This window comes from Triturus cristatus, chromosome 1_1 (genome assembly GCF_964204655.1).
Source record: "Triturus cristatus chromosome 1_1, aTriCri1.1, whole genome shotgun sequence".
In the NCBI taxonomy this organism is placed as follows: Eukaryota; Metazoa; Chordata; class Amphibia; order Caudata; family Salamandridae; genus Triturus; species Triturus cristatus.
In genome coordinates this window covers 17,625,574-17,913,931 of record NC_140579.1, presented here as the reverse complement: position 1 = coordinate 17,913,931, position 288,358 = coordinate 17,625,574, and the positions used below count along the sequence as shown (strand labels likewise).

Genomic DNA, 288,358 nt, shown 5'->3' with positions numbered 1-288,358 from the left:
GCAAAGGTACAGTGAGACGGTGTATGGAGTGCAAGGTGAATGAATATGAATGAATGAATGAATATTAGCTTTGTAAAGTGCAAACTTTGCCCAGGGGCGTCAAGGCGCTACGGAAAGGGGCCAGCAGACAACTGTGTGAATATGTACAAGGCTTACAGAGTTGAAAGGGTGAAAAGCCATGTCTTCAAGGCTTTACGGAAGAGAGAATGAGTTTCCAGTCCAGAGATTGAGGAAGGAAGGGAATTCCAGAGTTTGGCCGCAGCAAGAGAGAAAGCTCTACCCCCCCCCCCCCCCCACCAGCTCGGAGCCATCAGTAAATTCTTGCTAGCAGATCTTGGCTGCTTGGTGGGGACATACCTTCGAAAAAGTTTTTTAATGCCTTCTGCCCCAGTATTATGGAAAGCCTTGTGAACGAGGCAAAGGGCTTTAAATACTATTCTTTGACTAAGCAGGAGCCAATGCAGATTACTGATAGTGGCCAAGACTGAGTGATATTTGGGAAGACCCATCACCAGCCTGGCAGCAGCGTTCTGCACTAGCTGAAGTCGATGCACGAGCTGATAGTGGCCGAAACTGAGTGATATTTGGGAAGACCCATCACCAGCCTGGCAGCAGCGTTCTGCACTAGCTGAAGTCGATGCACGAGCTGATAGTGGCCGAAACTGAGTGATATTTGGGAAGACGCATCACCAGCCTGGCAGCAGCGTTCTGCACTAGCTGAAGTCGATGCACGAGCTGATAGTGGCCGAAACTGAGTGATATTTGGGAAGACCCATCACCAGCCTGGCAGCAGCGTTCTGCACTAGCTGAAGTCGATGCACGAGCTGATAGTGGGCAAGACTGAGTGATATTTGGGAAGACCCATCACCAGCCTGGCAGCAGCGCTCTGCACTAGCTGAAGTCGATGCATGAGCTGATAGTGGCCGAAACTGAGTGATATTTGGGAAGACCCATCACCAGCCTGGCAGCAGCGTTCTGCACTAGCTGAAGTCGAAGCACGAGCTGATAGTGGCCGAAACTGAGTGATATTTGGGAAGACCCATCACCAGCCTGGCAGCAGCGTTCTGCACTAGCTGAAGTCGATGCACGAGCTGATAGTGGGCAAGACTGAGTGATATTTGGGAAGACCCATCACCAGCCTGGCAGCAGCGCTCTGCACTAGCTGAAGTCGATGCATGAGCTGATAGTGGCCGAAACTGAGTGATATTTGGGAAGACCCATCACCAGCCTGGCAGCAGCGTTCTGCACTAGCTGAAGTCGATGCACGAGCCCGTTATTAAAACCCAAATAGAGGGCATTACAGTAGTCCAATCTGGACAGCACAAGGGCCACAACTGCCTCTTTTCGGGAGGAAAAGGAGAGAAATTGGGAGATCTTTTTAAGAGTCTTTATAATCCCAAAGCAGGTGGACCCTGTACTACTGCTTTGGGGGCCCAGGGAGAGGGAATTGTCAATTATGATGCCTACGTTTTTAGCACTAGACCCAGGGCAGTGGCAGGGGCCAAGCGTATCCGGCCACCAGGCCTCTAACCAGGATCTGATGCTTTCCAAAAATTAAAACCTCAGTTTTATCCCCTTTGAGTCTGAGGTAGTTCTCTACCATCCAGGTAGTCACTGCCTGCATGCGGCTTTTAACATTCGTCGCCAAAGCTTCTACACGGTCAGTGATGGAAACCATAATTTGAGTGTCATCAGCATAGGATAACACTTCCAGCCCAAAAGATCTTACAACCCTGGCGAGAGGGGCAACATAAATAATAAAAAGGGTCGGGCTCAATGAGGATCCCTGATGGACTCCACAGGTGCGTCCAGGTTTCCGCCCACCGCCACTCACTCAGATGCACACTCAAGACTCACTCAAGGATATGAATGCTTTAATGAAGGTAACAGTACAGTGAGTTACTGGGTGTCCATCCGGGGTCCAGAGCTTACCAAAAGAAAGAACATAAAATGATTGTAAGAGAGATAATAAATTAACGATTCTGTGACGTATCACAATGTATAATTTCACAAATCAGACAAACCATCACTTAAACTGTTTCCTTGAGTTGTGAATGACATCACACATGGAATTGCAAGTGCCAATATTTATTACATTATCTATAACATCAATATAATCACTGCTTGAACCATAATTGACGCCACCACCACCAATGCCTTGTTAAAAATCCAAACAAATGGTGCATTTGTGTAAGGAGAGCTCCCTAAAACTTGGCTAAAAAGCTATGGATCTGAGCGCTAGGTGGCGCCGGACCGACATGGCCACTCGGCGGTGAGGCTCCGGACACCTAACCCCGCAAATCCGCGGCGAGCTGCCCTGGCCGGCCCATTCTCGGCGCAACGGAGCGCGGACCTGACCCGCGGCCCTGCGCCCGAAGCTGCCTGGATTCGACCTGGCCCGCGCGACGATCAGCGATCCGGAGGTAGACCGGCGGCTGGCAGTGACACTTCTGGTGCTGGGACCCGGGCGGACTGCTACTCAAGCCCGCAGCTCCCACGCGTGGTCTAGGCCCGGCCTTCCTGCGACATCGGCCGCCTTGCTGAGACACTTCAGCTGCCGCTGCTGGACCGCCCCTCCCCTCCCCCCCCAGGCGAGAAGAGTGGTGTTCCCGCCCCAGGACTGCAGGAAGTAAGTGCGGGGGTGCGGAACGTGCCCCGGGGGGGCCGCACTTTGATGGACGGAGGCCGGTGAGTGCGGCGCTGAGGATGGCGTGTGAGTGGGGCGGCCCTGGCTTTCGGGGTGACCGAGGAGTGGTCACCCTTCGGGCCGTATGTCGACGGTCGGGGTCTGGCTCCCCCTTACCCCCCCCCCCCCCTGCGTCTGCTGCCACGCTTGGACCTGGCCCCTCGGGATCTGCAAGGGGAGTTGATTGGCGCCTTACCTGCTCGGGCCGCAAGCCGGCGGTCGGTGGGTGTGTGTGGCATCCTTTCGCCCCCCCCCCCACCCCCCTGGATGCAGGCTTTACGCTGTCCCCTGTGAGGGGTCAAGATCCCGGGGAGGGCGACCTGAGCTGAATCCGGTGCCCGCGGCCCCGGGCTGGGTGCTGGCATCGGCGGTTGGGGATCCGCAGCGAGGTGCCTGGATGGGGGGCGGTCCGTCCTGCCTGCTCACCGAGGACCATCTTGAAGGGTTTGGGCATCTGCACGGACTGATCGGGTCCGGTGACTTTGCTGGGGGCGCCGTGGATCTGCCCTTTGCTGTGTTGTCCGGCAGGAGGCGGCTCGCTGCCCAGGGTACTGGTGGGCCTCGAACCTGGAGTTTCTAGTCAGAGGCCTTGAGCGCTACTCTGCTGCCTCTTCGGGCAGCGCGCAGAGACGTGATCGGCATTGCTGGTGATATTCGGCCTGCCGGGCGGGTGAGGGGCCCCGGCTGCGCATCCTCCCCTCCTGCCATCTGCCGCCCTAATCCCTTGTGGGGTCTCCAGTGACATCCCCTGTTGATCGTGGGGCGGCAATCATGGGTAAGGACAGGGCCTCCAGGCCGCCACCTGCTGCCACCCAAACCAGGATTGATCAGTACACGACCTCCGAGAGGGGGGCGGGCTCGACCGAGGCGGCGACTTCAGCCCCCAACACGGACCTAACAGCCATTTTGCAGGCCATCAGTGCCTCCCGCTCCTCCCTGGAGGGTATGGTCGGGGAGATCAAAGTCGACGTTGCCCTCCTCCGGGAGGACCTGTGTAACGCCACTGCCCGCATCTCCGAAGCCGAATCAAGAATTTCGACAGCCGAGGACGACATCCGTCAGTTACAGGACCAGGTGCGAGAGCTGACCACCCACTCGAAGGAGCTGCACCGCCGGGCTGAGGATGCTGAGAACTGCGCCCGGCGTAGTAACCTCCGCCTGGTGGGATTTCCAGAGGGGGCAGAATCGGGCCGTGCAGACGATTTCCTGGAACGCAGGTTTAAGTCCTGGATGCCGGCGGACAGCCTGTCAACCTGGTTTGTGGTGGAAAGGGCCCACCGCTCGCTGGCGCCCAGGCCTCCGGGAACGCCCCCCCCGCCCTTTCATCTTAAAGATCCTCAATTTCAGAGACAGGGACGCGATTCTCCGTGAGGCCAGGCGCAAAGAGACCCTGACATACCAAAACCACACTATCATGATCTTCTCGGACTACACCCGGGAAGTCCAGGAGCTCAGGCGATCCTACACGGAGGTGAAGCAGAAGATGCGAGCCATGGGCCTCCAGTACCAGCTTCAGTTCCCGGCGCGCCTTCGGGTCATTTTTCAGCACAAAACAATATTCTTTGCCACGCCGCGAGCAGCCTGGACCTGGCTGATGGAGGAGCGTCCTTTGCACAGATCTGGACAGGGATCACCGGTGGCTGGGCGTCGGGGACAGGAGGTGCCCCGGCCGTCCAGAACCCGTCGATGGCGGCGCACACTGCCCCGGAGGTGCGCGGCAGGAGAAGTGATCGTAACGTGCTCCGTGGGCCGGACACGCCGGGGGTCTGGGGCCTCTTCTGCTTCCTCGGCCACACCTACAAGCCCTGCTGCTACTGGACAACCTACTGAGTCCCCCCTACGGGTGGGCTTGGCAACCCAGCCAGCCGCACACATAGACCTTACGGATCTTTCCCGCAGTCCGGTCATTTGATTTTCTTTATTGCAGGTGGACTTGTGTGAGGGAGAGGGGAGGTGCTTTCCAGGCTGGCGATGCGAAGGTCTGGGCTACAGTGTTTGCTATATTTCCAGCTCTCGGCCAGGGCAGGAGATTTTGTCTTATTCCGATCTACTGAGGGGTTCACTAGATGCTCAAATCCGAGAGTTTTAGCTTGGTTATTGTTGCATATTGTTCGGGCGACAGATGCTTCTGTTTCTGAAGTATAGGGTGGGGGGTTGGGGTTGGTTGGGGGGTGTTTCTTCCTCCTAGGGGGGTTTTCGTTGGTGGGGGATGATTTCCTCTTTGTTGTGGTTCTATGGCATCCAGACACTGTTGACCTGCTCCCATGTTCGCTCTCCCGAGGTCTCTCCCTCTGAGGAGACCATGCGCTTGCGCCCCCTTCAGTTTTGGTGTGGGTGCCATGCCCTACGGGTGGCCCCTTTCTGCGCGCTCCCCGGCCCTCCTTGCCATTGACTCCGGGGTTCTCCGTTCCCCACAAGGGACGCGCTTCTTCCGAAGGCACCGGTCCCCAACACACCCCGAGATGGCGCCTTACTCTGCTCCCTGCTCCAGGCTCGTTCCCCTTAACTTATGGAGTTCCCTACGGTTTGAGGGTTGCGCTCCCTCTGCTCCAGAAGGCGAGAACTCTGGTTAGGCGTGCCTCCGACTATACTTATGGCTGACACAACCCTTCCTAGGGCAGCTATGCGCATACTGTCCTGGAACGTAAATGGTCTTTTGGACCATTCCTAACGCATGGCTGTCCTTAAATATGCGCAGCACATGGAGATAGACGTGCTCCTCCTTCAGGAGACCCACCTCCTCGGTAATAACTGTCCCTTTCTCGCCCGCTACGGATATGACAGGGTTTGGCACTCCGGCTTTGCTAGGGGATCCCGGGGGGTAGCTATCTTGATCAGACGGTCCTTTCCCTTTGTTCTGGCCTGAGCGCATTGTGACCCCCAGGGTATGGCGGTTGCGGTTTGTGGCACTCTCGAGGGGCGACCACTCACCTTGATGTCCCTATATGCGGCGCCGTCCCTGTTGCAGGCTGCCCTTTCCTACACCGCAGATTTGATCCCAACGCTCCCGGCGGGCTCGCTCATTTTAGGGGGGGGACTTCAATGCTGTCTACACGCCCCATATGGATTCGACAGGTCCCATCTCGCTCGCCAGAGCCGCTCGCGCGAGGCAGTTGTCGAGTTGGGCTGAGGCCCAGGGCTTGTGCGATGTCTGGAGGGTTTGGCACCCCCACGCTCTTCAATACACTCACACCTCGTCGGCACATCACTCACACGCCCGGATTGACTTAATTTTCGTCCCGTCTACGGAATGTGCGGGTGTGCAGGACGCCCGCATTCTTCCAAGGGGCCTCTCGGACCACTCGCCACTGCTTCTCGCTTTCGGCCCACCGCCCTTTTCCGCCCGCCCCATGTGGCGCCTGAATGCCTGGTTCCTCCAGGACGAAGATTTTCGGAAAACAGTGGGAGACGAGCTTACCGATTATTATCGTCATAATGTTGGCTCTGTCTCCTCCTCGGCCATCCTTTGGGAGGCCGGCAAGGCGACTATTTGAGGGGCGGCCCGGGGGCACATACAGCAGCAACGTTGGGCACAGCTCCAGCGACTCACGGCCTGCGAGGCGCAAGCCTTAGAGCTTGAACGGGACCGGGAGGCATTGAGTGATGCCGCACGGGCGTGGCGGCTGGCCTTTCTGCGGGAAGAGATACGTATGTACTCTATGGAGGCGGCCAAGACTCTTTGGCGCTCCTCGGTGGCCCGGGTGTACGGATGGGGGGATAAGAATGGTACGCTCCTCCACCGGTTGGCCACCTACCCTTGTGCAAACCGGATTATTCCTGCCATTGCGGATTCCACGGGCGTGACTCACACAACCTCCGTCGCAGTGGCACAGACCTTTGCAGACTACTATTCCCACCTATACCGTGCTCGGGCGCCGGGGATCTCCTTTTCGGAGCTGATGGGGATGAGCGGGGCGGTTATTGGGCAATTAAGAGGGGAGGCTAGTGAGACACTGGATCTGCCCATCACGCTCCAAGAAATCGATGAAGCAATTAGTCACTTGGCTTCCGGGAAGACCCCAGGGCCGGAAGGCTTCCCGCAGGAGTACTATGCCCACTACCGTGAAATCCTTGCCCTGAGGCTTATGGATCTCTATGCTGAAATGGTGGAGAAGGGATCATTCCCACCCGAGACGGACACGGCTACGATAGTAGTCCTTCCAAAAACACAACCCCCGTCGCAGTCTTGTTCGGATTATCGGCCTAGATCTCTCATTAACACCGAGCTTAAGATATTTGCTACCATCCTGGCGCAATGGCTTCGCCCGCATCTTGTCTCCCTGGTCCACCCAGACCAGTGTGGATTTATGCCGGCTCGAGGGACTAGGCACTGTTTGCGGCGCCTGCATCTGGCCCTGGCCCACCGGGAGCGCCTATCTCCTTATCTGGCCCTATTACTGGTTGACTTTGAAAAGGCCTTTGATTCGATGGGGTGGGTTTACCTCGGAGAGGTCTTGGAGCTTATGGGTTTTGGCATCCAGTTCCGTGCTATGGTCCGTGTCCTGTATGCGGATACACGAGCCCGAGTGCTAGTGAATGGAGCCCTCTCCCGCACGTTTTCCATAGGGCGAGGAACGCGACAGGGCTGCCCGCTCTCACCCCTTCTCTTCGCTCTGGCGATGGAGCCCCTGGCCGCTCTGCTCCGCTCGGACCCAGTTTTTCGCGGATGGGCCTGGCCGGGTATGGTCCCCGATAAGATTGCCCTATACGCGGACGACGTCCTTCTCTATCTCTCAGACCCGGCTGCTTCGGGTCCTCGTGTTCGCCTGATTCTTCGCCGTTTCGGACAGGCATCGGGTCTCCGCCTAAACCCAAAAAATCAGTCCTGGTCCCGCTGCACCCGTCTAGGGAGTGCTTCGATTGGCAGTCGGATATTCCCCTCCGGAGACTCTCCTTTAAATATTTAGGGATCTGGATCACCCTTCTTCCGGAGCTCTGCTGGGCCCTCAATGTGGCTCCTGTAGTAAACAAGACCAGATCGGACATGATGAAATGGCAGTCGCTCCCGTTGAATCCACTGGGGAGGATCGCACTCTACAAGATGATGATCCTCCCTAAGTTCCTATACATGCTACGCCATGCTCCTTCCCCCATTCCTGGTTCCGGGAGATGGACAAGGTAGCGACTAAGTTTCTCTGGGGTGGCGGTAGGCCCCGTCTGGCCCTGGACCGTTGTCGGATTCCTTCATACGATGGAGGCCTGAGTATGACCAACCTCTATTTGTATTATCTTGCAACTCGGCTTTTGGTGGTCCATGATTGGTTCTCGGGTGGGTGGGACGATCCGGCTTATAGGCTTGAGGTACAGCGAGTGGGGTTCACCTCCATTCAAAACATGCTCTATGGGGCGGTGATCCCCCTATCGCTCCCGGACGTTATGCGGGCCCCCTTCTTGGCATGGCGTGCTGCTCTACGGCATACCCGATGGACAAGGACACTGACCCTGGTCACACCACTTTGGCATGGGACTTGGCTGCGGGAGGTGGCGGGGTTTCGAGCATGGGACCTTCTGGGGATCTCTCGCTTAGGTGACCGGTGGCGGGTGGGCCGCATGTGCTCCTTTCAGAAGCTTCAGGGCCGATTTTCATTGCACCCTTCGCAATTCTATAAATATCTCCAGCTGCGCCACGCGGTCCAAACCCACATCCCTCTGGATTCGCGGATTCCTGACCACAGCCCGCCTGAGGCCCAAGTGATGCTGGGGTGCCTTGGGAGGGGGGGAATCTCCCGTATCTATCGTTCCCTGGTTAACAACACCCCGGTAGACTGGGAAGGGCTGAAGCAGCGATGGGAGACTTGGGTGGGTCCATTGGATGAAGCTGATTGGAGAGATGCCCTTATGGCTCCCAGGACGGTTACCACTTCGGCTAGATTGAGGCTCATCCAGTTTTATTATCTGCATGCCGCATATCTGACCCCGGAGCGCCTCTACCGTGCTGGTATTTCCCCGGAGGCTTCATGCGCCCGCTGTGGGGTAGGCCCGGCGGACTTCTTCCACATGGTTTGGAATTGCCCGCGTTTGGGGAGCTACTGGGGGGAGATTGAGCTTGAACTAACGGAGGTCCTGGGGTGGGAGGTCCCCCATGACCCCAAAATGGCTTTGTTGGGGATAACGGATGGTTTGGACGGATCCCGCAACGAAAAATATTTCCTAACTACCGCTCTGGTAGTAGCTGGTAGTAGCCTGGAAGCAGGTCGATCCACCCAACTGTGCTAAATGGAGGAGGGGCGTGGACTGGTGTGCCGCACAAGAACGGACAGTATATGTAGCACGGGGTTGCCCCAAAAAGTTTCGTAGAGTATGGGGGAAATGGTTAGGGGGCATATTCTAGGGGGGGAGCGCGGGAATATGTCTAATATATCAACATAACATACAAACAGCAAATATAAAAACCTCAGTGTAACAACCAAAAACATTGATATATGAATCTTTATTTTCAATTAAAAAATCAATGACCATATAAAACCATTTTCATTTAAACAGATATCCTGTTGATGACAAAATTAATAAAACTAACAAATTCAATAATTACATCAACAATAGATCAATTTTATAAAACATTATAATATAAATAACATACATGGATTACAATAAAAAACATCCAGTGGCAAGAGATAAATCTTCAGCGTGCGTTTCAGCGCACTTTGCGCCTTCGTCAGGAAAGCCACAAAATTCTAAAGAGACTTTATAAAAGGCCTTCTGCTGGTTGTAGGCCTCATCATAGACTCTGATATAGTCATCGAATTCGACCCTTAATTTCCAAGTAGAGGATGTAATATATCCTTCTAAGGTAACAACTGCGTCAAATCACGGATATTTTAATAGTTGAATTTATCTGGAATATGTCCTATTAGATCACAAGATGATCCAATAATATTTTCAGTTTCTGTTTTACTATTTTTGCGATGCTATCGTAATTATTAGCAAGAGATTGTATCTAATGTCAAAATCACGTCACACTGACATTTAACCGTCCAAGCTAAATGTGAACAATTCTTTCTCAAAAAAGCGCTTCTATGTAACACCGCATTGGTGAAATTTCATCCAAACTGGTCACGAACGAATACTAGGAACGTGTTCTACCAACACAACTACTAACCTTCACACTCGTACAAGTGACAATTCAGACTATTCCAGATTCACAAAGCTTTAAGAATGGCTTAGGTGGCTGGTATTAATCACAATTGATGTATATTGTAACAATAGACAACTTTTGTTGTGCTCATCTCAAAAGTAAAGAAACAGTACCACCATGTGGCAGACTGTCATAAGTGCCGGTGTTAGCATTTAAATTCTGGTGCCGAGCACCGGAAACCACCGGCTCAAATTAAACACAGCTTCTGATCATTATGAAAGCTGAGTGCAACATTATTTTTCGCTTCTACTTTTCATCTCCTTTCATGTTTCCACCAGTTCCTTCCAAATAGATTTTCACACATATAGCGTGAATATAAATCTACTTGGAGTGGACTTGGAGGAAAGCTGAAAAATCTCAGTCCCTTTCATAGTTCAATCATGCCTCAGTTCAGGAAAATGTTGAAAGCAGAGGAAGCATCTCGAAGGCATCAGTTCCCAGTGACAAACTCAGGGTCCTCTTTTGTTAGTATTGGTAATGCCTGGTGTTGGAAATGGCCGTTACTGCAGGGCTACCACAGACTTATAGCCTTCCTCCTTCTCTTTTTCTGACCTTCTTTTTGTTGGCCTCAAGACTCTGAGCACTTTACCACTGCTGACCAGTGCTAAAGTACATGTGCTTTTTCCCCTATACCTGTTTGTGATAGTGCATACCTGATTGGTATATTTAATTTACTTGCAAGTCCCTTATAAAGTGGTATACCATATACCAAGGGCCTGTAAGTTAAATGCTACGAGTGGGTCTGCAGCACTGATTGTGCCACCCAAAGCAGTAGCCTTTCAAACCTGTCTAGGGTCTGCTATTATTGCAGGACCTGTGTGTGCAGTTTACTGCCACTTTGATGTGGCATTTAAATCCTACTTGCCAAAATTTCTTATCTTAAACTTCCCTTTATTACATATGTCACCCCTAAGGTAGGCCGTAGGTAGCCCAAAGGACATGGTGCTATGTAAGTAAAAGGTAGGACATGCACCTTTATCTTTTGCATGTCCTGGTAGTGACAAACAGCCTATTTTGTTTTTCACTACTGTGAGTCCTACCCCTCTCATAGGGTAGCATTGGGAATTCCTTAATAATCATTTACGCCAAAATTTCTGATAAGAGAGGAGTGGCTTTTTGGTGTTTCCTATGTTTGGAAGGGTATTGATAAATCCTATTTACTTGTGAGGTTGGATTTAACTTTACTATTTTAGAAATGCCACTTTTAGAAAGTGGACATTCCCATGCACTTACTGCTCTGTGTGCCTGACAGCCTGTCTCCAATACATGTCTGAGCTGGGTGACAACTACATTTGTGCATTCTCTCTAAACAGCCACAATACAAGACACTAAACAGCATTTGCATTTATCTGCATACTGATGGTTCATTCTGGGCAGGAGGGAGGAGAAGAGGTAACACTTCACATGAATAGGTAGTGCCCTGTCTCCCTACAAAGTGCTGATTTACCCCCTGTAGCTAGGCTAGCAGACAGGAGTGGCCTAAACGGGGACCTGTGCACTTCAGAGAGTTCTTTTGAATTCACCCCTAAATCAAAGGCGCTTTTGAGTATAAATACTGGATCTCTGACCCCATCGAATCAGACATATTTGGACCTGTATCCAGACATCGCTGGCTCTACATCTGCACAATGCCAGAAGGACTGCTGTGCTGCCAGGAGGGAATGCCACTCTGCTAACTGCTCTGCTGTGTTTGCCTGCTGCTTGCTGAGCTGGAGGAGGGACTGCCAATTTGAGGCCTGCCTCACTGTGCTGACCTGCTGCCTGCTACCTTTTTGTTGTGCTACCTTCCAAAGTCCAAGGGCTTGTTGGCTTGCCACCTGTTACCCAAAGTCTGAGGACCATCAAAGACTTCAAATTCCCACTGTGGGACTCTGCTCTACAAGGAGTCTGGCATAAATCCTGCATCTACAATTCTCCTGAGCCACTTCGTCAGCTTGCGCTGTTCAATCCCAAGTGCTTCGCTCGGATCGAGCATCGACAACTCCCCTTTGACTCAGCGCAACTGAAAGATTGAGTAATGCTTCCAACGTCTGTAACGCCTGATGCTGCAGCACCAAGAGAAGCCTTTGCTGACCAGACCTGCGTGGTTGCCTGGCAGTAGCGGATGCTACCAGACCCGGGTGGTGTGGCGGAGGAGGGGGGACAAGGAAGGGGACGGAAACAAAAAAAGCCACTTATCTTGCTATGGTGGCCTCGTCTCTCCTCTACCCTCTTCTTCCAACCTCTGGTCAGCAGCAGGAAGTATCAGAAAACTCCCAGGCTCCCCTGATCCAATCAATGCAATGCAGCTTTGGTTGATTGGTCTGAGCACCGTGGCCCAGCACTCAGAGGGGGACTGGGAGGCTTCACATGCTCCTCACCAGGTTGTAATGCAGCCTGGTGGGGGACATGCAAAGTGCGCATGACTGTTTAGCCGGCCCAAGAGACAAGGCCAAGAAGTCGGCACACTGAAGGAGTGTAAAGCACTCCTCTTCCTGCTATGCCCAGCCCCACCCGCCCCGAAAGCCACTGACTAATAGGAAAACTAAAAGATAATAACGATACATTATTATCAATTTAGTTTCCCTATTGAGCAGTGGGGCGATACTCCTCTGCCTTAGCGAAGGAGCCACCACTGTTGCCTGGATGATAACAGACAGCGTGCCAACACCGCCCACCCCTATGAGGAGCTCCGACATTGTGTGCCGACATCAACCAAAGCAACTTGAGCCCCAGCAGTTCTAGAAAGTTACTGAGATTCCGACCTCAAGCGAGAGTTCCTTGCACCTATCTGCACTCTTGCAGGCCACTCGCTTTCCTGCATGCACCGTTCTCATCGGACCCATGCAGACACATCAACGAGCGCCGCTTGGGCACTACAGGTGCCCGTGTGCACCAAGCGATCCCCGGTTGGGATCGAGAATGCTTTTGAGCCTGCATTTGCACTACCGTAGAGAATGTAATAGTAGCAACTGCATATTTGTGCACTATGATGGGCACTAGCGCTGGGACACCTTTGGGTAGCTATGCGCTTTATAAAAACGATAGAATAGAATAGATTAGATTAGAATTTGATTCCCTTGTGCACTGAGTGTAATAACTTAAGAAGTATTCATTGGATTTATCATTTTGTTCTCATTTTGTTGATAATCCATTAGCTAATTTTATAAACCTGTTTTTAGTCATTTTGTAGTGTATGTATTGTGATCGTGTGTGTGTGTGCTGCATAAATACTTTACACATTGCCTCTTTAAATAAGCCTACCTGGTGGAGAGGTGTGGTGCAGCGGCCAGGGCAGCTGACTTCGGAGCACAGGGTTCATGGTTCGATCTCCGACAGCAGCTCAGCTCAGCACCATGTGACTCTGGGCAATAGGTCACTTAATTTTCACGACGGCCCCCAGCGCCTTGCGACCCGTAAGGGTGAGTAGTTCGCGCTTTACAAATACGGATTTTTCCCTGCTCTGTGTCACACTGCCAGAGGGTGACCACAGATTATCTCAGTGGTGTATTTAGCTTACCCTGACTAGAGTGGTGTGATCTGCCCGGCTTGGGTGTCTTGTCATGGTCGCGGCATTTGCTGGCACTCCCGCATCCACACACACAGACACGAACCGGGAGACTCACTTCCGGTCCAAAGCAAGTTCCCGGTCTAGTCCTCACCACGGACGTAAGGTCATGAGAAGCACTTCCGGGAAGAACGCATATCATCGCGTCTTCCCGCCAACTCACCGCTTCGAATTCCTTCTTGATTCCCGAGGAGCGGAGATCGTATCTGGAGCCCAGCCGCGCCGATCAAGAGCCGACCCTTTCATCCGAAGAACCGTTGGGGAAGCCTTCTGACTGATCGACGTCGAACATCGAGGCGAGGTAATTCCTCTCCTCCACCACAGGAGCCTAGCGAACACTGGAGTGTTGCGGGGCTTGTTTTTGTTTGTTACCGCGCAGGAGCGCTTTTTAGTTATTTTGTTAGAATCACGCAGGAGCGCCTCGTAGTTATTTTGTTAGCATCGCGCAGGAGCGCTTTTTGGGTTTTACTTGTTTTGCTTCACCACGACCCAAGGGGAAGAGCCCGTACATACTTTGTCCAAGCGCCGTCGTGCGCCTTCAGAAGCGAGGTACAGTTGGAGGGCATTGGATCAGCGTTACAGCCCCTCACCTTCTTTGCCCGGAGCGGCATAAGGCCCAAGGCCCGTAGCCTGTCCAACACTGGTGAGTCCTCGCTAGAGGAAACATCGAGGTTCTTCTTGTGTGTGGATTACGGGGGTGGAAAGAGAGAGAGTGGGGGTTACCTACTAACTAGGTCTGTTTCCCTGTCTTCCAGCCACCGTCCAACGACCCAACCCGCCGCCTCCTGCCTTCCCACTGGCTCCCTTCCCTGCTTCCATCTCATCCCCGCTGGGTTCTGCTGTCCTTAAGGGGGTAGGTGGGTGCAGGGGCGGGCGCTCTTGTCATCCCTGCGGAATCTCTCCACAAGCCGAGGTAAGCATTGTGGGGTACACAACATGTCTACTTAAGGTAACCAGAAACCCCATTTCTGACACCTGGCCACTATCAATTGCACCTCCATCCTATTGATCACTCTTCTCTTGAGCCCCTGAACCCCTCCATCAGGGCCTGGAGACTTGAAGACCTGTGGTGGGGCAACCGTGATGAGCCAGTGGTGAGTCCATTCTGATGGAGGATACATGGCCCGCATGTTACCAGACCCATGGATATCATTACCCCGCAGATCTGTCCCTCCAAGTACTGCTCAGGGGAACCACTTGTTGCGCTAGGATGGTCCGCTGGCACAGGTGCCTGACAGTGCAGTCACCTATGCTTGGTACCGCCTTCAATCAGCCTCCAGAAATTACCTTCATAACCATCAGCTTACCCCGAAGGCCCCCATCCCAAATAGGAACCACAAGGGCGAGTGCCACCCTTCTCTCCTGGAGATCTCCTAACCTCAGCCTCTCCTGGAGATTCCTAACCTCAGCCTCTACTAGTGATCTCCTATCCTCAGCCTCTCCTGGAGATATCTCCTCCCCTCAACCTCTCCTGGAGATTGCCCATCCTCAGCCTCTCCTGGAGATCTCCTACCCTCAGCCTCTCATGGAGATCTCCTACCCTCAGCCTCTCCTGGAGATCTCCTACCCTCAGCCTCTCCTGGAGATCTCCTACTCTTAGCTCCACACTAGGTCCCAGCAGAGTGGCTTTCTTGGGACACGATGAGCCTCTTCTCTGGTGCGAGGCGCTGCTTGAACTAAATCCACTCCCAGACCGCTGTAAGATTCCAGATTCATACCGTGGAGCTCTGAGCTCCCACTACAGCGGTGATCCTGCACCGTGTCCACCGTGTCAGGTAGAGTTTCTTTGAGAAATGCTTCGCTCACCCCAACTAATACATAAAATTCACAAACTAATTTAGCCAAAAGAAACATAACATAATGATTAAAACAACCAAAATTTGATCATGGAATCAGGATATATGGATATTTGTAGACGATGACAGTATATGAACTGTATGTTCGAGAGCTTCTCTATACTCATAGGCTGCAGGATCTCACTTCATCTAGCTCATTGGAGCCGTCACCATCAGTTCTGGTCTGGAGGCTCTGGTGGTGTCAAAGGCTCCTGCTTGATGCGGCTCTGAGGATGCCAATGATGCCAGAGATGGTGCAGAAAATATTGATGATGTAAGTTGTTTAGGACTTCCCTTTGGGTGGTGTCCCACTTTGTCATAGATGGTGTTGGTATGTCCTCTGGGTAATAGACAGCTGCACACATTGTAAGAACTGCCAATCACAATATTTGTGGCTCTGAAGATAGGGCTCTCCTGAGGAGCCAGAGCCAGAGCCAGGAACAGAGCCAGGATGCAGTGATGCAGGTCCCAAGTCAATGTTTCTATTTCTTCACCATCCAGAGGGCTCCGCCTCAAGCCTGTGTTAATGCCAGAATCTCTCTCTGGCTGCAACACACCAGAGTCACCTTTTCAACCTGACGACTGAGAATCACTGCCAAGATCCTCGTTGCAGGTCCAGCAATAAAGAGTGAGGTTGCAGTCGCTACAGAGGACGCCTTGAAGAGTGAGGTCTCAGATGCTACAGAGGGTGCCTTGAAAAGTGAGGTCTCAGACTCTACAGAGGGCCCCTTGAAGAGTGAGGTCTCAGACGGTACCAAGGATGCCTCGAAGGGTGAACAGACATTATCGACTTTTTAATTTCGACCTACTGAAATATCGAGTTAGAAATATCGAAGGGACAGAATATCGCCAACAAGAATGGTGACCAGAATATCGACAACAAGAATGGTGACCAGAATATCGACATAAAGGCTATCCAAAACTTTCCTTACTGTTGGACTAACTGGAGTGTGAATTAAAAAAAAATGATTTTTTACAACGATATTTTTTTTCTCGAAAATTTTGTACTTACTATAATGTAGATAGGACTTCGATATTCTGGATCTCGATATTTCGCCTCCGATATTTTTGACGTCAATATTCTTGTAGTCGATATTCTGTCAGTGATTCGCCTCGAAGAGTGAGGTCTCCGACGCCTCACAGAGTTCCTTGAAGAGTGAGCTCTCAGGCTGCAGATGGTGCCTTAAAGAGTGAGCTCTCAGAGGCTGCAGATGGTGCCTTGAAGAGTGAAGTCTCAGGTGCTATAGAGGGTGCCTTGAAGAGTGAGGTCTCAGAGGCTACAGAGGGTGCCTTGAAGAGTGAAGTCTCAGGTGCTATAGAGGGTGCCTTGAAGAGTGAGGTCTCAGAGGCTTCAGAGGGTGCCTTGAAGAGTGAGGTCTCAGGCACTACAGAGGGTGCTTGGATTATGCGGCAGAAGAGGACGGTTGCTGGAGGAGCTGTGGTAAGACACCTCTTGCTACATTAGCAGGTCCCAGGCTCCCATCTTGCTACCTTGACATTGATACCTAGCATAGGCCCATGTGGAAAGCCTCCATTGCTGGCTTGTTAGCCCCTGAATGCGGGGAAGATGCCATGAGTGAGGCCCTCCCGCCCCCTCCCCACTTGGGCATGCGGTCACAGGCAGACCCAAGGCAGCAGCAGCGCTTTTTCAGAATCATGTTCTGCTTGACATTATCTGAGTAGCCACTGATTTTAACCGTAACTGTACAGCGCTGGGTCACTGACTGTTGTAGGTGACATGTGAGCGCTCTGCTATCTTTTGTATCTGTGTGTATTGTATTGCTTTGGGGAGCGGGGGAGCCGAAGGAGGGAATTTAGGAGAACTGAATCCTAGCGTTTGAAAAATTGCACTGAACTGAATTGAATCATATCGTTTAAAAACTGCACTGAACTGAATCATAGCGTTTTTAAAATTGCACTTACCCGCACTGTAAAATACTTCTTTCACTCTCGCATTTTGTGAGGGATAGAGCATTGGGTCCTTCCTTACGGAGAAGTCGAGAAGCACTTCCCCTCACTTCCAGTCGACACCTGAGCACCGCCATTTTGGTCGACGCTCTAGTGGTTGAACCACTACAGCCGGGCCTCTATTTAGGAGGAGACATGCAAGCGCGCAGCGCGCGCGCGCAGCGGGCGCGCCGTTGGCGCGCCAGAGGCAAGCCCGTCTGCGCACGTCCGCGCCTCGACCGCTCCTAGCGCCAGCCACGCGGTGTGGCCTTCCCAAAGTCCTCTTAAATATACAAAGGAACAACTACTGAACATCAGGAACAAGGTCAGTGGGGGAGAGAAGGTTACTAGGGCGCTACAATCCAGCCCGGTCCTTGAGTGTGGCTTGCTCAACTGTCGCTCCCTGGCCAAACATCACCAGGAGGTGTCAAGTCTGGTGGAAGAGCTGCAACTGGATGTGTTATTTCTGACGGAGACATGGTGTAGTAATGACTCCCTGGTGGAACTAGGGCTCGCCTGCCCGGAGGGCTATAAGATTTTTCATAAGCCCAGAGCAACGTGGGAGAGGCGGAGGGGTTGGGGTGATGTTCAGGCATACCTGGGACTTTGCCCCTTTTAAGGTTGATGAGGTGGTGGGTATTGAGCTATTTGGTTTCACCCTACAAGAACAGAGGGGGAGGCTCCTTACTGGGATGGTCGGATACAGACCCCCAAGCTCTAATACTCAGTACCAAGCGCTCCTGGATGTCATCGCGGCCCAGTCACTGACACACTCCAGAATGCTGCTCCTGGGCGATTTCAATCTGTGGGAGAATGGCACTTAAGAGATCTCAGGGAAACCTGTGAGAGTTGCAGCCTGCATCAGTTGGTCCAACAACCCACCCATCAAGGGGGTCACACTCTGGATCTTCTGTTCGCAGACTGTAATGAAACTGAGGTGATTAACATTCTACCTCAGACTTGGACTGACCACTCGCTGATCCAGTTTCGGATTCAAATACCTGGTAGTGAAGCAACTAGGCCACCTCCTGTAACATATCGTATGGGGAGAAACTGGGCTAAACTTATGAAAAGTCGGACGGAGCTGCTTTTTCAAAATCTGCCTCCTTTTGACCCCAAAGAGTCAGTAGGTACGAACTATCGTCTGTACCATAATTACATCCATGAAGTACTGGATCAGCACGTGCCTCTGAAGCGCCTGAAGGCCAAAATTAAACCTTCCGCACCGTGGTTTACTGAAGAGCTGAGTATTACACGCAGGTCCTGTCGGCTGGCAGAGAGGAAATGGCGCAGGCACTATGCTGAGCACGACAAAGTGGCTTTCAAAGGGGTGCTAGCTCAGTACAAGGAGCAGATTGTTAAAGCCAAGGCAGACTTTTTTGCCAATACCATCTTGTCTTCATCGAATAGCGCCAGAGCTCTCTTTAAGATCGTCAGAGACCTCTCCACCCCCACTAGTCTGGGAAACAAAGTGGTGGCCTCGCAGGCACTATGTGACAAAATTGCCTCCCATTTTGAGGAGAAAATTTTACAAATTGTTGGGGGGCTTTCTTTGTGTGACGCCTCCCCCCAAAACATTTATGGTCAGAGACCTGCGGAAAAACCAGGGGTGGTAACCTCTCTGGAACACTTTACACCGCTTACTGATGAGCTGTTTAACAGCTGTGTACAGAATGTGAGGTCAGGGTCTCCGCTAGACCCCTTACCTAACAAGATCTGGAAAGAGCATGCACAGGCACAGCTTCCCCGGATGTGGCAGATATGTTGTCAATCCTTGGAGGAAGGGGTGGTGCCAGAAGCATGGAAGCTGGCAGTGGTTACTCCCTTACTAAAGAAGCCATCTCTGGGCCCAGGAGATCCCACTAGTTTTAGACCTATCTCCTTGCTGCCTTTTCCTATAAAAATCCTTGAAAAGCTAGTGAGTAGGTCTCTCTCAGGGTATCTTGAAGAGTTCCATCTCCTGGATAAGAGCCAGTTTGGCTTCCGGCCAGGTCATGGAACGGAGACAGCTCTGGTCACCGTGCTAGACAATCTGCAGATGCGGGCTGACAGAGGCCTTTCATCTGTACTGGTTCTCTTAGATATGTCTGCTGCTTTCGACACGGTTAACCATCGAATTCTGTTGAATAGACTGGAGCTTCTGGGAGTTAAGGGACGTGCCATGAGGTGGATGCAATCCTATCTCACAGGGAGACAACAGGTGGTCACCTTGTCCCCTTTCACCTCCAGCAGGACCTTGGTGGAGCATGGGGTCCCTCAGGGGCCGGCCATTAGCCCCATCCTCTTTAATATTTACCTGCAGCCACTAATCTCTATAATCAAGTCGCATGGGGTCGACTTGGTTAACTATGCAGACGACACCCAATTGGTGTTCTCATTGGAGGGGAAGGGTGCTCTGACTATGGATGACTTCCAGAGATGTATGCGCCAGACATCGGACTGGCTTAGGGCCAACTCCCTGCAGTTCAATGGAGGCAAGACAGAGGTGATCTACTGTTCCTCTGCAGGAGTACGTGATATGCCTTTTGACCTCAGACTGGCCCCAGAGGTGGAACCCATTATCCCTGTGACAACAGTGCGGAATCTGGGGGTTATGTTTGACTATAATCTTCAAATGGCCTCTCAAGTTAAAAAAACAGTGGGGGTTTGCTTTGCTCTCCTGAAAGCCCTACGACAGATTCTACCTCTTCTGCCAGCGGAGAAAAGACCTCTGGTGGTACGCAGTATCATCCTGAGTAGGCTGGACTACTGCAACTCTCTGTACCTAGGAGCCCCTCTTTACATCTTCCAGAGCTTGCAGAGGGTCCAGTCTATGGCAGCCAAATTGGCGCTGAACAAGAAACGCGGATTTTCAACCACGCTGGCGTTACAAGAGCTCCATTGGCTTCCTATAAGGGAAAGGGTTAGGTTTAAAGCCCTATGCATTGTCTATAGAGCGGCACATGGTCTCGGCCCAACCCCCCTGCAGGAGAAATTGTCCTGGTATAAGCCTCAAAGGACTCTACGCTCTTCAAATGCCTCTCTGCTAACCACTGGCAGGGTCAAGAGGGCCAGGATGGGGGGCAGGGCCTTTAGTACAGTGGCATCACGGTGCTGGAATGATCTTCCTCTGAACATTAGACAGGCTAACTCTCTGATGGATTTTAGGCATAGCCTGAAAACTTGGCTTTTCCCTAGGGAGAAGCCCTTGATTTCCTGATCTCCTAATTCTGCTCCTCCGGCCGACCTCAGTATTTTTCTTGGTTGTCTGTGGTTACTTGGCCGGTTAAAAGTCTCTTTACCATCTCAGTCTAGCGCCAGGATACCCGTTGGGTGACAGTAGCGCTTTACAAGAACAAAATACAAATACAAATACTTGTGCTACGATGTACATTTTCTCTAATTACTACATTTGTCCTACACTGAAAGCTCCCTTTGGCCACGCCCTGTTGAAGCAACCTCCTTTGGATAGGCTCTATCCCACCCTGATGTTTCAGGCCTCTGAAATCTTTGCATTGATCTGGAGGAGGTGGGGCAGAATGTAGCTTTCAGAGTTCCTTGAAGTTACTCACTGCACTGACTGTTGGACTGTATAAGTAGGCTCAGATCGAATGGAGCGCCTGGCCCTAACGGAATTCCAAATTCAATTTTTAAAGCAAATCTTGAGCATTGGTCAGAGGTTTTAACGATTTTATTCAATGATGTTATTGAAATTTGGATCGGTTCCGAGTCATGGCAAGGAAGTATAATTCAGCCGATATACAAAAGTGGTCCACACGATAACCCTGCAAATTATAGGCTAATTGCCCTAACATATGTGGAGGCAACAATCTTTGCGAGCTGCCTGCTTGACGACTTGGAAGAATGGGCAGCAAAAAAAGATCTAATTCCAGCTTTCCAAACAGGCTTCAGAAGGGGCGAATCAACGAGTACGAACTTGAGCTTACTGACTTTATTGTCCAAAAGAGCAAAATATAAGAAAGCAAAAGCTATATATCTGTTTTGTCGACCTTAAGGCCGCTTTTGATTCTGTTCCCCGTAATCTACTTTGCGTCAAACTTTCATAATGGGGTTTCCCAAACCAGTTGCTTGACATGATTAAACTGTTATACACTAACACATGGGTCCAGATCAAAGTCGGATATGGCAGAAGTACAACCTGCCGATTTGAAACTAAGAGTGGTCTGAAACAAGGTTGCGTTCTGGCTCTATGCCTTTTTAATCTTTTTATGGCCGACCTATCAATGCATTTTAAAGAATTTAACGCTCACTCACCTACCTTCTTAGGCAAAGACATCAAATATTTACAATATGCCGATGACACCATTTTGTTAAACCATACTGCCATAGGCCTAAGAAGATTCGTTGATTCTTTTATTCACTATATCACCCTTAATGGTTTGCAAATCAATACCAAAAAGACAAAAATAATGACGATAGGTGGTACAAAAACAGATAAGAAAGAATGGAATATTAACGGGTTAAATATCGAAACCGTGAAATATTATAAGTACCTAGGAATAACATTCGATGATAATCTGTCTTTTAGACAGCATTTCATTAACCTTAAAGCAAATGCGGCAGCCTTGTCCTTTGCTTTCAGAAAGTTGAGGAATAAGTTGTTTTATCCAAATCATGAACATCTATTAAAGGTTAACGCGAAAATCCTTGATGACCTACAAATAAAAGTCTTCAAATCACTCTTTGTGGTCCCTAGGTATATAGGTCACGCTAATGTCAGATTAGAATTTGGTCTGAAAAGGCAATCTCTGGTACGGCAATCTGCCTTTTTCAAAACGTTATATTCTCTGTTTCGTTCAGACCAGGCTACCCTTGCAAACCAATGTTGGCAGGAGATAACCAGGTATGAGCACGCTAGGAGTTGGAGAGCTTATCTAAGAGAGAGTTTACTCAATTTTAAGTGTCCAGTCTTTGAAGAAGAAGTTAGGAACAAGGCAGTTTATAAACAGACAATAAATTGTTCAGTCACTCTTTTATCGAGTATTTTAGATAAGGATGAGCTCACAAAAAAGAGTCACTCCTGATCAGTTATCAACTCATTTATTAAATTAGAACCTCAATCATATCTCATGGCCCAATAAAAACCATTTTTGAGGAACAAATTTATGTTGTTACGGTTTGGGAGATATCCCACAAAGGACGGAATACCCAAATGGGAAAAAAACTGGTCCACAAAAAGCTGTATGTTATGTGGCTTTTAGAACGAATGCTTACTACATATTGTAACTACGTGCCCCCAACTGTTAGAAGAGCGGAAGACTCTGTTGAGACCCATTTTTAATGAACTAGGGGTGAGAACATGTCGACACGCCATTATAATCTGTCTCACTGGGAATATAATTTGTAAAGTTCATTTATATTGTCGAAAAAAAGCTACTAACCAAGTCTGATAATGATTGTTATTGAAGCAACATGTCGCCAAAATGATAATTTGCGTCTAAAGGTTTAGTGCACGACTCTGAATTTGAAGTTCCAAAAGGTTTTAAATTGTTATAGTGATTGGGAAAACAAATTTGAGATTTAAGTAAAACGGTTTTAAAATTTTAAAACACGCACAATTAACTGTATTTTGTGGGCCGTCCTGCTAAGGAGAAAATTATTTATTTCCTAATAACAGTTTTTGGAATTGTCCGCCAGCTGCTAGCACAACTGTACTTTACTTATTGATGCTAAAAAAAAATTAAAAAACAATATTTGCACAATTGTACTTTAATTATTGTTTGGTACAGGCACTTTTAATCATTGATGCTAACTTTTCCGTATAAAGCTGCAAATGTGTTCTGTCAACAAAAATTAATGTTCTTAACCTATTGTGTCTTATTCTTGATTGTAATGATTTTTATTAATCAACAAATAAAGTATAACTAACTCTAACTCTGTTGGACTGGTAGCCTCCAGACCTCCTTCCTCAGATAGTTGAGGAGGGTGTGTATCACTATGAGCCTGCAAGAAGCAGAGATAAAGGCTAGACGCAGTTCCTAAGGTGAGTAACGTTTTCTGTTTTATATCTGCCAGCCAACATAGACAACAGTTAATAGTTCATGAAAAAGAAATGCCAAGATTTCTTTGAATATGGCTAGTACACCTTCAAACCCTTCCACGTGCCCTGAAACCCCCAACACAATCAACACAAATATTTGTTTTCCATTTAATGTGGCTCTTGAGTGAGTTACACTTTTGGTTGCCGGATGACTGGTAGTTCTGTGTGGGGGAAAGATTGTTGCCGGTTCAGGGTAAGGAGACATTCGCACCACACTAGACAGGCCAAGGAAAAATTGACTACCAAGCTCTGGGCAGGAGATTTAACCAATGCTTTCCCCCAAACTGGAGTTTTACCTCTGATTCCTCCATCAAATGAAAGTTCATGTACAGGGCTCTGCCGGTCCAGAGCAGAATCAGCAGAAAACTGAGCAGCAATGTGGCCACGGCTAGCCGCACAGCATTGAGTGCGGTGTGGTCTCTCCCCAGCAGCTCCAAGTTCAAAACTAAGGGGGAAAGAAAATAGGAAAATTCATATTTGTTAAAAAAAATAATATAGACCAGTGTATAGGTGAATCATTCAGCTCAAGTCATTTGTTTATTTTTGGGTTTGTAACGATGGAAAAATGAGCGTAAATGTGGCTTTTACATTTAAATGTGTTTAAATAATCTTGACTGACCAGCCTCTAGATGATAACAAACCATGGGGTATAGTCCCAAGAACGTGTGTTAATAATCGCAAAATTTGCTTAACGCAACTTTGCATATCGCACTATTTTACGGGAAAATAACGCCGTGTTAATGTACTAATCTGAACACAGCGGGGCCATGCGATAGACTCCCGATACCGCGCCAAATGTCCGCGATAAAGTCACCGGGACGGCGATAAAAAAGAAAACTCCAACTCGAAAAAAGTTGCGATGGGCACAACCACAATAAAAAAGACAGTGACAATCTTACCCAAGCCTGAAAATCACACACGTCAGGCGGGAAAAATCACTATAAAAGTTTGGAGAGAAAAAAAACACAAACAACAGCAAAGCACAATGGAGGGAGCCAGAGCAAGTCCAGAGGACAATCAGACCCCCACAAGCCCCCCGTAGGTCCAGCTTGGGACCTCGGGGTCAGCGAAGCTCAAGGACAAGAAGAGTAGGAAGAAGCGGTTCCGTCCGCAGGGAAACAGGATCCTGATAATGGAGGTGGTAGAACACCATCAACAACTGTTCGTCACCTCCACTGTGTCACTGGCAACTAAAAATGGAATATGGCAGTCCATCGTGGACAAGTAGAATGCAGTCGGAGTAAGGAAGAGGACAATTGGTGAGGTCAAGAGGCGCTGGAATGATGTCAAGCGCAAAACAAAGCTGAAACTCGCCAACCTCCGGAGGGCAGCAAGGCAGACTGGAGGTGGGAGCCCAGCGCCACAGGAGGAGCTGGATGACATGGTGGAAATGGTGTCCACAGTCATCAGTGGGGAGACGGTGGCAGGAGTTGAGGGACCGGACACTGCTTATGACCGGACGCAACAGCACCGGGGTGAGTAACAACTAGGGACTGGGGGGACCGGGGGAGATGGGCACAATGGCACACATGCACAATTAAGTAGAGCACATCTGCGGACAAACCATGCCCTGGACCCCCAACTCCCAGTAAGAGACCAATGTCCCCAAGTATGCAACTTCTCTGCACTGCATAAGCACAGAAGTCAAAGGCACACTGCATGAAAGGAAGAAGGGGCAGCAAAATCAGAGCTGCAGGGGAGACTCCCCCAAAATGCTGCACACACACATAACAGGCAGAGCACATCAACATTGATAACAATGTGGTACAAACCACAACACGCACACAACAGAACACAGGACACAATTGGTGCCGCTTGTGTGTAGAAACTGGCCGAACTCATTTGGCATTTGTGAGAAGTTGGCCTGGTATATACTGTCCACTAATTATAGTGGGCACCCTGTACCAGTCCAAACAACCCCTTATTGGTTATAGGTTAAAGACAACCTTTATTGAAAGCTATCCTAGTGGTAGCTATGGAGAGCAGCCTTCGGGCTAAGTCTTGAAGGAATGTAAAGCAGCTTGTTTTACCAGTCTATAATCTCTTGAATGGCTAAATGAAAGACAACCACTTCAAATATATATATAAAATATATGTATTTATTTCTAAACACACCCTCCTAGTCTCTTTATGAGACTAGAGGTCAAAACACATAAGTTACACTACAAATATGACAGTAAAATAGCACAAATACACGTCAGGCCCTAGGGGTGAGCAAAACCATATACTTAAATAGTGGTATAAGAACCACGACTTAACTAGATACAAGGCCTAGAGCCTGTAGAATCGCTGGGACCCCAAGGAACCACCCAAGGTAGTGACACAGGGGATCCATGGGGGCCGTGTGCAGTGTGATAGCATAGCCGCGAGCTCCCGTTAGCTTCTATAGGGAAAGTCGCGGTTGGATTTTTTAGGATTAGGGACACTTAGAAATGAGTCAGGACCAAACCCTTTGGGACTTAGGAAGTTCTAGGATCAACACCCACGGGAGCACTGGAGTACTCGTGTTACCTCACCCAAGGAAGCCAGGTGCATAGGTGTCAAATGGTGTCAGGTCGTCGATTTCAATGGGAGCTGGCAAAGAAGTGCTGCTGCCGGGAAGATGCGAAGTGTCCGAAGAGATCCAAGCCTGGATCGAAGTCGAGAAGAACCTGAAAGCAGAGGGGACAGAGTCTGGGTCACTTGCTAGTGACCAGGAATACGATAGGCAGATGCCCACCAAAGTCGGGTGATTTCAGATGAAGAAGGTGAAGCTTGACTCTTCAGCCACGAGGACCAGGAGGCTTCGAGGACAACCAGGAGCTGGATTCGAGCTGTCCCACGAAGGATGTCAAGTGCTGCAGCGTTGGTGCCCGGAATGGACACAACAAGCCTTGGCAACAGCAACCCACGCAGAAAGGAGAAATATGCTTCGGTGCAGACGAGCAAGGTTTGAGGGACTCACCACTTGGTTGGAAGTCAGGGCACGTCTGGAGTAACCAGGGAAGCCGAAGGAAAATCAAAGTTACCTTCACAGGGACCCACCAGTCGACGGACCAGGGATCGCGAAGGGGCCTCGAGAGGAAACACAAAATGGCAGCCCACGGGTCACTCAGGGTGACTAGCCCGACCATCTTCGGTGGATTCTCTGCTCGAGGTGGGGGCTACAAGTAACCCCAAGCACGACTTTAAGAGACGTCAATAAGTCAATGCACTTGAGAAAGTGCACGGTGACCAGGAGTTCCGGATCTGAGCTACTCACAAGGGTTGTGGGTCTCAGCTTTGCTGGGGACTCAGGTCGGCCTCTGAGATGTCTGGAAATCCTTTTCCTGGGCTCAGGGAGATTTCTTCAGTCCTCTAGTTTTTAGTAGAGCGTTGAAGTTCCAGGATTCAGCTTCAGAGTTTCGTCCAGGGATATTTAAAGTCCTGTTGCCAGGGGTTCCTTACTTATACCTAAGGAAGGGGTTGGACTAACTCAAGGGACCCACCTATGGGAGGGTTTGGAAAGAGGGGTGCCTACACCCATTTCCTTTGTCCAGTTTCACGCCAGAGCAGGGGCTGGAAGCCCCTGAACCGGTTTGAGCTGGACTATGCACCGGGATACCAAATGTGCCCCCAGTGCAGGACTTCAAAGCACTCTGAGAGTGCTCCCACCCAGCCCCAATACACATAAACCTGTCTGTGAGGTGGTTACACCTCTCTGTGACAGGAAACCTATTGTCCAGGCCTCCCCTGCCGGACTCTCGGTCAGCAGCAGGAGGCCAGACCCGTGTCTGTGGCTGCAGCATCCATTTTGTGATGCCAGGGCTCTATTAGATTTCTACCGGGTATACCAGTACTGCCATGTCTTTCCCTCTAGAAGGGTGAGATCATATCCTCCTATCAAGATTTGATGTGGGGGTATGATTCCAAGGTGTTTGGCACCAAACACGACATGTTTCCGTGCAGCAGTCCGAAGTTAGCATTAATCGTTTAAGATATAATGCACTTAAGAGTATATGGTCAGGCTGCACCACTGACAACCCTGGAGAAGAGATTCCAAAGGCTGCAGAGGGGCTCAGCTCATGCCTGGGCACCCTCTCACAGATAACCAAGCACCCTGCCTTCAGGATTGATAAGGCCTGCCATAGGGGTGACTGATAGGTTACTATGTGCAGTGATAGGTGAGGTATAGTGAACCTATACCTCAGTAAGGGGTGCATGCACCACCTTACCCAGGCTGCAGTAGCAGACCAGTGCTGTCGTTTTGGAGGGCTTTCCAGGGGTGGCATAATACAAGCTTCAGCCCCTGGTAAGCCTCTGGGGTACTTATGCCCTGGGTACATAGTATACCATATATAGGCTTTCCTGTGTTCAGTTTCTATTGTTGGTAAATTCTGGTGGGGTTTATTCAGTTTTTTCAATTATTTAAAAAAACAGTGGTTATCAGTGGTTACACATTTTCGCGCCATTAAAAACCACAGATACAGTGTTTTTCCGGTGTTAATGGAATGTTTATTTATTTTAATTATTGCTTGCTTTCTGCACTGATAGTGCATGTGTATAGATAGCGTGGGCACAGGGTATATGAGGACCAATTACAATTTTACAAATCAAACTTATTGTAGGACACCATACAATACTTCTTTAGTGAGTCTTTGGTGATATGCGCTTCTTCTTTCCTTCCTATGTAAACGTTTATCTGTGAAAAGGCCCTCACAACATTGACACTTGAGCTGGGCAACGCCAAAACAGCCAGTACACAATTTGCTAACTCTGGCCAATGACATAGCGTCCCATGCCAATACTGGTGCACCTGAAGATTGTGATTCTCTAGATTAGGACATGCTCTGCAACATATGAGTTGAGTTGGGCACATATGCCCTTAGTTATTAAAGCGGTCAAAAATGAAGCAGTACTTTTCAAAGTCTGGAGAAAATTCAGAAGGGATCTAGAACTTGTGCAGAGTACCTCAGTGAGGCTTCATTAACTTCAAATGCCATGGTTGGCGGAGACATTTCTATCCATCATTGCAAGCCATTCCCATAGACTGTAAAAAAACAGTTCCTGAATTGCTCCTCAACATTTCTTTCCTTAGCAAGTGGCAAGAATTCTAACATGGACTATGTTGCAGTGCCAAAGTCACTAAAAGTGTTGCCCAGCCTACTCTAAATGAGATGTTTCACATCTACACCAATTACGCTGAACACTTGGTAGACAAGGGTGTTTTCAGACTCTAGTATTTTGATTATGTCCACTACAGCAGTCACATTTTACTGTAAAAACCTAAGCATACAGTAGACTTTACTTTTTTCACATCACTTTCAATATGTGACCGAATCTCATCACATTTCTTGCCTTTGGCGTCATCACTAAGCAAAAATTCTGTAAACGGTCGCCACATGGATAATATGGCATTCCCAGCTTCTACGACTGAGAAGCATAAGCTAAGGGACACCGTTGGGATGACTCTTTCTTTGATGCCACACAAAGCACAAAATGAGAAATATTTGCATTTTATTTCCTGGGCATAACAAAACAGTGCACTAGAATGGACTACAAAGTCAATAGCATTCTTTATTAACTGTGTAGATTGTAAAGATGCTTTCAGCATACCATCTATCAAGTGACAAGGATCTCTTACAGGGAAGCACTTCAGCTCAGGTATCGATTTTGACAGGTCATTATACAACTTTTTCATATACATAGCTGAACTACTGCAAATACAAACAATATAACTCCAATCTTTGTTGAACTTGGTAGGAACTTTTTTCAGCATCATTCCAAGTGACACTGCGTTCCATATTTACCAACGTCTGGTGTCATGTTTTCACCACTATCTTGGTGACAACATTCTTTTACCATATACCTGTCACTACACCTTGCATTGAATGTTTAAAGCCTAGGGTGTTTGGCAATTCACTTACAATCAATACTGACTCGCTAGAAAAAGAGGATGATGTATCAAAGGACTTCACCCATTCTCTGTCTGTGGGTAAATGTGATTGTACAAATTGGGAAGGATTCTTATGAAACCAGCCATTTTACCTATCGGTGAAATCAAAGGTAGCCAAAATATCATATATAATTTTGATATTTTCTGATTCTCTACAGTTTATAAAATAACTAAATAACACCTAAAACAATCTTCTAAACACTGCATCTTTAGACCAAAGACCACAAAACTGAAAAAAGCAGAAGGAAGAAGAGACAATGTTTTAGTCTTAAACAACAAAACTCAAGCAGAATAATGTTAGCCCAGTCTTTCTTGCTGTTGCCTTGTATAAAAAAGTTACATTGTATTGGCCCCTCAGGTAGAAATAAAAATGACTCTTTCACTCATCTTTTCCTTTCTTTGAATGGCACTTAGTTTGTAGTTGCAGAGGTGTTTTCTCAGTGTTTATAACTTTACACCGGTGATGGCTATTTTCCTTTTGGTGGGATTTAATCAGTTATTATAGGTTTAAACCTAGCCTAACCATATACTAGGGATTCACAAGAGTACCCCAGAATCCAATCTGGATTGCACCTAATGTACTTGCAATCAATTTAGAGAGGAAGCAGCTAGGCTGGGGCCCTGAATAGCAGGGTCCCAGCAAGACTAAAGTAAAAAAAAAACCTGTGAAACACCAGCAAAAAGTGGGGGTAAACATGTGAAGCAGATCGTATTCTCCTACAGCAATGCAGGTAAATGTGAGTTGACAATATACAAGTACAAATCCACATCCGTGATGGTGTCGAAATGTCCACTGTCCCGCATCAGATAGGCAGCTCCTCCCAAACAGTCACAATGTACACTGTCATGCAGTCTGTATGTAAACATGTACAATGTGTCAACATACATGTAAACACAATGTTAAAACGCATCTCCCCTTCACATTGCAGAGGGATTTCCAACGCCTCCTGCAGAGCTGTCCGAACCTCTCTTCTCGGATGATGAAGAGGACCAACACACCTTCGACAACGATGCCCTCATAGTTTTTGGACAGCTGCGACCTCACACCTCCAGGAGCAGGGCATCCCAGCTACCACGAGGAGACACAACCCCCTGCACAGACCACACAGCAGGCAGCACCCACCACCACGGCTGACTCCCAGGACTCCCACAAAGGCCACATGGCCTTCCAACGCCGTGTGTTGGGGTACCAGTAGCAGCTGGCTGAACAGGTGCGGGTGGGGTTCGACCGCATGGTAGACAAACTAGATGCCATACGTGGGTGTCTAAGTCCCATCACGGACCACTCACAGTACCTAACAGACACCCACAGTCGACTCCATGCCCTCCAATGAACCATGGCTGGCATCGCTGGAGTCCTGACTCTGAGACAAGAACAACTGTGTAGTCGGAGTGGCTCCAGCAATGTCACCCGGGAGTTGGGACACATGCGGAGGTTAATGGAGACCATGGTGTAGATGCAGACGTAAGGAGTGGCTGCCACGGCCGCACACCAGCGAGTGGTAGCTGGGTTCCTCAATGACCTGAAGACCCTCCTCATGGCATTGCTGCCACAAGGCCTAGCGCTGATGAATGCTGCTGCTGCTACCACCACGTCAACATCTCTGCCCCCTGAGGTGTCACTGCCACAGAGTGCTGGAGACAGAACACCACCGCCCACTTGTGAGGCACATGAAACAGCAGAGGATGAAGATGCGGATGAATCAGAAATCCCAGTAAGAAGAAACCAGTAGCATTCATCTCCGCCATTTGGACGGTTTGTGCTTGGTTCTGCCCTCTGCATCATCACCCTCCACTGTCCCCCGATACACTCTGTGACACTCACCTTTGACCTCGACATGGACTGCCATATTCTGATTAGTCCCCTATGACACAGCATTCAGGCTGCGGACTGAGAGCTTTCCCTTCCGTTGAACTTGTCATTCCCTGAAGGACTCTGGCTGGCCCTCCACGGGCCAACAATGTAAAGTGGGGTTTGCCTGGACCTGTACTGCTCCAGCTACAACACTCCACTGAATGTGCCTTACACATTCATATTCACACAGATGTGTCATGTCTATGTTCTCTCAAGTGTGAAAGTATGGATGAATGTAGGGTCAATGACTCCCCCTTACGTCCATGTTGCTCATGTTGTGGGACTTGGGTCACAGGGTGACAAATCGCCAATTGCGGTCCAGGTGGCGCCGGCACCACAACTGGGACTCGCGCATCAGTTACTTCCTTGTCTAGCCCAGGACAGAACCACGCCCAGAGCCCCGGGGTCATTGTTCACACCCTTACGCTGGACTGCCATACGCCAGGCCAGCCCACTCCGCTTACATTCACGGGGGGCGACAACGCTACATGTCCCAAGTCTTCCTTGTAGTGATCTGCTTATCACTGGTCTAGTTGTCAGCATGCTACAGCCACTCCCTCACGGCTGGTTTACACCCACACCACACCCATCCAGCACATGCATCACAGGACATGTGACTGTTACCCTGCCAATAAAAAGGTCCGGGCGCACGTGCTGGACGCCATTTCCACTTTCTATCTGTGTGTGTCCGTGTGCCTATTATTTATGCCTGAGGTCCCTCCAACATCACATTCCCCAGGGCCGGAGGTTACATGATAGCGTCCGCACCACGATACCCAATCATAGAGGTTCCATGCATTGCGGGTCACAGACTTGATGGCACCGGACACACTGTGGCCGGCACAGGCACACCGCCACGGGACGGTGACTTTCGGTGCACTGAGGTAGGGGCACCTTAAATGCTGAGCGGGTGTGCAGCCTGCGATAATACCCTGTCCTGGCGGTCCGGACTGGTAAGGATTTGTGTGTGCCCTGCTGAACCGCAGTGTAGGCCTGAGCCAGCGGGCAGCATGGGCCTACCGCCATGTGGCGTTGCCTCGCGGTTCACAGAGTTAGTGGCACCTAAAGGCTGAGCGGGTGTGTAGCCTGCGATGATGCCCTGTGCACTGATATGTTCTCGGCCATTGTGATATCAAGACCCAGAATCAAGTGTGTGACCAGGTGGCCCGCGGTGCGGGACTGCATGCTGTTGAGGCTGCCAAGGTCGCGGGCCCCGGGCTTGGAGATTGCACCGGCACGTGGTGGACCCTCTTGGAGACACGCCGGTGGCAGAAGGTGAGCAGTGAGCTCTGGGTGCGCAGGGGTGGGCAGTCACCACTGGGCGGCGATAGGGGCTGGGGTGCGGCAGTGTGTGTGCGCAGGGGCGGGCAAGCAAAGATGGCATGTGCAATTGTATGTACTCTGCCATTCCTAAATCTGGACTCTGTTTCAGATAAGGGACCTGGTGGACTGCAGTGTGTACCGCACCTGGTTGGAGACACACCGGTGGCAGCAGGTGAGCAGTGATCCCTGGTTCTGCAGTGTCGGCACTCTCTCCCTCTCTTCCTTTCTCTGTCTTTCTCTTTCTCTCCCTCTCTCCCTCACTTTCTCACTCTTTCTCACTCTTTCTTTCTCTTTCTCTCTCTCAGTCCTTTGATGAGCACATTACGCACCTTCTTATCTTGCATTTTGTCTTGCAGACTGTGACTTACAGATTGTCCAGGGATGACCCGCCATGGATCTTCCAAATGTTTGTTTTGAGTTTAATTAGAATAAAATGTTTTGTTTGGTAATCCAAAGATGACTGAGTGTTTCTCCTTTTTCCAACCTCACATACATGTTGAGTGTTGTACTTTAGCGACATCAGGCGAATTGTTTTATTCATGATTTCGTAAGGTTGATGTCCCATATCTTTGTCAGGGGTGGGCCGGGCTTGGGGGTGGGTGTCGAGGCCCTCTTGGGCGTACGAGCTGCATGATCGTTGGCTCAATGGCAACTGTTGTTCTTCTGGTATGGCAGTGGTCTGGGCTCCCTTTTATGTTGCAGGTTGTCGTCCGACTTTACACCAGGTCAGAGCAGTCGTTAGTTTCCTGCTGCTAACACGCCTTATCGCCTGTTTTGTGATCTTATCACCGATCTTGCTGGTTGTTGAGAATGTGGCAGAGTTGTGTGTTCGCTGCTTTTTGCACCGGAACGCCTACTCTGCATCTCATTAGCGTTCGTTGCCGGGGTCATCCGTGGCGATGTTTTTTCCAGCTGCTATCGCAGATAAATTGGTGATATGTGCTGTTTGCACCAGCTTGTGAATGGTGCGATAGGTTTGCCACTTTGGCTGCGATAAAGTGCCGTTAACTCGGCGATAAGTCCTTGAGAATATACCCCAATGTGTGAAGAAGATGGAGAAAGAGATGGGTAAAGTACTCGGCTAATCTATATCTTTAAATGCCTCATATCGAGTGCCGGATCAGAATTTTGCAGATCTTCTTGGAAACTTTGGAAGACAATACTGGAAAACCCTACTGGCACTTACTTGTAGATTTAAAAACAACCACTCATGGAGACTACAGGTTACATATTGGGACCATTTCTGTGGATCTTCCCATCGACTGTACTTTCAAAAACGATTTAAAATCCTGTAGGAAGGAATGCTCGAGGTGACCTTCACGGTTTATATCCAGACCCTTGAGCTAAAACACTACCACGTCCACACATCTGCATGAACACTGACCCCTCTGAGTAGTGACGGTGCCCGCTCCCCACTGAGGGACGCTCTTCGAGGCTCTGAGACGAATGATCTATCGCCGAGTGTCATGTTCCAAACGGCAGACCTGGCATGGGGTGATTTTATATAGGATGTGATCACCCTACTGGTGGCCTGGTCAGATCACTTAACACTTATTCTCATTGAGTTATGAGATAAGTGGTCACAAATCTATCTTCTCTCGTCAGCTTTGGATCACTAACGGTAACTTGGGTAACATCTCATCCTCAAATGTGGGCCCTACTCTGGAGAACTGTGGTATCCTGTGTTTACGTCTTTAAGCCATTGTAAGGTTCTTGTAAAGAACACTTTAGTGCTTGCCATTCTCCAGTGGTAGGATCCTGTGTGTCCAATCTCCATGTCTGGAATGTATAGTTTCAAAAGAAGACTGCTGGGATTGGACTGGAGCTGGGACTATCAGGCTGAGATGTAAGAACTGTGGTAAATAAAATAAATATTACCTGACTGAATTTCGTACGGAGTCTTAAAATAAAGTAAAATAGCTCAAAATAACAAGAGGCAGAATCCGTGGTATAAGAGGTTTTCTAATGGGCTTTATTCCATTCAAAATGGCCGACTCGAGTGGCGGCCTTCAGGTTCCGTCACCACGAGGGTTCAGGAAGTGAAGTACAATATTTTATTGACAGACATGTATTTTTATAATAAGTGCATTACAATGAAACGAATGTAGAAGGCGTAACATTTGATAAGAAAAGTGACATATCAGGTACGTAATTGAAACTAGGCGTAATAAGGAATAAAAGAAACATGATTGGTTAGGATTATCAGACATAGGTGGATCTATAAGATAATACTTGGCATAGATGCGCGCGCGGCAGCATGACGTGTGATTGACGTGTAACTAGGGGGTGGAGGGGACTTGACATTTAACTCTACATGTGGAGACGAGAAGTCTGGAGGGTCAAGTCAACCTAATCCCAAATCATATCTAACAACCTATGTTTAAAGAACTATGTTATCCACAAGGAAGGACTCTCGGACAGAATCTATTCTATACTGACTGTGTGCGTGTACAAGCGTCTAAGTGTCTATATGAGATGCGAGGGGCAGAAAACTTTCCATGGCAACAGGGCTATGAATCACTTGCAGGAGGACGGAAAGGCTGAGTCCTTTGCTTGTGAGCTAAAGGAAATGTTTACCTAAATCACTGGACAGGAATGCATCGGCTGAAGAGTAAAATAGATAATTCGAAGGTGAAATACAGCTTCTTGGCAGGCATGCGAAAACTGGCCGAGGCAGGCACCGTTAGCTGCACAGGGAGTAGGACAAAGTTCATGGATACAGATGCGAGCTCAAGCTGAAGCTGTCAAAGACAGAGAGCAGGGAAAGGCTTGAGGACAGAATCGGGCCTACTTGCCTGAACTGTAAAAATGTGGTAACTTAGCCATATAAAGTCGGTGGCCTTTCATACCTAGGAATCGAATATCCAGCCCTTTGATGGCGGATCTGACAGAGAACATGTCGACGGTAGACACACATATGTTTGCGTCTTAGAAACTGGAACTGGAGGGAACATACATGTACTTGTAACATGCATATAGAACCGTTGGGGTCCAAGATAGGGGACATAACTGACCAGGAAAATCCACATTTCCACATTCCCTCCTTGTCCCCTTCTTGCCCTTCAAGAGATATCAATCTTCATCATTCCATCGATTTGCTCATGGAGCATCATTTCTTCTTCTTTCTTCTTCCGGGGTCTTGAGCCAAAACCTTGATGTGGAATACACGATGTGGCACACAGACCACAAATCGCTGGTCCACATTGCAGGCATAGACAACAACTGAAGAGCATAAGAAGGCCAATACCTAGGAAGGATAGAACTCTCCATCCCCAGGCTGATATCACACTCCAAAACCACCCGGACCACGTCCAAGTGCCTGGATTTTCGTGTATCTGGCTTACAATCTTATGAAGTCGTGTTATAGCTTTATATACAGATGGCGAATTTTCTGGTATGAATATGCAGCAGCTGGATCCGATGACCCTGCAAGCTCCGCCCCTATCGGCCAGGATGACGTCAAGGACAAGACGATTCTGGAGAACAACAATTCTCATCACTGATTGTTCCTCTGTCAGATTGCCTAGGGCGGCTATAGTCTCGTTTACTACAGCTTCAAGAGTCTTGGTGAGTCTGCGTATCAGCTTACTATTTGATATTGTACCTACATAGGGAAAGATACCTTTATTGAAATCTACATATTTGTCCCATGCCGTCTCAGTATAATCGACAACTGGGAGATCTCTTCGCTCTCTATTGTGTACTAAATGAACATTTCGATAATAATCAGGAGGAGCTAGGAAAACAGGTGGCAGAAGGAATGCTATATAACAGGTACCATCCCAATCTAGAGGCAGACGCATATATGCCGTCTGACCACATATGAAGTAAGAATGGCGAGAAGCTCTAAATGAAGATTTACCTTGATCACTATATTCTACTGTAGTAACACATTGGCTATGGCCCATATGTATGGAACCAACTTTTCTCACACATAATTCACCCTTAACTGGGAATACTGACATAGTGGGCAGAATTTAATTCAACTTCGGATTTGACATTCAAAATCATAAGATTAGGCGTAAAATTACCTAATTCATACACTTCATTTTCTAAATCAGTTCCTGTTCTACTGGGGTGACCCTCCTTATTAGGGTGACAGACTTTGAATAAAACTAGATTCAGATTTCCCCATATCCAATGTTGTTGATAAACTGCTGTGTCTGGGTCTATGGAATTTAATAAACTAAACCATGCTCCACAGGAGCCATTGTGTGTGAATGGATGTGGAAAGAAAGGCAGAACTCCTTTGTTATTCTGATAGGGAGGGAGTCGGCCACACACCCAACAATTGGTGGCATTACTAGTCTGATGGGAATGATGTAACATACTAATGAATGTGTTATTGCGCAGCGCAAGTCTATAGGACAACTCATGTGGCGGTAGGTCACTAAAAGAATGTTCATCAGTTATATTGAAAGCACGTTTAGAAACAGGATAATACATATGCAACAATATACTTGCAGTAACTATTAAAAAACTCAAGGAAAACAAAATTAATAAAGTCACAATACAGTGGCTACGCAGTGATTTACAATAAGCATGTTGTTTCATTATGATTCTGGACTCTACATCATTCAGACCTAAGGGATACATGTCGGGACAGATTCAACCGCTTCACCTTGGAGAGGACTTAAACAATCAAATCGTCCGACAGTTTAGATCTGGACCTGAGTTTCTGTTTATAGAGTTCGGTGCTACTGGCCTCAGCCAAAGGTAGCTTTGAGTCAATGGGGGAAGACACACGGGAAGTACTGTTTGTGTCAGGAGGAAGTCCATGAAATCTTTTGATATGGCTGGTATGCACCCAGCCTTTCCGTCCTTCGATCTTCACAGCTGTTCTGGTCGTCAGCAGGACCTGCTTAGGCAACTTCCACCTAGGATCCAATTGGCTTTTCCTATCAAAATTCCGAACCAGGACAAAGTCCCCGGGGACCACGTCATGGGGTTTCACCTCAGTGTTGTCAGGAAAAGCTGCGACCACCTGTGAACGAGAAGATTGTAGTGCAGACATCAAGGAAGCCAGGTAATCTGTCAGCATATTACAGTCAACATCAGTTATTTTACGGGGTATAGGCGTCCCCCACATATTCGGTGGTCTACCAAAGATCACCTCATACGGGGATAGCCCTGTTCGAGAGTGTGCTACCATTCTCATGTAGAATAGCGCAACTGGTAAGGCTACTATCCAGTCCACACCTTTTTCCTGACATATTTTAGACAATCTGATTTTTAAAAGTTGATTATGTCGTTCCACGAGACCTGCTGCCTCGGGGTGTCGGACACAGTGGAATTTCCACTGATATCCCAACAAGAGTGAGACATGTTTCATTAATTCGGATGAGAAAGGCTGACCGTTATCTGAATATACAACACGTGGTAAACCGTACCGTGGGAAGAATTCTCGAACTAGCTGCTTGGCAGTAGTCGGGGCAGTGTAATCTGATACGGGATACGCCTCTGTCCAACGGGAGAGAGCGCAGACAACTACGAGAACATATTTGAATCCTCGACAACGTTCCATCTGAATATAATCCATCTGGAGGACTTCAAAAGGATGGTCAGGAGGCTGAAATCCACCCTGCTCTACGGGAACACTCTTTCCTGGATTAAACTGACAACATATCATACAGGTACGAACTTTTTGTTTAGCTGCTGCTCGTAAATGTTTGTTGAACCAAATGTGCTGAATGCTGTCTAGCATAGCCTTCTCTCCTAAATGTGCTGGACTGTGAACTGTAGCTATAATGGCTTGAACCATGGAATCAGGGAGAAACCATACAGATTTCTCCTTTGTCATCCATCCTTGATCTGTCTGGATCCCTCCTAGTTCAGTCCACTTCTTTATTTCTTCTGCTGTGGCATGTGTCTGTATGTCAATTACGTCAAGTGCGGGATCCTTAATTGTCATACACTGTGTTGGTGTCTGAACTATTGGCTTTGTCATGTCTAATGTGCGATTCTGAGCAGTCTGTTTAGCTGTTCTGTCAGCTAAATCATTGCCTTGAGAAATGGTATCAGTAACCTTCGTGTGTGCTTTACATTTCATAATCGATATAGCAGTGGGTAGATGTATTGCGTCTAACAAGGCATGAATGAGGGGTCCGTGCTGAATGTGGGCACCATGGGAGGTTAAATAACCTCTCTCTCGCCACAGCACGCCGAAGTCGTGTACAACTCCGAATGCATAACGTGAGTCAGTGTATACATTAACTTTCTTATTTGTGGCTTGAATACAGGCTTGCGTTAGAGCAATAAGTTCTGCTGCTTGGGCTGACAGAGTATCTATACAATGTGTCTCAATAACTTCAGTGTCTGTTGTGACGGCATACGCGGCCACTAAATCTCCTGTACTTGTTCTCATGCACGATCCGTCTACATACAACGTCAGGTCTGGATCTAACAATGGAACGTCTGTCAAGTCTTGTCTAGGTTTCGTCTTTATTTCAATGATTTCAACACAGTCATGAGCTAGTGGGTCTGTTCCAATTACAGGTAATAGTGTAGCAGGATTCAATGTATTACACCGTCGGATCTCTATGTGTGGTTGAAACAATGTCAGTTCATAACCGGTAAGTCTTGCTATGGTCAAGTGTTGTGTTTGTGTTCGGTTCACAAGAACCTCTACTGCATGTGGTACTTGAACTGTCAATGGGTGTCCTAATACTATGGCATCGCTTTGTCTGATTGCTAAAGCTGTCGCTGCCACTGATTTCAGGCATGCAGGCAAAGCCTGAGCTACGGGATCTAATGTACTGGAAAAATAAGCACATGGCTTGCGTGATCCTGCTTGATCCTGAGTGAGTACTGACAAGGCAGTACCTTCGCGTTCTGTAACAAAGAGTGTAAAATGTTTGCTATAACATGGTGTTGCTAAAACAGGTGCTTGACATAAAGCTTCCTTTAGGCTTTCAAAAGCTTGTGTATGTTCCTGAGTCCAAGGGAGAACAGTCGATGTGGCTGCCTCCTGTGTGGTTAACTGAATGAGTGGTTTTGCTAGAAATGCGTACTGAGGGATCCACTGCCTACAATATGAAGTGAGGCCTATGAAAGCCCGCACCTCCTTTTGTGTCTGGGGTATTGACATGTTAGCAATTAACTGGATGCGATCTGGTGTAAGCTGCCTTCCCTCCTTGGACAGCGAGTGACCAAGATAAATAACTCGCTGAACACAGAATTGCAGCTTAGAAGGGGACACCTTGTGCCCCTTGTCGGCTAGGAAATGTAAAACTGTCAGAGAAGCTTTTTCACATTCTGGCTCGCTTCTCGCGGTGATCAGCAGATCATCGACATATTGAAGCAGTGCAGTATTGACTGGCATGTGGATACTGTCAAGTTCTCGTTTCAGTGCTTGGCTGTAGATGCTGGGGCTTTCTGTGAATCCTTGGGGAGCGCGTGAGAATTTAAAACTGCGCCCATTTAAACTGAATCCAAACAAGTATTGGCTTTCCGGATCTATTGGGACACTGAAAAAGGCATTCTTGAGATCAATTACAGTAAAGAATGTTGCTTCGGAATCAATCGCTGTCAATAATGATGATATATCAGGGACCACAGGGAATTGTGGTACAATACACTTGTTTAGTTCACGCAAATCAATAACCAATCGGTACACTGGTGGGGCAGTAGGATCAGTTCGTTTAAGAATCGGAATTATCGGCGAATTACATACATTGGAGTCTGTTTCTACAACTACTCCCTGGGCAATCAGTTCATCAATGATTTTCAGCAAAGCCACTACAGCATCATGCGGTAACTTGTATTGTCGCATTCGTGGTAGTACCACTCCTGCTTTCAGTGTGACTCGATAGGGTGTAATGTTCATGCAGCCAACATCCGTAGGGCCTTGTGCCCATAGATGTACTGGTAAAGTCTGTAGTCGGGGATCCATGTCTCTAGACACATAGTGACCTTTAAAATCACGCAAAAACAACCTTACTCCTTCCGGAGAACAACATATTATGGCTCCTAGTGCTTTCAGAGTTTTAATTCCTAACAGATTTTCTGGACATGATTTAGTAAGCAATAAATCTGTAGTTCGTGTCAAAGGTCCTATCGTAAGTGGTAGAGGCTGTGATACTTCATTAACAATAGGTTTTCCCGAAAAACCAAGGGAAACATTTTGAGAGCCTGAGAGGGGTGCCCCTGGAACTTCACTTCGTTTTATAGTTGTTCGACTTGCCCCTGTATCGAGTAAGAATTTTCTATCTTGACCTAATAATTCACTATGTACATAAGGTCCTTCTTGATCTACAGGAATCTCGATAAGCGGTAAGTCAACTTCCCTCTCTAGGCTGGTTCATGCGTAACGCTGATACTCGGGATATTCATACTGTGCAGTCTGATACAGTTGTCGTGTTGTAGTTTGTGTGGCAGTAGCAGGCAACGGTGGTGCAGCTGGCACAAACTGTATAGGTTGCTGTGATGCTGGCATGGACTGTTGCTGAACTGGCATGGACTGTCCATGCTGCATAGCTCCTTGTTCATTCTGATCTTGTCTAACTAATCGTGGTCTCTCCTTTGTAATGCCTGTAGCTAGATTACGTTTCAGGACTGGACAATCGTGTACATGATGGCCCAGTTGTTTACAATAATTGCAGGTTCCCTTTACAGGAACAGCAGAATCACCAGAGTGTGTCACACCCTTTTTGTGACCATCTACTGGTACTGTCTGAGAAACTAGCATTTTCATTTTTGTATCCTTCATGCGTCTATGCTCGTGTTCTTGTTCATCCCTAATTCTATTGTGATGATACTGTAACATTTGTAGCATTTGCGACGGAGTGTTACTTTGCCAGGTACTCTCGAATTTCAATATTCTATTCTTTACTGGAGGTAATGCATTTTCCACTAATTTTGTCACAAATAAATGTGGGTATGAATCACTACTTGCTTTTATACCACTATTTATACCAAAACATTTTTCAAATCGAGCATAATAATCGCTTGTGTCTTCATCTTGCTTTTGTTTGCAGGCTGTGATTGCACCCCAATCTTCCTTTTTTGTAGTTAATAAACGTGGCAGTACCTGTACTAGTAAACCTGGTAACAGTTTAACTTTATCCCCGAGCCCTGAACCTGCAGTTCGGCCCCTTTCTTCCTCTGCTAATGCTGTCCAGTCTATCTTTTGGTCTCCCACTTCCCACTCTTTTTCTTTCAGTTTTTCATAAATGCCAGCAGGTAAAAGCACCTTTAATATCGTCATAATATCAGGAAAGGTGTACTCTCCCATTAGTAACATGTCTTTAATTTCTCGGTGGAAACCCGCTGGGTCTTTATCATGGCTAGGTACTACTTTCTTCATTTCTAATAATTCCATTTTTGATATGGGTGTGTAAACAAATACACGGTGAAACTCATTGTCTTCGCCTTTTATTGGGTGCACTTCTCGTAAAGGATTTTGTCTATCCATATAGTACGGCGTTCTTTCTCTATGGGGCAGCGAGAGAGAATCCGGACTTACAAAAAGGACATACTGTTTACGTGACACTAATATCTCTTTAATTAGCTTGTTACTAGAACCTCTCCATCTGTTCGTGAGTAGTTCCGTTAATATATCAGGTAAAGGACCAGGGTCAGCATGTTGGCTCTTATATAATATGAGGAGTTGCTGAATCATATAGATTCCAGCTAAACGTTGTTCATCTGTACTGAGATTGAGAAACGTGTGTGCTACGGTCTCATCACCGTATTTTTCAGGACTGTCAATCCAGTGAACGGCTGATCTGGCTAATTCTTGCTCATCCATGGAATCGAGGAGGTGGTAACCCCTTCGTTCTCGTAGTATTTTATCTGCGGCTTGAAACGAATGTTCAGGAGACTTCAGATTTATTACAGGCGTCGGATACGTTCTGCTATTATTTGGACATACAGAGTGTATGGGATCAGAAAAACATCTAGTATTTTCACAGGATCTTCCTCTGCCTACATAGGCTATGGTTTCTGACTGTCTTGCGGAATTCTCTGATTCGGACACTTCATCTTGCTCAAACTCGTCTGTTCCCAATCTCTACAAGTTTATTTATTCTAGGTGGTGTAAAAGTACTGCTAGCACCTCCCGTGGCCCCATCTGGGGCGTCGGGTGTGAATGGGTTCGTTGAACGTGACACAGCAACTATGGGTGTCGATACCCCTGTAGAGTCGACTGCGGAGACAGATGCGGAAACAGATGTGCTTGCCGAAGCTTGCGTCGGGACTTGCTGTTGCACAGATACCTGATCCTGACGTTGAACCCCTCCGCCAGACGGTCTATGTGGTGTGGCGTTAGCATACTCGGGGGCTGCATCGTCTAGATATGAGGAAAGAAAAACATCTTCTGCGGTTCTGGGATGCCCTTTTGGATGTACCTTAATTGGAAATAATGGGGGTGGCAAGTCTTTTGGCACCTCTGGAGCAGCCTTAGGTAGTCCTTCGGCTAGAAGGGGATACATACCATTCATAAGAGCATTACTTTGTCTATTTACTTGTTCTGATTTCACTCGGATACCTTCCTCAATTAATAGATTTTCTTGAACTTTATTTGAACTTTCTTTACTCCTCTCTTCTTGTCTACGTGCTTTTTCTGTTCGTCTATGAGATTCTTTACGCCATAACTCGACAGCGTCTTTCTGTGACTGTCTGACCTTTCTTTTCCATAACTCTTCCTCCACTTTCATGATGCACTCTGCATCCCAGGTTCCCGCTGCGGGCCACCTTTGACTTTCCGGTAATCCCTTGGTATAATCTACCCATAGATCAAGAAACAATATGGCATCTATGCCATGTTTATGGTACATGAAATGTCCTGGAGTGTCTCTAGGAGGAATAGGAACTGCTTCTTCAAGCACCCCTTTTCTGGTAGTAATCTGTCTTAACTTCGAGAAGAGCGGCATATTGACAACTGATCTGATACTTACTCTTGAACTTACTTAATACGAGAAACACAATAATGAACAGTGAACAATGAACAGTCATTCATACCACAATATGCAAGACATTTTCTGAATACTTTAAACATTAAACATTAAACATTTAATAATGATCGACAATGATGACAGTCTGCTTAACTAATCACCACGCTGAATTCTTGACAATAACTGAATACTTCGGAATACTTGATATACTGCTAAACAGTACATATACACTGCTAAACAGTGCAGACCGGATTTGTGTACCCAAATCCGTCTTGACCGGCACAACCTATGTGCGCGTCAACACGCCTCCTCGGCGATGGTACTCACCGAGTAGCTCCTTGAAACGGAAGGCCTCAGAGAATGGACAGGACTCGACGACTGCGGACATCGGACCCTCTGCACATCGGGATTTCGGAAAACCTGGTGGGCCTCTGTATACCTCGGATCTTGCTCTCTCAGCTAGGCTCTGGTCGGGATACTTCGCACTTCTCACCGCCTCGTCTGGGTTGATCGCAGCCTCAGTCGCCCCCGCTTGACCGGAGGGAGCTTACAGGAAATCCTGCTGGTACGCGTTTATGGTCCGTCCAGCTGTGGCAGGAGACCGGGCCTGCAACGCACCGCCGGCGCGTGAGATGAGAAAGTGTCCCTATTCGGGCGCCATTATGTGGTAAATAAAATAAATATTACCTGACTGAATTTCGTACGGAGTCTTAAAATAAAGTAAAATAGCTCAAAATAACAAGAGGCAGAATCCGTGGTATAAGAGGTTTTCTAATGGGCTTTATTCCATTCAAAATGGCCGACTCGAGTGGCGGCCTTCAGGTTCCGTCACCACGAGGGTTCAGGAAGTGAAGTACAATATTTTATTGACAGACATGTATTTTTATAATAAGTGCATTACAATGAAACGAATGTAGAAGGCGTAACATTTGATAAGAAAAGTGACATATCAGGTACGTAATTGAAACTAGGCGTAATAAGGAATAAAAGAAACATGATTGGTTAGGATTATCAGACATAGGTGGATCTATAAGATAATACTTGGCATAGATGCGCGCGCGGCAGCATGACGTGTGATTGACGTGTAACTAGGGGGTGGAGGGGACTTGACATTTAACTCTACATGTGGAGACGAGAAGTCTGGAGGGTCAAGTCAACCTAATCCCAAATCATATCTAACATCCTATGTTTAAAGAACTATGTTATCCACAAGGAAGGACTCTCGGACAGAATCTATTCTATACTGACTGTGTGCGTGTACAAGCGTCTAAGTGTCTATATGAGATGCGAGGGGCAGAAAACTTTCCATGGCAACAGGGCTATGAATCACTTGCAGGAGGACGGAAAGGCTGAGTCCTTTGCTTGTGAGCTAAAGGAAATGTTTACCTAAATCACTGGACAGGAATGCATCGGCTGAAGAGTAAAATAGATAATTCGAAGGTGAAATACAGCTTCTTGGCAGGCATGCGAAAACTGGCCGAGGCAGGCACCGTTAGCTGCACAGGGAGTAGGACAAAGTTCATGGATACAGATGCGAGCTCAAGCTGAAGCTGTCAAAGACAGAGAGCAGGGAAAGGCTTGAGGACAGAATCGGGCCTACTTGCCTGAACTGTAAAAATGTGGTAACTTAGCCATATAAAGTCGGTGGCCTTTCATACCTAGGAATCGAATATCCAGCCCTTTGATGGCGGATCTGACAGAGAACATGTCGACGGTAGACACACATATGTTTGCGTCTTAGAAACTGGAACTGGAGGGAACATACATGTACTTGTAACATGCATATAGAACCGTTGGGGTCCAAGATAGGGGACATAACTGACCAGGAAAATCCACATTTCCACAGAACCATCCTGAATAAAAGATACTTGAAGTTACCTATTGAGTGTTGGATCCGACCTCTCAAGAACCTTCCTTGAGCTCTACATGACAAGGGTCAGGAGAACAGGGTGAATTTTAATGCATAGATTGTGCCTGCCCTAGACCCAGTCGCTCCGGGGGTGACGGTGACTTCACAAATTTGGATCCTTGGTATACACACGACCTAGCCACTGTGAACCGCGCCTGTAAATACAAATTATGCACCGGAAGATTGGGACAAATGTAAGGAAGGGATTAAGATCTTCAGAGCACAACTCATAGACACACACACTATAAATATTACTCAGATTACATTTTGTCCAGTAATAACCCCTCAATATTGTTTTAAATTGTCAAAGATTTTTCAAAACAAAAGCAGTACTCAATCTTGAGTTGCCGTATTGAATGGAAAAATTCAAGCAATTTATACATTTCAATTTACTAAATTCACCAGCCTGGCAACCAGGGTGTGGCGTTGCTCTGTGCCTTCGGCTCCTGTTCAGACTGATCATTGCACCATTTCTAGCACGTCGCCTCTTACCTCAAGTATTTCTAAATCTTCTCGTGGTTCCTTCTCACTTTTAACTGAATTTAATTTAATTTGAATTTCAAATTACAGCTGTCATTTCATTTCAAATTATAAATGCCATTGAGTCTGGTTCTCCTGATGCACTTTAGTTTAATAACTCTTTCTTACACCTTGTGCACTGCCGGCTGAATGGAACACGGCCCGTAAATGGGTTTTCCTGACCCTCTAGCACTAGGGACTTTAGGACATATTTATCAAATTTCCACGCAGCACAAGCCACCGTGCGGTGCTGCATGTAAGCGAGAGGGCAGAAATGCACCGTATTTAACATTATACGGCGCATTCATGCCCTATGCCGGCACTGGTGCACAATGTGCTGCCGAGCGCCAATGCGGGCACCCTTACGCCACAGGGCAAGGGTGCCTGAACTGTAGGCGCCATTGTTTTGTGCAGGACAGAACACCTTTCTGCAGAAAAACAATCCGACTCATTTATCTCTTTCCAAATGTGCTGCAGAAAACAGCACATGTACAAAGAGGAAAAAATCGGGAGAAATATATTTCTCCTCGTTACGCCTCCCCTGGGGAGGTGCAGCGTTTTGACACATTTCCAGGTCAGCTACTCGTAGTGAATCTGGAAATGCGCAAACATTCATGGGTGGATGCATGGGAACAAGATGGAAAGCTGCACTTTTGCTATACTACCAACAGAACTCCCAACAAAAGGGTGCAATGAAGATGGAAAACTTGTTATACTGAACCACAAAATGGTCCTCACAGAAGGGTATAATGGAGCTGAGGATGAAAAGCTGCAGTTGTGTTAGCCCGACAGCACAGGTCCTCACAGAGAAGTGCAGTGGAGAGGGGAAGCTCGTTGCACTAAACTACCAACAGCGGTCCTCGCAGAAGTGAACAAAGGCGTCACAGCCATTCCTGGGTCTATACTTATATGTAATGGAAACACCCATCTATTAGAAAGAAGTGCAAGCCCTGTAAAGCTGGTGTAGTTCCTCAAGTTGTTACTAGAGGTCCCTCTTAATTTAGAGAAAATTGCTTGAAATGTCAGTCACAAAGCTGAGAGGGTGTGGCCTCGACTAGCAGATTTCCATGTAGTCTCTGTGTTGCATTTCATCCATGTACATTTTATCTATTCATCATAATTGTGCATGCACCCACTGTGCTCTTTGCCTTTATGTCATTGTCATGAGCTTTGTGTATTTTTCATCTGTGTTCCTCACTCCTCCAAAAGGAATGTGGAACACATTTGTCCTGGATGATGAATGGAGCCTTTGAGATTCCCTTGAACACGCTTTTAGGCAAGTCCTTAAACGTCATTGCGCTAGCCTGTGCGTGCAACGCGCATAGCGGCCATATTGCCGTTGCCCTGACAACGCTTCATCGTGCGTCGGCAAGTGTCTTCGTGAAAGAAAATAGACACTGCCGTACGCGTCTTGAACATATTGATGGCATTTAATTAGCGGTCGAAGGAAATTAATGCGAACTGATGTGAGTTACCTCATTTTTGACATCGTTTAGTGTTCACACTTATATTTCATTTTGTTGACATGATTTCTATGGTACTGTTTGCAAGAAAAACATTGATTTACTGATTATTAATGTATTACTTATTATCAATACGGTATCTTCCTCTGCACCAGTGACTTATCTTTAATAAATACAAAGTATATTCAAGTGCGTCATTTACAAAATGCTGTTTGATCCCCGGCCAAATTTCTTCAAACCAAAGGCGACCCACCTGTACCATGGTCAAGGTGGAAAGAAGAGTTCATTACTTACATAAAGGCCATAGATGGTGAGCGCATGGGCCCAGAAAGAAAAAAAAGTATTTTTCTCCACTGTCTTGGTTCTGAGGGGCAGGTAGTTTTCAGAAAATGACCCCAAATTACTGCCCAAAGGGGGGGGGGAGGCGAAGGAGATGGCATGAACGTGTATATTGAAGCGTTCACCAGGATGGAAATGAGGTTCAAACCCACTACAAATATCGCCTTAAATAGATTTAAATTTTACACCAGGTCTCAAAAAGAGGATGAGTCCTTTGACGATTTCTTAACTGCCCTAAGATCTTTGAGTCTACTTTGTAATTTTGGTACCATCACTGATGAAATGATTCGTGATCAAATCATAGTACATGTGAAAAACAAGAAGATACAGGAAAAATTATGGGTCATGGGTGACCCCAAATTAGATGAAACAATTTCTACGGCAAAAGCTATGGAACTTTCAGAAAAGTGACTGGAGACTGTAAGACAAAATCCCCAAAAATCTGCAACTGAGGAGGAGATTTGTGTAGTTAAAGCAAAAAACGATTTAAAAAATGATATTCCACAAGGAACGATTCCTACTAGATAGGTCAACAACATTTATCCTCGTAAAAGGAATGACAATTCATTTAACCTTAATACATATTACAGATGTGGAAGCAGATCCCATGTGTCATTTTGTCAGGGATGCCCTCCAATCAACAGAGAGTGCAGAATTTGTGGCAGAATGTGACACTTTGGAAATGTTTGCAGAGACAAGCGCTACAATAACCAGACACAGAGTACTAGTTCTGGTATTTCTGAAATTAATAGGGTCACCAGTGTTAGAGAGACTCCTGATTATAACAAAGGTTTTGTTGTTTCCATCATACACAGCGGACCCGAAAAAGAAGTTTGCATGAAGTCTCCTAAATGTGTGTTTCAAGTTTTAGGTACTGATCTAGAGCTCATGGTGGACTCTGGGTCACCGTGGACAATTATCACCGTACAATATTTTAATATTAATTTTAGAAAAGTTACAGACTGTGTGTAATTATGATAATTTGCAACCGTCTGACATTACTGCTGAAAGCTTTGAAGGGTCAAACATTGAAATGGAAGGTTTTTTCCAAGTACCATTGTATTTCAAAGGGAAGTGTGCTCATATAAAATTGTACATTGCTGTGAGAGGGGTAAATGTGTTAGGTTGGCGAGATCAATGGAAGCTGGGCATAATCCTTAATCCGAAGATCCTGTTTCTCTTTGTGGCGAACAAGAAATGTGCAGTATCGCTACAGTTAACACGAATGTTGCCATGCTTGACAGAGAAACAAAGATGTTAAATACATAAAACAAAGTGTTTTGTGACAAATTGGGGAGAATGAAGAATTTTACACACAGAATTGTATTAAAAGAAAATGCCTGTCCAAATCAACAAAAGTTGAGGGGAGTAGCCATCAACATTAGGGATGAATTGAAAGAAATGCTTAAAGAGTTGTCAAATGAGGTCATCATCGAGCCCATCGAATCATCTGAATGGGTTTCACCCATTGTTCTAGTGCGCAAACCCGATCAAAAACTCAGAGTGTGTGTGGACTTGAGAGCATTAAATTCTAACAATGTGATAAGATTGCCACCCTCTTCCAAATATAAATGAGGTTGTTTCGTAGTTAGAAGGTGCGCAGATATTCTCCACCCTTGATCTAAGGTCTGCACATCACCAAATAGAACTTACAGAGGAGTCAAAAAAGTACACTGTCGCATCACGCCACAAGGGCTTTTTCAATATACTAGAATGCCCTTTGGACTGGCGTCGACGGCGTCAGTCTTTCAAAGGGTAATGTTTCAGATGTTTAGGGACATTGACACTTATGTTAAATGTTTTCAAGATAATATTTTAATATTCTCAAGAAATGAATCAGAACATTGGAATGAGGTATGCAAGAGGCTTGAAAGTTGTGGCCTCACTCTCAAGGCTCACAAGTGTAAGCTTTTCAAACACTCTGTTCAATACTTAGGGCACACGCTATCTGGTAAAAAAAATCTGATGTTGAGGCCATCCAGAATGCCCCATCTCCTAAAAACAAGGAACAATTATTATCATTCTCAGGGATGTGTGAGTATTACAGCAAATTCGTTGAAAAGTTTGCCACCAAGTTGGTACCATTGAGGAAATTGTTGAGGCAGAGTGTCACATATAAGTGGAAAGAAGAACAACAAAAAGCTTTTGAAGCCATAAAAAGAGATGTTATTGATGCTCCTACTTTGAAACCTTTCCGCATGAGGAAAGAATGCATCATAACAGTTGATGCCAGTCTGTATGGGCTTGGAAGTCTATTATCTCAAAAGGATGGCGTGGATGAATGGAATGTTGCCTTTGCTTCAAGGACTCTTAATGTGACTGAGCGCAAGTATGCAGTATTTAAGAGAGAACTGCTTGCATGTGTATGGGCAGTCGAACATTACAGAATTTATGTGTGGGGCAGCAAGTTCATCCTGAGGATGGACCACAAACCGTTAGTATATATTCTGCCCACAGGAGGAGGATGGCATTCCACAGCCAGAATTGCCCGTCTAGCATCAAGACTCCAGGAGTATAATTTTAAAGTTGAATATGTACCGGGTAAGAAAAATTTACCTGCTAACTTTTTGTCACGTCTACCACGCAGTGATGATAATGCAAATGTTGTCAAAGAAATGGATTTTGTGGTGGGAATTAATGACATTATTCCTTTACAGTACCAGGAAATCACAGAACAACTCTGGAGAGAAATTGAACAGGTGGAGTGATCTTAAGAAATCTGTGATGGAAGGTTGGCCAAGGAAGAATGATGTGAGGTCAGATTTATTGACGTTTTACAATGTTACAGACAAACTAGGAATCAAAGGTGATTTAATTCTCAAAGCGGGGAAGTGCATTCCTCCTAAGGGTATACAAGATATCATTTTGAAATTATCTCACAAGACACATCCAGGTATATCCGCCATGAAGCGCCTAATCAAAACCTTTCTGTGGTGGCCTGGAATGGACAGGTTCTTTGATTGAACAGTCAGGGAATGCCGCGAGTGTGTGTCCAGTGAAAAGATGATAAAGGTACATACCCCTCCTCTTAAGACAGTTAAGTGCTGAGGAGCCATGGCAGAAAGTTGCTTTTGACATTTCAGGTTCTTTCTGTAAGTTGCCTGAGGGGTCGCACTTTGCTTTGGTCATGATCGACTATCATTCTAAATAGCCAGAAGTGAAGATTGTTCCAAAGGCCACCACTTGTGCTGTTGTGAACTTCTTTAAAGAAGTATTTGCACGTGAAGGATGCCCTGCTACCCTTGTTTCTGAAAATGCGGTGCAACTTACATCGTCTGAAATGGAGGATTTTCTCAAAGGTTGTGGTATTAACCATAAACTCACCTCACTTTATGAACCACATGAGAGTGGACAGGTTGAGCGCTTCAACCGTGTGCTCAAGAGTTTTGTCACTGATTCCCTCAAACAAGGAGGAAATTAGTTGACTGCGCTTAGGGAATGTCTGTGGGTGTATCGCATTACTCCACATTCCACTACTGAAGGCAGTCCTTTTAAGTTACTCAGAGGTAGAAATCCGGCTGCCAGTGTTTGTCCCTGGTGGTTCAGGGAAAAATGCAAGAGTTTGTTACAAGAGAGAGAATGTGTTCATGATGCTGCCAGGAGGTTGGAAACCAAACAGAACCAAAATATGGTACGATAATAAATGGAGAACGAAAGCACCTGATTTCAGGGTTGGTGATTGGGCCAGAGTTTTAAAACCGGGTCTTCTCAATAAAGGTTCCAATAGATATGGAACGGCCATGCAGGTCAGGAAGGCCTTTAGCAACAGCATAATCACTCAGGATGGTAAGGTATGGAACACTAGGAGGGTTGCTAAATGCCCCGATCATTCGCTCTCACAGATTTCTGATTCTAGGAACATCGACCACCAGATTGGAAACCAGAGTAGTGGACATGACAATGAGTCTGTGGCTTCCAGAGGCAAAACTAACACTCGTATGAGACGTGTTCCAATATTGGTTAATGATTTTATTTAACCCCTTGCTCCTTCACCCTTTTCCTAATGAGGGGGATGTGTTGCATTTCATCCATGTACATTTTATCTATTCATCATAATTGTGCATGCACCCACTGTGCTCTTTGCCTTTATTTCATTGGCCTGCGCTTTGTGTATTTTTCATGTGTTCCACATTCCTTTTGGAGTGCTTGTAACTTTAGGTTCCACTCAGTTGTTTCCAGTTGCATCTAGAGATCAACCGAGGCGGACGCCTTAGCCGTGCAGCAAATAAACCTGCTTTTACTTATACTTGGATTTTGTATCGTTTTTATACTCTGCTATTCTAATGCCTGGCACTTCCAAATTCCAAAGGCTACAAGAGTACCTAAGCCGCTGGATAGGGACGAGTCAACACTGCAGCTCACAGGAACTGTCTTGAGTGTTATGGAATTAGATGATAGCACCTTACTATCCATAGGGGCTGGCAGTCACTGGAGAGTATAGGCGTCTAAAACATGTGTTCTTGGGGAATTCTTTTTAGGTGGATGTGAACTAAACTCTGTACTGTGGAGGGAGGGAGCTTTATTGAAGTGATTTTTTAAGAGACCAATGGGGATAGAGTGATTGAGCATCCCAATATATGCGCATATTTTTATGTGAGTTTTTTCAGAAAACATGAGGCTGGCAAGACAGCTAAAGCTGTCTTTAGGCCAGTCCGAAGAAGCAGTTACAACAAGCAACAAATTGCAGCGGTCTTTAAAAGTGCCACTTGCATTCAGGGCCAGTTTTCGGCAAGGGTGAGCTGGGCACAGGCCCAGGGCGCCAATCATCAGAGGAGTAAAAAGAGCTGTCTGCCTAAAGGTCCTGCCAACAGCAACGCCCTCTGCCTTGGCTCCAGTGATGCCTCAGAGGCGTGGCTTCAAGTGGAGGGTGCTATACAACCCCCACTTTGGGGGTGGGTACAGGTAAGTTGGGTACAATCAATCAATCAGGTGCTTTGAGTCCTGTATTGTGAGATGCCAGTCGGATTTCACCAGTACTTTTACATATACACAGAAAAAACACACGCACTCTCTCCCTCTCTGTTTTGAAATCCGACTGGCGTCTCACAATACACGACGCAAAGACCCTCTCATGCACTCTGCGTGTCGCGTCATTTATTTAAACATTATATGCCGGACAGATGGTCGGGAAATCTGACTCAATCACCCCCAGCCCCTAGGGTGACCAGATTCTCAAAACAAAAAACAGGGACAGGTCATAGACATAGAAGTAGGACTACGGTTTGCAGTAACCATCGACATAAAAATAGGACTGTTTGACAGCTGTCATAGACATAGAAAAGGGACTACAATGACAGCTTCCCTCCACAGACCGAGATGAAGCATTACAGACAACAAATCCGCGGTCTTTTATTGGCACCCCTCTCCTTTACACAGCAGCATTAGTACTTTTTATTTACACTTTTAAGGACTATAGCATATATTTGTCAAAAATCAATAAAACATCACAGGCTAGCAACCGCCAGATTTACTAGCTTTATCAATGCTCGTTTCTATAGCTGCGCGTCAGCACCACGTAAAGTACAACTCACCAATGTTGCTTAGTTGCTCATGACAGAAAAGCATGGGAGGTAAACTGCGGAATGCTAAATTGCTAAATGGCAGCCATGGACCAATGTAAAAAAAAAACACTTCTCTGCAGGTATTACTACCTTAGGGTCTTAAGGGTTGCAAAGGCTGGCCGACCACACAGTCCTCCCACATTTGCGTGGTCACTGCTGGGATGTCATGTTACCGTACTGGGGTATGTATAGTGCACTCTAGCCATTGGTATCATCTCATAGCGCAATAGTGTGAAGACCTGAGCAAAAAGCTCGAGCAGCGCTGCTCGCCTCTCCCAAAGGCGTTAACCCTGCTCCTTTAAGTCCCTTCCAGCGAAACTGTTTGCCATAATCTGAAAGGTCAGTCAAAAGGTCAAGTCATAGCTTTGATATGGAGAACACAGAGCATGCATCAATTGGTTATGAATAAAACATGCAATGAGCAATGCATTAATCCTTGCACAGTATGCATAAGGGCTACTGAAAAGTTTGTGTAGCTATGAATACAAGCTACAGGACGAAGAAATATTGTTTTATCCAAAGTAGAAACTTTGGCTGGCACGATGACGTAGGTGGCGCTGCGTATAAAATGTCCCTCTTCAAAGGATTTCCCTTCTTGCTACAGCACTCACCTCAGTGACGACACATGACATAAAGAGTGCAAAGAGGGCATGCGCGCGCATGCTCAACCGGAACAATGAAAAACAGGGACATTTCTGTGTTTAACCTGGACACTCTTTGAAAACAGGGACATTTGAGTCACTTGGAGAAAAGTGTCGGGACACTTCTCCAAAAACGGGGACCATCCTGGGAAAACGGAGACGTCTGGTCACCCTACCAGCCCCTCAATCTTACTGACTAGGCTCCATCCTGCTAGCCCGGATAGTTTACTAAACGCACCTCGCGGGCCCAGCTGGAACGGAAGATAGCGCATACATCCTGCTTCTTCACAGCTCTTGAGGCGCGTTCAATTCAGATGCAAACTGTTTCCTCACGCAAAGTTTGGGGGGGTCTGGCAGGTGGGGGGTCTGGCAGGTGGGAGGGGGGTACAATGTCGGCTCTAACAATAGCTGTTCGCACCTTTCACAAAGCTCACGACGCTGTAGGAAATTGTTCAAAGTAATGTTCACGCCTCTCCTCTTTGTCAGTCCAAATGGTCGCACGTTTCCGCGTTAAAAGCAGTAAATTCCATCCCTGGCCTCGCATTTTTCCAGTCTCATCACAGCTTTTACTTCTAGGGAATTAAAATGATAATTATTCTGCAACCCGCTGCTCTTTCTCCTTCTGCATGAAGTTGAAGAGTGTGTCCAACGTACGCACCGTGTGCGCACCGGCACTTCTCACACCACACCAGCTGTCAATGTTGGCTGCCCGCGGTCCACGAAGGAGACCCTCCTAAGAGGGCGGCCGCCTTAGTGCCACATGAGGGCACACGTGCCACACGAGACAGCCCAGTGTTGGGGGGACCGCCTAGGGGTCCACGCGCCCAGGTCATATCTGGGCAGGAGTGGGCGGGGGCGAGGTATAAGTACCTCTCCCGCCCACCTGACGTCGGCAGGCATCCGAAGCTCATCACTGCCAGAAGGCTACCGCCTCGGCAGGCATCCAAAGCTCATCACTGCCAGAAGGCTAGCGCCTCGGCAGGGATCCAAAGTTCATCACCGCCAGTAGGCTACCGCCTCGGCAGGCATCCAAAGCTCAACACCGCCAGAAGGCATCTTGACAGACAAAGACAAGACTCTTGACCGCTCATCACAGTGCTGACCTTGTGAACCAACTCCAACTGTGACAAAGTGTCGCACATCAATTCGAAAATCGAAACAGCGCCTAATAAACTCAAAATGAATGTGGAGTAATGAGGCTACTGCCTCGGACTCCAAAAACTCTTCACTGTCAGAAGGCATCTGACAGATGAAGACAAGACTCTCGACTGGCGTCCTTTTTCCCACTACCCTTGTGGTGTGTGCTCTCAGGGTGTTTGAAAGATTGAGTGGAAGCATTCCAACAGACTTAGGCATATTTACTGACAAGTCACGCAACGCAAAACAACTCGCTGCACAGCGTGACAGGGAGAAGGCAGGAATGTGCCACATCTATTAAGCATTCACGGCCTCCCCCTCTGCTGGTGCACTGAGGGCTGCCTCTGTTGCACGCAGTATTGCTTTTGGACTTGTTCTGTTTCTATGTGGGCTGCAAAATGCAGGATACTTAGGAAGAGGAAAAAACAAAGGGGCATATTATCAAGAAACGGCGTTAAAATTATTGTTGCTTTAGCGGCAGAAAACTGACGCTAAAGCGGTGAGAATGGGCTTGATAATATGCCGCAGACAATTCCAATAGAAGCCCATGTTCTGCGTAAAGCGGTGATAATTTTAACGCCGTTCTTGATAATATGACCCAAAGAGAGTTTCTACTTGTTACACCTTCCCGGGAAAGCTGTAGCCTTAAAACGAATTCCCAGGTTTACCTGTCTTACTAAGTCTGGGAATCCCTCGGAAACCACGGATGGATGCGTGGGAACACCCACGCTCATCCAAAGAACATCTTCCCAGGGCAGAGTAACGCATTTTCTGACTCGGCTAGTGAAACCCAGAATAGCCGTCCTCTGGTTCCTTCTTTTGGTTACTGTCCATCTTACTTCAGCCGCAGGTACTCCTAACCGATTGGTCGATAAGCTGATCCACACGCCTAGCCTCCTGTCCTCCTTACTGGATATTTTTATTCTTCCTTGTTTGGATCTAAAGATACCCTTATTGATTTTATTGTTTGTAACAATGCTTCGGATATTTCTATTCCTGTGTGCCACAAATAGAGAACCAACTTGTCGTTATAAGTTAAACCTTTTAGCCTCCAATTAAGGTCTATTAATGTCAGATTTGTCATAGACCTACGGGCCCATCAAACCCACACTCCTTCTAATAGATCCTGTGCAATCCTCGACTCTACAACATTAATAATGAAATTTACCAGCATTCATATTGCCTGGATCTCTTGAAGATTATATTCTGGCTCTCGGAATCTGGTCCCATCTTCTTCGTGCTGGCGCCCACATATTGCATTAACAACATGTGCTGAGTAAAAGAATCTAACCAGACAGTTGATTCACCATTTGCCTTTAAGTTAAGCAAGTGGAAATCAACGCCACTACAGCGGGCTGTTCACACATCTTTCCTGAAGAAGACCCGCTGTGATGTTGTTTCAGCAACGCAAGTTCCTGGGTCGAAACGTCAATGCCTCTTAACAATCCATACCCTACGTTCTCCACGCCCTAAAATTGAAAAAGGACTCAGATTATGGTTGTTTGAGATTTTCCTGTATAGGGACGGATGCAAATTGATTCACACATTTTATACATTGTGTTTTTAAACGCTCGCAAAGTATATATTGTATTCACTTTACCACTTTGTCACTTTATGATCACTTATTCACCAATAAGTCACGTATTTGTCTTTTTAATTATGAACATGTCGATGCATATATAAAAATATAAAAACTATAATATACTATTCATGAAAATCAGATAATAATTCTCTTGGTGTGTTTCTTGTTACATATTTATAATGGAATGCTAAGAAATTGGTTACCTGACAGAACCATCTGTAGTACATTGGAAATGCCCACATTCTGAGGGACACGGGGTTACCCCATTACAGTTCAAGTGTCGTCATTCATCAGTGGGGCATTTGAAGTGGGCAGTCGTCGGGATATCGGTTTGGACATTGGTGATTGAAACTAAGAGGGAAAGGTTCAGTTTCCTGGTTAGAAGGATGACTGCCCGGTGGATTACAGCTAAGAGGGTGGATACCAACCTATGGGAAGGAGTCTCTATCCAAGTGTTAGAGAGTGATGGCGACCACACACCTGTGTGTGTAAGACTTCGCTGGTGCGTATGTACTGGAATACTTTGGGACTTTGGGGGTCAACAAGTAAAAAATGGTTAGAAAAAGCAAGGATGATAGCAGCGTACACTATTTCAGGGTCTGCCAGGTGGAAGGAGAGAGGGCAGGGTCGAGGATCCCGGAGTCAATAACTATTAGACAGGTACAGACAAAAGTGTGGTGCTAGGTGCAAACAATAAAGGTCCCTGTGCAGAGGAGAAATGTTAGGTTTACTTTGGGGTAAGGTCTCAGAATTAAGTGAGGCTCCTAATACTTATGACAATATATCAGTCCAGCAGCATTGTGGAGGCAACACTGCATAAGCGGGTCGTGGGACATGGGCAGTACCCCTCATACCCTGGTTGGACCGTTGCAGCTTCTGAGACGACTCAATCAGAAATGTTCAAAGAAGGAATCATGAGTGGTAGTCATCATAAGTACCACAAACACAAAGGCATCTTACCCTCCAGCACCAGCAGCCGTGTCCCATTTCCGCGTCCTGTAACATTTGTGACCATGAGGAGCTCCACCTCGCAGACGTATGTTCCTGAGTCGTCATGTCGCACGTTGTGGATTTCAATGTTGGCTTCCTGCTGGGATGTGATGGTGGAATCTTCTGACTTGAAGACCCTTCTGCTGAACTGTTGACTGGTGTTGGATACCTCGATCTCTCCTAAAGAAGAGGATGAGGTGGCGGTGCTGGTGAAAAACCATTTATAGCTGCCCTTGGTAGAATTCTCGCTGTAGTGGGAGCACTCTAACACCACTGTTTCACCGACTGTCACATTTGCGTAGCTTGGCTGAAAAACCTGTAATGAAACCTCTGCAAAAATCATGAAAATTCATCATGCATGTTATTAATGAGAGTTTTGTTGAGAGGTGTGAAAAAATGGCACATTTTCATCCCACGGAATTCAGGTTTGGGCAGGAAAGCCAGTGATGGCAGACCTTCTATCCTCAGCTAGTTTTTGGGGGGGGGTCTTGGCAACATCACTGTCGTCTGCCATGGAGGCTGGCACTTGTACATGGCAGTTTTCTAGACCTGAAATTGGAGGGATCAAGAATTCATGCACCTCATTGACAAGTGGATGTGCAGCGCCCACCTGGAACTCAACTCCACCAAGAAGAATTCTCATAGTTCACCAGGAACAAGCAGCCCAAACCTGGCTAAATGACATGAACCTGGACGATCCGAACCCCAAATTTCACCCAATGCCAAGTCACTTGGATTTGCAATTTGGGGGCTTGCCACCAGCTCTCTCTACTAAAAAAGGGGAACCGTTCCTCCCAGAGAACAACTTCGGAACTCATGTTTAAGCCCTTGTCTTCTTACATTTCAATGATGGACACACCCTGCTCCAGGAGCTCCCAGAGTTAATATTGGCCCCATCTGTTAAGGACAGCCTACACACCACAGCAAAACCCATTACATTACCTGCCGCACCTTTCCTGCTCCATCTTCACAATTAACAGCATCTATTACAAAGTCATCATGGTCCACACCCCAGTTATTTGACTGATAAGCACATCAGGCCGCGTGGACCGGGGCACACCCACAGCCAGGACACCATCAGACAACAGGACTAATGATTAGGCTAGAGTGGACCATATATGTCCTTTAACCTATGATGATGTAGATTTAGGAGTCTGTTCACTCAGGTCGGATGTTGTTCCAGTTCAACGCAATGCCTTGCGACAAGTTTTAACTATTGCTTGAAACGGAGGATCATAACTCAAGGTATTATTAGGAAATCATGAAGTCACTCGGATATATACAGAGATATTTAATTATCACACCTCAGAGTTTTCCCCTGACAAGTCCCGGAACGTTAAACCTGCTGAAATATATCAGTTGAAAAGGCCCATAAAAAAGGTAAGAAAATAGGGATTTCAGTGTGTTGAATATCGATTACGCAGGTTATGCCTCATTTTAAAGTAGACCGCTTGTAATGGGCGATGATTATCGCACGTTTTAAATTCTGATCCCTGTGGTATCAGGTTTTAAAAGATGCGATAAGAATCTCCTACCAAGGCGGGCGCTGATGAAAGTTCGAATGTTGGTACAAGTATTTAAAAGTGAATTGTTTGATTTCTTTATTTCTGTTTTTCCCTTTCTATCTCCTTTGCTTGTTTTTGTCCTTCTCCTTTTAAATGGTCTGGCTTGACAGACAATTATATGAGCATTACTAGAGAGGGGCTTTGACTCCGCCCACATGTTGAAAGCCAGAAGTACATGTTTTGATTGATTCATAGAAAAGTACTTGCCCTCGCCTAGCTGGGATCGTGTTCATTTATCCAGCTACTTGAGCATGAACTTTAAGGCGCACACACGTGACATTGTAATGCTGTAAAAGTGTCTTAGATAACTCCATAATCTATGCAGTCTTTCTCTGACCGCAGCACCGGGGGGAGGAGGTGTTGCAGTTCCAGCACCCCCCCTCCCATTACTAACTTTAGACTTCAGAGTGTAGTTTTGTGTTTGAGAGCAGACAGCGATACCCAGGGCTAGAATGATCTACATGAACCTTTGGGTCTGGCTTGACAGTGCAAGTGTCACTTGAACTTATGTGAGCAACAAAAAAGAACATTCAGCGTCTTACTGTGAGAGGGGGCTGAGCTCCATCCACATGTTGGTTTCCCTGAGTACAGGATTTGATTGGATCCAGTTTGGGGCTTTCGAGTTTGCGAGTCGCAGAATTCCATAACACTTTGCTGCTAGCGTGCTGGCCTGTGCTTCATTGTGAGCTTGTCATCTAACCGGATGCCCAGACATTTTATTGTGTTTTTCAGGATCGATGTGACCACAAGACATTCCAGCAAGGGGAGTACCTCCCCCTTGGCTTTGTCGTTTTCGAACAACAAGAGCTCCATCTTGTCCCCATTTAGTTTGAGGGAACAGTTGTCCATCCAGTTGGCGACCTCCTGAAGGCAGGAGACAAGTTGTTTGCAGTTCCGAAGCGATAGATAATACTAGATTTATGGTCAGCACAAAAGATTGGACTAACTCTGCTAAAGGTTAAAAAGAGTGAGACTTAATGTTGAGCCCTGTGGCACTCCACATTTCAGGGATGAGATGTCCAAGAGAAATGTTTGGTTCAATACCTGGAAGCTTCTGCCTTTGAGGAAGGACGCGAGCCATTTTAGCACATTGTTGCCTCAGTAGATGGCTGCATCAAAAGAGGCGATGTGTCTCATTCAACCAATTGAGGTCTGCATCTTACAGATATTCGCTCATGTGTGTGGTGGTCTTTACCCCCACAGTGGCTTACAGCTCCTGATAGTATCTCAGGAATACATTTAGGACGTGCGTGATCTCCTGGTGCATTCGCCCATGACGATCCTCAACCTCCACACAACATTCCACAGCCCAAGGTTGTGCGCTCTTGGAAGCCAATGAGTGGCCAGGTCTCTCCCCCTCTCCATACATTGGCACCCTGGCATATATGCCCCAAACTTTACATTCTCTGGGTGTAACTTCATTGTACTCTCGTAACTGGGCTCGAAGGTGGGCATTGTTGTCGTATCCGGTGCTTGTGCCAGAGTGCGCTCTGTCCCCTTTATGTCCCGCTCCTGCCTCGACAAGTGGTCATGCAGAGAACACACCACTCTGCCTTGCTTAGCCATGCATTTGCCCCAGATAGTGGCCTTGAAGGCCTCCCTAGAGGTAGTTGTGCCATCATTGATTTAGAAGTATTCCATAATTTGCTTGTGAACCTCATGCGCAGCCCCCCATCGAACTGGATCTCGAGATACAGTGTCTCAAAGCAACCAGTCCCAGGTGCCCTGGGGACCAACATGGACAGCAGAACCAGGGTGCCACATCTTTCAACAGTAGCCAATAGTCCAGGTGTGACCCCCTCCAGTGTATGTGCGAGTAGTAGGTGCACTCTACAGAGTGTGGGACTCTACACCACCAGATATCAAGGTCATGATCCTGCCTAATTGACCTTAAATGTGCAGCAGCGGTTCCAGCACCAGGCTGCACATGGGTTTTATTCAGCCAGGGTTGTAATACACGGTTAATATGACCCCTCATATCAAAACCTGTGGGTCGGAAGCCAAAATTCGAACTCACAAAATATTGAAGAAAGTGGGTTCATCTATATTGGGCCCATAGCAGTTGACAATAGTTAGCTTTGTGCGTCCCTCCCTTCCCCATAGTATGGGACACCAGCCTTGTGTATCCATGAGTGACCAGCCCTTTACAAAAGACACACCCCTCTGTATTAACATGGCCACCCCCGTGCCCAGGAGGACCAGCGCCCACGCAGGGTGCCAGCTGAACGCTCAGTGAGGTGGGTCTCCTGTAGGAGCGCAATGTCCACATTATGCCTGCCAAATGTGCAAACAAGCATTTGCATTGCAATCGGTCTCGCATTCATGAAATTAGTGTCATTAGGGGGGTTGCAAATAACAATCTTTTTTAGTTCTTTTTTTTGTAAACTACATCCCAGCAGTAGTATAAGCAATAAAAGTACAGTGGGCCTACTTATAAGGCAATTAGGCAGTGCCAGATGGGCTGCTTTGTGAGGTCAGTGAAAGGGACGGTGTTTTGACTGTGTGCGCCCGTTTTATATTCTAGTGCGACAAGAAGCCAACTGTTTTCAGTTAGTGCGGCACGGCTGCGTAACAGTGTTATTTCTTTCTTTTTTACTTGCTTATCGGAAACATGAGCTCAGTGCATAGTACCCCCAGGGGCACCCCTCTGTTTATTACATAATCCAGACTATGTAATGGGTAGGTTATTTTACGGGCGATCCAAGAGCAGGCAACCAACTGGGCCGCCTGCCCGCCTGATGAGCCGGGCAGCGCGGGAGCGATACCCGCCGTTGCTGCCATCCATGTGATTCTTTCTACGATCACGTGCCGTTGGTAACTTCTACTCACGCCCCCCCTCTCGGGGCGGAGCATCGCTTAGCAAACCCCCGGTTGTTCAGGCCCACAACCGCCCGCAGGACTAGTGGGCGCCGACACGGCTTCCGGGACCCTCCCCTGAGGCTCCTCGGTTTTGGCTCAGGCACCCCCTATGGTGCCACGCAGAGGTACCCTTTGTACCGGCCTGCTTCCAGATCGCCCTGTAACTCCGCCTGCAACGAAAAAAGAAACATTACAACGCTCAGAAACCCCCCCCCACCCAACGCCTACGCCGGTTAAGCGGTAGGGAGGGATGTGGCGTGGTGGGCGACAAAGAGGTCGCCAGGAGGGTGGGGGAAGGCTAAATAGCCTCCCCTTCCCCACAGGGGCCAGGAAGTGACGCACTTGCGCATCACTTCCGGCCAACACGAGGAGGGGGACACCGGTCGGCGTCGGGGAGGGGTGACCGGTGCCCCGGTGGCACTAGGGCGCCGACCGCTGTAGTGGCCCCCTGCGGGGGCCGCGGTCGGCGGCATAGTACCCCCAGGGGCACCCCTCTGTACCCCCTCCCCCAAAATGCATACCCAAATAACACACACTCAGTCTGTTGAGTTGGGTAAATTTGCTGCAGGTTTATTACATAATCCGTAATATGTAATGGGTGGGTTATCTTACGGGCGATCCAAGGGGAGGCAACCAACTGGGCCGCCTGCCCGCCTGATGAGCCGGGCAGCGCAGGAGCGATACCCGCCGTTGCTGCCATCCATGTGATTCTTTCTACGATCATGTGCCGTTGGTAACTTCTACTCATCCCCCCCCTCTCGGAGCGGAGCGTCGCTTAGCAAACCCCCGGTTGTTCAGGCCCACAACCGCCCGCAGGACTAGTGGGGCACCGACACGGCTTCCGGGACCCTCCCCTGAGGCTCCTCGGTTTAGGCTCAGGCACCCCCTATGGTGCCGCGCAGAGGTACCCTTTGTACCGGCCTGCTTTCAGATCGCCCTGTAACTCCGCCACAGCCCTGGAGGCGGCTCACCGTCGCAGCCAGGGCCCCCCACCACACCTTGCTCTTACCTGCACCCTCTCATCTCTAACGCCTCGCTTAAATCTAATAGAAAGAGGTCCATGCCCACCTGGGACAGGTGTACCACATCCAAATCGAAATATCCCTTCACGCTCCCCCTAATCATCTCATGGCGTATAAAACCTAAGCCCCTTTGCGCGGTAAACTTCCGCATAGCCCCGTTGATACGCCTCCTAGAATGCTCCACTGCCTCTGCCGATTTAGCCCCCCGCCAAGACCTACGTGGGATAATCTCTGACCAAACCACCTCACTCTGGCCTAAGCGCTTGCAAATCTCCCCCAGGTCTCTCTTCATGGCTAGCAACAGCAGTCTCCTTCCTAGGGTGATGAGGTCATTGCCCCCCAGGTGGATCACCAACGTGTGAGGGAGGGTGGAGCCTTGCGATATCAGCCTCTGCTCCGGCTTGTTCCTTAGCTCAAACCATCTCATGCCAGGGAAACCCATCCACTCCACCTGGGTCTGTAGGAAGTGCCGCATCCAATTTCGGTGCGACGCCCATTGGGCCGCCCGGTCGACAAATTAATGCCCGATCACCCACACCACGCGCCCTAATAAAACAGGAGACATGGTGTACACTCAGGGTTATTTAATCACAGTAGATTATTCACCTAATAACACTTTCACTACAAATCACTGCGAACCAACATCAAGGGCGAACATATCGTTTGAAACAATCCGACTCCCAACGCCCTACTTTCTTCACCTTGGCGGGCGCTAAACCAGCTAAGTGGGCCGCCGTGGCCGCGCCAATCCTAAAAGAGTGGCTGGAGTACCCCTTCTCAGGCTGGTCCAGCCCCGCTCTGGACAAGCTGGCCCTGATCATACGCTCAAACTGGTATCTGGTCACCGGGGTTTGGTCCCTGTGGAACAGTAAGTACCCCGGGGCGGGGGGGCGGCACCCCAGAAACACCTTTAGCCAATGTACTGGGCAGAACCTAGGGTCGCCGAGGGGCTGGAGAACCACATCAATCCCCCGCCCTGCCTGATCAGTCTTAGACTTCCGTAGGTGGATGGACAGGGAGTCAGTGATGGACACATCTGAGATAGCTAGGGCATCCCCCGAGCTGTCCTACTTTGACCTGGCCACTAGCACGCTAATGCAGAATGCGCCGAAAAATGCTAGGCAAAAGGCAACAGAGAACAGCGTGGCCTCATACGATGAATAGGTGACCGCCTCCAGAGCGCCCAGCATGCCCCTCAGGATGTCAAAGTCAATGGGTGCTCGGTTGTCCGGCACCCTGAGTTCATCCCTGGCCCAACCCTTTATGGCGGCCCGGATGGCAAAGGAATTAGTGGGGTCCGCCCCACCAGACAACCTGGTATCGTGGCTCACCGCCGCTAAATGGCTACTCACCCACGAGTGGCTTTTCCCCTGCTCCCTTGCCCATACGACAAATGCTCTGACTTTGATCTCCATTGTTGCCCCCGAAGTACCCAGTGCCAGGGAAACAGCCCTAAAGGTTGCCATGTGTGTACCATAACGTTTCCTGGTACCTGGGGCCAAGGCTCTCTCTCCCATCGCTTTCAGCTGCTGTCCCACTGCAGGATCCTCCATAGGTGTTCCGGGAATGGGGTCATCTGAGCTCTCGCCCGCGGCCAGGCCTCCCTGAAGCGGAGCCACTGAAAACGAGAAAGAGCATCAGCTGCCACATTTTTTACACCTTCAATGTGCCTGGCCCTAAACTCAACATTGGTGCGCAGACAAACCCTAACCAATTCCCTCAACAGGCATAGTACCAACCGGCACCTGGCTGTCTGACCGTTGATAGCCTGAACGACCGCCATGTTGTCAGACCAGAATAGGACCTTTCTGTCCTACAACGCCACGGGCCAGAGGTGCAGAGCAACTACGATGGGGAAGAGCTCAAGTACCGTGATGTTTTTTGTGATTATGCGCTTGCTCCAGACGTTGGGCCATTCCTGAGCACACCAGTCCTCGCCCAGGATTGCCCCGAAGCCCTCCCTACTAGAGGCATCCGTGAATAAACACAGCTCCTGACTGTCCACCCACGGTTGCTTCCATATCACTGCTCCATTGAAACGGGAAAGGAAATCTTCCCACACAGCCAGGTCCTGTTTCAACCCTGAACCGAGCTTGACCCAGTGATGCTTCTTTTTTATCCCCGCGGTGGCCCTTGCTAGTCTACGGGCGAAAACCCTCCCCATGGGTATGACCCTGACTGCAAAGTTCAGTTTCCCTAACAAGCATTGGATTTCACCCAGCGTAGCCTTGTCCCTACCAAGCAAACTGTGAATATCCTGACGCACGGCCTGTACCTTATCCGCAGGGAGTCTGGACTCGCCCTTGACTGTGTCCAACTCAATGCCCAAGAATACCAAAATCTGCGCTGGACCCTCAGTCTTGCCCGGAGCTAAAGGCACACCCAAGTGACTTGCCAAATCCTGGAAACACTGCAGTGCCCTTGCGCACTCCTGCGTGTCAGCTCCCCCGATGAACAGGAAATCGTCCAGGTAGTGGGTCACTCCCTCTACCCCATACCTGCTCGTTAGGGCCCACTGGAGAAAAGAGCCGAACGCCTCAAAGTACACGCATGACACTGAGCAACCCATGGGCATACATCTGTCGTAAAAAACCTTGTCCTCCCACCTGAAGCCCAAAAGGTGTTGGCTATCTGGGTGTACTGGCAGCAGTCTGAATGCCGACTCTATGTCTGTCTTTGCCAACCAAGCTCCCTTACCTGCCCTCCTGATCATGTCAACAGCTAGGTCTAGGGAACAGAAGGACACTGAGCACCTCCCCTCATCAAGCCAAAAGTTCACTGAGTCCCCCTTTGGGTGCGACAAATTGTGTATCAGCCGAAACGCTCCAGGCTCCTTTTTCGGCACCACCCCCAGGGGGGAGATTACAAAATGCGGCAGGGGGGGGCTGGCAAACGGGCCCGCCACCCTACCCAAGGCAACCTCCTTTGCTATCTTGGACTGAACTATCTCCGGGTGGTCCCTAGCAGATTTGAGGTTCTCCGTATCCCTGCTCACGAGGGGGCCCTGGTATGGGATGCGGAAACCTTCTACAAAGCCTTCTGCAATGAGGGTCCCTTCTCTGCTGTTGTGGCATCCACGGAGGACGGGAAGAAGGTTGGTTATGCTGATGGGAGATGGGCCTTTCATTCGGTCGTGCGGGGCAAGGACAAGCGCGCTGTGAGTCACGTCTGCCAAGGGCCAGCGGGCAGGGGCAGGGGGGCGGGGCTGTGGTGGGGCCTGTGCCCGCCACCGGCTACTTGCTGGAAGTGGGCTGGCCCGGGCTGTCGCGCTTCGAGCATGAGGTTGCGGCATGGGGGGCCCCGCACTTGCTGCAATTGTGGGCGAACCGGCACGCCTTGCCCCAGGAGCATGACCCTGCGTTGAACAGCCTACAGGTGCCGTTGGACTGTGCTCTAAAGCCCGGCGTGCGGGCCCCACCCCCTCGGCCGCCTCGAAAGGGTTTCTTATTCTGTGCCCTCCCTTCCTGCTTAGTCTCCTTGCTCTTCTCACTGTTCGGAGTGCTCGTTTTTGTTGCCGCTTCTACCGTGTGCTTACCCATATGCATCACCCATAGCCTGACCTCCAGCTGATCCCACTCTAGTTCTGGACAAATAGCCCTCTTCTTTCGGAAGTCGCAATCGTATCGGTACCACCCCATGCCCCCACCCTTGGCAGCCTCCTCTGTGATGACGCTTGCGTAATGGAATAGCCCTGGCCCTTCATCAGGGAATTTCTCCATTATAACTGCTGCCATTATAGCGAAGGCCTGGCCCCAAGTGACAATGTTTTTCTCAGGCCAAGATTGAAAGCGCACCTTCCTGTCCTCCTCCTTGGTGCCCATCCTTCTAGTATCTACCCCCTCTGCCCCATGCATGAGCAGGGTGAATATATCGATGAACTCCCTACACCATATACCCTCCTTGGCCACCAAAGGAACCTGCCAAGCTAAGGAGCAGCGGCCGGATACAAGTGGAGCGGTGGTAACCAGCGGCTTGGGCACCACAGCCAGAGTGGGCACCGCCGGGGGCCCCGCCGGTGGGACCCTCGTCGGTATGGTTAGTGTGCTTGCCACTGCGTCTGACGCTACATTCGTTGCGGGGGTGGACAGCGGAGGGGGGGCCACCACTGCAGCGGGCTGCCCTCCCGCAGGCGAAAGGCGGGCCGCCGCCAGACCCCCCGCCCCGGTCGACCCGGTGGCGCTGGACTGGCTGCCCCCTTCCCCCCAAACTTGTGTGAACGCCCCCAGCCCCAGGGCAACGCTAGGTAGGGCAGGGGCGGCAGGCCTAGCCCCAGTGGGTGACCTGACCAGCATTAGGCCCGTTCTGACCTCTGCCATAAAGCTTCTCAAGGTGTCTGAGAGCTTACCGAGGTCATCAGATGTTGCAAATGCCACCTGGTTAGAGCAGCTTGGAGGTGTAGGAAACGGCCCAGTGCACAAGGGGAGGGGCGCCTGGAGGGCAAGTGCGGCCCTGGGGGGAGCAGCGGCTCTGCTCCTCGCCGGCGGTTGTTCAGCCGGAAAATCCTTAACTGTGGGGCGGCGAATCCTCTTTGACCGTGAGGGGCCCGCGTCTTCGCCGTGCTCCCGGTTGGCGAGCGGGACTTCACTGGCGATACCAGAGTCAGCGGGGTTGTTGGCTCTCAACAGTTCGGTGGCCCAAGCCAAACCCTTGGTCTTGGCCAAATCTAGAAAAGCGGCAATACGAGCGCCCTCCGAGGTGCCTGCCTGGGTCTCCTCGACTTGGGGCCCGGTTGTATACAGCGAAGGGGATCCTTGAATGTCCATCTTATTTGAGGCGTGCACGCTTCCGGTCTGTAGGGAGGGAAAAGACATCATTTAGCACTATACTCCTCCCCTGAGGCACTCGACGCCTTGCTCCTTGGACAACGGACGCAGGCCCGACCCCCCCGACTAGCCCGTACTTACACCTAAACGAGGGGAATTGCAATGGACGTCCGGTTGTCGTTCGCTGGTCCCTCAGTTAGCCGCGTCCAACTGTAATCCGTCGAGTATGGTGCTGTAACAACAAACCATTGTGAGACAAAGAACACACATGCCCGGGGGGGGGGGGTTTACCATTCTCCCCCCCGTAATGTTTAGCCGCGGCACGTCCGCGACTGCTGCGGCGTTGAGGGGTAAATTCACGCTGCTCGCGCACTCCTCCGCCCCACCTCCCTGCGGACTGCTACTCAGCTGCCGGGTCAAGACCTCCACCTGGAGGCACGCTCTTAATTGTTACTAGGCTGCATATCTTACCAGCGCGAAATCGCCCGAAGCTAATGGAGCGCCTTACATAGCATCGTCTGTACATTTAGCCATTCAGGGAAGGGGTAACAGGTGTCAGACGCGCCACGATGCTCAACCTATAATTAGTTGCATGTTAATTATATAACGCGAGGTCGCCCGAGTGTATGCGACGCTTTACCCGGGGAGAGTAAGTGAATTGCCCCTGATCTCAGGATGCGAACGCAGCACATGAGGATCACAACCTGCTTTCCCGCCCCCTTGGCGGCCGTGCCGCCGCCGGACCGCACTTCGCGTGTTTGCCCAGACTCCCAGGATGGTGACGCGACCTCGAGGCTCGCAGCCCGCGTTCTCGCCCTTTGGCGGCAAATTTTATGTTGCGCCGCCGCTGAGACCATTGCGCCACAGCCCAGCCTCGAACCCTGGTCCCCCAGACCAAAACGACCGCTACGGAAGCAAGAAGAGGTCGCCAGGAGGGTGGGGGAAGGCTAAATAGCCTCCCCTTCCCCACAGGGGCCAGGAAGTGACGCGCTTGCGCATCACTTCCGGCCAACACGAGGAGGGGGACACCGGTCGGCGTCCCCGCCCCCTCCCCTTGAGAGGGGGTGGGGAGGGGTGACCGGTGCCCCGGTGGCACTAGGGCGCCGACTGCTGTAGTGGCCCCCTGCGGGGGCCGTGGTCGGCGGCAAATCACGGACTCTTTTACCGACTCAAGTCCCTGTATTAGAAATGCCTCACTTAAGCTGTGACCAAAGCATTTAATATCATCAGCTCGATGGTTTGGTGCCTTGTGGTCCCTCACCAGTAAACGTTTGTGGGCGGCACCATTTAAAAAACCTAGAAACATGGATGAGATTACATCTGGTTGAGCGCATTATAAACTGGCCCTTAAGATGTCCAAAACAGAGCTTGAGCATTAGATTTGGGATTGTGTATTGTAGGCTTCACAGAGGGGCCATCCAAATATCTTCTAGTAGACGATCAATTCAATTAGGGTAAGTGATTGGGTTTGAACCATAATAAACACTCAGGGGCATATTATCAAGGGCCATCTCGCCGCTTTTTTGGCTTTAAAAGCCAAAAAAGCACGATAATATTATCTCCCTATCAACAATGTGGCGCTAACATGCATTAGCGCATGTTAGCTGCCGTTTTCGTAACGCCACGCATCTCAGCGATATACATCGCTAACGAGATGCAAAGAAGGCGTTCCTGACCATTACTCCATGTAAATAATCGCTAACAAAGCTTCGCGATATTTACCAGCATGAAGCAGATCCGTGAAGCGAAGAAAAAAGCTGCGCTAACCACGGTTTTCACCGGAAGCTAACGCCTGGTAAAATCCTGACTAAGCTATCTGTAATATGGGAGGTGGATATACAGGTTAAGTCCACACTCCCATATTATCAAGCATTCCCTTAGCGCTGTGAAATCATCGCTTGATTTCACGCGCTATTGCCGATTATCGCCGTCTATCGTTTGTTTACACATCGCCATTTAGCAACGCGTTGCTAATACGCCGCTAACACAGTGATGTGAATCAGCGATAGACGGCGATAATGGTAAACTCAATTAGCGCGATATGCGATGTTTATCGCATTACCTTGATAATATGCCCCTCAGATCTCAGAAACTCAGTGGGTTCCTCATTTTAAGGTAATTTATAGTTTCAGTGCTGCTACTACCCCTTAAGTTCAAGGTAAACCTCTTGGTGAAGCTGCTAGTTCCAACATGAGCTTTAATTAGCACAAGGTTTCTTACCCTTGTAGTTCCCCCCTCAGCTGGTCCCTAGGTTGCACTGATACGAAAACCCTCCCCCCCCCCCCTCCACAAACTCTCCCCATAGTGGGACAACATTCCAACTGTTTCAGAAGTGTATTGCATAGCTGCCAAATCACAGGGTGCCACTGTGTGACACGCGATATCGGCTCCCATCACACGGTCTCCCAGTGAGGTGCCGATATCACCCGGTGGCAGGGAACACGAGCTGAAAGAGTGACAGGGTAAGAGCAATAAGAAATGGTGCTAAAACAGACAGGGAAAGCGAGATAAGAAACAGTGCTAAACATGAATGCGGTGACATTGCATTAGCTCCATAAATGAAATGAAATGCAGCTCTTATACAAGAGCACGCTTTGGGGCAGGGTTGAATTCCAAGGGTTGTTTATAAGAGGCGTTCAGGCACTTCCACCAACTTTCCGAACCACCGCCTCTGTTCGGACATTTATAAAGTTTTATATAGCGCGAACATGACCCCTGATAATATCAGCGCACTTAGCAGGAGAGGAGTGAATAACCAGTAAAGACACAGTAATAAATTGCAGATACAACCTAAATACAAGGAGGCGTACAAGGAATCAGACAGATTTCCTTCAGCAAAGAATTCCAAATTTACGGTGCAATGCCCGATAAAGCTGTTGTATGTTTTCTTTTTGCAGAAAGTCTGTGGTTTCCGCAGCAGGAAGCAGATACTTCGCGATGATCTACATCCGCCAGATAATTCCAACTTTTGTTCCAAATATCTAGGCGTACTGAAATGTAGGGCTTTATAAGTCATGCAAGGAATTTGTAGTTGAATTTGTGCTTCATAAGCGAGCCGGTTCAAGGATTTCAGATCAGGGAAGATGTGTTTGTTTCTTTTTGTACCGGTGACGAGTCAGGCCGCAGCATTAAGAGAGGCCCGTAAAAGGGCCAGCTTGTATCTGCGCAGCCCACTGAGCGCAGCACGTCCGTAATAGAGCCTGGGGATGACTAGGGCTTGGACCGCGGATTTAAGGTCGTCCTGGGGGAGGACGGGTTTTCATTTCCTTAGGATGCTCATCTGGTAGTTTGCTTCTTTGGTGGCATTACTGATGTGGCTCTGCATATGCAGATGTTTGTCTGGTATAATTCCCAGAGATGTCACAGAATCTACAAAGGGAGGTGTCCAATTGAGGGCAGTTAGTTACTTCATTCGTAGGTCGATCTTGAGAATGTGTTTAGGTGGAGTAATGATAAGGAATTCTATTTTGATGGCATTAAGTTTGAGATGTTTGAGAGCCAGTTCTGAGTATTTTGAAGAATAACTTTTAGGGTATTGAGGTCATCAGGAGAGGAGATTTTCAGATACAATTGTGTGTCGTCTGCGTACATTTGGCAATGAATGTTGGAGGATGACAGGAGTCTGCTAAAGGTTCCATGAATAAGTTGAAGAGAATGGGAGAGAGGGCAAATCCCTGTGGGACTCCCAGGGTGACCCCAGAGGGCTTGGACAGAGATTGGTTGATCTTGACTCTTTGGGCTCTGTTATGGAGGAATGAAGCAAACCATTGACAGACGGCCTCTAATAACCCCATCCTTATTTCATGTAGGTTTAGAAGATTGTCGTATTTCACAGTGTCAAAAGCTGAGGGTAAGTCCAGAAGGATAAGAAGACATCTTTCATTCTGATCAAACATTGATATTAAGTCATCCACTATATGTGGGAGTCTGTTTCATTGATGTGATCATGGAAGAAACCAGACTAGTATTGGTCTAGTAGTTGGTAACAATCTATGTGGTTGCAGAGTTGGGTCTGTATACATTTCTCGATAAGCTTCGCCAGAGTGGGAATGTTGGAGATTGAACGGAAGTTGTTTAAGTCTAAGCAATCTGCCGTTGCTTTTTTAGGATGGGGTTTACCTGCCCTACTTTTACGCAATCAGGGATGGTGCCATGAAGTATTCTCGATCTATAAATGGAGGATAGCGATTTGATCTCCTTCAACATATTTGGAGGTAAAGGGTCAAAGAAGTTATTGGAAGGTTTCAGCACTGAAAGCAAGTAGTGAATGTCGCTTTCCTTGAGGGGTGTGGATGTGTGCCAGGAGGCATTGATTTTGGGGGAATGCCCAGGGTGACCGACAGGAATAGCAGACTGTAATGGATGAGGACTAGTGGGTAACTTAGTTGGTAGCAGTTCGCTCGGTTTCTGCAGCTCCTTTTCAATAATGACCATTTTTTCCGTGAAGAAGGATGCAAATTCTTTGCAATTTAGAATCTTGTTGGATCCGACACCGGAAAGGTTGAGTTGGTTGTTGGATTGTTGCTTGACAATTTCAAAAAGTTTTTTTGGGGCGGTTTCTGGCATGGTGCAGTTGAGTTCTAAAGAAATTGACTTTCTAGTGTCTGATTCTTTTGTTGTAAGTGTTTCTGACTGATCTTAACCATTTCAGGTTCACCATGGAAGGTGAGAATCTTCAGGCTCTTTTTGCTAGTCTCAAATTGCATCTTTCAGTATTGAGGTTTTCGTTGAACCAGGGTTTAGAGAGGTTATTTAGTTGTAGAGGAGCGATCGAGTCAAGGATGTTCAAGATGGAGGTATTGTAATGCTCTGTAAAGTTATGGAAGTCCACCTGGGGAGTCAGGTAATTGTGACTGAGGGCCGATAAGTCAATGAGGTTTACGTTCTGTAGATTTGTTTTCCAATGTATTTTTTTTATTTGAGCTTTTTTTGGGATCTCACCTGCATTCATGAGGAAGGTAATACGGTAGTGGTCTGTCCAATTGCAAGGCAGAATAGACTCCAGTGTAGTGTTGCCCCACTTTGCAATGATTGTTTGTGAGTAGAGTGATCACAAATTTGGGTCAGATCGAGGTCTGATAGGAAGGCTTTAAAGGTGTTTTATTTCCTGGTCATTCAAGTCATTCCAGTGAAGGCTTAAGTCCCCAAGGAACATCTGGGTAGCTTGTTGATCAGCGTTGGTTGAGATTACTTCCATGACATGTTCGATGAAAGCTAGGTTGTCTCCGGAAGGGTGGTAGATTAGTTGAAGTTTGCAAATGAGTCTATTGTCGCTGACGATATTGATGCAAATGTATTCTCCAGCAGGAAGGGCATCAGTAGCTTTCCACTAGGGTATTACGGTAAATGCAGGCAACTCCCCCACCAGCTCTGTGATTTCTGTCCAGTCTAATGATGTTGTGACTAGGGGGGACTAGTAGATCTAAAATAGGGGGCAGATGAGTCCGTTTTTGTCAGGATAACGAGGTCGAGCTCATGTGTGGTGGTAAGGTCATAAATATAAGACACGTGACTAACAGCCGATCTACACTTATTGAGCATCCGATGTAGGTGAGTATTGGAGTGGGCTGTGACAGAACAATTGGGGTTGATATGCTTGAGATCAGCTTTATTAACTGTTCTAGGTTTGTGGCTCAGTTCTCTGTAGCAATTATATATATTTTAAAAAATCTATTTTCTCCATTATTGGAAGATTATAGACCACTGCCTCACTGACCACTGCAGCAACCACCAGCTACTTGATGCTGTGCAGTCCGGACTCAGGCCCAATCACAGTACATAAACAGCACTCATCACCACCACAGATGACATACGCATGATCCTTGACAGAGGAGACGCGGCAGCCCTCGTTCTCCTGGACGTCTCCGCAGCCTTTGACATGGTCTCACACCCCATCCTCATCAGGCGCCTGCCTGAGATTGGCATCCAGGGACCTGCTCTCCGCTGGATCTGCTCTTTCTTAACAGATAGAACACAAACTGTCAGCCTGGCACCTTACTCCTCGGAAGCCCACAAACTCTCCTGTGGAATGCCGCAACGTTCATCGCTCAGCCCCACTTTCTTCAATACTTATGATTCCTCTGGCCAATGTCATCCGCACACATAACATCAACATCTTCTCGTATGCTGATGACACTCAAGTTATACTCACCCTCTCAGATAAGACCCCCATCACAAGAAACAGGTTCACCGCCTGCATGACAAAAGTCACTAACTGTATGAAAGACAACGGCCTCAAGCTCAACACCGACAAGACAGAACTAGTGATCTTCTGTCACCATGGGACTCCAACTGGTGGCCAGCTGAACTAGGACACACACCCATGCCAGGAACCTCAGAATAATCATCGACAGCTAACTGGACATGACCACACAGGTCAACGTTGTCAATGCATCCTGCTTCCACACCCTGAAGATGCTGAGGAATAAGTTCAAATGGCTCCCAAGGAACACCAGAAAAAATGTCACTCATTCTCTCATTACTATCAAGTTGGACTACAGGAATACCCTCTACTCCAGGATCACCAAGCAACACACTAGCTGACAACAAAGCCTCTAGAACACGGCCGCCAGACTCTTCCTCAACCTCCCACACAGAACTCACATCCCACCCCAGCTCCGGGAGCTCCACTGGCTCGCACTACACAAACAGAATCAGTTCAAACTCCTCACACACACATACATTCAAGGTACTGTACAATGTAAGCCTCGGCCACCTGAACAGTTGCATTTCCTTCCACCAACCACACATACATCTCCACCATGCAGGACTCCAACTCGCACATATCCAACACATATACAGAGCCAGATCAGGTGGATGGGCATGTTTTGACATTGTTTCCAAGGCATGGAACAGTGTCCCATTCCACATCAGAGCCTCCCCTTCTCTTCTTGGATTCTGCAATTAACCAACCTACTCTAGACAGGGCTCGGCACACACGGCAGCTCAGCGGCAGGATAGCTGTGTGGGGGATAGTGCGCTTTACAAATACATATAATATAACATGATCCCAACCCTTCAAACGCTTCCGTCTCCTCATCTAGATGTGACCAACAAGGTCAACCATAGGCTCAGGGTGTTTACTTGTCATTTTACCAAATGCCTCAATTTTGGATTTTGACACTCAGTATAACACCCCATTCCGGTAATCTTTAAGTTGTTTCACTCTAATGTCATCCAACTTTCTGCTGGCCAATGATATCTCAATTGCACAGATCAACCTCTTATTGCTGTCCGCTAGGGTTGTGCATATCCCATCATGCTTCCCAAGACTGGGCTGCAGAAACCTCATCATTTATCCTTTGGAATTTTTTCTAGCAAGTTTTCTAGCCCTCATCATACTTCCTATTACAACCCCCACAAGCAGTGTGCTGTTAGCCCTGTTTTTGCCTACAATGGTCAGTGCTACTGGTCTGATGTCTAGCCAAAATTCTGTTTCCAATTTTCAAAAGCCGCCAAGCCCATAAAAGCTGCATCTAGCTCCCCTAAAAATAAATGGCTCCTACTTCGCATACTCCTGTACCAGACCCTGAAGACCCTGTACTTACCACCCGGCTGGGCATTAATATTTGGCAATCTGGGAATCCAACGACGCTGGCGCTTTGCAGCAATGGAGTCTTGCTTGCCTCAACTTCGTTTACCAACCTCCAGAACCCGTGCATCTTAAACGAGACAAAGTATCAACAAATTAGTCTTACAGCTGTGGCTCAGAGTCTTCAACAGTTCCTGGATGCGAGGGCAGTGGGTGCTCTGCATGTTCAGCTCTTGCACAAACAACCAAATGTCTGACCAGGAAATAAGGTTCCTGTCAGCTAACATTCCCCGCCCACCACTTCCACAGACACCGTCAGACACTGTGAAACAGCCCCAGGAAGCACTGGACAGATTACACGCTTGAATAGCGAGTACTAGAATATCGTGGCACACTAATATCGAGGGACAAAATATCAACAGGTAAGTGCACATAGGGAAGTATGGATTCACTTTCTTAACTCCGCATCTACGTACCTTGCTATATAAAGCTTCAAGGTACGTAGATGTCGAGTGAGGTATAAAAAATCTATACACACCTACATTTCCATCTTTTTGTCTCTCAATATTTTGTCCAGGATGTTAATGTCCCACAATATCCTGGACTCGATATTCAAGAGCCGCTCCCACTGAACACGATGCTCCCCGCAGTGTTTTTATCCAGTATCTCTGTGATTCCTGATTCATGGAGGGCTTCGATTCTCTGCCTTTTATACAAGAAGCATAATCCACCATTATCTGGCAGCTATCCGATGATCCTTCTTTGATGTTGAATCGAAGTATGATGCTTCCCTGCTTTTAGATGTTTGGTCAGATAGAAATCATTTGATTTCTCCTATTCAGATAGTTGTTGCCCTTCATGTGAGACTTTCGACAACATTGCAGCCTACGTGATGTTGGGTCGTTAGCAGACACACAGTAAGTACTCATCACCTAATGCCTGTTTTGTTGACTGTATGACTTCTTTGGATAGTATATGGAGACATCACTTATGCCTAAATAATCAAAGAATCCACCCACAATTACGAGATATAAATAAAAAGGCCCTAACTCTCAGATTCTAAGCCAGCTCCAACAACTTCAAACAACTCTTCACCATCGTAAAGTTCTCCAATCCCGCAGCTGCCAACAACATCATCATCACATCCCAGGCACTCTGCAACGACCTCTCAAACTTCTTCGAACAGTAATTGCCAAGATCTACAACACATTCGACCCACAGCATACTGACACAAAATCACCCGACCAGCCAGACACCTCCTTAATCACCAAACAGCAGCTAAGTAACTGGAAGCCTCACTCAAATGAAAAAACCACTGCCCTGATGAATACCATCCACTCAGGAGCCCCCTCAGATCCATGCCCCCACTTTAAGAAAGGGTGTGGCATGAAGACCAGAGCTGGTGATGTTAGAGCTGGGAATCTAGGTTCAAGTGTCAGCATCGGCTCAACATCCTGTTATTCTGGGCAAATCACTTAATCTTCCCATGCTTAAGAACATTTCCTAAAAACCCTTACGAGTGACTAGACGCACTCTACAAAACTGAGTATTATTATTATTTCAAATACTGCCTTGGAAGAACCATCATCTCCCCCGTGCTCACCTCCATCACCACCGCCACCTTCCGTCATACCGGAAAAATTCAGAATTCAGCGCCCTATTTAAGAAACCAATAGCAGACTCCAACAGCCTCAGTAGCTACAGACCCATCTCTCTCCTGCCCTTTCCAGCTAAATTCATGGAGAAATCCATCTGTACCCAACTCGCAGACTACCTACAACTCCATCGATTCCTAGAAGGCACTCAATCAGGATTTCACACCCGAGACAGCCCAGAGACAGCCCTCATTGCAGCCACTGATGACATCAGAAGCATCCTCAGCCGAGGAGAAATGACCCCACTCATCCTCCTCGACCTCTCCGCAGCTTTTGATACGGTGTCCCACAAGTCACTCTGCAGAAAGCCTCAGCACTTAGGCACTTGCAGACCTGCTCTCAAGTGGATATCCTTCCTCATGGACACAATTCAAAACGTTTTAATTCTACCCTACAGTACTCAAGAAACCCATCTGTGGAGTCCCTCAAGGAATGTTGCTCATCCCAACACTCTTCAACATCTACATGTTGCCCCTCACGGACATCGTCCGACCCTACGGCATCAACATTGTATCCTACGCCAAAGGCAAACAGCTCATCCTCTTCTTACTGACTCAACCAGCACCGTCAAAACAAACTTCGCCAACTGCATAAGAAACATAGCTGCTTGGATGAAAAACAACTGCCTCCAGATCAACACAGACAAAACTGAAGTCCTAATCTTCGACAACAACCACTCCCTCTGGGACGTCTCTTAGTTGTCTTCTGAACTTGGGCCCCCACCCACCCGTGCGCATCATGCCAAGAACCTCGGGATCATCCTGGACACCAACTTCTCCATGAGCTGACAGATCAACCCCATCTTCCGAATCCTGCAAATGGTACACAAGATTTTCAAGTGGAGCCCACTGAACGCCAGACGAACTATCACCCTGGCTCTTACCACAAGTAGACTTGATCATAGAAATGCCCTCTACATCGGAATCCCAGCTCATGTCCTACGCTGACTCCAAACCACCCAGAACTCTGCCACCAGACTCATTTAGAACATAACACAAAATAACCACGTCTCTCCACAGACTCTGAGTCCAGGAAACATGCAAGCTTGAGCTATTCACCCACGCCTACAAAGCTCTCCACAACACTGGTCCAACTCACTTCAATCACCACCTCAATGTCTACCACCCCACCTGACACCTTTGATCTGCATCCCAGGCAAGAGTACCCCTCCCTCGCATCAAGAAGACCAGAAATGGATGGCACTCCTCATAACTCTCAACCAAGACCTGGAACGGCGTCCCGAAACACCTCAGAACCTCCGCCTCCCTCATGGACTTCTGAAGCAACCCCAAGACATGGTTCTTCCAGATTAAACAGGCATGATCACCTCCCCTGTGGGGGGCCCAGGCCTGCTGTAATCAGCGCCTGGATGCCTTCACAGGGGATTAGCCGCGCGCTAGAAATTCACATAACATAACAACAACTATTCTATTCAGAGCCATTATGTCTTCATAGGAAAATATGTGGGTACAGATTAAATTGGGAATGGATAATGGATTCTCCTCAAAGATATTCACCAACCATCTTGAAAAGCAAAAGTGCATGCCTAGCCCTGCTACATAATTATGCATCCCATTTTTACAATTTGTGGAACATTCTGTGCCATTTGACCTCATGCCCATTAGCCAACATTAGACAACAAAGTAGAAGTTAAGGCAGTAAAACAAAGGTTACATTTGCTGGTCAACGAGTATCAAAAGGTACACCTGGGGCTATATTATGAATTGGGCGTGCTATCCCTAATGCGCCATCTCTAATAAGGCGTACGCACAGAGAAAAAGTGATTGCCTCATTTCCATGCGGCCCCAACCCCATGTATATGAGGGAATGTCTTCTCAAGATTGCGCTGGTGCTACATGAGTGCCGCAGCTATTGGTATTACATAAGTGGCCATACTATCGTCTACTGTCTCTTATGTAATACCATAGTGCATCGGTGACACCTGAAGCAGTCGCACGCGACCGTTTTACCCCAGGGCACAGTTCAGAATACGCTCCTGGTATTTATCTGATACGGTTACACTGTTAAGGCAGCATCAAGGGCCAGATTAAGGGCCCCATTAGGATGGCGGGCAGATCGCCCCCACCGGGCCGTCGTTAGCCACAGAAAGCCCGGCGGGGGCGATCTGCCCGCCATCCATACTTAAAAGATCCCCCGCCATATTAGGATGGCTGGGGTGTTGTATTCCGCTTTAGGTGTCCGTATATAGGTTTTCCTGATACATGTCCTTATATAGCCACAATTCGCATTGCCCTTATATAGGCATAGGATCCCAGTCCTTATTTAGGCATTAGCCATGCTATCCAAATACAAGCATGGTCACCTACATCCGTCCACCCCAACGTCACAACGAGTTCTTAGAAAACAGACCCTTAAGCTGTTGGGAGTTTCCCTAACCCAGGATTATTGATTGCTCCAAGAACTCATTTATTATGCATGAACCGCTATACCCTATGGGTTCATTCATGACGTCTTCCTCTGCCCGACTTTACGTCAATGCGACCATTCCTAAGCACCTTCCAGGTATAAATATACCTTCCCTTACCATGGCAATCCAAGGCTCGGCTGCAAGACTTGATAATGCTCACCACGGCGGCAAGCAAGGAGGAGACCTCGACTTAGAGGAGCCTGTGTCCCGGCCTGACGCTCTGACAAGACGCTGTCATCCCTGCTCGCAGAGAATCCAGCTTCCAGTGTTTTGACTCCCTTCGCGGGGTGTTAGAGTTCGAGAACCGTATAGAGATTCCAACCTCTCTCATTCTTAAGGTATGGAGCTGACTAGAACCTGGAGGGACTCTTGGCATATCAGACTTGGTATACTAGACTATAGCATACAGCACTTACTTCTAACCTTGTCGTACACTTAGGTACACTGGGGTAGAATTAGTTAGAGAACTCATCGTATGAGTACTCGCATTTTTACCCTATGTTATTTGTGTATATGAATATATGTGTCATAGCTAAAAGATAATGCTAGCGCAGTATTATTTCTTTCTACTGTTTACGCTGTACATAATATATCTTGCATACTGTTTTATGATTGTAACAGCACATCTCTTACATGAGAAATAAGACTATTCAATAAATCCTTTTATTGAAAAGCCAGTCTACTCTGTCTGTGTAAACTCTGCAGAAACTAAGCATGCATGATTAGCTGAGTGAAACTGTTATCTATTGTTTTCACGATTCTGAGAGTGTTCCGATTCTACAGGGAAACAAAGTTGGCATGTTTATGCGGTTTCCAGAAACTACTCCCTTCTTGTTTCATAAGGAGTTTCTAGTGGCCTCTGAGTTAGCTGGCACACAAAGTAATTAAGTTTAATATACTCGATAGGGGCATACTGACCTCAGTCCTATGCCAAAACTATAGTGTATATTATTCCAATGCGCGGAGCCTATTAGGGAAATAGGAACTACACTACACTTAAGACTCACCCATTCTAGAGGACATTAAGAATTTTGAGTACAGAGCCTACTCTGGCTGTGTCACCAACATACTCTTCCTAAGAACCGGCAGAATATGGGCCATCAGAGGTTAACCAACCGACGACCCTCTCAATTTAGAGTGGGTGATGGAATGGCTTACTTGCTGCCTGTCACTTATGCTTTATTTAAAAAAAAATGAAAAACGTGTAAAAGTTTGATGGCCAGCCATCTGTCAAACTTTTACAACATTGATAGGAACCATAGTGACAATGGTTCCTGCCGATGTTAAGAGTGGTCTATAAAAGGCCCAAAGACATCTTTAGCTTTGGGGGATGGGATGTCCTTCAGTGCGAAGGAGTAAAATAATCTGTTGCTTTGACACACATTACTCCATCTGTCAAACATAGACTTAAAGAAAGTGGTATCCAATGCTCTGCATTAGCTTAAATCAAATACTGTCTCGCTAACAGATCCTAAATGGTGCACCTTGCTCCCTTTAGGTCTGAATTCACCAGAAGATCAGCTCTGAGCACAGCAGATTTTAATGTTTACATTACAAGTTCACGAGTTACACTAACAATACCCATATTATGCTTTCCTTGGATAACCATGATGTAGAAAATCTCAAAAACTGTGTATCTCCCTTAATTATCTGTGTGGGACAGAATTATCTCAAACTGAACAGAGAAAACCATAATTTCTGATTATTCTGTGTGTCAATGCACCCGTCCCACCTTTGTCCTGTCTCCTGACCTTCGCAATGCACCAACTTCCGCTTGCTGTGTCCTGAAGTTGTGCTTTGAGCTGGGCCATAAGCTGAACTTTGCTGGTAAAGCAAATAAACTTTCCTTGACTTGCTTGCTCGTACTTAAACTGTTTGAGAACACCCTTTCTTTCTTCCCTGCTTCCAGTCCCCAGACAGTTATCCAAGCTACAATATTAAGTGGCCTTGACTATTGCAACTTCTTGTTTCTTGCATCCCAGGCTATATCAATCAGTCAATCAATCAGGGGTTGTATAGCGCAGCTACTCACCCGTGAGGGTCTCGAGGTGCTTGAGGGAGACACGGGGGAGGGACTGCTGCTCCGTCTGGGTTTAGTCACAGAGCCAGGTCTTGAGTTCCTTCTTGAAATGGGTCATCAACGGGGATTGCCTAAGGTGGAGGTGCAGGGTGTTCCAGATCTTGAGTTCCTTCTTGAATTGGGCCATCAACGGGGATTGCCTAAGGTGGAGGTGCAGGGTGTTCCAGATCTTGAGATCCTTCTTGAATTGGGTCATCAACGGGTATTACCTAAGGTGGAGGTGCAGGGTGTTCCAGGTTTTGAGATCCTTCTTGAATTGGGTCAGTGACGGGGATTGCCTGAGGTGGAGGTGCAGGGTGTTCCAGGTCTTGAGATCCTTCTTGAATTGGGTCAGTGACTGGGATTGCCTGAGGTGGAGGTGCAGGGTGTTCCAGGTCTTGAGATCCTTCTTGAATTGGGTCATCAACGGGGATTGCCTAAGGTGGAGGTGCAGGGTGCTCCAGGTCTTGAGATCCTTCTTGAATTGGGTCATCAACGGGGATTGCCTAAGGTGGAGGTGCAGGGTGTTCCAGGTCTTGAGATCCTTCTTGAATTGGGTCATCAATGGGGATTGCCTAAGGTGGAGGTGCAGGGTGTTCCAGGTCTTGAGATCCTTCTTGAATTGGGCCATCAACGGGGATTGCCTAAGGTGGAGGTGCAGGGTGTTCCAGGTCTTGAGATCCTTCTTGAATTGGGTCATCAACGGGGATTGCCTAAGGTGGAGGTGCAGGGTGTTCCAGGTCTCGAGATCCTTCTTGAATTGGGTCATCAACGGGGATTGCCTAAGGTGGAGGTGCAGGGTGTTCCAGGTCTTGGCAGCGAGGTAGGAGAAGGATCTTTCTCCAGTTCTTGTCTTGTGGATCCCAGGGACGGAGGCGTAGGCCAGTTGGGCGGAGTGGAGGTGTCTGGTGGGTACATGGAATGGGCGGCAGTGGTTCAAGTAAACTGGTATAGTGTTGTAAAGGGCTTTGTAGGTGTGAGTGAGGAGCTTGAAGGTGATTCCTTTGTTGCCTGGGAGCCAGTGCAGTTTTCGAAGGTGTTCGGTGATGTGGCTTTGACGGGGGATGTTGAGGACCAGTCTTGCTGCAGCTTTTTGAACGTTCCGTAGTTTCCTGAGAATTTTCTGAGTAATGCCGGCGCAGAGTGCTCTGCTATAGTCAAGCCTGCTAATGATGAGTGCGTGGGTGACCGTGTTATGTTGCAGTGTGTTTTGAGTCTTTTATAGTGATGTGCCTTATTAGGTTTTTATTGTGTTCTTATGTTACTTTGCGTATGTAATTGTGTTATGTTCTGATGTTTACTCAAGATACATCAACAAACGCTGCTATATTTTCAGCGAAAAGCCATGCATGCCATTGTGGTTCCAGTGACCAGCAGCAATTCACCACTGTATAAAGTGGTATAGCAGCGCTGCGCCAGCTCTTCATCTGAGTAAGCACCAGTCACCCCAAAACTGCGGCAGAGACTGAGACTTCACTTTCCCCTCCCAGTGCTCGCATCATGTGATACAGTCTTCTGTGGGCCTGGGCACAATGTTAATTATGCAGGAGCAATCTGAGTAATTTCAGCAATTACGCATTACTCCTATAATGCAAAATTACTTAAATTACATGATTACATCATTTTTTTATAATTCAGAGTAATTTGGAGCACAAATCTTACCGCAGAAGCACAGGAAGAACAAACTAAGAGCGCAAGCGGATGCGGCTACTGCTGTTCAGATCCTGTAGCATTTAGTGCTATTTTCTTAGAGCAAAAATGTAACGTTGGGACCATTTTGGAAGTGAGGATGCATTTTGCACTAAGAAAACAGTGCTAAATGCTGCATTACACTTCTCACACAAATGCCAATAATTAAGAGTAATTTTGCGCTAATTACTAGTAATTACAGTAGAGAGCATTACACCAGTTGTCCCACACCTAGTCTTGTTCCTTAACTTAGAGCTCTCAGTGCTCTCTTCATAGAATATGGCCCAGGTCTTAAATTATCGCTCCTGGTGCTCTCTTCATATGAAATTACCCATTGGTTAACTGAGCGGGCAATGTCTTAACTTAGTGCTCGCTTTATGTGATACTGCCCTGTGTCTTAACTTAGCGCTCCCAGTGCTCACTTTATGTGATACTGCCCGATCTCTTAACTTAGCACTCCCAGTGCTCGCTTAATGCGATACCACCCTGTGCCTTAACTTAGCGCTCCTAGTGCTCGCTTTATGTGATACCGCCTTGTGTCTTAACTTAGCACTCCCAGTGCTCGCTTTATGTGATACCACCCTGCGTCTTAACTTAGCACTCCCAGTGCTCGCTTAATGCGATACCACCCTGTGCCTTAACTTAGCGCTCCTAGTGCTCGCTTTATGTGATACCGCCTTGTGTCTTAACTTAACACTCCCAGTGCTCGCTTTATGTGATACCACCCTGCGTCTTAACTTAGCACTCCCAGTGCTCGCTTAATGCGATACCACCCTGCGTCTTAACTTAGCACTCCCAGTGCTCGCTTTATGTGATACCACCCTGCGTCTTAACTTAGCACTCCCAGTGCTCGCTTTATGTGATACCACCCTGCGTCTTAACTTAGCACTCCCAGTGCTCGCTTTATGTGATTCCACCCTGCGTCTTAACTTAGCACTCCCAGTGCTCGCTTTATGTGATACCACCCTGCGTCTTAACTTAGCACTCCCAGTGCTCGCTTAATGCGATACCACCCTGTGCCTTAACTTAGCGCTCCTAGTGCTCGCTTTATGTGATACCGCCTTGTGTCTTAACTTAGCACTCCCAGTGCTCGCTTCATGTGATACCACCCTGCGTCTTAACTTAGCACTCCCAGTGCTCGCTTAATGCGATACCACCCTGTGCCTTAACTTAGCGCTCCTAGTGCTCGCTTTATGTGATACCGCCTTGTGTCTTAACTTAACACTCCCAGTGCTCGCTTTATGTGATACCACCCTGCGTCTTAACTTAGCACTCCCAGTGCTCGCTTAATGCGATACCACCCTGCGTCTTAACTTAGCACTCCCAGTGCTCGCTTTATGTGATACCACCCTGCGTCTTAACTTAGCACTCCCAGTGCTCGCTTTATGTGATACCACCCTGCGTCTTAACTTAGCACTCCCAGTGCTCGCTTTATGTGATTCCACCCTGCGTCTTAACTTAGCACTCCCAGTGCTCGCTTTATGTGATACCACCCTGCGTCTTAACTTAGCACTCCCAGTGCTCGCTTAATGCGATACCACCCTGTGCCTTAACTTAGCGCTCCTAGTGCGCGCTTTATGCGATACCACCCTGTGTCTTAACTTAGCGCTCCTAGTGCTCGCTTTATGCAATACCACCCTGTGTCTTAACTTAGCACTCCCAGTGCTCGCTTTATGTGATACCACCCTGCGTCTTACCTTAGCACTCCTGGTGCTCGCTTTATGTGATACAGCCCTGCGTCTTACCTTAGCACTCCTGGTACTCACTTTATGTAATATGGCCCTGTGTCTTACCTTAGCACTCCTGGTACTCACTTTATGTGATACGGCCCCGTGTCTTACCTTAGCACTCCTGGTGCTCACTTTATGTGATACCACCCTGCGTCTTAACTTAGCACTCCCAGTGCTCGCTTTATGCGATACCACCCTGTGCCTTAACTTAGCGCTCCTAGTACTCGCTTTATGCGATACCACCCTGCGTCTTAACTTAGCACTCCCAGTGCTCGCTTAATGCGATACCACCCTGTGTCTTAAATTAGCACTCCCAGTGCTTGCTTTATGTGATACCACCCTGCGTCTTTACTTAGCACTCCCAGTGCTCGCTTTATGCGATACCACCCTGTGTCATAAATTAGCACTCCCAGTGCTTGCTTTATGTGATACCACCCTGCGTCTTTACTTAGCACTCCCAGTGCTCGCTTTATGCGATACCACCCTGCGTCTTAACTTAGCACTCCCAGTGCTCGCTTTATGTGATACCACCCTGCGTCTTAACTTAGCACTCCTGGTGCTCGCTTTATGTGATACGGCCCTGTCTCTTACCTTAGCACTCCCAGTGCTCACTTTATGTGATACCACCCTGTGTCATAAATTAGCACTCCCAGTGCTTGCTTTATGTGATACCACCCTGCGTCTTTACTTAACACTCCCAGTGCTCGCTTTATGCGATACCACCCTGCGTCTTAACTTAGCACTCCCAGTGCTCGCTTTATGTGATACCACCCTGCGTCTTAACTTAGCACTCCTGGTGCTCGCTTTATGTGATACGGCCCTGTCTCTTACCTTAGCACTCCCAGTGCTCACTTTATGTGATACCACCCTGCGTCTTAACTTAGCACTCCCAGTGCTCGCTTTATGTGATACCACCCTGCGTCTTAACTTAGCACTCCCAGTGCTCGCTTTATGTGATACCACCCTGCGTCTTAACTTAGCACTCCCAGTGCTCGCTTTATGTGATACCACCCTGCGTCTTAACTTAGCACTCCCAGTGCTCGCTTTATGTGATACCACCCTGTGTCTTAACTTAGCGCTCCTAGTGCTCGCTTTATGTGATACCGCCCTGTGTCTTAACTTAGCACTCCCAGTGCTCGCTTTATGTGATACCACCCTGCGTCTTAACTTAGCACTCCTGGTGCTCACTTTATGTGATGCAGCCCTGTGTCTTACCTTAGCACTCCCAGTGCTCACTTTATGTGATATGGCCTTGTCTCTTACCTTAGCGCTCCTGGTGCTCACTTTATGTAATACGGCCCTGTGTCTTACCTTAGCACTCCTGGTGCTCACTTTATGTGATAAGGCTTATTTTTATTTTAAAAAATTATATAACATTTCTAGGTATTTGTTATATGTATTTAACATTATAATATGTTTCTATCTTTTTTAATTTTTAATATTTTTATATGGTTTAAAAAAAAATGTGTGTTATTATTTTGGTTTTTAATTTTGAACTGACCCCAGAGGGAATGTTAATTTTTACCCCTCCGCTATCCAACACTTTCACTATTGTTGCACTACCTGGAGTGGGAATAGTATTTTTTTACCCCTCCACTATCCAACACATTCCCTACTGTTGCACTCACTGGAGTGGAAATAGTCATTTTTATTCCTCTGCTATCCAGCATTTTCCCTACTGCTTCATGCACTGGAGTTGGAATAGTCATTTTTACCCCTCCGCTATCCAACACTTTACCTACTATTGCACTCACTGGAGTGGAAAATGTAAGTTTAAAGATTTTTAAATAGTTTAATGTTTTCATTTATAATATAGTGCTTTTTTATTAGATGTTATGTTATTGGTATATATATATATATATATATATATATATATATATATATATATATATATATATATATTGTAAATTGTTAAATATTTATGAAATTAGAAAAGAAATTAAAATTGATAGTTTATTAATTGTTTTAAAGTGTATATTTATAACATTTTATATACGCGTTTACATTTTTTTAATTAAATGTATTTGTTATATTTGTTACAATGTATATTAAATCTAATTTATTTGAAAGTTAATTATATTATTTAATATATTTAATATTATTTTTTTATATATTAAAATCGCCATTTTGTACAACTATATTTTTTACATCGATTATTTATAACTCATTATTTTAGTATGGGGATGTTTTGGGGGTTGATATTCTATCAGTGAACCCCCTTCGGGAAATGCTGAATGAAATAAATGGCCTGTCTGGCCCGGTTTACAAACTATTGGTGGGCACATTCCCTCCCTAAACACAGTTTTTCTATTGTCAGATTAACCACGTATCCAGAGGAAGAATAGGGGGGGGGGGGTTGGAGGGGCATTATGAAACTTGTTAACATGTAGAGAAATTAGATTAAAAGTATTCAAAGTCTAATTTTTTACGAGTAATTTTTCCATGAGTAAATGTATATTTGAGTGATCTCAGGATGTTTAACACTCTGCACCTTCCTGGGACTCTGCTGTGGTTTCAATTTCGGACTTGTACATCTGAAATTCTTTGTGAATTACAGAAAACTCTGAAGTTCATGTAAAGCATAGACTCTGTAACAGAGAAGTGTAGATTGTTTTACCAATGTCTGTTTAAAAAGTCATGGAAATGCAGCAGTCACTTCTGTTTATATTTATTTCTGAAATTAAAACATGTGTCCTCTCTCTGCAATCAATGCAGAGAAATGCACATGTTATTGTTTTAACCCCTTGCCTGCTCATGACGGAACCACTCCGTCATGAGCCACGGGCGCCGTGTGCTCATGACGGAGTGGTTCCGTCATGCTGCGGCCGTTGCGGCCGCTCCGCCCACGCGGCGCTGATTCCCCGCCTGTGCGGGCGAATAATGCAAGTGGGCGGAGTCGTGACGGAACCACTCCGTCATGAGCACAGCGCGCCCATGGCTCATGACGGAGTGGTTCCGTCACGAGCATGGCGGCGCCGCGCTCACCCCGAACCCCCCCCAGCGCCGCGGCAGAATTCGTGCCGCGGCGTAGGGGTTAAGCTGGTGGAATACAAACATTGTTTGTGTCAAATGCTATTTCTCTGGCTCAGAAAAAGAAGCCAAGCCAAGTAAATCCCTAGTAACAGCTTCTGGAAGAGGGCACAAGTAACGTAAAGCGTGCACATATGTAGAAACATATCAGGTGATATATCCTTGATACCACATGTCAACAAGGGCACAAAGAGCACCTTCTACACAATACAAACGCTGCGGCTCACCATCCCATACCTTGGGTACCAACAAGAGAGACACTCTGTCCGCACACTCGTAATCGCCAAGCTCGATTCTGTCACCATCCTCCACCTCGGCACCCCCAGGTTCATCGTGTGCAAGATTCAACTAATCCAAACCCTGCCCCAAGACCCTCAGCCTTCACTCACCCCAGAGAGGGCTTGAACCAATCCTGCCAGCACTCCACCGGCTACAGTGACGCGACGAGCAATGTTCAAGGCACCGTGCAACGCCCACAGAGACTTCAGGGAAACGACCCCTACAGCTACAAATGAACTCCAAACAGTACTAGCAAAACAGGCTTGCACCAGGGATCTTTATACCACCAATCCATAGGAGAAACTGCTTTCACAGCGCTTGTATGAAAAAATATCATCAACAAGAATATCATCAACAAAAATTTAGAGTTCACGTACTTACATATTTAGAGAAATAATAACAATCCAAGATAAACAGCAGAAATAGTGTTAGACTGTGTGGGGGATTGATTTAATATTTCCACTTCAAACTAAGCAACACTAAGGGAAGTTTTAGACTTTGGAGGGGTCAGATTTACTATTCCCACTCTAATCTAAGCAACAGTAGGGAAAGTCTTGGACTACGGCGGGGTGCGATATTCCATTCCAATTCCCAAAGTGTTTTAACATAAAATGAAAGATATGAAAAAACAAATTTCATATTACAAATAATTTTAAAAGTAAAACAAATTGAAAAAATGTAAAATAAATATACTTCCCTACTTACAACCAAAAAACCCACTAACATAAAAAAGATTTTAAAAAGTTAAATAGAACATTACAAATATTAAAATAATAATTAAACTATAAGAAATGAATAAAGTTAACACAAATAATAAATATAACCAGATATACTGATTAATTAATTTCGAATTATTCTCATTACCATAAAGTTATTAAAAATAAAAAAACAATCATTTCAATTTTCAGAAAACGTCCCACCCAACAACTCACTACTAAAATAAAAATGACTAAATAAAGTTTTAACGAAATAGATTCCACTGAAAACTTACCAACTTTACAGAAATAATTCAAATGACAATTAAATATGTTCTATAGTTAATTACCTATTATGAAATTAAAAACAATACTTTCAAAATATTAAACAATGATTCAGATTTTAAATAACTTCCCACTCTAATAACTTACAAACCCCACCATCCATTTCTATATCAAATATGAATAATATTTTTTTTAATCTGCATTACACATTACAATTTTTAAATGATACGAAGGGCCTCATTACATTGTTGATGGGAATGACGTGCAGTGGTCCCACTTATATCTGAAACAGCGGTCAGACCATCACATTACGATGTGGTCAGTCCACCTGCATGGGTGAGGGACCGACTGATGCGGTCGGAATGTAACCCCTACAATAAGGGCGGGGCCTGCTCAGGCACTGCCGTAGGGATTACGATGGCCCTTTCTAACGCCTTTCAATGGCGGTCCAACCACCATTGAAAGGCTGTCATAATCGGACTCTGAGGGGCCCCTAGCAGGGCCCCCGACCCTCCGCGGCCCCTCTGAGGCCACAAACATCCATGCGCCATGTGCCACGGGATGCAGGGATTTTTTAAAACATGCCTTTTGGCATTGGGGCTTAAACTGCGGCCCTTTTCTTGGCTACAGAACAAGCCTCAATGCAAACAGGCATGTTTCCGACCGCCTCCATGGCGGTGGGATCCTAATTTGGGGCTCGGGACTGCCGACTACTTGTCGGCCGGTCCCTTTAATGCAGTGACGCTTGTCCGACTGGCATCTTAATTGGGGCCTGAATTTAATATTAGTCAGCTAAAAAATTACTTAATTACTTTCCAATTATTTAACAATTAACTAATTATATTTTAAATAACTTCCCACCTAATCTACTGCTTACCCAATATCCAGCTACTCCTCACTTAAAACTTACTAAGTAAAAGTACAAAAATATAAATTGCATATTCAAAATTACAACCTATACTAACCAAAAAGCAATTATCTTAATACTAGCACCTAAAAATGATTTTATAACTTACTTAAAAAATGACATTTAATACAACTATATTAAATTAAATGATAATATATACAACTATATTACAAAAAACAATCATTACATGCATAAATGATTATGGGGCATATTTATGAAATATTCATGCAATGCAACAAGCCACCTTGTAGCGCTGCTCTGTGTGAAACGGGGAGGACAGTAATGTGGCGTATTTAACATTATAAAGCACATTCCCGCTCGGTCTACTGCTTTGTGCCAAGGCAGGCACCCTTGCACCATGGTACAAGGATGCCTGTGTTGTACTTTTAAGCAGGATTGTTTGTGCAGGAAGGGACACCTTCCCAGGTCTACCAATCATGGTAAATCTGGGGACGCACCAAAACCCATAGGTGGTTGTGTGGGAACACTCACGCTTTAACCATGGAAAGCTCTTACTGCCTTGCGTTACACCACAATTACCAAGCCACGCAGGGCAATGCAAGGTGACCTTTCGTGACCTGGTAAATGTCATTCTAGGTTTTGTGACACCCTTGCGCCCCCATGCGTGGTGCAAGGGTGAGGCAAAACCATGATTAACTTGCCCCCATATTTTTACTTTCTATATTCTATCCTACTGTATTTGAGTTGAAAATATTTCACACAGTTTTCTTTTTTCCCAATATTTTTTGCAGAACATTTTGGTAATGCACCATCTCGGTAGAAGCCACCAAGCTCTGGAACTCACTATGAGCCAAGATTTGAAGCATTCAGCAACCTTACCAGTCTTGGACAGAGGTGAACACAGATCTAGTCCTTAGATAACTGCATCGTCTCATAAGACTGAGACCCGCCCTGCCAGCACACACCCTTCTATGTTCAGGTAAGTTATGAAGGACTGACGTGTGTCTAGTCTGGGGATTATGCAGTAATATACATTCATACATCATCCTCCTGGCCTTCACTAATGCTAATACCATGACACTCAGCGGCCGTGCCGCCGACTCTAGTTCTTACAGGCTGCATAGTGATTCCCATATGCTGCTTGGCCCTCCTACAATAACATCTCTACAGCAGGGGCGTCTGCACATTGGATTGCGGTGAAAGTCCGTATTTATTCAAACCCATGTGTCTTGTACACAAAACTCTATTGTCCTCCTGCTCCAGTTCCAAGATTTCCCCAATGAATTTGAGACAGATGTCTGACCTAGTCAAGTGTAGGACATCTTCAGCGCTTTGAGACCCTTATGGGTGAGTAGCTGTGCTATATTAACCCCTGCTTGATTGAGGAAATGAATCCAAACATGGTTGTTTCCACAGTCTAAGCTTGTGTTCTTACTTTTCTATTGATGCCTGGTTTTAATTGTGTATTAGGATTTCTAAGCACCTTCATATCCTTTTGGGGTGAAAATAGAAATGAGAAACATAGGATAGAGCCCCTATAGATCACGTCCATCACCCAGTACTGTGCCAGTCCACAGCAACAAACCACCCGTCACCAGCTGAAGTAACTGAAGAGATCAGCCACATACCGCGGAAAAGTGGCGGACTCTACTTTAGTCCACCACAGCAGGTCTCAACAAGCTATGACTGCTCGTGACATCTCGCGACAGTCGTATAATAGATGCTTGTAACAAAGTCTGTCCAAGCAGGTCTCCCCACCTTCTCTCCCTCCAACCTCTTGCTCAGAATCATAACCACATGCAACAAACCTCAGAATGGACATCCCAGTGCAGAAACTTAGGGAGTGAGAAAGTTTGTTTTGCTAATGGCATGAAGATGACCTATGACTGGATGACGGCCAATTATTTACAGCTGAATCCAGACACGTCAGAAATTATGCTATTGGGGAAAGCAACTGATGTCTGGTCCAATGGCTGGTGGCCGCCCAATTGGGCTCCGCCCCCATCCCCAAACTTTCAGTTAAAAATTTGGGCATAAAAATTGATCGGCTGTTGTCCATGAAAGACCATATTGCGACCACGTCTTCCTCATGCTATTATAGCCTCCGTGTTTTGAGAAAAATCCTTCCATACATGCCTACTTGTTATCGCCGGACTTTAGTGCAAGCTTTGATAACTAGTCGGCTGGATTACGGTAATGCACTACTGGCGGACTTAGGTGAGACCCACCTAGCTAAGTTGCAGGTGGTTCAAAATACAGCAGCGAGAATGATCTTAAATCAACCAGTAGGCTCCCCCTCTCTGCCACTGCTCAGAGAATTGCACTGGCTAACGGTGAAGAAGAGATCTTTTTTCAAGATCTGCTGTCTCACCTACCATGCCTTGAACAACAGAGGTCCTCTTTACTTACAAAAAAACTTTTTAAATATTGTCCATCAAGGAGTCTCAGATCTAGTTTGCAGGGCCTCCTCCAGGTTCCACGTTTCCGTCTTAATCGGACGGGAGGCAGAGCTTTTTCATATCTTGCTCCAAAAAATTGGAATCAGCTTCCCCAGACTCTGCGATCAATTCCTAAGTGCGAACTTTTTAGGAAAAAGTTGAAAGCCTTTCTGTTCTGAACTATTCACTCTGTTCCTTTTTGCTTTCTCCTGTCCAGGATGTTAGTCTATCAGGTAGCGCCGAGATGCCCTAGGGTGAGTTGAGCGCTTTACAAACTTTTTAACATAACAGAACTGTGATCCTAAGAAATGCCATAAAGGGACCTGCAGAAGAAGCTAAAAGCTGCCAGCCCACTGAAAACCATCAACTATGCACCTATCTCTCGCACGACTTCATCCACCACGCTGCTAAGCGCTGCATCCCATAACACGATAACTGCACCTCGGTGGGTTTTACGCTCATCGTAATCACTTCCTACATAAGATCATATCAAAGACAACTAACCTTCTAACCACACACCCTACACCAGGCTGCACCACACCCATGTAGGCAAGAGCTTGTAGTGTCCCATATAGGCTAACAAGTGCTAAATAATGTGAGAATAGACTACAGTGCAGTGTGCTGTAGTCTAAAATGCCTCAGCAGTAAAAACAAAGAAACCACTCAAATAAACCCATAAAGAGGCGCAATTGTATACATTCATGGGACACCGCATGTAATAAACTGTGAAATGTCTCATCTCATGTGGAAGATGCGATAAGGAGGAAGGAGTGGGGGAAGCCCCCCCAAGCCTCCTGCACAAGTAGTTTAGACCCACCTGACAGCAGGCTGAGAGCAGCCAACACCCACAGACAATCCATCTTCAGATCTTCACACCTCCACCGAGCAAGGAGTGGACAGGTTGTGAGCCCTCTCTATGAGTGGTCTTGGACAGGAAGTGAGAACCCACAAGGCACTGTTCTGCCAGACCACGTGCCAGGAAATGAGGTCATGGAATTTTTTCGTGTCCTGCTTGATTTAGTGAAGTTGTACCATGACCATGTAAATTAAACAAGCACTGGCAACGCCAATATGTCTGCTTTCTAGAGATGATGTGTGTTAAGGTTAATCCTTACAGAAATTGAGTCTTGGTTTTTGGACACAATACATTTTAGAGTATGTTTCGACTTGCTTTATTTAAAGTTTACAAACTAGTGCTGTGCTGTAAGTCGGCCTGGCAAATAAGATAATTCGTAATCAAGTAAGAATTAAGTAAGTAGTTACAGTGATCATTATAACATTTTGCAGGCAGGCTACACGACATGTCAGTGTTAGTGAGGTAAGAGGATAATAAAGATTTAATGAGTGATGAAGGGTCCTGCCCAAGATACCATGGAGTGTTTGCAGTAGAGTTCATGTTCTGCTCCATGTGACCAAGTGTCAGAGGTGATTAAAAGGCTGAACTAAGAGCAAAGGACGGATGGAGACCAGCCCAAGGTCACACAGTGTTAGTGCCAAATGGAGGATTACAACTAGGGCTTTCGGTTTTATGGTATTATTTTTTTTTAGTTTTCCCTCTGTATTTTTCCATATTTATTTTTTACAAATGTTATGTTTATTTATCCAGACTTATTTTGGGTTTTGTGAAAAAAGTAATCTGAAACTAGTATTATTTCCACATTTATTATACTGATAAATGTGCCCTCATGGTTGAATGCCTAAGAGGTTTCAATAATAAATAAATCAATGCACTTATATGAAAACATACACATTTTACTATCAACCTTGTGCTTTTCTACTGCTGTTTAAGCGTCTTTACTAAACTTCTTTTCTTTTTTAACCCCCTTGTCTATCAAACGGCACAGATGTTCACTTGGCAGCCATGACTGACCGCATTTAGAATCTGCAGGACAGTAGGATCTGCTTTCATGGTTACCCCCACTTTTTGCTAGTGTCATAACTGTTTTCTGACTAGTCTGATCGGATACTGCTAATCAGGACCCCTGTCTCTGTGTTTCCTCTGTAAATTGGTTATGGTAAGTACCTTGGTACATTCCTATTTGGGTACTTAGGTACCCGGGGAATGGGTTTCCCAGGGGCCCCCTATTGGCTGCAGCATGTGTTATGCCACCCAGGAGGGACCCTCCAAACTACCACTACAGGCCTGCCATGGCAGCCTCTGTGAGTTGGTGGATGTGCCACTCGCGTGGCTGCAGCATGTGTTATGCCACCCAGGGGGGACCCTCCAAACTACCACTACAGGCCTGCCATGGCAGCCTCTGTGAGTTGGTGGATGTGCCACTCACGTGAGATATGGGTTGCCTTATACCTCAGACTCACTGCACTTGTGACCCATAAGTTTCCCCTCCATCAGGCCTTTCAGTCCCAAAGGCACGGTGCCCGGTTCCGAGTGTGAGGGTGGCCCTGCATGAGCAGACCACCCCTACAGACTCTGGAGTCCATTCTCCAGACTTTGTAAGTGAAGCAGCCATTACGAGACAGAGAGGCTATGTGTAATTACGCGCGGACCATCTCTAAACTGGCTGAAACGAACCTGGGCATGTTTGGTATCAAGCATGCTGGAATCATACACCAACACCGTATTCAGTGTCGGAGGTATGATTCCATCCATGGTAGGGCCCCACCGGGAGGCTGTTCATGCTCCCAGGACCAATCTAACAGAGCCTGACAACAATCTAGGGCTGCTGCCAACCCCGACACGATTCTTCCCTCCTGCTGCAGGGCCAAGCCAGAGCAGGGTAAGGTAGGACAATAGGTTTCCTGTCACGGGGGTGTGATCGCCTTCCAGACACGACTTAGTGTACTGGGCCATGGCGGGGGCACTTGCCAGCGCCACATAGTCTACTAGAAGGGCGCATTTGGTGCCCTCCTTGCATACTCCATTTCAAACCAGATCAGGGAGCCGTTGGCTCCCCACCCTGGCACGAAACTGGGCAAAGGACATGGGAGTATCCTCCTCACTGTCCCACACCTCCTCTGGGAGGGACCCCTGAATCGTCCCAACCCTCACTTTAGGGTACGTAAGAGCTTACCTGTGGATGAGTCCCTAGATTCATCATGGGATTCGATTCAGATCCAACTCCACTTTCTCTTTGACCGTCTGGGCATCTTGGCCGAGACGTGGTGACCGTGCCAAATAGATCGCATCGTCCTTTTTCTTTCAGACCAAGACTGTGACGGAGAAGACTCTGTCGACTCCTAACCTCATCGTTCTGCAAGCTCGCTGCACCATCAGTGTCCGTGCTCCATACAGGTTCCGTCCTGGGCCTGTGGACATCTAACGACATCCAAAGGAATCTCACTTGGAGTGAAGGAGTCACTTCCCTGGATACACAGTCACCGCAACAAGATCGACTGGTTTGCTGAACCTGGGCTCCCACGGACTCCACAAGGCGCTGTAACACAGGTGGTAGTTCTGCGTTTCCTCGAGATCGGACCTGTCCTCTCGTCAAGTTGAGGCAAGCATCCTTCGTAGAACGCCTTGGAACCAAACCTCTGTGCACCGTGTCACTGCATCGCTTCAATCACCCGGTGACCACAACGGTTACCACGACCGACTCGGGCCAACAGAGTCAGACACATCGAGAGGTTCTGTCGACGAGTCTGTCCCCGCTATAACTGACCCGTGTCAACGCGGTTGGTTGGACAGACTGACTCTGTGGTCTTCAGCATCCCGGTGACTCGGGCAGAGCTACCGATTCAGTGTACCCAAGCTTGAAGCTTCTCCACTTAAATTGTTTCCTTGAACTCGAGTGGCCTTCGTCTTCCGTGCCTCCTGGACGTCTGGGTGTGGCATAGACTCTGTCCCCTCTGCTTTCAGGTACCCTTCAACTCGAACTCACTTCAGGGTTCCAACTGACTCTTTCGTCCTTCAGTAGTAAGACTGCAACCGCAACATACTCGCTGATCAGTATAGAGTGTATGGTCAAGTATTCCTTCTCACCTGACAGTTGAGGGAGGGGTTCCTTGGCTCTCAACTGGGGTGGTTCCTTGGGTCCCCTACTCATCTATGTCTCCTGGGTCGAGTCTAAACTGAGGTCATGGTTCACTTCCCATTAATTTGATATATGGTCTGTCTTACCTCCGGGGACCACTGTGTATTGGTGCTAACTGCTGTTCTATATCCAAAGTATTGGGGGGCAGATTTACAAGCCCCTTGAGAGACCAGTACGTCACTTTTTGTGACGTGCTGGTGGTGCATGTTACTTCTCCATATTTACAAGGACAGGGAAAGCCTGCGTGTCTTTTCCTGTCCTTGTAAATATGGCCTCTTTACACGCAGCACTTTGCGTGAAAGGGGCGTTCCATAGGTGTTGCTGTGGGTGTTCCCACGCAACACCCATGGAACAAAACATTTCCAGATTTACGAGAAATCGCAAATCTGGAAATGCGTCTGTTTGCTATGCCACCCTAGGGGTGGCGTAGCGAGGCGCAACGAGGAAAAATGTTTTAATTTCTCCTCTTTTTTTTCTCCTTCAATGCGTGCTACATTCTACAGTGCGCATTGAAAGAGGAAAATGTAGTGATTGTTTTTGTGCAGGAACGTGCCCCTTCCTGCACAAAAACAATCTCCCTATGACACAGGCATCCTTGCACCATGTGGCAAGGGTGTTTGCGCCGGCGCATGGTAGCTGTTTGTGCGCCAGCACAGGGGAGAGCACAGGAATGTGACATATTATTGTAAATATGTTGCATTCCTGTGCTTTGGAAGTGCCGCAGTGTGGCGCAGCCAAAGGGCTTGCGTTGCCACGCTGCGGCAGTTCCTCGTAAATCTGCCCGTGTGCCTTGTGAATATCTCAAAGTAGGAGATATGCTAATGTGTTAGTGAGTGATTGTAATAAAAAAAACTATTTTTATAAGTACACTGTGTGGTTCTTTTTCATTTAGCCTGTACTAAAGGATTAGATACTGGTGAACCGAGCTGCACTCCTCCTAGATTAAGCCTGAAGGCTGCTCTCCACCGCTACCACTTAGAGAGCTTTCTATGGTTATCTAAATGCCTAAAATTGCCATAAGGGTCGTCCGGGTTAGAGCAGGGTGCTACACTTACATAAATGAGCACAATATACTGACCCGGCTTCTCACAGAATCACATAAAAATCAACCTAATTTCAATCAATCAATCACAGCATTTGTAGAGCGCACTACATACCCGTGAGGGTCTCAAGGCGGTGGGGGAGGGTGGAATGCTGCTACAGTTCGAAGAGCCAGGTCTTAAGAAGTCTCCTGAAGGTCAGAAGGTCTTCAGTCTGCCATAGGCAGATGGGGAGGGTGTTCCATGTCTTGGCGGCGAGGTGGGAGAATGATCTGCCGCCGGCGGTCACTCTTCGGATGCGGGGGACGGTGGCGAGGGTGTGGTCTGCGGAGCGGAGCGGAGCTGGCAGGTGGGGGCGTAGAGGCTGAGTCGGCTGTTGAGATACTCTGGTCCGGTCTTGTGGAGTGCCTTGTGTGCGTGGGTGAGGAGTTTGAAGGTTATCTTCTTGTTGACAGGCAGCCAGTGCAGGTCTCTCAGGTGGGGTGTAATGTGGCTGCGGCGAGGGATGTCGAGGATCAGGCGTGCGGAGGCGTTCTGGATGCGTTGGAGCAGTTTCAGGAGTTTGGCCGGAGCTCCTGCGTAGAGTGCGTTCCCGTAGTCCAGTCTACTGCTGACGAGGGCCTGGTGACCGTCCTTCGCGTTTCGGTGGGGATCCACTTGAAAATCCTGCGAAGCATGCGGAGGGTGTTGAAGCAGGTGGAGGAGACGGCGTTGACCTGCTGAATCATGGAGAGGGTAGAGTCGAGGATGACCCCTAGGTTGCGTGCGTGGTCGGTGGGTGTTGGGGGTGTTCCCAGTGCAGTTGGCCACCAGGAGTCGTCCCAGGCCAAGAGGGTGGATCCAAAGATGAGGACCTCCTTGTCCGAGTTCAGCTTCAGTCGGCTGTTCCTCATTCAGTCGGCGACGGCCTTCTTTCCTTCGTGGAGGTTGGTGTTGGCAGTGTGGGGGTCCTTGGTGAGGGAGAGGATCAGCTGCGCGTAGGAGATGATGTTGAGGTCGTGCTGTCGTGCGACATAGGCGAGTAGTGCCATGTAGACGTTGAAAAACGTTGGGCTGAGGGATGAGCCTTGGGGTATGCCGCAGATGATCCCAGTGGCTTCGGAGCGGAAGGGGGGGAGGCCGCAGGCATTCAATGGAAAGGTGGCGGTGCCACACACCTCCCTATGGGCAATGTCCTGCTATTTCCTCAACAGGCCCCTTTCTGGACACTGGTAACGGGGGCATGATACTATGTTCTCTTGTGCCATCTGGACCCTAGACCAGGTACCCCAGCAACAATGACCCGTACTTCCTACACACCGCACATGGGCAGGGACAGCACTGAGGGTAGGCCAGTGTTTTCCACTTCTGCACTGGGTTAGTTCGAAATCACTCCTGTATCAGGCACTGTACTGTAGAGCCTTTACCCAGCATCAGATCAGTTCTTCTAGACCAATCATGCCAGTATCAGGTCAGTGCCCACTCACTGCAGCATCAGGAAGTGTGCCCCATCACTGTCTCCAGCACCAGACCAGTGAATCCCAAGAGCTCAGTCCTACATCAAGCCAGTTTGTGCACACGTCAGGCCATTGATGTTTCGTTGTCAGCTTATAAGTGCAAAACATGAGATTAAAACTAGCAAAAGCCACCTTCAGAGGTGAGAAGCAAACACAACAGCAGCCTGCAGGAAGTGGAGTGTGAGAACAGCATTCAGAGATGGGAACCAGAGGCCAGCAGTGACTGGAGGAAGAACTAATTGTCGATCTTGGTCAGCCACAACAGCCATCACCAGGCGTTCACCCCACATCTCCCACTTTCTGATTTCTCTGGAGCACATGATCCACAAGTTGGGGATGGCACTAACAGGGGAGCACTGCACAGGTCCCTTTGTTTTAGGCAAGCAGCAGGGGCAATTGTTTGTAACAGTAAGTAACTTTCTACCTAACCAGTGATATGTGGGTGGCATGCCGTGGAGAAATAGTAGATAACACAATCTTGTTCCTGTAGGAAAGTGCCCCTATTTGCATGGTTACCCCCCACTTTTTGCCTGACATCTGATGCAACCTGACTTGATGAGCCCTGGGTCCCTGCCATTCCAGTTCCCAGGGCCTGTGTTCTTTCCAAAACTGTACTTTTGTACCCACAATTAGCACATGTCTGATCACAGGTAAGCCCCTTGTAAAAGGTACCATGGGTACCAAGGGCACTGTGGCCAGGGAAGGCCTCTAAGGGCTGCAGCACCTATTGTGCCACCCTTTGAGGCCCTGTACCTTTACACACACACACACACACTGCCACTGCAGGCTGCATATTTTGGTGAAGAGTTGACCTGGCACATAGCCTTGTCCAGGAAACATCCCTGTTGAGCCTACAGCCTTTTCTGTGAACCAGAGATCTCCATTGCAAACCAGAGGGCCCCTGACGTCTTCTTGGCACTATGCATCTGGCCAACCCCATGCAGCTGGTGGTGCAGCTCATGTGCTGATTGTTAGCCCCTGCAGTGCTGATCTTAACCCCAGGAGCTTTGCTCCCACACCCAAGTGGCCTGCTCATAAGCAGCCCCTGGCCGAAGGCCCCTGTAGCCCCATTGCCTAACATTGGGCCCCTACACTCTGCACCCGGCAGCCCTATTGCCGCTGGTGGTGAGATTTGAGTACCTACTTGCACCTTGGAGAAACTTGGTTCAAACACCCAAAAACTATTCTTGCAGGTTTACCTGTAAACTGATAACCTTCTTTTCCCCGTAGGAACCAATGTTATGATTTTTGTTCCTAAAAATGTGTTGAACTGTCTTTTTGTATGAAAATCAAAGAAACTTTTCTTTAAACCAAAAAGTGTCTTACTTGCCTTTGTATTGGAGGATCCATAGTGAGATATCTAGGCATATCGCCCCGAGTAGTCGATGTAATCCAAAAGTAACACGAAAGTAATCAAAAGTAATTTCTATGTGTTTTAAACTGTTTTAAAAGCAAATACAAACCTGTAATGATTGCAATTCAATTCCCAACTGCATTTCCTTGTAAATCTTTACATTTCAAAGTGCAGTTTACTTACCTGTGCCACATCCTGCTTGGTTCTAGAAATACAACATACGTATACCTTTTTTTATACTTACCTAATTGGTCTGGATTCAGTCTCAGAGTGTATGCCTTCAGTCTTTATTGAGTGAATACAATAAATGCTTAATAAACCCTCCTGATAAGACCAACTGCTCAACCACTCAACCACAAAGAGAGCTGTTAGTGATTATCTAATTTCTGCTATACCTATGGGGATCCACTGGACTCTGCGCACACTATACCTCACTTTGGTAGAGTATATACAGAGCCAGCTTCCCACAGGTATCCCCTGGACTCTGCGCACACTATACCTTACTTTGGTACAGTATATACAGAGCCAGCTTCCCACAGGTATCCCCTGGACTCTGCGCACGCTATACCTCACTTTGGTAGAGTATATACAGAGCCAGCTTCCCACAGGTATCCCCTGGACTCTGCGCACACTATACCTCACTTTGGTACAGTATATACAGAGCCAGCTTCCCACGGGGATCCCCTGGACTCTGCACACACTATACCTCACTTTGGTAGAGTATATACAGAGCCAGCTTCCCACAGGTATCCCCTGGACTCTGCACACTATACCTTACTTTGGTAGAGTATATACAGAGCCAGCTTCCCACAGGTATCCCCTGGACTCTGCGCACACTATACCTCACTTTGGTATAGTATATACAGAGCCAGCTTCCCACAGGTATCCCCTGGACTCTGCGCACACTATACCTTACTTTGGTACAGTATATACAGAGCCAGCTTCCCACAGGTATCCCATGGACTCTGCGCACGCTATACCTCACTTTGGTAGAGTATATACAGAGCCAGCTTCCCACAGGTATCCCCTGGACTCTGCGCACACTATACCTCACTTTGGTACAGTATATACAGAGCCAGCTTCCCACGGGGATCCCCTGGACTCTGCGCACACTATACCTCACTTTGGTAGAGTATATACAGAGACAGCTTCCTACAGGTATCCACTGTACTCTGCGCACACTATACCTCACTGTGGTAGAGTATATACAGAGCCAGCTTCCCACAGGTATCCACTGGACTCTGCGCACACTATATCTCACTTTGGTAGAGTATATACAGAGCCAGCTTCCCACAGGGATCCCCTGGACTCTGCACACACTATACCTCACTTTGGTAGAGTATATACAGAGCCGGCTTCCCACAGGTATCCCCTGGACTCTGCGCACACTATACCTCACTTTGGTAGAGTATATACAGAGCCAGCTTCCCACAGGTATCCACTGGACTCTGCGCGCACTATACCTTACTTTGGTATAGTATATACAGAGCCAGCTTCCCACAGGTATCCCCTGGACTCTGCACACACTATACCTCACTTTGGTAGAGTATATACAGAGACAGCTTCCCACAGGTATCCCCTGGACTCTGCACACTATACCTCACTTTGGTAGAGTATATACAGAGTCAGCTTCCCACAGGTATCCCCTGGACTCTGCACACACTATACCTCACTTTGGTACAGTATATACAGAGCCAGCTTCCCACAGGGATCCACTGGACTCTGCGCGCACTATACCTTACTTTGGTATAGTATATACAGAGCCAGCTTCCCACAGGTATCCCCTGGACTCTGCACCCACTATACCTCACTTTGGTAGAGTAAATACAGAGACAGCTTCCCACAGGTATCCCCTGGACTCTGCACACTATACCTCACTTTGGTAGAGTATATACAGAGACAGCTTCCCACAGGTATCCCCTGGACTCTGCACACTATACCTCACTTTGGTAGAGTATATACAGAGACAGCTTCCCACAGGTATCCCCTGGACTCTGCACACTATACCTCACTTTGGTAGAGTATATACAGAGTCAGCTTCCCACAGGTATCCCCTGGACTCTCCACACTATACCTCACTTTGGTAGAGTATATACGGAGCCAGCTTCGCACAGGTATCCCCTGGACTCTGCGCACACTATACCTTACTTTGGTATAGTATATACAGAGCCAGCTTCCTACATTGGTGGATCAGCGGTGGGATATACGACTTTGCATTTATTGGGCTGACTTGGTCATCACACGACAGAACTCCAAAATTATTTTTAGAATCCTGTTTTTTGAATTGACAAATGTTTTCCAGATTACTAAAAGTCTTGTTAGGGCCTTGGTTAAGTCCCGTTCGAATTTTTGAAAAATCTCACTATAGCTAGTAAGAAGAGGATTGAATTGTTTTTAGAAAGTCTCTTAACAAGAACCCAAATGTTAGTGAAAACATCACCAATGACAGAGAATATGGTTGAGGAGCTCGACATTACCATGGGGTCCCATCACTCCAAACAAAAGCTCCAGGAGCTCTTGGCAGGGTATGCTAAGGACGGAGGGGATGAGGATACCATCCAACCCCCCTCACGTCCCAGGGAGAACCAGGTCTTTGTACCCCTGACTCCAAGAATACAACTCACAGCATCTATATCCCACACAGGTGCGTCAGGTGCTTCTGAGTAAGGACAGCCTCAATGAAGAGACCAACCTCTTAGTGAAGTTGACCAAATATTCAATCTGGAGACCAGACTCCTGGCTCTGGAGAGAGAAAGAGCAGAGATGGGCTTAGCTGACCTCAATGGTGGCAGCAACTTACTAAATAGGGACAGAGATCAATCTTATGATCCCAAAATCCCCAAATTGATTGTCCCAAAATTTGAGGAAGGTGATGCCATCACCAAATGGTTCACAGCCTTTGAGAGGGCCTGTGAAATGAGGAAAGCGAGGAAGTCACACTGGGGGCACTCCTTTGGGAACTGTTCACTGGTAACTGCTCACTGGTAACTGCAGGGACAGACTCCTGACCCTTACAGGGGCAGATGCTGGGTCTTATGATCTCATGAAAAGAACTCTGATTGAGGGATTTGGACACACAACTGAGGAATAGGATTAGATTCAGGGGGGGCTCACAAAACCAATCCTGGATTGACTCCGTTGACTACTCAGTTAAGACACTAGATGGCTGGTTAACTGGACACAATGTGCATGATTTCAATGGACATTACAATCTTTTTATGAAAGAACATATTTTGAGTAATTGCACAAATGAAAAGTTACATCAACATCTGGTAGACCTAGGTCTAATTTCTCCTTTTAGGAAATAAGGCAGACCACTGGGTCAAGACTAGGTTAACCTAAACAACCACTAAGGGGGGTGACCACAAGAACGGGGTTACAAACCTTCCCTAGGGAAAGGGGGTAAGAACCCCAAAGATGAAGAGTCTTCACAATGGCCCCAAAAACCTGCTCAGGGTGGTGGGTCCCAAAACTCTTTCCAGTTCAACTGTAGGTACAAAGGTGAAGAACTTTGGTTCCCAGAAGGATTGGTGTTTTAACTGTAAGAAGTTGGGACACCTAATTGGAGATGCTACTTGTCCTAGCAGGAAGCTCCCTAGACCTCCTACAGTCGATACTGGTTTAGTCAATCTCCAGATGGGATCAGCAGTGTGCCAAGAGCAAATCAGGGTTCACACTGAGGCAGTTCTAGTCACGGAGGGTGAAGTTGAGTTTGCCACTGTGTGGCCACCCAACTTAAAGAAGTATTTGCAATACCCTTGGATTAATGGAACTAGGATAGAAGCTCTGAGGGATACAGGTGCCAGTGTCACAATGTTGAGAGACACACTGGTTTCACCAGAGCAATACTTGACTGGGAGAACCTACCCAGTCACCAATGCTGACAGTGTTACCACTAACCATGCAATGGCTATGGAGACATAAGACTGGGGGGAGGGGGTGGGGGGGGCGGGGGGTTACGGACCTGAAACAGGTAGTGGTCTCTCTAAAACTTCTGGCTGCCTTTCTGCTTGGGAATGACCTGGAGACCTCCACATGGGCTGGGGTCGAATTTTTAAACCCATGCAGCAATGCTGGACATCGCCGAGATTGTGTGTGTCAAAACTAGAGTGCTGAGCCGATAGCTGGGTGAAAAAGAAGTGTTGGAGCCTGAAAGAATGGCCCAACCTTCCAAGAGGAAAGGTAAGATGATGGTGAAACCAGCTTCTGAACAGCCAAAGACTCAGGACCCTTTTCTCCATGGAGAGGACTTGGAAGCCCCAGAGGGAACTGAGCCGATGGAGCTTGACCCTTACCAGGTTGAGCTCTTAGGCCCAGAGCACCCTCTAGGGAACAGCTGTGGCTTGGACAGCAGACCTGTCCAACTCTTGAAAGCCTGAGGCAGCAAGCTGTTGCACAGGAAAAGGGAGAAGTCAGTGGTATCCACAGAGACTATTGGTAGGAGGGGCTCGTGTACTCTGAGGCCAGAGACCCCAACCCTGGAGCCACTAGGAGAGTGGTAGTGCCTCAAAATGTATAGCGTTTATTTACTCACTTTGGCTCATGACATCCCCCCAGCTGGGCATCTGGGCCAAACGAAAATTTAGGAAAGGCTAGTGAGACACTTTTACTGGCCCCAGATGTCCCAGAAAGTAAAGAAGTTTGTCAGCTCATGTGTCACCTGTCAAGCCAGTGGCAAAACAGGTGGCCACCCAAAGGCCCTCTTAATTTCACTCCCAGTGGTTGGGGTTCCCTTTGAAAGGGTAGGTGTGGACAGAACCTCCCACAGCATCAGGAAACAAATCGATACTAGTGGTAGTGGATCATGCCACTAGGTATCCTGAGGCAATTCCCCTTAGGACTACTACGGGTTCTGCAGTAGCCAAGGCCCTCCTTGGTTTCTTCACTAGGGTAGGGTTTCCTAAGGAGGTGGTTTCAGACAGAGGGTCAAACTTCATGTCTGCATGCTTCAAACACACGTGGAAAGAGTGTGGAGTGCAGTACTAGTTTACTACACCCTATCACCCACAAACCAATGGTCTTGTTGAAAGGTTCAACAAGACATCGAAGGGCAGGGCATGATCATGGGACTCCCTGAAAAACTCAAGAGGAGATTTGTCCTCCTGCCATGCTTGCTTTTTTTCTACAGGGAGGTGCCTCAGAAGGGAGTAGGGTTTTCCCCCTTTGAACTTCTGTTTGGCCGTCCTATTAGAGGACCACTCTGTCATGTTAAAGAGGGTTGCGAGAAGCCTCTCCAAGAACCCAAACAGGATATTGAGGACTATGTTCTAGGCCTAAGGTCAAGAATGGCAGGGTACATGGAAAAAGCTTCCAAAAACCTTGAGGCCATCCAGGGGCTTCAGAAGCATTGGTATGAACAAAAGGCTGCACTGGTAGAATTTCAACCAGGGCAAAAGGTGTGGGTTTTGGAGACAGAGGCACAAAGGGCTCTCCAGACAGATGGAGTGGCCCTTACCCCATCTTAGAAAAGAAAATCAAGGTCAGCTACTTGGTAGACCTGGGCACAATCAAGACTCCCAAAAGGGTGATCCATGTGTACCGCCTGACGCTTTTCCATGACAGGGCTGACATCACCATGCTGATGGTGACTGGTGAGGATCAGGAGACACAGAGCGAACCTCTCCCTGACCTCCTCTCATATAGCCCCAAAGATGTTTCAGACACCCTCACTGCCCAACAGCAGACTGACTGTAGGTAAGTCTTACAGTAGTATACCAAGCTTGACCCCTGGTCAGACAAACTGGTGTACCCATGATGAGGACACTGGTGACAGTTCACCTGTCAAGAACAAAATCTATTGACAGTCTGATCAAGTTAATGAGAGCATCAAAGCTGAAGTCAGCAAGATGCTGGAGTTAGGGGTAATTGAGCCCTCTGAGAGGCCCTGGGCCAGCCCAGTGGTTGTAGTCCCCTTGTCTCATCCACAGGGTGGAAAGAGAAATGATGTTCTGTTTCGACTATAGAGGACTCAACTCTGTCACCAAGACAGATGCTCACCCTATCCCAAGAGATGATGAGTTGATAGACAAATTGGGTGCAGCCAAATTTCTTAGTACCTCTGACTTGACTGCAGGGTACTGGCACTATGGCATGGCCCCAGGAGCCAAAGAGAAAACAGCATTCTCCACACCTGATGGGCATTAATAGTTCACTGTGATGCCCTTTGGGTTAAAGAATGCCCCTGCCACCTTCCAGAGGTTGGTGAATCAAGTCCTTGCTGGATTGGAGTCCTTTAGAGCAGCTTGTCTAGATGATGTTGCTGTCTTTAGTTCCACCTGGCAGGATCACCTGATCCACCTTGGGAAGGTTTTAAAAGCCCTGCAAACTGCAGGCCTAACTATCAAGGCATCCAAATGCCAGATAGGGCAGGGCACTGTGGTGCACTTGGGTCACCTTGTTGGTGGAGGCCAAGTGCAACCCTTAAAACCAAAGATCCAGGCCTTCCTGGACTGGGCAGCTCCAACAACCCAGACCCAAGTCAGGGCATTCCTTGGCTTGACTGGGTACTACAGGAGGTTTGTAAAGGGATATGGGTCCATTGTGACCCCCCTCACAGAACTCACCTCCAAGAAGATGCCAAAAAGGTAAACTGGACAGTTAGCTATCAAAAGGATTTTGACAGCCTGAAAGGGGCAATGTGCTCAGCATCAATTCTCAAAGCACCTGACTATCCCAAGCAGTTAATTGTGCAGACTGATGCCTCTGAGCTAGGGATAGGAGCGGTCCTATCCCAGACCAATGATGAAGGCCAAGACCAACCTGTTGCTTTTATAATCAGAGGGCTTCTCCCCAGGGAGCCGAGTTGGAGTGCCATTGAGAGGGAGGCCTTTGCTGTGGTTTGGTCCCTGAAGAAGCTGAGGCCACACTTGTTTGGTACTCACTTCCTGGTTCAAACTGACCACAGACCTCTCAGATGGCTAATGCAGATGAAAGGGGAAAATCCTAAACTGTTGAGGTGGTCCATCTCCCTACAGGGAATGGACTTTGTAGTGGAACACATACTTGGGACTGCCCATGCCAATGAGGTGGACTTTCCAGGTTCTTCCACTTAGACAATGAAGACTCTCTAGGGAAAGGTTAGTTTCATCCTCTTTCGTTTGGGAGGGGTTGTGTAGGTAAGAGCCCCTTTTTGCATGGTTGCCCCCACTTTTTGCCTAATGTTGCTGTACTTTGACTGAGTGTGCCCTGGGTACCTGCCAACCAGGTACCCAGAACCATTGTTCTTTCCCAAAAACTGTATTGTTGCAAAACCCAATTGGCAACTCTCTGAACACAGGTAAGTCCCTTGCAGACGGTACCCTAGGTACCAAAGGCACTGTGAAAAGGAAAGTCCTCTAAGGGCTGCAGCACTTTTTGTGTCAGCCTTAGAGGCCCTGTACCTTTACACTCACACACTGCCATTACAGGCTGCGTGTTTTGGTGCAGAACAAAGCGAAGAGTCGACATGGCAGACATTCCCGTGTGCCATGCCTACAACCCACTGCCCAGGCCTAGGTAAGTCCCTCCTGTAGCTGGGTACACTATACCAGTGGTGAGGGTAGAGGGGCATGAGCCCTGTACCCAAACTGTGTCTAAGTCCTTACACTGTAAGTGCAATAATGCCATAAGAAGTATATGGTCTGGGGGTTTGGTCTGGGGGTTTGTCATTACGAACTCCACAGTACCATAATGACTTTACTGAAAACTGGGAAGTTTGATATCAAACTTCTCAGCACATTAAACCCACTGATGCCAGCGTGGGGTTTAATGAAAATGCACACAGAGGGCATCTTAGAGATGCCCTCTGAAAAATGACCTAACTCTAGTGTCCTGGCTGAGTGGCTGCTACCCAGCTGCCACCACTAGACATGTTTCTGGACAACTGGGTCGAGAGCCTGCCGCTCTCGGGGTCCTGAAACGAAGCACATCCTGGGACGAGGTCCCAAGCCTCCTCCCAAGGATGGGCAGGGTCTACGAAGGGGAATCTTCAAAGGCTTGCTGCCTTTGTGAGCCTACCCCAGCCATTTGCTGCTCCCAGCAACTGGCCCGCTGGTTCTGAGCCCCACTTTGGGCGGGAGAATCAGCGGGAAACCCAATTTAGGAAGAGAGGTGTGCCCACCTTTGCCAACCCAACCCCTCAGGTGGGGGAGGCGAGGTGAAGCAAAACTCTCAGTCCCCGCCATCCTGCAAATGGGGGGACCCAGCCAACCAGAGTGAGGCCTATGGCCCCCTCCCACTGGAGGGTGACATAAAAGGGAGCTTACCCACCCCAACGAAGGGACCTGTTGGTCCCGACCTGTACCTACCTGAAACGCCCTTAAATTTAGTGGCAACCCTGAACCTTGCCTCCTCAGACCAGAGCCAAAAAGAAGAAGCAAGCAGAAGAAGGACCGAACAGCCATGCAGAGAGAAGAAGAGGAGCACGCCAACTGACTTTGCCCCAGGTCCTGCCGGCCTGTTCCAACCTCCCACTCCGCCAACAGAACCTCGGTGTGTCCTTAGTCAGCAGTCCTCAAAAACCCGGAGACCCTGCCAAGCCGTTACAACTAAAAAGGACTTTGTCTCCCATGAGCACCGGATTTGCTCAAAGGTAACCGTCTCTGACCCCGGCCGACTCCATGAGTCTCCACCACTCCACTCCTGGGGCCCGAGAAGAGTGACCCAATACCCCAAGGAGGTCCCCACAGGGATCCTAGCCTGGATCCCGGTGACTAAAGAACCTCCAAAAGTTCCTAACTCAAACCTGCAGCCAAAAACTGGAAGGTCCCCTCAACCGTGACCGAAGGCGACACCCTGACCGACTCCGTAACAGAAGTGGTCCAGAAAGAGCAACCACGACCGTCCAACCAACTCGGTCACTGAACGCTTGGGGTCACAGGACGATGCATCCCAAAGACCTCATCCGCCTCAACAGCAGCTGACTGAAACCGAGGGTACTGCGACCGCATCCTACACCCAGCTGCAGGTGGTGTATTTCTTTTGTTGTCCATTGGGCCTTTCAGTGCTGACCTCGACCCCAGGAGCTTTTGTTCCCCAATCTGGTGACCTGCTTGCCGCAGCCCCCAAGCCCTCGACCGTGCTTAGCCCGTTGGCTAACGTGTGGTCCCTGCAATATGCACCCGGCCACCTCTGCAGTTGGTGGTGCGGCTCGAGTGCCCATTTGACCGAACCTTACCCACGGACCCGTAAGCTCCTTACTGCCTCCTCAGGACTAAATGTGGCTCTTTAGTAGTACTGTAAACCGGTATAAAGTTTGTACACGCATTGTCTCCTTCTATCCCTCAGGAAATGCACCAGCCTAGCATCTAGAGATACCTAGCTGCGTAAGAACAGTAATTGCAAAGTAATTCTGACTGTATACAAATACAAAGTAATTTTACTGTAACTAATTCACTGCATTCAATCTGTACTTAACTGCATATGTTTGCAAAGTATTTGTATACTGACCTGCACCAGGCCTGGTTCTAGAAAATAAATATAACTAAATAACCTTTTTATACAAACCAATTGGTCAGAGTTCAGTCTTTGAGTGTGTGAAATCATGTCTTGCCTGAATTGTAAAATAAATGCTTAAAACTACCCTCTGATAAAGCCTTACTGCTTGACCACACTACCACAAATAGAGAGTAAGGTACTGTCTACGTTAACCTTTGCGAACCCACTGGACTCTGTGCACACTATACCTCACTTTGGTATAGTATATACAGATCATATACAATGGGGCGTCATGCATATATAGAGCCAGCTTCCTACATGAGCAAAAGAAACAATTCATGGATGGAATGCTGGACAATGCAAAATTTCACCCCCAGTCACAAGGATCTGGGTTAAATCCATCATTCTTTTGCTCACCACATCCACCCCAGATTGGACCCAGCCATATGCAAATCAGTCTTGACCCTGCTCCTCCTGGGAACAGTCCAGCCTGAACTGCCAAACCAGGTCCTCCCTGGAACGGAAACAAGCATCCTGGGACCGGTTTCAGGGCATCACCCTTCATCAGCCAGGCTAGCTTGAATCCAGTGATGTAGTGGTGTAGTGTGCACGGAACCCACGTCTGGGCATACCCTTCCCACTTAGGTCGACATATGCAAAAGAAACACTTGATGGACAGAATGCAAGGATCTGGGTTAAATCTATCATTCTTTTGCTCACCTCACGCATATGGCTAGGTGCAAACTGGGGTGGTGTGGTGAGCAAAAGAATGATGGAATTTAACCCAGATCCTTGTGACTGGGGGTGAATGTTTGCATTGTCCAGCATTCCGTCCATCAATTGTTGCGTTTGCATATGTCGCCCTAACTGGGAAGGGTATGCCCAGACGTGGGTCCCATGCTAGCCAGGCTGATGAAGGGTGAGGCTAAATACTTCAGCACAGCATGAATGACTGTGGTTAGCATGAGCAAAAACAATGGACAATCACCGCCGCAGTAAGTCTGATGCGCACAATTCCTCAGCATGCAGGTTTCACAACCATATCATGGCGTGAGACTTCTTTCAAGGAAGAGCTGCGACGGCAAACATTTTCAGGAGAACATTCCTGAGACAGTCACGGGGAGGCAGCCTGTGGGGCTGCACCTCACGTTAGGAATGTTAGCAGGTCCCTAATATCCTAACAATCTAAAGCGGTTTCTAGGCACGATGCTAAATGTTAGCTAAAGCATTGAACAGCAAGTCTATTTCTTGAGTTTCTTAAGATGGGTCACTCAGCACACCTTGGAACAGCACAGCTCAGCCCAGGAATCATAAACCAGGCCGGAGGGTGAAGGCCACTTCTCTGCACTGGTCCCAGAGTAGCCTCCGACTGAGGCTCGTTGACGTTGCAAAGTGGTGTGACCTCCAGGGCAAAGTCTATCTCCCTGGTATGCTCAGATTACAGAGTATATACAGTATCTGATCACTGGTTTTATGTTAAATCTAAATTAAACTCAAAGATACTAAAACACCTATGTCAACCATATCTGATGTTTATGAAACCAAATAAAGCTTAAAAAACCCCAACCACCAACATCAACCTCATCTTATGGTTATAAAACTAACTAAAACTCAAAGACACTAAACATCTGCAAGACTAAACCCAAAAGGCAATAAATGCTAAGGACTAAACTAAAAGTTAGGCTACTAGTTTCCCAAGAGAAGGGGTGTAGGCCCTTTGGCTGACATTGTAAAGATCTAGGGTTTGAGACTCTTCTCATACGCGGACGACACCCGGTCAGTCGTCTCTGGCAGCCCAGGAAGACCAAAATGCGGGTGTCTTAAATACCTGCCTGTCAAACGTGCTGGCCTGGATGAATACTAGCCACCTCAGATTGAATGGTAACGAGACTGCAATCTTAGTGGTAGGCAACCAGCTCCAATTGTGGGGCCATAATCTGTGGTCGAAGACTCTTGGGACCTGCCCCACTCCAGGGCCAGCTATCAACAGTTTGGGCATCTGGCTAGATAGCAAGCTCTCAGTGAACACCCAGATCACTAAGGTAACAGCTTCCTGTTCTGGGATGCTTAGATGGCTGAGAAAGATCCCAGGCCGCCTAACATCACCAGCACTAAGAACAGTGATTCGGGCGTTCATTTCTCCCGAATGGATTACGGCAACATTTTGTATCTGGGTGTTACCAAGGGTGCTCTCAAGCGACTGCAGCTGGCAACAAATACTGATGCGCGGCTGCTTCTCAAGCCGCCAAAATACACTTCCACAGCAAAGCTTTTGCATGAGCTCCACTGGCTGCCTGTGGAAAAAAGAATTAATTTCAAGGAATTAAGCTACATGCACAAACTACTAGCAAACTCTTGCACTAGGTAAATAAGACACCTGGTTTCACCCTTTAAACCACATCGCTCCCTATGATCTTGCAACTCCAACCAACCTTTCCTCAGTTCCTACATGCGGAGGAGGCTGTGCGTTCTATCTAGGACCCAAACTATGGAACGCAACGCCACAGTCACTGAGAGCCTGTCAGTGTCTTTCCATTTCCGAAATTAACTGAAAACCTGGCTGTTTTAATAAAATCCAGTCACTTTCTGAGAACGAACCATGTGAAGGCTTAGTGCCAGTACAAAACACCAATAATAACAATGAAGAACTTGACATCTCTACGAACTCCGGACAATGTAAGGTGGGATCTTTTCCTAATACTGAATAATGACAAAGGACCGGAAGGACCATTTCCTGGTCAAAATAGAACTTTGGAGAAAATATCTTATGAAGAAAACAGGATTAGTATGCAAATAAACCTTGGACCAGATGTACGACCGTTTTCTGCAGTCGTAAACGGGGAATCGGCCCGTTTGCGACCGCAAAATGGGTCTGGCCCATGGGCAAACCCTATTTTGCAAGTTGGTAACCTATTACCAACTCGCAAAATAGGGTTTGCGAGTCACTATTAGGAAGGGGCGTGCCAAGGGCATTCCTTCCTAATAGCGAGTCCCAATGGTATGTACTATTGTTTTGCGACCGCAAAATGTAGGAAGGTAGGATTTGAGTGCATGGTTACCCCCACTTTTGTTGTACATCTTCCTGGGGAGGGTATTGATGATTACCAAGACACAATTACGAAACTCAAAACAAGGTTTCACAACCAACCAAGTTTGATGGTTTTGCGACATATATTTTTTAAGAGGCAGCAAAATGAACGTGAAGATGTTGATGCTTATATTTCAACATTACGCAAATTAGCAGCAGATTGCTAATTTGAAACTTTTACTGACCAATTAATCAGAGACCAGTTTGTATGCCATTGCAGGGACAAACAAATACGTCAAAAGCTGTTATCCCGGTCTAATCCCGATTTGGATGAGACAATTAAAATTGCTAAAAGCATTGAGACTTCCCAAGTGTCTTTGAAGGAGTTAGAGGATAAACATGCCGATTCTGTCAACGTCGTCTCAACTATCCCTAAACAGAAACAAAGCGAATTTAGAAAATCTTCTAATAAAAACTCTACATTCAGAAACGTTGGATCAGGGAAAAGTACATCTGATGTTCATATTATTAAACAAATGTGTAACAGGTGTGGTAATTCTCCACATCAAAAGGGTGCAAAATGTCCTGGTGCCAATGTTGTTTGTAGTTACTGTAAAAAAATTGGACATTTTGCGAAGGTTTGTTTTAAAAAGAAATGTAACGATCAGAAAAGGTCAGTTGCTTGTGTTTTATAGTCAGATTGTGAATCTGATTCCGAAGTCGTTTCTGTGGTTACTGAATTCATTGACCATGTTTCTAACGTCAATGACCAAATTGAATGTGTTGATCCTATTGTTGAAATTGTTATAGGAAGTAAGCCACTTAATCTGCTGGTAGATTCAGGAGCAAGAATTACTAGGTTAACAAAAGAGTCATTTTTTGAAACATGGGGTGACAGACCTCTTCAACCTCCTGATCGCTCGCCAGTCTCCTATGAAGGTCATAAAATTGATCTTCTGGGATACTTTGAGGATTACCTTATTTTTAAAGTTAGGAAAATCTCCGGAAAAAATGATGATACCGTCAAAGGATTGAACATCCTGGGATGGTATCACCAAGGCTTATTTGGTATGATCCTCAAACCTGGGTGTGCTGAACAAGTTCTTGTAATTTCTGAGGGGCAAGACCATGTGAAGTGGGAAGATCATTTTCCATCAGTTTTTTCTGCTGAGCTTGGGACCATTCGTGGTTTTAAGCTTTGAATCATTATCAGAGATGAAGCCTCTCCAGTAAAACACAAATTAAGGGGTGTACCTTTCAGTGTTCAAGACGATCTTGAAACAGAACTGAAGTCTCTGTGTGAACAAGGGATAATTGAGCCAACAGAATCTTCTTTGTGGCTTTCGCCCTTGGTCGTTGCACATCACATAAGAAATGTGGGAAGTTGCGTGTTTGTGTGGATTTGAGGTCTCCCAAAGAAATCTGGATAGATTCTCACCCACTACCCAAAATCTGTGATCTATTTTCAAGTGTCAGAGGATCTCGATACTTTTCAAAACTGGATTTAGCCAGTGCATATCATCAGATTGAACTAGAACGAGAGTCTCGTCACTTTACTGCGTTCATATCTCTGCTAGGCACATTACAGTATAAACGGATGCCTTTCGGGCTTGCTTCAGCAGCTTCCGTTTTTCAACGGGTCATGCAAAACATGTTAGGTGGGATTGGCGGCGTTCTTGTATTTCAAGACGATGTTCTCATGCACACTAAAGACATTTCTTCACATAATTATCTTCTAAGGAAGGTTTTGGAGATTTACAAAAATCGTGATGTGGTAGTCAAGTCAGAAAAGTGTAAGTTTCTCTGTGATGAGATTGAATATTTATGTCACCACATTTCTGGAGAAGGCATAAGACCAAGACAAGGATTGTTAGATGCGATTATCTGTGCCCCCACTCCCGTAGATAAAACAGGGGTAAAGTCTTTGCTGGGTTTACTAGAATATTATTCTAAGTTTATTCCTAACTATGCATCCTATAGTACGTCCCATTAGTTCGCTTCTCAGGAAAGGTGTGATTTTTTGTTGCTCAGATCAGTGTGCTTCGACTCTGAGTTTGGTTAAAGAGCATCTTGCAAACAGTGATGCTCTTAAGCCTTATGATCCTGCATTACCCACCTGTATTACGGTTGATGCCAGTCAGGTAGGCCTGGGGGGAGTTTTGACCCAAGATTCACCATGTGGTGAAAATACAGTTGCTTTTATGTCTAGAGTTCTGAGGAATGGGGAACTTCAATATTCTGTAATAGAAAAGGAGTTATTGTCTTGTCTTTGGGCCATTGAAAAGTTCAGTTCCTACGTTTGGGGAAGACACTTTTTGTTAAGGACAGATCATAAATCTCTTGTAAACGTACTTGGTGCGGGCACCAGTAAATGTTGTTCTCTGAGAATTTTTAGGATGGTTTCTCATTTGATGCAATACCAGTTTGATGTTGTTCATGTGTCTGGTGGCAGAAATATCAGGGCCGACTTGTTATCTAGGTTTCCCATGGAGGACAATGGAAATCAGTCTTGTGTTGCTGATAGTAGTGAAGAGGATTCAGATGACTGTCTTATTGCTGCAATTGATCTACCTGAGTATAGCATTGGCACTGAGGAGAGTTGGATCAAGGCACTGTCTGATGATGACGTTTTGCAACAAGTGTGCGAATATGTAAGGACTGGTTGGCCCAGAGAACGTGTTCTCCCTCAATATTTTCAACCTTTCTGGAAGGTTGAATCCGAGATTTCAATGGAGGGCGGTGTTTTGGTACGTGCCAACAGACTTATTCCTACAGAGTCTTAGAAGAAGTATCATTGTAAAGGCACATGAGGATCATTTAGGTTCTACCAAGCATAGAGTTCGGGACTGTTTTTGGTGGCCCTCCATGGACGGTGATGTGTGTGACATGGTTGATGTGTGCTCAATTTGTAGGTCTGCTGACAAGGGGTTGAAAGTAGCAACTCCACATCTTCATCCTATTGAATGTCCTTCTGTACCGTGGTCCAAGTTGGGGTTGGACATTGTTGGGCCTTCAGAAGTTTTACCAGGAGGTTCTCGTTTCATCATGGTGTTAATAGACTATGCGTCTAAATGGCCTGAGTTAAGATTTGTGAAAGATATTTCCTCTTCAAGTGTCATTGTCTTTTTAAAGGATGTTTTCATGCGGGAAGGTTTTCCTGAAACATTGGTGACTGATAACGGTACACAGTTTACCAGCACTATGTTCGAATCTTTCTTGTAGTCATGCAACATCAAGCATGTCAAAGGTTCTTTGTACCATCCCCAATCAAATGGTCTGGTAGAACGTTTGAATAGAGTTGTGGGAGACTGCATCAGATGGGCCAAATCTTCTAATTGTGACGTTGTCAACTTCATTAATAGCATGCTTTGGTTTTATAGGACCACTCCACGACAAACATTTCTCCGTTTGAATTATTGAGAGGGAGAAAAGCAAACACTAGTTTCAAACCAGCAGGGATGAATAAATGGATCAAGAACATTCCTGATGTTAACAGTCATATGAAGGTTGTAAAAGAAAATGTTCTTGATTCTCAATCCAAACAAAAATTTTGGTTTGACAAGAAAAAATCTGCTAAAATTGTACCTGTGTTTGTGGATTTTGTCAGTGTAAAATCTTCCATTCATGTCAAGAAGGGTGAGAGTAAGTTTGGTCCACCTGTTTTGGTCACCCGGGTGGGTAATAATGCTGTACAGGTTGAGGGAGGCAAATGGTGGAATGTAGGAAAAATTGTAAAGGTAAAAAAATGTTACATGTTCTTCAGATGTGCCTATATCTCCCAAGACAGTTGGTCTTCAGATTCCTTTTAGGAGGAGCACAAGATCGAAGGTGATCCCTAAAAGGTATCAATTGTGAACTTTGAAAAATATTTATTGTGAGCTTTTGCATTATTTTTATTGCTTTTATGTTTTTTTAATTTGTTTTATTGAAAAGAGAAGATTCGTTATACTTTATCAATAGTTCTTCAGTCTTGAATGTTTAACACTGTGCTCAGCTAATGTGTACTGCATTCCAGGCTCTGTCATGTGGAATGTAATGGTTGCCTGGATGCAGTGTCACTGGGTTCTAGGTTTTGAATCAGTCAGAGAGAGCGGTTGAGACCCAGCTGTTTGCCAACTATTTTGCTGTCTCTGCTGTGTAGCTGTTCTACATTAAACTCAATTCAACTTCCTGACTGACTACTTGAGTTTATCACTACAAAATCCAAAGAAATGGAGAAATCGGATCAAATGTCTCCTTGTTTAAAGGGCAAATCTCAGGGAGGAGCCGAGAGTGGATCACAGGTTTTCGGTTACGAAAAATCTGCAACAATCTAAAAGCTAGAGGAGTAATGCAGATAAATAGCAGAGGGGAGAACGGGAAGCCTTTGTGTGGTGCCCACTGTGCCCGTAAGGAAGAAACAAGCACTGGTTTTTTTTAAATACATCCCTCAATAATTCTAAAGCATGAAATGGATCTCCAGACACTGGGATCAGACTCTTAGAAACACACCAAGAAGGAAACCTGCCAATGTCTTTCATGTGACTTGAAAGTGGACGCCTCTTATCCAGTTGGATTTCAATCGCCACTTCTCGAGAACATCCTATATGCTGCAAAGCTTTCTACTCATTGGCCAAACCCCGAGGTAAAGTCTATGACTGGTTTCACATGATGGGGAATGGGATTATCTGAAGCTCCTGACAAACTTCTGTCTCCAGGGAGGGAAGAAATGGAAACCATACCCTTCTTCTGAGCTCACTTAATACCAAATGAAACTTCTCTTTCTACACCTTTGTAAAAAATGGAATCGGTTGGACTACATACAGAAGAACCTGCTGCCAAGGAATAGCCAGAGTACATCCTGCCATGCTTGAGGAGATGGAACCACAGAACAAAAGACATGGAAAGAACACAAAGAGGTCAATCTGTGATGAAGATAAACCACACCAGGGGCATGAGATCCACCTCTGCTCATAATGTGCTATGCGACTTTGTTTAAAGAGTCGGATCTAAACCCCTTGGTGAGTCACATGTGCCCGGGACACTTGAATGTCCATTCTTATTAACAGAGAATGAATATTCAGGCATTGAGAACAGCCGAACATTGCTCGTAGAATCAACTTCAGCCATTTGGAGAATTGAAAGGGCTTCCTTCGATTGCCGTTGTCCCCGAGCTCTAGAATCATCCCTGACATCTATGGTCAGGGTCAGTAGTGTTTATAGATTCAACGACACACCCCTTGCTAGATGGGACTCAGCCACCAAGTCTGTGATCCCCTGAGAGACCAACTCCATCTCATAGCTCATTGCCACTGACGCCCAATGATCTAGAGTGAAACTCACCAAGGACTTCAGATGGCAACAGGCCCACGACACCTGAAAATCTGTGGATGCCATCAGACATTGATGCCTTAACTGGTGTCTTACAGGAGCGGTCATTTTCTTAAAGAGACTTTAACAGTGACTAACATTAGCTCTGTTCAGAAATTTATGAAAACTTGTTTCTAGAACAGTCAGAAATAACCCTAAAGAGTCTTGCACACCAGATCCGCACTCGTTTGAAAACAACAAGTCACAGTCGGACTGCCATGTAAGTAGGGTACACTCTAATTCTGGTTACATGCAATAAGACGTCTTTGATGCTAGAGTATTTGTCAAATTCAAGGAGCTGATGAAAAACCTAAAGAAACCCTTGAAAATGTTAATGCTGGTTCTCGAACACAGATCTCAAAACCTTCTGGTGCTCCTAGAATATTAGTGCATGAAAGCACATCACGGATAAAATACATGATTTTAGGCACGGGTAGAGGTTTGCAGGACATTGTGGGTAAGAAAACATTGTGGGATCCATGCAAGGCACCCCACCCTGGAGTCCTCTTGTCTAGTTTTCAAAATGGCAGGGTTTTGCTGTTTTCCCTGGGTGGCAGAGCAAAGTCCCAAATAGTGCATTTACTGCTTCATATGTCAAAACTAGAGCCAAAAGAATAAACATTTCCTCTTGCTTTCCATGGGAATGGGGCTCTGTGCCCCAGGTAGGCAGAAAGACCACCAGGGTCATCCACCCACATACAATGTTTTTTTCTACAATAAAATATATTACTGGTTTCCGTGGGATTTCAGCTCCCCCCCAGGGTAGGGGGGGGGATAAATAGGGAGTGAACCTCCCTACCCATCCCACATGGATGGGCACAGGAAGTGACATCACTGGCTTCCTGCAAAAACCATCTTTATAAGAAGAAGATAAGCAAGACGACTTAATTTCTCATCACCCACGAACACAAAAAGAGATATCATTGGATCTCCAATCACCCATCTGCACAGGACCTACTTAATGGCTTTAACACGGACATGCTTGGGGACGGGGACAGGGTGATGACAGGCTGGAGGGGGAGTTGTTTTTTTTTCCGGAGTTTTATATAGCTCGAATTTGACACGAAGGTATCGGAGTGCTTTACATGAGCAGCAGTTACGTTACACGAGAACACATTCATTTTTGTTAGGCACATGGAGATTAAGTGATTTGCCCAGAATCACAGGATGTTGAGCGTCATTGCCGAGACTCTAACCTGGTTCCCCAGATTTGAGATAGACCTCCCTAGCCCATCAGGCCACATCCTCCCCCCACAGCATTCTGACGCATTTCCATCACTGTGTTAGGGACCTTGTGCTATTATGCGCCTTAAATACATGTGTGAAGACCCACATCTACCACTATAGTATGCCCTGTACCTGCAGGTGGTGCCTCTTCCCCCCTTTCTAACAGGCACAGTCACATCTCCCTTCACTAGGCTTTGCAATTGTTAGAAGGTGGTTCTGACCATCTGAGCAGCCCAGATTTTTTGCTTTTTGAACACCTATTTGTAGAGTTTTACTGTGGGGGAGCCTCATAAGTTGGGACTCACCCCCAGTAAACGCATGATGAAAGACTGCATGTGGATTTTACTGGTGCCCCCTGGCTTGACTAGGCCGCTGTGCTGCAGCTGGAGTAAGGGGCACCGGGCTGGTTACATGAAGGCACATGTGTACAAGCGTGTGCACACGTGTAGGGGCCGCGCAGGGGAGATTCCTGGTGTGCGCAGCCCTGGAGCGGGTACAGATAGAATGGTGTGGCAGGACTTATGCAGAGCTGGGTGGTGACATGGAATAGGCTTCATACAGTGGGAAGAAACATGCCAGGGAAAGTCAGGGTGCTTTACTGTGTTTTTCACTCCATTATTCCCCTAAGGGGATGTGGAGCACATGGGCTAGTTTCACTTTCCTAAGGCCTACAAATTCCAGACACGCACTAAAGTACACTGTAACATATGTGAGAAGACGTATTCTGCAGAGTCCCAAGTCATATCTGTACTGCTTTTGGGTCATCCAGAACTGTCATATTGCTCTTACTCAGCTCATAACCAGGCCTTGGCTGGGGTTGACCCTGCCAGGCTGAATTAATGACCTTCCTCCCCAAGCTGTAGCATCAGAGGCCCCGCCCTGCATGACAAGCATTCCAAGGGCAAAGGCCTCCACTCCAAGAGGAGAAGCTGGGTGGAGCTGCAGGTTCATCCAACAGCAGCTGACACCTGGTGCCAGGCACCAAGCTGCACTGGGGAGAAGGCAGCACGGGGGAAGGGGCTTTCAGAGACCATGTGGCAGGAGACCCCTGGACGACACCATCATGAACCAACCCAGAGGCCTGGGCAGGAAGGAGGGAGCAGGGGCAGTGAAGTGATGTGTCGCTGTTTGATAGGGCAAACAGAGACTTCCTGCCAGCCCCTTCCAAATTCTTTTAAAGAGTCTGCACAGGAAGAGGAGCTCTCTCTGGGGTGTGGTCTGCTGAGGATGACTGGTGCTGGAGCCTGGCACCATGGGCAGCTGGAAGGAAGAACCTCCAGACTGGCCCAGGACCCTGCCTGGTGCCACAGGTGAAGACCAGGACCAGTGAGCAGAAGCCAGGGCCTCTGTGCATGGAGAAGAGAGGCCCAGGAGGAGAGCAGGGCGAAAGGCTGGCGCAGAGAGCCAGTGAAGACAGCTCCCTGCTGAATCCACCCTCTGTGAGACCAGGAGGGCGAAGGAAAGTGCTCTCCGTGGCTGGGGAGCACCACCAGGAGCAAGAGGAGGCCAGAATGGAGCCGATCGGTGGCCGAGATATGCCCCAAGAAGGTAGGCGACCTTTGACCTCTACCAGGACCGACGACGAAGCATGTGGGGCTGCCGGTGTCGTGAGGAGGAGGGGGGAGTGACGCTGCACTCCCCCGAAGCTGCAGGAAGGAGTGCCGTCGCACTCCCCTGAGGTCCAGCCGGACCGGGGGGGGGGGGGGCAGTCATCGTGTCTGCCCACAGGAGCGGACAGACCAGAAGAGCAGCGCTGGCCATGCGGGGTGGGGACCGGGCCCACGCGAAGAGGAGTAAGACGTGGATGGAGCAGCCAGGGGTGGGCTCCCCGAGCTGCCATGACTCACCTGGGTGTCCGCCCCCCCACGAGGATCTGCAGAGGCACGGGCCACCACCACCAGCAGCGCAGCTCTCCCCGGAAAAGCATAAGAGCCGCTCATAAAAGATTCACGGGGCATGAGAAGAAGCGCCCTATAATGTCCTGGCCTGCAAGGAAAAGCAGCTTTTTCTCGGTTCGTGGTGGCCCCAGGAGGACGGGGTCACCATCACATGTGTGCAGAGGCGCAGGGGTAGCTGCAGTAGAATGCAGCCTCCCCTCAGCATGAAGAAAATTCCCTACCTGAGTCTCTGGGGACTCTGAAGAAATAAACCCTCAAGGGCTCAGCCAGCATTTAATCACCTCCTGGGCTGGAACATCTGTTCTACAGCTGGGGCTGTATTTAGAAGTGCACCAAGGGATGAAGGGCTGAGGTGGGGAAGTCTGGAGAAGGGCATCCCCTGGAGGTGAAGATTGCACCAGAAATGCTTTTACCAATGTTATTTATTTTGGCGGGACTGAACATCGCATGTATAAGGTGAAGTACCTGTGTAAGGTAAAATCATTAGCAAAGTGGGGTTATGTTGTGGGACATTCCTGCTAGGGTGTCTGGTTGTATATGCTTAACCCTGTGCTTCAACTGTGATGCCTTTTAGGGGCCTTAATTGCAATGCATTACAACTGTAATCATCTATGATACGTACCTCATTTAAAGTGATGGCCAAACATGTATTCTAGCTACTGCGTTAGGGGAGGAACAGCCCAGACTGCTAGCCACAAGATGTAGAGGTGCAGACTGTATGGTCAGCATGAGATGCTCAGTCAGGGTTATGTGTCCCCAGGGCAGGTGTACCTATTTTTAATGCTTGTTGAGATGATGAGGTGGGCCGCCACTGGGATGGTGCCAGTGGGCCAGGCCCTCGCACCAGGTTGTGTCAACCCACTGCATTAGGGGGGCAAGATGATGTGCATACCTGGGAGAGGTGGTACTAGACCCCACCTCCCTGCGGGAGGGGTGACGATGCTATGCAATGTCACAAAGTAATTCCAACAGCTTTTGTATATTTGTATTACGTAGTGTGTTTAATAAATGTACTCTTTTATAAAGCAAAGTACAGACTGGACAATCAATTATTGAGTGTTATTTCTGCGTACTCGTAACTTCCCTTGAGTAAGCCTTAGACTGCTCTGCAACGCTACCCTATGAGAGTCAGGCGCTACACTAGGGTGTTTGGTTCCCAGTGAAGGACAAATGTGACATGTTATTTGTGCAGGCCTCACAGATACGGCCTCGTTATCCAACAGTAATGCTTTGAAGAATTTCATTTTCGATCAACAATAAGCAATATTCACAAATGACTGTTTAAACCAGGAAATTATTTTCCCCCCACAATTCTCTATTCAGTGATCACAACCAATACCACCATGTCTCTCTATGACGTATCCAACCAAGACCAGCGAGACTCTACACCAACCGACCTATGCCAGCGCGGCACACTGAGGTCAGACTCACTCCTTGCAGCAGGTCACCCACCTTTACAATTTTCACGAGAGCGTTTTCTAAGCAACTTACACACAAACAAATGTTAGCAATTTCGATGCTTCATGTAGATCTATGTTGGTAAATCCCACTTTAAGGTTGCGTTGGATTTTGCGTGCAAACATCTGCCTTGCATTAAGTAATTCTTTCATCGCATAGGCCGATGCAGCACGTGCACCACACAGGCTGCTGAAAACGACACAGGAAGGGTCCCGTGTCGCTTGACAAATCCTACTTACGTTCTTGCGTTGCCTTTATTGCCTTCCGTGACGCAAGGGCAACACAAGGGCTTTAGAAATCTGGCCCAATATTTTTAAAATAAAGAACATAGTTGTCTATAATTAAGCAAGTTCCATTTCTTAGAAGGTTGATTTAAACAATAAGCTGTTCCCCTTTAGTGCTTAGCTGTTCATGTCTGGGACTATGTTTTCTTTCTTTCCTGCCATCTTTGTTGGACCTGGCTTAGCAGTTCGGGCTGGACTGTTCCCATGAGGCACAGGGTCAAGACGGATTTGCATATGGCTAGGTCTGAACTTGGGTGGCATGGTGAGCAAAAGAATGATGGATTTAACCCATATCTCTTGACTGGGGGGTGAATGTTTTGATTTGTTCTGCATTCCGTCCATCAATTGTGTGTCTTTTGCTTCCTTGCCCTAATTGCGCCGGATATGCCCAGACGTGGGTCCCGGGCTCACTGTGCTACTGGATTCAAGCTATCCTGTCTGAAGAGGGGTGAAAGTCCAAAACCTGTCCTAGGATGCTTGTTTCTGGTCCAGGGAGGACCTGGCTTAGCAGTTCGGGCTGGACTGTTCCCATGGGGAAAAGGGTCAAGACTGATTTGCATATGGCCAGGTCTAAACTGGGGTGGCATGGTGAGCAAAAGAATGATGGATTTAACCCAGATCTCTTGACTGTGGGGCGAATGTTTTGATTTGTTCTACATTCCGTCCATCAATGGTCTGTCTTTAGCATCTTTGTTGTGGCAGCTTAAAGGCTCCCAGCCGTTACCGCACCCCCTCTTACACTGCCAGCATCAAGCTTCTTACCTCCTCCTGTGTCTCATAGTTGCAGCCGGCTCACGTGTGCATGACCGCGCAGTTCACCTTCATTCCTGAGATGGGAGGAGCAACTAGGATGCCTGGCGCACATGAGCGCATCAGAAGAAATGGAAACCAGTCATTACTTGTCGTCAGGAAATGTCTGTGAAACGGAACACAAATAAAGAGCATGGCACCCAAATATCGGAAGCGTGCTCTCCCTATTGACGCGCTTGCACAGTCCTACCTACACAGCCGCTTCACTCTCGAGTGAGGTGATAACTAATAAACAAAACCTACCTGGGCTATACTAAAGAGGTGTCACCCATGTAAGTTTCCATTTTATGTATAGGGTCTCATTTGCTAATAGAGTGGTCATCTTTAAATTTTAAAGTAACCCTCAAAAATTACTTTGTAGAGTGAACTCTTCAAAAGAATGTCTAGCTTTGCGTCCAGCTCCACTCCTAATCAGAACACGTCACATTTTTTTTTTTTACTTGCCCAATATGATTCCTCAAAAATGGTGGTCTTAAATAATCCTCAAATAAATAACATGTTTCATCCTGGTAAAGTTTCCATTTTTCAGCACAAAATACCTCCTTACTTTCATGGGCACCCAGGTAACAGCAGAGGCACAAGATGACACTGGTGCGTGAGTGTGAAGTCTCGTTCTCGCAAGATGTGAATAAAAGTGTCTGTTGGACTGTGAGCAGAGAACGGCCATCGAGTGTCTGTTCCTGATCTGTTCCTTCCCGCAGACTCACCTTAGCGCCCTTCAAAGCAACAGCGTCCCAAGACATGGCTGAAACTGATCCCAAAAGCATCCAGGACCAGCCGACGGTGGTTAGAAAGGCTCTTTGGCTCGGGAGTGGGGCACTAAAACGCGTGGGGACCCGATGGATGGGGTGTGGTACTGGCCAAGATTGATATGGTTTCCAGAACTCAATACATCAACACGATCCTCAGAGCATTCTGGGCAGCTTTATTTAATATAAGACAGATTGTTAATTGTTTCCTTCGTTCATAGAACCTACCATTCAGTACAAGCGCATCCTTGTTGTACATAGCCTCGCTATTCCTAAAACAAAATCCCAATTTTCCACATGGGGATCCTCCCTTTTTAGGTCGAACCTAGGCATGCGCTGGCTCTTCGAGACATGCTGTATTTACTCTGTGGGCTTACAACCCACCCATTGCTTTTTATTCCGTTACTTCGACTGTCCTTTAAAAAGGCTTGCTTGCTGGTGGGTAATCTTTCCTCTTGGTCCCTCCTTGTGCTCATTTGTTTCCTCCCACAGAGCAGCGCCTAACTACTGGTATTTACAAATGCAAGTTCCACTTACATTGGGTAGTCTGATTAATTCACGGCACACTATATGTTGAAAAGAGAGCCTTTAGGCTCCGTCTAGGCACTGCACATGGTAAAACAGGTTAATAAAGACTGTTAAACAATGCAAAATTACAGTAAGCGTGCTGAAACTACAAACAGATAAATTCATCCCGCATTTACTTGCACATTTCAGAAAGAAGCAGCAAAAATAATCAAGTAATGCATCATGTCACTCCTGCCATTAATCAATATAGATTTGTTTTTATCGCATCACCGACTGGGGCAGTTATTGAAGGCTTTATTTGAATAACAATTTTTAGTCATCGTTTACATTCATTTAGGTTGCAGACTTGCCTGGGGATGAATTGCATTTTCAGTGTTCAGTAAATAGCACAAAAGCCCGGCCTTAAGTGTGTGTTGAAGTTCACCAGTGGCACGTGTAGTAACAGGAGATGTTGTAGTGCCCAGGATAGTGTGCTGCATGGCTAAACACTTATAAGGTCCCAAATGTGAGACCTATTGGCCATGCCAATGCTTGTCCACTAAGCTACTGTACAAGTGGACAATGGATCAGAATTCTACCCCTGCATTAACAACACATTGAGTGATTCTGGGCACATCACTTTAAGACGCCTTTAAAAAGTCAAACACCGGCGAGTTTGCCAATGTTGGGATATCAGGGGGCATGTGTGCATGGGAGGGTGGGGGGTGGATGACGCTCGGACGCTGGTTTCAAGTTACAGCCTCTGAATATAGCTTCCCTTGCTCACATGGGTGTGAACTATGGATGGTCGCAGCCACACACGTGTGGTACAGCTTTGGAGAAGTGCGGAAGTGCTCTGAGGTAGGAATTTTGTTCATCCCTGCAGATTCCAGAACTAAAAGTTTACATTTGAAGGCCCTTTGGGTAAGGAAAGGTTGTGGGATTAAGGCGAGTTACACCTCCCTGGACTTCCCTGTGAGTCTAGTATTCATAAATGTCTGGGTGCGGTATGTTTGTCAGGGTAGCGGCCGAGCCTGGGCCTAAATATCACAGCTACAGAGATCACCAAAAGGGGCCCATTTTCAAGGGAACACTTGATGTCTCCATTACTCGTTTTGGGACCTTTTCCTGTCACTGGCGATTGGTCGAGCCACACAAGTGGGTAACGGTTTTATAGGGGAAAAATGTAGGAACACAAGCAGTAGAAGATTTATTATCAACTGGAATTCTCTATATTTGTGACTTCCAAATATAATTCAATGTGTAAGAAAGAAAACATTTTCAAAATGCCCTTAGAATCACAAAAAAATCAGAGATGTACAAATAACCACGAGTCCTAAACTCAGCATCTTGTGCACATTTATAAAAAACCATGGGCTTCCTTAGCACCACAGATTGTTCCATATGAAGTGACGTATTGTTTGTACACAATGAAAAATCATTTTTAGCTGCAGCTCACCTGGTGTACTGCATCTTTGCATATTTCTATGTCAGAAATCATGCAAGTATTATATTAACATTTACAATGTACAACTATTAGTGTGGAAAGCCTTTTCCCCGATGGCTTCTGCGCAAAACAATGCAACTCACACTTTGGTATTTCACTTTCCCTCCAAGGATGTGCTTTACGTTGTAAACACCCTATAGCCTGGTGTGGTGAGCAGGCCTCCCCTGAAGCCCCTATATGTACATTATGTCTGTAGCCGGGTGTAAGATGGCCACAGCGCAGGCCAGAATGGTGCAACGCCTCCTTTCTCCTCAGTAACTTCGCCCCACAGGGATTTACGCATTTCATAAAACTGATAATACCAAGATATTGGCACCGGGCCGCCTGGGTTCGAGTACATGGGCATCCCTCAGCCCAGGACTGCCAGGGTGCCCACCCTCACCCGTTGTTTCCCCATCACTGAGACCAGGACCCCAAGGGTGCCCACCCTCTCCCGTTGTTTCCCCGTCACGGAGACCAATGGAAGGAGCCTTGTGAAGAGGTTTTCCAACCTTAAACCATCATCTGATGCGTCAAGGCGCTGTACGGGAGTTTGTGTAAAGGAACAGTGGATGGAGGTCGGTCTGGGGGGGGTTCAGGTTGTTGAAGGAGTGGGGTTGGTAAAAAATAGTTACAGGTCCATTTGTTTTATTAACTCGTGTAAAAAATTAAATAAAAGCGTGTTTAGACGTGAATGCAGATTTCAGACAAGGGAGGGGTGTCCAGGGTTCCTCTTTGCTCAGTAAGAATTCCACCTGCTCCAATCGAGAGCTTGTCTCACATCCAGACCCCACACAATGTCACACAATTCTTTTTTTTATTTCACGGCCTCTTAAAGTGCATGGAACATTGTACACAGAGTGCAGATCGTATCCTGAAATTGAGAGACATTCACATGTGTGCTTACAGGTAGAGCATCTTGTAGAGCAGACCAGGCTACAGTGTACAAAATCCTCCTCTAAAAACATACAATCAACTCGCTTTTAAGAGCACAGTAATACAATGCTTTTTAAAAACAGAGAAATACAATACATCCTAAATTCATCATTTTATGCACAACACCATGAAAAAGTACCCAACACTCAGTGCATGCCTTCAAACATTTTAAAAAGTGCTTTTCACACTAAGATTAAAGCACAGGGGGCGTCAATCTCCGGTGAGAAGGAAGCGCCCGGATAACACGGGACTGGTAGATCTCTGGAGACCCCCGCGCCTCGATGACACGGGTCACTTTCTGTCCAGCTGCTCACGGGACATACACCCATATGGACTCTTCCCTGGTGACTCCACGGGGGTTCGGACACTGGTGCAGGACACACTGTGCTGATGGGCCACCCCCACACTTCTGCTTATTGCACCCTGACAAGCCCCTCACCTGATTAAATAAAGTCCTTAGTGTCCATCTTTTGACTTTCCTGCTGTGTATTTCTGGACACGGACACACACATACACACACACACACACACCCCTTAGATACTTGTGCACATAGATTTTGCTTGTTCAACAATCGTGTGATTTTCGAAACCTATATGATTTTAGTGGGCTGATGCTTACTTGGCAAACTGTTCCACCACCTCAGGTTATTGGAGGGGGGGGGGTATTAAATACCCACCAGTAGTCGCCCATCCTTCAAACGTGGGACCCGCCTCTGGCCTCCCCGACTGTAAACAGTGCACGTTTAATACTAAACGGAGCTACAGATTCGTGGATATTCCCAAACCATTTGCTGATTGTCCCCTGGCCTGGGCCCCCTCCCTTTGTGTTGAAAACTGTCGGGGTTACACTTTTGTTACTTTGACACCATCATAGCTCTGGACTCAGGTCACTAGAGTTGTTCAGTGCACTGCACTTCTTTTTACGCCCTCATCCATCAGAAGGACACGCCCCTGTGAGGAGGATCACAGCATGATCATGGCCTGTGAACCAGAAGCAACCACGCTCCCGTCCGGCCAAAGTCTTCCGGGACCAGATCCTGGCACTCGGGAGAGACCAGAAACGGCCGCGGGTTCAGAAATGCAATCACTGGTTCAATTAGAAATGCAATCACTGGTCCAATTCTGGTTCAGAGGCATCCCTCAGACACAGTCAAGCGTCAGTCATTGAATCTCTTTTAAGACTGAGAAGGGGCCTCGCTTCTAAAGGATGAAGTCCATACTAGAGTGACATCCTATAGAGACCCCTCATACCGAGGCCTCTTGAAAAGAACAAACAACCCTGGAGTTCACACTGACAAAAGGCAGTGACATGGGTTCACCCGCACCCCACCACTCACCTGACACCGCACCGCACCCCACCACCTCACCTGAACCCCTTTACACCGAGGGACAGTCATACCCGTTGTAAAGGAAGACATGCTTTTCGTGTCCTGAGTAGGTCAAACCGGTCTGAAGTCCCTTCAGGAGGGGGTGTTGCCTGGCAGTGTGGGACGGACTGGTCATATAAGGGTTAAGGTCGGTACTGATTTGTACATGGAAGACTTTTATCTAGAGAGGCACAGTGAGTGGAAAACGATGGAGTGGAATGTGGTCCAGGTGACTGCCAGTGGATGAGATGAATTCAGGCAGCTGAACCCCTGCACATAGTGCCATATCTCCATCTGCGTCAGGGATTCTTTAGCTGCCGCTGTGCAAACTGACAAACCAGAGATACTCTGCAGCGAAGATTTTGTAACATGCTCACTTGTATTTTTGCTCCTTATGTATCATTTCTGCTGCTATTGTGAAGCGCTCTGACACCTTCGGGTAAAGTCCGCGCTATATAAAAACACATTAAATAAATAAATAAGGGGGTTCGCTTCCCACAAATCTGGGTACCAGCCTAGGCCCGAGACATGTCCAAGAAGCCCCTCTGTGAGCAGCCCCTGGTGCCAGATGCAGAGCTCAGCTCAACCCCTCGGAGAAGAGGAATAAAGCAGAGGGCACTCGAGGGGGTAGAAAGGGTTGGGTCAGAGGGCACTGTCTGCAGAGGGCACTCGAGGGGTTAGAAAGGGTTGGGTCAGAGGGCACTGTCTGGAGAAGGCACTGGGTGTCCAGAAGATATTTACGAGTCTTAACTTCAATGTAACTGAGGTTTAAATCACACTGACGTCTCCATTCATCACTTTCGCTGCTTCTTGTGACCCCTGGTTTGTACTGTTCTCGACGTCACTTCTGGTGCTGGATCCAGGGATGAAAAAGCGCTTTAAAGTTTTCCGCTTCCAGATCACCGCCACCACCAGCGCTATAAGCACCGCCACCACAACCAGCCAAAGAGGCCAAAGAGGCCAGCGCCTTCCAAGTGCATCTAAAACAGAAACACAAAGTATAAATATTGTGAGACACAAACTGTCCTGAAGCCACTCATGGGCAGAGAGCTGGGGGAGGGGGTTCAGTCATATCATACCATCCACAGGTGTCACCCTCCATGTTCAAGTGCTCCCAACAAACACAGCTACCTTCTAGGCACTTTATGAATCATATGTCTCCATATTGACAGGTCATAACTTACAAGGCCTCGACCAGGAAGCCGCGACCCGCGTGGATCTACAGGTTTTCATCATTTCATACACTAAGAAAGCGCACACTAGCTGCAGTAATGGGACATTGTAGGAAAAAAGGTTAACACCAAATATGAGTAAATCACTGAATTTAGAAACAAAAAAACCTTGAAATGAAAAAAAGTAGAAACACACAAATAATTAATAGGCGATTCAGTATAAAAACATCTGTTAAAAAAAGTCTGCAAATCCAGGTGGGCGAGCCACTGAAAGCTCGGGCGAGGATTAAGTCTGAATCCCGGCTCAGATCGAGGTTGTGTTGGAATATAGCTCTTTGGAACCTTAGAGTCTCGGCAACGACGCTCAACACCCTGTGATTCTGAGCAAATCTCAATCTCGCCGTGCCTACAAACAATGCATGTGACCTTGTGTAATGTAACTGGTGCACATGTAAAGCGCTGTAAAACCTTCAGGTCGAGTTTGTGCTATAAGAGAACTGCAGAAAAATACACAGATAAAAACAAAAGCATTGGTAAACAAAAACAAAAAACAGATATGCGTCCATTTAGTGCCTGATTTGTACAAAGAGACACCAGAAAATCTGAATAAATCGAGGCTTCCCCACTTACATTGGATGATTTTGGGCAAATATTTTATTTCACCCAAACTTTTTCTTCTTATTCGCGTATGAAAGCACTTTCAAATATGTGCGGTCAGAATACCAGTTGTATAAAAACTAGTGTGTTTAATAGACTATAATGTAGTTTTATAACAACCGTGGACACTTCCAGGGTTCACACGACAACTGTCTTCCCTCTCACCTCTGTTCAAGCGCTGTCGCCAGTGAGACAACAGGGGCAGGAACAGTTTTAAATTCATGTTTAACAACCATTTGCAATGCAATCGGTCTCGCCTTTGGGGCCTTATGAGTATTTAGCCATGCAGTATATGGTCTGCAGCCCGGGCCAGTAGCGGTTCCACCGGGAGGTGAACATAAAACACAGAGCTAGCTGTAGTGTGATGGAGTTTTGAGTAAGGGAAGGAGTGCAGAGGTAAGATTCAGGATTGTTTACACGCAGTGGCCTTCAAACTTTTTGATGACGAGACCCCACCATCAACATTTTTTAGGCGTAAGGACCCCCACCTGACAAACATTTCTAGAACTTGGTACTCCTTATCATAGACAACCATAAATATTCTACAGAGAAACGGTCAATCTGTGGTGGCACCTCATTAGTACCAGTGTAACACCCACATATAGTAATGAGCAACAAAAAGGTGACCAGTACAGCTTTACAAATGTCCTTCTACTAAGCGTCAACACCTGTTGCTACTTTTTAGTAACTTTTGAAACTTTTGATTAAATACATTTTTGGGGTTAAAATCAGGAGATTATGCGGCATGGGATGGATTATATGGCAAATGCGGAAAACCTATAATTATTCTAAAAATCGCTGCGGCCGCACAATCCCTTCATTCCAGTGGCCCTTGGTAGAATAGCTGTAATGAATGGGCTGCAACTTTATTGCACGGCATTAGAGGAAAGCCATATTATATTTCATTGGATGCTGACAGCTAGGCATTTACAGCTGCATGTAACTGGAGGCAGCTGAACATCATGCATCATAATTAAAACATACATCATTTTTAGGTCTTTCATCGTCTGGTAGCCACATATAAAATAACGGGCAGCTTCAATGAATAATAAATACATTTAAAAATGTGGTTATTCAGTGGGAAATGCACTATAATACAAACTATTAGTTAACACACTGCAAAGGTCTGTGTGATACCAGAGAGCCACAGAATTAAATCGTGGTTGGTGCAGTGGAAGATAGTGACTTGTGTATTTTTAGTGCTAGAAGTTCACAGCCTGTGAATATTTAAGTCTTTATTTTATACTTACATTACAAACAGTATAAGATAGACCACTACAAAACGCGCCAAATGTTTTACGATAAAATGGTGCTTCCAAAATATACTGGCTGCTTTCAATATATAGGGGCTTATTTATAATCCCTTTGCGCCGCATCAATGTTTATGACACTCTGGTTGCGCAGACCCATATCTACGAGGCCATGCGAGGTCACTTTGCGCGGCATTTCATGGCCGCCTAGATATGGTGTTAGGCAATGCTGCGTAACTTGATACGTTGCCTTACACTGCGTCGGGGGGGGGGGGCCATGGGGATTGCGGTGGGGCTTTCCCATGGGGTTTGACACATTCCCAGATTTACAAGCATCAGTAAACCGGAGGATGCGTCAAAACTGTACGCTGCCCCAGGGGACGCGTAACGAGGAGAAATATCTTTATTTCTCCTCAGTCGTTTCCTCTTCCCACGTGTGGCACACAGAGAAAGAGGAAAAAGCCTCCATGGATTGCTTTTGCGCAGAAAGGCGTGCCTTCTTGCACAAAATCAATCCTGCCAACAATGCAGACACCACTGCACAATGGTGCAAGGGTGCCTGCGTTGGTGCCAGGCAGCACATTGGGCGCTGGCAGAAAGGACAGGAATGCGCTGTATCGTATTAATACAGTCCAATCCTCCCCATTTGAAATGGTGTCGGGAGCTCCGCAAGTACCTTAGCTGCGCTGCCCTACACCATTTCATTGTAAATCGGCCCCATAGATTTTAGTAATATCTAGACCCCATGTTATGCATTTTTTTTTTACTTCACTATTCCTTCAACACATTCTCAGGGATAGTAAGAGCTATGTAAATACAATGACAATTAAAAGGAAGCATGTCACAGCTTAGTTAACTCTGTGCACTACCAATTAAAAAGTTTTAAGTGATTCAATAAATTAACTGCAACAACACTCTCCTGTGCTGGGAAACGGAAGCCACTTTATCTGCAAATCCTTTACATTTTCAGATTGACTCGTCGTGCACATTTGCATCTCTTTCAGGCCAGCAGCACACTGGTAGAAAGGTGTGTTTAGCTGTCTGCCTGGCTTCCATTTCCCAGCACAGGAGAGTCACTGAATAACGCTCCAGGGAAGGCATTTTAACTGCCCCGTCTGGAACGTTTTCTTTTAGCCAATGAAGAGCGAGACCCCCTTCCAATGACTCCACAGCCCCCCCTTTGGGTCGCGCCCCACATATTGAAGACCTCTGGTTTACAGTCAGGCAGAATGTTCGAGGGGGGCAGAGCCTGTACTCACTTGAAGGGGTAGATCTTTGGACTGCACCAGTTCTGGTGTTGAGGGAAGGGGGGGGGGATGGGGGGGGGGGGGATGTGCTGCTGCAAAACCTGGGAGCCTAGATGGAGCAAGTTCCTCTTCTGGTTTTCCCTCTTCTTTTTGCAGTCCACTCTGACACCCCCGTTTCTGGTTTGCATTTTCCTGACCACTATACAAAATGCAACAGTACAACATTTCCTGCTCTCTGCTCAAACCCAAGCAGACCTCAAGGTCCCCGAGGTCTCCATCTCGAAAGGGCAGAAGCATCGCACAGTCCGTGGACCGTGGCTGCAGAATGCAAGACTCGCTTTTCATAAAGTTTCCTTTTTATCCAAAGCTCAGAGTCCAAGGCTCCTTGACATCGTTTATTCAGTTTATCGCCCAACTGTACAGATACATTCTGAAGTTACCATTTGAGGGCTTTTTCTAAATTTCTGAAGCGGACTTTACACACGGGTGATGGCTCGTTTGCACTACACCTGCTGCCCTTATGACAGCGCAGAAATGCAATTACACTTCTCAAACGATGTCAAAGTGTTGAACACAAATTCAAGGATGCAGATACCTGAAATGGCATGGAGGATTCCGAGTGCCATGCGTCTCTGTCTGAGGTGTTTATAAGTTGTTCTCCTGCTGTGCCTAAAAAAACTGAACAGGGAAGCAGGGAATTTTCTTGATTGAAGGGACAAGCCAGAGAGCAAACCACTGTTTACAAATATGTCCGAATTATACATTGGTCAGTAAAGTTCAATTTTTTTTGGTTTAAATTTCTTTATTGGTATTTTTTCTTTTTGAATCGTGTAACAAATTAACATTTGCAAAAATAGCACATCTACGCATACGAAATCATAGCATGAAAACAGTTATCTTGATAGCGCCGAGTACCGGATAGTGAAAAGAACAATATTTAATAACTATTACGTTGTATATGCAGATGGCTCGTGATCATAAAATACCGCATGCTACTTCCCGCTACTATCCGGGGTCCTATGTGGTATCCGATTAACAGACAGTGGCGCCCTTTATATAATGAGGGCATCCTATTACCCCAGATGTCCACTATAGGTGTTTAGATTCAAACAGTCACTTGAAATACAGGGGCTCGTATTGCAACTAATCGTATTACGGAAGTATATGTAGATGAAGTAACAGGATGAACCAATAAGACATATACAATAATCAAGCCTTCAAATTAACAAGAAATAAGAAATGCAGTGATGACTCCAAGTATGGGAGCATCTAAGATTAGGTTAGGTATTGCCTTGGCGGAGGGGGGAGGCTATTTGTGTTGTTTTCATCTGCCCCATTTTTAAAGGTGGTGAAGATGTTATCCCAAGATTGTGCGATGGGGTATTTGCAAAGTCCCGCTGTTTCATCATTTGTCAGTAAAGTATAATGGTCGGTTTTCATCCGACAAATTCAGGCCCTATAGAAACTTGGACGTGAAGATTGGAGTGCCTGCACGCACCAAAATCGATGTGCGCTACTTTCAGATCAGCATTCCTAATTTTCTTTTTTTATGCCATCCGATACATAAAGATTCACAGAGTGTCGTTATTTATAGAGCCGGTTTAAAAAAAATGCAATGACATATTCATTAATCGAGACCTAGAATTTTTACTATTTGCTATTTGAGAAATATCGGACCTGGTCAATGCTTAACATACCAGTAAAACGAGTAAAGATATATCCGTATTTTAGTAAGTATTTTAAATAAAAATGACATTGTTTGGACGGCCGCAACGTAAGCGACCCTTTAAAACGTAAACTCTGGACAGACTAGTGCAAGGTGTCATCTCTGCGCTAACTTGAGGGGGTAAAACGTAGCAGTTCCCAAATTGCAATCATGTCCCAACTCACTTCTGCAAACCGAGATTTGAGGTAGCGCTGTGTGTGCTGGGAGACGGTGAGGGCTGCCCCAATATAGAAATAGAAAAGACAAAAAAAATGCAAACACTAAAGTGGACACCGCATCCGGTATAAATAAAAAAAAAAACGAGCCACAGAAAGGGCATAGTTTGGGGGGGGGGACAATGACGTCCGCAGATTTCTTTTATTAACACAGCGCCCACTTTGTGCACATCTGTGCAGTGGGGGAGGGCGAATAGAGCATATTTAAAAACTAATTTCCATTAAAGTGAGGCACTACATGGGGCGCTTTATTAAAAAAAACACTTTAAGTAAATACAGCAAGCCGCACATAAAGAAAGGTGCGCAGTCGGCATGAAACAAAGCGTGGGTTAAAAAAAAAAAATGTTCACCCCATAACTAAAACAAGCAGGAGGGAGGGGGAGGCAGCTCTAACTTCCAGAGCTACTGAATGCCGTGCAGTAATCGTCGCTGTAGCAGTCTCTGCACACACACCGGTGACATGCCCTTCCCAGGCCACAGGGAGAGCCGCTGCTGATACCGCACACGCATATCACTCATGGATCCTATCCACTGCGATGAAAGCCCTGCGGCCGGCCGTGAAGCAGGGAGGGAGCATACTTGAAAGACAAAGCACAGCGTCCATTTCGGGTGCGCAGTAGCATAAATCAAGTAATTAAAAAGTATATAACAGGGCGGCCAGCTCTGAATGATTAGTCACTTACCTGTAAACCTAGTTCTCATCCAGGGGTATACTCAAAGTCATAATCTATGAATAATCCCCGCCCACCTGCGGGATCCCGGAGCATATAGAATATACATATATATGCATATGTGAAAACACATACATGCAGCCTAAAATGTTTCAAACATGGCAAAAATGCTGAAATTACATCGGTTTGCATTGTAGTACCCCTAACCCATAAGGAAAAAAGGAAGCACTAAGCCAATTGTCAGACAACAATGCTTTATTGCCATAAAGCAAACTTGTAATTGCAGGCATTTGCCTGTAGGCTGCAGTAGAGTATCAAGAAAACAAAGAAAACTGACACCTTGCCTTTAAGGCATTAGAGTAGGGGGACCGTGCGTTTAAGACATGCAGGAGACCCCTTGCTCCCATGATGCACCACAGGTGACAGTTAGGTCAGTTCTTTTTGACGGTGCACCCGCACCTGAGTAGATCTACAATCAATAAACAATAACTTGAGGAGAATGCTCGTCCGGGGAGGTGGGTGGGTTGCTTATGACTTTGATGAGTATACCCCTGGATGAGAACTAGGATAAGTAACTTATCCTTCCCATCCAGGGGATACTCATCAATATGCCAAGCGCGACCATCTGGAAGCGCGCCCTTAGGACCCGGCTCCCCCCGCCCGTGCGACACACCCCCCTTTTCGGTGGCTTGGCCAGCAGCCGATTGGCTGCCGGGCAGCGGTTGTTCTTCCGGGGCAAAGCGACGTTGGGCGAGCGCACGCTTCCGGTCAGGATGGGTGGAGGTGGGGCGTAGGGGCTATTTAGGCCCGGTTCTCGCCTCCACTCATCCTCTCTTACTGCGAAGACGACGACGACTCCGAATCTCGTGGCGTGGACTATCGTGGGGGCGTAGGCGTTGGTTGGCGAATCGTTGGGGCCTCCTGTTGGTCGTGGATCTTGTCGGCGGGTCGGCGGACTGCGGATTGCGCGGTTGTTGTGCTACTCGGTGCATGCTGGTGGGGTCTCGAGGTGGCGACGGAGCTCGGTGTCGGGTCCGGTGAAAAGGTCAGGTAAGGTGCTGGGAGGGGTGAGGATTCGGGTCCATCGTCCGGGGTTCTGCGGGCGGCAGTGTTAATTTTTATGTACTGCTCCCACGGGGCTCAGGGCGAGTTGGTGGGTCCTGCTCCCCTAGCATCTGGGCTGCGGGCGAGGCGTGGGGGTTGGTTCTCCGGGGGGCAAAGCAAGTGTTTAGTCGGGGATTGGGTAGCGTGGTGTGCTGCTTTCGTCTTACACGGGACCGGGGACCGGGAGTAGTCCGCAGGCGTGGCGTTGTGGTTCCGCATCGGTGCGAGCGTTTGAGCGGGAAACAGATCCAGTTGCAGCTCACAATCGGTGCCGGGGAGGGCTCGGGTACGATCCGATCTGTCGCAGCAGAGAGAGATAGCGTGCCTGCGTGAGCCAGTGCTTGTATTTGTATTTAAGCGCCCATAGGCTGGGTCAGTGGGGGTAAAGGAATTCAGAATCCGTTCATTGCAGCGTTGCTACGTTGAGAACTGCTTGTTGGGTGCGTCTCGTTTTATCCCCTCGTAATTTGGGAGAGGTCTCGCGGTAAGTCGGTCAAAGCACGGTGGAAAGGGGGCTTGTCAGGCAACCGGACGCGTGTGACTGTGTGGAGAAGGGGGAGTGTTGTGGGGCCGCCCAGGATACCTAATCGACAGATCCAGTCGGGGCAGGATGCCTCCCAAGAGGAATCAGAAGAGAAAAGGGGGGGATTCCGAGATAGCACAGCTATTAAAATTGGTGCTAGCGAAGTTGAGTAGGGATGAGGACAGTGAGGAGGACGCGGGGGGGGGAGGCTCCCGAGTCAGACAGTGAGGGGGTTACAGAGCCGGTGGTGCCGGAACGCCCGCGAAGGGCGATAGTACCGCCGAAAGCGGCCTTTCCGCCGTTGGTTAAGAAGGCAAAGAGTGTCAAGAGGAGGAAAGAGTCGAAAGGGGGTGATGAGGTCGTTCCAGGGGGGCAGGAGTGTCAGCCGGCCGTACCACAGCGGGTGATAGAACCTGCGCCAGCAATGCCCCTTGCGCCTGTGCCTCCTTTGCCCACACCTGCGCTTCCTGCCCCTGTAGTACCATTACTAGCACCTATACCACCACCTATGCTTCCTCCGGTAATTCCAGAACCCATAGTGACCCCACAAGAGGGATCAGGGTTAGCGAGGGATGATATTGGTTTGATTTTGGCAGAAATTAGGGGCGCGTTCAAGACCTTGGCCCCACCCGCGAGTATCCCAGTACTGCCGGTGCCAGAGGTTCCGGTGGCGGTCTCACCGCCAGCAGTGCTACCAGTCAGACAAGCTGAGGTAGGGGGGGGGGATCAGGTGCCCAGTACAGCGGTGGGAGCTGGCCAGGCTGCTCACTCTAATATTTTGGCAACGGTGGCCACTTTGTTGGCACAACTTGGAGCACCAGCAGCGACAGACACAGCAACTGCCCCATGGGCGACACAAGCAGGGGGGGCGGTTCTGGCGGAGCTGGGTAAACAAGTGGCGCTGTTGAATAAGACGCAAGAGACAGCGGCGAATGCGCTTGGACCAGCGGTGGGTCAAGCGGCCCCCGCGCATGCAGTAATCGAGCTGCCCTCTGCAGGTAAGGCAGGGGAGGGCTCAGCTAAGGGGGATGGCAATGAACTAAAGGTACCACGGGGTGTTGAAACAGTGCTTTCAAAGAGAGGTAATTTGGCAGCCCATGTGGCACAGGATGTGAAGGACAAGATTTGGAAGGGTGAATTTGTGGACATATTCTCCCTGATCAGACCGAAGCGAAGGGAAGAAGGCGTTGGGGACAAGGACAAGAAGGAGGGTTCCTTTAGGGATAGGAAGCCCAAGGTAGAGGAAACCATTTCCAATTGGCAGTTTGGCTTTAATGTATTTTCCATCATAATGCTGGAGAAAAGGCCGGAACTGGCAGTTCCATTGATTTGTTATGCGAATAAAATCCTAAAGGTACAGGTGACATACGGGGGTGTGGCATGGTTAGATTACGACAGGGACTTTAGGTGGGCGAAAGTGGAGGATCCTGATATGGGGTGGGACCAGACGGAGGTGAACGTGTGGCTAGAGAGTGTCAACAAATTGCCCGTGAGGCAGCCCTTTCGGACATCCCAGGGAGGACCTGGGGAGAAAAGAGGCACATGTTGGGCGTACAATAGGAAAACTTGCAACTGGGCCCCAGGGACATGCAAGTTCAGGCATGCATGCGGTTACTGTGGCCACCCTTCCCACCCAGAGTTCAAATGTATTAAGAAATCCAAGGAAAAAGGGAGAGAGCCAAAACCGCCACCGGCACAATGAGTTGCCTACGCCGGTCAATGTAGGGGGGCTGTTGCTCTGGCTCAATCAGTATCCTGACAGGAAGGCAGCCAGAATGTTGTATGAGGGTTTTTCAGTGGGTTTCCGCATTCCTGCAGTAGGGGTTCCACCAGTAGGCTACTGTAAGAATTTGATGTCAGCACAGATGCACCCGGAGGTGGTGACAAGTAAAGTTAGCAAGGAGGTGGCTCTGGGGCGGGTAGCGGGTCCTTTTAGGGTGCCTCCTTTGCCCGGGTTTGTGTGCTCCCCCTTGGGGGTGGTTCCTAAAAAAGAGCCGGGGCAATTCAGAATGATCCACAATTTATCGGCCCCGCAGGGGGCATCGGTAAATGATGCCATTGATCCGGCATTGTGCTCTGTGACTTATGCTTCTTTTGATGCAGCTTTACAGAAGCTGCGCGGCCTGGGGCCGCACGCTTTGTTGGCAAAGACTGATGTGGAGTCAGCGTTTCGGCTCCTGCCGGTTCATCCTGATGATTATCACTTATTGGGTTTTCAGGTTAACCACAGTTATTACTTTGACAAATGCATGCCTATGGGGTGCGCTGTGTCTTGCAAGTATTTTGAAACGTTCAGCACAATGCTTCAGTGGTTGTTTGTGGGGAGAACTGGACACAGGGAGGTGATTCATTACTTAGATGATTTCTTGATCATGGGTCCCCCGGAGGACGAATGTTGTGGGCAGGCTTTAGGCCAGCTAGTAGCGTTGTTTGACGAAATGGGAGTGCCCTTGGCCCCGGGGAAGACAGTGGGACCTGTGACTAGCCTGTCCTTTCTAGGGATCGAGATAGATACTGTGGCAGGGGAGTGCAGGCTGCCGTTGGACAAAGTGAGAGCCTTTTCCCAGGCCATAGACGCTGCCTTGGCAGGCCCTAAAGTTACGCTGCATCAACTCCAGGTGGTGGTGGGCCAGTTGAATTTCGCACTGCGAATTATTCCTATGGGCCGGCCATTCTCTCGGTCCATTGCACGAGCCATGACGGGACTCACACAGAAATACCATCATGTAAGATTACGGGCTGAGGTCAGGGAAGACTTGAGGATTTGGCAGGATTTTCTGAAGGGTTTCAATGGGAAGGTAATCTGGCCGGAACCAGCACGGTCTTGCTCTGAATTGGGGATACTCATCAATAGTCATAATCTATGAATAGAGTAGCAAGCCCATACCCAAAATCTGGCGGACGAGCAATACAGCATCTAGAACATGCATTAACATCACATTCGTATAGCAGTTACGCAAACAAATTCCTCAAAGAGGCCTGCCCCACCTGGGCGTCGGCCTGTGCGTCTGAATCTAGCGTGTAAATGTATGTATAAAGCGCCATGTAGCCACTTTGCAAATTTCAGACATGGGAACGTTGCGAAGGAGAGCTACAGTAGAAGCTTTCCCTCTAGTAGAGTGTGCTCTAGGTCTAACCTGTAGAACCTTGCGAGACAGTTGATAAGCCAAGGCTATACAAGAGACAATCCATCTAGAAATAGACCTCTTGGAGGCAGCCAGCCCGGTATTTGTTGGACCGTAATTGACAAAGAGCCTGTCAGACTTTAAGTGAAAGGGTTTTAGCAAGATAACATTTTAATACCCTCCGGAGGTCTAGAGAATGTAAAGCTCTCTCCGGGGAAGTGGTTGGCTGAGGAAAGAAAGTGGGCAGCGTGATAACCTGATTAATGTGGAAATCCGAGACCACCTTGGGCAGGAAGCTCGGATGAGTACGTAGCACCACTCTATTGGTATGGAACACAGTATAAGGTTCCTTGCAGCAGAGGGCCTGAATCTCACTTACCCTGCGGGCAGAAGTGATGGCTACTAAGAAGGCAGCCTTCCAGGTCAGATGCTGCAAGGATGATTTATGAATAGGCTCGAAAGGAGCTCCCATCAACTGAGAGAGAACAATGTTGAGTTCCCAGGGAGGGGAAGGAGATCTCACTGGTGGAAATACTTTAAGCCCTTCTAGGAAATCTTTGACTACCGGCATCTGGAAGATTGAGGCCTGGGTAGGAGATTTTCTATAAGCTGTGATAGCAGCTAGGTGGACTCTGATAGATGTATACTTTAAACCAGACTTTGCCAAGTGCAATAAATAGGGGAGAATAACCTGTTCTTGACCCTGGATTGGATCAAGGGCGTTATCTCTACACCAAATGTAGAACCTCTTCCACTTGAAGGCATAAGACTTCCTAGTGGAGGGCCTTTTTGCTTCTCGGAGAATGTTCATACAGTCCGCCGGAAGATCTAAATGTCCGTACTGGATGACTTCAGGAGCCATGCCGTCAAGCGAAGAGAGGGGAGGTTGGGATGGAACACTCTCCCCTGGTTCTTGGTCAATAAGTTCGGCAGGCAAGGCAATCTCCGGTGTGGCACCTCTGACAGCTGGAGTAGATCCGGGTACCACCACTAGTGGGGCCACTCCGGAGCTATAAGGATCATCCGTGCTCTGGTCCTGTAGAATTTCTGTATCACCGCTGGGATGAGAGGGAGAGGAGGAAAAGCGTACAGCAATGTCTGCGACCAGCTGATCAAAAGTGCGTTCCCCTGAGATCCCTGTTGGGGAAACCTGGAGGCGAAGACGGGGCATTTTTTGTTTGCCGCGTCTGCGAAAAGGTCGATGTCCGGTACTCCCCACTGCCGGAAGATCTCTTGGGCGACATCTTCGTTGAGCACCTAGTCGTGCGCTTCGACGAAGTCTCTGCTGAGGCCGTCTGCCTGCACGTTCAGGGTCCCTGGCAGGTGAACAGCGATGATCGAAAGGTCTCTCGCCAGTCGTGATTTGGTGCCTCCTTGCTTGTCAGATAGAACATAGTTGTTGTGTTGTCTGTCTGAATCTGAACGTGGCTGGTTCGGAGGGACGGATACAGGGATTTGAGAACCAGATGGACTGCTCATAGCTCCAAGAAGTTTATGTGATAACTTTTTTTGGTATTGGACCAGAGCAATCAAAGGAGTGAGGAAATATGAATTTTGTGATCAGTTATGTCCCCTATCGTAGACCCCAACGGCTCCATGTGCATGCTATAAGTACATGTATGTTCCCTCCAGTTCCAGTTTTGAAGACGCAAATATATGTGCGTCCACCGTCAACATGTCCTCTTTCAGATCCGCCATGAATGGGTCAGATATTCCATTCCTAAGTATGAAGGGCCACCGACTTTATGTGGTTCACTTTCCACATTTTTACAGATTCAGACGAGTAGGCCCAGAATTCTGTCTTCAAGCCTTTTCCTGCCTTCTGCCTCTGAAAGCTCCAGTTTGAGCCTGCATCCGTATCCATGAACTTTGTCCTACTCCCTGCGCGGCTAACGGTGCCTGATCCAGCCTGTTGCCTGCCAAAAACTGTATTTCACCTTCAAGATTATCTGCTCCGCTCCTCATCCGATGCATTCCTGTCTAGTAGTTTAGGTAAACATTCCTCCAGCTACCGTGCAAAGGGCCAGGCCTCGCTGTCCTCTTGCAAGTAATTCATAGCCCCCGTTACCATGGAATATTCCTACCCCCTCGCATCTCATGTAGACACTTAGACGCTTGTACACGCACTAACAGTCAGTATAGAATAGATTCTATCCTAGAGACCTTTCCTTTTGGATAACACAGTTCTTTAAACATAGGATATTAGATACGATTTGGGATTAGGTTGACATGACCCCCCAGACTTCTGTCTCCACATGTAGAGCTAAATGTCAAGTCCCCTTCACCCTCTAGTTGCACGTCAATCACACGTCATGCGGCTGCGCGCGCATCTCTGCCAAATATTTCTGCTGACATTGCAGGATTCTTTTATGGATCCACCCACTTGTGACATCATGTATAATGACGTTTACTAAGTTACGCCCATATGTCCGCCTCTATTAGTTACGTATGCACATTTTATCTGTATTATCAGCTGTTACGCCTCTCGCATCTGTTTCACTGTAATGCATTTCCTATAAAACTAATTATCTGTCAATAATGTATGCCCTTCCTTCCTGAACTTTCGTGGTGATGGAATAGAAGCCTGCAATTCGAATTGTATTCCTTTGTATAGGAATAAAGCCTTTTAGAACCTCTAATACCACGGATTCTGCCTCTTATATTTACTGAGTTATTCTTACTAGACTTTACCGCATAAAAAATAGTACCGGTAATGAAATATTTACCACATAAATTGGCGCCCGAATAGGGACACTTTCTCATCTCACGCGCCGGAGGTGCGTTGCAGGCCCGGTCTCCTGCCACAGCTGAACGGACAAAAACGCGTACCTGCAGGATTTCCTGTATCTCCCTCCGGCCAAGCGGAGGCGACTGAGGCTGCGATCAACACCCAGACGAGGCGGTGAGAAGTGCGAAGTATCCCGACCAGAGCCTAGCTGAGAGAGCAAGATCCGAGGTATACAGAGGCCCACCAGGTTCCGAAGTTCCGAGTCCAGTCGAGTCCAGTCCAGTCCGGTCCAGTTTCAGTTCCGTTCCGAGGCCTTCCGTTCCGAGCTACCCGGTGAGTACCATTACCGGGGAGGCATTTAACGTGCACATAGTCTGTGCCGGTCAAGACGGGTTTGGGTACACAAATCCGGTCTGCACTGTTTCAGCAGTGTATCTGTACTGTTTAACAGTATATCTAGTATGTCTTGCATATAAATAAGTATTATCTAGTGTCAGTATTATGTCATTAACTAGTTTTCTATTAGTTATCATCGTTCGTAAAACTGTTAAGTGTTAAATGTTTTAATACGTTCTATATATTGTGGTGTGAATGACTGTTCATTATTGTGTTTATTGTATAAAGTGTGTTCTAGTAATAAGGTCTAAAAATGCCGCTCTTTTTGAAACTAAGACAGATCAAAACCAGAAAAGGGGTACTCGAAGAAGCTGTTCCCATTCCACCTAGGGACACTCCAGGGTACTTTATGTATCATAAGCATGGCCTAGATGCCATATTATTTCTTGATTTATGGGTGGACTACACCAAGGATTTGCCAGAAAACCAGAGATGGCCCGCAGCGGGGACCTGGGATGCAGATTGCATCATGAGAGTAGAAGAAGAATTATGGAAAAAGAAAGCCAGACAGTCACAGAAAGATGCCATTGAATTATGGCGTAAAGAATCATATAGACGTACAGAAAAAGCACTCAGACAGGAAGAGAAAGGTAGAGAGAATTCAAATAAAACCCGAGAAAATCTATTACTTGAGGAAGGTACCCGAGTAAAAACAGAACAAGTAGATAGACAAAGAAACACTCTTATGAATGGTATGTATCCTCTTCTGGCCGAAGGGTTACCTAAGGCTACCCCGGAAATACCAAAAGACTTAACTCCTCCATTGCTCCCGATAAAAGCACATCCCAAAACACATCCCAAAACAGCAAAGGACGTTTTTCTTTCCTCCTATTTAGATGACGTAGCTCCCGAGTATGCTAATGCCATACCACCCACACCGCTTGCCGATGGTGTTCAACACCAAGAGCATCCGTCTGTATCCCCGCAACTACAAACTCCTACACAAGTTCCCACAGGTCCGTCCGTTTCTACAGTCTTTCCCGCATCTACAATCTCTATCCTACGTCCAACGAATCCTTTCGTGCCTAGCACCTCAGATGGTGCTACAGGAGGTACGACAGACATGTTTGCCACACCGCCACGAAATAAACAGACCCTTAGAGATTTAGCACTCCAACGTACACCTCAATTAGCGACATCCGACATGTTTAAAGAACAGCTTGTGGATTGTAGATACGACCCAGTACCAGGTAGACAGGACAAATTGCTCATATCATCACTACGTATACGACGAGCTACATTGTATTTAATGACGATACCAGGAATGGTTGAACACCTAGACGATATATATCGCTTTGTCCAAACAGGGCGAGGTCCAGAAAGTATTAACGAAGCTATGGAATACCAGAAAGTGGATGTACAAAGACAACTACTCCGTTTTTTCATAAATTGCGTAATTAGGAACCAAGACAGGCCTGGGGCAGATCATGATACCATGCAAAAACTTGCCAAATGGGGTCAGAACATATCAGAAGAGAAACATGATAGACAGGCGTGTATAATCGCCATGTATCGAAAGATCCGCAAGGAAGTAGAACGAATACATAAAGAAAGACGAGAAGCAGACAGAGTTGAATCAGAGGAAGAGGAGGAGCAAGAATCAGAACAATTAGAAACGATAGCTTATGTAGGTAGAGGAAGACCCCATAATAATACTAGAGGCTTTAATGATCCGATACGTCCGATACGTCCAGAATGTAATAGACATTTTCCAAACCCTATGTTAAATACAAGATCCCCTGAACACCTATTCCAAGCCGCTGATAAATTACTCCGAGATCGCAGGGGGTACCACATGCTTGATTCCATGGACGAACAAGAGTTAGCCAGGTCAGCAGTACAATGGGCTGACAGTCCCAGCGAATACAATGATGATGTACTTGCACACACGTTTCTGAATCTTGACCCATACGAACAGCGTTTAGCTAGTATATACATGATTCAACACCTCCTTATATTATATAAAAGCCAACACTCCGATCCAGGACCCTTACCTGACATATTGACAGAATTACTCACGAATAAATGGAGAGGGTCAGGTACTGATTTGATTAAAGAAATTCTAGAATTTCGAAACCAATATTTAACTTTCGTATGCCCAGAACACGTTCCAGTTCCCATCATGGGAAGAAAAATGTATCACATACATAGACAGAACCCGTTACGCGAAGTACACCCAATCAGAGGTGACGGTAATAACTTTACACGCGTGTTTGTGTACACGCCTATAACTAAATTGGAATTACTAGAAATGAAGAAAGTAGTACCCAGCCATGACAAGGATCCAGCAGGTTTCCACCGTGAAATAAAAGACATGTTACTCATGGGAGAGTATACCTACCCCGACATTATGAAAATATTAAAAGTCCTATTACCCGCCGGTGTTTATGAGAAACTTAAAGAAAAGGAATGGGAGGTGGGAGACCAAAAGATAGATTGGATAGCATTAGAAAACGAAGAAAGGGCCCGAGCTGCAGGAGCAGGGCTTGGGGAAAAGACTACAGCACTACCAGGATTACTAGTGCAGGTATTGCCACGTTTATTAACTACGAAAAAGGAAGACTGGGGTGCAATATCAGCCTGTAAACAAAAGCCAGATGAAGACACTAGTGATTTCTATTCCCGATTTGAAAAATGTTTTGGTATAAATAGTGGCATAAAAGCCAGTAGTGAATCATATCCACATCTGTTTGTGACAAAATTAGTTGAAAATTCTCTGCTGCAAGTCAAGAATAGAGTATTGAAATTCGAAAGTACCTGGCAAGGTAATACCCCATCACAGATGTTACAGATGTTACAATATCACCACAATAGAATTAGAGAAGAACAAGAACACGAACAAAGACGTATGAAAGATACAAAAATGAAAATGCTTGTTGCTCAGTCAGTCCCAGCCGATGGTCATCAAAAGGGTGATTCCGCAGGTCCAACGAAAGGGACATGCAACTATTGTAAACAACAAGGTCATTATATACACGATTGTCCAGTCCTGAAACATAATATTGCCACAGGTAGAACCCAGGAGAGACCACGTTTACCTAGACAGGATCAGAATGAACAACAAATCCCTCAGCATGCACAACCTAGGTTAGCTCCGCAACAACTAGCTCCGCAACAGGCAGCTCCACAACAGATCGTAGCACCACCACAAGCGCAGCCTATTGCTGCAACACAAGCAACGACACAACAGATGTATCAGTATGCACTGAGGAAATATGAATTTTGTGATCAGTTATGTCCCCTATCGTAGACCCCAACGGCTCCATGTACATGCTATAAGTACATGTATGTTCCCTCCTGCTCCAGTTTTGAAGACGCAAATATATGTGCGTCCACCGTCAACATGTCCTCTTTCAGATCCGCCATGAATGGGTCAGATATTCCATTCCTAAGTATGAAAGGCCACCGACTTTATGTGGTTCACTTTCCACATTTTACAGATTCAGGCGAGTAGGCCCAGAATTCTGTCTCCAAGCCTTTTCCTGCCTTCTGCCTCTGAAAGCTCCAGTCTGAGCCTGCATCTGTATCCATGAACTTTGTCCTACTCCCTGCGCGGCTAACGGTGCCTGATCCAGCCTGTCGCCTGCCAAAAACTGTATTTCACCTTCAAGATTATCTACTCCGCTCCTCATCCGATGCATTCCTGTCTAGTAGTTTAGGTAAACATTCCTCCAGCTACCGTGCAAAGGGCCAGGCCTCGCTGTCCTCATGCAAGTAATTCATAGCCCCGTTACCATGGAATATTCCTACCCCCTCGCATCTAGTGTAGACACTTAGACGCTTGTACACGCACTAACAGTCAGTATAGAATAAATTCTATCCTAGAGACCTCTCCTTTTGGATAACACAGTTCTTTAAACATAGGATATTAGATATGATTTGGGATTAGGTGGACATGACCCCCACACTTCTGTCTCCACATGTAGAGCTAAATGTCAAGTCCCCTTCACCCTCTAGTTGCACGTCAATCACACGTCATGCGGCTGCGCGCGCATCTCTGCCAAATATTTCTGCTGACATTGCAGGATTCTTTTATGGATCCACCCACTTGTGACATCATGTATGATGACGTTTATTAAATTACGCCCATAAATCCGCCTCTATTCGTTACGTATGCACCTTTTATCTGTACTATCAGCTGTTACGCCTCTTGCATCTGTTTCACTGTAATGTATTTTCTATAAAACTGCCTATCTGTCAATAATGTATGCCCTTCCTTCCTGAACTTTCGTGGTGATGGAATAGAATGCCTACAATTCGAATTGTATTCCTTTGTATAGGAATAAAGCCTTTTAAAACCTCTAATACCACGGATTCTGCCTCTTATATTTACTGAGTTATTCTTAATAGACTTTACCGCATAAAAAAATAGTACCGGTAATGAAATATTTACCACATAAATTGGCGCCCGAACAGGGACACTTTCTCATCTCACGCGCCGGCGGTGCGTTGCAGGCCCGGTCTCCTGCCACAGCTGAACGGACAAAAACGCGTACCTGCAGGATTTCCTGTATCTCCCTCCGGCCAAGCGGGGACGACTGAGGCTGCGATCAACACCCAGACGAGGCGGTGAGAAGTGCGAAGTATCCCGACCAGAGCCTAGCTGAGAGAGCAAGATCCGAGGTATACAGAGGCCCACCAGGTTCCGAAGTTCCGAGTCCAGTCGAGTCGAGTCCAGTCCGGTCCAGTTTCAGTTCCGTTCCGAGGCCTTCCGTTCCGAGCTACCCGGTGAGTACCATTACCGGGGAGGTATTTAACGTGCACATAGTCTGTGCCGGTCAAGACGGGTTTGGGTACACAAATCCGGTCTGCACTGTTTTAGCAGTGTATCTGTACTGTTTAGCAGTATATATAGTATGTCTTGCATATAAATAAGTACTATCTAGTGTCAGTATTATGTCAGTAACTAGTTTTCTATTAGTTATCATTGTTCGTAAACCTGTTAAGTGTTAAATGTTTTAAATACGTTCTATATATTGTGGTGTGAATGACTGTTCATTATTGTGTTTTCTTGTATAAAGTGTGTTCTAGTAATAAGGTCTAAAAATGCCGCTCTTTTCGAAACTAAGACAGATCAAAACTAGAAAAGGTGTACTCGAAGAAGCTGTTCCCATCCCACCTAGGGACACTCCAGGGTACTTTATGTATCATAAGCATGGCCTAGATGCCGTATTATTTCTTGATTTATGGGTGGACTACACCAAAGAATTACCAGAGAGTCAGAGATGGCCCGCAGCGGGGACCTGGGATGCAGATTGCATCATGAGAGTAGAAGAAGAATTATGGAAAAAGAAAGCCAGACAGTCACAGAAAGATGCCATTGAATTATGGCGTAAAGAATCATATAGACGAACAGAAAAAGCACTCAGACAGGAAGAGAAAGGTAGAGAGAATTCAAATAAAACCCGAGAAAATCTATTACTTGAGGAAGGTACCCGAGTAAAATCAGAACAAGTAGATAGACAAAGAAACACTCTTATGAATGGTATGTATCCTCTTCTGGCCGAAGGGTTACCTAAGGCTACCCCGGAAATACCAAAAGACTTAACTCCTCCATTGCTCCCGATAAAAGCACATCCCAAAACACATCCCAAAACAGCAAAGGACGTTTTCCTTTCCTCCTATTTAGATGACGCAGCTCCCGAGTATGCTAATGCCATACCACCCACACCGCTTGCCGATGGTGTTCAACACCAAGAGCATCCGTCTGTATCCCCGCAACTACAAACTCCTACGCAAGTCCCAACAGGCCCGTCCGTTTCTACAGTTTTTCCCGCATCTACAATCTCTATCCTACGCCCAACGAATCCTTTCGTGCCTAGCACCTCAGATGGTGCTACAGGAGGTACGACAGACATGTTTGCCACACCGCCGCGAAATAAACAGACCCTTAGAGATTTAGCACTCCAACGTACACCCCAACTAGCGACATCCGACATGTTTAAAGAACAGCTTGTGGATTGTAGATACGACCCAGTACCAGGTAGACAGGATAAATTGCTCATATCATCACTACGTATAAGACGAGCTACATTATATTTAATGACGATACCAGGAATGGGTGAACACCTAGACGAAATATATCGCTTTGTCCAAACAGGGCGAGGTCCAGAAAGTATTAACGAAGCTATGGAATACCAGAAAGTGGATGTCCAAAGACAACTACTACGTTTTTTCATAAATTGTGTAATTAGGAATCAAGACAGGCCTGGGGCAGATCACGATACCATGCAAAGACTTGCCAAATGGGGTCAGAACATATCAGAAGAGAAACATGATAGACAGGCGTGTATAATCGCCATGTGTCGAAAGATCCGCAAGGAAGTAGAACGAATAAATAAAGAAAGACGAGAAACAGACAGAGTAGAATCAGAAGAAGAGGAGGAGCAAGAATCAGAGCAATTAGAAACGATAGCTTATGTAGGTAGAGGAAGACCCCATAATAATACCAGAGGCTTTAATGATCCGATACGTGCGATACGTCCAGAATATAATAGACATTTTCCAAACCCTATGTTAAATACAAAATCCCCTGAACACCTATTCCAAGCTGCTGATAAATTACTCCGAGATCGAAGGGGGTACCACATGCTCGATTCCATGGACGAACAAGAATTAGCCAGGTCAGCAGTACAATGGGCCGACAGTCCCGGCGAATACAATGATGATGTACTTGCACACACGTTTCTGAATCTTGACCCATACGAACAGCGTTTAGCTAGTATATACATGATTCAACACCTCCTTATATTATATAAAAGCCAACACTCCGATCCAGGACCCTTACCTGACATATTGACAGAACTACTCACGAATATATGGAGAGGGTCAGGTACTGATTTGATTAAGGAAATTCTAGAATCCCGAAACCAATATTTAAATTTCGTATGCCCAGAACACGTTCCAGTTCCCATCATGGGAAGAAAAATGTATCACATAGATAGACAGAACCCGTTACGCGAAGTGCACCCAATAAGAGGTGACGGTGATAATTTTACACGCGTATTTGTGTACACGCCTATAACTAAATTGGAATTATTAGAAATGAAGAAAGTAGTACCCAGCCATGACAAGGATCCAGCAGGTTTCCACCGTGAGATAAAAGACATGTTACTCATGGGAGAGTATACCTACCCCGACATTATGAAAATATTAAAAGTCCTATTACCCGCCGGTGTTTATGAGAAACTCAAAGAAAAAGAATGGGAGGTGGGAGACCAAAAGATAGATTGGACAGCATTGGAAAACGAAGAAAAGGCCCGAGCTGCAGGAGCAGGGCTTGGGGAAAAGACTACAGCACTAGCAGGATTACTAATACAGGTACTGCCACGTTTATTAACTACGAAAAAGGAAGACTGGGGTGCAATCTCAGCCTGTAAACAAAAGCCAGATGAAGACACTAGTGATTTCTATTCCCGATTTGAAAAATGTTTTAGTATAAATAGTGGCATAAAAGCCAGTAGTGAGTCATATCCACATCTGTTTGTGACGAAATTAGTTGAAAATTCTCTGCTGCAAGTCAAGAATAGAGTATTGAAATTCGAAAGTACCTGGCAAGGTAATACCCCATCACAGATGTTACAGATGTTACAATATCACCACAATAGAATTAGAGAAGAACAAGAACACGAACAAAGACGTATGAAAGATACAAAAATGAAAATGCTTGTTGCACAGTCAGTTCCAGCCGATGGTCATCAAAAGGGTGATTCCGCAGGTCCAACGAAAGGGACATGCAACTATTGTAAACAACAAGGTCATTATATACACGATTGTCCAGTCCTGAAACATAATATTGCCACAGGTAGAACCCAGGAGAGACCACGTTTACCTAGACAGGATCAGAATGAACAACAAATCCCTCAGCATGCACAACCTAGGTTAGCTCCGCAACAACTAGCTCCACAACAGGCAGCTCCACAACAGATCGTAGCACCACCACAAGCGCAGCCTATTACTGCAACACAAGCAACGACACAACAGATGTATCAGTACGCACAAACAGATTATCCCGATTATCAGCGATACTCATGAGATAGCCTAGAGAGGGAAGTTGGCTTACCCCTTATTGAGGTTCCTGTAGACCAAGAGGGACCTTATGTACATAGTGAACTATTAGGGGAAGACAGAAAGTTTTTACTTGATACAGGGGCAAGCAGAACAACTATAAGACGAAGTGAAGTTCCAGGGGCACCCCTCTCCGGCTCACAGAATATTTCCCTTGGATTCTCAGGAAAACCTATAATTAATGACATAACACAACCTCTTCCACTTACAGTTGGTCCATTGACATGTACTACAGATTTATTGCTTACTAAATCATGTCCAGAAAACTTGTTAGGCATAAAAACATTGAAAGCTCTAGGAGCCATAATATGTTGTTCTCCGGAAGGAGTACGACTATTTTTACGTGACTTTAAAGGTCACTACGTGTCCAGAGACATGGATCACCGACTGCAGAATTTACCTACACATTTATGGGCACAAGGCCCCACTGATGTTGGTTGCATGAACATTACACCATATCGAGTTACACTGAAAACAGGAATAGTACTACCACGAATGCGACAATACAAGTTACCACCAGATGCTGTAGTGGCTTTACTGCAAATCATTGACGAGCTCATTGCACAAGGAGTGGTTGTCGAAACCGACTCCAATGTATGTAATTCCCCGATAATTCCGATTCTTAAAAGAACGGATCCAAAAGCACCACCAGTATATCGATTAGTTATTGATCTGCGCGAATTAAATAAATGTATTGTACCACAATACCCTGTGGTCCCCGATATCTCTTCATTACTAACAGCTATTGACTCAGAAGCAACGTTCTTCACTGTAATTGATCTCAAGAATGCTTTCTTTAGTGTCCCAATCGATCCGGAAAGTCAATATCTGTTCGGATTCAGTTTAAATGGACGAAGTTTTAAATTCACACGCGCACCTCAAGGATTTACAGAAAGCCCCAGCATCTATAGCCAAGCACTGAAAAGAGAACTTGACAGTATCCAGATGCCAGTTAACACTGCCTTGCTTCAATATGTCGATGATCTGCTGATCACCGCCCGAAGCGAACCTGAATGTGAAAAAGCGTCACTGACGGTTTTAAAATTTCTGGCCGACAAGGGGCACAAGGTGTCCCCTTCTAAGCTGCAATTCTGTGTCCAGCGAGTTGTTTACCTTGGGCACTCGCTGTCCAAGGAGGGAAGGCAGCTTACACCCGACCGCATCCAGTTAATTGCTAACATGCCACCACCCAAGACACAAAAGGAGGTGCGGGCTTTTATAGGCCTCACTTCATACTGTAGGCAGTGGATCCCTCAATATGTATTTCTAGCAAAACCACTCATCCAGTTGACAACACAGGAGGCAGCCACATCGACTGTCCTCCCTTGGACTCAAGAACATACACACGCCTTTGAAAGCTTAAAGAAAGCTTTATGCCAAGCACCTGTTTTAGCAACACCATGTTACAGTAAACAGTTTACACTCTTTGTTACAGAACGCGAAGGTACTGCCTTGTCAGTACTCACTCAGGAACAAGCAGGATCACACAAACCATGTGCTTATTTCTCTAGTACATTAGATCCAGTAGCTCAGGCACTTCCTGCGTGCCTGAAATCGGTGGCAGCAACAGCTTTAGCTATCAGACAAAGCGATGCCATAGTGTTAGGACACCAATTGACAGTACAAGTACCACACGCAGTAGAGGTTCTCTTGAACCGCACACAAACACAACACTTGACTATAGCGAGACTCACCGGTTACGAATTAACATTGTTTCAGCCACACATAGAAATCAGACGTTGTAATACGTTAAATCCTGCCACACTGTTACCAGTAGGCGGAACAGATCCATTGGCACATGATTGTGTCGAAGTCATTACTATCACGACGAAACCCAGACAAGACTTGACAGATATCCCTTTGTCAGATCCAGACTTGACATTGTATGTAGATGGGTCATGTATGAGAACAAGTACAGGAGAGTTAGTGGCCGCTTACGCAGTCACAACAGACACTGAAGTCATTGAAACAAATTGTATTAACACTTTGTCAGCTCAAGCAGCAGAGCTCATCGCTCTGACACAAGCCTGTATTCAAGCCACAAATAAAAAAGTCAACATATACACAGATTCACGTTATGCATTCGGAGTCGTCCATGACTTCGGCGTACTGTGGCGAGAGAGAGGTTACTTAACTTCTCACGGAGCCCACATCCAACACGGACCCCTCATTCAAGCCCTATTAGACGCGATTCATCTACCTACTGCAATATCGATTATGAAATGCAAAGCCCACACAAAAGTTACCAATATCATTTCTCAGGGTAATGACCTAGCTGACAGAACAGCTAAACAGACTGCTCAGAATCAGACTCACACAACTGACACGACAAAGACAACAGTTCCGACACCAACACATTGCATGACAGTTAAGGATCCCGCTCTTGATGTAATTGACATACAGACACATGCTACACCAGAAGAAATAAAGAAATGGACTGAATTAGGAGGGATCCAAACAGATCAAGGATGGATGACGAAGGAAAAATCTATATGGTTTCTTCCTGACTCAATGGTTCAAGTCATCATTAACACTATACATAGTCCAGCGCACCTAGGAGAAAAAGCTATGCTAGACAGCATTCAACACATTTGGTTCAACAAACATTTACGAGCCGCAGCTAAACAAAAAGTTCGTACCTGTATGATATGTTGTCAGTTTAATCCAGGTAAAAGCATCCCCGTAGAGCAGGGTGGATTCCAAACTCCCGATCATGCTTTTGAAGTCCTCCAGATGGATTATATCCAGATGGAACGATGTCGAGGATTCAAATATGTTCTCGTAGTTGTCTGTGCTCTTTCCCGTTGGACAGAAGCATACCCGGTTTCAGATTACACTGCCCCGACTACTGCCAAACAGTTAGTTCGAGAATTCTTCCCACGGTACGGTTTACCACGTGTTGTCTACTCAGATAACGGCCAGCCGTTCTCATCCGAACTAATGAAACACGTTTCCCTTCTGTTAGGCTACCAATGGAAATTCCACTGTGTCCGACATCCCGAGGCGGCAGGTCTCGTGGAACGCCATAATCAAACTCTGAAAATTAGATTGTCCAAAATATGTAGAGAAAAAGGAGTCGATTGGATAGTAGCCTTACCAGTTGCGCTCTTTTACATGAGAATGGTAGCACATTCTCGAACAGGGCTATCCCCGTACGAGGTGATCTTCGGTAGACCACCAAATATGTGGGGGACGCCTATACCTCGCAAAATCACTGATGTTGACTGTAATATGCTGACAGATTACCTGGCTTCCTTGATGTCTGCACTACAATCTTGTCGTTCACAGGTAACCGCAGCTTTTCCCGATAATACTGAGGTGAAGCCCCATGACGTGGTCCCTGGTGACCTGGTTCTGGTCAGGAATTTTGACCGGAAGACCCAACTGGATCCTAGGTGGAAGTCACCGAAGTTGGTTCTACTGACTACAAGGACAGCCGTGAAGATCGAGGGACGGAAAGGGTGGTTGCACTCGAGTCATATCAAGAAATTTTATGGACTACCATCCAGTGTGAATACTCAACCCTGTATTCCCTCACAGACAGACTCAAAGCTCCCCTTGGTTGAACTAACAAACCCTGAACTTTATAAACTGAAGTTAAGGTCTAGCAAGTCAGACAATTTGATTGTTTAAGTCCTCTCCAAGGTGAATCGGTTGAATTTGTCTCTGACATGTATCCTCTAGACCGGAATAGAGAAAGAAATCAACAGATGCAGCTTAAAAAGCATGCGTATTGTAAATCACTTCGTAGTCACTGCACAGTAACATTATTAATTTTGTTTTTTCTAAGTCTTCTGATCATTATTTCCAGTATACTATTGCACATGTATTACCCTATTTTTAAGCGTGTTTACAATGTAACTGCAGAACATTCCTTTAGCGAATTACCTCCGCATGAGTTGTCCTATAGATTTGCGCTGCGCAACAACACATTCATTAGTATGTTACATCATTCCCATCAGACCAGCAATGCCACAAATTGTTGGATATGTGGCCGACTCCCTCCCTAGCAGAACTATAAGGGAGTTTTGCCCCTCTTTCCATATCCGTTCACACACAATGGCTCCTGTGGAGCATGGTTTAGTTTGATTAATTCCCTAGATTCAAATTCCGCAGTTTACCAAGACAACTGGGTATGGGGAAACCTGAACCTAGTTTTGCTTAAAGTCTGCTACCCTAACAAGGAGGGACTTCCCAAAAGAACAGGAACTGATCTAGAAAATGAAGTATATGGATTAGGTAATTTTACACTTAACCTCATGATCCTGAACGTTGAATCTGAAGCTACACCAATCTTGCCCGCCATGTCAGTATTCCCAGTAAAAGGGGAATTATGTGTAAGAAAGAATGGTTCCATACATATGGGCCATAGTAAATGCACCACTGTAATAAAATTCAGTGATCAAGGCAAGTCTACATTTAGAGCCTCCCGTCATTCCTACTTCATATGTGGCCAGACCGCATATATACGTCTACCTCTAGACTGGGATGGTACCTGTTACATAGCATTCCTTCTGCCACCTGTTTTCCTAGCTCCTCCTGATTATCATAGAAATACCCATTTAGTACACAATAGACAACAGAGAGATCTCCCAATTGTCGATTACACTGAAACAGCATGGGAGCAATACACAGATTTCAATAAAGGTTTCTTTCCCTATATAGGTACAGTCACTAATAGTAAGCTGATACGTAGATTAACCAGAACCCTTGAAGCAGTAGTGAACGAGACTACTTCCGCCTTAGGCAATTTAACAGAAGAGCAGTCTGCTATGCGGATTGTTGTGTTTCAAAATCGTCTTGTCCTTGACGTCATCCTGGCCGATAGGGGCGGAGCTTGTAGGGTCATCGGATCAAGTTGCTGCGTTTTCATACCAGAAAATTCGCCGTCAGTATATAAAGCCATAACTCGCCTTCATAAGATTGTGAGCCAGATACACCAGAGTCCAGGCACCTGGACTTGGTCCGGTTGGTTTTGGAGCGTGTTGTCAGCCTGGGGATGGAGAATCCTATCCTTCCTAGGTATTGGCTTTCTCATACTATTCAGTTGCTGCTTATGTCTACAATATGGGCCAGCGATTTGTGGTCTGTGTGCCACATCGTGTATCCCACATCCAAGTTTTCGTTCAAGATCCCGGAAGAAGAAAGAAGAACAAATGATGCTATATGAGCAGATCGATGGATTGATGAAGATCGATATCTCCTAAGGGTCCGTAGGGGACAAGGAGGGAATGAGGAAATATGAATTTTGTGATCAGTTATGTCCCCTATCGTAGACCCCAACGGCTCCATGTGCATGCTATAAGTACATGTATGTTCCCTCCAGTTCCAGTTTTGAAGACGCAAATATATGTGCGTCCACCGTCAACATGTCCTCTTTCAGATCCGCCATGAATGGGTCAGATATTCCATTCCTAAGTATGAAAGGCCACCGACTTTATGTGGTTCACTTTCCACATTTTTACAGATTCAGGCGAGTAGGCCCAGAATTCTGTCTTCAAGCCTTTTCCTGCCTTCTGCCTCTGAAAGCTCCAGTTTGAGCCTGCATCCGTATCCATGAACTTTGTCCTACTCCCTGCGCGGCTAACGGTGCCTGATCCAGCCTGTTGCCTGCCAAAAACTGTATTTCACCTTCAAGATTATCTGCTCCGCTCCTCATCCGATGCATTCCTGTCTAGTAGTTTAGGTAAACATTCCTCCAGCTACCGTGCAAAGGGCCAGGCCTCGCTGTCCTCTTGCAAGTAATTCATAGCCCCCGTTACCATGGAATATTCCTACCCCCTCGCATCTCATGTAGACACTTAGACGCTTGTACACGCACTAACAGTCAGTATAGAATAGATTCTATCCTAGAGACCTTTCCTTTTGGATAACACAGTTCTTTAAACATAGGATATTAGATACGATTTGGGATTAGGTTGACATGACCCCCCAGACTTCTGTCTCCACATGTAGAGCTAAATGTCAAGTCCCCTTCACCCTCTAGTTGCACGTCAATCACACGTCATGCGGCTGCGCGCGCATCTCTGCCAAATATTTCTGCTGACATTGCAGGATTCTTTTATGGATCCACCCACTTGTGACATCATGTATAATGACGTTTACTAAGTTACGCCCATATGTCCGCCTCTATTAGTTACGTATGCACATTTTATCTGTATTATCAGCTGTTACGCCTCTCGCATCTGTTTCACTGTAATGCATTTCCTATAAAACTAATTATCTGTCAATAATGTATGCCCTTCCTTCCTGAACTTTCGTGGTGATGGAATAGAAGCCTGCAATTCGAATTGTATTCCTTTGTATAGGAATAAAGCCTTTTAGAACCTCTAATACCACGGATTCTGCCTCTTATATTTACTGAGTTATTCTTACTAGACTTTACCGCATAAAAAATAGTACCGGTAATGAAATATTTACCACAGGAGTTCAGCATGGTTTGCAGGCCGTTGGCCGTTCGACATCAGGACCGCGTCAGTGTATAGCAGTACTGGTAAAGAACGGAAGCCATAGATGTACGATCTGCGTAGTCGGCAAATAAGGCCTTTCCCAGTCTATTCAACAAGAAAACAAAAAACAGGGTGAGGATACACCCATGTCATACCCTGCAGCTCGTTTTAAAACTACCCATTTATGCCAAGTCATTAGAGTATGTAACTGTGGCCTAAGTTTCAGCATGAAGATCAGATAAAAAAAGAAACTATATTGGGATCCAGTCCTATGCTCAAAAGAACCTTACACAACTGGCCACGATTAACCCGATCAAATGTGTCTGTGAGGTCCATGAAGGCCAGGTGTATTGTTTCAGAATGGGCAATAGTGTATTTACTAATCACCATATAAATGTTTGAACACTGATCTATGGCAGATTTAAAGCCATATTGGGAATCAAATATTATCGTCAGCCCAAGTTCTTATTGTGTCCAATAACACCTGCTCCAGGACTTCAGAGTTCAGAAGTGAAACTGGCCTACAACACTCGTTTGTCTTTGTCCCCCACTTTGAAAAGTGGCACAATCACTGATGACGACCATGAAGGAGGTGGACCTTCTCAGACCAATGCATTCAAAATCAGGGTCAACAATGGCACCAAAAGTTCTAATGGCAGAACAAATAAATCAGGCAGTATACCATCAGGGCCCGGGCCTCATGCCAAGTGAGACTCCTAACACCCTGTGGGGTTTCTTTCAAGGTAAAAACAAGACTGGATTACTCTTGCTCTACCTGACCAAACTCTTCTGTGACTGTCTGGCCTATAAAGCTGCAAACACCTTGTAGGAAGCTGGCTCTGTATGTACTATACCAAAGTAAGGTATAGTGTGCACAGAGTCCAGTGGAACCCCAAAGGTAGACAGAGGTAAAAGTAGATAGCACCTCACTCTATTTGTGGTAGTGTGGCCGAGCAGTCAGGCTAATCAGAGAGTGGTGTTAAGCTATTGTTGTACACAACTCAGGCAAGAAATGATGTCACAAACTCAAAGACTGAATCCAGGCCAACTGTTTGTATAAAGAGTTATTTCATTTTTAGAACCAAGATTTACTGCGTAACAGGTAGGTGATACTTTTCATACAATGTTACTGTTCAACATACAGTGTACTCTGGTTTGGTAGGAACATCTAGATTACTTTTGTATTCGAGAAAACCATTGATAAACTGTTCAAAGACACTCAAAATTACAGCTGGATTACTTTTAGAATACTTCAAAATAACTTTTCTAGTTTCACCTGAAACACACTCCTAACACAAGGTAAACCCAACATGCTACAGCCCTCAGAGGTCAACTCTAAAAAGGCACTACCTTACTTTTTGTTGCAGTAGAAAAACAGTTCAACACGTAGAAGATTGTTCAGCGAAAACCCACCATTGAGTTCTATGGGGAAAAATGAAGTGTTAGAGTTTCAGGTAAGTAAACTGTTTGGGAGAGGGAGTTTTGCGGGTAGAACCAAGGTTCCCCAAGGTTCAGGTTTGCACTCAAGGTGCACCACCAATAGAACAAGGGTGGCCAGGTGCAGAGTGCCAATGGGGCTCCTCGTTGGGGGCTGGTCACGGGCAAGCCACTCTATATCGGGAGCCAGGCTCCTAGAATTAAGATCAGGGCAAAGGGGATCCCAGGTCGCTGGGGTGTTGGGCCACTTTACTCTGGCCATGGGCATCGGGTGCAGAGTAGTGAAAACTTGCGGAAAGTCCATCAGCATTGGCATGGTCAGTCCCAGGTCTGTGTTCCACAGTAAAGTCCATTACCTGTAGGGAGATGGACCACCTCAACAGTTTAGGATTTTCTCCTTTGATTTGCATTAGCCATTTGAGGGGTCTGTGGTCAGTTTGAACTGTGAAGTGAGTACCTAACAAGTATGGTCTCAGCTTCTTCAAGCACCAAACCACAGCAAAGGTCTCCCTGTCAATGGCACTCCCAACACTGCTCCCTGGGGAGAAGCCTTCTGCTTATAAAAGCAACAGGTTGGTCTTGGCCTTCATCATTGGTCTGGGATAGGACCGCTCCTATCCCTAGCTCAGAGGCATCAGTCTGCACAATGGACTGCTTGGCATAGTCTGGAGTTTTGAGAATTGGTGGTAGCACATTGCTTCTTTCAGGGTGACAAAAGCCTTTCGACAACTAACTGTTCAGTTTACCTTTTTGGGCATCTTCTTGGAGGCGAGTTCTGTGTGGGGAGTCACAATGGACGCATATCCCTTCACAAACCTCCTGTAGTACCCAGTTAAGCCAAGGAATGAGTTGGGTCTGGGTTGTTACGTTTCCTAGGTGATCCTGCCAGGTGTAGCTAAAGACCGAAATATCAAGACATGCTGCACTAAAGGCCTCGAACCCAGCAAGGACTTGATTAACCAACCTTTGGAAGGTAGCAGGGGCACTCTTTAAACTAAAGGGCGTAACAGTAAACTAATAATGCCCATCAGGCGTGGAGAACTCAATTTTTCTTTGGCTCCTGGGGCCATGCCAATTTACCAGTACCCCGCAGTAAAGTCAAAGGTGCTAAGGAATTTGGCTGCACCCAATTTGTCTATCAACTCATCAGCCCTGGGTATGCGGTGAACCTCTGTGTTAGTGACAGAGACCTCTGTAGTCCATGCAAAACAACATCTCTCTCTCCACACTGTGGATGGGGTTTGGGGACTAAGACCACTGGGCTGGCCCATGGACTCTCAGAGGGTCCAATAACCCCTAACTCCAGCATCTTGCTGACTTCAGCTTTGACGCTCATTAACTTGGTCAGATTGTCTTGTTTTTGACAGGTACACTGTACCCAGTGTCCACATCATGGGTACACCAGTGTGTCTGGCCAGGGGTTAAGGAGAAGAGCTTAGCATATTGCTGCCAGACATGCCTACAGTCAGCCTGCTGGTGGGCAGGAAGGGTGTCTTGAGTAGATCACTCCATCTACTGACCCATCTTTGGAGCTGCAAGCGACGGGGTCAGGGAGAGGTTCACGCTCTGTCTCCTGATCCTCATCAGTAACCATCAGCATGGTTATATCAGCCCTTTCACAGAAAGGTTTCAGGCGGTTCACATGGATCAACCTTTTGGGTGTCCTGCTGGTGCCCAGGTCCACCAAGTAGGTGACCTCACTTTTCTTTTCTAAGATAGGGTAAGGTTCACTCCATTTGTCCTAGAGGGTCCTTGGTGCCACAGGCTCCAAAACCCACACCTTTTGCTCTGTTCGGAATTCCACCAGTGCAGCTTTTTGGTCATACCAGTGCTTCTGGAGCTCCGGGCTGGCCGCAAGATTCCATTTAAGCGTTTTCCATGTACTTAGCCATTCTGGACCTTAGGCCTAGTACATAGTCCACAAAGTCTTGTTTTGGTGCTTTGAGAGGATTCTCCCCAACCCTCTTTTACAAGATAGAGTGGTCTCCTAGCAGGATGGCCAAACAGAAGTTCAAAGGGGGAAAACCCTACTCCCATCTGAGACACCTCTCTGCAGGCAAAAAGCAAGCAAGGCAAAAGGACATCCTTTTGAGTTTTCTGGCAGTTCCATGATCATGCCTTTCAGTGTCTTATTGAACCTTTCAACAGGACCATTGGTTTGTGGATGATAGGTCTAGTAAACTTGTACTGCACTCCACACATATTTCACATGTGTTTGAGGTATGCAGACATTAAGTTTGAGCCTCTGTCTGACACCCCCTCCTTAGGAAAACCCTGGTGAAGATACCAATGAGGACCCTTGACTACTGTGAAGAAGTTGTAGTAATCCTAAGGGGAATTGCCTCAGGATATCTGGTGGCATGATCCACTACCACCAGTATAAACTTGTTTCCCAAGGCTGTGGGAGGTTCAAGTGGACCCGCTATGTCCACACCTACCCTTTCAAAGGGAATCCCAACCACTGGAAGTGGAATTAAGGGGGCCTTTGGGTGCCCACCTGTTTTGCAACTTGCTTGTCAGGTGATCCAGGAGCTGACAAACTCCTTTACTTTCTGGGACATCTGGGACAGTAGAAATGGCTGATAAGCCATTCCCAAGTTTTGGTCTGGACAAGATGATCCGCTAGGGAGAGGTCATGGGCCAATGTGAGTAAAAACTCTGTATATCTGAGGCACTACCACTCTCCTAGTGGCACCAAGGTTGGGGTCTCTGGCCTCTGTATACATTAGTCTCTCCTCTCAATAGGTCCTGTAGGTTACACCAACATCTCCCTTTTCCTGTGCAGCAGCTTGCTGTCTCAGGCCTTCAAGAGCTGGACATGTCTGCGGTCCAAGGCACAGCGGTTCCTATAGTGGGTCCCTCTGGGCCCAGGAGCTCAACCTGGTAAGCGTCAAGTTCCATGGGCTCAGTTCCCTCTGGGGCTTCCAAGTCCTCTCCCCGAGGAGAGGGGTTCTGAATCTTCAGCTGTCCAGAAGCTGGTTCTGAAGTCTTCTTGCCTTTTCTCTTGGAAGGTTGGGCCATACATTCAGGCTCCAACAGTCCTTTTTCACCCTGGGCTCGGCTCTGTGTTCTAGTCTTGACACATACAATCTCAGGGATGTCCAGCATTGCTGCATGGGTTAACAATTCTACCTCAGCCCATGCAGAGGTCTCCAGATTGTTTCCAAGCACACATGCAGCTGGAAGTCTTGGAGAAACCACTACCTCTTTCAGGCCAGCAAACTCAACTTCCCCTTCTGTAACTAAAACAGCTTCAGTGTGAACCCTGATTTGCTCTGGGCACACTGTTGATCCCATCTGGAGACTGGCTAAACCAGGAGTAGCTGTAAGAGGACTAGAGAGCTTCTTGTTAGGGCAAGTAGCATCTCTAGTCAGGTGTCCTAACTTCTTACAGTTGAAACACCAGGCCTTTTGGGGATCAAAATGTTTTTCTTTGTAACTACCAGTGGTCTGGGAAGAGTTCTGGGACCCACCCCTCTGAGGCAGGTATTTGGGGCCCTTTAGAGGACACTTGTTTTTTGTCTTTGGGGTTTTCACCCCCTTTCCTCTGGGGAGGTTTGGTAACCCCTTTCTTTTAGTCACCCCCAGTGGTCGTTTGTTACCCTAATATTGACCCAGTGGTCTGCCTTCTTTCCAAATTCTTGGGGAGAAATTAGACCTGGGTCTACAAGATGTTGATGCAACTTCTCATTAGTGCAATTACTTCAAATACGTTCTTTCATAAAAAAATAAAGACTATAAAGTCCATTGAAATCATGCACATTATTTCCAGTTGCCATCCATCTAATGTCTTACTTGAGTGGTCTATGAAGTCAACCCTGGACTGGCTCTGGGGTTTGTGAGCCCCCCTGGATCTAATCCTATATTCCACAGTTGTGAGCCCAAAGTCCTCAATCAGAGTGTTCATCATGAGGTCATAAGACCCAGCAACTGCCTCAGTAAGAGTTTGCAGTCTGTCCCTGCAGTTACCAGTGAACAGTTCCCAAATGAGGGCTCCCCCCCCGTTTTAACTTCACTTTTCTCATTTATCAGGCTCTCTCAAAGGCTGTGAACCACTTGGTGATGTCATCACCTTTCTCAAATTTTAGGACAGCCCCTTTGGGGATTTTGGGACCATAAGATTGATCTCTGTCCTCATTTCTTAGGTTGATGACACCACTAATGGGAGCTAGGCCTATATGTGCTCTTTCTTTTTCTAGAGCCAGGAGTCTGGTCTCTAGGTTCAATCTTTTGGCAAACCTTGTTAAAAGGTCGGTCTCTTCATTGAGGCTGTCTTCAATGGTCTCGGACGTACCTGACCCACCTTTGTGGGATCTATGTGCAGTGAGCAGTGTTCATGAGTCTGGGGCATCGGGACCCTGTCCTTCCTAGGAAGTGAGAGGAGTTGGAAGTTATCCTCATCCCCTCCATTACCTTCCCCATCTGAGTGATCCTCACCTTGTTCAGATGGGTGGTCCTTAGCATACCCTGCCGAGAGCTCCTGGAGCTTTTGATTGGAGGTAGGGGACTCCACAACAATATTTTTAGGTTTGCATAGAGACCTTAACTCCCTGAATTCTAGATGGAGATAAGGGGTGAGATCGAGTTCTTCAACCATGTTCTCCATGTCATTTGGAATTTTTTCACTAATAGTTTGGTTCTTGTTAAGTTACATTACAAATTTTTTATTTTCCTAACTAAATTATAGAAGGGACAAGACTTTTAGAAATTTTGGGAAATTGTTAATTCAAAAATTCAGAATTCTAAAGACAATTTACGAGTTCGGTCGTGTGATCAGGTGTTGACCAAGTCAGTCCAACAAATGGAAAGTTGTATATCCCACCCCTTTTCCAATGTAGGAAGTTGGCTCTGTATATACTATACCAAAGTAAGGTATTGTGTCCAGAGTCCAGTGGATCCCCAAAGGCTTACAGAGGTAAACGTAGACAATACCTTACTCTCTTTATGGTAGTGTGGGCGAGCAGAAAGGCTTTATCAGAGGGGAGTGTTAAGCATTTATTGTACCCACGCAGGCAAGAAATGATGTCACACACTCAAAAAGACTGAACTCAGACCAATTGTTTGTATCAAAAACATTACTTTTGTATTTTTATTTTCTAGAACCAAGTAGTACTCTGTACAGGTAAGTAGAACTGTACTTTTTCAAGACAGATTGATCAACAAGCATGCTGGATGAAAATGACTTTTGTTACAGGTTTGTAAAATATTTCAAGACAGTTGGAATTACGTTGGGATTACTTTTGATTACTTTTTAGAGTACTTTTTGGATTACTTTTTCTACTTAACGTGATATGCCTAGATTTCACACTGGGACATTTCCTAGATAAGGGGTAAGTAAAACAGTTTTTATAAAAACAGTTTATGTTTCCATACAAACACCCTCAAAACGTAGACGTTTTTCAGAGGAAAACAGTCAAAGCGATCCTATGGGAAAAAAATGAGGTTATCGGTTTGCAGGTAAGTAAACTGTCTTTAAGGTTGAGTTTCTGGGGTTAGAAAAAGGGTTCTCCCTGGGTCAAAGATGCACTCAAAAAGCACCCTCAGCGGAACAAGGGCGGCCGGGTGCAGAATGTTGAGGCCCAATGTTAGCCTATGGGACTAGAAAGCAGTCGTTGGTGGCTGTTCTCGGGCAAGCCATGGGATTGAGGGAGCAAAGCTCCTAGGGTTATGCTCAGGGCAAAGGGGGATCTGAGTTAGCACACAAGGTGCACCCACAGCGGCATAGGGGCAGCTGGGTTCAGGATGCTGGTTTGGCGACAGGTGCCCTGTTTTCAATGGGAGTTGCAAGTTTTCGATTTTGGCTGCAGGCTCGGCCCAAGGAACCAACAGCTGGGCAGGTAAGTTGGAGGGCTTGAAGATGTAGGTGCACCTCAGGTACTCTTCTTGCGGGCACAGGGTGGCTGGGTGCAGGGGTGCCTTTTGAGGTCTTATTTCACCTTACTGGGCCATTCGCAGTTGGGGGGGGGGGAGGGGGGACTGTGCAGAGGCTCAGGAAGCATCTGGTAGTCCTGGATGGGTCACCCCGTGGTGGACTCGGACTCTGGAGTCTGGGGGACTTCGCTGGGACTTCGCGGGCCACTCTGACTCGAGTTGTAGGTGTCAGGAGCAGTGGTGGTTCCAGGCGTCTGGTTTCTTTGTCTTCAGTAGGCTCGGAGTCTTTCTTTGAAGATTCTTTTGAACAGAGCTGCTGTTCAATGGAGATCCAGTCTTTGTTGAAGGCAGTCAGTCCTCTCAGGGATTCTGGAGGTCGGTCCTGGGCCCCAGTTACTTCCGGGGGGGTGCGGATGTTCTCTCCGGATGTCGCTGGCCCTATATTCTTTGGGGCAGGTAAGGGGGAGAGGTGGGGAAAAAAAAGAGTCACCTCCCACCGGGGCTTCGATGTAATCGGATGGCCCCCTTGCAGTGTCTGGCGGTGCCCACTACTTTTGTGGGCGAGCGACGCGTTGCTAACACCGTTCAGCTTTCTCGCAGGGGTCTTCTCCCTTCGTGCAGGCGAGTCTCCGTTTCTTGCGCCTCCCTTGGGCGTCCGGGCTCACCTAAGTCCTCCAATATGAGGTGCGCATCACTGTTCGGTCCCAGCAGGACGTCATCTGTTCCCTCTTGTACGCAGTCTGCTTCCAGAGGCGTGTGTTTCACAGCGCGGCCCCAGGCCGCGTCCCTGCGTCCAGCACCGCTGTCGCTATTTTTATGATTTTCTTTGCACCAGCGCGATGAGTATCCGATCCACTGTATTCCCACAGCGTTTCATGGTGACGGGGCCCGGTTCTTCAGGATAATGTGGTGAGACGAGCAGAGCGTTAGAAAGTCACGTCCACCATCCTGGCTGGCTAGCCAAACCAACAGTAAACCCCTCATCATTCAAATTTAAACTTTTCCTTCTTAAAAACAGTAGTAATTTGAAGTGCACCCCAACGATTGGGGAAGCAGCTTGAGGAGTAACCAAAAGCCAACATGGATCCTGTCGCAAGTGACCTGCTGGGATTCTACAGTACGAGAGGGGCTGAACTCAGCTAAAGCCAGCACCTGCATGACGAGCCTCTTCAAGGATAAAAATAAAAAAAACACTGGGGGGGGGGGGGGGACGGTAAATCAGCTCACTCTAAACATGCTCTTTATGAATCTTGCAGGATAGGATTCCCTAAAGAAAAGCCCGGCCTGGTGTGTAGGTCAGCCCAGAAGAAGCAGACTGGCCTTGGGCTTGTAACTAGGGCCGACCAGAGTCTTCAGATGGTCTCCTTGCCTCCCTATGAGCTTTAACAAACCAAGTGAACCAAATCATTTTATGATCCCAATTGGGGTCAGCCGGTACCCCTGCGATGTGCTCGTCAACTGCCCGAGGCTGAAGGACAGGTGCAATCCCTGCTGCAACATCAATGCTTGAGACTTAAGAGCCGAGACCGCCACCCCCACCCCCCATTCTTTCCACCCAGTTGATAAACCGAAGGGAGCCCAAAAGGATCTCGAATTGGCGCGCGAGAGATTACATCTAAACCTGTCAAGGGAAAAAACTATCCAACAATGGAGTTGATGCCCATGCGCAGTATCACCAACAGGAGGTGTCCCATAACCTTTGCGCTCAAAGAAGTTCTTCGAAGAAAAACAACTTATAATCATCCGAGCCCAACACCAGATGGTGGATGTATGCAAAGGAAGTGTATCTACAGCACACATACCTTGAACAAATCACTATTACACACCTCCGAACCACTTACCATAAATCACTATCACAACCCCCTGAAGGCTTACATGACCATTGAACTAAGATGTAAGTTTCACCTCCTGCCCCGTGAGTGTGTGCTCTTACCATACGCGTTTACCACAAGAAGCCGCTCCTAGTGTGATAACCCAAAACGAGTTACAGGAACGTCGTAAGTGTGGGCATCTCACAAAAAGTTGCGGACTGGTCTCACACACCACCTGGTGTCATGCTTCATCATTGACCAGTCCTCGCCCTCTAAAACCTTCGTTTGATAGAGGGCGGGCATACACTTGACGACAAGGATGCACTTTCTAAATGGTTAAGTGGGGGCCCGTGAGATTGTGAGTGGGGTTAAAAATCATTATAGTGGTCAAGAGTGATTTTAATGTGATTGACAACTATATGATATTAAAAATTGTGTGACGGTGTATAGGGTATTTAGTGTCCCATAAAAACATAATTTTTAATATCATATAGTTGTCAATCACATTAAAATCACTCTTGACCACTATAATGATTTTTAACCCCACTCACAATCTCACGGGCCCCCACTTAACCATTTAGAAAGTGCATCCTTGTCGTCAAGTGTATGCCCGCCCTCTATCAAACGAAGGTTTTAGAGGGCGAGGACTGGTCAATGATGAAGCATGACACCAGGTGGTGTGTGAGACCAGTCCGCAACTTTTTGTGAGATGCCCACACTTACGACGTTCCTGTAACTCGTTTTGGGTTATCACACTAGGAGCGGCTTCTTGTGGTAAACAGTTATAGTGGAGGCTGCCAGCTCCTAGAACCCCTGTGCCTCTAGTTCCCTCCTCCACAGATCCAGTGGAGGCTTTTTGTGTGTTAACTCTTACCATACGTCACAGTCAGAGTCTCCGGCAGGCTGCTGTGATTCACGTGGTATTCATAAGTCTTCATATCGTCTCCTTCCTGAACTTCCACCGCTGTCCTGACCTGGTAGGTTCCATCAGGGTTTGGTAAAACCTCCTTTGACAACCGTGGTATCTCTACACCATCGTGGACCCACTTCACCTCGATGTCTCTGGGATAGAATCCATATGCGTAACCAATCAGAAAGGTGCGATCGTTGGCCTTTCTTTGTGAAACCATTGTTCGAGGGGTAACTGAAAGACAACAAAATCACTACTATTATACAACAAGTCCAAAAACTGAAAAAGGAACTAAAGGAATGCCAGTTCATCAGCAATAACCTTATCAACTCCAGGGCCCAATGTATTATATGTACAAGTGCTCATCTTTGAAGCCCACTCAATTCAATATTCAGATTTGGATCTTAAATGAGGTCCACAGTAGGATAGGACAAATAACACTAAATTAAAATTACAATTGTATCATATTAAAACTAATAAATACATATTTAAATCCTTTATCCACCTTCAGATAAATATAGTTAAATACCTAGATAATTTCATTACAATTAAAACTTGTGAATAAAATTAATTTATAAAAAGGGTACACTTTTGTGCAAATGATCCACTCCCTCATAGCAGCAAAGATTATGTGCAAATTATTCCAGAGAAAATAAGACCAATGACAGTCATAACAAAAGTCTGCATATAGCCCCGAAATTTACATTCTTGCTAATAACAGTTAACATGGGCCAAGATAGTAAACAGGAATCGAGTTTTAATCTCCCATGAATCCCATAAAGAATTCCCCCTCCCCCACATAGCAGCAATCAATATATACAAGTTACCCCACCAGAAAACAGTCCAGTGAATTCCTTCCCCTAATACAGGAATACTCTTAAAAACAACTAAAATAAGTTTAAAAACTTCTTAAAAAAGCTAAATATTTGTGCATATTATTTCATTCTTTGGATTAAAAAGAAACTCACGTGCTGCTGCTACGGTTTTAACATTATTCTGTAAAAATATTGGCTGTAGCAGCCAGGAACACTACAGTAACATGGCTGGACAGAAACAAAACACGGCTGAGGTTCTGAATCCTCAAACTACACGCTACAATCTTTTGATGTTCTCGAGAAGAAAACCAATTTACTATTAAATCATTTAATGGAAGTAGATTCATACAGAATAAATTCAACAAGCGGCGGATCACACGATCCAGATTCCAAGCTAGACACCTCTGAGCTACTCTTGGACTGCAAGAGGAGCATCTTACCTCCAACCGTTTCTTCATCCTGCAGCACTTAGGATCTCTCTGAAAACTAATAGTACAGCTATTACTCTTCAAAAAGTTTTTAAATTCTAAGAGAGAAAGGGAAGTCACAGACTCTACCTGTTCATAAAAATAATTCAACACAACATTAAAATCATGGGAGAAGGAATATTGTTGGACAGGCCACATGAAGGGCTTGCTCCCTCCCCGCATGACAGGGCCCGAGCCCCGGCCCTCCAGGTGTTACCCACAGAAACAACCCGCACCCCGTCTCCAGACGGGACTCCTGCCCCCGGACATCTCTGTATCATGGGGCCGAACCACTACCGGCTCCCTCGCCCGGCCCGGCCGCCATCTTGGACACTGCACCACGAGGCCGCGTGGCCTCAGCTCGACCCTAACCCTGGGCCTGGCCAGGCCCGACATCCCGGCACCACCATCCACCCAGGAGGTGAACGGACCACTTGGCAGGTCGATGGGAGAAAGAAGTGTCGATGGCTCTCCCCCGCCAGGTGCCGATCGCCCCCCAGCTTCCCCGGGCGCTGGCTCCACCCCCCTGCTGGGTGTCTGGACTCCCTCATCCCGGACCTCCCGACCTCCAAGTGCGAGGGTCCGGACATCAAAGGGCGCCAGACCTATAACTGGGGCAGCTCCAGAGCAGGAAGGCAGTTGTATCCTGGAGTCGAGAGACACCGAGAAGAACTCATCCTTGACGGACTACCGGCGCTGCCGTAGCCCTGCCTTGTGAACTATCATCCTGCCTGCTGGCGCTGCCGCGGCCTTCTGCATCCTCCATGCTCGTCGGGACCTGCTGGCGCTGCCGCGGACCGTTGTAACTACCACCTTCATTGGGACCTGCTGGCGCTGCCGCGGACCGTTGTAACTACCACCTTCGTTGGGACCTGCTGGCGCTGCCGCGGACCGTTGTAACCACCACCTTCATCGGGACCTGCTGGCGCTGCCGCGGACCGTGTAACGACCACCTTCACCGGGACCTGCTGGCGCTGCCGCGGCCCGTCCAGCTAGAACACCGAGCTCGAGGATTGTGAGCTATCCATCATATCATCGCATCTACCAGATTGGTAACAAGACTGTCCCGCTACCCCCTTTCCCAACCAAGAGACTAGAATCGAGGGGACCCCTAAGTCCTGACCTCCTTGTACCACTCTATCGTACCTAAAGATTGCTTATAAAGAACGTTAAACCTTATCTTTGTGTGGTGTACATCTGTGGGGGGGAAGTTACTCGTCTGTACGATCGCTGGAGACGGCTCTCCCCGGAGACCTCTCCCCTTGTCCTCGGCCGACCCTCCCGGTCCGTCTAACATTGGTGGCCAGCGGCGCGATCCGAATCAACGCGTAATCGTACAGAGAGTAGCTCACCCCACGACGAAACCACAATGTCAACCAAAGAGAGCGGATCCACCGAGAAATTCCAGATGGAGAAATTGGAAGAGTACAGCCATCGTGAATTGAAACAATTCTGCATTGAACTAGGCATTGCTACCACCGGCCTGAGTACCAAAGACGATTTCAAGCACGCCATTGAGTCGTGGGCAGAGACCGGGGCCGCGAGATCCCCGGACCAAAACATTGCAGCATCAGAGAGGAACACCACGGCTCCCGAGGAGCGGAGAACGGGTCTCTCGCAGGAAGAGATCCAAGAGAGAGAAAAAAGCAGACTACATGAGCTAGAAATGGCACGGCTCAAAATGGACGGTGAACTAAAATTAGCCGAACAAAAACTGAACCTAGAACATCTGCGGCTCCGAGAAGAACGGGAAGAAAAACAGAGGCAGAGAGAGCTCGAAGAAAAGAGATTAGCGTACGAACACGAGCGCAAACTGGCAGAAATAGACCTACGGAAGCAGAACAAAGAACTGGAGGTGCCCGAGCGACCGCGCACCCCGGGAGCGACAGAAAAAAAAGTCCACATCCCCAAGGATGTCGTTCGAGAGTATGTCCGAGAGGACGACATACAACAGTGGTTCAAGGCCTACGAGATCGCCATGACCTCCCACCGGATCGATCGAAGTGACTGGGGAGCCGGTCTATGGGGGAGGTTCGTCAATGAAGGCCGCGATGCCCTGTTACAGCTCCCAGACCATCTGATGTCATCCTATGACCACATGAAGGCGGCCCTCCTCACCCGATATGGGCTCACACCCGAAATGTACCGCCAGAGGTTCCGAGACTGCACCCGGATCCCGGGTACAACTTGGGTGGAATATGTCAACTATTTCAGCCGAGCCTTCGAGGGTTGGATCAAGGGAAGCCACGTAACGACCTACGAGCAACTTTTTAATCTCATGGTGTGGGAGCACCTCTCTAACAACTGCTTCGTCGAGCTCAGGCAGCACCTCCTCGACAGTAAATTGACTGACCCACGGCAACTCGCCGCCGAAGCTGACCGGTGGGAAAGCACCCGAGTGGGCCGGAGAGGGCCGCACGAACAGAACCGGAACCACCAAGGTCAGCACCGTCCCCGAGGAGGAGGAGGAGGCCAGGGACGAGGAAGAGACACTGTCCCGGCCGCTCCCGCTGCCAGCACCCCGCCCCCGGCCAGCCGGGGCAACCCCCCGATGCGCCCGGGGTTCCGAGCCAATGTCACGTGTCACCGATGCCAGCGAGTCGGCCACTACGCCAATGACCCGAACTGTCCACAGAACCAAACTCCGAGACCCCGCCAGGTAGCTGCCGCCGCCCTGGGGGGAGAACCAATCTCCGAAGAACAGGAAGAATACGAGCAGGACCAACAAGAGTGGGAACCGGCCGCCATGGTTCTAGCGTGCCTAGGGGGAAGAGACATGGTCCCGCGGGCTCCCCTACCCGCCAACACCAGAAAATATGGTCAGTGGGTGAACATTAATGGACGCCGGGCCGAAGCACTACGTGACACGGGGGCCAGTGTGACGGCCGTCCGCTGTCACCTGGTAAAACCAGAGCAGATCCTGCCGAACATTCTCTGCCCCGTCCGTTCAGCCGACAATTCGGAGAGTCTATGTCGGATGGCCTGCGTCCCCTTCGAATGGGGAGGAGTCTCCGGCATGTTGAAGGTGACGGTCCGAGATGATGCCCCCGTGGACTGTCTCCTGGGGAATGATCTTGAGAGTTCCCCGTGGGCCGCCGTAGAAAGAAGAGAGCACCTGGGGATGTTGGGCCTCCCGGACTGGGCGTGCGTAACCACCCGGTCCATGGCCGCCCGTGCCATCCCCCGACCAGAAGAACCAGAATGGCCAGCACCTCCTCCCCCGATCGCTCCAGTAGAGGACACCGACCATACCGACCCCCCAGAGCAAACCCCCGAAGGGCTCGCTCAGCCCCAGGACCTTCCCAACCTGGCTCAGTGGCGTCAAGAAGGGGGGCCCACCCAGGAACAGTTCCGTCAAGAACAGAAGACCTGTCCCTCCCTCGAGGGACTCCGCCAGCAAGCCCTCGCCCAGAGCGCAGGGGACACCACCGGAGCCCATTGGATCTATTGGGACAACGACCTATTGTACAGTGAACAGAGAATCGCGGAGTTAGGGGCCAGTCGAGTGCTGGTGGTGCCCCTCCGTTTTAGAGACTTCCTGTTAAATTTGGCCCACGATGTCCCTCTGGCTGGACACCTGGGCCAGGACAAAACCTACAGTCGCCTGGTGACCCACTTTTTCTGGCCGAAGATGAGAAACGACGTCCTCAACCACTGCCGGTCCTGCCCCACGTGCCAGGCCAGCGGGAAGAGCGGCCGCAAACTCAAAGCACCTCTGCAACCCTTCCCAGTTGTCACCACCCCGTTCGAGAGGGTGGGAATAGACATTGTGGGGCCACTGGACCCCCGCACAGCACAAGGACATCGGTTCATCCTGGTACTGGTGGACCACGCCACCCGCTACCCCGAGGCTGTGCCCCTGCGAACTGTAACAGCCCCGGTGGTTGGCCGGGCCTTAATGGGGATCTTCTCCCGGGTGGGCTTCCCCCGAGAAGTCGTCAGCGACAGAGGCACAAACTTTATTTCGAAGTATATGAAGTCCCTCTGGCAACAGTGCGGGGTCACCTACCGGTTCACGACCCCCTATCACCCTCAAGGAAACGGACTAGTCGAGCGGTTCAACCGCACGCTCAAGGGAATGATTGGGGGATTGGAAGAGCCCCTCCGTCGCCAGTGGGATGTACTACTTCCGTGCCTCCTCTTCGCCTATCGAGAAGTTCCCCAGAAGTCCCTCGGCTTTAGCCCTTTCGAACTCTTGTACGGGCACCCTGTGCGAGGGCCCCTCAGCCTAGTCAAAGAAGGTTGGGAGATGGCCCCCCTAAAGACCCCTCCAGACGTCTTCAAGTACCTCCTGACCCTACGCAATCAGACCAGGCGAGTCAGAGAAATGGCGAAAGCGAACCTTGAGGCCAGTCAGGAGGACATGAAAAAAATGGTACGATCAAAATGCCTCCTCCATCGAATTCGAACCTGGCCAACAAGTGTGGGTGATGTCCCCCACCGAACCATGTGCCTTGCAGGACAAATGGACGGGGCCCTTCAAAGTGGTCGAACGCAAGAGCCCCGTCACCTATCTCATCGATATGGAATCTCCACGGAACCCCCTCCGGGTCCTCCACACCAACAGACTCAAACCCCACTTTGTGCGCTCGGAGCTCAGCCTCCTGATGGCTACAGACAGTGGAGCGGAAGAAGACTCCGAGCCTCTCCCTGATCTCCTGAAGACTCGTGAGAAAGATGGTTCCGTGGACGGGGTCCGGCTCTCCGATGCCCTCACCCCGGAACAGCGCCAAGGCTGCCGGGACCTCCTGCTGCAGTTTGCTACCTTGTTTTCCCTCACCCCAGGGGTCACCCCCTGGTGCTTGCATGACGTGGACACTGGGGACAGTCCCCCTATCAGACACCGGGCGTACCGCGTACCAGATCGGGTACGGGCCTGCATCCAAGAGGAGGTATCAAAGATGCTCACGCTCGGGGTCATCGAGCCCTCGGACAGCCCCTGGGCCAGCCCGGTCGTGCTAGTCCCCAAAGCTGCTGCCCCCGGCACCACTCCTGAGCTCCGATTCTGCGTCGACTATCGGGGCTTGAATGCTGTCACCAGAACCGACGCTCATCCCATCCCCCGAGCGGATGAGCTGATCGACCGCATGGGGGCTGCCCGCTACCTCAGCATCTTCGACCTGACAGCGGGCTACTGGCAGATCGGTCTCCCACCCCGGGCCCAAGAACGATCCGCCTTTTCTACCCCCGATGGCCACTACCACTTCAAAGTCATGCCCTTCGGCATGAAGAATGCCCCAGCTACCTTTCAGCGACTGGTGAACCAGGTCTTGGCGGGGCTCGAGGAGTTCAGCGCCGCCTACCTGGACGATATCGCTGTGTACAGCCGCCACTGGTCCGACCACCTCCACCACCTCCGAGAGGTCCTGCAGGCCCTCCAACGGGCCGGTCTCACAATCAAGGCCAGCAAGTGCCAAATTGGTCAGGGGTCCGTGACCTATCTCGGACACCAGGTGGGAAGCGGTCTGGTGGCCCCTCTGCAACTCAAAATCGCTGCCATCCAGTCCTGGCAGCCTCCAGTCACGCAGACCGAGGTCCGAGCCTTCTTGGGGCTCACCGGCTACTACCGGCGGTTCGTGAGGGACTATGGCAGCATTGTGGGGCCCCTCACGGGACTCACGTCCAAAAATCACCCGAAGAAGGTCAACTGGACCCCAGACTGTCAAGCGGCCTTCGAGAAGCTGAAAGCCGCCATGTGCACTGCCCCTGTGCTCCAGGCCCCCGACTACAGTCGGGAATTCATCGTACAAACAGATGCCTCCGACCATGGCATCGGGGCGGTCCTCTCCCAGCTGAACTCCGAGGGACTTGACCAACCGGTGGCCTTCATCAGCAGACGCCTCCTGGCCCGGGAACAGCGCTGGAGCACCATCGAGAGGGAGGCCTTCGCAGTGGTGTGGGCCCTCAAAAAGCTCCGGCCCTATCTCTTCGGTACCCACTTCCGGGTGCAAACAGATCATCGACCCCTGCAGTGGCTAATGCAGATGCGGGGGGAAAACCCCAAACTATTGCGTTGGTCCATCTCCCTGCAGGGGATGGACTTCACTGTGGAACATCGACCGGGCCAAGACCACGCCAACGCAGATGGCCTGTCACGCTTTTTCCGCCTCGACGAGGAGAGTCCCCAAGAGGATGGGTGACTCTCCCCGCCTTCAGCTGGGGGGGACGCATGTTGGACAGGCCACATGAAGGGCTTGCTCCCTCCCCGCATGACAGGGCCCGAGCCCCGGCCCTCCAGGTGTTACCCACAGAAACAACCCGCACCCCGTCTCCAGACGGGACTCCTGCCCCCGGACAGCTCTGTATCATGGGGCCGAACCACTACCGGCTCCCTCGCCCGGCCCGGCCGCCATCTTGGACACTGCACCACGAGGCCGCGTGGCCTCAGCTCGACCCTAACCCTGGGCCTGGCCAGGCCCCGACATCCCGGCACCACCATCCACCCAGGAGGTGAACGGACCACTTGGCAGGTCGATGGGAGAAAGAAGTGTCGATGGCTCTCCCCCGCCAGTTGCCGATCGCCCCCCAGCTTCCCCGGGCGCTGGCTCCACCCCCCTGCTGGGTGTCTGGACTCCCTCATCCCGGACCTCCCGACCTCCAAGTGCGAGGGTCCGGACATCAAAGGGCGCCAGACCTATAACTGGGGCAGCTCCAGAGCAGGAAGGCAGTTGTATCCTGGAGTCGAGAGACACCGAGAAGAACTCATCCTTGACGGACTACCGGCGCTGCCGTAGCCCTGCCTTGTGAACTATCATCCTGCCTGCTGGCGCTGCCGCGGCCTTCTGCATCCTCCATCCTCGTCGGGACCTGCTGGCGCTGCCGCGGACCGTTGTAACTACCACCTTCATTGGGACCTGCTGGCGCTGCCGCGGACCGTTGTAACTACCACCTTCGTTGGGACCTGCTGGCGCTGCCGCGGACCGTTGTAACCACCACCTTCATCGGGACCTGCTGGCGCTGCCGCGGACCGTGTAACGACCACCTTCACCGGGACCTGCTGGCGCTGCCGCGGCCCGTCCAGCTAGAACACCGAGCTCGAGGATTGTGAGCTATCCATCATATCATCGCATCTACCAGATTGGTAACAAGACTATCCCGCTACCCCCTTTCCCAACCAAGAGACTAGAATCGAGGGGACCCCTAAGTCCTGACCTCCTTGTACCACTCTATCGTACCTAAAGATTGCTTATAAAGAACGTTAAACCTTATCTTTGTGTGGTGTACATCTGTGGGGGGGAAGTTACTTGTCTGTACGATCGCTGGAGACGGCTCTCCCCGGAGACCTCTCCCCTTGTCCTCGGCCGACCCACCCGGTCCGTCTAACAAATATTGATCAGCTTTCGAAGCAAACTTTCCCGGTTCAAAAAGCCCTTTATAGAATCAGACTCACTATTCTTCAGCTGATAGCCCTACCGAATCACTGTAGCTAATCCTTGAACATATGAGCTTATCAGGCCGAATTCTAACCTCATAGCAGGGGTCGGAACCAATGTATTAAAATTACATAATTTACACAAGATCTGGCCTTCTATCTTTTCAAGGAAGTCCCATTTTTCTACCTGAATAGATTCAGTAGCGTGTAATAGTGTCTGAGGAACTTTCACTTTAAAAACAAAAAAGCATATACAAAAATGCCTTCTATCCATTACATTATAAAATGTGCGTAACCTTTTTGCATGTGAGACAGCTTTGCAGGAGCAACGTTCAATGTGGGCTTTATCCTTTATGCTGCCAGTTACCATTTTCCCCCAAGTAAAGATAAGAATTTACAATCTCAGGTTTGTCTAACCCAATACTCCAAACATATTTACTACTCTTGCCACACTTTCTACTTTTTAGAATCAAGATTTTACTCTTGGAAACATTTACACTCAGATATTGTACAGCAGTATACTTCTGGAGCCACTTTAGCTTCTCATTCAACCCATAACGAGTTAAATCCATAATTACAATATCGTCTGCGTACATCAGACAGTGAAAGGGACAGCCACCCATCTTCGGGGCATCACCCTTGTTAGTAGCAAAGCAATTGGGTAAATCTGCAACGTGCAGAGAAAAGTAGAGGGGGCAACAAACAACCTTGCTTCAACCCTTTTTTTACTGCTATCACGGAGGATAATCCTGGTACTCCCCCCCCCCCCCCCATAGCACCTGATACCAAGTAGAAGAGCGTAAAGCGATAAGTGGGGACAGGCATACCCATCTTTTGTAGTTATTTCAAGAGTGTTGGCTGATCGACCTTATTGAAGGTTGCTTAAAAATCTATGAATGTCGCAAAACCAAACTCTAATCGATGATTGTGTTCGATACTGAAAATGTGATTCCGTGTGAAGATATATGACGCAACATTGTAATAAATCTTCTATACGGTGACTCAGATTCACATGCTGTAACGTTTTATGCTTGGTTTTGAATAAAATAATTACAAAAAAAAAAAAATCTATGAATGTCACAGGCATTTGTCCGTCAAATTAAAGTCTACTTTTCCTCAATCAGTTTCAGCTGTCAGATATCCATCACACAGCGTTTTTTCCTAAATCCTGCTTATTCAATGGGAAGATTTTTCTCGTCCACCACCCAACCAGTGAAGTGATCCAACATACTCCAGGCAAATACCTACCCAACCATATCTATTAAAGCTATTTAGCTGTAGTTGCCAGGAAGGTGCCCAAGACCGATTTCAAAAAGTGGAATTAAAATTCTTCCAGACCAGGAAGGGGGGGGGGAGGGGGGTGAGTCTTCCCCTGCTGGTATCAATAAGCAAAAAAGAGGAGTAAGATATGAAGTCCACTATATAGGCTCTTTTTAAATTACTGGCGTGGGTATTTCATTCCGATCCAAAGCCTCCAAGATCATCTCTGTGTACCCCAAGGATCCTCCCTCCCCCAGACACTGTTTAACGTCTACATGGCACCCCTGGCCCACGTAGCTCGACTGCACAACCTTAACATCTCCTACGCCGACGACACCCAGCTGATACTCTCCCTCACCAAGGATGCCGTCACTGCCAAAACCAACCTCCACGAAGGAATAAAGGCTGTCGCTGAATGGATGAAGAGCAGCCGTCTGAAGCTGAACTCCGACATCCTCGGCTCCACCCCCTCAGCCTGGGACGACTCTGGGAGCAGCACCAACACCCACCGATCACGCACGCAACCTGGGGTCCACCCTCGACTCCACTCTCTCCATGACCAAGCAAGTCAACGCCGTTTCATCCTCCTGTTTCAACACCCTCCGCATGCTCCGCAAGATCTACAGATGGATCCCCACCAAACCAAGAAGAACGGTTACCCAAGCCCTCGTCAGCAGCAGACTGGACTACGGAAACACCCTCTACGCAGGAACCTCAGCCAAACTCCTGAAACGACTACAACGTGTACAGAACGCCTCTGCACGCCCGATCCTCGACATCCCTCGCCACAGCCACATCACACCTAAGAAACCTGCACTGGCTCCCCGTCAACAAAAGGATCACCTTCAAGCTCCTCGCCCACGCACACAAGGCACTCCACAACACCGGACCGGCATACAGGGGCGTAGCTGGGGGGGGGGGAGGGGGGGGGGGGCGGTGGGGTCGGTCCACCCCAGGCGGCACTATTTTTGGGGCGGCAGCCGCGCGGCACTGGTGGCCCGTTGCGGCGGCCTTTAGAATTTATTTGGGGACACTGACACTACTGTTACATAGGGACAGTATGGACGGCTGGTATGCAACGTTTCCAAACAGAGGTTTAGCATGTGTAGCAGCAGTTCTGTGATGTTGACCTGCCAGATATGGTTCAGAGTTAGCCAATTACTTGGCCTCGGCACTTTATGCAGACATCAGTCTGCGTTTGTGATTCATCCATCAGAGGTTTTCCAGTAGGGGAACTGAATCACATTAATGTGGGTGGCTGGCTTGGAAGACATTAGTTATCCTCATAGAGCTGTTCTATAAAGGGAGTTTGGGGGGGAAGGAGAGACTCTTGACACTTTCCAGCCTAACCTGTGTTAATGTTGAGTGTGTTTGGGGGTTCTGCATGGTGGTTCACAGTGGAGGTTAGGGCCTTGAATCCTTCCCCCTAATTAGTGTCAGCTATGGTAGTGTTGTTGTTTGAAAGTAATGCCATGTGCCCTTCTAAATGACACAGGTGGTTGATGTAAGAGTCATTCTAGTGCAATATTTGTGGATTTTATGTTTCTCCTTTGGTATGCATTGTTCCTCATCTAGGTTCAAATTCAAACATTCCACCCTAGGTTCTTATTTGCCTGTATCCTTGTAGTTGGAACTGGCCTGTCTCTTGCTTTCATTGTCTCTGTTGTCTTGTTCTAGCCTTCCATTTCTACTCTGCCTGATGTTTCCGAGCCTAAAGCCGCTCAATATTGAGGTCTCTCTGTCCCCAAGGCCTATCTATTGTGTCTCCCGGTTCCTTTGTTTTACCTGTCCCACTAAAGTATGAGAGGCTCTCTTTCTCCAAACGCCATCCTGAAAGCATTAGTTCCCGAACCCCTCTTGTTCACTGGTTCCGTTCCCTAGTTGCTTAGACACCGTGCAGACAGATTGTCAGAAGGACAATCACCGATCCAGGGATAGCTCAGCTGCCATTAAGGCATAGCTTTGCTCCCTGTAACTTGTTTGGGAATGCTCTGTTGTCTGGTGAGAGTAGCTCTGCTGACAAAAACCTTAAAGGATAGATTTGTTGTTTGTACTGAGTAAGAAATTAACCAGAAGAGCAAGGGATTGATCAGATGAATGTTACTAATCAGCTGCCTTTGACGTGTGATGGTAGCTGTGGTCACTGTGGCACGTAAGTAGTACTTTTACTATCTGTGACATATGAGTGATACTTGTACTATAAGCGCTGAGTGTGGAATAAGTCTTCATCTGAGCCAGTGGTGGCTGTGCTGTTAGCGCCAGTTAGACATGTGGACTATTGCACCTGTCTCTGGGTAAATGTCAGTCTGTACCCTGCCCTTATGTTGATGTCTTCTTGTAATTCTCCTCAGGAAACAGCAGGGATAAACTGACCTCTCTGCTTCCATTCTCTCATTGATACATTTACCTGCATGCACAGGCAAGCCTTTCTACTCTCTCTTCCTAAATAATGCATTCATCTGCAGAGCCTAGAGTTCTAGAGAGAGCTGAATGTTGTGTGAGCTATTTACCTTAAGAGTTTTGGCTTGTGAGAGGAAAGGAGCACAAAAGATTGAGATACAAGATACAAGAGAAGAACCTGGTATTCTCTGATCCCAGGGCACCAGGGCCTAGGTTAGGAGAGCTCCAGTTGTGATCGCAGGTTGCCAGTGTGATTGCTCCAGTTAGTTAGCACTTGTCTAGGGGCATCCAGGTCTGTGTCCACTAAGGTTATGAACCTTTTGAAATGCGTAAGGGATCTGATGAAGGGCTTTATTCCCGGATGTCTGTGAGTAGAGCGATACCAGTAGTAGCAAGCTACCACTGTCCAATGATTGCGCCATGGACATTCTGAAACACACATGCGTAAAAGCACACATAACTTACTTCATATCCGGACTTCTTTTAAGTGGTTATTTTTCTCCAGACCTTGGTTCTGCCATGCCTACAATCGGGTCTGGGAGGCAGCTGAAGACGTGTGTTACAGGGACGTGTGTTACACAGCCTTGGCGTTCCATACTAGACACGTTATTATGATTTTACTGTTTTTGCGGACTTTTAACACTGTTGGTTACCATGAAAGTAATGTGAAAACAAAATTGCAGAAAAATGTAATGTTTCTTGTTTCTTCTGATTATTCACGGGGTGCCGCAGTGCCGGATCAGTTTGTCCCGTGCCCTGGATAGGGTTGAACATGTTCCCATGGCCCCTACAGCTGTGTTTAAGGATTGTGATGATAATGTGTCTCCACTCCCTGTATTTTAGCTTTGGGCCCCCTGGGTAGGCTGTGCACCATGAGTGTGCTGAGGCTGCTCTGAAGGAGAGATGCACTATTACAAGCTGTCTTTGGGTCCCAGGGAGTTGGTTGCTGCGGTTTAGAAGTAATGATAGGGCGTGATCCCTGGTTGTTGCCATTGGGCCACCAGAGCGGGCTTTGTGTCTGGTCTGTGTTGGCAAGGTTGTGGAGCTGACTGACCCCTTTGTGCTGAGTTTAGTTCTAAGGGCACACATTGAGTCATTCCCTGTGAATAATTAATTTGCTGTTTTTGAAAGAAAGAATTACAGGCTTCGACACTGTGGTCACTGTGGCACGTAAGTAGTACTTTTACTATCTGTGACATATGAGTGATACTTGTACTATAAGCGCTGAGTGTGGAATAAGTCTTCATCTGAGCCAGTGGTGGCTGTGCTGTTAGCGCCAGTTAGACATGTGGACTATTGCACCTGTCTCTGGGTAAATGTCAGTCTGTACCCTGCCCTTATGTTGATGTCTTCTTGTAATTCTCCTCAGGAAACAGCAGGGATAAACTGACCTCTCTGCTTCCATTCTCTCATTGATACATTTACCTGCATGCACAGGCAAGCCTTTCTACTCTCTCTTCCTAAATAATGCATTCATCTGCAGAGCCTAGAGTTCTAGAGAGAGCTGAATGTTGTGTGAGCTATTTACCTTAAGAGTTTTGGCTTGTGAGAGGAAAGGAGCACAAAAGATTGAGATACAAGATACAAGAGAAGAACCTGGTATTCTCTGATCCCAGGGCACCAGGGCCTAGGTTACGAGAGCTCCAGTTGTGATCGCAGGTTGCCAGTGTGATTGCTCCAGTTAGTTAGCACTTGTCTAGGGGCATCCAGGTCTGTGTCCACTAAGGTTATGAACCTTTTGAAATGCGTAAGGGATCTGATGAAGGGCTTTATTCCCGGATGTCTGTGAGTAGAGCGATACCAGTAGTAGCAAGCTACCACTGTCCAATGATTGCGCCATGGACATTCTGAAACACACATGCGTAAAAGCACACATAACTTACTTCATATCCGGACTTCTTTTAAGTGGTTATTTTTCTCCAGACCTTGGTTCTGCCATGCCTACAATCGGGTCTGGGAGGCAGCTGAAGACGTGTGTTACAGGGACGTGTGTTACACAGCCTTGGCGTTCCATACTAGACACGTTATTATGATTTTACTGTTTTTGCGGACTTTTAACACTGTTGGTTACCATGAAAGTAATGTGAAAACAAAATTGCAGAAAAATGTAATGTTTCTTGTTTCTTCTGATTATTCACGGGGTGCCGCAGTGCCGGATCAGTTTGTCCCGTGCCCTGGATAGGGTTGAACATGTTCCCATGGCCCCTACAGCTGTGTTTAAGGATTGTGATGATAATGTGTCTCCACTCCCTGTATTTTAGCTTTGGGCCCCCTGGGTAGGCTGTGCACCATGAGTGTGCTGAGGCTGCTCTGAAGGAGAGATGCACTATTACAAGCTGTCTTTGGGTCCCAGGGAGTTGGTTGCTGCGGTTTAGAAGTAATGATAGGGCGTGATCCCTGGTTGTTGCCATTGGGCCACCAGAGCGGGCTTTGTGTCTGGTCTGTGTTGGCAAGGTTGTGGAGCTGACTGACCCCTTTGTGCTGAGTTTAGTTCTAAGGGCACACATTGAGTCATTCCCTGTGAATAATTAATTTGCTGTTTTTGAAAGAAAGAATTACAGGCTTCGACACTGTTAAGTTGGCTCTGGGTCCTCAGAGCACATCACGTCTGTGCACGTCCCCACTGCTTTAATGGGGGGGGACCATGATGTTTGGTCATTTATTGTCCGCTGTAAATGACGGATCCCCGAACAGTGTCATGTGCATGTTTACATTGTGCTGAGGTGATTACCAGGTAATCGTTCACGCAGCTTTCTGATAGATGTCACATGTGGTTTTTCTGAGTCCCCAGATAGATCATGCAGTCTGTGTGTCCTCCTTTGTACTGCTGGTCACTGGTGTATTCAACTGTGTAGCCTTGGACTGTGTCATGTATGTTCATGTATCTTGCATGATCGAGGTAACTATTAGCGGCGATACTACGTGTCTCTCGGACCTCTTTCACTCTTTCAAGTGCGTGCTGTCCTTTCTCCCCCCCCCTCCCAGGGGCGGCAATCTGAGGGATAGCCCCGGGCGCCACAAGCTCTAGCTACGCCACTGCCGGCATACCTCAACAGACGACTCACCTTCTACACCCCGAACCGCCAACTCCGCTCAGCCGACCTAGCACTCGCTAACCTCCCCCGCATCCGAAGAACCACCTCCGGCAGCAGACCATTCTACTACCTCGCCGCAACGACCTGGAACACCCTCCCCATCCACCTGCAGCAGACCCAGGACCTACTTACCTTCAGGAGGCTACTCAAGACCTGGCTGTTCGAGCAGTAGCAGCACCCTACCCCCCCAGCACCTTGAGACCCTCACGGGTGAGTAGTGCATTTTGAAAAATAGTTTGATTAGGACCCATTGCTCCAGAAGCGCTCATTCTCTTGAGGAGTTCCACAATCTCACACCTCGAAGGAGCATAGCATAGCTGGGACAAGGTAGATATTAAGGCTCATCTCACCGACTATTATTAGGAAACATAGCTGGAGGAATATTTAAAGCTTTCTCTTTCAAAACATTTGCAAACAACCTTAAACTGCGAGTAGAAACTTTGGCGTTCATATCGCAAACCAGTACTAAATGTATAAATACTCTCTTATAGCAATGGAAATGAAATCAAACACGTCCTTCAATAGGTAAGCATGAAAGGAGTCTGGAGGGATGTAAACATTTACAATTAATAGTGAACGTAAACTTTCATGATTCTCCTTAAATTCCAGCTTGCCCGCCTGAATTAAATCAGAGACATGGAAAATATTTATATAACCATCTAAAATTCATACTGAGCAATATGGCTATACTTCCTTTCGCATGTCCTCTCTTCACCGAGAATGCAGAACGGCTTAATCTATTCTTCTACTAACCAAATCTTTACAATAAAAAGAAACTATAATTTTTAAAGTGCACTAATACCCATGGGTGTCCAGGCGCTGGGACTCCCAATAGGTGGAAGGAAAAGGGAGTTAACCAGACAAGTGCAGACTGTAAAAAAGACGATATGAGTACTGTGTTAATTACCATGTTTGAAGAGCCTTATGAAAGGTAAGCAGGCGGTTTATAGATTTTAGTTTGAGGGGCATCAAGTTGCAAAGTTTGCCAGTGGCCACTGCAAAGCTCTTGCCTCCCCAGGTGGCTCTTGATTTTAGATAAGACCAAATTGGCCAGAGAGGAAGATCTTAAAGCCCTAGAAGACGTGTACCATTGAAAGAGCTGTGTGATGGATTCTGGGCCATCAAGATGAAGGGCCTTAAAAGCTATACACAGAGACTTAAACATTACCCGCTTTCTCACGGGAGCCAGTGAAGTATGGGAGACTGACTGATGTTTTGGTATGCCAAGAAGCAATCTGGCCGCCGCATTGTGGACCATCTGAAGTTTATGCAGAGCTTTCTTGTGGGCGGTCAGGAAAAGCCCATTACAGTAGTCTATTTTTGAAAAGACCAGTGCAGTGATCACTGCCTTGCGTTGGTCCAGAGGAATATAGGGGGAAACCTTACTAAGTGATTTAAACAAAAAGAAATACGAGGTGGTGATGGCACTAGCATGTCCCACAAAAGAAAGCTTTTCGTCAAATTGGACTCCCAGGTTTTTCACGTTGGGAGAGCTTCCATTTCCTGAGGCCACCATTTGGGAGACCAAAACAAAGGGTGACTGCCGAAAAGTAGCACTTCAGTTTTGTCTAAGTTTCATTTCAGACAATTGTTAGACATCCAGCTCCCGATCTGTTGCATGCAGTCGTGGAAGCATTCTGCAGTCCCGTCTAGATTTTCTGTGATCGACACTACAATCTGGGTGTCGTCAGCATATGAGACAATTAAGAAAACAAAACTTTAAAGCAATGCAGCTAGAAGTGTAACTTATAGATTAAAAAGAGTTGAACTCAATACAGATCCTTGCGGTACACCACATGGTAGTGTAAAAGATGTTGAACTGTGGCCATTGGATTCCACAAACTGAACTCGGTCAGTGAGAAACGATTTTAGGAGATTAAGAGCAGCGCCCCCGACACATAACTCAAACAGACGATTGAGGAGACGTCCATGATTAACGGTGCCAAACGCTGCTGAGAGATCCAACAAAATTAAGGCAGCATTCCCTCCTTTGTCTAAAGTTGTTCTAATATAATCGGAAGCTGTGATCAGAGCGGACTCCATGCTGTGTTGGCTTCTAAAGCCAAACAGATATATTCAGAAGCTTATGTTCCTGGATGAAAAGAAAAAGCTCGGTGATCATGGCTTTCTCCACCATCTTGGCGGGAAAAGGAAGCCAGGAGATTGGTCCATAGTTGCTGAAATTACCTTTGTCCAGGTTTAGTTTTTGTTAGGAGAGGGAGAATTGATGCTATTTTCCAATTTTTGGGAAAATACCCTAAAAGGAACATTTGATTAAAAATAATAGGTTATTGGGGACGATGGCAGAGGCTAGCTGTAGTATTCTAGGTGGACAAGGATCAAAAGGCGATCCAGATTTGATTAAACAGGCTTGTTACTTGATAAATTGAAAGAGGAGAGAAAGTGGAAAATAAATTGCATTCAAGGACGGATATGGCTCTGGTAATTCAGTGGCCAAATTAGCTCCTTCAAAAGTGTTGGTCCCTGTCCGGAAGCCGTCCGATATCACGACTGTGGGTGGTTAGTCATGCAAGCCACCTCAGAGCTTTGGTTTGCAGCAAAGGCATTAAAGATAACCTCTACTTTGTCTTTAAAGAACGTGGCAAGTTTGTTAGAGAAAGAGGCATCTACGCTGAAGTTTTTTTGGCTGGTGAGGAATTGCTCAGTTTGACTACTGTAGAAAAAAGCTCTTAAGGACTATTAATGGCCGAACTAATTTTGTTTGTAAAGAAGTTGGATTTGGCTTTAATCAAGAGTGTTTTATATAATAGCAGCTCTGCTTTATAAATGGCTTTGTCCTCTGCGCTATAATTAGACCTCCACTTTCTCTCTAACCTTCTACAAGATTGTTTGGCCAATCTGATCTCTTTGTCGAACCAGGGTTCAGATGATGTAGATCAATTTTTGTTTTTGCGTTTGGCAGAAGCCAAACCATTAATGGATAAACTAATCCATTGATGATAATCATCTATTGCCGAGTCAAGATCAGAAGATACTGGTATTTTTGAGCGACTCAAGACGTCAGCAAATTGGACTTGTGATATTTTATGCCACAGTCGATAGCTGAAGGTAGACGGGGCCCTAGGCTCTTCAGAAATGTGCTTCACTAAATTAAGTTGGATCACTACTGCCTTGTGATCTGACCACATAAGGGGTATGGGGAGGTGACCTGAATAAAAGGGCAATCAGAAGATGCCATCAAGAGTATGACCCCCAGACTGTGTGGGGTCAAGAACTAATTGGGACAGGCCCAGTAGAGATAGTGAAGAAATAAGATCACGGGTATCAGGGTCCTCTTTATTCTTCAAATGAAAGTTAAAATCACCAAGGATGGTGAAATCGGATGAGTTGGCTTTAATATCCCATGGTGTGTTATCCATGTTTAACAAATAATTTCTAGGGCTTGGGGATCTATAGAGGAGGGCACCGTTGAAGGAACAATGCTTTGAAAGAACAATTTTAAAAGCCAAAGCTTCACAGCTTAGATAAGATAAAGGGTCAAACCTGACCTTAAACTGGCCCATGAAAAAAAGTGCTAAACCACCGCCTTTCATTCCTATTCGATCTAGCCTGATTAGAGAGTAGCCAGGGGGGTAGCAGTAACCAGGTCAGGGCCCGAAGCGGCGTTTGCCCAGGTCTCGGTAACAAAGGCAAGATCAATATTAAAGTTATCTAGAAAGTCAGCCATTTCGACTGCATGTTTTATAAGCGAACGAGCATTAAGAAGTGTACATTTTATCGTTTCAGCTACACATTCGCGAGTTCTAGCCAAATTGTAACTAAGCAAATTTATCTTGTGGCTGGTAAGTGTAAGAAACAGACCGGACAAATTTTGTTAGAGGATTCATCCAGTTTGGACATCGTAAGACCAGTGCAGGACCAGGCTGTCGAGTTAAACCTTTGTAGCTCCTCGCTAGTATAGCTATGAAAGGCGAGGGGCTGGGAGCCAATCCCGGCAGGGGGGCTGGTGCGGAGTGCGGACGGGCTTGCCTTTGGCAGGCCAGCTGCGTGCGTCTGCGTTGCAGTTCCCATTAAGTAGAAGGTAGGGCCGGCCGGAAGACTAGACCTCGAAGAAGGCACCCATCAGTGTCCCAAACGGGACAGGTAAAAAATGTCTGTGTGCCTCACGACCACGAGGGAAAGGTAGGAGCACATCCCCACCAAACAGGTCAAAAAAGACCCCCTTGCAAGCACTGTAACATTACAACCTCAGCGCTCCTACAACACACAGCAGTGCAGGAGACACACAAAACAGAAGAACCGTTGTGATTTAACCTCTTGAGTGCCCATGACGAGATGGTCTCGTCATGGGCCGCGGTTGCGCTGTGCCCATGACGAGACTATCTCGTCATGAACCCCGCCCGCTAATGAAAGGGCCGGCACAGGGCGGGGAAAGGGCGGGGCACTCAAGGGGTTAAAAAATTTTTTTTTTTTAACTTTCACGTGCACAATAGCCAGCTGGGTAACAGTAATAACACACGGGACCAGCATTACCTGCAATTACCCCCAAGGAGTCCGCCAATCAAAGTCACAACCATGAGTGAGGCTCTAAGGTGTAGTGGTCTTCTGTCAACAAATCTAACTGAATTTCTGAAGAATTGGCTGCTCCTTCTAACACCTGGCGGACATTTTATATACCTTGAAGCAGAATCATGTGGGAAGCAGCAGCGTTTTTATCTGACGAACATGAGACGAACACCGGTGGATCACACATGGCAGCAGCAGAAACCAAGAAATATAGGGAGAAAAGCTTAAACACCAAGTGTTCTCCTTTAATGCTTGGCTCTGGAGCTCTGTCAGGCTCTATCCCCAGCCCAAGTCCACAGCGAGCTGTAAATGATGTTGCCTAGCTCCGAAGAGTTCCTATTCTGTGAAAGCTTCAGGGTCACAGGCAGCCTGAATGGACTTACCCAGAGATCTGAAGTTTTAGAAATACTTACAACCTATACTAATTAGCAAACCTCATTGCATCAAAAGGGAGCGACCTCATATGACCGATCAGCCAATGACATTAAATATGGTTAAGAAATAAGGGGGATATGAGGAGACTGAATAGCATAACATGTCGTAAAACTCCCAAAGCCGGACTCCATTTTGAGCACATTGAGTGGTCAGTCTGCCTTTGATCCACATATCCTCTACCTCAACTCTCAAACTCATCTCAAACCTCTTTCTACCACTCTTTCCAGTGCACTATCCTTTTTCTCACCCTATATCTCTCTCAATATATCCAGTATATCCTCCCCATATCACTACTATGATCCCCAAAATAACCTTTTCAAGACTCTTACCTGCTCACATCATCTAATGCTTCTTTTACTATTCCAAACCCCCACAACAAGCCTTTCTAAACCCTCCCTCTGACTCTTCCCCCTCCACCTCCCTGCTACAGACCCCAAGCCTCCTCCCACTATGAGCTCCAAAACAAATCCTTCCCTCTTCTATCCCTCCTCTATCCTCCTTATTCCAAATAACTGACTAACCTAAGCACCACTCAAATGACTTTCATACTTCACTATACTAATTCATCACTAATCCTTTCTGGGTTCCAGAGAAGCGCGCTACTCGCCGAAAAAGCGCTTCAATGCCTCGCCAGGGGTAATGAGCGCTATATAAAAATAATTATCGTATCTTGCGAGAAGTCTTCCTACACTGCCCTACCCCTTCCCTTACACTTTTAAATGACTCACTCAAATCCGGAGTGGTCCCCACTGCCCATAAATTTGCGGCAGTCATTCCCATTCTAAAAAAACCCGGTGCCGACCCTTCATCCCCTTCCAATTACCGCCCCATTTCCCTGTTACCCTACCTGGCCAAGGTTTTGGAGACCCATGTAACCAGCACCCTGAGCACCTATGTGGAAGCCAACCACTGCCTCTCCCCCCGGCAGGCGGGCTTTCGCCCCCTCCACTCGACGGAGAAGGTAGTGATCTCAGTGATGGACAGCCTACGTGAGGGCATTGATACCAACGTCCCCCAGGCCCTCATTCTTTTAGACCTATCCGCCGCATTTGACACGGTGGATCATTCCATCCTTCTCACCCGTGTCAAGGCGGCGGGTATAGAGGGCCTGGCCCTCACCTGGCTTAAGTCCTTCCTGAGTGACAGGGCTCAGGCAGTCCACCTTGCTGGCTTCACCGCTGCCTCTCGTAAGGTTGCATGTGGAGTTCCCCAAGGCTCCTCCCTCTCCCCTCTTTTGTTTAATTTATACATTTACCCCCTCATTTTTATGTTACAGCAGCTCGAGGTCACGGTGTTCAATTACGCCGATGACCTCCAGCTAATTTTTGACCTTTCCCACTCCACTTCCTCTGCTTCAAATGTCCAATCCGTCATGCTGTTCATCCAGGATTGGATGAACTGCAACCACCTCAAACTCAACCCGGACAAGACGGAATTAGTCCTGACCAGAGGTGGTTGCAGTCCCTGGTCCCCCTCCCATTGGCCAACCTCACTTGGTGTTCCCCCGCTCCCAGTTCCTAAGGTCAAGACCCTTGGCATCCTCCTGGATCCCTCACTTTCTGTTCACTCTCAGGTTAATTTAGTTGTTTCCTCCTGTTTTTTTTCCCTTCGAATCATTAGGAAGATTTCTCGTTTTTTTTCTTTACCTGCCCTAAAAATTATAGTGATGGCCATGGTGCTTTCGCGCCTCGATTATGGGAACATCATCTATAATGGCGCTCCAGCCTACGCCACTCGCCGTTTGCAGCTAGTGCAGAATCAGGCTGCCCGCCTGATCCACGGCCTGCCCAAATACCATAGAGCTACTCCCCTACTGCAGGCCTTGCACTGGCTGCCGGTGAAAGAGCGTGCTCTGTTCAAGCTTGGCTGCACTACTTTCCAGGCCAAAACAGGCACTGCCCCGGAATTTATCTGTTCTGCCATTACCCCCTACATACCTGGACGAGAGCTTAGGTCTACTCATCAGGCTTTGTTAACCATCCCCCGCTTCAGCAAGAAAAAGACTGGCGGTACGAAATTCGCAGTGCTTGCTCCTGCATTTTGGAACTCCCTCCCCCCGGAACTCCGTATGTCATCTTCCTACATTGAGTTCCGGAAGGGTCTTAAAACTTTTCTCTTTTCCCGTGCTTACAATGCTTAAATTCCCCTCTGCTCCTGCTTGCTTCTCGCAATCCAACAGCGCCAAGAAACCGCTTGGTAAAAGTGCGCTATAGAAATGTTTTTAAATTCAAATTCAAATTCAAATTACAATTACATTCAGCATGTCTCTACGCGTCTCATGAAAGTGCGTGTTCGTCTCTACTGGCATTGCACAGTAAGACCTCATGGACGCTTCCCAGACAACGACCCTCACCTTGCGGATGAGCCTTGCCGCATTCTGCACCAGGTAGAGACAGTTGGCATTATCGAGTTGGGAGGGAAGCAGACCATGAACCGTGATCCTGCGGCTATCTTCAGGCAGGAAGCCGAGAGATTTCCTGATGGTTTTCATTTTTTCAAAGCAAGCTGCTGATGTTTGCCAGACTTGTGCTGTGAGGGCAAGGCCCTTCTCCCATCTGACGCCAAGGTTTTTAACCAAGTCCTTAAGGAAGGGTGGAGAACCCAGCTCCCTCGGCCACTAGAGGTATGGCGGGGGTGGTGTTGCTTGACTAAAAAATAAGACCCATTTTATCGGCATCAAGTTTCAGGCAATTTTCCTTCATCCAGCCCACGATGTCTTTCAGGCAGCCCTTAAAATAGTCAAAGGCTGCCGTAGAATGATCTTTCAAAGAGAAACCCCAACTGGGTGTCATCCGCATCAGAGGCTACCTTGATCCCCCCCCTTCTTGGTAATGAGGGCCGCCAGCGCGGCCAGGTAGATGTTGAAGAGCAACGGGCTTAAGGCAGAGCCCTGGGGCACTCAACTTATCAGTGGTTTAACTGAAGAGGTGAACGGGCAGAGACAAACTTGTTGGCCACGATCTTTATGATAAGAATAAATCCACTCAATTGCCGCCCCCTGCACTCCGATGTCATTTAATCTTTCTAGCAGGATTGCATGTTGTTGGACCTGGCCCTTTTCGCAGGTTCACCCCTAAACTTTTGCATTTATCCTGGCCTTTTTCCCTACGTAGTATTAGTGGTTTTTAGGCCTCTAGGCACTTTAGCACTGTGTCCCAGTGTAAAGTGTGTGCGCTCTGTGTTACATTTAGTAAGACTGGCCTGCCCTCCCATAGGAATGCATGGGGGATATGTGTGTCCATGGTAGTTCCTGATGTGAGAGGAGTGCAGGGGCAAGTTTGGTATGTGCGCCCTCGTGAGAATAAATGCTGCGCAATGGTGTGCGCAGATTTGTGACTGGTGGAGAAGTGCCACTTTTAGAAGTTGGCATTTCTGTGTGCTGTGTGATGTGAATTGCATGTCTGGCTTGTGATTGACAAGAAATGAGAGGGCTGGGGAATTCCAGGAGCCAGGGTGAGTCTGCCCGGTGGTGAATGGAGAGATTTGCATGTATATGGGAGGGAGGAGTTGCACCTGGGACCTGAATAGGGCTGGGCCTTCCCTCCACAATGCTGGCTCCACCTCCTGTGGTGCGTCTGATGTCCCTGGCCTGTCCTGTGAATACAGAGGGGAGCTGAGCAAAACAAAGTGCTCCTGAACCAGTTGTATCTGGTTCTCCCCTTGCCCTACAGTTGCAGAACAAAGGAAAAAGCTGTATAAAAGGGGCTGTAACCCCATGAAAGTTCTGTTTGTGGATCCTGAACCTGTGGGGCGTGCTGCTGCTCAATGCAGGGCTCGTCTCCCTGGGCCCTGCATTGACCCTTCCCCAAAGGACTGATCCTTTTTCCTGAAGAGCCCCTTCATCTATGGGGACTTACTTTTGATGGCTCTAGCGCCTTGTGAGCGCTGTATTTTTAGGTTGCCATGAGAGAGGAGCGCGTGGACTGTTGCAGCGCTGCGCTGCATATGGAAATGGAGAATCCCCAGCATAGGGATTCCCCCCGTGATGCTGTGATCGAGCAGGAGCCCACCCCGCATTCTGCCACCCCAGCGGGAGCCTACATACATATTATAAGGGCGGGTGCTCACCCCGCATCAGTGCGTACCTGGCGGGAGCGCACCCCGCACTGTGGTGACCAAAGACGGCGGGTGCCCACCCCGCATCGGAGCTTTATTTGAAGCAGTTGCCCACCCCGCTTCCATGTCTTTTTTCTAGCGGGTGCACACCCCGCATGCGCCTACTTAAAGAGGGAGCCTAACCCTCACTTTGCCGGAGAAGAGATCACCGCCATCGGCCCGATCGAGGCCGGAAGTCAGGCATGTTCTGCCTGGGACAGGGGCGGAGCGAGAAGAGGAAGTCCCCTCCCGCCGGCAGGGATCTGGACGGAGCCTCGCAGGCTCCATGAGGAAGTCCCGGGTCCCATGAGGAGGGCCCGGGTGAAGCCCGGAAGAGACTGGGAGAGTCCAGCCTCCAGAGAGCCCCGCCTGCTGCCCGCGGTGTCTGGCCTAACGACGAGCGCCTCCCGGACCAATAAGGTGAGTGGGGGCTGCAGGGGGCACAATGTTGGGGCCGATCGCGGGCACACTGACGGTGGTTGTACGGAGTCAGAGCGGCCCCAGATGTTAGTGGGCCGCTCCAACGAGGGGCATTGTTATTGTTTAAGGGCCCAGAGGGGCCTGTGCTTCCCCGCTGTGCAATGACTTCAGCTGCCCCGCTTGCAGAGGGCAGCTGCACTGGTGGGGTAATTTTATTGAAAAGGCCCCAGTGGGGGGTCCCCAGGCAGAGTTGTGCCAATTCATTAATTGTTTACAGAGCCCCGTGTGGCATAGTTATTTTTAGAGCCTAGGTGGCTCCAACGAAGGGGGCATATTTGTATTGAGGGCCAGAGGGGCCCGTGGTTGCTCCAGTTGTGGCCTTCATTGTTTTAGAGCCCTGTGTGGCTCCAACGTTGGCACATTGAATCAAAGGGCACAATGGTGCCAGGCCGCATTTGATATTTACAACTGCCCAGCAAGTAGTGGGCAGCTGCACCGTTTAGGCCTTTCTTTATCTGGGGGACATGTCTGAGTTAGGAGTAAGATGCACTCCTTTGCCCCTGACATTCACAGCTGCGCAGCACTTAGTGCCAGCTGCAACGTTTAGGCCTGCGCAGAATGCTCACCCTTGACTTTCGTTGCCTTGGCAGCGCGCCCCGACTCTTGTGACATAGGGCATTTGAGCCCCTTTTTGAGATGGCCAGTTGGCCAGGGGGACTGTTAGGATTATAGGGCGCCAGGACCTAATATGATTATGTGGTGCTAGGAAATGTAATCTATTTACTATGTTTTATGCACCCTGTGTTATACCTCTAAATGTGGTTTTTATGTATGAAGTTGTTTTGCATATCATGGTTTATGCTAGTGAGATTATGCCTCTCTGTGTGATTTATGCCCCTAATATGAGTTGCGCTTAGGAGGTTAGGGTCTAATGTGTTAAGACTTGTGAGAAGATTGCATAATGTGTTTATGCTGGTGAGGTTGGCGCAGAATACAATTCGCGCCTGATGTGATGCTGTGCATAATGCAGTTTATGTTACAGGCTGATGCTAAGTACAGTGATTACTAGTGGTTACTGGTTGTACGTTTATGATCGGTTTTACTTTTACTAAGTTCGCTTTGTGATGGTTCTGACAGTGGTCCCTGTGGCCCTGTCATGTGTATATAATCCCTTGTAAATATTGCCCAGTGCCAGTTGGCACAGTGTATATTGTGTGATTACTATTCTAATGTGTTATGAGAATACAAAGGCTATTTTTGATATAACCTTGTGTGGAGTTCCTTTTGTAGTGTGCCTGGGATGTTATTGTTGTGTGCGTGCGCAAATGCTTTACACATGGCCTCTGGGATAAGCCTGACCGCTCTTGCCAAGCTACCAAGGGGGTGAGCAGGGGTTATCTTTGGCGTGTAATTCCCTTGCCCTGACTAGAGTGGTGGTTTCTGCCTGGCTTAGCCAACCAGAAATCTCATTTCTAACACATGTGACCATGTCAAATGCTGCCGAAAGATCGAATAGCACTAGCATGGCTGAGGAGAAGCCATCCACTGACATTCTTACTGAGTCGGCAACTTCTACCAACGCAGTCTCAGTGCTGTAGCCTGACAGGAAGCCCGATTGAGAGTCGTGCAAAAGATCACTGTCCTCCACGTAGTTGGCCAATTGTTGTGCCAGTTTCTCTAGCACTTTGGCCGGTGCTGATAGCAGGGAGATTGGTCTGAAGTTGCTGAGCTCTTCTGGGTCAGCATTAGATTTCTTCAACAATGGTAACAAATAGGCTTGTTTCCAAGTGGCTGGGAAGATTCCAGTCCTGAAGGAAGCATTCCAGATTTGGTTAAGGATAGGATTCACCCACTCGGCCAACAATCTGAATCACCCCGCCTGACAGGGATCTCCCGGAGATCCCGATTTACATTTCCTAAGTTCAGCCAGAGTCACCTCGGCCAAAATCGGGAGGAATTCAGAGAATACCTGCTGATGGTACTGGGGGACATAGTCCTTGCTTTCTCTGGACTCGTTACTAGAGTAAAAGAGGAGTACAGCTGCATTATCCTATCTTCAAAGAAATCCGAGAGGCCTGTGTATAGGGCCTGGGAGGGGTGGAAGCCGCGTTCTAGCGCTGTGGGTTTCGTAAAGGAATTCACGATCCTAAAAACTTCTTTCATTGAGTTCTTTGAGCTGGTGATACAGTCAGCCAGATAGTCCCTCCTCTTACATTTTAACAATTTATGGTATTTCTTCAGAGCCTCTTTATACGCACTTTGTGCCGGGCAAGTAACATTTTCTCCACTTGCGATCCAGCCATTTGCAGCTGCTTTTCTCCCCGTCTGACCTCCTCCGAGATCTACGGGGCTGACGGAGCCGATCTGGCTGAGGTAAAAGATCTCAACGAGACAATCTTGTCCAGCACCTACGTCAGCCACACATTAAAGCAGGTGGCGTCTCGGTCAGGGTTGTCAGATAGTTGTGGCCTTGATCCATCAAGAATCTAGCCCAAGGGTATCTGTAGTCACCCTGCTCCAGTTCCTCTTGATTTCACTTGATTTTGTATTAGCCGCCAGATTGGACCTAAAACTAAACCAGAACGGGACCATAAAATGGTCCTTCAAGACCAAGCGCCACGGCTTATCGTTCCTCAGCTCCTGCATATTAGAGCAGATGAGGTCTAATACAGGAGCAGCTTTATGGGTGGAGGAATTAATCAGCTGAACTAAATTGCACCCAGTAAGTGCTGCTATAAAAGGAGCACTGTGGAGGCAATTGAGTTCGTCGACATGGAGATTAAAATCCCCTAACGGTGAAATTGGCATAGCGAGTGGATATCTAGGCAATGAAGTCTGCCAGTTTTGGCGTGCGACTGTGTGGACAGACTGGAGGCCTGCAGAGCAGCAGCCCAGAAAAGGAAAAAGAGGGGGATACTTTCATAGAAAAGATTAAGCTTTTAATGTTGCCTTTCTGGCCCACATTTGAGGTGACGATCTCCCAAGAGACCTAAAGAATAATGGCCACCCCACCGCCACACCCATCTCCACCCCTATTAGCACACAACATGCGATAACCTGAGGTATCTGTCCCAGTGGAGCAAAGAAAAATGGCGCTCCAAACGGATGTCTCGAAGCCAGAGGAGCACCTACAGTCGGGTCTACATCAGCAGGTAAGGGATGTGAGCAATGTCCAAAAATGCAAAATGTATTAAAAAACTAACAGAAAGAACATTTAAAAATGGGGCAGTCCCACCCACCTTATTGTGCACCCTGCAACACGCAGTAGTGCACACAGCCAAACAGCCTTGTAAACACACACTAGCACCGAAGAAAGCGGGTAGAAGCACGGGCTTGCTTACTCTGCAAAATGACAACTAGAAATATCATCCAACAGCGACCAATAAGATGACAACTAGAACCACCATCCAACACCGATCAACAAGATTATCACTAGAACACCCGTCCAACATCAACCAACAAGATATCCACTAGAACCACCATCCAAAACTCAACAAGATGATCACCAGAACCACCGTACAATCTAGATTAACAAGACCGCCACTAGAAGTGCCATCCAACACCGACCAACAAAATGACCACTAGAACCACAATCCAACACAACCAACAAGATGGCCACAAGAACTACCATCCAACACCAACCAACAAGGTGACCACTAGAACCACCATCTACCAAGATGACCACTAGACTCACCGTCCAACAAGATGACCACTAGAACCACCATCCAACATCAACCAACAAGATGACCACTAGAACCACAATCCAATACAGACCAAGAGGACTACTAGAACCACCATCCAACAAACCAACAAAATGACTACTAGAACGAACTTCCAACACAGACCATCAATGACCACTAGAACCATCATCCAATCAGAGGCAGCTGTCTGTACTAGCCCAAGTTACTGGGACTTACAAGTAAAGTGGCAAAGTTCCATGCCACTGTTAAAGACAAGGACAGCCCTACTAATCCCTTGGGAGGCACTAGTACTACCACTTGTACTGGTGCTACGGGAATTTGTTGCTTTAGGAGCAGTAGTAGTCTCCTTTGTGCCAGCTTTCGAGCAATTGGCATCTTTTGCTCTATGGCCCTTTTCCTTACACAGGTAACACCAAGGCTTTTGTTTGAGGAGGAAGAGATTTGGGACCCACCCCAGAGGAAGACTTTGGGGGACCTTGTAAATACTTTTTTTGTCTTTATAATTCTCCCTACCCTTCACTTGGGTCTTAGAAGAATCTTGCTTCTTCTGGTCACTACCACCATGAGATTTTTGCTTGACCCTGGCGCGAACCCATTTGCCTGCCTTTTTTTCAAATTCTTGGGAGAGGTCAGATCAGAGTCCACCAGGTACTGGTGCAGTTGCTGATTTTGACAAAAATCAAGGATGTGCTCCCTCATCAATATATTGTACAGTTCCTCATAGTCCTGAACATTACTTCGATGAAGCAAGCCTTCTAGAGCCTTAAAATCACGGTCTACAAAATCAACCCAATCTTGGGTGTGTGCCCCTAAACGTAACCCTGAACTGTTCAGTGGTTAATCCAAACCAATGAAGGCACTTTTCATAACAGAGGAATAATCTGCATCTTCCTCCCCAACAGAGAGAAGTTTGTCTCTTCCTTTCTTAGCAAAGGAGAGCCACAGGATAGCTGCCCACTGCCCTTGTGGGACCTTCTGTACCTTACAGGCCCTTTCCGAGAGAGTGATCACTTTACAGATATCACCCCACTCCTAGTAAGGAGGGACTATGCGGCTGAGGTTCCTAGTATCAAAGGAGTGTTCCCTGACCCTGGGTTCACTATTGCTGCCACCATGGGACCCTAGTCCTACATTTTTTAAGACGTTTAGGACCCACTGGCTCCACCAACTAAGGACATGGTGACTAGGTGTAGTGCGTGTTGCACCTACCTACCATAGTGAAACGAAACTTCCAAAGATTGGTAGTTAAGGGTCTAGCACAACCCTTTCTCCAATCGAAAACATTCAGTAGAACTTACTAGTAATAAAAATCATTTTATATGTGCCTAATGCTCGTGATGGTTTTTCACTTAGCAACACCTAAATTATATGGTAAAACAGTGCAGGCTCAAATCCCACCAATGTAGGAGGCTGTCTTAGTATGATGCACACTTATTTAAGTGAAGCACCTTGCACTAATCCAGGCAACCTTTATGGTGATTTTAGTGGTCTGATATCCACAGAAAGCTCTCAAACTGGTAGCTGTGGAGCGCAGCCTTCAGGCTTATCCAGAAGGAATGTAAAGCAGCTTGTTTTACCAGATTTAATCATGTAGTGTAGGTTAAACGAAATAGAACCACACAGTGTTTATATAAAAATATGTATTTATTACACAACACTCACTAACACATTGGTATACTTCCTACTCGTTGACATCAACCCAAATACACAACAATAGTTCAATTGCAATAAGGCAAGTAGCACAAAATACAGTGTTCTCCAGGGGGAGATCAAACCATATATTAAGAAAGTGGAAAGTGAATTGAACGAGGGTACGGGACCTGGACCAGAAGACGCAGGGGACACAAAGAACCACCCAAGGTAGTACCCAGGAAACCCACGGAGGCTGTGTGCAGAGTGGAAACAGTCACGTGTCCAATGGAGAAGTTGCAATTTTGCAGGAGAAGGACCCTTCCCAGAGGCCCCCAATAATTCCCTTGGAGAACAGAAGATTGGAGAGCCACCCCACCCATGGATGCCCCAGAGACCAGGTTACCTACACCAGGGAAGCCAGGTGCATGGGGCTGAAGAGATGTCCAAAACCTCTGTAGACTACAATGTAAGACTTGGAGAAAAGTGTCTTTGGAGAAGGTGAAGTCTGGTGGATTCGGGAAGCAAAGAACCTGCAAGCAGAGGGGACAGAGTCTATGCCACTCAGGAGAGAGAGAGGCAAGGAAGAGCAATACCCACTGATGTAGGACAGTTCAAACGAGTCGATGGTGACCATGTCGCTGCAGCTGAGCGTACCAGTAGCCGTGTACAAGTTGGCCAGCGTCGGATGTTGGTGACTGGGGGGCATCTGGAGGTCGATGTCCAATGCACCAACAAGCCTTGGTAGCCGCAACTGGTGTGGAGAACGAAGAAGGAGCAATGTTGGGACCACCAAGGTCCCAAGGTCCATGAGACTCGCCACAAGCAGGAGAGTCAGGGCAGGTCCCAAGAAAGCAGGGGAGCCCACTGAAGCAGGAGAAGCCCCTCAGGTGCATCCACAGACCAAAGGCACAGGAGTCGCAAGAGGACCTCAAGCAGCACACCAAGAAGTAAGGTCTAACATACAGAGGATGTGGTGAGGACGCTGTACTTCACAAGAAGAGATGCTGGAGACTGGATCTTCTTGTAGCCCGAAGATCTCTGGAGTGCAGAGCCAACAAGCCTTGGCAGTGGGAAGTCAATGCAGCCCACATGGTTTGGTCCCAGCGGTTCAGACAAGGGATACTGGCTTCAAATTTGCAGAGGACCGGTAAGGCCTCGAGGGAGTTGAAGAACAACCACCTTTGTTGTTCAGCCTTTTGAAGTCTGTGGGACGTCAGGAGCAGCAGACTGGTCAGCTTGGTTGCGGTGCCTGCAAATGCAGGGGAGTGACTCCTTCACTCCAAGAGATTACTTCGGGTGTCTTTGATGCCCACAGGTCTGGTGAAGATCCTGGAAGTAGCACAGACAACGAAGAAGACTTGCAGAACAGTGAGATCAGGAGCAGCAGGAGTCTTCCTTGATGCAGTCTTGGTTCCAAGCGAAGTCCAAGTGTCCAGATGGGTGAGGAGTGACGTGGTTTCTGGCTCGAGTCTTGCCCCACGGCAAATCTCAGGAATCACCCTCAGGTAAGCCCTCGGGAGAGGGTTGGAATGACTCTGGGGGCTGGACAGAGGGGCGGATACTTCCATGTCCTTTGTCAAGTTTCGCGTCAGAGCAGGAGCCAAGGGCTCCCTGAACTGGCTCAAACTGGAGTATGCAAGGAGGGCACCAAACATGCCCTTCAAAGCAATTTGGTGGCGCTGGCAAGTCCCCCCAGCCCAATACACCAAGCCCCATCTGGAAGGGGGTTACACCTCCCTGTGACAGGAAATCTATTGATCTACCTTCCCCTGCTCGAGCATGGAGGGCAGAATTGTATCTGTGGTTAGCAGCACCACTAGCTTGCTGGCAGACCCTGAAAGGCTGTTACCAGTAGTACAGGGTGGTACCCAAGGGAGTCCGCCCTACCCCCCCAGTACATAGGATCATACCTCCAACACTGGAATCAGAGTTGGGGTATGATTCCAACATGTTTGATACCAAACATGACCGGGTTTGGGGCAGCCACTATATAGTTAGACATCTCGTAATGACTAATGTTCACTAGAGGTATTAAAATGGCTGACTGCACTTACAAAGCCTTAAGAATAGACTCCGGGGTTTGTAGGGGTGTCGCCTTGTAGCAGAAGTGGAATAACATCTTGAAGAGTAACTACATGAAAGTGCTCTGAAAGGATGCGATTCTTGAGGGGCCTGAGGTCTAACATGGATCTGAGGGAACCATCCTTTTTGGGAATTAGGAAGTGCAGAGAGGATAAGTTACTTACCTGTAATCCTTGTTCTCTTCCAGGTGTATCCTCATCAAAGTCATAAGCACTGAATATTCCCACCCATGTGCGGGGACCCCGGAAATAAAATTATATATGAAAAACATATATATACAGCTCTGTATATGTATAAACATATATTATTTTTTCCAAGCAAATGCAGCCCCCATAGAAGGCTAGACAATGTAGACACCAATATCCAATAATCCACCATAGGTATAATAATACACCTAAATCTCTTTTTTTTTTTAATGAGGTAAAAAAAACTAATGATAAAGAAAAGAGAACACTGTGCAAAACACAGATCCACAAAACATTGTTAGCCTGCAGGCTGCATTGCAATACAATACCATAGAGACTGAAAAGCCTTGTACAGGTAAAAACTGCCACCGTGCCTTTAAGGCAGCCCTGACTCCAATATCCCATCATGCCTCAGGGGTGACAGTTGGGTCAGTTCTTTGCGGGACCGTAGTCCTAAACACAAAGATGTACTTCTTACATGTTTAAAAATACACTCCTCTCATTTGCCCGGGGAGGCGGGAGGGTTGCTTATAACTTTGATGAGGATACCCCTGGAAGAGAACTAGGATTACAGGTAAGTAACTTATCCTTCTCTTCCAGGGGATCCTCATCAATACTCATAAGCACTTAATAGAATAGCAAGCCCACCTTCCCCCTGCAGGCAAATGAGAACTGAACTATACATGGAGTAAAAAACCATTGATAAAATCAGTTATTGAACAGATTCCTCAAGGAGGCTTGTCCTACTTGAGTGTCTGCTCTGGTGTCCGAGTCCAGACAATAATGCCTCGTAAATGTATGGACAGATCTCCAAGTGGCTGCTTTGCAGATTTCGGAGAGTGGGACATTATTGAGAAAAGCAGCAGTAGTCGCTTTGCCTCTTGTGGAATGCGCTTTAGGTAGAGCGACCAATGGCTTCTGAGCCAGTTGGTAAGCCAATTTAATGCCTGACACAATCCACCTAGCAATGGAACGTTTAGATGCAGCAAAACCTGTGCGGACCGCACCATAGTTTACAAACAATTGGTCAGATTTCCTGACAGCCTTAGTCCTATCTAGGTAGAATTTTAGGACCCGCTTAACATCTAAAGAGTGCAACGCCCTCTCAGCTGGCGAGGAGGGGTTGGGAAAAAAGGTTGGTAAGGAGATAGTCTGATTGACATGAAAATCTGACACCACCTTTGGTAAAAAAGATGGATGAGTTCTCATCACTACCCTATTAAGGTGAAAAATCGTGTAGGGTTCTTTAGAATAGAGGGCCTGTATTTCACTCACCCTACGTGCTTAAGTCATAGCTATTAAAAAAGCTGTTTTCCACGTAAGGTGCTGTAAAGTAGCTTTATGTATGGGCTCGAAAGGTGAACTCATAAGCTTCGAAAGAACCAAGTTCAGCTCCCAAGAAGGCGAGGGAGGCCTTACTGGGGGATAAACCTTTTTGAGCCCCTGCAAAAAATCCTTCACCACCTGCAGCTTAAAGAATGGCTGCTGCAATAGAGAGTGCCTATATGCTGTAATGGCCGCTAGGTGAACTTTGATGGAGGAAAATTTCAACCCGACCCTGGCTAAGTGAAGAAGATAAGGCAAAATCACTTCCTCTTGACATTTTGTAGGGTTATACTGATGTTGAATACACCATACATAAAACCTCTTCCACTTACAGAAATAAGAGTGTCTTGTAGAAGGCCTCCTAGCTTCCTTCAGTATGGTCATACACTCCTGGGGAAGGTTTAAATGGCCATACTGGAGGACTTCAGGAGCCATGCTGTTAAGCTCAGCGAGGGTAGACTGGGATGGTAAATCTTCCCCTGCATCTTGGTTAACAAGTCCGGTCTGCGCGGCAGACGCTTGTGAGGTCGGATCGACATGTGGAGGAGATCCGTGTACCACCACTGCCTCGGCCAGTCCGGTGCTATGAGGATCATCTTGGTAGACGAATGTTGCAGTTTGGTCACTACTTTGGGGATTAGTGGGAGAGGCGGAAAAGCGTACACAAATGTAATTGACCAATCGATCAAAAGGGCATTCCCTATGGATCCTGGCCGATGGTATCTTGAGGCGAAGCCTCGGCATTTCGCGTTGTGTTCGTCCGCGAAGAGATTTATTTACGGACGTCCCCACTCCCCGAAGATGTCGTCTAGCACCTCGTCGTTGAGTACCCAGTCCTCTGGATCTTGAAAATGACGACTGAGTAAGTCCGCTTTGACGTTGAGCTCTCGTGGCAGGTGTACCGCCTTTATCGAAATGTTCCTTGCTAGGATCCAGTGCCACAGGGACTGAGTCTCCAGCGAGAGCGTCCTGGATAGAGTACCCCCCTGTTTGTTCAGGTAGTACATTGTGGTGGTATTGTCAGTTTGTACTAGAATGGGACTCGTCCTGATTGCGGGTAGGAACGCTTTGAGGGCTAGGTGGACTGCCCTGAGCTCCAGCATGTTGATGTGGTACAACTGTTCGCTGCTGGACCACAGCCCCTGGGTCTGCAGGGATCCCAAATGCGCACCCCAACCCTGCAGGGATGCGTCGGTGATCAACGTCTGAGATGGGGGTTCTTGATGAAAAGGAATACCCACCTGTAGGTTGAGTGGCTTCAACCACCACTTGATTGACTGCCTGGCCGCTGAGGAAAGACAGACTGTTTCCTCCCACAGTGAATTCCTTTGGTCCCATTTGTCCTCCAGATCTTGTTGGAGAGGACGCATCCTCAACCTGGCATTGGGCACTAGGAATATGCAAGATGCCATGGCCCCTAGCAGAGACGAGATCTGTCGTGCTGTAGACAGATTGTTGGTTATAATCTGCTTGCCTTTGTGGATAAGGGATAACCGTCTCTCCTCCGAAGGAAACACTTTTCCTACTGCGGAGTCTATAGTTGAACCCAGGTAGTGTATTCTTTGTGTTGGTGTGAAGGTGGATTTCTTGAAGTTCACCCTGAGTCCCAATCTGTGACACAAATTCAGGCAGCGTGCCAGCTGTGAGTGTACACTCTGAGGCGATGGACCTTTTATCAACCAATCGTCTAGATAGGGATAGACGAAGACTCCTGCGCGCATCAGTGCAGCCGCTACTCCCGCCATGCATTTTGTAATTACTCGAGGAGCTGATTTCAGGCCAAATGGTAGAACCTTGAACTGATAGTGGGAGGTCCCCACCACGAACCTTAGAAATTTCCGATGACTCTGTAAGATGGGAATATGAAAGTACGCGTCTTGCAGGTCCAGCGAGCACATCCAATCGCCTCGACGGAGATGAGGATATATTTGGTCAAGCGCAAGCATGCGAAACTTTTCTCTTTTGATATGCTTGTTGAGTGTTCGTAAGTCCAAGATGGGTCTGAACTCTGCTTTTGTATTTCTTTTTTGAATTTGAAAATATCTGGAGTAGACTCCTCTCCCTCTCTGCGCCCTGGGAACTCTTTCTATTGCTGATTTGAGCAGAAGGTTCGCCACTTCTTCTCTTAGCCTCTTGAGGTGTTGAGATGATTGTACAGGGTGGATCGAGGGAGGGGGACTCCGGAAACGAAGCGAGTATCCATGTCGCAGTATATTTAGAACCCACTTGTCTTTTGTGATGGATTGCCACTCTTGAAGATGGTGTGCAATACTTCCTCCCACAGGAGCGGTGGACGGCAATGGAGGAAGCGGTCTCTCATTGCTTTCCTTGAGCCTTGTTTCCATTGCTGGACTGGCGGATATTTCCACGTCCCCTAGATTATCTGCGGGACTGAAATTGTTGCTTCTTCTGCCCTGGCTGGTCATGATTTTTCTGCCAGTGAGGGGTTTGAACCCTCTGTTGGTAGCTACGCCTGTCGGTTACCCTTTGACGACGGAATTATTTTCGTTTCTCTAGCCCCACGGCTTTCATGGTCTCGAGTTCTGACTTCATGCGAGCCATTTCGTCATCCGCATGAGAACCGAAAAGCAAACTACCAGAGAAAGGCAGATTCAAAATTCTTGCCTGAGCTTCAGGTTTCAGAGCCGTCAGCCTTAGCCAAGAGGATCTTCTGGCAGAATTCCCATGAGCATACGAGTGGGCTGCCAACGTTGCTCCATCCGCTGCTGCGCTTATCACTTGGTTTGAAACTAGACTGCCCTCGTGCAAGATCTCTTCAAAGTCCTTTCTGTCTTCGGAGGGTACTTTCTCTATAAATCTCTGAAGGGAGTCCCACAGTGATATGTCGTAGCGCCCCAGAAGCGCTGAGGCACTGGCCACTTTCAGACTAGAGGCCGCCGAGCCACATACTCTTCTCCCCCAAGAGTCTTGTGATTTACTTTCCTTATCCGGCGGCACTGTGGATGACAAAGCCACTGAATGAGTTTTTCTGGCAGCAGCAGTGATTACAGAATCCGGTGGAGGATCCGTCTTGAGAAATAGAGGATCCTCAGGGGCCGGACGATATTTTTTTAGAATCCGCACCGGCGCAGATTTGATAGTCGCTGGCGTGAGGAAGATGTCCATTACCGGTTTAAGCAACTCAGGGACTAAAGGCAACAGTGGACGAGACACCGCTCGCTCATGAAGGGTCTCAAAGATGACAGAGGAGGTGGTTTCTTGAACAGGCATGGGAATGTTCAATGTTGTCGCTCCTCTGCACAACACATCTTGGAAGGTGCTGATGTCATCCACTGGTGATACTCTAGATCCGGGGTACTCATAGTACGGCCCGCGAGCCGCCAGCGGCCCGGCAAGCCTTTCTTGGCGGCCCGCGGACCTTGCAGACATCGTACCGGTGTTTGTTTAGCAGTGTCAGCAAACACAGACTCTGCTCGGTGGGGGCCCGGGCGATAGTCAGAGTGCAGCTGCTGGGGCGCTAAGAGGTGAAATGTAACAAAGCCTCGTTCATGCAAATGGTCTCTTAAAGACCTGTGAAGTACTCGGTGGGGCTGTGTGTGTGCCCTGGAAGGGAAGCTGCCAGGGGCATAACGCAGCCCCCGTGGTGCGGGGGGCCCCCACGCTCCAGGGGCCCCCTCACTCTAAGCGAGAGAGATGGCTGCGCCTGGAAGCAATCCTCTTCAGCCTCCCCAAGTCCCCATAAATTAAGCTTTTATTGTGAATAATTGTACCCAGGTCTTGGAATCCCAGTGTTTTAGTTCTGGCATCCCTCTTGAACCCACTGTAATGAATCTCTGGCAACTCAATTTACAGAGGGATTAAATTGTCTGAATCTGTTCACGCACTGTCCATATCAAACTTACCACAGAAGTATCGAAGTAGTAAATATTTTGGAGAGGTTGGCCAATTTTGAGTCTGGAGAGACTTAAGGCCTACGAAATATCTGTCAACGCCTAGTTCTGAATGCGGTGTGCCAATATCTTCAGAGGCAGACAATTTGAAAAGTTCTGTATGACTTAGTTATAGAAAGTTAGCCATACCTGGGGTGCTGGGGACCCCTCACACAGTCCATATATCACTGCTCATGCTGTACTAATAGCTGCGTACCTGGAGAGCACGGTCACACGTCACTACTACAGCCTGATCCAGAGGCGCAACACAGGCCCCTCCAGCCCCCATGGCGCAGAGAGGGGGAGGAGCAAACCTTCGGGTCGGGGGTTCCCCAAACCTTCAAGGGACCTCGGTTCCACCCAAGGAATATCTGTAAAATATGGGAGACCCAGAGGCCACTCGGCACATTGTGCCAGGAGGCCAAGTCATTTTGCATTAGGGCACGAGCCTGGTCTTCGGCTAAGTTTGCGCACACGTGTGCACGTGTTTACTTGAGGGAGCGTGGGCTTGGCGTGCATGAATGTGCATGTCTGACCACCACCCCCTTCCTACGTCCAGGACTCCCAGAAGGGAGCCACGAGCACCCCTCCTTCCAGCGGCAGATGTGTTCCGACGTGCGAGACACTCAGTAATTTCAGAATAATGAGTGTAAAAGGAAAAAGGTAACCATGACTGAGAGGGAGGGAGACGGGGAGAGGGAGGGAGACGGAGAGGGAGGGAGAGAGGGGAAGAGGGGGAGAGGGGGAGGGAGGGAGGGAGATGGAGAGGGAGGGAGGGAGGGAGATGGAGAGGGAGAGAGAGAGAGGGGGAGAGAGGGGGGGAGAGAGGGAGGGAGAGAGGGAGGGAGGGAGACAGGGAGGGAGGGAGACAGGGAGGGAGGGAGACAGGGAGGGGGAGGGAGACAGAGAGAGATGGAGAGAGACGGATAGAAGGAGAGAGGAAGGGAGATGGAGGAGGGAGGGAGATAGAGAGAGGGAGAGAGAGAGAGAGATGTGTATGCCGGGTCCGGTGGCTCAGTGGACGAAGGCGTCCGCTGCAGGGACCTGTGTTCCACCTCATGGTCACAGTTTTTTTGTTGCTCTCGCCCCGCCCCCTCCCCCAATGACCCCGCCCCCAAGGTGCGGCCCTCGGCCACAAACCACACTGTAAATTTGGCCCCCAAGAGAAAGTTTGTGAGTACCCCTGCTCTAGATGGTGGTGTATCTGAGAGTGTGGGTGAATAATCCCTTCTGGATGCACGACTTGACGATGAGGATGAGGGGGACCTACGCCGCCTTCTTCCCGATCTGATTGACTCTCTTCTACGAGAGGTGGACCTGGATCGCCTTCTGGGCGAACGTGAGCGCCGTTGGAATTCTCTTCCTCGAGAATGGGATCTTGCTGGTCGTGACGGTAGATCCAGAGCCCTCAATCTTGTTAAGGAAGCATTAACTGCCTGAATCATCGAAGTGTCCTGAGGTATTTCCCTGATGGGGCTCTGAGTCAGAGCATGGTCCTCCTCTTGAGAAGTATGCTCCACTGGAGGAGCTGGAGAGAAACCCAACACCTCCGGCGATCCGGATCTTGATCTCGAGCCTTCAGAGGCTGAAGGTGAAATTGAAATAGGACGAGATGAATCGTGCTCCGATGTGGTATATACCAATCTATGTGGAGATTTGCGTCTCGATACTGGCTTGAAAGTCAAACGAATGTGTGACATTTCCTGGTATCCCACCGCGGAGGACCATCTCGGCTGTGCTAGGCCTATCACCGGAGACCTGGACTTCGACGCCGAGCGGATAACCGGCGATGTGTCCTGCCTCGACGTCGAGAGCCTGGTCGTCGACGGAGGACTTGTCCTGGACGGAGGCCTAGAACCCAACGGGGAATCTCGCCTCGACGTCACTATCTTCTCCGAAGTTTTGGAGACCTTTGACGACAGAGGCACCCGCCTCGACGTCGACTCCGACAGAGGCACCCGCCTCGACGTAGGCACCCGCCTCGACGGAGGCACCCGCCTCGACGTCGAATGTTCCGACGATTATCCTTGTCTCGACGTCGTCAGTACTTTCGACGACGATCGCCTCTCTCTTGACGGCGAATCAGATCTCAACGACAACGATCTTTGCCTCAACGTCAATGTAGATTTCGACGTCGAACGCCTACGCTCTTCATGCGACGTCAACTTCTCTTGGTGTGGATTTCGACGTTGAGCGAGGTCTATCCCTTGACGTCGAACGATGTCTTGACGTCGATCGGTGATGACTCTCCTTCTACGCCGATGGTTTTCTTGACGTCGAAGTTGTCGACGACGAACGAATGCGCTTCGCCGCCGGATCGAGTGTCGACGTGGACTTTCTTTTGGAAGCATGACTCTCCCTGGACTCCTCACCTGTCAGCGACGATCCCGCCGCTGGAGTCTTCGACGCCGAGCCCGACGCCGATGGAGAACAAACAGGGACCAGCTGCTTCGACGTCGACCGCTCCGAAAGGCCATAAAGCCTAATTCTCTCTCTCTCCTTCAAAGTCCTCTTTGAAAGATCCTTGCAGTGACGACAGGATGCAGGAGAGTGAGAATCTGGTAGACAGACGATACACACATCGTGTGTGTCTGAAGAGGCCTTCTTTTTGCCACAGGATGGACAAGGCATGAATAAAGAAGAAAAAATGTTAAATCTAGTCAGAAAACACAGGAAATACGCTTCCCCAACAGAATTTAACAAGAGGAAGCCAAAAAAAAATACTATAAAAGTAACAATTCTTGACTGGAAAGTCAAAAATGAAGAGAGCTGAATTCCAGGGTCCTGACTGAAGGAGCCGGAAAGAACAACTGACCCAACTGTCACCCCTGAGGCATGATGGGATATTGGAGTCAGGGCTGCCTTAAAGGCGCAGTGCCAGTTTTTACCTGTACAAGGCTTTTCAGTCTATGGTATTGTATTGCAATGCAGCCTGCAGGCTAACAATGTTTTGTGGATCTGTGTTTTGCACAGTGTTCTCTTCTCTTATCATGAGTTTTTTACCTCAAAAAAAAAAATATGAGATTTAGGTGTATTATTATACCTATGGTGGATTATTGGATATTTGTGTCTACATTGTCTAGCCTTCTATGGGGGCTGCATTTGCTTGGAAAAAATAATATATGTTTATACATGTACAGAGCTGTATATATATATGTTTTTCATATATAATTTTATTATTTCCTGGGTCCCCAGCGAAATAGCGAAAAGATTTTAGAGCGTGTGAGCATTTAATTATTTATTCAAACAGCGCCAGGAATCATTATCATTTCCCACCGCCTGGTCACTGCTTCACCGGATGCTTGCTTGGTCGCTCCATTACTTTCCTACATTGTGTAATTGACATCGTGTGCTATCGGCGCCCTGCTCTGCCCTCCCCTCCATTTTGGCTCTGTTACTGTTGTTGTTGTTCCCTTGAGCCCGCCACGCCTCCCAGCTGAGCCGCCCTCCCACTAACAATATAGAGCGCCCTCTGACCTTTGTGCTCCGTGATCCACTCCTTGCTCCTGCCTCGAGTGGTCGCTCCCCTGCCTGCTTGCTGCTGAAAGGCGGTATTGTGCTACAAAGCTGAGTGATTCATTGATTGTAATAGCGCCATAGCGTTTCAGCGTTTCAGAGTTGCGGTACTTTATATTTGCATAGCGAAAAGATTTTAGAGCGTGTGAGCATTTAATTATTTATTCAAACAGCGCCAGGAATCATTATCATTTCCCACCGCCTGGTCACTGCTTCACCGGATGCTTGCTTGGTCGCTCCATTACTTTCCTACATTGTGTAATTGACATCGTGTGCTATCGGCGCCCTGCTCTGCCCTCCCCTCCATTTTGGCTCTGTTACTGTTGTTGTTGTTCCCTTGAGCCCGCCACGCCTCCCAGCTGAGCCGCCCTCGCCCCTCCCCCTCCACTATCCATATATGACAGTTGTTCCCGCGCGCAGCGTTCACGCGCAGCGACCGCGCCCAACCCGCGCCGAAGGTGCGCCAAAGGTAAGCCCGTCTACGCCCGTCCGCGCCTGGACCGCGCCCAGCGCCAGACCCCCTGCCCCTCGCGCTGCCCAGCCCCCCCGCATTACCTACGATGCCGCCTCCCTCCTAGCCCTTAACCCCGGTCGCGCCCCCAACTGCGTCCAAGCCGCCCCTGGACAAACTCACGGTCCTTTCTCCTGCTTCTCCTGCAAATTCAGCGGCACCAACAACATCTCCACTACGACCACACCACAGATACCCGACCCCAACCACCTACAATGCATCTTGCTCAACACCCGATCGGTCCACAGGCACGCCATCGACCTATGGAATCTACTAGACACCACTTCTCCGGACATCGCCTTCCTTACGGAAACATGGATGAACGCTTCTTCCGCACCAGACATCACCATTGCCATCCCTGAAGACTATAAGATCACTCGCAAAGACCGTACCAGCCACACAGGAGGAGGAATCGCCATCGTCCATAAGAAATCCATCCGCATCTCCACCAGCTCCGACGCCAACCTCGCCAACTCCGAACACCTTCACTTCCAGATCCACACCGACCCCAAGACCACACTCAGAGGCACACTCCTCTACAGGCCACCAGGACCCCGCGCAAAATTCAGTGAAGACATCACGGACTTCATCACCCCACACGCGCTCCCCTCCAAAGAATACATCCTTCTGGGAGACCTAAACTTTCACCTCGAAAAGATCAACGACCGCAACACCACCACCCTCGTGGACAACCTCGCCAACCTCGGACTTAAACAACTGGTCACTTCCCCCACCCACATCGCAGGTCACACACTCGACCCCATCTTCACCTCCAGCAATCATGTCTCCTTCAGCCACACTACGGATCTCATCTGGACTGACCACAGCTGCGTCCACTTCACCTACAACAAGCCCAAACCCACCAACCACCTCCAACCAACTCTGCAAAGAAACTGGAACAAAATCACCACGGACCAAATCTCCGCATTACTCCTTCAAAACACCCCAGCCCTCTCTTCTAACGTTAACGAAGCCGCCGCCAACCTCACCCTATGGCTATCCAACACCGCTGATACCTTAGCTCCACTGAAAAAACGTCAAAACAAACCCGGCAACAAGAAGGCCTCATGGTTCAACGATGAGCTTAAGAAATCCAAGAAACTCTGCCGCTCCCTCGAAAAGGCCTGGAAAAAAGACCCTACCACCAGCACCAAGGACGCCTTCAAAAACGCCACCCGTACTCACCACCAACTAATCCGAAAAGCCAAGAAAACAGCATTCAAGGATCGACTTGACAACAACGCCCACAACAGCAAGGAACTTTTCAACATCGTCAAGGAATTCTCCAATCCCTCGGCCAACTCCAACGACATCACCCCCTCTCAAACCCTCTGCGACTCCCTAGCCTCATTTTTCCACAACAAGATTGCAGACATCCACAACAGCTTTGACAACCAACCCGGAAACCAACCCACCCCACCATCTGCTGTACACCTTCCCCCCGTGAACACCCTTACCGCCTGGAACCCAATCTCCACTGAGGACACCATCCGCCTGATGAATTCCATCCACTCAGGATCCCCCACAGACCCATGCCCTCACCACGTCTTCAACAAAGCAGACTCCGTCATAGCACCGCACCTCCAAGACGTCATCAACTGCTCCTTCAACTCCGCTACCTTCCCAGAAGACTGGAAACACGCTGAACTCACTGCCCTTCTGAAAAAACCCACAGCAGACCCCACCGAACTCAAAAATTACCGCCCCATCTCGCTTCTTCCATTTCCGGCCAAAGTCATCGAGAAAGCTGTCAACAACCAGCTCGCCGCCTTCCTCGAAGCCAACAAATCCCTCGACCCCTCACAATCTGGCTTCCGAGCAAAACACAGCACTGAGACCGCCCTCATCGCAGCAACAGACGACATTCGAACTCTACTGGACAATGGAGACACAGTCGCCCTCATCCTCCTTGACCTCTCTGCAGCATTCGACACAGTCTGCCACAGCACCCTTTTACAGCGCCTCAGAAACATCGGGATCCAAGGAAAAGCACTTGATTGGATCACCTCGTTCCTCACCGGAAGAACCCAGAGAGTCCGCCTTCCACCATTCAAGTCCGAGGCCTATGAAGTCATCTGCGGCGTACCACAAGGATCCTCACTCAGTCCCACCCTCTTCAACGTATACATGAGCCCCCTCGCGGCCATCGCACGCCATCACAACCTCAACATCATCTCTTACGCGGATGACACCCAACTTATCCTTTCTCTCACCAATGACCCCAGCACCGCCAAAACTAACCTACACGAAGGAATGAAAGAAGTTGCCGAATGGATGAAACACAGCCGTCTGAAACTGAACTCAGACAAAACTGAAGTACTCATCCTAGGTACGTCCCCCTCTTCATGGGACGACTCCTGGTGGCCGGAAGCCCTCGGAAAAGCACCCATCCCGACGGACCACGCACGGAACCTAGGCGTCATCCTGGATTCCTCACTCTCAATGAACAGACAAGTCAGCGCCGTATCCTCTTCCTGCTTCAACATTCTTCGCATGCTCAGAAAAACATTTCGCTGGATCCCCACCGAAACAAGGAAAACTGTCACCCACGCTCTGGTCACGAGCCGACTGGACTACGGAAACACCCTCTACGCAGGTACTACCGCAAAACTCCAGAAGAAACTCCAACGAATCCAAAACGCCTCAGCCAGAATCATATTAGACATCCCACGCAACGAACACATCTCTGATCACCTCAAAGACCTCCACTGGCTACCCGTCAATAAGAGGATCACTTTCAGACTGCTTACCCACGCACACAAATCACTCTACGACATCGGACCAGAATGCCTCAACTCACGTCTGTCCTTTTACACCCCCTCCCGCCAACTACGCTCTTCCAGCCAAGCCCTCGCCACTATCCCTCGCATCAACAAGACCACCATGGGAGGCAGATCCTTTTCTTACCTGGCTGCTAAAACATGGAACTCTCTCCCCGCATACCTTCGCCTCACCCAGAACCACCTAGCATTCAGAAAGCAACTTAAAACCTGGATATTTGAAAGGTAATCCTCCTCCCCTTCCTAAGCGCCTTGAAACCCTATGGGTATGTAGTGCGCTATATAAGTTTTGTGACTTGACTTGACATAATTTTATTATTTCCTGGGTCCCCACACATGGGCGGGAATATTCAGTGCTGATGACTATTGCTGAGGATCCCCTGGAAGAGAAGTATAGTACCATCCCCTGGTAATGAAGAGAGATTGGCTCTATAGCCCCCTAGAGAAGTAGTGCTTTGACCTCTTCCCCGAGTAGCCTTTGGTGTTCTGGGGAGAGTTTGTACTTGCGAGGTGGAGTAGCAGGGTGTGTGGGAATGAGCTCCAGGTAATAACCATGTTAGATAATGGATAACACCCGCTAGTCAGAGGTGGCGTTCCGCTAAATGGGGGGGGGGGGGGGAACGTTGGTTCCCCCGCCACATCCCCGACAGGTATTGTGTAATGGGGGGAGGGGCAGGGGAGAAGAAGAGAGGCAAGTCAGAGTTTGGTGGTGGTGGCTGCACCTTTGGGGGAGTCACCTTAGCCTCTGCCTTCTGAATTATTGCCTCTCGAGAACCCTCTGACGTAGCCTCTAGGATAGTGCTGCTGCGCCTCTGGAGACGTTGGAAGGATGTGGAGGCATCTGGGAGGTTGCCTTTGAGCTTCCACAAAAGTGTGTGCGGCGAAAGGAGCCACAAGGTGTTTGGAATGCACCCATAGCCTTTCCGTCTCTGCATCTTTCTTAAGTTTGGTCTATCTGTGGTCCGAATAGGTCCTGACCATCAAATGGCATGTGAAGTATGTTCTCTTGCACCTACAGTTTGAAACCGGAAATACGGAGCCAGGCATACCTGTGCAGGAGGAGCATCTAATGCAGTGCGGATAGTGGTGTCAGAGATCTGCTTTCCCTCAGAGGATTTCACAACCCCTTCCCCTGGGCTCTTCTGGGAGAATGCTGGAGGACCTCCTCAATTTTGTCCCAGCGGGCACTGTCATAGCTAGAGATTAGCCCAATGGAGTTCCAAACGCTCCAATGACCGGCTGATAGCGCTGCAGCATCTACACGCATACTCTCTGCCTGGCGAATGGAGATCACCAGTAGCCTGGGAGCTGGCTCTTACGGGCTGTAGTGACAACCAGAGTCAGGTGGGAGCTGCTTACTAATGTAAGTGGGGTCACTAGGGGAGGCCTTGTTCTTTACCTATACCTATTGGTAATAGTAATAGGGATAGGAGTACTAAAGAAAGCTGTGGGTGCTACTTGAAATGAACAAACTCAGTCTGAGCACTTACCTTGCCTTTCCTAAAAGGACTCAATTCGGGGGCCCAGGGGTCGGGTTTATATTAATGTCCTGCTCTACTCCAACTCCATGTACAGCTCTGGCCACTGTTCTCACGTCTCTACTTCCTCATTCTTGTACAGCTCTTGCCTTCCTGCTCTCCTGTCCAGGCACAGCTCTTGTCGTGTCAGATACAGCTTTCATATATGCTGCCCTGTCCATGCACTGCTCCTGCCTCTACTGCCCTGTCCATACACAGCTCTCACCTCTGCTCTGCAGACTCTCCTCTCCATACTTCTGCAGTTTTTTTAGAAACTCTATGCACTTGAAGCTCTCCTCAGAGTCCCTCAAGACCACTGTTGCAGGGAGGGTCAATCCGTCAAAGGCATATTGTTCAAACCGCTTGATAGATCCGTCTTCTCGGAGTTCACAGCCATCCATAGCCTGAAACACGTGGAGACCTGAGGAGGGGGCAGAAGAGAGTAAATGTAAACAAGCATTTGCAATGCAATAGGTCTCGCATTTGCGGGAGTTTGAGCTATTGGCATTGTAAATGACAATGACATATTTATGTTTTTTAAAACCTGTAAGCGGTGCGTAAACATGCACTTTGTACTTTTAGTCCTTGCCTACGAGAAGCAAGGCTGGCAGTTTTGAGCACTGGTCTTGAGTGCTCCCGTTAAAAAGAAAAAAAAAAAATAGTGCCACAAACTGTAGCAGGGATAGTCCTTGGAAACTGGCATAGCTTAGTGCCCATAACCTGAACACAGACTGTCTCAAAGAGACAGCATAAGCGCTCACTAGGCGAATCCTAAACATTTGGTCATTCTGTTTGCTCCTTAAGCACCTTGGAACAAGAGCGCTTAATTCATTCGCTTCCTGACCTGCCCTCCTTTGTCTGGTAATTCAGACAACCTACCCAATTACCTGTTGTGCTGCTCAAGGTACGTATATTCACACAGCATACACATCTCAGTCCCAACATGCTCGTCCCAATAATGTTTAAACATCGACCTTACAGTCATTTGACCCTTCCGCTTTGTCTCATGTTGAAATCATCTGAGAAAGGAGGTCCTACACTGGCCTTTCCTATTTGCTACCGCTTCTTCTCCTAGCTCTGTATTGATTGACCCTGACACACAGACACACACACACACATACACTTTCATATGTTTGTTCTTAAACTTCCTATTCCATCTCAGCATTGGCTTACCACTTTAACTTATTTAGACCGCAGAGATTTGATAAAAGTGATATGAGCATCTTTAATAACTTTAAGTGATTAGATAAAAGTAGACAATGTCAACAGTAGATGTCCTTAGACAACTGACAAACACATACGAAATAAAACTGAACATATGAAAAAATGGCTGGCTCTGAATAAAGATAATAAACTGCCTTGTGCAGCGCCATGAACAGCTGATCATAAAGAGATGTGTAAATCCCCCCCCGGCTGCATCTTTTGGCCTTCTGCTCCTGGTTTGGCAGTTTATTACAGGTCTGGAGAGTTCATAATCATGGATCTCTGTATCACACAAGTGCAAGAAACTGTGCTTTCTGCCAAGCAACAGGAAGGAATCCAGTCTGCAGCTAAACAGGTACAATACTCAAAACTTCACTCAGTGCAACTCCTGCCCACTCAGACATAAACTATAGAAGGGATGCTTTTACCTCCCAGTTCAACACAGTGTGGCACCATACTGGTGAGTCTGTCCCCGCTCAAAAGAGTTACTGCCTGGAGTTCCTCTTTATAGAAAAGGTTTTGAAAACATTGGGGGAGGGGGGACCTATTCATTTTAGTACACCGTTTTCCAGAGATGTTAGACAACAGCTAAAGAAACAAACTTCTGCAATAGTTCAAACTGACACGTTGCCTAGTTGATTAGCAGCACATCAGTAAATTGTGTGACACACTTTCAGAGTTGCTGTCAGAGAAGGATAAAGTCCAGCACTTTGGGGTTCTCACAGTGCTATGTATGCCTATGCCAGTCATTATTCCCCTTCTGCAACATCTCGGATCCGGAAAGAAATGCCCCTTCTAGACTGTTCCTTCTGGACACCAAACAGTTCCATGACATACAGTCTGCAATGTGTACATGCTGCGGAGACCAGAGTCTACTTTACTGAATTTCATAGATTGTTGTCTGCAGGAAATTAGAGCCCACATTTCTCAGTTTAGTGAAGCAACAAGTTCACAAGTCTTTGTTTTGTAGCATCCCTCTCCCCCCTTTTCTTTGCATGACAGTTTACGTTTATGCTTTACCTCATCTATCAAGACAATGTACAATATTACATGCCCATGCGGATTAAGGTATGTAGGCATGACCACACGCAAAATAAAACAGGTGTGTGAACACCGTAGCAATATCCGGTGTAATAAGAGCACGGCTAAATTGACTGAACACTTTCTGCCGTCTCACCATACCACCAACGACTTACGTTGGGCAGTCATTGAGCAAGTTAAACCAGGGAAAAAGTCGTCCCGGATACTGTTCGAGAAAGAACAGCGGTGGGTTTACCGCTTTGCCACATGGACTCAATGACCATATTCTATGGGGTTCTGTGTTGTGACGCTGAAGTTCCATGACATGACCCCTGTCCTCAAGTAACTATTAGCCCTGCTTCTAGAAACCTGCTTTAACAAATACTAATGGTTCACATGATCTACTGGGGTTAGCAGATATCCACCGAGCTTTGGTTGCTACATTATTCAGCCAACACTTTGGTCTCTGACTCATCCGTTTTGTGCCACTGCCATTACGGTTGCTGGTTTTATCTGGGAACAAAGCACACACGATCACATCGGAGTGGTTAACTTCTCCCCCTTTTTCTTTGCATGAGAGCTTACGTTTATGATTTACCTCATCTATCAAGACAATGTACAATTGCCAGTGTATTGCTATAGGCCACAATAATTACCCTGACTATACAAATATTACTCAGACTTTTCACAGATACACAAGCATTGTGTCTTATGACTTTCAATACGGTCTGTTACCCGACACTGGGTTTAAAAGCCTTTTTTGGGGGATCACAAACTTGATAAAGTTTTCCTTGTCTCAATGGTGCCCGAGATATTCCCAGGTTGACATTCCAGTTTTCCAGGGCGCTCGGCTGGTGGCAACGTAAACGCGTATGTCCGTACGTTATCAGACGCGCCACAGGCTCCCAAGTATCTACCTGATGCTCCCTTTATAAACTCCCAGACTCTAACAAATAGTAAACCTTCCCTCACGACCTCTTTTTTTTTAAAACAAACAAATTAATTGTACAAGGGAAAAGATCAGGTCTAAAAGCAATGATGCTACACACAAGAAAAAAAGTTTTTTTTATAATAATTTTTGTTAATTTTATTTTTTGTTGTTTGACTTATTCAATTCGTCATCGATCAGTTTAATACATTTTTCATAATCAAATCATATATAATAAACACTGATTAAATTCATTACAGTGAAACAGCATCATATAGACAGCAATCCTAGGGCACATGAACTATAAAGCAAAGATATTATAACAACATACCTTCTCATTCATATCCATACCCACACATTCCACATTCATACATGAAACAAAAACAACAACAATAGAAACTTCTTTTTGGTTTTCTCATGTACTCAACATTTAAAACATGAAATACGTCAATGTCATCTGAAATTGATGAGACAACTGCAAAGGCAGGATCTTAGTATCACAAGATCAGTGGTCGACGCGTTTCGATGGCAATGTTGCCACCTTCATCAGGACCAGATGTATATTTCAAAAACAGAAAAGGCCCCAGGAAGACTTAGATTTCTTTTAAAAGGTTTGCGAAAATATGATTGACCCGTCTTTTGTGGGACATCCAATCCATCAAGGTTTATTGTGTCTCTAGATGTCCTGATTGGTTTTTCAGAAATATTCCTAACATTCTCCAAAGGTCACGGTTTGCTAAGTTTCGGCCTCGCACAATGCCAAGCTAATGTGCCTGCATTTCCGATTTTAATCGTTAAGTAAAGGTTAGATACCCTTATTTAGATTGCTTTAGGTAAATTCTGAAGCAGGTCCGTTCACTGGACAATGAAGCAGTATCAGATTGTCAAAGTCGAGTCTTCTATTCTATTGTCATCTGCATACACCTTTGAGTGACCGACAACCGCAAACCGCCAGACTCGACACCATGACATCTTCAGGGCCCTCTGGAAGGGAGTATGCAGGTGCCATACGGGCGCATGGGTTTGAAGGAGTGAGTAGCGATACCATGTCGCCAGCTGCTTGAGGTAAAATAATGGCCATGACGATTGTAACACTGTTACTTGATTTTGTTTTTAACATTGCAGCGTGTGACTACAAGCCACCGCCCCCCACCAGGACCCATGTTGTAAGGTTACCATATACTTAAAGTAAGCCTGCCTTCCTCCATACACTACGTCTGCCTTTGATTACTGGCGTCATGAGCTGCACGACCGCTCGTGCCCGGTTTTTAGGTCTCGCCTAGATATTGCGTTTACGCAATCGCTATGCGAGACTATAGTAAGAGGGGCATTTCAAAGTGCTCCCAAAAGTGGATTGCATGGCGAGCACGCACACAATCGCGTGCATCGTGCCGCCATGCAATCCGTTTGGGGAAGTGCTTCAGCCCACTGGCGCCCTCGGCATCATACTTCAAAGGGTCCGCTCCCCCCGCCTGGAATGGTCTCCCTCAACAAGCGCGCGCGCCACGCTCCGCCGCGTCACAAATTTGCTTTCACTTTCGCGCGGCGGGTGCTCGCTCGTGTCCGGACCACTTGATTTTCAGTAATTGTGCCTTCAAGTGTTTGCTTTTTGCCTGTGATCGTTCGTTGTTTGTTTGTCTTGCCATTATTGTCCTTTTGTCTGTCTCTTTTTCCCATGATTGTACCACTTCTTTTGCCTCTCCCTCTCTTTCCTGTGATTTTGCCTTTATTGTGCCGTTGCCATTCTCTTTTTTTCATGATTGCGCCATTATAGTGCATTTGCCTGTTTCTTCTTCCTCGTGTTTGTACCACTTGTTATTTGCGATTATTCTGACTTTGTCTTTCACTTTCTCCCATGATTGTGCCATTTGTTCTTGGATTATGCCTTTTTTTCTCGTGGTATCTCTCACCTAGCCATTGGCTTGCTGCCTCCTTGAGTGATCCCTTTCCCTCCCTCTCCCCCCCCTTACTGCTCTTACCCATTCCTCGTGCCTCCTGCTTCTTTCCACCCTCCTTCCTCCCATGTCCCCCTGATCCTGAATCACCTCTACCAGGAGGGACTCCTACCCCTCCCTAATCACTAAATGGCGGTCGCAGCTCGGAACATGCATTAAGCTGGCGGAAGCCCTAGGCTCCTTGCTCAGGACTTACCTCTGAGTAGTCCTCTAACCAGTCAATGCCCTTTCTAATCCTGCCCCAGCGCCTCAAGGCTCTTGCCTCAATCATTCCCCTATCTCTTCTATGACCTTTTTGCCTTTTTTTCTCTTCTGTGCCACTATTTTTCTCTCTGAATAATGATTGAGCCATTGTTTTTCCATGATTGTGCCTTCCTCTGTTTGCTTTTTGTCCGTGATTGTGCCTTATCCGTTTGTTTTCACATTATTTTGCCATTAATGTGCCTTTATCCATCTCTTTTTCCCATGATTGTGCCATTCGTTCTCCCCGTAATTGTGCTTTTGTTTCTTTTTGCCAGTAATTTTTCTCGCAGTGCCCCTTTCGTGATACCATTCCTGCCCTCTCTGCCGCCCGCCCTCCTCCCCACAACTCCTTACCTGTTCCATGCACCTCCCACTCCATCTCATTCTCCCACAAACTTCCCAGCCTGCCCACCCACCGGCCCTTGTGCTTCTCCCCCTTCCCTGGACCTACTCAATGGAGGCTGCAGTGGCTACCAAACACCAGGAAGACCAGCATCCGAGCCCTCATCACTTACAGACTGGACTACAGAAACACCATCTATGCAGGAATCAACCAACTCACAACAAGCATTTGCAATGCAATAGGTCTCGCATTATTAAAGTCTGAGCTATTGTTGTTGCATTCTTTAGCAATGCCAATAGCTCAAACTTTAATAATGCGAGACCTATTGCATTGCAAATGCTTGTTAGTTAAGTTCTTATTATAATGATTTACTTACCGTCAACGCCAGAGTTGGCATGTAGGAATAAAGCGTGCCTTTGATATTCATGAATTAATGTCAAACCAAACTTAGAGCCTGGCATTTCACCAGGTCACGTGGATAGCACAAGGAATTAGTGCTCATTATTCATGCGTCACTTTCACTGATAAGCACTATAGCTTTCCAACGATAAGCCTATGGCTGCACCCTGAAGTGCACTGAGCAGTGGTATCAGTTTTGTCACTTCTAGACGAATTTAAGCACTGAAGCAATTCTGTATCTTCGGTTATGTGACTTGTGTTGTCTTTTTGTATGTCTTTTTGTTTTACAGATTGATACGGCTTTCAGAAATTCTGAAGGCACAGTTATAACCGTGAGTTTAATTCGGTCTTAACACCACAGCTTAGGGTGCGCCTTAGCATGTGCATATCGCCGTGGGGTTTTGGTGCCGATGAATGCCTCGCTAAGAGCGAAAGGAGGCAGAAACATGTTGACCATACACTTTTTCACACTAGGTGTTTCTGGCTAATTGAACCAGTTGCTGAACATCCACCACACTGGTTTTTACTTGTGCCTAGTTTTCCACCAATAAAACATTTTGGATAAAACCAAGGCATTTTAAATCACTTTTTCACTCACATCACCAAAAAACCTGCTTCGCTGTAGTCAGGCGTTGTAGCACACCAGGGAGGCACTCGGCCTCTCTGGTGGGAACCCAATGATGAAGCATGTCACCAACTAGGTCGGTGAGTGAGGGTTCTTTTAAACACCAAGAGTGACTTCTCTTGCTGGCTCTTCTTTCTTTTGTTGGCTGCAATCTTGTTGTTTATTGGAAATGTATAACAAACAGAATGCACCACCATTTACCTTCGGCTGGTTCAGTCTCCTTTCTCAGCAATCAATGACCTTGTGCCACTTGTCCCCCATCGACCTCAGTCGCTCACATCTCATATCATTACTGGCTCTCCTTCTCTAGTGACTCACCCATGGACTGGTTCTTTTGCTCCATCAACTTTCTCAGCTTGTCGCTCAGCTGCTCCATCACTTCTTGAAAGCTTTCTGTGCTCTTTTCCCAGAACCGCGGCTGCTCGTCTGTGATCTTCTCCATCCAGGGGGCCCGGGGCCCTGCCCTGCGGCTCTCGCTGGTGTAACCGATGATGGGGACATCATCCACGTACCCAACTACGAAATACTGGGGGGCTCCGGGGAGGGGCTCCGACACGAAGGAGAAGAAGTAGCGGAGAGAGTGCGAGCCTGGGAGGGAAAGGGAGAATTAGAAAGTGGGTATCACGTGTTGCTGAAGTCTCTGCGCACTGTGGTGTGTTCCATGAATGCCCCTCCACACATCCTTCGACCATAGATTACAGTAATCCTCACACCCTACTCATTGCACTGATCTTACACACACCCCTCTAACCACCTGCAACACTTAACCCTGCACACACCCCTCTAACCGTGTGCAACTCAAATCCATGCACACACCCCTCTCTCAGCACTGTACTCTGCTCTCTTGAGCACACACCCATATCCCATTGCAAGGTATGTGGGCACAATTCATGGGTTTGATTCTGGATTAATTCTTGGACCCCAATGGGCACATCCGAGCTAAGGCTAAGTCTGCCAGAGTCCTTCCTCACAAACTCAATTATTTAGAACATGTTCGTTCTCCTCAGGATCTGTAACTAGAATGAGGCAAAAAAATAATGGCTCAGCCCTTCTACGTGGACTTTATCATATAAAACAAGCATTGGCAAAGCCAATTGGTCTCAGCAAAGGCAGAGCTATGAGCTTTTGACATTGTTAATGTAAATGTTTTTTTAGCCATACGTTGACACCTTAAGGCTTTGCCAATTATATTTAATTTGTGCCAGATCAGAGAAGACCTGTATTTATCCTTTTCCATTTGCTTGGTTAAAGCTGACAATGTAGCTTTAGAGCAGGACACCAGATTGTTTCTGTTGTATTTGAATTCCTTCTTTTGGTTTTAATTTGTTTAATAAAAATTTAAATTTTAGCTCGTCAGCCCTGCTTCCTAACAAGGGAACCACTATGAATACGATAAAGGATTTAGCCAGGGAAGTAAAAGCGAATAAATATATAAGAAGTCAATGGAAGTGTATTACCCGCATTCAAGTGGTTGGGGGGCTGGGGATGCAAACACTGGTGTGAGTGAGGGGATTGGGAAAGGGCTCCCTTTACAAATTCAATGAACATTTTGGTTGACAAATGGCTGCTGATCTAGACTTCCTGAAGCTCGGCCCTTTTTAGGTCTCGCCTGACCCAGCGCATGCGCTGGTAAGGCAAGACATTTAGTAGGTGGGTTTAGAAAGTGCTAGCCACCTTTTTGTGCTGGTGACAAGCTACAGTGCACGATGGCGTGCACGCGCACAGCTGCTCCACACATTACCCCCTCCCTTCTCACCCAGCCATCTCCTGCGCCAGCCTTCAGCACCATACCCCTCCCCCCGCTGCTGCGCACACATCCCTAATGTGCGTCATCGCGATCACTTTCGCTTTTAGAGTGATCGGGATGAGGGATTGTCAGTGTGTAAGGAGATCAGGTGCATTGCCCTACATTGCTTTCAGCCCCTCCTTAAACTGGGTTTCAGAGCCATGCCGAGCCTGCTCTTTGGCTTGAGCCCGGCTCGCCTTGGTTCTCCGCCAATCACTTACTCTGCAGCACAGCATATGCGAGTCAAAAGCAACCAGCGTGAATGAAATGTGTGACTTCAGCATGACATTGTTCTTTAATCATTCAGCAAATACTTCTGCTGTGTCCCAGCAATATACAGATACTGAGCTTGACTAAAGTGTCATGCGATGAGGAGACAGAGGGGAGGCCTGAATACACAGATCGCCATTTAATTTGACAGTTTTATATAGCGTGAACTTGACCCAGGGTATCGGGTATCAGAGCGCTTCACACGAGCACCAGTTTTGTTACACAAGGACACATTATTTTTTGTTAGGCACGGGGAGATGAAGTGATTTGCCCAGAATCACAGGATGTTCAGCGTCATCGCCGAGACTCGAACCCGGTTCCCCAGCTTCGAGGTCGACCTCCCTAGCCGATAGGCCAAATCCTCTCCGCCATGATTCATTAGACCCCCCCCCCCCCCCCACCACGGAGATGGGCTAGCAGATGCATGATGTGCTTTATTTTTTTTAAAAAAAGGATACATACATTAAATCTTATTTCAGTCATTAGTACAATTGCAACATATAGTGGGCGCATGTATGACACAGGCGTCACGTGCTGCTGTGCTCTGGACTTCACCTGCAGCAGTATAGAGACATCAATTATACGAGGGCATGTTTGAGGGCATATGGCTGGTTAGAATGAACCCCCAGCAGAACATTAAGAGATGTGTACAGAGTTCATTATGGAGCTCCCTGTTTACATAAGTTAATGATTCTAAAGAGTTAGGATCTGAAGGGGGTGTGCAGGGACAGGATGCAAATGAATCATATGGGATCGATGCCCAATTGGTCACCTGGACCAAAGCCTCCTTTTTGTACCATTGATGATTTGGGGCCGTATCGCTGTATCCAATCACTAACACCGCCTCCCTTCACCATGCTATGGTCTCTCAGCAGAGACTAGCCAACAATGCCTTTCTAGCACGACTTACCTTATGAAATTATTCCCACAGATGGGTTGCAGAACTGTCCACTCAAAAGGTACAATGGTGTGGCTTAACGGCTCGGGCGGACGACTATGAAGCTGGGGAACCAGGTTCCAGTGTGGTAGGAGGCTCAAACATCCTGTGACTCTGGGCAAATCACTTAATCTCCCCTTGCCTAAAAATCAGCGTGTCCGTCTAGGCAGTGTTTCTGTCCATTGAATCACATTAACGATTCAGTGTTTATCCATTTAACGTCATTTCCTTCTAAAAAACACTGGACAAATTAATAAACGAGGGCTCATTTCTCAGTTGAATAGTTGATTTCTGAAAGAACGCCCTTTATAGGTGGGCAGATAGTGGTTCATAGTCAACTACTTGACTACTTAACTTGAACAAACAGGGCACATATTTCTCTTTATGTATAGTGCTTTGATGACCTCCACATCCCCTATTGGGCCAATTTTCTCCCCATTTCTTATTTGGAATGCTGTAATGTCCTTCACTTGCCATCTTCAGGATACCCTGTGTTTATCCTACAGTGAGTTGGACAGTCATATGAGTCTTCATGTTTCCATGTTACTTTCAGTTTTAATGAACAGCAGAGCTGAGGGATGCGGCCAAAGTATGCTCATTTTCTGAGTAATAGTGGCTACCACCCTGTTTGTATAATGCAGAAAACGGTGGTGTCCGCTTGTGTTATTTTTGCGATGCAGATCTTGGACATCCAAGCCTGCATTTACACCCTTAACCCTTCCTGTCCTTCAACCAAAAGCTTATGTACCTGGTGGGTGTGGGAGTGCTTACATGCAACGGTTGATGTCGTTGCACCAAGGATATTGTGCTGCATAACTAAATACTTATAAGGTCCCAAAAGCGAGTCCTATTGGCTATGCCAATGCTTGTTTATAGATGCCATGAGAGTGTAGGGGTGGAACTACAGGTTGAAAAAGTCAAGAAGAATGAAAAAGGTCAGTGCAATGCAATACCAGAGTATTCCAGCAGGAACCACCCATTCCAGGCAAACACGCCATCATCAACAAGGACTGGATGCGTGTATATTCCCTCTAGACACACGTGTTGTCGCGTAGTGGAACGCTCATTCGTAAAGGTTCAATATGCACTTTTATTTTGTTTCTTGCTTTATTTGGGTGTTAAAATGGTACTAATGAAATGCAACCAATCCCCAGGCAGTGTAAAAATTATAAAATATTTACGCAAACGTTCTAATAAAATATACCACATTATGCTGCATAATTTGCCATTTCTGAACGCATAATTTACTCAACCAGGCCGCATAATTCCAGTTGCCCTGGACAAAAGTCACAGTGAGGTGCTTGCGTGTACATTAGTAAGTGAAAAAAAGTATCACTGTTCTACAGGTCAATGATGCTACAGTGGGCGACATAAGACAGAACGCTTTCCATACATAGAAAAATGTGCATGCAAAAGGAGAGAACTCCATGGGAATTCTTAATTATATAACGTATTGACAAGGCGCATAGAAAACCTTGGTCAGGGTGCTACAAGTCTGAAGACAGGGGGAAGGGTGCAGTGCCAAATCAAATAAGACTAGCAATAGAGTTCACTGTGGCAGAATGTGTGTTCGGACACCGATGACCAATGTGTATGTGGTGCAGTTCGGGTTTCTCTATTTCCCTCTACTTCCACGGACAGAACGATTTCTCAGTCACACGCACACACACAAATCATACGCTGGTGGGGCCCACAACACCAACTTTCATTCTATCAATCTATCAGTGCCTATAAAGGGAACATCAGTTCCGAACCAAACTGCTTTTCCTTGATGGAAGAACCACTTTCCCTGAATCACCCTAACAATCCCTCCATCAATGGGTCGATCGAATCATTTAGTTGTTGCAAGGTTTGATGAAAATCTTAATACTCTAAATTATTTAATAAACATTTCAATAAAATAATCACCAGACACATTAATTCAAATAATGATTTTCTTATATCTAAATCCAATGCAAGTTAAAAGCCTAATAATTGCAATATCATCTTTGTCATATTTACCTATTTTGGCTAATTGTCGTTTTCTAAGTCAGAACTGGTCCTCAGCAAAAACGTCAGAGTTCTGTGCCGTCATGTAGAGTCACCGTCCTCTCCGTCAGCATAACCTCAGGATACTCAGAGCACTGAGCACCTAACAGGTTATTTCAGACTTTTAATTTTCTAGTTTGTCTCTTATTTTCTTCCACAAATGCCTTCTTTGGAATTACTCAGTTTGGCATCTCATCATTTTTCACTTCTTCCTCGTCATCAAAATGCAGAAGTTCCTGAATATCCGCTTCTTCTCCAATATCAAACAAGATAACTCAGGATTCCCACTGTTTCTTCTTCTTCAACCACTCTCAGTAAAGTCTCCTCTGGATTTCCTTGACTGTCTGCCTCTTCTCCTTGTTCAGGCAGTGCCACGTACGTCCATTCTGGCGACTTCTACTTCTGGTTTGGTTTTCTTATTCTTTTGTTTTCTTCAGATATCTCTGCTTCTCCTTCTTTGGCTTTGTTTTGACTTGACATTTCGTTCACCTGTTCAGTTTTGAGGTGTTAACTCGTGTCAGTCGATATCTCAGTCTTTTGATCTTATTTGGCCAAAGGTCTCCTTTAGCATTTCTTTTTATTTTGCCTTCTTTGTTATTTTTCTCTTCGATCCAAGTTCTCTTTCTCAGAACTCGACCTTTATGTATCTCGTTCTCACTTTCTTCAGATTCTGTTGCCTCGTTTTCTACAACAGCTTCTTTTTCCACCTCTTGTTTTTGCCCTACTTCTGTCCCTCCTCGGGTCTCCAGCACGCAGTCTTCTTGCTGTCTACTTGTCCCTTCACCTAACTCAGTGTTGGTTGTCCCTACACCTCCTCGGGGGTTTTCCGCAGAAATCTGTCCCTCTCTCTCTATTTCTGTCCCTTCTTCCCCTTCAAGGATTATCTCAGGTGGAACTTCTCTCGCTCTCTCATTTGGTGAAAATGTCACTTCTGTTGGAATTTTCTTTTCTTTCCTTCTTTCTGTGTTCGTTACTGGTAGTTGGTATTTCTGGCTCTTTTCCAGAATCTGAATTTGTCTCTGTAATTTGCAGTGTTCTCCGCAAGATCTCTGCTTGGGGAATTAGAGCTGATCTTGGCCCTTTCTCCCCCCTTACAGGATTTTCCTTTGTCTTTGGAATCTCGCTGTCTGAATCACCACTCGATTCTGAGTCATCAAAATACTCTTTGCCAATACTGTCACTTGGATTCGGAACTCTCAAGGTGTGGCTGGCATGTATCCAATTTTTCAGTCCTGCACACTTTACAGCAGTTGTTGTGGTCAGGACAACTTGCCTTGGCCTTCCCCACCTTGGAACCAAGCAATTTCTTCTTCGGTGGACCTTTTTTCTCACCCAGTCCCCTGGGCTCAAATCATGGGCTGGTTTCTTTTCAAGTGTGGTGGCGTCTTCTCCAACCTGGTGAAACACAGAATGGACTGCGTCAGCCAGGCCTTTACAGTAATCCAAAACCATGTCATCAGTTATAGTCATCAGCTTGTTGACGGGTACAAACACGTGTCTCATGGCACGTCCCATAATAATTTCATGGGGACTCAAGCCTGCTGTTCTGTCTGGAGTAGACCTAATCGTCATCAAGACTAGAGGCAAGACATCAGGCCATTTCATTCCTGTGGCTAAACACATTTTCCTAATTCTGTTTTTGATGGTACCATTCATTTGTTCAACCACACCAGAAGCCTCTGGTCGGTAGGCACAATGCAGTTTTTGTTGTACACTCTATGCTTCACAGATCAATTTCATGATTTCATTATAAAAGTGTCCTCCTCTGTCTGATTCAATGGTCACTGGGAACCCGAACCTTGGGATGAATTCTCTTAACAATAGCTTAGCTACTGTTATCCCATCATTTCTTCTTGTTTGGAATGCTTCCACCCACCTGGAGAACAGACAGACTATCACCAAAACATACCTCAACCTGTTGACTTGGGGCATTTCAATAAAATCTACCTGCATTCTGGTGAAGGGTCCTCCCTCTCTGCCTATGGTGCCTAGGCTCACTACTGTTTTTCTTCCGGGATTGTATTGCTGACATATCAGGCACCTTTGACAGAGACTCTCTGCTATCAAGCTGAATTTTGCATTGTACCAGGTCTGCTTAAAGGCCCTTATCATGGCATCTCTCCCTAGATGCCCCTGGCCATGATACATCCGTGCCATGGTTGACATCATGCTATCAGGCATTACTGGTCTTCCATCCCTATGGACCCACACGTGGTCTTTCTCTCTTGGTGCACAGCCTGCTTTTACCCATTCCCTCATTTCGTCATCTCCTGCTTCATCCTGCAGCTGCCTCACTTCTTCCCATGTTCCCACCACATTAGTAAACATTAAGGAGCAAGAAGACACTTCCTTTTCCTTTGACCGATTAATGGAATATTGGTTTCTAGCACAATACTGAGCCATGTCATTGGCAAATCTATTCCCTGTAGTGATGTAATTACTACCTTGACCATGAGCAGCACATTTTACAACAGCCAGTTCTTTAGGTAGCTGTATCGCCTCAAGCAATTTTCCAACCACTTCTGCATTCTTTATGGGAGTTCCACTGGAGGTCAGGAAACCTCTCTGTAGCCAAAGCTGGCCAAAGTCATGGACAACTCCAAAGCCGTACTGGCTGTCAGTCATCACAGTCACTCTCACATTCCTCCCAATCTTGGTTAATGCCACTATTTCTGCTACTTGAACGGATTTAACTCCTTTCAAGGGTGATGCTTCTATAACTGCTGAAACTGTGCATACTGCATATGCTGCACTCAACACTCCTTCATCCGTTCTCAAACAAGATCCATCCACAAAAAACACAATCACTTTCTGGCAATGGCAGATCTCTTATGTCTGGTCTGGGTTTTGTGCAAAAGTCAAGCACATCCAGGCAATCATGATCAACATCATCTCTTACCTCCACTCTTTCAGCATCTGGCAATAAAGTGGCTGGATTCACATTCACGCATCTCTCAAGACTCACGTTTGATGCACCTAGAATGACCTTCTCATACTTAGTCAGCCGACTATGTGACATGAACTGTGTCCGGCTCCTTGTTAAAAGGATCGCCACATCATGAGATACAAACACTCTTAAGGGATATCCCATTACGATTCCCTCACTTTGCTCCAGGCTTCAGCATGTAGCAGCTACTGCTTTCAGACATCCTGGCAAACCCACAGCTACGGGGTCCAGCATTGATGAGAAGTACGCAACTGGTCTCCTCAATCTTCCATGTTTCTGAATTAACACTGAGAGTACACATCCGTTTCTCTCACTGCAGTACAAATCAAACTCCTTCTCATAATCGGGCATACCTAGGGCAGGTGCTTCACAAAGTCTTTCTTTCAATTGCTTGAATGCTGCTAATTCTTCTTTGTTTAATTCAAGGGGGTCTTTTACCTCACTCTTTGTCAATTTTATCAATGGCTTGGCAATCAGGGAAAAATTACTTATCCACTGACGACAATAGCCAACCATTCCTAGGAACATTCTCACTTCTCTTTGTGTCATCGGGGCTCTCATTCCTCTGATGATTCTGATTCTGTCTATTGTCACTTTCCTCAGCCCTTTCTCAATATTATGTCCTTGGTACTGGACTTCTTTCTTGCAGAATTGCAATTTTGTTGGAGATACTTTTAATCCTCCATCTGCCAAATGATTCAGCAAAGCAATTGTGTCTGTTTCACAAGCTTCACGTGTTTTCGATGCCACAAGCAGGTCATCGATGTATTGGACCAAGACTGAATTTTCAGGCATTGCTAGACTTCCCAGAGATTTCTCCAGCAACTGATTAAATATCGAGGGGCTCTCTGTATACCCCTGTGGGATTCGGCACCATGCCAAAATACGCTCTCCAAACCGAAATGCAAAAATCGGCTGGCTGTCATGATGCAACGGGATTGAAAAGAAAGCATGGCACAAATCAATTACTGTGTACCATTCTGCATCATGGGGAATCTGATACAAGATTACTGACGGATTTGGTACAATGGGACAGCATGACACAACAATTCTGTTTATTTTTCTCAAATCCTGCACTATTCTGAACTTTCCATTAGGCTTCTTCAGTCCCATTATAGGTGAATTACATGGACTGCTCAGTATTTCTCTCAACACTCCCTGCTGGATCATTTTCTCAATTAAAGGGGTCACTCCTTCAATTATTTCGGGTGTCAGTCTGTATTGTGGAATGTTTGGGAAAACTGCTCCTTCTTTTACAGAAATTTTCACTGGGTCTGTATTTCTCATCAGGTCTACATCTTCTCCAGTGAAATCCCAAACTGCTGCCTTCACTGTCTGTTTTAATTCTGGGGGCAATTCATCAGGATTGAATACGGCATATGTTTCAGCAGCATCATTCTCTCGTTTAGCTATGGTCATTTTATACAGGCCATCTTCATCTGGTGTCTCAAAAGCTATTCCATCTGGGGTACAGAAAATTGTGCAATTCATCTTTCACAACAAATCCCTACCTAGCAAATTTACAGGACTGGTGTCACACACCACAAAACGATGCATGTCTGAAAATGTCCCTATTCTGACCTTTACCGGTTCAGTAAGGTACGTTCTGATCTGTGTGTTAGATACACCAACTACTTGGATTGTTTTATCCGAGAGAGGAAGATTCTTTACATCAGCTGACCTGACAGTGGATCGTGTAGCTCCAGTGTCGACTAGAAAAGTAATGCTTTCATCATTAACCTTCCCATCTACAAAGGGTCCTGTCTGGTCTATTTCTAGAGTTGCGCCAAGCACGCACTCTTCTTCCTCCCTTTGGCACCATCAGAACTCCTCCTCTGAATCACTCTCATCCTTTTGCAGCCAATATTGTGACACAGCGTTCGCGCGTTGCGGTTGGTTTACCTGTTCTTCATTGTAGAATCCCGAATCTTGACTGTATTTCTGGGTATTTCTGCTCTGTGGTAAGGGCGGTTTTGGCACCTGATTCTGTGATTTAACAGCCTTCTGCTGTTGCTGCTGTTGGCCACACACCTCACTCTGCACCTGTGGATTCAATGATGGATTTTCATTATTAGCACTCGGAGGAGATTTACACTCGGATTTCCAATGCCCTAACCTACCGCAATTGTGGCATGGAAACTTCTTTTTAGCTTCTTCTATGTTACCTTTCCCCTTTCCTGGGCCAAATCTCGGTTTATTTCCTAGGTTATTTGCTTGTTCGACCAACTGCGCTTCCTGTCTTTCTGCAACTTTCACTTGTGCCCACATTGCCTTTTCCTTCAGCTTTCTTTGTTTTGCCTCAATCTCATCACTAAAGTATTTAGCATGTCTCAGGATCTCATCGATCTTTTTGCTCTGCCAGTCTACAGTGTGCTGCTTGATCATCTCACTGATTTCAGGACGCAAACCATATACAAATCTATATACAAAATGGCTCAGGTCCTTTTCACCCAGATTTTCATCTCCACTAAACTGCTTGAAAGCCAGTATTAGTCTTTCATAGTAGGCATGAACAGATTCTTTCACTTCCTGATGTGTTCGGTCTATTTTAACCCAGTCTGTTTGTTTGGGAGGTACCTTGTTTTTCAGGAAAACCATGACTTGTTCATATTTCTTCATTACCTCTGGGTCTGGTGCTCCTGTTTTGGGGTCTCTGGGGTATTCTTTAGCTGGCCAATCTATGACTATCTTGCATTCAGCCCATAAGTCTGCTGGCACTATTATATCAAACAGGCTATTCAGGTCAATCAATAATACTTTCCTAAGCTTCACAAATCTGTCTACCTGTCTGTACCACTCGACGGGCTTTTCTCTCAATCAAAGGAAGTCATTTGTAAATGACAAAATAGCCTGTCTAGTCCATGGGACATGCACATATCCCCCTCCTGGAATCTCTCTCATGGGAAATTCTGTCACTACCTTCTCTTTCTCTCTCACAGGAAATGCTGGAAAAGTTCTGTCTGAGACATCATCTCGCTTTCTATACCATCTACTTTTCCATTTCTCCACATATCCCCATTTCCTCAACAAAGTGATTATATCCTTAATCTGCCCTATTCGGCCTGTGGTGTTCATGTTTTCAATGTCTTTCTCAGTGAAATCCACTTGATAAGGCTTTTGTAAAGCTTTTACCCTGTCCATGTCAACTCCCATTTCGCTTGCTATTTCTTCTAGACTGTCATGTAAATTCTTTGCTCTCCAAGTGACACTCTTGCACAGGAACAATAGTTCCTCATCCTGGTAATTTTTCAGCTTTTCTGTGGGGATTGTCCCTACTATTAATTCTTCTAGTACCATGCGTAATTTGGCCACATCAATTGTTTGGGATTCTCTTTCCTTTCCCTGCAAGCCCTTCAACCATTCGCTCAATTCATCTGTAGTTATTCCTGTGGATTTTTCTACACTCCCGGGTTCTGTTACTCTTTGGGGTTCTAATATTGATCCTCCGGTCATTCTGTTTGTTTCTATGCAATCAGGATTCAAGAACGGGTTATTTTGCACATTCAATTCACCTTCGCACATTGTAGGTCTCCACGGGTTCTCTCTTGTTCTCATTAGGGTTTGTTCTGGCTGAACAACCTGTCTATTGCTCACATACGGAACTGTTAGACCATGTTCGCTTTCTTTCTGCTTCTCAAAAATGGGCATAACGGGACCTATTGTTACAGGAACCGTAACTGCTTCTAGATTCTTGGTCAATTCTCTTATTTTCTCTGTTAGTTCCAGGGTGGTCTTTGCTAATTCCATCGAGTTTTCACTCTCAGCCCTTTTTCCCATTTCTTTCTCTCTTTCCATAAAGGAATTGCTCCTTTTCATCTCTGGTGTCATGACTTCTGTTTTAAGAATTCGCAGGGTATCTCGCATGGGAGTACCTTGGTTTCCTACCTCTGGTTCCTGTCTGTACGGGGGTGGACTTTTGTAAAACATGTCATCTAGAACGTCGTCCTCTGACTCGTTTGCCCCATACCTTCTAGATTCTACATTATGCTTCTTCTCTACACATTTTCTCCCTTCCGTCTCCCCTGCAGTTCTCACAGGAAACAGTCCTTCAGTCATGCTTGCGTCTCGCCACCTTCTCATTCGATCATGATGAGTTTCACGATCATACTGTCGTCCAAACATATACCTATATCTACCACCGCTTCTCTGCTTTTCCCGCTCATGCATTTCATCTTCCCACTCAGTCAATGCCTCGAACTGTGTCGGCCTAGGTCGGGGCTCTAAGCTCATCATTCGCTCCCGCAGATTTCTTAATATGGCCAGATTAAATGAGCCATGTTCTGGGAAAGTTAAAACTCCGTCTTCCCTTGTGTACTTCACCCAATTGTCCAACCAAATGCAAGTATGATACCCATATTTCGCAACCATGAAGGATGCGGGGGTTTTCGTCGGAGGAAGTAACTGTCCTTCTCTTGTCACAATCTCTTTGTCTTTCACAAACCAACTCTTAATTCTACTGAACAATGACTTCTTCTTTTCCACAGCGTGGTAATACATTTTCCTGTCTTCCGTAAATCCCTAGTCCTCTCTACAACTGTACGATCTCGTCCAATTGCAGCGCGACTCACACTAACGCACCAATCCGGAGCGTCCACGTCACTATTACAATCCTCAAATCCCAGCGCGACTCACACCAACGCACCAATCCTGGAGCGTCTACGTCACCCTGTACTTCTTCCAATCCTTGCGCGGCACACACTAACGCACCAATCAGGGCGCTTCTGCTGTTCCGACCCATTGTCCAATCCCAGCGCGGTCTTTCTGACGTCAGCAGTCGCTGCAGCAGCTCCTGCTCCTGTCTCCTGTCTCTCGTCTACCCCTCCTTTACAAAAACTACTCGGTAGACTTTGTTTCAATTTCCACGATTTTGTTAGTTACAACATATAAACATCTCCATTGTCCGCTTCGCTAACCAAAGAATAGCAATAGACCTTTCTCACGAGAATTCTGTCTTTCTCGAGAGCAGCGCTCACTTCTGCCCTACTACAGAATCGGTACTTCCGTTGATAAAGTAGCACATCCCTCTACTTCACCCTTCTAGCAAGCATCAATTAACTGTTTCTCCAGAATTAAGACACATAGTTGGAGACGTAATGCTCCTGAGAAATAAAACCAGAGTTTCGCAATTAACCGGAATGCCTTTTTCATTCACGCACTTTCACACCAGAAAATGTAGCACATTCACACAGAATCCTGTCTTTCCCGAGAACAGCGAACAGTCTGTCCTACTACAGAATTTATAACACACGTTAACAAAGCAGCGCTTACCTCTGCCCTGTCCTTCTAACAAGCTCAGAGAGTACCTATTACCTTTCTAGTGATAAGCGTTATCGGAATGCCAATAGGATCCCTGGTACCTAAGACCAGAACTTCACAGGTAACCTTCGCTATCATACACACTTCTCTCACACAGAAAATATGTCTCTAATGGTAACACACGGCGATGCTACCGAATCGAACCCAGACAATGCGACGCGTAACTTCAATTGTCACACGTTTCCCCTGTATGCATACTGGGCCAACAATTCCGCCTTTCCCGAGAGCAGCGCTTGCCTCTGCCCTACTACGGAACTGTCACCGACTTCCTACGTCCCAGAAGCCGTACACACTACATAGAACTCAATACGACTCCAACATATAGTGTTAGTACACGAATCCATAATCAATAAGCTATATACACGCAAAATCATCTAACCAAAACAATAAAAACCATCATTCTGCTACCAAGAAACTGGTGCAGTTCGGGTTTCTCTATTTCCCTCTACTTCCACGGACAGAACGATTTCTCAGTCTCACGCACACACACACACACCTCATACGCTGGTGGGGCCCATAACACCAGCTTTCATTCTATCAATCTATCCGTGCCTATAAAGGGAACATCAGTTCCGAACCAAACTGCTTTTCCTTGATGGAAGAACTACTTTCCCTGAATCACACTAACAATCCCTCTATCAATGGGTCGATCGAATCATTTAGTTGTTGCAAGGTTTGATGAAAATCTTAATACTCTAAATTATTTAATAAACATTTCAATAAAATAATCACATTAATTCAAATAATGATTTTCTTTTATCTAAATCCAATGCAAGTTAAAAGCCTAATAATTGCAATATCATCTTTGTCATATTTACCTATTCTGGCTAATTGTTGTTTTCTAAGTCAGAACTGGTCCTCAGCAAAAACGTCAGAGTTCTGTGCCGTCATGTAGAGTCACCGTCCTCTCCATTAGCATAACCTCAGGATACTGGAAATGACGAACTCCTTATACCTCTCTAGTCTACCAATGTTTATACTAAAATTTACATGAAAAATGTTACATTTGACGTTTCTCAGGAAGATGATTGGCTAATTCAAAAATATATTCCAGTTCGTTTGGCAACATTTGCCGATGTTCCCATACGGGGAAAGTTCCAAATCGATTGTTTTAGGAAACGAAGTCTATAATCTCTTTTTGTTGCAAAATGATAGGAACGAGTACAGTTTATGAGTTCAAATTCCTTCTTGTAACAATTTTCTTCATGTTCAGGGGCATTGGCAATATGCCCAGGGTAGTCTTCATGGGCATGGTCTGACAGGTCACACAAGGGACATGGTCGATGTCAGTGCAAACGCCTTTCTCCATTGTCCAAATGATGAAGTAATGTACTCGAGAATAGGCTTCAGTCGGCGGCCATGTTTTGGTAGGCCAAAATAGTCAACTTAAGCAAAGAAAACACAAAATCGTAATTAATACATAGAAATAATTAAAACAATGTTATTCCCTCGCTAATACCCTTATGTGTGTGCATTTATCTAGCCATATGCAACATTCAAAGCCGTTAATGCTGGTTTATTTAAGCGCAAATTGCAATAACATCACAAAAGCAACGTTTATCATTTTAATATGCATACCAACTTAGTTCACTTATTATTTTAGCCATGCAAAATGCATTCCCACGTGTATTCTTCTTGTTAACTAAGGTTGATTCGTTTTAAACACAACAAACAATTAATTATTATAATTATTCACTAGTAATTTTAATGTAAACATACGAAAATGGAGTAGGCATTTAAAACCAAAATATTATACCCGCTCCAGCGTATGTTCAACAGTAGTTGGGTCGGTCGCTCGGGCAGGGCTAAAAACCTGAAGATGCATGACCTAGGCATGCCGTTTGTAAATGGAGCGACGATGGTTGCAGCAAATGCCAAGACTATGGGTGGGCAGAAGACCACGATGTAGGTCTCGTTTCTACACAGCACGTGTGCGTCTGAAGCTAAAGATACTAACAGATAAACAGATTGGCAGACCTCTATTGGTTGGAAGGCAGATGATTTACAAGCAGTGGATTGATATGCCCATGAAGGTAGGCCAATAAATTGACAGTTAGAGAAGCTGATTAACAAACAGGGATATATTTTGTTAATAAGACACAGACAAAATAAATGATCTGAGAAAAATAATAACTGATTGAAAGATGTGCATTTACCTTTAAACATGGATTAATAGGCATGCATGCATTATAAATATGTTGCCATAAGTCATATGTATTGATATATTGACAAGCAAGTACAATGATTGACAGGCAGAAACAATATGAAAGTGAAACAAAACGGGAGAGGGACCAGAGACATTAACAAGATCGACAACGAGTAGGTCCAAGACGATAGAAAGGTCGCCCGGCTGGGGCGGAGGAAGAGGTCAAAGGTCCCAAGTCAGGAAGTCACGGGAGCAGATTGTGCGCGAGTCCCTCGTTCCCCATCATTGCGCGGAGTGTTCTGGAGCCGCCCATGTTTGCGGCTGACCGGTTTCGGTTACAGTCCCCCCCCCCCCCACCGACCTTTTATGCTCGTTTCTGCCGGGGGGAGGGCCACTATCCCCCTCCCTTTGGAGAGGGAGGAACCAAGGGGCAGTTCCGAGGGGGCGTGGCCCCGTCTGGGCGGGGCTGTGACGTGGGTGTTCAGTACTGTGTGGACCAGTCACTGTGACTTCCCCACGCAGCCGCCATCTTCCGCTGTGAGGATTGTCAGGGAGCAAAGGTGAGGTGCTTTCTGGTTCCCTCCGGGCCGATCTCGGATACACCATGCGCAGGGTCCCTCCGGGCGGGTCGGGGAGGCAGGGGGGACAGTGGGAGGGTCCGGCTCTGGCTGCGCGTGAGGTGAAGTCGCGGAGGGGCGGGCTCTTCTCTGCGCTCTCCCGCAGGTGATGACGCCTGGTAGCGGCGACAGACGGGCACGAGCCTGACAACTGAAATCGACGACGGACAAACAGAAGAACCAGGACTGGCACAAGCTGAAAGAAATAAGCACAGGCAATTGCAAATCTACTACTGAGGTAAAACCAGGATCACCCAGCACTGCCCTCATTTCCACCTCCCACAATCACTTCAACTCCAGGTGCCCACGAGAAACAAGCACTGGCCAAGACAAATCTACTACTGAGGAAACTCCGGATCACCCCGCCCTCCCCTCAGCTCCACCGCCTGCCGCTCCCACAATCACTCCAGGTGCCCATGAGAAACAAGCACTGGCAAAGACAAATCTACTAAGGGAACTCAGGATCACCCCGCACTGCCCTCAGCTCCACCTCCCTCAATCACTCCAACTCCAGGTGCCCACGAGAAACAAGCACTGGCAAAGATAAATCTACTACTGGGAGACAGTCAAGATCTCTCCGCACTGCCCTCAGCTCCACCCCGCCCCTCTCGCAACCACAAACAAGCATTGGCATAGTCAATAGGTCTCACCTTTGGGGCGTCAGTGTTTAGACAGAGCTATTGGCTTTGTTAACGTTTTTAGGTCTCGCCTAAACCAGCGCATGCACTGGTCTGGCGAGACTTTTTGAGAGGGCTCCAAAAAGTGTTACCATGGCCAGCCTAGAGCTACAGTGCATGTGCGCGGGCGCCGCTCTTTACCGCGATTACTTTCACTTTCGCGGCCGCTTGGCATAACCAATAGGTTTCGCGTTTTTGGACCTTATAAGTATTTAGTTATGCAACTGTTGCATGGCTTAACACTTATAAGGTCCCAAAGGCGAGACCTATTGGCTATGCCAATGCTTGTTAATATGTGTTGTAGAGCTGACGATCAACTTTGTGGTGCAATGGCTACTGTGATAAAAAAAAAAAATCCTCAACTGCAGGTCAGTGATCCAATCCCTCCAATGTATCCGTTGTTCTCTTGCATGTTCCGATCAGTCAACATAGATAGGCCCACCAAGTGCCTACTGGCAAACATGTCTGTGTAAGGAGTAATCTGGTTTTAACAACAAACAGAAGATGGTCTGCGTAACTGAGGAAACACGCTTCTTGAGCTATATATATCCCCGATTCTGTGATCGAAAGAGCTTTCCTGCGGTTTGGAAGAATTGAATAAGACAAACACGTGAATCGCATTTCTGCAACAGTCGTATACTGTAGAAGCTTTTAAACAGAGCTCTGTAAATGCCGAACCTCTATTCATTCATGCGTTGGTTGTGTTCTTCTTTGGCACCAATGATCAAACCTAACCTTGGTAATAAAGTTAATGTGATACATGCTTTTTCTGTTTTTAAACTGCCCTTATTTTGGATACTAGGGATTTGCCGAGAACGAGAGGTTTTCTCATAAGTTGTACTCGAGTCTGCAATCTTAGTTCAAGGAACTCATTAGTGATAGCCTGTAGTAGATAAGCCCCTTAAGTGAGTTGGTGACGCCCCTTTAGCAGGTCTGTCACTCCTCTTAGAGACAGCCCTCGGCCCCCAAGTCTTATGGCTGTGATTTGAAGTCGCGTTGACGGGCGCTGTCGCCCCCCTCGTGCACCTCGGTGTGCTGCATCCCATCCCCCCACCCCACCCAGGGTCCGGGTCAGTGCCCCTCATGCACCCCTCCCTTCGGGATGCTGCTACCCCACCCAGGGTCCGGGTCAGTGCCCCTCATGCACCCCCCTCGGAGTGCTGCACCCCATCCCCCACTCAGGGTCCCTGACACTTACCCAGGGCCTGTCCTGGCAGCGCCGATAGGCAGAGGAGCAGCGGAAGCCCGAGCATGGCTGCGACGCCCCCCTCGTGCACCTCGGTTTGCTCCATCCCATCCCCCCACCCCACCCCACCAAGGGTCCGGGTCAGTGCCTCTTATGCACCCCTCCCCTCGGGATGCTGCTTCCCCACCCCACCCAGGGTCCGGGTCAGTGCCCCTCATGCACCCCCCTCGGAGTGCTGCACCCCATCCCCCACTCAGGGTCCCTGACACTTACCCAGGGCCTGTCCTGGCAGCGCTGATAGGCAGAGGAGCAGCGGAAGCCCGAGCATGGCTGCGACGCCGGCTTCATTGGCGTCGCTCCCGGAGTGAAGGTAAACTGGACAAACGAGGGGGCGTGTGTTGTGCGGGATACGTCACCCACACATGTCACATGACCAATGAGAGGACCGCACACATTTGACGGAAGAGTCGACAGCTGCAGTTTGTGCGCAGCCCGGTACCCCTTTTTTGTCCAAGTAAACACCAGTGCCACCAGAAGGCATGGGAGCAACGCGCGCGCGCCCCCTCCTGCCCCGCCGGGCTGGACGCACGGCTTACTCATGAGTGCAGCAAAACAGGAAATGATCTGCCAGAATACACACCAACACTTACAATCATAGCACACATTGACGATAGCAACAACATGCGCATACAAAGAGATAAATAAACGGGAGATTCTAACTGACAAAGGCTCCTTCTCACTAGTATCACTCTCGCACCTAAATGCAGTAACAACCAACAGAAAGGTGGCCAATCAACCTTTGTGAAGCTCATTCCACAGTGCACCAACAACTGTTGCTGCACTTTCACAAAATTTTTCATCTGTTTAAACTATGAATAAAATTTGTTCTTTTTAGGTCTCGCCTAGCTATTGCGTTTACACAACCGCTAAACGAGACTCTAGTAAGAGGGGCATTTCAAAGTGCTCCCAAAAGGGGATTGCATGGCGAGCACGCGCACAATCACGTGCATCGTGCCGCCATGCAATCCCCTTTTGGGAGCACTTCAGCCCACTGGCGCCCTTGGCATCATACTTCAAAGGGTCCGCTCCCCCGCCTGGAATGCGCTCCCCCGCCACAGCATGCCGACAGATTGGGCAAGTTAAACTGCAGCGTGAAAATAAAAATCTGAGCTTAATCACGGCGTCTCAGCTTCCGCACTGTGTGATTTTGGCCAAATTCTTTTTCACGAAGCCGCTTTTTTGCTCATCACAAATGACCGCACCTTCAAATGCGCCAGTTCGGAAAGCTCTGAAATGCGCCTACATGTTACAGAAATGCATTCTTTTAACTTTAAAGACATTTGATCATGTATTTGTTTGTGTCACAGCTCGCCAACCTTCTCCCTCCCCTCACTTCCCCATCCCTTATCTCCTCCACAATCCGAGCTTAATCACGGCGTCTCTGCTTCTGCACTGTGTGATTTTGGGCAAGTTGAACTGCACAATGCACGAGTTCGGAAAGCTCTGAAATGCGCCTACATGTTACAGAAATGCATTCTTTTAACTTTAAAGACATTTGATCATGTATTAAATCCGAGCTTAATCACTGCGTCTCAGCTTCCTCACTGTGTGATTTTTGCCAAATTCTTTTTCACGAAGCCGCTTTTGTGCACATCACAAATGACCGCACCTTCAAATGCGCGAGTTCGGAAAGCTCTGAAATGCGCCTACATGTTACAGAAATGCATTCTTTTAACTTGAAAGACATTTGATCATGTATTTGTTTGTGGCACAGCTCGCCAACCTTCACCCCTTCCCTCACTGCTGTTTTAATTATGAATCAGCAATATGGTTGCATTGTTGGAAATGCTTTCAACTTCCTCCAAATTGAAGAAAATGGCCTGTTGAAAGAACAACTACCCTTGTCGATAAAACAATGTGTACATTGCGATTTTCAGAATGTCAAAGTCCGCAAGCAAGTAATACTCATTTACAAAGTGTACCCTGAATATCGAAGCCAGAATATCGAAGGAGGCAAATATTGAGGACAAAACATTGAATCCAAAATATCAAAAGATGACCAAGTATAGATTTTCTATGCCCAACTCCGCATATATGTACCTTGACAATATATATTAAAATTTTCAAGGTAAATAGATGTGGAATTAGGGATAGTATATCCTTACTTTCTCCATACACACTTACCTTCTGGTATTTTCTCTTCGATATTTTGCCCATGATATTCTTAGACCGCGATAATCATTGCCTCAGTATTCAGTAGTACACTGGTGATTAGCAAAGTGCTTAACACCGTTAGACATCCAACGGCTGGAACAGACGAATCAAAATACAGAATATTAGATACAGAACAGTGAATTATGGGAATAACTTTCACTGAGGGCTTCTGAGTGAAGATGGATAAAGACAGCCAGGGCCGGACTGGGATCGCAAACCAGCCATTACAGGGGGGCTGGCGGGAACATAGCTGCTGCGCTTTTGTTTCAAGGGGACGATTTTGCAGCACTGCTGCAAAACCGGCCCCCAGTAACAACAAGCATTTGCAATGCAATAGGTCTCGCATTATTAAACTTTGAGCTATTGGTATTGCTAAATAATGCAACACCAATAGCTCAAACTTTAATAACGCGAGACCTATTGCATTGCAAATGCTTGTTTTATTATTATTAAAAAGCTGATGCCTTATGCAGCAAATGCTATAGTTACTTTCTTTCCTATTAGTTTACTTTCAAAGCTTCAAGAATTTTCTAGATTCACATGCTGTGCATTATTCCACCATCAAGTGGCTGGGTACAGAAATCTTGTATTTGACACCCCTTTTTTTTTTCTTCGCCTGGTGGGCGTCAACGTTCCACCATTTGCTGTCCTCTAATAACGTCATTGTGCTTCCTCTAAAACCTCCCACCTTTGGTCACCATCTTCAGATTCTTCTTTCTGTTCTGTCTGTTTTCCTTTCCTCCCCACCTTGTTAGGTCAAGCCCTGAGCCAGCGCACAAACGCTGCTCTAGAGTTGATTTGGGGTAGTTGAGTGCAGTACACAATCCACGCCCACTCCCCTGCCCATCTTTTTCATTGACTTGTGTCTTTCTCCTTTACTAAATACTGCCTTCCATTGGTTTATAGAGCTGCAAGTCCCTCCCTATGACGGCAATTTTATTTGCATCCTTACATAGCTACTGGCCCCATTACTTCCAGTACTATTTTCTCCCCATGCCTTCTCCCCCCCCCTTCAAGCAGTCCATGCCTTCTCGCCTCTCCAATCACTCCCGTTATTCATACCTTAGCACCTCCCTACCCGCTTGCAATGGAATAGGTCTTGCATAAATGCAAGTCCTATTGCATTGCAAATGCTTGTTTTTTTTCTCCCTCCTTTCTCATCTCCTTTGGTGGAGGAGGGTGGTTCGCTAGAAAATCCAGAAAATTCTTCAAGTTGTAAAACTACACCAAGAGATAACAAACTATACATTTTGCAGCGTGAATCTTTTTTTAGCTTCACATGCTGTCCATATATTTTGTAGCAGTTTGTACTATTGTAGTGGCTGGGATGAAAATGAGCGATGGTTTGTGAATATATGTTGAAAGACCTTTGTCCTACTTGTGCTTCCTTATTCGTTTATATGTCTACACAGTTGTGTTTTGTGAACGTGTGCACTGAAGACCATGTTGCTGCCAGGCACATGTCTTGAACTGGTGAGTTGGCTAGAAAGACCATAGTTGCCCTTTTTAGGTCTCGGCTGCGAAGGCTGCGCTTGCGCAGTCTCACTCCGAGATTTAATGTTAGTAGTGGGGCTTTAACCTGCCCCTTTTTTTTACCTCTTCTCCATTGGCTGGCCTCTGAAATACTGGTCAGCCATTGGAGAAGAGCATTGTCTCTCCAAACAAGCCCCGTCTTTTTTGGATTCGGGGGCGTGTTTTTTCGATTCTTTCTCTCCTCTGGAATGTAAACATTCCAGCCAATGGCAAGAGGAGAGAAAGAAAAAAACACGCCCCCGAACCCGAAAACGCCGCTGCGTTTCTCTGAGGCATTTCTGCTTGACCTCGGAGAAAGGCGGTGGTGTTCATGGCGTCCTCTCCCCCTGCTCTCGGCTCCCTCGGTGCTCTCGTGTCCGGCTGCTGCTCTGGTCTCCTCCCCCTGTCCTCTCAGGCTGTGCACGCAGGTATTTGCCAGTGCCTCTTCTACCCGGCTGTCTCGGCTGTGATGACAATAATCTGTTGTTTTTTTTAATATGATGTTGTCTGCGCCGTCGTGATTCCAGAGATGCCATTCTATAATTACTATTGATGTGGCACTATAACATAATGCCTATATTACTAGCAGACTTACTAGTGAGTCTGTTCCATTCCATGTAATCGATGACTTGTCTTATTTTTATTATTTTGACTGACATTTTTACCACACTTCTTCTCCTCCAATTCCTCCTCTCCCGGGATTAGAAAACCCTAGGAATGGGTGGGGCAGTGCTTAGGGCAAGTCACCCCGCTTACCTGTATTCACATGAATGAATGTGTGAATGCATACAAGCTTCACCACCACTGCACTGAAACTCTGGATGTTTGAGTGCTTTTTTTAATGCAGATTTATATAGCGCGGGTCACGGGGAGATTAAGTGATTGCCCAGAAACACCCACAGGATGTGGACGCGACCCCGAGGCTCGAAACTTGGTTTCCAGCACCAAAGCCAGCAGCTCTAGCCGGCGGACCACATCCTCTTTGCATCCACCATCCTTCCACCACAACAGGCGTAGCTGTCTCTGCAGACAGGCGGGACGGCTTGAACAGGCCTGTCTATGAGTGCAAGGGTGTGACCCCATCTCAAAAAAGTCATTTTACACATTCACAGGCACAGCGCACGTGTGCATTCAGTCATTCTACCTCTAATGACGTCTTCAGGAGGCGACTGTGACAGCGCCGGCTGTGCCGCGGAGAACTGCATTAGAAAAGTACATTTTTGATGAAATGTTTAACAGTAACTGAGGTAACAGAGGCGCAGAGTTTATTTTTAGCTGGTACATGTATTACTATACATGATAGGTATATCACCACCAGGGAAGAACTCAATAAAACTGCTGGCATCTCGGCCCTCAAAAGAAAAACGCACAGGCTGTTTCCAATATCTTTCTGAAACAACTGCCTGTGTTTTCAGCAGATTCCCTCTTTCTGCTTCAGGCGATTTATCCCCAGGAATCGTAACTTCTCGCTCAGTAACAAAGAAACTCAATTCTATGGCTACGTGAAATGCAATTTGTAAATGTGTGCATCTGTCGCGGGTGATGTTCAGACAGGCGCCGTGCATGTCTTTGATTTTCAGGAGCTGCTGGGGTTTATTTGATTACTGCCACGTCAGCTGGCCTCTGGAGCATTGCTGTGGTCACTGCTTAATTTGTGGAAAAGTGAGCGCCAGCACTCAAGATATTCCAATTCAGCAGACTCCAAGTCAGCTTTCACCGCGCACTCTCCCTGCCAGCGCTGAGCATCACACCCCTGCAGATGTGACTAACCCTGGCTAGCCACAGCTATAGGAATGAACTGGCATTCATATGTTAAATCGTCTGCTGATGCATAAAAATAGACAGACGATAGCCCACCATGTGTTGGACTGTCATAAATATACACCAGTGTCAAGAAACAAGTGCTGGTCCCGAGCACCGGCGAACGCCGGCACAAATTAAGCAGTGAGTATGGTTATTAATATCACATCAATCATGTGGTCCCCACAAATGCATGCCATGGTCCCCATTTATATTCTTGCTGGTTTCACAATACCGGTCAGTTCTGTGATCCTTTTAGTGTCTCTCTTTTCACTCTTTCTCCTCCCTCTGATTTCTTGATCAGGGCTGTTCTCACTGTACTTGGTCCAACAGACCTGTTTACTGGTTTGTGGGATATCATCGACTTGAATTAATAATCGCACTCACTCATTGCTATGGGAGGAAGTATTGTGTTTACGTTTATTAAACACAGGTTTAGGTTGTGGCAGAAGAAAGACAAAGGTGATAGTAAAACAAAGTAGAAATTAAACTTAAGAGTGACTTGGTCGTCCACAAGTGTCCATTACCCCCAGGTCCCTTGTGTCCTCGTCCCCTTCATTAACATATTGGAGATAACCATCTCCCGACAGAAAAAAAGAGCAGAAGGCATGCTGGGACCCTAATATTGCCCCTCCCACCAGGAGTAGATAAGCAGTACTTATCCAGCATCCCGTCTCTTCTTTTTTTCTGTCTGTCGACAGAATGGACGTGGTATGCTGTTCTGCTGCTCCTGCTGGGCTGGTGTTGCGTTCCTTTCTTCCTCCCCCCGCCCGGCTGCCTGGCTGTGCGGGCGGGGGGGCGTTCCTGGTCCGTCCCCTGGCCTGCCGGGCTTTCTGGGGGTCGTGACGGTGGTGGCCGGTGTGCTGCCTGGATCCTGCGGGACCTTTGCGGCTGGTGCGCTCCCGGGTTCTTCCGGGTCGCGTGCACGTCTTCCTGCAGCTGGGCGTTTGGGAGACGTGCCGCGTTTCCTGTGTGCCGTACCTTCCCGCTGTTGGGGTGGGGGCCTTGCTGCTGGTGGTGTCCGGCCCCTGCCCTGGGTGAGTCCCGCATTGCAGTTTTGTTGTTCTTCGCTATGCATTGGTGCGCTTTCTTTATTTCAGGTCCGTGAAGGGCGGCGGAGGCTCCTGGGGATGCCGGGGTTTGAACCCGGGACCTCATGCTTGCGAAGCATGCGCTCTGCTGCTGAGCTACATCCCGACCGGCGCGCCCATGGATTCCCTTTCTGCTGGCTGTCAGTATGGCCGAGTGGTCTACGGCGCCAGACTCAGGAGAGCTCAACCTTCAGTGCTACTGAGACTTCTGTTCTCCTCATGGAGGCGTGGGTTTAGATCCCTCTTATGACAGGTCTCTTTAAAACTGTCCTGGTGCTTTGCTCTTCGCTGTCACTTGACTGCTTGGGGGTGTTGGGGTACGTGGCTCCTTGCTCCTCCTTCTGCCCGTTTGGCTGCTCTGTGTCAGAGTGCTTCTTCTGCTGCCGGAGTTTTTGCCTGCGGCGGTGTGCGCTCCTTCTGGATGCTGCCTCTGCGTGTGCTGGTTTCTTCCCCGTTGTGGATGCTGCCTTGCCGCTTGGGCTGCCTCTTTTGTGGCTGGGGTTCCGGGTTGGAGCCTGACATGGGCTCGGCATCCTGTGTTTCTGCGCTGTTCACCTGGTCTCCCTGCGCCTTGCGCACTTGTATGTGTACTTGTGTGCCGTCCCTGGTGTTCTTGTGGGGCGCTCCGGTGCCTTCGCGTCGGGTTCCCGCTCTGTGGCTGTGTGACTTACGGTTCTCTGCTGCACTTCAGGTGTTTGCGTGGTGCGACGTAGAGATGGTGTGCTCCATTCTCTTTTCCCCATGTCCGCCCCACTCTGTCCTGTCCCCGGTGTGTGATGGGGTTCCGTTCCCATGGTGCTCTCGTTGGTTCTGTTTGTTTGTGCACTGGGGCTGCTGTGAGGTCCCTTTCTTTTCGGGGGCTGTTGGCTGCTGGGCGCCTCGGTCTTTTAGGGCGCTTCCTGCTCATCCCGCGCTGCTGGTTGCTCCTTTCCCCCTGCTCCTGTGGCGCATCTGTTTTGTGTGTGGTGCCGGTCCTCCCGCTCCTGTTCCGTTTTTGACGGGTTGGCCTTGGCCTGTTTGGGTGGCGGTGGCTCCTGGTGTTGCCGGGGTTTGTACCTGGGGCCTCCTGCTTGTGCTGCTTGCTCTCTGCTGCTGCTCTGCGTCCCCACTTCTGCCCTCGTGTGTGGTCTGCGGGGCTGCGGTTCTTGCCTGGTTGAGCTGTTCCTCGTCCTTGGCTTCCTGGGTGTTCCGGGTGGCTGGGCTGGTGTGCTGGGGTGTGTGGTGATGCCGGTGTTTGTGGGCTGTCTTTTATGGCCTTGTCTCTCTTGCGGGGGCCTTGTCGCCGGTTTGGCTCTCTGCCTCTGCGGCCTCCTGCTCCCTGGCTGCCGGGTCTGGCGCAGCGCGTCCACTGTCGCTCGCAGCTGGTCTGTGCCGCCTTGTCCCCTTGCCGCTTTTCCCTCCGGGGCTTCTGTGTTGCTCCACTGGGTGTCTGTGGGCTTTGTTGCTCGCCGCCGCTTTGCCTCTGTGGGACGTGGCCTCCCTGGGTAGTGTGTCTGGGGTTCGTGGTCCTCTCTTGTCCGCTTGTGCTTGCCATCTCTTGCTCTCTTAGTCCTGCCGGGGTCTGCCTGTTTTTTGGCTTTTTCTGCGCAGTCCTGCTGATGGGTGTTGTTGGGACTCGTGCTGTGGTCTGGCCTGGAGTGGGCTGGGTTCCTGGGTTGGATTCACTCCCCGGGGGTCCTTGCCTGTGCGGCTGGCTCTGTTCCTCTGATGCCGTCCGGTTCAGCTGGTGGTGTGCCTTGTTTGGCTGTGCCGTGGGTTCTTTCTGCCCCTCTTCAGGGTTGCTCGCTCTGTCCGCTGGAGTGCGGTGTCCCCTTCCTTTCTGGGGTCTGCCCTTCCTGGAGTTCGGGTGTTGCCATGTGCTGGGGGGCTTCTTTTACTGTTGCTGCCTCCTTTTTGCTGCTGTTGTGTTCTCCTTGCACCTTCTGGGGCTTCCGGTTTGTATTCCGGGCGCTCCTGTGTGCTTGGGTTCCTTTGTGGGGGGAGGTCTACGTGCTGTCTTCTGTTTCTCGCATCTTCCGTGCTGGGTGCTGTTGTTTTTCGGTTGCTCCTGGCTCTGGCGATGTCTGTTCCTGGTTTCTGGGGTTCCTTGGTGTGGCCTGGTGTTCCCCTGCTACTGCGGCGCTCCTGCTCGTTTTCTGGGCTTGTATTTGGCTTCTTTAGGTGGGTCCTGGTCGCCTCTCCTATTTCCGGTGGCGGTCCTGCTCTCGCCTGGTCTCTGTGGTTCCGCTTGGTCGGGCCTGGTTTCTTCCTGCTTGTGGCTACCTGGGGGTGCCTGTGGCTGTCGGCTTCTCCGACGGATTGGGTTGGGTCCTGCTCTCCCTTTACTTTTGCGTCCCCCCTGGCGTGTGTTTCCAGTGGCGGTTCACGTTTTGGCTCTCTGGCGTTCGTGCCTGGTTTGTTTGGGGCCTGGCTCTCATTCGCTGGTGCTGTGTCCTTGCCTCTGGTTTTCCCCTCTTTTGGTATGCTGGGGTTTCCGGTTTCTGCTGGTTTTGGGCGTCTGGTGGTCGCCTTTTTTCGGACGTGTATCCTTGCCTGTGCTCTCTCGGTGGATCCTGGCAGGGTGCTCTCTTGGTTTCGTGTCGTGTTTTGGTGGGTCCTTCTGGGACTGCTCCTGCCGGCGCTTTTTTCCTGGGTTTGGTTCACCTCTGGTTGGGTGTCCGTGTTTCTGCCTGGTTCCTGGGGTTCCGTTGGGTGCTGTTGGGCTTCGGTTTCCCCGTTGCTCCTGTCTGGCTGGCCGCCCTCTTCTTTTTTCCTGGGCTGTGGGTCCCTTGTTCGGCCCTGTGTGTTTCCTGGTGTTCAGTGCTTCTGAGTTGCCTCCTGTTGCTACTGGTCTGCGGACTTCCTTCTAGTTCTGCGTGGCCTCTGGCTAGGCCTCCTGGTCGTGCTCTCCCTCCTGGGGGTCCGGGTTCCGCTGCTGCTTGGCCCTCTGCTTTCTCTGCTTCCTCCGGTTTCCGTTTTGGTGGTTTCCTGTGCTTGTTCTTTCTTCCGGCCTTCTGTTAGGTCCGGAGTTGGGTTGCTGCGTGTCTCGATCGGCCTCCCTGCCTTTCCTTTGCCCTGGGCTCTGCGTGGGCTTCTTCCGGGGTTGGTTGGGCCTGTGGGTCTTCCTGCCTTTGCGGGTTGCTGGGCTCCGGTCCTGGCTTCCTGGTTCCTTGTCCCTTTGTTGCCCTCGTTTTTTGCTGTCTCTTGGCTCCTCTTCGGTGTTGTCTGGGGTCGGGCCTGGTGGGTTTCCGGTCTGGGTGCTGTGCGCCCTGGGGCTTTTTGTTCCGTGGCTCCGGCCCTTGCTGTGTGCTTGGCCTGGGTGTTGGGTGCCTGTGCGGTCGTCCTTCTTGGCTTCTGTTTTTTTCTGCCCTCTGTCTTGAGGTTCCGGTTCTGTTCCGGATTGCTTCCTCTGCTCCGCCTGTTCTGGGTTATGGCCGCCCTGTTCGGTTGGCGGTTTTTCTTCCCTGTGGGGGGCTTTTGGCCTCCTGGGGTTTTTGGGTTTCTGTCTCCTTCCCGATCCTTTTTGGTCTGGTTGGGGTCTGGTTCCTGTTCTGCTCACGTGCTCTTGCTGTGGTTCATCCCCGGGCCTGGCCTCCTCTGCGGGGTTCGTTGGCTTTCTTCTCTGTGCTTTCGTCTGGCCGGGTCGTTCGGTTTGGTGTGGTGGGCCGGTTTCTGGTCTGTGCCTTCCTCCTTCTTTGTTGGTCTGGGTGCTTGGGGCTGCGCCTCGTTGCCTGGGCTGGCCTTCTTTCTTTGGCCTTCTCCGGGGTGGTCGGGGTTTACTCGGTGTCTGTACGGCTGCCGGGTCCTATGTGCCTTCCTGGTGGTTCTGGGCTGCGCGGGCTTGTCCGTCCTTGGCCGGGTCTTTTGGCCTGGTTGCCCCGTCTCCTGTTTCTCTGGTTGGTGCCCTCGTTTTTGTGGTCCTGGCCTTGTGTTGTTTTCTGGGTTGTCTCCGGTCCTTGTTTGGTGCTGGCCGGTTGCTTCCTGCGGTCTCCCCTTCCCTCCTTCTCGGTGCTCCCTTGGGTTGCTGCGTTTGGTGTGGTTTCCTAGGTGTGCTTTTGGTTTTGGAAGGCCGGTTTTTTCTGCTTTGGTATTCTCCAATATGTTAATGAAGGGGACGAGGTCATAAGGGACCTGGGGGTAATGCTCTATTACTTACCGGTAATCTTCATTACTCATGGGTCCCGTTGTTCTCGTCCCCTTCATACGCCCCTCCTCCCTCCCGGGCAGCCGGCCTTCCTGTCTGGGCTTTGTTGTACAGACGGGATGCTGGGTAAGTACTGCTTATGTACTCCTGGTGGGAGGGGCAGTATTAGGGTCCCAGCATGCCTTCTGCTCTTTTTTTCTGTCGGGAGATGGTTATCTCCAATATGTTAATGAAGGGGACGAGGATAACGGGGCCAGGAGTAATGAAGATTACCGGTAATAGAGCATGACTTACTGTGCAACAGCGTGCTCAGGTCTCCTTCTGTGTTGCCACTATCCAGATTTCTGCTGAATAGCTGTCCCTTGTATTTGTGTTTTGAATCGTAAATGTGGCAGCTTTAGATACTGTCTTTCTAAGTACGTGAAGAAGACCTGAATGGAGTAGATGCTGTGCCAGTGGTCCTTCTCTGCCTTCTGGACGCTGAAGATATCACAATTAGTAAAAGAGCGCTTTTCGGCCCATTCACTGTGTGCATCTTTCCGACCTTCGTATCTGACTGAAAGCTGCACCTTCCTTTATTTTTATAAGGGAGATTCTTTGCACTGTCCCCCGCCCCCGCCCCCCCCCCTCCGCCGCTCATATTTCCTTTTCTGATGTTTTCAGACACTAAGGACTATAAGGGGTTGTTGGACTTGGCCCTTTTTCCCTGAATTTTTTCGTTTTTACAGTGTTAAGGTGCAGGTGCTCCCTTCTCCCAAGATGGCTGCCACAGGCCCCTGCTACTGCAGAGTGGTCTTTCATAGTAGCACCCTAGCTGCCAGGAGCTGGCTGGGACCCCACAACAATGTTGCGACACCAGCCCGCCTCTTTTGTCCCATAGGTAGAATGGGGAAGCTCCTGGAATGGGCTGGAACCTTCTAGAAGGGAGGTGTGGTTTTACTTTTGCCGCCTTGGCTAGAGGTCACCTGACCTAGGGCTACTTAAGTGAGGGAGGGAACTTTCTGTAGTTAGTTGGCCAGTGGGGTAAAGCAGAGCTGGAGAATCCACGCAGGAGTTTTAGGCGGTAGGGCCTAGCCAGGGACTTATGCCTCTGAGAGTGACAGGATTTAGGTGCTGCCTCTTAAGTGAGTGAGGGATCCTGTGAAACCCACTGATCTTGCCCAGCAGTAGGAGGACCCAGGGAACCTCTGCCCAGCCTGACTAGGAAGGACCTAGTCGCCAACTCACTCCCTACCCCCCTGTAACAGAACCCCTTAAGGGCACCAGAGACATCTGCGCCATCAAGACTTCATAGAGCAACTGATTACAGAAACTGAATGCTGAGACTGCGTGTCAAAACTGGACATTGAAATTACATGCCAAGCTGATTGTGGAATCGCTGAGGATCAACCAGGTCTTAGCGCTGTGACCCCTGCGCTCCCTGACCTGGCCTGGGATCCCCGGCAGCGTGCTCCGTTGAGCGCGGAGCTCCCCTGCTTAATTTGAGCCCCCCCTGTGGTGTGGAGTCGAAGCGCGCTCACCGCTGAGGCCGGAAGAGTGCCCCCTCATCGTCGCGAGGCCCGAGGAGAAGCCCGGGGCCCCGTCGCTGCCGTCGCAGCTGTGGTGAAGGTGCGTGAGACCGTGGCCGGCCCCCGTCGCAACAGGCTCACCTGCGGACTTCGGAGCCGGTGTGGACGCCTCCCGACGTCGAGCAAGGTAAGCCCGGAGGCTTGGGACTGACCCCGGTGCGCCCCCTACAGACTGGGAGCCACACCGCACCCTGAGCCCGGGTTCCCTCTCCGTGGGAGTCCCCTGGTCACCACGACAGAGAGACCCCTCCGAGGGATTCGCCCCTTGTTCCCCACTGACTGTTCAGAAGCTTGGTGCCCCACGGACTGCACCGAAGAGACACTTGAAGCGTGCTTCGCTGCTTACGAATAATGCTATGTGCGCAGGGCCCCGCTCTGAAATATTAACTGTGTTGCCGAGTACGAGTAACGCTATGTGCGCAGGGTCCGCTCTGAAATATTCCCAGCTTCGCTGCTTACGAGTAATGCTATGTGCGCAGGGCCCCGCTCTGAAATATTAACTGTGTTGCCGAGTACGAGTAACGCTATGTGCACAGGGTCCGCTATGAGAGATTACACCCTTTGCTAGTTACGAATAACGCTATGTGTACAGGGTCCGCTCTGAGATATTAACTGCTTTACTAATTACGAGTGACGCTATATGTACAGGGTCCGCTCTGAAACATTGCCAGCTTTGATGATCACGAGTAACGTTTTGTTTGCAGGCGCTGCTTTGAATATTACATGCTTCGTTGTCACGAGTAACGCTTTGTTTGCAGGATCTACGTTGACATGTCACATGCCTCGTTATCACGAGTAACACTTTGTTTGCAGGCACTGATTTGAATCGTTACATGCTCACAGGCCCGGCTCAGTTGTCCAATACTAGTGGTAGTCGCCCCCTGAGGCGCCCAGGTTACTAGGGACCCACGAAGTCTGCCGGGATAATTCCTGAACTGCATGAGTAATTCCTGAACTGCCTGTATAATTCCTGAACTGCATGTGTAATGCCTGAACTGCATGTACAATTCCTGAACTGCATTTATCTTTAACTGTTGGATAAACTTGAGTATTTGCATAAATTATACAGTGTGGCGTCCCTTATTGTGTGTGTTCCCCGGTCCATGAGAGGTGCGTGTTGTATGGTTGCTTTACACACAGGCCTTTGGGTGCCCAGCCGCTCGTGTCACGTTACCGCCTTAGGGCCTGGAGACCCCAGGTCTTACAGGGGTCATGGTGCGTGAGCCTGCTCTGGGGGATTTGAAATGCCAAGCACACTTCATCATGTCTTTCAGCAGCTTTCTCTTGTGCACAAATCTACAACCTGCGCTTTCCTCTCATGCTTCGCAGACCTCCCAATATAGACCTCCTGTGGTTGTAGCATAAACACGTTAGAATGCTTGCTGCATCTGATGCCCTCCATCCTCTCGGTGTACGGCATCTTCAGCTTCCTCCTCCCCGCCCCTCCTGAATGGTCTGTGCTCATTCGTCCCCGGGTTTGGTCTCTGTGCCGCTTCTCTTGCCTCCGAGATGCTGGATATTTTCATATTGACTAATATTTTATAACAGTCCACAGCGATCCGAGTTTGATGCCTTACTTTTCTTTTGTAGTGTATTGTGGTAAATGAATACAAATACTGAGTAGTATATTTTGTTTGTTGCCTTCAGTCACAGCTGTAGAACTGCTGGATTATAAATAGAAATTACTTTCTCCAACCATACTTTAAAAAAAATTATTTATCGATTTTAATATTAGATCAACATTTGGGTTGCACAGTAATTAGATTTTATCAGTCCAACCAATATCGTTTTTAGGTCTCGGCTGCGAAGGCTGCGCTTGTGCAGTCTCGCGCCGAGATTTTATGTTTTTCAGAAGAGGGGCTTGAACCCGCCCCTCTTCTCCATTGGCTGCCCTCTTAATGCTAGTCAGCCATTGGAGAAGAGCTTTGTCCCTCCAAAGAAGCCGCGTCTTTTTCGGATTCGGTAGCGTGTTTTTAACTTTCTTTCTCTCCTCTGGAATGTAAACATTTCAGCCAATGGTAAGAGGAGAGAAAGAAAAACACGCCCCCCAATCCGAAAACGCCGCTGCGTTTCTCCGAGGCATTTCTGCTTGACCTCGGAGAAAGGCGGTGGTGTTCATGGCGTCCTCTCCCCCTGCTCTCGGCTCCCTCGTTGCTCCCGTGTCCGGCTGCTACTCTGGTCTCCTCCCCCTGTCCTCTCAGGCTGTGCACGCAGGTATTTGCCAGTGCCTCTTCCCAGCTGTCTTTTATTCCTTCCTTTGTCCATAAAGTACAGCGCGTGCACTTCACTCTTCTATGCCCGATGTTGCCTTTGGGCCGAGCTGCTGTCTGGCTTCGGCACTGGGAAACCAGTCCAGAGTCCCCGTTTGGCCTCGACATCCTGTGATTTTGGGCAAATCACTTAATCTCCAGGTGTCTTAAAAAATAATAATGTGACTTTGTGTAATGTATTCTGGAGATCATCAAAAGCGCTATAATGCCCTGGGATCAAACCCACGCTATCTAAGACTGCAAAGAATAAAATAAAAATCTGAGCTTTCCGAGCCTTTCCTTCCTGCACACGCCAGTCCTCACTCTCTTTGCTTTAAGTGGCTCTCTGTCCTTTCACTGCCTCCCCTCCCCGCTTGCTAGTCAGTTCCAGCACTTGTTTCCTTCTCTACCCCCATTCGCACCCCCCACCCTCCTTCCACACACCTCCCTTGCCTAAGTATCACTCGAGTCCTTCTTCCCTTTCCAGGCCTCTTTCCTGTCTCTTCCTGTTTTTATAATAAACATCGCCCATCGCTGTGTGGATGCACCCTTCCTTTGTGACCCCGTGACCGCGCCTAGCACCTCAAGATGCCACCTCTGCAAAATGCTCACGTCCCGTTCACAACAATACAGTGACTGTCGTCTTTATAAAGTGAATACAAGAAAGTGTGATAAATAAGTGTCCTCTGTGTCACTTACTCACATGTACAAAGCAGATTACTGTATATATTAACATATGGATGTGTACAATGAGCATGCTACATTGCACACGGTACGTACATGCATAGCAAAATCATGCATATAGAAACATACAACTGTGTATAGTGAGCATGGTGGTATCTTGCACACATTACGTACGTTACATGCACGCTTTGCAGGATCTATTTAAATAAATATACAGATTTGTACAGTGAGAATGATCACCGGTATAGTTCTACACGTTACATATATATTCACCCAATTCACGATTGTATATAGAGCCTATTTGTGTGTGGGTGCATAAACAAACACCCACGGACAGAGCAGCAAACAGACTGTTGTACACATTCCGAACATGTGTGGGCACTCATCTATGCATATTAGTGTGTTCGTAAGGAAGTGTTTATATGCGTGCTTTGCGGCAAATGGCTATACCGGTTGTGTTTGTGTATTTAGAGCAGACGATTGTCACGCCATCATAAACACCTTTTAATAACTGTATGTGTGTAGGTGGCCCTGTGGGTGGCTCTATTTGTGTGTGGGTTGCTCTATGTGAGTGGCTCTCTGTGGGTGGCTCTCTGTGGGTGGCTCTGTGTGTGGGTGGCTCTATTTATGTGTGTGGCTCTATTTATGTGTGTGGCTCTGTGTGTGGGTGCAAATGCAATAGGTCTCGCATTGGAGAGTGATTAAGCTATTGACATTGTAAATAACAATGCCGTTTCTTTAAATGTTTTAAAAACAAAAACATAAACAAAAATAATGTCATGAGCAATGCCAATAGCTCTAACTTTAACAATGCCGAGACCGTTGCATTGTAAATGCTTGTTAGCATATGTACCTGTTAATCTGCACATATGGAAAGTTTGAGACAACTGTCAAGGGCAAAATAATTACGCAATAGAAGTGTTTTCTTTCATGATGTCTCACTCCGCCTCTAACCCCGCCCACTAGCCACGCCCCTAACTAAATGAGTACCTGCACTTATTTTTAGGTCTCGCCTGAGCCAGCGCTTTAGCGCTGCTCTCGCGAGAGCTTTTGTAAAAGGGGGATTTGGAAGTGCAAACCAGTGCTTTCAAGCCGCCAACTACAGTGCATGTGCGCCGGTCGCGCGCACCATTTGGCTGCCTGCCTGATCACTTTCGCGGCCGCTTTGATGTTCTCAGTGAGCCGCGCGGCCACTGAGAACATCAAAGCTGCCGCGAAAGTGCACACCATTTGCCACCCCCTCCCTTATCCCACTTCCTGCTTGTAACTTAAATATTTCATGAGCGACTGTGTAATTGAACAACAACCCTTCAGTCATTCCTTTGCAGCGTGACAATCTACTTCTATCCAGGCCGTGCTACCAGTGGGTCGCGGGCCTAAACCTTCTGTGTAAATCCTGGGCGTTTGAATCCACAGTTTTCAATCTTAATTAGAACATGCATTAATATCATTTGCTTTTGTTAGTAAATTATGAGCGATCAACACTACCATGCTGTTGGGTCACGAGTACTCGTACAAAATACTAGTTCAAATATAACACAAGGATGCACCCCTGCGTTTCATTTCAATAATTGCTGTGTATGTAGCACATATCATAACGTGAATAGCTTTTAGGCACACTTCTTTTATCTACCTGGTATTCGAACCGGTGACCTGCAAGCATATCCGGTGGCATGAATGCCACTGAATTATCTCAACAGCCTTAGATGGAATTCTTCACAAACCAGCACGGGCTCGTAGCGCACCATATATACAAGTAGAAGGGGCGCCATCCCACATAAAGAGGCGCGCACCCAAATAAATACACCCAGGCATTCACAGAAAAAAAACCACACAGCTTGCACATAAACTGTGCATTTAGACCCGCTACACGCAAACACACTGGAGGCATGTCACGCGCGCCTTCAGTGCCGTAGCCTTGCACGTGCTTGAGGCGCACCCGTGATCTAACAAAACTTGAGCCACGCCCCACACTCTGCAAAGTACCGGGAGGGGCACCCTCCGGACTCAGTCAAGAGGTTTTAGGCCAGGGTCTGGCGGGTGGAGGAGGGGGGCTATGTTATGCCATTGAGGTGCACAGATGTGTCCAGAACACAACAGATGCTTGTGCCTGGGTGTTGGACCTGTCAGCCCTAGGGTGGTCTCCCCTTCTATTTTTGTATCGTGCCTCATTTTTTCCACCCTCATTTTTATGTTGGACTAGGTCTCCGGGTGCCTTTTCATTGCCAATCAGTGTTAAGGTGCAGGTGCTCCCTTCTCCCAAGATGGCTGCCACAGGCCCCTGCTACTGCAGAGTGGTCTTTCATAGTAGCACCCTAGCTGCCAGGAGCTGGCTGGAACCCCACAACAATGTTGCGACACCAGCCCGCCTTTTTGTCCCATAGGTAGAGTGGGGAAGCTCCTGGAATGTGCTGGAACCTTCTAGAAGGGAGGTGTGGTTTTTCTTTTGCCGCCTTGGCCAGAGGTCACCTGACCTAGGGCTACTTAAGTGAGGGAGGGAACTTTTTGTGGTGAGTTGGCCATTGGGGTGAAGCAGAGCTGGAAGAATCCACCAGGAGTGTAGGCGGTAGGGCCTAGCCAGGGACTTATGCCTCTGAGAGTGACAGGATCTAGGTACTGCCTCTTAAGTGAGTGAGTGAGGGACCCTGTGAAACCCACTGATCTTGCCCAGCAGTAGGAGGACCCAGAGACTCTCTGCCCAGCCTGACTAGGAAGGATCTAGTCGCCCTCTCCATTCCTAACCCCCTGTAACAGAACCTCTTAAGGGCGCCAGATACATCTGCGCCAATAAGACTTCATCTAACAGCTGAGAACCAAAACCAAGCACTGAGACTGCGTGTCCAGACTGAACTCTAAAACCTATTCACCAAGCACTGAGACTGCGTGTCCAGACTGAACTCTAAAACCTATTCACCGAGCACTGAGACTGCGTGTCCAGACTGACCCCTGAACCCTGATGCAAAGCTGACTGGAGAACCACCGGGGATCGACCAGGTATTAGCGCTGTGACCCCTGCGCTCCCTGCCCTGGTCTGGGACCCCCGGCAGCGTGCTCCGCTGAGCACAGAACCCCATCCTTAATTTGAGCCCCCCCTGGTGACGACGAAGCCAGCTCGCTCACCGCCGTGGCCTGGAGGCCTGGAGAAGTGCCCTGCCGTGTCACGAGGCCCGCGGAGAAGCCCGGGGCCCCGTCGCTGCCGTCGCAGCTGCGTGAGGAGGTGTGCGAGGCCGGGGCCGAGTTCCCCCATCATCGTGGGAGCGGACGCCTGCTGACGCCGAGATCGAGGTAAGCCCGGAGGCTGAGATCGCCCCCGGTGCGCCCCCTGCGGGTTGGGAGCCACACCGCACCCTTAGCCGGGTTTCCTCTCCGTGGGATTCCCCCCCCCCCCCTGTCTTCGCGACGGAAGAGACCCCGCCGAGGGATCCTTTCCGTATGCCCCCTCGAGCGGTACTGAAGCGCGGTGCCCGACGAACTGCACCGGAGCCCAGAGACTTGCTCCTCAGGTCCCGTGGCGCTCCCCGCTGGAAGCTCCGCTCCAAAGTACTGAGTCATTGATTACGAGTGGCGCTTTATGTTATATGCTCCGTTCCAAAGTACTGAGAGTCATCGATTACGAGTGGCGCTTTGTGTTTACATGACCTGCTTTAAAGTCTTACGTGCGATTGATTCCGAATAGCGCTCTGTGATTCATATGCCATGTTGAAGTGTTACGTGCTATTGATTCCGAGTAGCGCGCTATTATCCATGTGCCTATTGAAGTGTTAAACGCTATTGATTACGAGTAGCGCTCTGTTATTTATATTCCCTATTACAGTGTTATGTGCCAGAGATCACGAGTAGCTCTCCATGCTAGGTGCCCCATTCTGAGGTCGTCACCGGTTAGCGCGCCCAACGCGCGTGTGCAGCTACGTGAGTGGTAGTTGTGCCCCAGGCAGTACTGTTATTTTATGAATTGCATATGTGGTAGGAACAGCCTTTATAGCTCCTGACTGATATGTACATCGCTAGCTATTGTATTATCAGCATATGAAATGTACTGCTACCTCATGAACGGCATTTAACGTGACCTACTTGGATAAACTTGAGTATTTACATAACTCCTACAGTGTGGCGTCACTTATTGTGTGTGTTCCTCGTCGCATGTGAGGTGCGTGTTGTATGGTTGCTTTACACACAGACCTTTGGTGGCCCGACCGCTCGTGTCACGTTACCGCCCCATAGGGCCTGGAGACCCCAGGTCCTACATTTGTTGGCGAGCGGTGGGATCCTTAGGACCTGTGACCATACAGCACCCTTCCGTGAGGCGGAGGGCGCCACAATTAAACGCCTATTTGTTCCAGAGCTCGAAAACCATTGATTGCTGCATTGTTATTTCCACTGTCCAGGTTGAGAGTGCAAGGAGCCTGGTTAGCTGATAACTGTTGCCTATACCCTAGGAATTTTTCTCCTTAGTGTCTAGGTCCCCACCAGCCAGAATGGAATTCCGGTTAGCTGACCTCGAGGGGTACACTGTGAAGCAACTAAGGGAGTTCGGGCAGGGGATGGAGGTGCCTGGGATGCGGAAGGCCAAAGGACCGGAACTCCGCACCGCCATTAGGGCATGGGTAGAAGCCCACCCAGAAGGGAGAGGGGATGAGGGACAGGAGGCGCCAGATGCACCTCAGGAGGAGAGCGCCCAAGAAGTGATCGACATATTGAATGTAGATGTGTCTGAAAATGTGCCCCCAGGGAGACGTTCTGGGGCCAGTAGTAGGACAGGGTCGAGGAGGAGCGCGTCTCCAGAGGAGTACGAGGACAGGAGGGAAGAGAGGCAGTTAAGGTGGGAGCTGGCCAAGTTAGAACAAGAGAAAGAAAGGGAATTGGCCAGAGTGGAACAGGAAAAAGAGAATAGGAGATGGGCAATGGAGGAAAAGAAGCTGGCGCACGAGCTTCAGCTAAAAGAGCTGGAGCTATGCGCCCTCCAATTGAACGCGTCCAATAAGGACAATGGTGGCAGCATACCTAAGGAACCTCAAGAATCAATGTTCTACCTACCTAAAGAGGTAATTGCCAATTACACAGTGGGGGACGACATCATGAAATGGTTGGAGGCATACGAGGTAGCCTTGACGGCCCATGGGGTACCCGAGAGTAATTGGGGAGGTGGTTTATACCGGTATATACCTCCCAATGTTAGGGACACCCTGCTATATTTGGCCAAGGCGGATCAGGTAAGGTATGCCCCCATGAAGGAGGCCTTGTTAAAAAAGTTTGGTCTCAACCCCGAGAGGTACAGGCAAAAGGTTTGTGGCAGCCATAAACTGTCCACCCAGACATGGGTAGATTTTTTTGATTATGCGAGGAAGGCACTAGATGGTTGGGTGCGTGGCAGCGAGGTGCAGGACTACCAAGGGTAGTACGATCTTTTTTTAAGGGAGCACCTCTTGGATAAGAGCTTTCCGGAGCTGTGCCAACATCTGGTGGACCGCAAGTTGATGGATCCCCGTGAGCTTGCGGAGGAGGCAGATATTTGGGTGAGCACCCGGGTGTCTCACAAGGGCCCCGGGGGAGATGGCTCGAAAGGCGGACAGGGTTTGCCCCAGAAGAAAGAGGGGGGAGATAAAAAGGTGGAGTTCTCGAAAGGTCCCCAAAATAAGTTTGGGAAGGGAGTAGGAACCCCACCCCCGTCCAATTCCACAAGACCCACTTACCCTGACAGGAGTCAGCAGCCTAGGATTGTGCGGTGCTACGAGTGTGGGGAGATTGGACACTACAGGGGAGATCCCAAGTGTCGCAAGCGACCACCAGCCCCAACGGGCGGGAAAAGTCCCGGGGTGAGTAGTATAGCGCTTGGGGTGGAGCTGCCCTTAGATAGGGAAGGGGAGTGGACAGGCCTGACGCTGGTTTCACTCGGGGATAGAGAGGTGGGCCCCGTAGTGTCCCTGCCCCCGAACACTGCTAAATATCAGCAGAGGGGGAGGAGGTGGAAGCTCTGAGAGACACAGGGGCCAGCATGACCACTGTCGTGCGGCGGCTGGTGTCCCCAGACCAAGTAGTCCCCGAGGAGTTCCATCCGGCCGTATTGGCTGACGGCAGTATGAGTCACTATCCAGTGGCTCGTGTTCCATTTGAGTGGGGAGGAGTCAGAGGCCTACAGAGAGTTGCTGTGAGCCCTGCCTTGCCTGTGGGGTGTTTGCTAGGGAACGACCTGGAGCACACCAAGTGGAAAGATGTCGAGTTTCACGCTTACACCGAGATGCTGGGATTACCAGGGTGGACTTGCGTAAGCACGCGGTCCATGGCTGCCCGGCATGGAACTCACCCTGGGTTGGAGCCTGGAATAAAGGCCCAACCCAAAGCCAAACGTGGAAAGAAGAAGGTGGTAGAGGACATGCTCGTGAGATGGATGGGGAGGCCGCAGAGGTGCCCCCGGAGTCCGCGGAGGTAGAGGTCGTTCCTGTGGAGGACTTGCTGACCCTTGCTGACTGGCATGTGGAAGGAGAGCCTACCCGGGAAGAATGTTGTCTGGCACAAAGGGCGTGCCCCACGCTTGAAGGCATGCGGCGGCAGGCCGAAGCCCAAGTGGCCAGTCAGGAACTGGGAGGTTATCACATGTATTGGGAGGATGGTCTATACAGTGAGCCCAGGGTGCCGGTACATGGATCGTCGAGGGCCATAGTGGTCCCCCAATGTTACCGGGCCTTTCTGCTGGAGTTAGCGCACGAGATACCCTTAGCCGGACACCTGGGTCAGGACAAAACCTTTGCACGGTTGGTCCCCCATTTTTATTGGCCCAGGATGAGGATTGCATCAGACACCTTTTGCAAGACCTGCAAGTCTTGTCAGGCTAGTGGCAAGACTGGGACTAAGTTGAAGGTCCCGTTGGAACCGCTCCCCGTGGTCGGGACCCCTTTTGAGAGGGTCGGTATCGATATTGTTGGGCCATTGGACCCTCTGACCGCAGCGGGACACCGGTTCATCTTGGTTTTGGTGGACCACGCCACAAGGTACCCAGAGGCTATTCCTCTGAGGAACATCACTGCACCGGTGGTGGCGCGGGCACTGTTGGGGATTTTTACCCGAGTGGGATTCCCCAAGGTCGTGGTGTCGGACAGGGGCACCAATTTCATGTCGGCCTACATGCAGGCCATGTGGAAGGAGTGTGGGGTGACCTACCGGTTCTCCACTCCTTACCACCCCCAGACTAACGGACTTGTAGAGCGCTTCAATAAGACATTGAAGGGGATGATCCGAAGCCTTCCAGAGGGCTTGAGGCGTAAATGGGACATCCTCCTCCCCTGCTTGTTATTCTCTTATCGGGAGGTACCGCAGAAGGGAGTCGGGTTCAGCCCGTTTGAATTGCTCTATGGCCATCCCGTTAGGGGTCCCCTCAGTTTAGTGAAAGAGGGGTGGGAGAGGACTTCACAGAAGCTTCCCCGTGACATTGTCAGCTACATGCTGGCGTTCCGCAGCCAGATGGCCAAGCTGTGGAAGGCAACCACAGAGAACCTGGAGGCTAGTCAGACCGTGATGAAGGAGTGGTATGACCGCAACGCTCGGACGGTCGAGTTAGACGTTGGACAGAAGGTGTGGGTTATGGAACCTGGGGAGCTTTGTGCCCTAGAGGACCGGTGGACTGGCCCGTTCGACATTGTGGAGCGGCGAGGCCAGACCATGTACGTAGTCGATATGAAAACCCCCTGTCAGCCCCTCAGGGTGCTCCACGTCAACCGCCTGAAGCCGCAACATGAGCGATCAGAGCTTGCTCTCCTTATGGTGACGGATGGGAGCGAAGAGGAAGAGAGTGAGGCTCTTCCTGACCTTCTAGTGGTACAAGAGAAGGATGGTTCGGTGGAAGGTGTAGTCCTCTCCCCATCCTTGACCCCAGAGCAACAGAGGGACTGTCGCCATGTCCTGGGACAGTTCACCTCGTTGTTCTCCCTCACGCCTGGAATCACTCATTTGTGTACCCATGATGTGGACACAGGGGACAGCCCCCCGGTGAAGAACAAGTCTTACCGGCTCTCTGACCGAGTGAAGTATAGCATCCAGCGTGAGGTAGCAAAGATGCTGGAGCTGGGGGTGATAGAACCTTCCAGCAGCCCGTGGGCTAGTCCAGTGGTGTTGGTGCCGAAAGCGGCCCCACCGGGTACGACACCGGAGCTTCGGTTCTGTGTGGACTACCGGGGGTTGAACTCTGTCACGAAGACAGATGCTCACCTCATCCCACGTGCAGACGAGCTGGTGGACCGGCTGGGAGCAGCCCGGTACCTCAGCACCATTGATCTGACATCCGGATATTGGCAGATTGCCATACAGCGTTCTCCACCCCCGAGGGCCACTACCAGTTTTGAGTGATGCCCTTTGGGCTCAAAAATGCTCCGGCCACATTCCAGCGGTTAGTGAATCAGGTACTATCTGGCCTGGAGTCCTTCTCGGCAGCCTACCTGGATGACATAGCTGTCTTCAGTAGCACCTGGGAGGACCCTCTGCAACACCTCCAGGAGGTATTGCAGGCGCTGCAACGCGCTGGCTTAACAATTAAGGCCAGCAAGTGCCAGATTGGACAGGGATCTGTCGTGTACCTGGGACACCTGGTGGGCGGAGGTAAGGTGCAACCCCTCCAGGCCAAAATAGAGACCACCTTGGCTTGGGAGCCCCCCAAGACCCAAACATAGGTCCGAGCTTTACTCGGCCTCACTGGGTATTACCGCCGGTTCGTCAAGGGATATGGTACCATCGTAGCCCCCTTGACGGAATTGACCTCAAAGAAGCAACCTCGCAAGGTCATATGGACAGCTGCATGCCAGGAAGCCTTTGACACGCTGAAACAGGCGATGTGTACCGCTCCAGTACTAGCAACACCAGATTTCAGCAAGGAATTTATTGTACAAACAGATGCCTCAGAGCACGGCATAGGTGCGGTGCTCTCACAACTCAATACCGAGGGCCAAGATCAACCTGTGGCCTTCATATCCAGAAGACTCCTCCCTCGGGAACGGCGATGGAGCACCATTGAGAGAGAAGCCTTCGCGGTGGTCTGGGCACTGAAGAAGTTGAGGCCATATCTCTTTGGCACTCACTTCCTTATTCAGACCGACCACCGGCCCCTTCGCTGGCTCATGCAGATAAGAGGCGAAAACCTAGTTGTTGAGGTGGTCCATTTCCCTACAGGGGATGGACTTTCGGGTGGAACATCGGCCCGGAGATGACCACGCCAATGCTGACGGTCTCTCCAGGTTTTTCCGCCTTAGTGATGAGAACTCCCTAGATGTTGGGTAGCTCTCCCCTCTTTCGGCTGGGGAGGGACGCATGTTGGACCTGTCAGCCCTAGGGTGGTCTCCCCTTCTATTTTTGTATCGTGCCTCATTTTTTCCACCCTCATTTTTATGTTGGACTAGGTCTCCGGGCGCCTTTTCATTGCCAATCAGTGTTAAGGTGCAGGTGCTCCCTTCTCCCAAGATGGCTGCCACAGGCCCCTGCTACTGCAGAGTGGTCTTTCATAGTAGCACCCTAGCTGCCAGGAGCTGGCTGGAACCCCACAACAATGTGGCGACTCCAGCCCGCCTTTTTGTCCCATAGGTAGAGTGGGGAAGCTCCTGGAATGTGCTGGAACCTTCTAGAAGGGAGGTGTGTTTTTTCTTTTGCCGCCTTGGCCAGAGGTCACCTGGCCTAGGGCTACTTAAGTGAGGGAGGGAACTTTTTGTGGTGAGTTGGCCATTGGGGTGAAGCAGAGCTGGAAGAATCCACCAGGAGTGTAGGCGGTAGGGCCTAGCCAGGGACTTATGCCTCTGAGAGTGACAGGATCTAGGTGCTGCCTCTTAAGTGAGTGAGGGACCCTGTGAAACCCACTGATCTTGCCCAGCAGTAGGAGGACCCAGAGACTCTCTGCCCAGCCTGACTAGGAAGGATCTAGTCGCCCTCTCCATTCCTAACCCCCTGTAACAGAACCCCTTAAGGGCGCCAGATAAATCTTCGCCAATAAGACTTCATCTAACAGCTGAGAACCAAAACCAAGCACTGAGACTGCGTGTCCAGACTGAACTCTAAAACCTATTCACCAAGCACTGAGACTGCGTGTCCAGACTGAACTCTAAAACCTATTCACCAAGCACAGACCGCGTGTCCAGACTGAACTCTAAAACCTATTCACCAAGCACTGAGACTGCGTGTCCAGACTGACCCCTGAACCCTGATGCAAAGCTGACTGGAGAACCACCGGGGATCGACCAGGTATTAGCGCTGTGACCCCTGCGCTCCCTGCCCTGGTCTGGGACCCCCGGCAGCGTGCTCCGTTGAACACAGAACCCCATCCTTAATTTGAGCCCCCCCTGGTGACGACGAAGCCAGCGCGCTCACCGCCGTGGCCTGGAGAAGTGCCCTGCCGTGTCACGAGGCCCGCGGAGAAGCCCGGGGCCCCGTCGCTGCCGTCGCAGCTGCGTGAGGAGGTGTGCGAGGCCAGGGCCGAGTTCCCCCATCATCGTGGGAGCGGACGCCTGCTGACGCTGAGATCGAGGTAAGCCCGGAGGCTGAGATCGCCCCCGGTGCGCCCCCTGCGGGTTGGGAGCCACACCGCACCCTTAGCCGGGTTTCCTCTCCGTGGGATTTCCCCCCCCACCCCCCCTGTCTTCGCGACGGAAGAGACCCCGCCGAGGGATCCTTTCCGTGTGCCCCCTCGAGCGGTACTGAAGCGCGGTGCCCGACGAACTGCACCGGAGCCCAGAGACTTGCTCCTCAGGTCCCGTGGCGCTCCCCGCTGGAAGCTCCACTCCAAAGTACTGAGAGTCATTGATTACGAGTGGCGCTTTATGTTATATGCTCCGTTCCAGAGTACTGAGAGTCATCGATTACGAGTGGCGCTTTGTGTTTACATGCCCTGCTTTAAAGTCTTACGTGCGATTGATTCAGAATAGCGCTCTGTGATTCATATGCCATGTTGAAGTGTTACGTGCTATTAAGTCCGAGTAGCGCGCTGTTATTCATATGCCAGGTTGAAGTGTTACGTGCTATTGATTCCGAGTAGCGCGCTATTATCCATGTGCCTATTGAAGTGTTAAACGCTATTGATTACGAGTAGCGCTCTGTTCTTTATATTCCCTATTACAGTGCTATGTGCCAGAGATCACGAGTAGCTCTCCATGCTAGGTGCCCCGTTCTGAGGTCGTCACCGGTTAGCGCGCCCAACGCGCGTGTGCAGCTACGTGAGTGGTAGTTGTGCCCCAGGCAGTACTGTTATTTCATGAATTGCATATGTGGTAGGAACAGCCTTTATAGCTCCTGACTGATATGTACATCGCTAGCTATTGTATTATCAGCATATGAAATGTACTGCTACCTCATGAACTGCATCTAACGTGATCTACTTGGATAAACTTGAGTATTTACATAACTCCTACAGTGTGGCGTCACTTATTGTGTGTGTGTTCCTCGTCGCATGTGAGGTGCGTGTTGTATGGTTGCTTTACACACAGACCTTTGGTGGCCCGACCACTCGTGTCACGTTACAGCCCCATAGGGCCTGGAGACCCCAGGTCCTACACTGGGGCATATAGGACAGTAAGCCTGGGACAGCAAGGGCAGAGCTGGAGACCAGACGTCTCCCAGACTGCCCTTTTAATTCCTATTTGTTCGGGTAACAGGAGTTACTGTTATCCAGTGACCCAGCAGACGTGAAGCACTTTACACGTCCTGATTCCATATTATGGTATAACTCTCGAACGAGCACATTTTTGTGTGTTGGAAATGGTTAGGAGAACGTAGGTGGGTAAAAGTGCGTTAATTAACAGTGTCACCTGTTGCCTATGGACAGCTGAGACCATCGCAGCCTGGGTCAAGTAGCTCCCTGCTTTACGCAATCAGTTAGACTAGTAGGCGCTGTGTTGGGGTCTCGCTTGACAGAAGTGCACCTGTTTGCACCCCCCTTCTACCAAGTAGCATGGAAATACGTGTAGCATGCTGAGATGTCTCCCACATTAGACTGGTGAAGGATCAATACATACATAGCTGCCAAGTTTTCAGACTGTTTGTATGCTATTTCCATGGTTTCAGTTATGAGTGACATTCTAATGTGAAATGACACACTTCCAGTAACAATTTCGAGTGTTTAAGTCCCTCCTCTGTGAATTGTGCTATTGCATACAGACCTATCACACAGAACATGCGATTCAAACAAGCCAGACCTACTCGCGTTACCAATGCTGGTTAACAGTTCAAATCAGGCTGTAACATAACTGGTGCTCATGTAAAGCGCTCTGATACCTTTGTGTCTAGTTCGCGCTATATAAAACTCCACAAAAAAATGAAACAATCCGTGAGTAAAAACAATGATTTTGATGTGATTAAACATTATTAAAATTGTTTCAGTTCTGACAATACTAAATATTGGTAAGATCTCATACATCCTTCCTCTTCTACGCTTTTTTTACTTTCTCCATTAATTTCCTAGCATCACCCCTTCACTGTGCTGTCTACAACCCCCCCCCCACTCCCCGTCCTGTAAATACAGTATTTTCTTTTCTTGAATTTTGTGGTATTTTGATAGCCGCCGGTGTAAGGTAATTACAGTTGCACGTGTGACAATTATGTGCGCTCTGTCAAGAGGTTACAGTTTGAATGAACATGTGATCAAATAATGTTATGACCCAGTCTAACCCCTAATGAGAGGTGGTTGGCATCGCAATAGTTCGTGTGACAGAGATGAAGCTGGGTCCAAAGTGTGTTAGGGGCACATACACAAGCCTCTGAATAGCCTGCTGTGCCCTTTTACTTATGTTATTTGATCTGGATTGTCCCGTCTTACATATCCTACCAACCTTGTAGCTTCCTCTGCCACAAACTGCAACAACTCAGGATAACCTTATGCATCGAGTAATCCATCCAGTCATTCATCCACCCACTCATTCATCCTTGTAAATATGTCAATTCACTCACTAACTCATATATAACCATCCAGTCTCCTCTACTTGCGCTCTTGTCCATCCATGCACTCATTAAATTATTCATCCATTGATTTTCGCATACTTAGTAATCACTCCATACATTCACCAGTCTGATCTATGCGTTCTCCTAATAATCCACTAATCTACCCAGGTAGCACTCATTTATATTCACTCGCTTGTCCATGCACTCAGCTACCCTTTCATTCATTCATGCACTCGTATACTTGTACCTCATTTACTCTTGCAAATACTCAACTATCCATTCAACCATCCTTCCATGAGTGACTTGCTCATATATCCATCTATGCACACCCAATAATAGATTCGCACAGCCTTTCACACATTTCCCCAAAGGCACTCACATGCGCAAACTCTCTTATCTATAATAAATCCTTTGATTAAAAAGGCAGACTTATAGCCTTTACTAACGCTTACATTATTTTAATTGTCATTTTTTAAATCTCCGCCGTCCCCCTTCTTTGGGCTTGTTTTGAAGACTAATTGTTTAGTCAAAGATCTGTTGCTCCATCTAGGACGTCCTGTTTAGGTACAACATGAGCAAGCAGAATCTGCACCCCTCAATCATAGTCCTTATCGGGCTTTGAGAGCAAGCAATGGAGAGCTGTGTGAACAGAGAAACAGCAGCGCACATTCCTCACAAGCATCCTTCCCTCGAAGAGGGACAGTCTGTCTGCCCACTCGAGCCCCTGCTTGACAGCTTTTCAGAAAGCTACAAGTGTACTCCTACTTCCGGTGTAAAGCTGGAGAGGAGGGGCAAATTCATTATCAGAACAGCTTCCCAGCTAAGCAGATCAAACATAAACAAGCATTTGCAATGCAATAGGTCTCGCGTTTGAGAGTTTATGCTATTAGTAATGACAATGCCTTTATTATGCATTAAAAAAAAGGCATTGTCATTTACAATGCCAATAGCTCAAACTCCCGTAAATGCGAGACCTATTGCATTGCAAATGCTTGTTTTCCATTTAAAGCACTGGCCTTAAGGTGACCAGACGTCCCCGTTTTCCCAGGACGGTTCCCTTTTTTTGGTGAAGTGTCCCCGTGTCCCGACACTTTTCTCCAAGTGACTCAAATGTCCCTGTTTTCAAACAGTGTCCCCGTTAAACACAGAAATGTCCCGGTTTTCCATTGTTCCGGTTGAGCATGCACGCACATGCTCTCCTTGTACCTTTTACGGCATGTGTCGTCACTGAGGTGAGCGCTGTAGCAAGAAGGGCACTTCTTTGAAGAGAGACATTTTACACGCAGCACCACCTACGTCGTGCCAGCCAAAGTTTCTACTTTGGATAAAACAATATTTCTTCGTCCTGTAGCTTGTATTCATAGCCATACAAACTTTTCAGTAGCCCTTATGCATACCGTGCAAGGATTAATGCATTGCTCATTGCATGTTTTATTCCTAACCAATTGATGCATGCTCTGTATTCTCCAAATCAAACCTATGACTTGACCTTTTGGCTGACCTTTCAGATCACGGCAAACTGTTTAGCTGGAAAGGACTTGAAGGAGCAGTTTTAACGCCTGTGGAAGAGGCGAGCAGCGCTGCTCACGCTTTTTGCTCAGGTCTTCACACTATTGCGCTATGAGATGATACCAATGGCTAGAGTGCACTATACATACCCCAGTTAGGTAACATGACATCCCAGCAGTGACCACGCACATGTGGGAGGACTGTGTGGTCGGCCAACCTTTGCCACCCTTAAGACCCTAAGGCAGTAATACCTGGAGAGAAGTTTTTTTTTGTACATTGGTCCATGGCTGCCATTTGGCAATTTAGCATTCCGCTGTTTACTTCCCATGCTTTTCTGTCATGAGCAACTAAGCAACATTGGTGAGTTGTACTTTACATGGTGCTGATGCGCAGCTATAGAAACAAGCATTGATAAAGCTGGTAAATCTGGCGTTTGCTAGCCTGTGATGTTTTATTGATTTTGGCAAATATATACTATAGTCCTTAAAAGTGTAAATGTAATAAAAAGTGCTAATGCTGCTGTGTAAAGGAGAGGGGTGCCAATAAAAGACCGCGGATTTGTTGTCTGTAGTGCTTCATCTCGGTCTGTGGAGGGAGCTGTCATTGCAGTCCCTTTTCTATGTCTATGACAGCTATCAAATAGTCCTACTTTTATGTCAATGGTTACTACAAACCATAGTCCTTCTATGTCTCTGACCTGTCCCCGTTTTTAGGTCAAGGGACCGTCCGGTCTGCCGAAGGCAGAACCGGAAGTCCGGAGATCTTATGATTCTTAGAGTGGCTATTTAGCCCGCCTCTCTTTTTGGCTCTCCTCCATTGGCTGGCTTCCTAAACGGAGGCCAGCCATTGGAGGAGAGAGCCGTCCCTCCAAATAGGCTCCGTCTTTTTCAGATTCGGGGGCGTGTTCAGTGCTGTTCTTTCCACTATTTAGCCACGCCCTTTTTAGAACAGCAGGAACACGCCCCCGAATCCGAAACCACGCCCCCGAATCCGAAACCGCCGCTGCCTTTCTCCGAGGCATTTCTGCTCCACCTCGGAGAAAGGCGGCGGTGTTCATGGCGTCCTCTCCCCATGCTCTTGGCTCCCGTGTTGGCTGCTGCTCTGGTCTCCTCCCCCCTGATCAGGTATTAATTCCGAGTTGTTTTTTTTTAAATGTGTACGAAGAAACTTGCAACAAAGAAAATTGTGTTTTTGGATAAAAAGAAAATCAAAACGTTATAGGGCAGGAGGAAACTCGTTACATTAAAGCAGAATTCAGAGTGACGCAGGGGGCATATGTTTGTTTGTATGGCTGCTTACCAAACCCGAGCCCCTCCAATAAAAAAAATATATTCACTGTTAAGATCGGAAGCAAGTTTGGTCGCTTTGCTAAAAGAACCGAACTCATTAATAACCAAGCATCAACCCCCACTTTTTTGAGGACACACGCACACACGCCTCAACCACCGCCCCTAAACTTCCTCCCTGTGAGGAGTAGCCATCCCCACCCCCTCGCCTGTCTCAACGTGGGAGGACACCGCACCGGCAGACATCCCCTTCCACTCCTACCTCAGCGGCCTCCTTTGATGGGGTCTTCGCGGGCTTCGAGGTGGGTCCAGTGGTGCGTGCGGGCTCCTGTGCCATGGCTCGGGATGTGCAGGAGGCGAGCTGTGAAGGTCTGTGGGCCACGAATCCTGCAGCCCGCACAGCACCAATTATCAGCTCTGCGAGGCTAAGCCCAATTCAGTTAATGAGGAGGAGCTCGCCCGCTCAGCTTCAAAACGCGGCTGTGGTGCTATAGCACGGTCAGATCTAATTTTGCTTTTTTTGAGCTCCCGCCCCCGGAAACACTGATAGGTGTTTTGTGGGTGCTCCGCCATTTTGAGTCACTGTCGGGCAGGCTCGTCCTGTCCTCGTGGTCTTGGGGCACAGACACACACGAGTGGTATGTAAGGGCCTCCATGCCCTCTAACTCGAGCGCAAAGAGTTGGACAGGCGCCTCAGTTCCCTCTTCAGGCCATATCTACGATTGGTGCAGCAGGTGCAGTGACACAGGGTCCGAGAGCCCTGAGAGGTGCAGTGTGGGGCTTGGAGGGCCACACTGTTCTGATACCGAGGCCTGATGGAGCCCCACTCGGAATGAACGGTGAGGGCACCAGTGCCTCCCGGCAGCTGGCATCGGCACTTCTTGATGCATCGTGCCCTTTCCTATGTAGCAATGTCCTTTCTGCACCCTTTGCCGCAACGACTGCACCGTGGCACGTCAGTGGACTAATGCACCCCCTGTAGGGGCCTGCGTTCGACTTCATTCATGGTCACAGGTTCATATTCCTGTGGGTCCGCCCAGCCTTTCAGACTTCTGAGGTCGATAAAATGGGTACCACTGGATTTGGTACCAAGAAAGTCTGTTATCCAGGCCATGATACCCTTCTGGGTGAACGTGAGCTTTAAAAATTAACATGTTATATATAAGAAATACCCCTTAACATGTACTGTGTTTACAAAGGAGCGAATGGACCGCACGCATTTTAATTCACTTTACAATGAGAGAGTTAAGTTTGAAGCAAAACCAGCCTGCTTTCATTTTATAAAACCTGCAAAGTAAATACAGAATAAATGTGCCACATTTTTTAAACAAAACCTTACTTATGAAGCAATGTTTCTTCTTCGTTATAAAGTTTGATGAATCAGTGATAAACAAAAGTGGCCCGTCCATTTTTTGAGGTAGTTTCCCACCCTGTTTTCTCGCTATGTGCTCTGGCACAACTAAGTTTGTCTCTTTCCCTAGCACAAAAATTGCAAAAATACATCTAATAAGAAGTTGCTGGATTTTTGCACCTATATATATATATATATATTCACTGAAAAAACCATAGGTTTCAGACATGTTATAGTTAGCGGAAATTTTACTGATAAAAAACCAATGAAATTCCCCTGTTATAGTTAGTGCAGGCAACTATAACTCACGCGACCGCAATCCTCTGCTGATGCTAATACTGTATTTAGACACTTATTTGCCCATGTCTTCTTCCATAAATTTTTAGCTATACATATATTACAAATATTTTTTTTTCATAAAAACACATATGTCATCAGCAGAAGATTGCGGTCGCGTGAGTTATAGTTGCCTGCACTAACTATAACGGGGGAATTTCATTGGTTTTTTATCAGTAAAATTTCCGCTAACTATAACATGTCTGAAACCTATGGTTTTTTCAGTGAATTTGCAAGGTTTTTTAAATGCTAATTCCTAACTATAACGTGTGTGAAACCTATGGTTTTTTCAGTGAATTTGTACGGTTTTTTAAATGCTAAGTTACTTTACGCCATTCGTGCCGTGCACGCCCACTTAACGCAGTTCGTTCCGTGCGCGCACGGTGCGCTTCGCGCACCGCGCGCCCACTTTACGCAGTTAGTGCCGTACACGCAAGGTGGGCACGCAGTGCGCTACGCGCACCGCGTGCCCACGTTACGCACCGTGCGCACATGGAGGACATATTATGCGCTTCCTTGTGATAGGTAATCTGTTAAATTTAATTTGTAAGTGATGACAATAATATGCCATGCACAGAGAGTGTTTTTTTTTTTATTAAAATTTTTAGCGTAAGCGCACCGTACGCGTACGGTAAGCGTAATCGGCGAAATTTTCAAAAAATAAAAATTTACCGTTTTTGGCCTTGGGGGATCTTTGAGGACTCAACTAACATGGCTATGTGCATGGGCGCTGTCTAAACAGCCCCTTTATATGTTTTTTGCCTTTGTTTAGAGCCCCCCCCTCAGAGTGCGAGAGAGAAAATGGCGGCCGCCGCTTCCTGGTTTCGACCGATTCGAATGTTTACTTAGATGTAACAGCCAATCAGAATCGCGCTCGCGCACGCCACCGTACGCGTACGGTAAGCTTACGGTAAGCGCACCGTAAGCGCACCGTAAGCTGCCACAGATATATATATTGATTTAAAGGCTATTTTCTCAGGATCTACTGAACAGATTTACACCAAACCTACAAAAGGCACTTCCTTGACCTGAGGACTACCTCTCTGCCAAATTTCTAGTAATTCTGTTCAGCCGTTCGGGCTGTAGCTCGTTCTAAAGGTCCTATGGAAAAATGCATGGGAAAAACGCGTTTTGGGACCCCCCTTTTATCTCAGCCCCCGCTTGACGAATCCCCCCGAGACTTTCAGGGTAGGAGCGGAGCGTAGCGCCCCACCTATTTTGAGAAATTCGCGAGGATTCGTCGACCGGCGCCAAAGTTATTCAAAATAGAATGTTGAGGTTTTCCTATGGAAAAGGGGTCCTAACTATAACTACCTACTGGCGACCGCCAGTAGGTAATATATATATATATATATAATTTTTTTTATTTTTTATTTTGCCCGGACATTTAGTGTCACCAAAGGAGTTTGGCATGCACCTAGAAAAAGAGGGTGTGAATCCCTGTATATCAGGGTCACTGTGTAGCCAGTCACCTCCTGTCTGAACAGCACTAGATACAGTTAACAATGCACCCCCACCTTGGAGAGGCCTGAACGGATGGGGCGAAGCCAGTCATGTACTTTTCACCTGTCAGGCAGTGCAGAGTGATGGGAGAGAAAGCAAGCTGACTCTGACCTGGACCTGCTGGCCTCTCAGAGGCTTTACCCTGTCAGCCCCCACCTGGCCCCCTGTGCGTGGGCAGCGATGAAGCATGTGTGTCCACTCACAGGAGCCGTGCAGCCGGCTCACATGACTGTCTGTACTCCAAGCTGAACTGTCTCTTGTCACGTAAATAATCACTGGTGTCTTTGTTGGCTCTGAAATGATGGAAGCCTGGCTCGAACCTGCAGACTTCATACCTGCCTAAAAAGGGGGTGCCCCCCCCAACATGCCCGGGGGCATTGAGTGCCCACAGTAAACAGTCCCAGAATGCTCCAGCCGGTCACGTTATTGCTTCAATGTGGCTGCGGTCACTTTCTTCCCAACTTTAACTGCTGAAAGTTAAAACTTGGCAGCACCATCGTCTGGATGCTTGCTAGTCTGAATTTATTTCAAGTGGGAGTACCTGTACTGTTTTGTCCGTGTCTGTGTGTGTGGGTGGCTTTGGATGTGTGGCTCTGTGTGTGGCTGCAAATGCAAACATCTCGCATTTGCGAGTTATTAAGCTATTGACATTGTAAATAACAATGCCTTTTCTTTAAATGTTTTAAAAACAAAAACAAACAAAAATGTCATGAGCAATGCCAATGGCTCTAACTTTAACAATGCCGAGACCGTTGCATTGTAAATGCTTTGATTGTTTTGAGAATCTGGTCACCCTAACTGGCCTCCACCCAGTCGTGTCCAGGGTCTGGCTCAGCCCCTCCTGCCTCCATTCTCTTGTCCCCACCCAGTACTGTCCGGGGTCTGCCCCAGCCCCTCCTGCCTCCAATCTCTTGTCTCCACCCAGTCCTGTCCGGGGTGTGCCCCAGCCCCTCCTGCGTCCATTCTCTTGTCTCCACCCAGTCGTGTCCGAGGTCTGCCCCAGCCCCTCCTGCCTCCATTCTCTTGTCTCCACCCAGTCCTGTCCGGGGTCTGCCCCAGCCCCCCCTGCCTCCATTCTCTTGTCTCCACCCAGTCCTGCCCGGGGTGTGCCCCAGCCCCTCCTGCGTCCATTCTCTTGTCTCCACCCAGTCGTGTCCGAGGTCTGCCCCAGCCCCTCCTGCCTCCATTCTCTTGTCTCCACCCAGTCCTGTCCGGGGTCTGCCCCAGCCCCCCCTGCCTCCATTCTCTTGTCTCCACCCAGTCCTGTCCGGGGTCTGCCCCAGCCCCCCCTGCCTCCATTCTCTTGTCTCCACCCAGTCCTGCCCGGGGTGTGCCCCAGCCCCTCCTGCGTCCATTCTCTTGTCTCCACCCAGTCCTGTCCAGTGTCTGCCCCAGCCCCTCCTGCCTCCATTCTCTTGTCTCCACCCAGTCCTGTCCGGGGTCTGCCCCAGCCCCCCCTGCCTCCATTCTCTCGTCTCCACCCAGTCCTGCCCGGGGTGTGCCCCAGCCCCTCCTGCGTCCATTCTCTTGTCTCCACCCAGTCCTGTCCGGGGTCTGCCCCAGCCCCTCCTGCCTCCATTCTCTTGTCTCCACCCAGTCGTGTCCGAGGTCTGCCCCAGCCCCTCCTGCCTCCATTCTCTTGTCCCATACACTGAGGCCCCCGGGTCCAGCCACTAACCCCCTCCCTTTGGAGAGGGAGGAACGAAGGGGCAGGTCCGAGGGGCGTGGCCCTGTCTGGGCGGGGCTGTGACGTCTGTGTGTTTCGTCACCCTGATCTCCCCCACGCAGGCGCCATCGTCCGTTGTGAGGATTGTCGAGGAGTAGAGGTGAGAGTCCAGGGAAGGGAAGGGAAAGGAAGGGAGGGGGGGGGTCTCATTCGGTGGGGGGGGGGGGAGGGCGGGCCGATCTCGGGTTCAGGGAGTCAAAGAGGGGACAGTGGGAGGTCCGGCTCTGGCTGCGCGCGAGGCGACTCAAGATGACCCTGCGCAGGGGCGATATCCTGACCCTGTTGTGGAGGTGAAATTCTATCTTACCTGCTCGTGTCCCTGGGAGCTGCCTTGGGGTCATCGTCTGTCTCCCTCCCGCTGCCGCCATCCTAAACGCGGCAGCTGTGCCGAGGGGGACTACCCTTCCCAGGATCCTCTTTAGCGGACGGGAAGCGGAACCAGAACCCGCCCACTGTACTTTCGCGCCTGGAGGCGCTCAAAAGCATCGAGAGCCACCGCCTCGCAGGTCCGCGCGCGGGCAGCGCCGGGCTAAGCCCGGGCAAAGGGCAGGCCGTCTGAGGCCGTCAGAGGACGAAGGAGGTCGGGCCGGGCCAATCCTCTTGGACTGGTTGTGCGTGTCTATTGGACATGTAAAGCATTGAGATAATCCCAGTTGCAAGTTACAATTAGTGCATCGTGTTGTTCGTGATACTGTGCTGATAGCAGTTCCCCTACACCTTTTCTGCCCATGGCTAGGCGGGGAGCCAAAGCTTCAGCTGATTCAGCTCGTAACACCATCGACACCTACTTAGTAAAAGCAGTTAGTGCACTTACTCAAGAAATAGATCGGACTGAAAAAAGACTATCCATGAGTTCAAGCGCACTACTACCAATTAACCAAGGCAATCTTAGCGATACTGCCACTCGCAACACCGAAACACCTATAGCCTCGATTACTTTAGAAAGAGAGGATGTAAATGTTAGTACTCAGTCGATACTTTCAAATACTCCCAGATTATCTGCCATAGAAGATAGCCCTGACCCATTATTATCTCCATTGATAAACCAAAAAGGGGCGCGGAAAAAAACTATAGGGCAGAGTACCATGCCAAAGAAAAAGGGAAAAAAACTACCTTTAATAGAGAACAAGGATATCACACGCACAAGGGCTAAACAAAATATGGTGGAAACCCCTAGCCTGGAAGCTATTTTTGATAAATTAGTCGAGCTCATTAGGCCACTGCACGATAAAGTGGATAATTTGACCAGGGAGGTCCACAAATTGAAAGGATCCATTGATAAAATTGGGATGCGAGATTTAAAGACAATAGGCGTAGAAGGACTAACTATATCAGAGGGCACTGCTGTTAGGGATGCTGGTATAACTAATGTGCCCATAAGTAAGCTCGCTAATAGTCAGCTTCGGGGCGACCCAGTCATAAGTTCGCAGTTACCTTCAGAAGGGAATACAATAGCAAGTGAGAAACAGGGAGGGCAATCTAATATAAAACCTTACCAATAGAACAAACACGTAAGGATAAGGAAGTACACTTGATTCCATCAAACATGAGTAAGATCCCTCCTTGTATTAACCTACCACCGGAATGCAGCGCGTATGTAGCAGTGCTGGTTAATATCCCTAAATTAAAAAATGGGCAAGCAGAGAACCACGATCAACTGAAGAATAAAATCCTTCATTGGTTGTCTAATACTTGTAACTTCCCCATGGAAGGGGCCAGCCAGATCATATTAGCGCAGAGAGTGGGATGGGTAGGTCCCCTTAGGAAAAACTTTGAGGGTGACTGCGTTATAATAAATTTCAAAACTTAGTCTGTGGGCCAAAAACACGCTTATGAATGCGCCATTACCATCAGCCTGGGAATTTAACACTACTCTATTACCATTAGGCTATTTTTATAGGCATCTACTGGAACCCAGCTACCCAAGTAACCCCGGTTTTGTAGAAACACAGATCCCGTCATAATTTTTGTATCCCAACATACAACAGATTTAAGATCTTTGAATCTCTGGAGGACATTGACTGACATATTTTGTCAAAAAATCCAAGGCCTATATTAAGTGTCGAATCTAATGAACGGAAGGGAGAAAAGACCCACGGTAATCAGGATATCTGTTATCCACACTGTTGGAGCCGGCCTCGTGGCGTGGTCCTGTTCCCTCTCGCTCAGCTGCACGAGGTCCCATGCACCTCGGGGCCCCTCCATCTTGGATTACTCGTCACCCCACGTGACCACCTCGGTGACCCTGCTCTACCCGGCCTCGGTCCCAGCGAGGCCCGACATCGAGACGCTCGGGGGATACCACGTGAGCCCTTCCCACTCCCGGCGGAGGGCAGTATCGATGGGACCCCCAACCGTCCTTCCACACCTAGGTGCGACCAACCACAGCTCTCTGGGGCCTGGCGCCTCTCCTGCTGGGCGTCTGGCCGCACCCTACCCGGCCTCTCCGCCCTCCTGGGCGCAAGGTTCCGGACATCAAAGGGCTCGAGACCTATATCTGGGGCGACCCGACAACAAGAAGTCAGTTGTATCCTGGAGTCACGAGCCCTGCTGATCAGATCGCGGCTGACCCTACGGAGAAGACTCTTCCTGAAACTACCTGCTGAGCCCTGCTGACGACGTCGCGGCTCCCTCGTGCTTACAAGACCTTCACGAACCTTGGGGCCCTGCTGACGCCGTCGCGGCCCGACCTTGTTGTAACCGACCATCAGAGCCCAGCTGACCTCGTCGCGGCTCGACCGAAGCGGACCTACCACCGGAGCCCTGCTGACTGTGTCGCGGCTCGACCCAAGCGGAACTACCACCTGAGCCCTGCTGACGCCGTCGCGGCTCCCCACGTCTGAGCCGCTCTGAGACCAGCATCCAAGGTCTGGCGCAGAGCCCTCCCGTACCTGGTTGGTACTTAGACTGTCCCGCTACCCTATTCCCTCAAAGACATTGACACTCTTGCTGGATCTCTCGATCCCACTGTACATATTGAACGTGCTCCTTTTTGATATATAAAGAACCAAGTTAAGCAACTGATACGGAGTCCTGTGTGGTGGTGTTCCTGGGCCTAGTACGATTATAGGAGAAGGACCTCTCCTAGGAGGCTTCTCAGCGGCGCTCGGCTATAACTTGGCGGTAGGAAGGTGCCGGAGTAGTCCCTCCGACTCCCCGGTTGTCCTCCCTCCAACACACACAATATAGTAGCTGCTCAAGTACCCCCTACATCTGAACTTAATACAGCAGAAGTAGATAGTGCAACTGAGGGACCCAAATCTACCGGGACCATAGCAAAGCTATCTACGGTAGATACTCTTTTAAACTCAGATTCTACTGAAGATGTGTCAAATGGCTGTACAGTAGCTAACTGTGACTTTAATTCAGGCTACAGTGTTGTCACATTGAATATTGCAGGTTTAAACAGCAAACTGGACTCCCCTTTTTGGAAGGATTTCATTAATATAGGCTACGATATAATATGCCTTCAAGAAACTTGGTGTGAGGAGCCTATTTTTGTTGAGGGATATTCATCATACTGTTTGAATGCAGTCAGCTCAATTGCTGGAAGGGCTAAGGGAGGCCTTTTGCTCCTGCTATCCACCAAACTCAATCACTGTAAAATTTAGAGTTGCGTTCCAGTGGATGTTTACTCTCAGGTATTGTGTTTGGAGTTTGATAAAGGCAAAGATTTAATATTGATACATTTTTATAACAATGTTTTTACTGCTGGTAGAGGTAAAATTTTGATTCAGTTGGAAAAAGAAATTGAGAGGACCCAGGTACTATCAGGCTGCCAGTCGATTATCCTTTGGTTGGGCGACTTTAACATAAGCCCATGTCTTTATGCCATGAGCAATTTGTGTGGGTTAAGAAGGGAGTGCGGCAACAAGGAGGAAGTAGACTATTTACACTTTCCACACTGTACATATGGCATGGCTTTAAACAAGATGTTAGCCAAGTTCGACTTGGACATGTTAAGCTGTATGAAAAATAGGGAAAACATCAATTGCCCAACTTTCACAGGAAGAGGTGCTAATTCTTACATTGATCACATTCTGCTTTCTAATAACACTGCTTATTCCAATTTATGGGTTAATGAGCAAACACTAAGTGATCATAATAGTATTTCAATATTATTGCATTGTTGGGGCAATAAACAAATGGTCATTAACAACCATATTAATCATGTTGAAGCCGTAAGACCAAATGGAATGAGGATTAGGTGGTCGAGGATTGTTCCACATAAATTATTGCAGGAGGTGTTAAGAAAATGTAATCAGGAGATAGATTATTGTCTTGGCGAGGAGGTGAATTCGCACAATATACTTAATAATTTACTTACAATTAATGAAACAATAGACAGTCTTCTTACTAAAACATTTAAGGGGAAAAAAGAAATTAATATGGGATGGTTTGATAAAAGTTGTACTCATGCCCTGCATGATTTAAAACAAGCTTTGAGTACTAAGCCACGAAACCCCACTAGCATTAAAAACTGTCGTGCCAACTATAAAACATCCCTCGTTAAGAAGAAAAGAGCATTACAAGAAGAGGCCTAGAACAACCTCAACCTAGCGGCAGACACAAATGATAGCAAACTGTATTGGGAAACTATAAATAGCCCTTTTTTGAAAAACGATAGTGTGCCTGAAATAACCTCGCACGTAGATTGCAATTCATGGATGCAACACTTTTTAAATATTTTTAATCCTGATAGGTTAGTTTTAGATTTTTCACAGGACAATGATCATACATGGCCAAGATTACCCTTAGTTATAAGTCTGGATGAGGTCTACGAGGGTCTAAGTAATAGTAAAGGCGGTAAAGCACCCGGCCCGGATGGGGTCCCTCCCGTTGGATCTATATAAATCCGAATTACATTTGTGGGCCCCCATTTTGACTAGATTTTTTAATGCAACTGCGGAGGGTCAGCTACCTATTTCTTGGGGCCAGTCTTTGATCATTCCCCTTTTCAAAAAAGGCTCCAAGTCTGAGGCAAGCAATTACCGCCCCATTTCCCTACTGGATTCCTCTATAAAAATCATGAGTAGAATAATTTTAAAAAGACTTGAAACCTGGGCCATGGATAATTCGATTTTATCAAGGGCACAATATGGCTTCAGAAAAGGTCTGGGGACAATGGAACAGTGTGTCAATCTTGACCTCCTGATTCATAAATACACTGTCGCTAAGGAAGGTAACCTGTTCCTTTGTTTCGCAGACCTGAGTAGTGCCTTTGATCTTGTAGATCATAAAATCCTATGGGATATCCTGCTAGAACTTGGTGCCCCTAAGGAGTGCGTCTATTTTTTGGCACGGCTTTATTCTGGATTATCTTGCAAAGTTCGTTATGGCCCTCTGGGGGAATGTACACCCTTTTTTAAAGTTGCTAGAGGTATCCGACAGGGCTGTGTCTTGGCACCATTTTTATTCTCATTATTTATTAACCAAATTGATTCGATTTTAAGTAAATTATCTTCGGATGCCCCCATGATTGAAGGAAATCCCATCCCAATTTTATTATACGCAGATGACGCTGTGCTTTTATCACGAACACAGATTGGTTTACAACGTCTTATAGACAGATTTGTGTTATTCATTAAAGATAGGAAACTGGTAGTCAATAAAACTAAGACATTTGCTATGATTTGCAGTAGGAAGGTAAAATCAAAATTTACCTTCTACATTGATAAAGATAAGATGCAAACGGTCAATAGATTCTGCTATCTGGGGATAACATTCTCTGGAGATGGGAAATGGACACACGAGGATGAGAATGTGAGACTGAAGATGAATAGAAATACCAGTAGTATTTTTAGATTTGCAGCTAAATTGGGGCAGAGGAGGATAAAAGAAATGTTGGCCATTTAGAAAGCCAAGTGCATATCATCGGCACTGTACGGGGCGGGAGTGTGGGGCCACCATCAGGTGAATTGTTTACAGAACGATGAAAACAAGTTTTTGAAAAAGTTATTATGTGCCCCCCCCCCTCAGCTTCGACTTTGTTAACTCACATGGAAGTCGGTATTGACTTTATCACTGACTTAGCCGCATTACGCCCACTATTGCTCTGGCGCTCCATCTGGTCTAAAACTGAGACAATATTCACACAATCAATTATTAAAGATTGCTTGAGGCTTGACAACCTATCACGTATACCATGGTTGAGCTATATTTACTACTGGTTTAATGTCCTATATGAATGTAACATTTATTTGAACCCAGAAGCAGCTGCATTGATACCAAAGAAAGATTTAAAACTGAGGTTTCTAGCATACAAGAATGCGGCTAGAGAGAGACAGTCTAGTAATTTAATAACCGTAGTATCTTATAATGATTTGAATTTGAGGAAAGGTTTTCAGGCTTACCTTACGATTGTGACACGTAATTCCCATCGATTTGTCCTAACCCGTTTAAGGCTCGGAATTGTCCATCACTTAGTTTCATTCCCGCATATGAAAATCAAATCTAATACATTGTGCCCTTGTGATAACGTTTCAAAGCAAAGTTGCTGTCACTTTTTATTGTTTTGTAAATTTTATTGCTATTTTAGGAAGTTTTATCTTAAACCTATCTTTTTAAAATACAATGTTAGAGCCACAAAATTAGCAATGAAGCTTTTAATGACTTTGGAAAGCCCTGATATTTGTTTTTTTGTTGCATTGTATGTGTTAAAATGTATAAACATAAGGAAGTCTATAATCTGTTCCGCTTAGCTTCCGTTGTTTTGCGTATTTTGCACATTAAGTATGTACTGCTTGCATCCTTTTATGCATTTTAAATTTTGAGTTTTCCATGGATGCTTAACGCATTTTAAAATTGCCTCTTCACTCAGCACTTTTTGTACAGTTATAATGTACTCGTCACTTTACGCAGAATTTGCACTTTGTTAATTAATTCTAATGAAGTACCGTTAGTAACCCTCTTACGCTTCTTTAATCTTGAGTTGTCTACGGATACACATCGCACTTTAATATTGCCTTTTTTGCAGATAGTATTTTGTGCATAGTTACAATATACTTGTTATTCAATGCTGATTTTTGCACTTGCTAAAATAACTCTAATGGACTACTAGTTTGGTATAGCAACGGTTGAATTTGTATATAAAAATGTATAGTGCTTATTGTATAAGATATTTTGGCCCGCTATGTATTTTAAGTTGTACTTGTCTTGCTTATATGGTTGTATTCTACATACCGAATAAAGCTTTTTGACTTGACTTGACCCTGCGCTCCACCACCTGCAGTCACTGCAGAGGTGCAGGTGCGTGCGAGAAAGATGGACAGAACTGAATAGGTGAACTGTATGTTTAGTGCTACGAGGTCCCAGCCCGTCACAGAAAGCACTGTGAATGTGTAAGATATTAAGTTAAACTTGCATAACACAAGGGTGGCTTCTGCATAGGTGTGAAAAGGGTGGCGACCCCCCCCCGCCCTGATCTGACCAGTCATTTATTTATATGTGAAAGCTGCACTATCACCCTGCACAACAAAGAGGGCTCGCTGGGCATTATTGTGCATGTGTCAAGCGTGGGTTGTTGCAGCCCGCCCGTTCACAGATGCAACACACATCTGACAATTCTCCCTGCAGCCTCACCAGAGGCCTAAAAAGTAGGGGAACGGAATCGCTGGAATTGAAGAAGTAGGGGCACGCGGTGCCCTGCCGTCTTCCCCCCCTCCCCCCCCTTCGACCACTGCTCACCCAGGGTCTGTCCTGAGTCCCTGACACTCACCCGGGGTCTCTCTCCCTCTCAGTCAGGGTCACTCCTGGGCCCCTCGCACTCACCCTGTGTGTTGTGTCCTGCTGGACACAGTCTAGTGTTTCTGCCAGCCACTCCCCCGAGGGCTGGCCCACACACACCCCCTCACCCATCCAACACGGGTGTCACCAGTCAGGTGACCCCGCAAATAAAAGAGCCGGAGTGCACGTGCTCTGGGGGAGTGATCAGTACCACATTCCAGTATCTGCGTGGTCTTTCACTCAGCATGTGGGCCTAGGGCCCAGAACATAACAACTGGCGACGAGCGGGTTTTGCCCGCGTGTGCAGCCGCCGCTTGTGGAGGTGGCGTGAACGGAATGTGCTGCTTGTGTCTAGGGCACCCCCTGCAGCTGGCGCAGCTCAGCGGAAGTCCTGTGGGGCGTGCGAAGAGCCCCGGGGTGTAAGTGTGGTGATCGGGAGCCCACCCCGCACCTGAGGTGTCCGTCAGTGCATGGCGGCACCCAAACAACACAAAAAAAAAACTGCTGAGGCTCCGGCGTGGCGAGAGAGGAGCCGGTGGCGAGCCCTGCCATCAACCTGCAGAGCCCCCAACCGAAGCCAACGCAATCGCCCGCCATGACCCAGCGGATGCGGCCAGCAGGACAACGAGGCGAGACCCCCATCGTGATACTGGAAGTAAGCGGGTGGTCCGTGGTGTGAAGTGCCACCAGGGTTACAGTGGCGCGACGGAAGAAGCGCCTGCTGGCGAAGAGCGGATGAGCGCGGTGTTGGACTACTGACGCACCCGCCGCCACCGCTGCTGACTGCCGTGAGACCGAGGAGGCCCCAACTGAAGTGCCCATAGAACCGGGAGCCTACCCCGCATGTACGCTGGCGGGCGTAAAGTGAGCCCGCAGGTTACAAGGAAGACAGCGAAGTGGTGCCCCCCACCTCCGAAAAAGAAGAGTCGGAGAGACCTGCCCAGTGAGTGATTCCCAGGCGGCAGCTCCAGCCCCCACGGAGCTCGCGAGCTGAGTGAGAAGCTGCTGGGTGGGAGCGGAAGCGCGTGGCTGGACCCGGCACGAGGCCTGCATCTCAGAGGAAGCCGGTGATAATAATAATAAAAAAAAAAAGAGCACGGCCAGCGAGGCGAACTAGTCCCAGCAGCACAAGAGGTATGACCCCCCCACCCCCCCCCGTCTACTGAGGTGCCCATCAGCATCAATGCCTGCCACCGAGTGCAAGGAAAAAGTGGCACTCCCCCCCTCCCCCAAGATGTATGGCTCAATCCATAACGTGGCCCAAGCAAGAGCGCTTCCCCAGGGAAAGACGCGATAAGCATAGGTGTTGGCAGCCTACCGACTGCCCGTCGTGCCTGTGGATACTTTGCTGAGGGGAGAAGAGAAAGGCTGCTGTCCCTGCCGAGAAAGCTGTTGTGCCCCGGGGAAGGGGAGGAGAGTGGCAGGCTGGCCGTGCATGAGGGAAGACGTGGTGTGGCCAGAAAGAAGCTCATCTCATCATACCAGGACTGTGCAAACCCCATATCGTAGGTAGGCACATACATTCAATGAAAGGCCTGGGGTGCAAGGCCTAAAGAAAAACAAAGTAAACTCACCGGGCAAAGAAGGTATGGCTGCCGCCCTTTGGGCATTTGTTTTCAGAGAAAATAAACTGTACGGCTGTTCCTACCTGATCGTGGGTTTCGGAAAACTGCCTGCCTGTTCCCTCCAGTTCATATTTCTGCACTCTTCTTGATGTGGTGTGTTCTCACAGCGCCATCTGTCTGTCGTTTTGCGGTACTGCATCCGGTCCTGACAGCACATTTTCAATGAGGAAAAGCAGCCTGGCATAACAAGGACAGCCTCGCTAGGATTGCTGCGCATTACCGGCCTAGGCGAAGCTGAAGCACTAGAAGGGCTACAGTCCCTCAGGGCAAACCACTCACCACTACGTTGCACCCTGTACAAGGGAGAGAGAAAGGACTGCCTGAGTCATAGGCCCACCAAAAGATACCATCTGTAGAGCCTGCACCAAGCGCTACATTGCAACACAGCCAAGAGCAGAGGCACCATGCATGAGAAGGATAAAGGCCAAGACGTGTCCCCTAGAGGGGAAGAGCCTGTTTTTGAAAAGAGTGAGAGAGCCCAGACTGTAATAAGAGAGGCAGTGCAAATGAGCTTACTTATAGTGCCCACAGTGACTGCTAACTCTCACGAAGGACTCCTGAGGCTAAAGCTGCACCAGCCAAGAACTCTATCCTGGCAGTGAAGAGAAAACGTACGGAATTTCTCCTAAAAGAGAGCATTCACGCTCCTGGTAGCAGGACGTCATGACTATGAGACAGTGCAAACACACAGGGCACAAGCAGACAGGACCCATGAGGACTAGCTACCAGCCCCATTACTGCTTGAGCTGAGAAACAATAAAGCCCATGAAGACACGGCCCACAGAAAAGACCCCCAGGCTGGTGGAGAGAGAAGAGACCCCCAGGCTGGTGGAGAGAGAGAAGACTAGACCCCCCAGGCTGGTGGAGAAAGAAGAAGAGACCCCCAGGCTGGTGGAGAAAGAAGAAGAGACCCCCAGGCTGGTGGAGAAAGAAGAAGAGACCCCCAGGCTGGTGGAGAAAGAAGAAGAGACCCCCAGGCTGGTGGAGAAAGAAGAAGAGACCCCCAGGCTGGTGGAGAAAGAAGAAGAGACCCCCAGGCTGGTGGAGAAAGAAGAAGAGACCCCCAGGCTGGTGGAGAAAGAAGAAGAGACCCCCAGGCTGGTGGAGAGAGAAGAGACCCCCAGGCTGGTGGAGAAAGAAGAAGAGACCCCCAGGCTGGTGGAGAAAGAAGAAGAGACCCCCAGGCTGGTGGAGAGAGAAGAGACCCCCAGGCTGGTGGAGAGAGAAGAGACCCCCCGGCTGGTGGAGAGAGAAGAGACCCCCCGGCTGGTGGAGAGAGAAGAGACCCCCCGGCTGGTGGAGAGAGAAGAGACCCCCTGGCTGGTGGAGAGAGAAGAGACCCCCAGGCCGGTGGAGAGAGAAAGAGCCCCGACCAGGAGAGAGAGACACCCTGCTGCTATGCTCACAGAGCCACCCTAAAGCCACTACCAATGCTTTCAGTCAGAGAATTACCTACCCTGGAAAGCTGAAAGTGTAGTGAACCGAGAGAAGAAGCCACGCAACAGTGACAAAGTCTCTAATGAGAAATGCGAGCATTGCACGCCAACTTGCCGTGAATGGTCCAGTCGCAGTAAAGAGAACCTGGCTGATTTTTCTCAGAAAACAGATAGACAAGTATACACACTATTTGTGGCAAGTGACCACCACAGCTAGAAAAGCAAATATATAGCGCCACTGCTGTCAGAGCAGAGGCAAGGAAAAGAGGAGACGGAAGGGCGATCACCCACCATCTGCAAAACACCGCGGAGATTCCCAGAAGGGAGAGGGACCCCGTGTGGCCCGAAAGCAGGAGGAAGAGAGATTGTAATCACCCCACCTGCACCAACGTCGCCCAGCAGTGGGCCAGAGATTATTCAGGGAGTGCCCCCAATACTGCGTTAACACTTTGGTGTGCAACAGTCCGTTGCAGGCAGGAGGAGAGTCCAGCACCCCGAGTGGCGCGTCACCACTACTGACGCAAGAAACGGGAGATACTTACCTCCCACAGCAACCCTAAATTACAGCCGGACCATATGGATCCCTCCAAGCACACCTACCTCCATTGCCGTCCCTGATATGGCTGATGCACCTGAGAGGACGCCCAGTCCTATTTGACAGGACCGGACCGGTGAGTGGTCCGTGACGGGAGAAAATGCGAAGCCCAGAGAACACGGCGGAGTGAGCAGGAGGTCCCTGGGAGATTGTGTGGCCCTTTTTTCGCCACATATTCAGAGCATGTACAGATGGAACATGCGTTGCGTGGCATCCGCCACCTTTCAGAACAGGTGTAGAAGCGACCTGCATTACGTGGCCTGCTGCCACATTTCAGAGAAGATACGGAGTGGAGAAATATAGGACGGTAACGGTCCTATTACAAGAAAGCAGACGACAACTGGTGCGCAGTGAAAGTCAACAAAGGGACGCCGTTCACCAGAGTGCACCTTCTAACACACGCCAGCCACTGGGGTGCGGGGACGTCATTCTCCTCAGTGACCGTCAGCAACCTGTCGCCGGCTGCGTAAAGAAAAGGGCATCCCTGTTCTGCTTACACAAATGCCAAATCAGAAGAGCTGCACCAAGTGTCCGACGAGTATCACGACTGCAAAGACTCGCCAGTCATCCCTACTCACTGCCAGTCATCCCCACATGTTGTGCGAGTCGTCTCATGGCAGCCACTCCATCATCTGTCATGTGCATCACTACCATCCTTGGAGCATCAAGTACAATAACTGGAGTCCTACACCACTTGCCAGTGTAAGCGACGATCCGAAAATACAGTGACCATCTGGTTAACCGGCGCATGTCCTGATCCTGGTAGCGAGAGCATGTTTCTGACCAAGACACATCTACCCCTGAAGTTTGCACGAGTGACGAGGCGGTGGCTCCAGAGTCAGAGCCCATATGCAGTCCCGGGGCAACTCATCCAAGGGGCCTCCCAGAGCGTGAGAGATGGACTTTACTGTGTCCCACCAATGGATTCCAGGAGGTAGCCAGGCCATCCAACCGAGAATTTCAACCAGTCACAGAATGTCAAGACTGTCGTCAAAGGATCAAGCGACACAATCATCCGGTGTGTTACAGTGGACTCATCTATACGCTCCTGATGCACCAGTGTTGAAAAATAAGACACTAATTGCCTCACAGCAAGAGTTCGCTGAACTCATAAACATCACGTAGGTGGACCATCCCTCAACTGAAGCGAAGCTGAAAGGTCTGGATATCATCAGCACCGTGTTCATCCCCAGATATACCTGGTTAAAGTATGGACATGTGCAAAGACGTCCGGGTGCTCCCAGCTGTACCTGTCCACCGCTGTCCTGCGAACTACATCTATGAACTGTGAGACTTCCATTTATTTTAGTTGTTTTTCTCATTCCTTCCCATAGTTTGGACTTTTGTTTATTGTTTTTCGTTTTTTTAAAATTTGGGAGGAATGTTGTGTCCTGCTGGACACAGTCTAGTGTTTCTGCCAGCCACTCCCCCGAGGGCTGGCCCACACACACCCCCTCACCCATCCAACACGGGTATCACCAGTCAGGTGACCCCGCAAATAAAAGAGCCGGAGTGCACGTGCTCTGGGGGAGTGATCAGTACCACATTCCAGTGTCTGCGTGGTCTTTCACTCAGCATGTGGGCCTAGGGCCCAGAACATAACACTGTGGTCTCTCTCCCTCCCATGCAGTGTCCTTACAGGGTCCCTGACTCTCACTCAGGAGTCTCCCTCTCCGGGGTCCCTGACACTCACCCTGTTGCCCCCGAGGCCCCGCCCTCTCCCCGCAGGAGCCCGAGCTCTCTCCCATCCAGGGTCTCACCTGGGTCCCTGACACTCACCCTGTGGTCTCTCTCCCTCCCATGCAGGGTCCTTACAGGTTCCCCGAGTCCCACCCAGGGGTCTCCCTCTCCGGTGTCCCTGACACTCACCCTGTGGCCCCCGGGGCCCCTCTCCCCGCAGGAGCCCGAGGCAGCAGAGCAGCGGGAGGCTGTAGCGCAGGAGGCTCATGTCGGCCGGGTCGGGGTCACTGCACCGTCGGGGGCTCCTCTGGGCTCCGCTCGGACCCGCTGCAGATGAGACTTCACGGGATGGAGGTTTCCTGTTGCTCCGCACACCGTCGGATAGAGGCGGAGCCGCCGCGTTCAGAGCCGGCACCTGGGCCCACAAGAAGCACCGACGCAGTGCGGCCACTGGGGGGCCTGCTACTGGTGGAAGGAGCGGAGTCTCGGCCCTTACCCTGCTCGTCCGTGTGTGAGGAGTGCACATAGATGCATGTGCTGTGGGTCGGGGAGGCGCGTCCTCGTCACAGACGTCACCACCCGCCCTTCGTCTGGCAGCGAAGTGTTCAGAATAGAACCGTGGCGGGCACTCACACACTCCAGCCCGCAGGCTGCTTCCGATTTCATAAGCGTTGCAGGGACAGGAGTCGTGTTTTTGCTGTCTCCATAGTGCTCCGGCTCCCTCCCACAGGGGCCCCCTCCCCCCCCCCCCACAGGTGTATCACAATCAATTGCAATGTTCTTAGTGAAAAACAATCCAAACATGAGAACAATCGGCGAGAGTGTC

The 288,358-nt window shown here is 48.0% G+C and overlaps 1 protein-coding gene across 2 annotated transcripts; it reads right to left on the bottom strand.

Annotated features, from left to right (window-relative positions):
- Window positions 1-127,107: 127,107 nt before the first annotated feature.
- LOC146869154 (class I histocompatibility antigen, Gogo-C*0203 alpha chain-like) lies at window positions 127,108-288,039 on the bottom strand. Of its 2 annotated transcripts, XM_085640704.1 has the most exons (5): window positions 287,722-288,039; window positions 221,028-221,297; window positions 214,220-214,414; window positions 167,932-168,201; window positions 127,108-129,588 (listed from the first exon to the last, which is right to left on the bottom strand). In XM_085640704.1, exons 1-5 carry the CDS (start codon window positions 287,798-287,800, stop codon window positions 129,377-129,379), a joined length of 1,026 nt encoding a protein of 341 aa, XP_085496830.1. In that variant the 5' UTR covers window positions 287,801-288,039; the 3' UTR covers window positions 127,108-129,376. The 2 variants fall into 2 exon arrangements, with proteins under 2 accessions (XP_085496830.1, XP_085496791.1); XM_085640665.1 differs by lacking the exons at window positions 127,108-129,588; window positions 167,932-168,201; window positions 214,220-214,414; window positions 221,028-221,297; window positions 287,722-288,039 and adding exons at window positions 225,987-227,125; window positions 230,580-231,443.
- Between the last annotated feature and the right edge of the window lie 319 nt (window positions 288,040-288,358).

Bases quoted from the DNA above. Each gene is read 5' to 3' on its own strand.
- LOC146869154 (XM_085640665.1), bottom strand. From the start codon at position 231,296: ATGAAGAAATATGAACAAGTCATGGTTTTCCTGAAAAACAAGGTACCT. The intron at 227,126-230,579 runs GTAAACCAACCG...GTGTTTCACCAG, and splicing joins GATTCTACAATGAAGAACAG to GTTGGAGAAGACGCCACCAC.